The sequence below is a fragment of the Cololabis saira genome, chromosome 16 (assembly GCF_033807715.1).
Source record: "Cololabis saira isolate AMF1-May2022 chromosome 16, fColSai1.1, whole genome shotgun sequence".
NCBI lineage: Eukaryota > Metazoa > Chordata > Actinopteri > Beloniformes > Belonidae > Cololabis > Cololabis saira.
The window spans coordinates 14,777,010-15,065,367 of record NC_084602.1 but is presented as its reverse complement, the minus strand read 5'-3'; the positions used below and the strand labels follow the sequence as shown (position 1 = coordinate 15,065,367).

The following is a 288,358-nucleotide window of genomic DNA, read 5'->3' as shown; positions in this document are numbered from 1 at the left end:
TCAAATCTGTCAATCCACCCTCGTAAAAGATGCTGCCAACAAAAAAACATTTGGAAAAACTGGTGTCCAGAGTGAGTTTTGTCCTGAGTTTTTGTGGCAGTCTGTTAGACTAGTAGCAGCACAACACATTATCTTTGTATTACCATCATTAGTTTATTCACAGCTCTAAAGTCACAATGCCTATCGCTCTGTAGCTAAAGTGAAAGTATTGATAAAATAACATAATCAAGTCAAAATACCCGAGCGACCAGGACGGCGACCAAGACAGTGTCAGCGTTTTCATAGGCGTGTGCCCCATTTTTACATCAGTACTACTGTTTTGCACATCCCTTGTCGAGGTACAGCCAGTGCAGCATGTTGTGAAATTGGGTGTACTCAGATAAATAGAAGTTGGATAATAGTCCCCAGCGGTGTGCCTGTGATGTCACAGTGTCCTCCAAATCTGAAAAGCTCGCTGAATGAGAAATGTTCATATTTCTGCTCTGCAAGTACACTGTCAGGGTTGTATCGTTGTATCATCAGTTTTTTAGTTAATAGTCACATCAGAAATCCAATTATATGATCTTAAGTATGGAAAAACAGTTTATTTCTAAAAAGCACTATGTCCCTCTCTTCCTTTTTTTTCGTCAAACTACCCAGTATCTCTGGTGCATCTGGAACATGCAGCTGATTTTAAATTGTTCTTTAACTGAGTCACCTAGATGAATTGTTTCCAGTTGTTTCCATGCTTTCCAGGACTTTTCCAGACAGCTGAATCCAAAGCTCACATTACTGGTAACACTGGTATGCGTGGAACAAGCACAACGCTCCGCCTGCTTGAAGACCCTCCAGTGCCCAAGCACATCCTTCTCCCTCCCTCGTTCTTTCCATGATGGGATGAATTGTTTCCAGTTGTTTTCTCGACACTTTTTTTTGTGGGATTCCCAGACAGCTTTATCTAAAGCTCAGTTTATAGCTGGAATCTGTGTTTGTTCTTTCCCTGCCAATTGTGTCATGCGTTCCTTCTTACAGATTACCTTCCACTCTTGACATCTCAGTGGGTGATATCACACGGGCTAAGTCACACCACCATAGGGTGGTGGGTGTTGGCACTTGTGTCAGTGGAATGTCCATGAGTCAATGATGTGGGACAGACGTTCTTTTTGGTTAATTGTTTTGTCCCTGACATTTGCACAAAACAAGCCGAGTGCCATTTCAAACAATGACCAGTCAGCTCTGACCTTCAATGGGAGGCAAATTGCTCAAATCCCAAAATGGATGCATGCCAACTATTACACCATTCTTGAAACAATTGTTGCATTCAGAACAATAAACTCTCAGAAGAAACCCCGTCTGTAATCACCCTAAGCCATACGTTGTCTTTAGTCCTGTTTCACGTTATAACAGAGCAGTGTGTGGGATTTATTGCCATCTAGGGACAATCTTGCAGACTGCAAGCAACTAAGTTATCTGTGCAACCAACTAAGTTATCCTACAGAATAAGTCAACTTTATTTACCAGGTTTGTGCAAACAAATTAATTATTTGATTCCAGATACTTTGTCTATCGAGTATTAGTGAAGACAAAAAAGACAAAGACAAAAAAATGTGCACATTATATCCAAGACAGATCCAGTCATTAGATATTGCACAATATTCGTCCAACGCTCTGACTATGCAAGTTTAGCAGAGCGATGGCCTGTGGGATGAAAATGTCCCTGTGGCGGGTGGCTTTGGTTCTCTGTGGCACCATTCACATGGGAAAAGATTGAATAGTTTGTATGCAGGGTGTGGAGGGTCTGCAGAGATGTTCCTTGGCTGTTTTCTGACTCTGGACCAGTAGAAGTTCTGAAAGGTCGGCCCCGATTATTTTCTCTGCAGGCCCTTATTGTCTGCACTTGTCCTGTTTGGTGGCTGATCCAAACCAGACGATGATGGAACTGCACAGGACAGACTGGATGATGGCAGAGTACAAGGGTGATCAGCGGCTCCAGTCCCAGGTTTAAGCTGTCTCAGGAAGCACAACCTCTGCTGCCCTTTCTTACGGACGGTGTCCATGTACAAGGTCGACTTCACATCCCTGGAAACTGTGGATCCTGGAAACCTGACCGTGTCCACAGAAGACATTGTGTTGTGGAGGATGGTGAAGGGCAGAAGAAGAAGAACTCACTGTTACCACTGACAACGTGCAAAAAAAGAGAAATTGTGAAAGCCCCTTAAAGTGACAGAACTGGACTCATCTGTTCAGGCCTCCAGCAGAGATAGGATGCTGCAACAAGGCACAGTCCAAGACATCTGTTATAATGAAATGACAACACAATTCATATTTTAATATAATGATCAACAACAAAACATACAACTGTTGAATATTATAGTGTTTCTGTTGATAGATGTTCGACTTCTCTACTAAGTGTAATTAAAAAAGAAAAAAGGCTTGGTTGTGTTTGATAGATTGTGCTGACAAATAGACAGCAGCAGTGATCATCTCATCTCTGGCCCTGGCGTAGGTAGGACTAGTGATGACAAGCTTTGACAGTTTATGATGGTAAACTTATAACCCTCAGAGAATACATGTCTGCAAGCTTGTGACAATAAAGGTGTGCCATGCATTTAGTGATCATGTGGTGAGAACAACTGCAGAGAAGATTTAGGTGACGATAATGAAGAGGACACCTGTGCCAGGTGGCACGTTTACAGTGCTGCTACGTCTCAACACAGACCCTGACCTTCCGAGTGTTATTGCTTCCCACCCTGGGCAGCAGAGAAGTTCCCCCTGGAAAGCTACACAATCGAATCGCTAACCATAACAAGTAACGGACAGTGAGATAAGGTAAGAGAGAAAACCGGAGATTATTAGCTGTGGATGGCTTTGGAATCTCCAGGGTGTGCTGTCTGACAAAAGAACAAACAACTTTGTGCCACACTGGCCAGAGACTTCCTGTTTTGGTCAGTTATGTTGTCATGACAACAGTGACGCCAGCCCCACCGACAGTAATGAGGTAGTTATACTGCCTTTGCTAGTCATAAACGACATGTGGAGTTGTTTATGGAATACGGTGGTAAAATATTTGTCTCATACAAGATTGTAAAAATGTCAACAAACTTTAACAGAAAAAAGTGAACATGTTAAACAAAATAATCAGAATATTCATCACTTTAAGCTCTTTTGAATGCCAGCGCCAGAATTACCACGTCTGGTGAAAACATTTCAAAGGCATTGGAAAATCTTGGATTTTGAAATTCTTGTGGCCTTACCTGAACATTTACCACACACCTAAATATTGTTTTAAACAAAGAAAACACAGCAATCACTGATGGTAGCAGGAAAATCCCCCCTCCAAACCAAAGGCAGGTCTAAATTAACAAGAAAGGGGTCTTAATGTCTCCATCACCAGGAAGAACCCTGCATCCAGAATTTTGGGGATCCACTAGGTAGAAACCTGAGTTACGTACTTCAACGTGGCCCAGCTGCTGCATGTGGGGGGTGTTGGCTTACTGCTGATTGGGTATGCTGTAGACAGGAAATGATCATATTCAGCTCTCTTATGGCACTTTTCCACTTGTACCTACTCAGCTCTATTCATCTCAGCTCGGGTCGACTCTACTTGGCCAAGTTTCTTTTCCATAACAATTCAGCGCCTGGAGCAGAAGTTGGAGCCAAGCTGCTGTGACGTATTTGATTGTGTGATCTAAACCAAGAAGACAACAACACTAAAGGTGTAGAACATGGAGGAGATGATATATGTGCTGCTGGGTCTGTGACTTGTGTTCGATATCAAGTTAAAAAATGAAAGAAGCTTCAAGCTGCAACGCTTTTTTTTGTCTGTGCTGCTGAAAAGTCCATTGGGAGCAGCTGTGAAGTGACAGAGCTCCTGGTGGATCTTGTCGTTCCTTATCGCCCGTCTAGATCCCTTTTTAATTCTCTCCTCAGCCACCAGAGTTACGAACATCTGCACCTCAGAGTTGGATCATGAAACAGACTTTTGAGCTGCCATTGCTTGTTGAATAAAATGAACAAGAAGCTCCGTCAGAGTCGCTCTTTCACTGATGTCACATCCTGACTCAGACGTCTGACTCCAACCCACTGACCAATCAGTGGCCTGTAGTGTGATGATGTCAGATGCAGCCGACTCAGCCGCTTAGAACCTCGGCAGAATAGTTACAGAAAAGTATCTACTTGGCACATTAGACCCCTAGTGGGAAAGCGCCAAACTGAGCAATACCACCACCAGGTGGTTTGGAGTGGTAGATTGCCAAGTCAGTGGATCCTTCCGGGTCAATATCTGCAAATGGACACAAAAAAGCTGAAAGGATCAAGGAGGAGGTCAGTTTTGTTACATTTCCAGACACATGCTTTATTTTATGAAAGAACCCTTCCATTTTAGAAAAAAGAAAAATCGTAAAATATTCTTTCATATTTGAAATTCTATGGCTACTTCATGTATGAATGTGATATATCCTGCAAGTGTAAGAAAAACAAGACCAAAGAGTCTGCAAGATGGGTTAATATTTTTTAAAACATGTTTATTTAAACTTTATTCTGAGCTTCAGACGAAGGCAACAGGTAATAGGAAAAATGACATAAGAAACAAAGAAAGCAAGAAAGAAAGAAAACCATGCTAATACAACAACCAGCACAATTAGCATCATATCTCGTCCTTCTCATGTTTACTCTGTAAAAGAGGAAGTACATCAAAATAAAAGTCTTTTCTTTCCATAATCTCAAAGATAAATTCCTGCATGGCTTCTCTCCTTGTGTGATGCGTCATGTGTGATCCCGGGACACTTTGCATAGAGATAAAACGTTTTCAGCTGGAGAAGTCCCATCACCTTTAGCAGTTCATTCTAAATACTGTTTGGGTAAAAATGTCTTCTAGAGTATGTAGGTGCGCTAGAAGTGTGTGTGTATGTGTGTATGTGTGTGTGTGTGTGTGTGTGACCACAGTAGTGAAACAATAGCATGAGATAGCAACTTTGCGATTGTTAGGTTGCGCACTGAAAATGTTACATACAAACATACATCTAACATAATTTACCCCCCTTCCCAAAGCCACACAGTGGCACAGCAATACAAACCATGACACTACGTTAAAAAAAAAAAAAATCAGGGTTATTAGAGCTAGAATGGCTTGTTGTTACAGTTGTTAAGTTTAAAACACAGTGAGACAGATTCACAATCGATATAAAGCAGAGCGGGAGCTCAAGGGGGACATACTACAGCTTGAAGCTTCAACACAACCACAAACTGCCTTTTTGTATAAACTACATCTAAGTGTGTGTGTGTCTGTGTACAGTAGACAGGAAAGGAGGTATACACCAGTTAAGCTGAGGCCACGAGACCTGTTCCACTCTTAATTAGAGAATTAAGCACACTAATCCAACAACACAATCCGGGTGGGAATGACATACAAACACCTCAAAACTCAAAAAGAGACTGCTAAAACACACTCCTCTGTCAGTTATTTCTACTCTAATAAATGCTCCTGGCTATTACAGCGCGCCACAATAAATAATGAAGTTTAACCCATTCAGACCTCTCAAGCCTTGGGGGGCATAAATATGTTGCTTTGACATTTTCGAACTACAAAAAAACTATTATAAGAATGTATAAAGGACTGAAAAACATGAGGGTAAACAGTAATTTACGATATAAGTACATGCTTTGACCCCTCAAACGAGTTTAATTTCATGCTTCTAGTTTCTCTAGTGGTCGAAAAAATAGCCATTCTAATTCTCCTCTTCTTCAGTTCCTTTGAATTCAACTTTGATTTCCAGGGACTGTAGCTAACCCGTAGCTCTGGATGCTATTGTCTAGGAATACAGCCAATCCGAGAAAAAAAGCCTGTGATGTAGGCAGAGTGACAATCAGTAAGAAGAAAGATATCCAAAATGGTGGCCAGTGCAATAAAAACGCTGGTGAATGGCCGTTGTCTGTTTAGGGATAAAAACGTATTGATTCAAGTAGTTATTAGCAATTCTACAGGCATCTTGGTTGGAGCCAAAATTGGCTCTTGGATGCTCCTGCATGAATATTCACTTAAACCCACCACCATCTGTAGTGATTGGCTCGGTACGTTCTGTACCAGTAGAAATGCCATGAATATGGCTCACCAGACTACATTTTTAACAGGTTTCTTTATCTTATTTTTTTATGAGGCTAGGTCTGAATGGATTAAAGAAATCAACCTGTTAAGAAAAAAATGGGTTTCTGGCCATGCAATAATTTGTATTTTTATTCTACTTTATTCTACTATTCTGCCTAAAAGGTTTTATCTGCATTTCAGAAGAAAGCTTGAACAGAAATTAATTTGCATTGATCGGAAAATAATGTTTCAACAATGTGACACATTTTTTGCAAAGCTGACATAAAAATATAAATTTAAGAACTTGTTTTTTTTTCACACCAAAAGAAAGTAGTTTCATTGGAAACTGTTCACAGTTTGTTTTGTGGAAAAGCTTTGAAAAATGTTAAATCTTATTCGAGCCACAAGCATCTCACTTCAAATGTTGTAGGCTGTGGGATAAAATCTAAATGAAACGTATACATCTCTCCTATAATAAGCAAAAACAAACCAAGCAGGATACTAATGCCAGACCTGTCCAGGATCTACTGCTGCCTTTCACCTGAAGGGAGCTGGGAACGACTTCAGCAGACTTCCACAATTCAGGCATGGATGATGGATGGATGGATGGATGGATGGATGAATGGATGGATGGATGGATGGATGGATGGAGACCACTACGTGTGTGTGTTTTCTTTTTATTCACAATTTCAGGTGATCGGTTATATAACATCTTTGGTTGGGTGATTTGTTTGTGTGTTATTGTGATAAAGGGCAACAGAAAGTTTCATATCAAAACCATGACTTGTAGGCACACAAACAGGAGAAAAAAAACTTACATTTTTGTTATAAATAACATTAAAATTAATGACCATGCACTGTACACATTTAATTAGAATCTGAGGAAATAATGGACCTTCATCTACATAAAGACAATGCTGAAACCAACTGGATGAAACAGGATCGTTACAGTAAATAAACACTCATTTTTCTCTAACACTAAGAAATAATACTGAGTTACTTGTGCATTGTAGTATACCTCTGATGGTCACTGATGGATATTTTCTAATCTACACTTCCTTTTGTTAAAATTTGGCACGTAAAAGGTAAAGGTTTAACAAAAATTATAGGGCAAAACCATACAGTGGGAGGCTGCATTATTGCTTGAAAATGATGCAATGAGTGGAAATGTTTGGAAAACCCTACCAGAGAGTTTGACGTGACCGGCATGCATGCATTTTTCTGGCAGTAATCTGATTGAAAAACACTGAAATGCAGGTCTTGAACATTTACACTCCACGACTCCAGACGGGCGAGCGCTAATAATAGAGCGGCCGGAGCAGCTGAGGCTGTTCAGGGAAGCAATCTGCCACGGGGAAACGTTAGCCAGCCCCTCTGCACCATGCAGCGCCGCTGATGGCATGCAGTAGCACATACTGTCCACAGAGAGGAGATGCTGATGCAACCAACCACTGTCGCATGACCTCTCCCAGAGGGGATTCGAGTGTTAACGACTTCCTTTACAAGAAACGGTGACAAGCTGCACAGACGGCATGTTTCTGAGGGCAGCGTCTGTGTGCATGTCATACATCCGAGCAGCTGACTGATGAGCTTTAATATCTCTTTATAGCTCCCTGTTGTCCCACAGCGACTATCTCTTTGTGACCGACAGTCTACCTTTGGCAAAGCAACATTTTATAAAGATTAGAAAAGAAAAAAAAAAAAAGATTGTCTACTTGCATGATTGTCAGTAGAGGATTCACAATGACGTATTATTTTACAATTAAGTAGTTTTTTTTGTCCGTTAAGAGCTTATATAACGCTTCTTCCCCTTTCGCTGGCTTTGTTCTCTCAGGTGGATCAAAGAGCTAGAGGCAGTAACAGATGCATTAATGCACCACATGCACGACAAGACTGGTTTATGGCCACACACACACACACACGCACACACACACACACACACTCAAAATCTCCATTCTGAGGGGAGTCCAGACTCTTAGTTGTCCATGTGTTTTTGGATACACGTATCCCACAGAGCCCTCTTTCCCTTGGTTCCCAGAAAGAGCAGCCCAGCAGTTCCAGGAACCGAGTTTTTATGCCGACAGGTCCGATATGACCAGTTTTTCCATTTTATTCCCAATCTCTCCAGGGACATGCAAGTCTTCGGAGTCGTAGTCGTCATCAAATGACCTGAGAAGAAAACACGCTGAACAGATTAGCACATGTGCTGCTTATTCTTACAGAGAAATACAAGTTCTCTGCACATTAGCTGGTCATTTTATGAACATTTACCCTTCATGAAGCTGTTCGTTTGCAGTCTCTTCCGCCACCAGTATTTCATACTCCTCGGAGGCGTATTTATCCCAGTCCGAAGGCTCTGGACCCTCACTATCAACGTCCTGAAAAACACGTGTTTTATAAAACTTTAAAGCAGGGGTATTCAACTAGATTCGGCCGGGGGCCACATCTGCAAAAGGACTGTATGGAGAGGGCCGCACAATTTGAAAATGTGGGGGTTTTCAAAATGTATTTTGCACTCAAAGACGAAGACTTATGTAAATATAATACATTTGTATTATACTTTGAATATATCTAGTTTACATATGAATTATGTATTAATTGTCTCCAGATTTAGTAATTGTGAACGTTAAATATAATATTCAGATAAAGAAATATTATTTTGAATGCAAGTTCATTTTGAAACCATGCATTGTGCAAATTTAATGAAATTGATATTGACCTACTTTTAATAAAACACGCCATAATGACAAAGCACCACTTTCCACCAAGATTTCCTTATTTGAATATTATATTAAGCATTGAGCACAACCATTTTAGTCCATAGTAGCCAGTTATAAAAATATTATTTAAAAAAAAAAAAAAAAAAAAAAAAAAAATTCAACAAACACCCCCTTTTTTGAAATATGACCAGGGGCCACATAAAAGCTCCTGGCGGGCCGCATGTGGCCCGCGGGCCGCCAATTGAATATCCCTGCTTTAAAGGAATTTTGTAATTTGTAGTTCAACTGTACAATCCTAGCGGCATCTCAAGAAATAAACAAAAAGGAAACTATTTCCCATCCATATTTTCAATCAGTGTTTTTTCTGGGTTAGTTTTTTCATTTTCATAATGGCCATCATTAGACTGCGTTATTGCAACTTATTTCACACCCTTAGCTCGTCCATAATATCATGACATTGTGCGTTAGAAATGAAGAACTGCACCTTTTGCACAGCAAATGGATCTCTCTGTTCGTGGTCCAGGTACTTCTCCAGGTTGAAAAAGGTGTCGAAGAATATGTGAGCCATCCGGCAGCGCTTCAGATCGCCCAGCGTTATCTTACCTGAAGGAAACGCACATGCAATGTCTTCAGAATTGGGAAAAATTAATAAAAAAACAAACACACACACAGAGGATACGTGCGGTCTATTAACCTGTATTATCAGGTTTGACCAGGTCCAGCATCTGGCACAGCAAATCCTGGAAGGGCAGAGGTTCGATGCCCATCCTTTCCATCCTCTCACATTGTTCCTCATAGAAATATTCCAATTCAAACATGGACAGCACACCGTCGCCATCGGTATCCATGCAGCGGAACCAGTACTCTATGCTGGAAAGATGTAGACACATATATGAGCCCCCCTACCCACACACACACACAAAACCTCAGTAGATTAAGTAGCAGCAGAGCTAAAAATGGCCGCTGGGTTCTTGGATACTTAAGAGTCAACAGTAAATGTTCAAACAGATGCTCAGTCACGCGCATCTAAGTGGCCGCTTATCACCTCGTTGGATTTTTCTTGTCTTCCTCAGATATGAGGAACCAGACGAACTCGGCGTAGCTCATCCTGCCTTCTCTCTGCACGGCGTTGCCCCTGGAAACAAGAAAAGCAGAGTCACTCAGTCCTGTTTTCATCAGCTCATTCCTGTTTGTTTATGGGAGGGTCCCCACCTACCGAGTCACAGCTCCTGAAAACAGTCTCTCGATGATTCTGTTAGAGGATGCTGTCAGAGGAAAAGAGAAAAATGAACAAATAGGCCTGGATTGTGGTTTATAGAAACCTGTGGATGCTGTTGCAATCACATCTGTATTTTGCATTAAAGCTTGTTTTTGAAATATAATGGTTGGGGAAGAGAGATCCTTGGCTGTCCGTACCATGGTCATTGTATCTCCCCAGGTCTTTGGGGTCGATGTACAAGTCGTGGTCAGTGTCCAGCTCCCAAAACTTGCAGTAGATGACGTAGAAGTGTTCGTAGGAGAAGTAGTCAGTGATCTGGTTGATGTCATCCTCTTCCTCCAGCAGTGCCAGAGTTTGTAGGAAGTTGCTCCTGCGCAGCTCCATCATGGTGATGCGGCCCGTCCACGAACGATTCACCACGTAGAATATCCGCTGGATCACCTGCGTGAGCAGTGATATCAAAAACATACATTTTTAAAAAGATTTTTTTCCCCCCAAACATTCCCATGAGTTCTTGAAGTCTTATCAATGAAATGCTTTCAGCCAAAAATATGTGATTGTAGAAAATGAACCCCTTTCAAACCTATCTTTAAAGTACTGTTCGAAAAAGAACAGAGGGGGTGGAGCCAAACGCTGCATTCAAAGCCACTCTCCTCTCCTGTGGGGTATGTCTCTTTTGAAATCAGCATTATAACTTTGCACTACCAGCGTCTGACACAGCAAATGCAGCAAAGGGTAAAGTTGGGTTGAGTTAAAGCTGGAAAAGCTGAATAGCTCTCATTAATCTGAGTCTGTAATGTCACAGCATCCTGAAACAGTTTCAGGATATAAGTGACCCAGAAAAAACATCTCTCTGCATTTGTTGTCAGTACTGGACTACCAATCTCATGAAATCCCTATGGCTCCAGTAAAAAATGACTGTGTATTCTGTTTTCAAATGATTTTGAATCTCCAGATTTACAAGTCATCCACGTGAGCCAGTGTCCCAAAACCCAGGTGGACCGTCTTAATATTTACTGTAGATGTTTCCCTGCTCCAACACACCAGGGACGTTAACAGACTTGTGCAGACTTTGATGCCAAGCTGATGGAAATCATTCATTCATTCATTTAAAACCAGGAACACACACACATACACACACAAAAAAAACATCTGAAACATGCAAAGCAGAGTCTGGATCGGGGAAAACTGATGCAAGCGAATGGAATGCTGGGAATAAACATTGCAAATTATGTTTATGTAAAAGTATAAAATCTCTGGTCTATTTTTATAAAAGTCACATTTGTTCTGAAAGGGCACTGGCTTCTAAAACTAAACCTAGATTCAAAACAAAAACAGACAAAGCGAGCAAATCATGGGATTGTTTGTGTTTGTTGTTTTTTTTTTTACATCAAACTGTGTCGAATATGAAGAAAATATGACATCTTTCATTTTCACTTTGGGACTTGAGAGGTTATTGCAGGATTGTGCAACCTTTATTTTACCGTACACGTGTTTGAAGTGTTGGTTTTGGCTACTATGGACATAATAAAAAAAGAAAAAAGAAAGCTCCCTAGAGGCAAGGTCTAAAAGTGAAGCTCTCATAGACGGGTCCGTGAAACATGCATGAGATGTGCACAATCCCCGTTACCCGGATTCCAGGCCCCGTGTCTTTGTAACAGAACACTTGAGTACAGTTGAGAGGGGATTAACATCCCTTTCCCGGTTCATGGACCCCACAGGGCCAATGATGTCACATACAGTAGCGGGTCAGCTGACCCGAACTGACAGGGAAGTGTCTTAAAATGGGCATGCAGCGGTGCAAATGGGCCGCAGGGATGGCTGCGGTGTTTCCGTGACGTTGCTGAAAGCCGACACACCCGGACGTCTCTGTACTTCTGTGAAGCAAACCCCCGGACTTCCGGGGCACGTGTTGCAGCTGTCCAGGGCAGCGTTCACGCTCTCACACTCACAGAAGCAGTTTTGTTGACAACATGCTGCAGATCGAGGTTTCTGGTCTTAAAGACCGATGACTGTGGCTTTGACTAGCGAATGCTTTCCAGATGTTAGACGTCTGCCAGCACCAGTAAATGTCCAGTCAGAAACAATTACAAGAGCAGATGTACGATAACTAAAATGTACTCAAGTATCATTAGAACTTCTATCATAGTGCTGTTTTTTGTTTTGTTTTTAAAACACTAAAATACTGACTGAGAATATTTCATAATCTTCTTTTCTAAAGTCTTGAGTGTTGACTCAATCCCCTCTGCGCTCTCCCTGAATCTGCCTGCTGTTTTCAGGACGAATCCATCACTTCCGCGTTCCATAAAATACCAGGAAAAGAAATTAAAATTAGATAAAATGCAGTAAATTTAAATTAGACAGCGACATCACCTAGTCTGAGTATATTTATTGGTATATGGTAACATTTTTTAAAAAGTTCTCTAATTTACTATTAATCTAATCCTATCTGTCTTAACTGCAATTATCTTATATCTAGCCGGAGGAGCCCCAGCTGGATTGGACCAGCTTGAACCTCTTGAGAACAGATGCAATAGGACCTCCTGCTTCAGAGGATTTTTTTTTTTAATGGCAAATCTGGAAACCACGACTGCATTTAGACACTGCTGTCTGCATTTCACCAAGCTTAATCCCGGGACCCTTCCAGACCAACCTACACTGTAGAAAAAACACTCCCGTGCAAATGAGGCTGAGTAGTCCATAATGTAGACTACAATTCATAAAACAAGCAAAATAGTTTACAAATGTTCACTTTTAAACATGTGTTTTTGCACTGTACACATAGAAATAATTAAAATAAATAATTTAAAATAAATGTTATAGTTGTCTGTTGTGTTATAGGCACCCACTGGATGCAATCATGTGGTATGTAAAACTTTCCTGTTCAGGAAGGCTTTCCCTGGTCTTTTTTAGATCTTTTTATTATTTTTATGCTTTTTTACTTCTGGTCTTTTATGTGTCTTGATTTTTTTTTCTCCCCTTGTTTATGTTAGCACTTTGAGATTATTCATGAAAAGTGCTTTACAAATAAATGTATTATTATGTAGTCTTTCTGAAATCCAGGGATGAAGGGTTGAAATAGTTGGGTTCCAACAAAAAGCATGAAAAAAAAGAAGACACCTGATAATTTTTTTAAGGCCATTTACCGTAGTTATGTAGCGTGAATGAAATTCAGGTGCATCCTTTAGAAAGGTGAGTCCAGGATGTGTGTCCACCATGTCCTAATCAGGCAAATAGGAAGAAGAAAGAAATAAAAAACACAAGTCATAAAAACAGATGATGTCACAGACATGTGTAATGTTTGAATTATTCAACATTGCTGATAAAGACGCCCACCTGCAGGAGAGGAATAAAGTCCTCTTGCTCCAGATAGTTACAGCCAGGTTTAGCCAACAAGTAAATAAACCTTGATGCATCATCGTGGCAACTGTGCAACAACCTGCAGAAGAAGAGTGTTTGATATCAGAGCTCGTTCATGGTTGTAGTGTTATTTTTGCAAGACTTCGATGACGACGAGGTTCGTCTTACTTACTTCCTCCATGTTGCAACGAATGAGTGGACAGACACAAAGCCCGTCCTCTCACCGCCAGCACCGTAGAACATGGGGGCCTTCCAGAAGAGGGGACACCCACATACCTGAAATGAAACGATGTGCAACGGAAGACCAGAAAACACTGCAATTAAGACTCAGTCATTACCACAAATCAATCATTGCGTCCCCGTTTTCTAATTCCTCAAAGCAGATATACATATGTATAAATAAATAAATAAAAACACACACACTCTAGCATCAAAATTATGACTAAAGTATAGAACTCAGAACGTGATAGTGCCTGTAAAGAGCTGACAGTGGCTCCGGCAGACCCCCGTGACCCTGTGCAGGATTAAGTGGGTGTAAAAAATGGATGAATGGATAGCACCCGGTTTCACCTTCGCAATCTTGCCCATTTCATAAATGTCAGCCTTCTCCTCCTCAAACTCAGCAAAGGCTCCCTCGATGGCATTAATGGATGCGTCGTGGTTGGCAGCTGAGCCCAGGGCAGGGAGCCCACGGGGGTAGTAGAACCTGGGAATGTTGATGGCAGGAGGAGGAGGGGTGACTATCACCGGAGCTGGAGGCGGGCTGGGCGAGCGTGGGGTGGGAGTCGGTGTGGCTGCGGCAGGCGCTGGCGGAGGGGTACCTGGCTTTTTGTCCGTTTTGGCCTGAACCTGAAAATGGAGAGTTGGGAAATCAGGTTTATGAATGGACTGGCTGGGCTGGAAATATCCACCTTGTGTTTTTAATGGTAATGTATACGACTTGGTGTAAATGTTCTGGATACTGACTGTTCCAAATCAAAACAATGCTCTTTTTCCTAATCCTAACATTATTTCAATGGAAATTTCTTTCAAACTTTACCCCAACCTTCATTAAAACATCAGCTTGATTCTAAGAACGGGTTGAAAGAAATACATGCTTGAAATGTTTGTCTGCCTTAACACACCTGTGTGTGTCATTAACAGACAAGCTGATGGTGATCCACTCATTTGAACCAGGTGTGTTGACGCAGGGAAACGTCTAAAACGGTCAAGACTTTGTGGATTGGGCAACTCTGGGTGAACCCATGTATGAGACATCGCGGAAATTCCCAGTTAGTGACAAACAAGTGTCGAGGTTTATTTGGCAATCTGTTAGTCAGCAAGGACATGTGTTGACAAAAATATTGTGGTGACACAAGAGTGTAGCAATCGAATTGCGGTCACCTAATAACAAACTCAAAAGGAACACGCTTGTGCAGCTTGTAATAGTGCATGAAATGGCTCCATCCACCTCCTTTGTATCACATGTTCTTATATGGACATCGAAATATAAATAAAGAAAACGCATGCAGAGTCCATATTTTCTGCAGTTTTGTTTGCTTGGTTTCAATTTGGGGTCCAACACAGGGCTCACATCCAAAAAAAAGCATCCATACGTCCATGCAGTTCATTCAAAAAGCTCTGTGCGAGATTATTTTATTGCCAACAAGCTCACATGGTGCAGTTCTCGTGACAACAGTTTACGCTACCATGAATGAATCAGGAGGTGACATGTCGACTCCAAAACATAACCCATTTGCTGTCTTTCAGATTTCATACGGTGAAACAGAACTACCTGCAGTTGACCAGCACTGCTGTGTAAATCAAAATTCAGAAGCGCCCCGGGAGGAGCCCCCTGGTGTTTTCTCTTGGGCCTCCATACTGCCTGTATTGAGCTGGACAGCTGTAGCGGTCACTTCCTTCACGGCGTTCATTCTGTCACCCTATTCCTGCACCTCCTGCTCTATTAATACCCTGCCAGTATCCGCCTCTGAATAGTTTGCCGTTCCTGGCACATAACTGTGGGTGTTCGAGAGCAACAAAATGCCTTTACTGTATGTGCGTGTGTTCAGTATATATGAACAATTACTGTCAAACTCTGCATTCACTATGTGTTCACATTTGTCAAGAGTTTTTATTTCGCTTTCCATTTGCGCAGTGTCCATCCCGTCTGCTGAACCGACTGACCTGTTGCTGCTGGAAAGACTTGAGTCTTTTCTTGAAGCGCGACGGGAGGACAAAGTCACACCCCCTGGCCAGAAAGGCCAGCTCCCCCCTCAGGTCGGGGTCCCGCCGTAACGATGTCTCCTTGATCATCATGGTGGGGGCCGGGAATCGAAACGCCCCACCAGATATGGCCACTGACAAGGCGAGAACGAGGGACCGGCTTGACGGCCAACGACCAAACAATCACTAAAGGGAACTATTTGAGCGAAAAAAGCCCACGCAATAGCTCAGATATCCAATGAATGAAAAGATAAAGGCAAAACACCTCAGGAAAGCAAAGAAATATCCAACATGTTTACGAGTTCTTGCAAAATGGTTTTAGGCACTCATAAACCTGTCTCCCCAGAGCTCCACTTGTATTCAAAGGCTCCCAAAGCTGCGTCCCGTAGAGCAGTAATCCAGAAGGTGTTCCTCAGGTGTCCGGTGCAACAGTGCAGGACAGGAGGCAGAACTGTGGTACCACACTGTTTTATGACCAACTATAATCCCAAACCCCAGTTTCTGTGAGGGGAAGAAAGCTCGTTGTTGTCCCCCATGTTAGCGCTGGATGTATGAATTTAGCGTAGCCTTTCATGTGCCTTCTGCTCCAGGCTGGGCTCTGACAAGCTGCACTGAGAAACATGAGCCATGCCGGGATCCGGCGATGTGCACACCCGCAAAACACACACGCGCAAACACACACGCAGCAAACTGACTGTCCTGAGTATTTGGGTGTCGGAGGGGTGGGGGTGTGAGAGGGTGAGGGGGGGTGGAGGGGGTGGGGGGGTGTCGCGAACATGGGTATGTATCTGTGTAGTGTTTTGCGGGGATCTCAGCCCTTGTTGGTTTCTAGTTGGACTAAAGTTAGCTTACGTGGAAGTTACAACTCAAAGTGATTGAAATAATTTTACACAAGACAGGAAGCTTCAGTCAGTTCTTGGTGTGAGCGGGTAGGACAGGTCGGCTGAAACACGTCCATGGAGGAAATTGGAGATGGAGTGATGAATCAGCGGGCAAAGCAGCTGTCCTTCGATCTGTTGACATGGAGTATTTCCACCGCACGAGCTCAGAGAGACTACAGGCAGCGTTCCCTTTTAAACACGACCAGTAAAGACTGTAGCTGCCGTCCTCGATTAAAGCCGGCACCAACGTTGACTGTTGCTTTTGGTTTTTAAAGTACTTAAACGGTTGGGCATCAGATCTTTTTCTGAGGTATGTTTTGATACATTCCCTTGTATTCTTTGACAGGCTGATTGGCAAATAATGGATTATGTGTTCTCTCGTCAAAACAAAAAATATTAATTAGCCAAGACAATGATGGGTCTCTTAAAAACACCAACCAATCCTTGAGTGTGACCCAAGGAAAGGGATTGGACCCTTGACTTGTCTGTCAAACTCTTCCTTCAATGAACAGGAATTGTGCGGTCATGTGATTTGTAGGCATCGTTTCGGAGGCAGATCTGAAGGAAGGGCGTTGTCCAATTTTATTTTCCTCTTAATGGGCTTTTTTTGTTTTTGTTTGTTTGTTTTTTAATCTCTTACCCAACCTTTAATGGGGCTATTAGATCTTAAAAGGCAGGAGTGGGAACATTTACAATGGGGCACTTTTTTCGAAAAGCTCTTTTCGGAAAGAGGGATGGCAAGGCTTGAGCTCTCTATCTTGTTGATGTTTTATTTCAAATATTATTCAGCTGATTTGACATTATCACTTACCCTGCCTTTAAGAGTGAGATGCTGCAAAAGCACCAAAATAAAATCCAAAATCAAAGTCCCTGGCACTTTCTGTCTACATCTAGGAAAAGCCCCTGGATCTCGATCAAAGGTGAAAATGCGAACATATTTGCACGATAAATTTACTCTTATGGTATGAACTAAGAGCTGGCATAAATAGATACGGGAACGTCAGCATCCTGTTGACAGGACACGATTTGTCCCAGCTTTGCCAAGATTTCCCAAGCAACGTGAGGTTTCCTGAGGACTTATTTTAAACCTGTCAACTTAGAATCCACTCAAGGCTACAGCGTGAAACAAACCATTGACAGTCACACTGCTGCTAATACAACGATATCTACTGAATATGAATGAAGTGGTCACTTATGGTCACTTATTCTTTTTAGGGTGTGTTTTATTGGTAGTTGCCAACAGAAGTCAGGGATCTAGCGCCCTCTAGTGGTGCAGTGGCATCTTTACTGACATTTTCAGTTTTCCTCAACATTTGCAATTTAACGTCTTAATAACGTCTTAATCTTCCCTTCGGGAGTTTTTCTTCTTGCTGTCCATGTGATAAATATTTCAGTATGGATTTCTTCCCTTTGATACACTGCCAGCGTGCTGAGAGAGATGTCTCGCACCAGCAAAGTTCAGATAGTGTGCATGTCTGTGAAAATCTTCCCAGGAAAATAAGTGAGTCCTTTTGTGTTTTTGGGTAACTCCTCTCAGCTCCCCACGCACCCGTCTCAGTTCTCTGGAACAACTGGACGCCATACTGTAGCCAAGGTCACATACCGATCCCACTCACAGATACACCCACCAACCTATTGTCATCTTTCGTGCCTATTCTCACCTCCACGCCACAGAGGGAAACGTTATATGGTTTCAGTCTCACAATAAGCTGCACATGTGCTGCATACTCTCACATATCTCTTTTATTACCTTCTCCTTGCACTTCATCTCTGCTTCACCTAGTTTGATCACTACATGTTAGTTCCCACCACTTCCTCTGCACAACCTCCTCAACTTTGACGATGGCATTTATGACATTATAAATCTTTATATAAAGTGATATCTGCATGCATGTAAGTGTGAGCGTGTAAAGGGAGCCCTAACAAATGCCACGGGGCAGCTGTGTGCTCTTTTCCTATCTGACTGACAGTTGGTGTAACTCTGCCCGTTCAAAATTGCTGCTACTGGTCTTAAAACCTTCTCCACTTTCTTGAATATGAAAATCTTTCCTTCACCTTTTTCAAACTTACTGTTGAAACTAAAGGCAAAGTCTGGCTTACATTGGTTGAAAGTTCTGCTCTGCAGATGGTGAGACCGGTGAGTGAACGCCTTCAAAAACTCTGTAGAGTTGTCTGCTCAGTTACATGAAAACAACCACTGGCACAAACTGCTCCCAATCAGGGTGATGAAATGAAATGCAACCCCGAATCAGGGAAACCTTAAAGAAAAGGCTTGAAACTTAATTTTATTGCAGACAACACAAATCAAAAGATATATTAGTGTTTTGTGACATCGGCTTAATTTGATTGGTTCTGTAATTCAGGTTTGAAACACATCAAATCAGTCCATAGACGAGGAGGGAGGCATTATCGAGTGGTACTATGTTACATGATGGACCGCTGTCTGATTGGTCGGCCTCACTGGATGGATGCAGGAGATGGAGCGGGTGGAGGATCCAAGCAGAATAACAACGAGATTTGAATAGCGACTTCCCCCAAATCATATTGCATGGATACGACCAGCAGTCTCCTTCTGCCACTGCTGCTGTTGTTGTCACTGACCGCAATGAACTTCCTTCCAAAGCTTTTCAGTTGGTAAAAGAAGAACAGCACTCGAATCATTCACTGCAAGGTTTATATATTTGCTGTTTTGCCGACAGGCTATGGCAGAAGTTTAAGCTACTCTTCTACACAACCTCTATTGACTCGTTTCCATCGCTCTGCATTAGAGATGCACCGATCGATCGGGAACCGATCGCAATCGACCAATAGTGCCCCTATCAGTTTTGATCAGAGTTCTCCAAATAGTTCAAAGCAGGCCGATCAGATGACGTTTACAACAACACATTTAACACAATGAAGCTGATAAGACATTTGGAAGTTTCTCACACGAAAGAGTATATTGAGTTTACAAAGTTGGCTGCCACTAAGGCAGAGAAAGAAAAGGAGTGTGCAGATACGCCGCTAACTCAGCTGAATGTAACAGAGACCTACGACAGCATGAAAAATAAAGATTTGCATCATAAGGTAATGGATTCATATGACTTGATCATCAGCTGCTTTTCGTCTTAGAAAACATCGAGTTTAACGGGTCGTTAGCTGTTTGGATCCACGGTAGGATGTGCCGAGTCGTAAATATTTCACTGATGAATGCCCGCCGGAGCTATACCAAACTATATACAGTCACATCCACAGCCTTACGCAGGACAACAATTGTGTCAGTCGGCTTCACGAGGGACATTTGGAGTTCTAGTGTGAAGAGTTGTGCTTCACTCACAACAGTTTCCTGGGTCACACGCGGCGGATGCTATCGCTAAAGTTTTTGCAAAGATTTTGCAAAGCTTTCATAATTCATTTTTATTTTAAGATTTAATTCCTTTTTCCACAGGTTTATAGTTTACAACTTGTATCAACTCTAAGAGAGTGACATGTGTACTGTTGTGTTGGTGCACATGTTGTGTTGCACACATAATTACTGCCACAAGAAAGCTTAAGCTAGTAAACTACACTTTGTAAGCTGAGTCTAAGTGGTCTCTAAGAGTCTCTAGAGTGTGAAATATTGCACATTGCCTCAGCCTGCAATAAAAAAGTGGTCAATTCATGATACTTGCTCATCTCCTAATTTTTATACCTACTAATATAATGTCAGTGTTGTGTACATGAGACAACAATATTGACGAATTTATGGATTTCACACTGTGATCGGTGATCAGCAGATACTGCTTTTGGCGATCGGCCCCCAAAATCGTTGGATCTCTACTCTGCATACATCACCTTGTTCGTCACTGTGACTGGTTGTAGGGCTAAACACATGGTAGGGGGTGAAAGTGGGAATGAAAGGGGTTTCTGGGAGTTTACAAGACAGAGCAACAGGTGTATGTGCTGAATGTTACGTCTGCAGAAACAGGTGAGTGTTCAGCCTTCAAGGCACTGATGAACTGAATACGTGATAGGAAGCACCGACAGACAGCTCTCCAGGAACAGCTACCGCTTTTGTCCAGCTGGTAAATACACACTTGTATATGCACGTACTGTATGTCGTAGGTTTTATTAGCGTGCACTCTTTGTTGCATGCGAGTCTGTGTGGGCGTGCATGCAAGCCTTGATGTACTCGCTTACAGGGAGTGTTTCTGCAGATAAATAGTGTGAACACGGCAGCTTCCTAAACACTACCACCCCCCTTCCCACACACACACACCCCCCCCCCCCCCACACACACCTGCTTTATAAAACTGCCTCTCTGCTCTGTGTAAAATTATCCGCGTAAATATAGTCAATGATTTCATGTTTATTTCTGCTGCAGGCACCAGGCAGACTTCACACCAATGCACACGCACACGTACAGTAGACAAAACTGGAAATGACGCCTGAGTTATAATTTAGAAACGCTCTGTCATACAGTACGCCATTAGGTCTGGAAATATTGGGACAATTTTTGTTGTTTTAGCCGTTTATCAAACTGTATTTTCTCAGGAAAATTGGCTTAAAAAGCTGATAAATGAGAAAAAAGGGGAGAGAAGCACCGGTACTTTTTCAGTGACTCTGTCTTTGGAAAAGTAAACATGACCGTCGATAAATTGTTCATTTTAATTCATAGTTATTTTGACGACAGAGAGTCTGGAACACGTGGAAATCAACAGAAAATGGGTTTCCTCTTTGGTGATACTTCTCCCCGGTCTTTGCTGCAGCTGTCTTCAGTTGATGTCCTCTCTGCCCTCAGTTTTGTCTACAACAAGTCAATTGCTGCCGGATCGCAGTGTGTTTTTCAGGTCATTTTCCATGTGTACTTTGAAGTGTGGCCCAGTCAGCTTTGCTGATTTTGGCCAACCGCGCAGACAAATTCTTCTGGCTGCTTCTGTTTTCTGTCACATCATCAATAAACACTTGTGACCCAGTGCCACTGGAAGTCACGCATGCCTGTGCCATTGCGCGGCCTCCATGTGCTCTGCAGATGATCATGAACCACTTTAAGAATTTTTTCATCTGGCAAATTCTGGTACAGGTTGGCCTTAGTTTCATCTATCAAATGAATGTTGTTCTGGCCTTTTTATTCTGATTGGTCCGCTCTATTCCTAAGGCCAATGAGGGACAAGGATCACCCTCTTCACTTGATGGAATGAATCTTCACCTGGCTGCATCTTGATTTATCAAAGATGACCCATGAAATAACCCATCACATCTACTGCAAGTCTCCAGGCTTTAAATGTTGTGTAGATCATCACTTTTTTTTCTTCCTTATTGTGACTCATTCATTTTTTCTTTTTTCATATGCAGTAAAAGGATGACTTGTTGCATTTGTACTGAAAACTGCCTGTTGTGCATTTACAGCAACAGCTTCCGAATGAAAACACCACACTTTGAATCAACCTCAGACCTTTGGCATGCTGAACAGATGAAGAAATAATATAGAAATTAGCCCAGAAATCTAGATGTACTCCTGTTGGATTTACATTTGTTTTGCAGGTACATCTAGCTACCATTCGTTGGAGGTCGATACATATGCTCAGAAGTCATGGCGAGCCAATCACATCACCCTGTCCTTGTACACAGAGTCTCTGGGGGGGCTTAACACGATAATGACAGAGTGATGATATCATCTGGATGTAAAAGGCGCTGAAACTGAAAATTAGCAATCGTTACAATTGGCTTCGACGGTTATTGATTTGGAATTTTTCTGTAAGATTGAACAAAAGACAACATTCAAATCCTTTCTTTGCAACGTAGTTGTATTTGTGACTGAATAAAGCATAAAAATAATTCCAGAGGTCAAATATAAAAACCAAAATAGTGTGCTGATAACTGGTGGACCAACAAAATTTGTAATACCACTTTGTATCACTAGAGGGGCTATAAACCATTGTTGCATTTAGTCTAACATCATACCATTCAAATGAGGAAGATGTTACGCTGGCTGAGGAGTTATGCTGCTCACATGTCAATCATATTGAGGGTACCGGCCCCATATACCATTTAGGCTGGAGGGGAGATTAGTTATCGGTTGGCTCTAGTCTGTCAGTACTCAGTCCTTATCTGTGAACAGTTCAAGGACACGTGCCAACAAGCCACCACCTCTGATAGCTGATAGATTAGTATGACAAATATCTGATCTCTGTCTTCAGGGGAAATCCCCATTTCATCATTTCAAACAGATTTTAAACTACCTCTTGCTGTGTTCAGTACTGATAATCTGCTGCCTATGTGTGCTGCTTTATTCCTCTACCTATGTTTGCTGTCTTTTCTTCTGTTTTTCATAATCTGAGCAAATCATTGCACAAACAGCTTCGACGACTGTTTATTCCCTCGGTCCGTTTGTTTGTGTTTTGTTGGTAAAAAGTGGTTTGGAGACCAGTTCTATCGGCAAGTCACTGTATAAACCTGCGTTATGTGCCTACTCAAATTTGCGGGTTGGATAAGAAACTAGCACTGAGGGCAAACTGACAGGAGGCCCACCAGGAGCACCAGCTGTGGTCACAAGAAAAGACAAAAACCTGTCAGGATTGAAGTGAAGGGCCCTCTCAAAAACCTGCCAAACAGTGACAAACTAGTTAACCCTTGGCAAATAAAGGAACGAGATATGGTGCAGAATTTGTAACGATTCTTAGCTAAACTAATATTGTTGTTTTTTTATGTCCAAATCTAACGGTGGTTGCTGAACAATGACGGCACTGTAATGTATTACTACATTTACTGTTGCCAACACTGTCTCATAATTGTGGCTGACACAAGAACTGTCTCAATGATACACTGCCCCCACTTGGTGTGGAGTACTATTGTTACATAGTGTGCCTTTAAATTATTATACCACGTGTCTTTTTTCCTGTTCCATTACCATATGATTTATGATTTTAACTTTTTTTAACAGTTGCTGCACTGGAAAGTGTTCTGTTGTCCATGTGTGTGTGTAAATAATCTTCATTTATTAATACTCCTAACAAAACCACTTGCCTACTGGGAAAAATAGTTTGAACCTGAGCCCATATCACACAAAAGAGACTAATACCCCTCCCCATGTATGTGATTATACACAAACTCACTTTAGACCACCCCTGCCAAATGCCATCTCCATGGCGATAACCCTTTTCCCTGGATCGAGTGGTGGGAGGAATGCTCTCAGGGCCGCCGTGCCAAGAGCGGGAAGCAACAGTTCACATTGCTGCTCTTCTGTTCTTTATTCTCAGTCTCACTTCCTGTCAAGACGCCGGACACACACACACAAGCACGTGAACACACACACACACAGACGCACACAAACAAAGCCACCTTGGGAACCCCCCTCTCTGAAATTGGAAGAATGAAGCGAGTTCAAGTGCTGCTTCCGTGACAGATGAAGTGCATCAGTGCCGGCCACGGTCTACTTCACTTCCGAATAAGAGGAAGACAACATGGGAGCAGTAAAAAACGGTTCCTTCATCGTCTGCGTGGAAGCAGAGCCTGTCCAATAATCATTCCACTCACTGTTAAGATACTAAAGCAGCCAATGATGCAGCTTGTCCAGTACACTGAATAATAGAACAACTTTGATAGTGCATGTATAAATTCACACACTTTTTGTTTTAGTTTTACACCACTGACACTCTTATTATATGTTTTTATTAGTAACTTCATCAAAGCATTCCTCTAGAATAGCAAACCTGCCACTTCCTTACCTTGATGCACATGCATAAAAAGTGATTAAATGAATCGTGCAAATAATTGAAAAGCACAAACAAAAAACAGCAAAACATGTCTAGATAGCTATTCTGTTTGATTTGTTACATGCACCAGCCTTTCCTCTCAACAATAATTTCAATTTGTCACTATTAAAGTAAATTCCGTCATTTCTCTTACGCTGGTGAGATTTTCCTGCAGTATATGTTGTCTTGAATGAGTGATTTAAATCCTCGTGGTAGTTCACCAATCATCCTGCAGATGGCGCTATGGGTCTTTATTTCAAAAAACATGCATGCGGTTGGTCTGCAGGCCGCAGCAGTCACCTGTGATACAGTTTAACCCAAGAGTCGCTAGAGGGAAGCAGATCTCTACCCGCAACTACGTCTCACAGGTGAGCATGCACCTGACAGTCAGGTCCTGACTGATGATGCTGCTCCTTGCTGCCTTTGACCCTTCCAGCTTAGTCTGCACATTTTAGTCAAAATACATTTTTAAAACAGGTCTGGCCTGAAGGTGAGAAGTTATTATGCTGACAGATCATGAACATTGCAATAATGGCTTCACACATTAAATGCTTCTAGTTAGACGCCAAAGCGACAACTATTATTGGATTCATCCTAAATTCCTTCTCAGCTTGCAAATGTACAGGTTAGAGCTTCTGATCACTGAGGGGCTTTTCAGTATAAAATCCAGAATCCAGTTTGAGTGGAACTGACTGAAAGCTGCATTCAAAGTGAAAAAGATGAATAAGTGAACTGGGAGGAGATGAGTGGGGGGTGGGGGACACCCGAGCCTGTACAGAGTGATGATGTCCTGGAACATTGGCAAACTCTTTCACATGGAAACAAAGACACACACGTGCAACAACGCAGAGACCTGCACAAAGCCAGCCACACCCACGGCAAAACAGTGGATCCAAAATAAACCCATAAACATTCAGGCTCCATGTGATCCCTCTGGGTGCCGTGATTCTGCGAAGGAGTCCCCCCGTCGGCCAATGGAAGCGCAGCACTGATATTCCGGGGAAGGGGGACTCCCACCAACTACCTAATGCTTATAAACATGTTGTGGTGGTTTCCACAGAGACGCAGAGGGAGGTTCAAAGAGTTACGCACTTGTGACTCCCACGGAGCTGAAAACCTTTCAGATGAAGAGTGACTGCATAAAAAAAGAGTCAGGTTTGTGTGTGTGTGTGTGTGTGTGTGTGTGTGTGTGTGTGTGTGTGTGTGTGTGTGTGTGAATCTGAGCACATCAAACTGAGATCAGCAGCTGGATGATGTCCAAGCTTGCACTGGGAGTGATGTACCTTCTGTACTGTTTGTGTGTACACTCGTTAAACACAGTTAATGAGCTCCAAAGTATGACTGTCTGACAAAGAGCCGCCCATCCCCCCTGTTTGGGAGTGTGTGTGTGTACGTGTGTGTGTGTATGCTTTCATCCGCGAGCTTACACCTAAGATTCAAACAGGCAACTTTCCACACTTGGCCAATGTTCCTGCTGTGACCTTATTTCCTGTGGAAGCAGCCGAGGAATGATGTCACCCTCTGCTGACCCAGAGTCAACAACTGTACGCTGCGGGACCCACCGACACAACCTCCGTCTCCCTGGCAACGCAAATCTCAAACTTCTCTGCACTGTCTTCCTTCTCGTCGGCTCCTCTTCTTTTCTAGTCCCCTTGAATTCCTCTTTTCATTGAGCCAACAACATCACCCATCGCATACCCCCCCCTCCCCGGCAAACATAGACACACATTCATTCAGCTTTCCTGTCCTCCTGTTATTTCCTTCTCTGTCCTCTTTAAAGTCTCCCAGAGCCAAAAAAGTTGCACTTTTTCTGTCTTAAAGGTCACGAGTTCACCTTCCTCCGCTGACTAAAAAATATGCTCAGGAAGAGTCTGAAGGCAGCGACTAACAGATGTTGCACTGCCGCTGTCACAGTCATGCAGGTTTTCCTTGATAGTTACTTATCATGCAAATGACTGTGTTCATTTTATGCAAGCTCTTTTTCAAGAATGAACTCAGTCTCCCTTTTTATTTTCTGCAAAACCAAAATGAGAAATACTGTTGTTGGCTTTGTAACTAAATTTATGATGTTCTGGACCAGATTTGGTCCATATCCGCAGTTTTCTTTGCACCACATTTGGCTTGGCTCAATATGGCCGGATTCTTCATTTTCTTAAGACCTTCGGGCCAAAACTAGCTTATGAAATATGGGCGACATCTGCTCATATAACACATGACAAAACCCAAATTTGGCTCAGATGGTGAACTTTGGGACACAGATGGGCCACATTGCACTTGCCAGTGCTGTAACCGAGCCATAAGCACCAAAAGTAGCCCAGACTCTGCCCAAATGCATTTGCTGTCTGGGAAATATTTCAAGATTCGGATCAATCCCCTTTTCATTTTCCTTAAAAGAAAAAAATCAATTGCAATAAAAACAAAATTTGATTTAGCCAGTCTCCAGTACATGTTAACAATTGCACTGTCCACAGCAAAGTACCCGAATGGCTTTTGGAGATTTCGGGAAGATTTCCAGTGTGCAACTGAACAGTCTACGTTGCATACTATATCCCATAATACAATGCATCACTACCCAACCAGTATGCACTTCATACCGTACGGGTTTTGCAAAAAAAAAAATGTTTGTAGTCACTTGTCCCACACTGGGCCTCATTCATGAAACTTCCTACATCTGTGGGTAGATTTAAACTTAAATCCCCTCCTTCCTAAAAACCCACTTCAAAGTCTAAAACACAATGTAAAACTTCCTTTTGAGGTGTGTTTGTTCACGCGTGGCACCATCCTCAAACATACTCCCATAGCTCATTATTTAGCATGAATCCCTGCCTAGGGTTCATCGTAAAAGGGAGCTTTAAAGGTAAATCCTTGACCTACAGGTCTACCTGTGGAGCATGTTAAAAAACAGAGAGGAAGCAAAAATTCTGTAATTTTAACTGAAGTGGAACAAAGAAAAAATGACTCATCTTTTTTGCTATGTTCGTATAGGCTACGGGCATGATGGGGAGGCAAAGAGGCACCAGCCTGGAAAGAGGAGACTAATGTAGGTGGAGCTGTGTTTTTTTGTCCAATGAAGCTTTCAAGAGGTCAAACTTAAAAGGTTTGATATAAACTGGATGCAAAACAAACGTATTTCTCTACAGGGACCAAACTTTCATTGTCTTTTTTAGTGGAGATGCGTCTTTATCTGATGGAGAGAGCCACATGCCTCCTCAGGGGTCAACAGTAATCTCCGGAGGTGAGCATATATTCGTTATATAATGCGTTATATCGGTATGCATTGCAGCATCCAGATATATTGGTTTTAACACACATATTAAGCTCCACAAATATGATTCTCTTTTGTTAGCTCCAACACATAAATCCACAGACAACGGTAACTTTCAAAATCCAGCTCCTGTTTCAGCTGCCATCTGTTCGTTCTCCTGCTGCACCTGAACTAAGCAAAGCTCCCACCTATTAAAATAAATGTGTTATATTTCAAATTTAACAGGTATCTGCATAATGTAAAAATATCCAACCACATAACGCATGTCAAACCTGTTGATTACCAGAGCCCCCTGCACGGGGGGCAGACGTGATTTGAGAGAACAGGCTGGTAAATAAAGGGTTAATGTTGTAAAGTCTGATAAAGACAATATTTATGTGCATTTCTCATTTACACAAGCTCTAAGTGTGGTCGGAGGAAAAAGTAGATTGTATTTGCACCTACGAAAAGATTGGAAGACAAACCTTTTCATGAATTCTAAAATGCCTAAAGATTTCATTTTGCAAAGATATTACACACAATTTGTTGCCCTCATGTTTCAGGAATGAGGCCCGTGGTCTTTTCACATTGGAGGTAACCAGAAAAATCAATTCTACTTTAAAATCATACATCTTACCTATTCTGAATCTGAACTGTTGACTCAAAACGGGTAGGATTTTTTCAAAAAAAACCTTCTTTTATGTTAAAAGCTGTACTTAAATAAAAACAAACCTCTAATAATGCTCTGTGATGGAGAAAATGGGAAAATAAAGAGGGTAATGACTTGTTTTAACACAAACTAACCTAATCACCTTCGCTCTCAGCTCCTCTCTCTGCTCTGAATCTGACTGATGTGGCCTTATTTCTAATTTATATCAGCTGGAAAACCTTGTCGCCATGGAGATTAATGGCTGGGTTCTGAAGGGTGGAGAGGACCCTGTATTAGCATGTCACCAGCAGAAACAACAATAAACACATGTGCAGCAGAGATTGGCATGCCACGGAGGCTACCGTGGTCATGGCAGGGGGCTTAGCAGCGGTTCCCATCAAAGCTTTGAAAGCAAAACACTGCTAAACAAGTGTGTGACCAGTTCAGTGTCAGACTGAAAGTGCATTTGTTCACTTTTACTTGAGGGGGTTCACCTTGTTTGCAGCTTGATTGGCAGTTTAATGGTTCTACTTAGGCAGGAGGTGTGGTTGGCACTGAGGAATATTAGCATAATTCCCAGAGTGCCAGTATTGGTGTTGGCGTCTGGGAGCTCTTCCCAAACTCAGCTGTGACCCACAGTAGCGCTGGGTCATCTCAGCCACGAGCCAACAAACACAAATGCTTGGTGATACGTTCACCAACCGGGACCCATTCATGCGGAATTCAAATGTACGTCCATGCACATGCATGTGCAAATGCACACGAAGGCAAACACTTGGGCATGCAAAAAACATAATAAATAAGTGCAAAAGCCCACGCGAAACATGCACATCCCTGCACACGGGAATGCAGGTCCTTTTACATTGTGGCGACAGTGAGTCTGTTAGCGGGATGCCATAGTACCGAGGGGTGGACAGATTTAGGTCTCCCTCACACCTAGTTCACCCAGGGCTGGAGGGGGTTCTAGGGTAACGATACCATTAACACTTGGCACGCCAACAGCCCCCACCCACCACCAATACCAACACCACCCCCTCTCCAGCTGTGCTCCAATCAGCACCTCTCATTAGATTTCTCTACCCTCCACACAGCAACAACTGTTATTCAACTCTCCCAAAATATCACAGTAACCAATCACAGGGTAGGAAGAGAAACGCTGGTCAACACAGACTTACTCCTTGACCACAGTGAAAGACAGACACTATGAGGGCAAACCAACGCAGACCAGAGAGGGCAAAAAAAAATGTAAAAGAAGAGAGAAAAGGGAAAAATGATACAGGAAAAGTGAGCGGGCAGGAGGAATTCAAGACAGACAGAAGACGGAGGAGGAATGAGATTGAGAAATGATGTGTTCGCTGGCTGTTCCGACATTGGCAGCTACCATGGTAACCTCATAAATAGGCGCCCTACATATCAGCGGGGCATAAGGTTACACAGCTCAGTAAATAAACACACACACAAACATCAGCTGGAATTTGGAGAAGGGAGCGATGGAAGGAGGAAGAGTGGGGGGAAAAAACAAAGGAGTAAAGGAAAATCATGGAAGAAGAGAAAGTCACAATACAAAATCGTTTGATACTCTGTGGTGGTGGTAATGTGCACTTCTCTGTCATGCATAATTATTTAAATCCACAATGTGCTGCTGAACCCCTCCATCAGACACGCTGAGGTAATCCTGCTTTCTGAGATTATACACTGCACTGTCAGTACCTTACACACACACACACACACACACACACACACACAGGAAATACACACTCCAGTTCCCTCTCACTCCCTCCTTCACAACCCTAAATTACCTTTAAAATATTCCCCTGTGAAGAAAACAAAACACACACACACAGTCTCCACACGGACACACACTCAGACCCAAACACAAGCCAGAACCCAGGGAAAGTCAACAAAGGGCCACTCCTAACACAATGGGCTGCTCTGCTCCACGATTCAGAGCTTTCAGCCGTTTTAATTCGAGCCCAATACAGAAATTGTACCAGTGTGTTCATTGCTCTACAATACAATACTCATTGTGGCTCATCAGTTAGAGCAGCTTCTGTAGTAGCGACAAATTTTGTTTTGGCAGTCAAATGCTCAGAGGCCGCATGTTCGTTTAAGTGTCTCACTGTCAGACTGCCTCTAATAATAAAAATGCATATGAATATTTCTTCATGCACATAAATGAATTATGAATGAACTCCAAACTGCAAAGCAAGCCCCACCCAAAATCCCAAAATGGGACTCACAAGAAGACAAGTTTCTTCAGAGTGACATAGATTTGGAGGAATTTTGAACTTTGAACAGCATTGCAAAGTGTATGTGCGCTTGTATTTAATCCAAAGAAGCTTTAGTCACTGAAATGTCAACGCCTGTTTTCTAATAACAAATTTTGATTGGTTATCAGTAGTAGTAGTAATAGTATCAGTAGTAATACTACAAACATGCAAATATCAGTAATTGTCACTTACTCTGATCACCTCTGGAGTCTGCTGGATGAGAAGGGTTGAACCAGCGTCTCTGCCGGCAGGATGATCAGCAACAGCGACAGCAGCAGCTCTTGAATCTTCTGCAGTTGGACCATCAGCTGCAGCTTCGGGTGAGACCACTGGTATAGGTTCATCTACATGAGCGGAGAAATCCAAGCTAACAGCTGCTGCAGGTTCAGCGGGTCTGGGATGAAGCTCGTTCGTGGGAGTTTCTCCAGTTTTTTCTGGGCCAGTTGTGGATGGAGCCAAGGCTTTGGGAATGGTTTCAGGTCTAGGTTTCGCTGCAGATTCGACCACAACATTACACACTGCTTCAGATGCTATGGAAGTTGGTGCAAGTGTATTTTCTTGGGTCTGTTGTGGTGGTACGGTTTGGATGGATGGAGAGGCGGCAATAGGTGGTGGAGTTGTGCTTTCAACGGGCGTATCAGCTCTACCGGTCGCCAGTGTGTCCTGCAGGAGTCGCATCACTTCCCGCTCTTTTCCACACTTTCTCTCAGCACTCCCTGTACTCCCTGCGCCAGAATCCACCAGCTCTTGGGCAAAACTCTCAATGCTCTCAAGAATTCTTAACAACAGTGCCCCATCCTCCTCCTCTCCAATTACAGCTTCACTGCTTTGTCCTTGAGGAGGAGTGAGACTCTGTGGCATTCTGGAGCTAAGGCCATTCATGGTTTGTTGACTAGATGGTTTCTGGACTTGAATTTGGGCCATTTTGGGTTGAGTAAAAGACTCCTTGGAGGTGATCCCTTGAGCTCCGTCTCTCTTTCTGGTCTTTGCTGGAAGTGGAGGCTCTGTGTTTCTGGGATGGCTCATACTCTGAGACAAATTCTCCAAGTCCATCAGTAGCTTGTCAATATCATCATTCCTGTGTGAAGACACTTTGGGTGTTGAGAGTGTCAGTGAAGCAGCAGGAGACCAAGTGGGGATGTAACCAGAGCTGGCTGGTAAATTATTTGAAGGGTTATAGAAGGTGTGAGGCTGGGTCTTTTGCATGTGTTGTCCTAGCATAGTCCCATTTTGGTTTTGGGTACTGTTCACTCCTCTCGTTGGAAGGTGTACCTGCTGGGCAATATGTTCAAGAGTCTTTCCAATATCTGCTTCCTCTTCCTCAATAAAAAGAGCTTCCATTGGAGATGTTTGAGGAGTATGTGTGTACGGGGGGGTTGGGCAACGAAGAGGGGAGTGAGTTGGAGAGGAACTACAAGGAGAGCTTGTGATAGATGGGGGAGACAGAGTGTTGCGTGTGACTGAGGAGGGATGTGGATGCTGTAGTCCATTAGTAAGTGGAGTAGACTTTGGTTCGACTGAGTTTTGGACAGATTTTTTATGGATGGAATCTGATGTGGAAGCAGATGAAACGGATGAGGGAGTAGAGGACACAGAGTGTGGAACAGTCTTTGGCATTGGAGGTGACTGCACCACATCTTCATAGCGGGGAGGTTGCTCATTGCCAAATATTGGAGAGTAAGGTCCCTGTTGGATGGAGTGAAGAGTGTTTACCAGCTCAGCCAGATCACTGTGTCCGCTTCCAGATGCACCCTGACCTCCCTGTCCACTCCCCCCCAAATTTCCAATTCCTTCCAGCTCCAGAGGCAGCCTCTTCAAGTAGCTGCTAAGTCGGGTCATCACTGCCCGATAAACACTATCAGGACTTACTCCACCTTCCTCTGGCCCACCACCAGCTTTGGTCCTGATGCACGTCTTGATGATGTCAGTGCATTTTTTCAGGTCTTCAGAGCATTTAAGCAGGATGTCAAGGCAGGCACGAATGTCCTCTCCACCTGCTCCACTGGCAGCCTCTAATCGCGTCTTCTCCAAAAGACGGGCAATTAGATTCTCCTCTCCAAGGGTGCTGCGATACAGGGAGGCCACAGTGTTCAGACTCTGGTCCAATGATCCAATACTGGAGACACTGTTTGTTGAGCCACTCCCAGCCTTGGATATGGCTGACAATGTGGCTGAGCTGGCCTTTAACTTTGTCTCCTCCAATCCCATTCCTTTGCTGAGCACAAATGGTGGCATGTTCTCATCATTTGAAGGAGTCATGCCATTTGTCATGGTAGTAGTTGTTGTACTTGTCGTCAGGTTGGAGCTAAAGTGGCCATAGATGATCTCCAGGTCAGTGGAGCGACGGCTAAAAGAGTCAGGACGGACCTTGCGACCTTTTCGAAGGGTGACATGGCTAGACGAGGAGAGGCGGAGCTTGTCAAAGGAAAATTCTTTCAGCTTACCGCTGGCCAGGTTGATTGCCTCCTCAGTAATGTCCTTCAGGCTGCTTGAGGAGTTCAAGTTCCCAGTGGTTCCCCCAATAATGGGGGTCTTTTTACCACGCCATGTGGGGCTGTCCTCCCCTAAAGACAAATTGCCGCTGCTGCTCGCCCTCTCCAGACCACCATTATGAGGGGTATCCACGGAAACACTGAATTTACTGTGGTAAGGGAGTTGCTGGGTGATCATGTTATGGGAGTGTATGGGTGAGCCGTTGTAGTCATTGTATGCAGGGTCAGGGGCAACAAGGAGCTCGGAGCATGTCCCACGGTGCGCAACAGTGCAGTCCAGGCCTTGGGACAGCGCCCCACATGGTCCCGAGCAGTAGTGCACTGCATGGGAGTGAGTGCGTCGGTCCACCACAACACTGTTGTAGCAGCTAACGCTGCTAACAACAACACGATAGGCTGCTGCCATGGTGACCAGTGTTCTTCAGGGCATAGGCAGGTTAAGTTGATATCCAAAATGAAAACAACAACAAAACAGACTTAACAGAACTTCATACTAGATAACAGTACTTGTTTTTCTTTCAAACTTCTTCAGCTGGGAGAGTACAAGAGTTTCTGTTAAAATACTGAATCATCTTGCTGAAATAATTTGTCTCTGGTCTGTCTGGTAACATTTTTCACAGACATACAGTGCTGGAACAAATACAAGAAACTATGAGACACCTGAAAAGAGACGAAAACAAAAACACATTCCAATGATGATATTTTTTCATGCTTTAAAAGCTATAACGGTGTATACTTTCTTGAAGAGGAAAAGGATCTCTTGTCCAAGATCTCTGGGCCTCTTAATAACAGCTGTAGGGTTCCGTCTCTCTCCACAGGCACTTTCTGCCCTTCCTTTCCAGCAGCAGCTCATTAGCCACTAATGACAGCCATGGAGGAGAGTGACAGCGGAAGATCCAGCAGGGGTATCATGAATACTTCCACAAACAGCCCCAGGGGCCCAATCCAAGGCCAGCGAAGCCTTTACATCTGCTGGACCCATTCGCTGAGCAATGAGACGTAGAAACAAACCCAGAGTCCGTTTTTCCTTGCAAAGCCGAAGACGATTTGCTGACTCCAACACAGCTGCAGAAAAGCAGGAGAACGACCTCAGACTGCCTCTTTCTCTCTTTGAATGCGTGTCCCGAGCACCCTCGATCTTGTACTCTCTCTCACCCCTTCCGTCTCATGCTGTCAGCCTTGTGTCAGATGGAGTGTGTGCTTCTGACAGGACACCACCTGCAAGCAAGCAAAGGGGGCAAAGAGGAAGAGAGGGTGAGGGAAAAACGGAAGAGACAACAAGTAATTAGAGCAGTTATCAAAAGGATGACAATATGGAATTACAGGGAACCCGTGTAAACACAGCACACAGCCTCTGGCTATCATCCTACTGAAGAGAGGCTGATTTATATTTTATGTGCTGAATTTAAAAGAGTCCACACTGTATCCTCTGCAGGTGGCTTGCAGGGTTATAGGCTTGTTTAAGCATTGGTACTGTATGTGAGTTTACAGTTATACCATTATAACATTAGTTGCTGATTTAACCGATAAAGTCAATCCAAAGATTGTCAGAACAATAAAAACAGAGTGTTTTAATAACTGCTTTTGTGTGCATAATGAGCAAGCCAGATACAATTAGCCTGTTATGTGATGCATGCTGTTTGACTGAGGTTTTATCTTTGCACGTATGAATAAATCTTGTATAAGTCATATTACTCATAAATGGGTCAGTCTACATTGCAGTGACATTGGTTATATTTGCAGGAGTTGCATGGGTATAACATAACCACAATTCAGATTCAGCTAATTTAAGAGGCAGGTGAGATGGGGAGGAGACACCTTTCATTTTTAAATCTGTGGAAGGGGTTACGGTACTTATTCTCAAATTCTATTTGTTTGGCTCTTTGAGACTGTTTTATGTAATCAAACCTCAGAAGGTATGAAATGAATTAGGCAGAGAAGCACAAACACAAAGACTCGGGCAGACAAAGTTATAAAGGGAGGAGACAGAATTTGTATTCATCTCACAGGACCATCTGGGAAGAATCTGACTGATCCCTCGGCACTTGATAGAACGTGACAACAACCCAAACATACATCCAGGGTAATTTTAAAAATCATCAATGGATAGAAGAAGAAGAAAGGAGACCTGCAACAGATAGTCTAGCTCCCCAGAGAGCCATCTGTGTGCCATCGCTGAATCATTCTGGGTGTAAATGAGTAGAGAGGAAAAAGGGGATAAAACAGCTTAAATTATCTCCAAAAGGTTTTTAATAACTTTGAAAACACTGTTGAGGCATAGCTCCCAAAGATTCAAGTCACCACCTTTGCCGAGAACTGGCCCATAGCTCTGTTTTCTTGATTTCTGCTCATACAGTATATGCTACCAACACGATTTCATCTTGCAAAAAGATTTCTCCACGATGGGCTCCATGAGGACGTAGCTCTAAATGGCAAAATGAATCATGCATTTTGTAAATACCACAGCCATGCCACATACCAGAAATCAACAGAGCCTAACAACAGGGTAGGCATATTATAAATTGTCCCATAAATCTACAAGAAAGCTCAAAATATTTCTCACAAGCCTCATAGTTTAAATATTATCGCAGCAGGATACTCTTTTCAAAAGTTGAAGACGAGGTGGAGCATTTAGCTGTCAGACACCATGGTAATAGCTCCTGGTTTGGGTTTGACAAGCAGGCACCTTTCCACTTTTGAGGGCAGGCTTTTAAACATCAAGCAAATCCAGGTGACCCTGAACATTTCCTGTTGTTATGCTCCTGCAGGTCCAAGCTGCTGAGGGACCTCCCATGATGTGTGTTGCAGTTCAGACATCTAAATGAAACGATTGCGCACAAGTTCAAACCTTTGCAATGCAGCATTTTCAAAATGATCACAGGATGAAATAACAGCATTGGTGGATTCTGACTGAGATCCCAGACATGCATAGTGGGATCTCATTGTTATGGAAACTGATCTTTCTACTTCAAGGTCTGAATAAGAGCAACTCTGAAAGTGATGAGGAATGATGGGTGGTCTCTGTGTAGGGGGAGAGGAACGAGCAAGTTTTTTTTTTGGCACATGGACAAGATTATGTTTTATGGAAAAAAAAGAGGCAGTCACCTCTTTTATTCGTCATGCTTCTGCTGTCTCGTCTTTCCACAAAAACACATGCGCAACAGCTGGATACTGCTGAATCAGTCCCTTGAGCAGGAAACTGCCCTCCCTGGCAAGCTGTACTTTAAATGTGAACAGTGTATCTAGACTATTGTCGGGCGGTAATCACACAGACAAATTCACTCAGACAGATCCAATTACGCTCCTTCCGTACTTTTGTGCACCCTCTAGAGATCTGTGTGCGTATCTCGGTGAATGCCAGCTTCCCAAACCGACACAGAGCGTGAAAACAATATCCACTGGTGTTAATAACACTGAGCAAGCTCCCAAATGTCCACACAATAACACATCACAGAAAAAAAAAAGACGATTCATGAGTGAATCCACACGAACAGACGTAACAATTTCTGTTTTTTTATTTCCTCTGGATGCATTTTTACGTGCAAGTAGGGCAGGAATGGGTTTAGGTATCCCCTCTCAGTTGTACGCCGAGGAGACGGAACTTAGAGCCAAAATCTAAGATGATTAATCCACGTTGGAAGTTTTGAGATGGATGTTTTTGTGTTGAAACTATAAATCAGACTGAGAGCAGCAGCAGCAGCAGCAGCAGCAGCAGCAGCAGCACCAGCAGCAGCAGCAGCAGCAGCAGCAGCAGCAGCAGCAGCAGCAGCAGCAGCAGCCGATCTTGCTGCATTTTTAACCTAAAGCATCAAATTCCATTTGCATTGGAATTCTTATCGATGTCTTTTTTTTTTTTTTCCATTTTTTTTATTTCTGGGGTTTATTTTTCCCTCTATATGCAGTACGTGCATGTAGAACAAGCAAAAAGTATTTAAGCGGGCCCCTTGTGTTACTCTGTGAGAGAACCCGAGGTCATATGTGACAGTCCATCTTCTTTTTGACTTCTCGTCCTTCTGTCCCATCATTCTTTCTCTCCTGCTCTTCCCTCGCCTTCCTTCTTTCTCCTCCAACTAAAAAAAGGCTCAACTTGACCTTCACCAGGAAGCTCTAAATCACCAGAACCCACTTAGGTCACACCCTCCTCGCCAACTCTCAAAAGTATGCCTGTGTGTGTGTGTGTGTGTGTGTGTGGGGGGGGGGGTTATGCAAAAGGAAACACACACAGACAGAAGTTGTGTGCTTGCGCTTTGACAGTGAAGCATACATTCTGTTCGCCGTGTGCTAGTTTGTGCATGCATGTCTGTTAGGGTACGCAGCACGGAGCCAAGAAGCCTGCCTAAGCCCTAATAAATACCTCAAAACATACAGCGTGCCCACGTAACAGGTATACAGGTCTCTACTGGCCTTTACACACACACATATACTCAAGATTACACAATATTACACAGACAAATACAGCTCTGCACAGCCACACACGCTAATCACAAGCCAGTAAAGGAGACGAGTGGCTGACTTGTACTGAGCGAGAGGGTAAAAAGAACAACTGGACAGAGCCTTGCAGGATCATGTCTGAACAAACATCATGGTGCTCTTTGATAACATTACCTAGCAACCTATACACATCACCTTCAACATTATTTAACAACATTACTTTGTTCAAATCTCTATTGTGAAAAGTGTCATTCATTGCTATATTTCCCACGGCAATGAATGTACAAAACTAGCCTTAAAAAGAAAAAAAGAAAAGAGTTCTCAGTTCTTTAAGTAAAAAAAAGGTAATTTGATCTTCAGTGTTAAACCTTAATAGATGTCCCCTCCAGTCATGTGCTCTTCCATCGTGGTGACAGTCCTATCAAAATAAGCTGATCACATCTCACAGCTCAGTCTCACCAGAAAATGAGTGACATCATGTTTGTCTCATCTCAAAATCACAGAACTATCAATGGTTAGAAAGGGTGATGTAGCAATGGCAACATATCCTTCATGCGTTGTTGACCGCAGGGGAGCATCCACGTGACATTGCTACCCTGAGCCAAGTACAGCCCTTGGTATCCTTTCCAACTAACCATAAATGTTAAACACTGTAAGCTAAGCTTTTGCTTGTGAGAGCAAAGTTGAGCGATTAAAGTCACGTGCAAAAGTTGACTTTAACTTAACTTTAACGCTGTTAATGCTGTTGTCCACTTTTACTGTTTATAAAGGTTTGCTGTCTAATACAAACAGTATCAAAAATCTACACTGAAACAAAGCAAAATACAGAACATAGGCATCATGTCTCACATGGACTTGGATGTATGTCTATATTTGTACGGGGAAAGTATTCTCTAAAACATTCACGGTTTGTTGTTTTTTTTTACCTTTAGCATGAAACTGCAGTATTCTGAGCTGTGGAACAATAAAGTTATCGATATTCTGGCTCGATAGTGGGTTGTGGAGGAATATGAACAATGCCTTTATCCCTGTGACTGAATTTCTATCACTTCAAGGGATGGATGAAGTCATTAATGTTGAGGATCCATATCTTATGGATGAATCAGGCGTCATTTTCTCACTGAAACTCAGCCACAGACTTGCAAAGAAATAGACAAATACATGCAAGGATTGTGAGAAGAGCAAATACAAACACAATTAATAAAAGAATACATGTGTTTCTTTATCTACAGTATCGTTTATGTTCTGCCGTCAGTGTTTTCTCTCATAGTTTGATCTTTGCAATTGTTCAAACAAACTAACTGCAGTTCTGACCCACTTTTGGGCTTCACTCTGTTATCCTCCCATGAATTATTTACTCTGGCTTCTTAGTGCCAGTTTAAATGCACACACACACACACGCTCACAAGTCAGACTTCACATTCATATTCTCCAAAAAACAGGGAAACTTATTCACTAAAAGAGCTTTTGCATCAATCTGAAGGCTTTTGCATCAATCGATGCAAAAGCCTGGCCTGGATAGAAAGACGGACAGACGCTCAAACAGGTAAAACTATGTCCTCGTTGAGTCTCTGCCACATCTGAGAAATCGCTATTTTCCACATATGGCCCAGCTACAAAAAACAAACCCCAAAAAAACAAACTCCAGCAATCAGACCATCAAGGATCTGATGGTCTGATTGGTATAAAAAAAAAAAAAAACAACTACCTGAGTAAAGCGCCTTGATGAAAATGAGCTGTGACCCTACAAAAGCTCCTATCCTGTTTTTCAACATTACCGGTATTCACAATATCAATGCAAAGAAACCTCACATATATCTATATATGCCAGAAGCAAAAGGTCACAAGTCTTTTAAAAAGTTGCTTCAGGTCCCACAAAAAGATGAGCTACTATCCAAACCAGATGTCTGTATGGGAGCCAGAGCTCAAGCAAAGGAGAAATTAAGGGGATATCCGAGGCCAGAAGGGGATATTAAGGTGGTCATGTCCAAAATAACCCTGAAATCTGAACAACAATCAGCTTGTTTGTGGTCTAGAAAAAGGCAGAGAGCAGAATTCAGCAGTTTTTTCATACTAACAGAAAAAGATTATAGTTTAAATGGTAAAAACAAGAACTGAGGAGCTTTTGACAGAAATTATGTGATTGCCAAGAACTTTGTCGATTGGATTCACTTCATCTTCTGGATGATCTTTAAACAACACTTGACACGAAAGAAGAGAAAAGAGGTTAGAAGTGAGATTAAAAAGAAACTGTCATTAAAAACAATGGCGCTCTCTCTCCTTCTCTCTCCCACGATGTGCAGGATGGAGGTTTTATCCGTGTAAATGTGGCAGACACTCTGGGTTTCTCTTGCAATGTGTGCCAGAATTATCGTCTGGACGAAACCCAGGCTGACAGCACCGATCACTACGCTCTGGAGATGCGAACCCACACACACGTACAGCTGCTGGTATAAAACCTCATCTGCAGGCTTGATAGAGCCCGTCCAATGATTAAAGGGCCGGTTTCTATACTTGAAAGGCTCGAGCTCATCCTTCATGTCATGACAGAAGTAATTAATGTGTTTTCTGGTTTTTAATGCGGACTGAGAACCTAAACTTTACAATTGCACTGTCCAGCGCTTATCTCTTCTTAACTAGATAGCAGGGCGAAAAAAGAGGGCAATGTTCAGAGACAAGATGAATGACGAATAACTATCCATCAATCCATTATCTACACCCTCTTCAGGGATTATCCCAGCGGTCATCGTATGGATGACTGGGTACATCCCGGAGAGGTCACCAGTGCATCGTAGCAACTACACCAGTTTGCCTGGCATGCAGGTTTTATGGATCATGGGGTAAAGGAGTACCCAAAGTAAACCCACACAAGAAGGGGGCGGACATCTCATCCAGGCAAACTGTATGGAGAGAACTGTGACATTTTGTTATGGACACCAAATGTGTTTTTGTTTTTTTTGTATCTGCTGTAAATATGTTTACTTCTGCTGCAAAGTTGGACCTTGTACTATGGAGGTGAACGGAGACTAACTCGCTTTTGGATCAAGCCCCCAGGGGTCTTTCAAGGGCCTTTTCTTTACTTCCAGGTTCAGGTCAGTTTAAACGGATGAAAAATCACAAAATAATGACACCTATCGACGAACTGGTGATCAGATCGACCATTTTTCATCCAACTGCTTCCAACGTTGATCAGCTGATATCTGTAGCAATACATCTCTAGGAATTAATTTGGTTGCAACCAATCAATAGGAAGCACGTCTTTGATGGAGACATTTTTCACTGTTGCAAGAGAATACCTCAAGATATTTGTATTATGTATTCTGTATGTTGCTTTGTGGCAACAAACTTAGTCCAATGCTTTTAAAGGGGGATACCCCGCCAAACATGCCCGATGCTATGAAGCTAGGCTCGTACATAGGCTGCAGCCTCTACAGTACCATTGATTGACCGTTGATTTTTGTCGTCGTAAACAGAAAAAAATGGCTCGAAAAAAAAGTGGAATAGCCAAAACCTGAATTGTTGTTCAGAACTTTAAAAACTGGAACGGAAAGTTGGAAGCTTGGACCTGAAAATCCTCCGATACGCCCCGGGGAATCAACCTGGCTGGCTCTAGCCATTTTAGCTTATTCTAATCTATGATGCTAACTAACATTAACTTACATTCAAAGGGGAAATAAGTGTCTTTCTAGACATTGATGACATGAAGGAAGATCTTATCTGAACTAGGGCTGGGCGATATATCGAGATTTTAATATATATCGATATATTTTCAAACGCGATATGGTACGAGACAATATCGTTTATATCGATTTCTAAAAAAAAAAAAAAAAAAAAAAAATTTTTTTTTTTTTTTAGAATTTTTTTTTTTTTTGTAATGATTTTGATATAGCTTATTTTGTGACAAATTGACTTGAATGTTTTATTTGAGATTTGCACAAATGTTTTGTTATTTGCACAACTGTCAACCTCAGTGGAAAAGTCTGCCTGTTACTGTCTACATTGTATTAATTGTACAGTGTATTTTAATTTAATTGTTATGCAGGAAAGGGATATTTGTTTTATTTTATTCAAGAAGCATTTTTATTCTATATATGCAGGCAGTTTATTTTTATTTCATTTGTTTTATACATTTGGATATTGTGCAGACCTCTGTTAATAAAGATACCTGTGTGACATTTGGCACGAGGCTTTGTATTAAAACTGACTGTTTTTTTTAAGGGTTTGCCTCAGAAAAAATGAAGCTAACAGAGATGCTATGCTATAATGCTTTGGGGGAAACCCCAATTAAGGCACAGAAAAAATATCGAGATATATATCGAGTATCGCCATTTAGCTAGAAAATATCGAGATATGACTTTTGGTCCATATCGCCCAGCTCTAATCTGAACAAAGAGTTACTCCACAAGTTGGACAGAAACCGCACGATCAAACTCGTTCAGCAGTCGGTCAACCAGCTAACTGTTAGCATCAACTCATAACCACATGTACAGAACATCAAATCTCCTGACAAAGCTGTAAGATGCTATAACTGTTATAGCCTAATATAAATGACTCCGACATCCACGGTCCGTGCACCTTCAGTTCATTCTATTTCCGATTTTGAAACGCAAATCGGAAAACAAAAAAAAAGGCATTTTTCTTTTTTCAATATATGTAGCAGGTTTTAAAAAAAACAAACAAGAGCCGTTTTCCATTAAAATATAGCCATAAAAATGGATTTTGTGTTGTTTTCCTATTATTGATTTTTACATTCCCAGATAAACATTAAGGATCCAATATATGTTAATCCAAAATGCAAAAATGCGGGGATTTTTTAACATCTGTATTATTACAAGGTGAACCGGAAGCAGTATTTTAGCCTTTTTTCCGCGATTAGCGCGTCTTTAGCACAACAGTAGCAGATTTGGTTGGCAGGAGGCAGAAGACGACGAGATGGTGTCCCTCGAGCCTTATGGGAATTTAATAAGAGAAATGATAGCGCAAAATCTCTCGCACGCGGACATTTCGACAAATTTATTACAATAAGGTGTGCAGCAAGGATGTTCTGAAATGAGTGTCAGGAGATTTGTGTTTCAAAATTGGAAATAGAATGAACGGAAGGATACACGGATCATCCACTCCCTGTGCAAAAAACCTGCTTTTTACCTGACTAACTTTAATAAAAGAAAGATGCACTAAACTTCTCGCTGATAATCAATTTCAATCAAAGACCAGATTTCGTCCACATTCATGACATTTTAAAATAGAGACATCAGTAGAATTTTATCTGATTCAATTGCAACTGAACGTAATTATTCAACATTTTATTGAAGAATTAATGATTCCCGCTGCAGCCGGTGATGACGTCATTGCTTCTCTGCAGTTCATCACCTCCAGGGATGCACCAGCTGTTCTGCTCACGTCTCTCAGAAAAGGGAACTGTATGAATAGCTCAGCACCTCATTAGGAACAAAACCAACCTCTTAAGTCTACAAGGCAAACACACACACACGCACACACACACATGTACACATAAACACAATATGTTTCCTTAGGGAACCTGTTGAGGGGAGAGAAGAGGATGTTTTTGTGTTTCGGGATAGATGGGAGAAAATGGTGACTCATGTCTTATTTTGTCCATAGATGTTTCCTGATTAAACCTGCTTCACCTTATAAGGCTAACACCCGGTCTTAGTCACGCACACAATGTAACCCTACTGTTCTACTGGAGAGGGTGGAAAAAAATAAGCTGTGAATATGCTACACTGTAGGCCACATGAGAGGACGGTGATGAAAGCTGTCATCAGCAGCTTCAAAATATCAAAACCTGCAGTACACACACACACAACTCTGCACACATATACACAGACATTAGATAAAACCGGAGTGAAATATACCATGAACATACAGAGATGACACAGTCGTGAGCATGCAAAGACACACACAGGCTCACATCTGCATCCTGCTTCGCCTGGAGCCCGTAATGACCCCGGTCTCCGCGTTGCCATTAATTTCAAAAACACATTTTGGGTGATGTCATGCTTTTGGCTGCATTCTGCTAATGCACACAGAGTCGCACAAATCAGACATTAGACACACACACACACACACACACACACACACATGAGGGAGCCCACGGAAACAGTCATGCTGGCAGGGAGGACAAAGGACACGCAAATAAATCTAACATGATACGCAAAGACAGCTGACCTGGATTCGGCCAGTCAACACATTACTCCTGCTGCCACCTACAACCCAGACCTAGAGGCAACCAGCTAACACCAACCACCTCCAACAGGAAGCAGACACACACACACACACACACACACACACACACACACACACACACACACACACACACACACACACACACACACACAAACACAACCTTATCTTACTAGAGGAAACAATTAAAAAGGAGGTTCAGTGTCTGGAGAAGGGTTGAAAGAATTCAACTAGAGGACTATTAACATAATCAGCTAACAATAAACTACATTTCCTTCTAAATTTGTTGAAATTTACAAGACTTGCTTTGAATGTATCCCTTACTGCACATCTAATGAAATCATGAAAGTACATTTTAACAAGTCACCACCAGTTCTGACTGCACATCTAATCAATGTTTTATCGATATTAATGTTTCAAAAATATCCAACCAATCGGCCTTTAATATCAAGCTTCACACAAGGGGTGGGTATCGAACACCAGTGATAAACTGGGACTGATGGGCTTTAAATGAGGACACAGGAATCCACTGTACTATGTCCATTCATTCAGAGCCAATGATGACAAGGACGCTCACGCCGTCATTTGCAGTTGTTGTTAAATTCTCTGTGGGCAAACTCCAAATGCAACTTGAATGCAGAAAAATGCAGAAAACATTGTCTGTCAGAGATTAAACACGGGATAAATGCATAAATGAGACTCTCTATAACTATAATCATCTTCTCAGCAAGGGAGCTATTTCTCATATCCACCGGTACAGAATGTACCGTAGCAATCGCAACAGGGCAAGGGCGGAGCTTACGATGGCTCGTAACACAGTCTCCCAGAGCCGCTTTTCAAAAAACCATGAATGGGAATTACTAATAGCATCCTGGTGATCCAATTCATTCAACAGTGATTCTACATCACAACTTGACCATTTTACATGTCTGTTGTTGAAACAATCCTGGTTGCTCTGCTTATGTCACAGGCGTTGTTTCTCTTATTGGTTGTGTGCCTATCCAGTGGTATGGAGATGCAGTTTCTTCTAAATCCATCGGTAATTTCAGAGGAACCAGACTAAATCTTTTCATAAAATAGGAAAATCCATGGCTGGCAAGACGAGGTGATGCTGCATCGCCAAAGCCTTGTTCTGGCTGGTGGTGGTGTTGATGAGTTCTCCCAGTGAAAACATGTAAATCGCAACATCATAATGCTAAGATAACACTCAGCTTCCTTTAAAACCACTGCAACAGCTCTGAGAGGGGATTCCAGCCAATCCCAAGTCATTATTCATCTGCAAACCACAAAAAATCAGGAAAATGTCAAAAAATATGTTGTTACGTTTCTTGTAGAAGATTTGTAGTTCTTCATTCTGGGAGAATCAAGTAGCTTTAAAGTATGCTATGTGGCCTAGCTGTTAACAAAGTTTATGATTAATATCTTCACCTGCAGGAAGACCGTATTCTTATCCAGTAGCATGCACTATTTCAGATCTGGTTGGTTCACAAATCCCAGCAGTCTGCTTGGTTGTTTGATTAGACTGGAGTTATACCCCGCACAGCTGTGTTCCCAGCGCAATATTGACTGAAGCTTCAGCAGGAGACGGCAAGCAGAGCCTTGTGAGGTTTAGTGGAAGCAGCTCAAGCACCATATTCAATCACATGAACAGATAAAGTGTCTAATGAGAAACAAGTGGATATTTTTCAAAGCAGGAGTTACCTGAGCTTATTAACAACAGACAACACTTCTGGATAATCCCCAGTTAATACAAATCGGTTTTTATAAAGAAAATGCAAATGAGGCTGCAGCAGCGACGTGGTAATTTATCAGGAATACCTGCCCAGCCTTGTGTGATCCAGGTGGCACTGACAACGATCACATTACGATGTGAAAAGCGGTCCAAAAACAGCCGACATGTCAAACGGAAATGTGGTGAATACGGTTCATTAAGAGGTGTTGACTGTCTGCACATATTTGGAGCTCTACAAAAAGAAAGCACAACCCAACCGAGACGGCATGGAGCCGGACACATGCAGGCCATTATCCACACTCCACTGGCGGTCGGGGCTCAGCTTCTCTTTCCAGAAGGTTCTGATGTCAGACATTCCCCAGATACCTGAATGCTTTTACCCGAGCAGATATATCAATCAAAGCGTGCAACAACAGTAAATCATAGGTCCAAAACTTGAGTACGTTTGTATTTCTAAATCAGGGCTTTTTCTGATATGGCAACAAAAACGTGTCACTCAGTCTCAAGTCACGTAACTATTTCAAAAGCAAACACATAACTGATAACTTTCCTGGGTAAATAAATGACTCAAAGACTTCACAGACAGAAAAAAAACAGAGGAGGCAACATTGCACAGCAGCAAGTTCTGGAATAATCAGACAATGCCCTTTGTAGTGGTAATCTTGGTTTTTAGAAACTTAAAATATTTTGCAACAATAATAAAACTCAACTGGCAAAGCCGCCTTAAATAGCAGTACCATCTCTAACCACATGGGGGCAGCATATCATGAGAAGGTTCATCTGTCAGCCGCTGGCAGAAGACTAAAATGTGCACCTCTAGTGGAGCAGAGTGGTATTACAAGACGTGCCCGATCATCCTCACTCATTAGAGGGTTGTCAGTGGTTCGTTTGTCAACTCAGATTTTTATACCTCCATCTGGTCAGAAGTGGTTTTACTACATAGAGACGCTTTGAGTCATGTTGCGCAACAAAGTTATGCCAAAAGTCCCTCCAAGAATAACTGGGATGGATATATATAACCTCTTTAATTTTGGCAAGTTCATTTCTGTTTCTGCAACCACTCTAGTTGTCTTTATTTTTACTAAAAAAAAAAAAGATGTAGATGTGTACAATAAACTGTCACGAGACAAGCACCTTATACACGGAGCCGGCGAAGTCCTGGGGATTTTTGCGGTGCTGGAGTGGGGAATTCAAAACTCCCACAACTTTCAATAAGTTATGCAAGGCAATAAATCCTGTCTTCTTGCACCTGCTCCATCAAACAGTACCCAAGAGAGCCAGTCCCTACAGAAAAGTCCATGTGATTGTTTCAAAAAGACTTGAAAATGGTGTTGCCATAGTAGTTTTGCAAGACATTCATTTGCCAAATGACGGACCAAATTCTATTTTTTGATTAAAAATATGAACAGAAATATATATATTTTGTTTTTCCTCTTCTTTATACATGTATTTGTTGTTTTTATATTCCCTCGCCTCCTCTTTTTAGTTTTCCTTCTGCATTTCTGCCTCATTATGCAAATGAGAAGGGCTGCCCTTCTTGGTCCAGCTCCTCCTGCTATTGGTCAATAAATAGGAAGGAGCAACCAGCCGTGGCACACTGGTACAGCCCTCCTCATTTGCATACTGAGGCAGAAATGCATAAGGTAAATTAAAAAAGGGCTTTTTACTTTACCTTATGCAGCGAATGTAAAAACAAATGCATGTACAATATTTCTGCTTTTATTCTTAATTATGTCAGTTTTGGTCTTCCATACACGTGATCATAAAAAGTTTTTTGCAATATATCAGGGAATTTTTGCAAAACTGACGGGTTTTCATTAGGCATTTTTTTTCTACTCGCAATTCCCATACTGCAGAGCATCAGCAGCCTGGCCGTGAACTGCACATGCAAGCTATGGTCCTCTGAGTGATTGCACATCAAAGCGCAACCAAAATCCAAACGCAGATGTTGCCAAAGCTGACGTTGCATTTATAAAATGAGTAACTGATGGTAAATGTGTAGTTTTAATAGGGATAATTTTAGTTGAGTCATCGAAAACAACACGATCATGATCGATGACAGCGCTCCGTGAACCTCAGGATTATCTACTATTCTCTTGTGAAAGACGTTTGGATGTCCAGGCATCGCATCTTGGCAGGTCCTGTGAAAAAGAAGTTTTATTCTGGCTTTCTTGGAAACCTAGACGTCCAAAAGTAGCCCCCTAGAGATGTTAAATTACCGCTGTCCAGTTTATACAATGTCACCGATGCACACGTCTCCCCTCTCAAAAGACATCTAATGACTGTCCAAACACAATGACTCGTAGATTTGTTTGTTCTCACTGGGCAGTCACACTCAGGGTGCGTAATCGTGTGTTTATAATGAAACCATGATTAGAGATGTCCAGATTTTTGAAGAAATCCTTATAAGAGCATGTTTAGACTGGAAAGCTGAAGCTAGACTAACTAGTGTAGGGGCTGTGCGTGTGCGTAAGTATGTGAGTGTACGTGTGTGTGGACTGCTGTCCCTGTCCATCAGAGGGTCATATGAGGAGCAGATTAGGGTTTCTAACCGCAAACCCCTGTCGCCATGGTCCATCGTCACTGAGCTGGCGAGAACAGTCATCGTGATCCAAACCACGGCTGAATCGAGCCCCTCTTATTACCTCGGAGTCCGGTAAGACTGTGAGGAACCTTGAAGTTATTTATGACCAGGACATGTCCTTTAACTCCAGAGAGCCCCTTCTTTCCTCCGTGTATAAATGACAAATTTAGAAATGTGCCGTGTTGGGAGTGATGCAGGAAAATTAGTTCGCACATTTGTTACTTTAAAGCTGAATAAGCGCCATTAGAGCTTAACGATGCCATAGTTGCATAGTTTCCCAACAGAGCACTTATTTGTGGTTTCTAGAGTTTCCAAAAGCAGAATGGCAGAGAGAGTCCACGGGGCCGCCAGCGATCAGGCTCCTCTCATGTGGTTCCAACTTGAGACCAGGCTGAGGAGGCAGGCCCGTTCTTTACCTTTAAGACTGAGCGTAAAAAATCACTTTATGGTCAAAATTAGAGCAAGTGCTGGCATCTAGATCTCTGAATCACCCTTTTAGTCATACTGCTTTAGTCACGGATCGGTAGTGGACTTCTAGTAAAGCAATGTGCACTCTTTCCTCTCTCTCTTTCCTCTCCATGTGAATATATGTATGTCATTATTTTTTGTTATCATGTTTGCATCTTGTATTATTTTCTTCAGCAGGTATCCCTGGGTGGATGCTTCGCCGTTGCTTTCCCTGTCGAGGTCAGTGTTGGACACTTAGCTTAGACGTTAAACTTTAACACCGAGGTTAGACATTCCAGATGGACATTAGGAGGAGATGCAGTTTCTTTTTTATTATGTGAATACTGTCGCGTTTAAAGTACCAGGCTAGGTATGAATTACCATCTCACAGTTTCTGACTGGGGAGAGCGACGCTGCAGCGTTGTGGGGACTTTAGAGCTGAAGGAATTCTTCAAAACACTCAATTACCAAAAGAAATAATTGATGTAAATTCAATTGACTGTATTTTAGGTGGTAGCAGCTTATTTTTATATTTAAACAGTTAAGCTGAACAAAGTTCTTTCTGAAGAAACTAAATATGAGTCACAACATGTAAACAAGAATGTTTTTGCATTCATGAATAGTTCCTCTTTTATATATACACACGTAAAAAGTATTCCTTTTCCAGTTACTCAGTTAATGAATCAAATAATAAAAAGTGTATTCAGTTAGATGCAATAGAGTTTTATTGGAGAGATTCTGATAAACTTTTATTCTTGAACTACTTTAAAGAGATTTGAGGACTTGAAAGGTTAAAAATCAACACAAGGTGCCTACTTCCTCCATCCCTGAAGGGATGTGACGCCCTTTCTGATCTGAAACATCTGAACTTTAAGATTCACAGATGAGTCTTGGAACTCAGCTGGATAGTTAACCTTTTTTCTTTTTTTTTTTGTTAAAAAACACACATCTTCACCTAACACAAACCACCCCAGCAACCCTCTAATCACAATTTCCATGATGTATGCTGGATGACAAGTTTGGTATAAATCATGAAACAGACCTCTAATTTTTAGCTATTATTAGTGCATGGGCTTGGCCTCTGGGACCCTGACTCAGTGCCTTGAAATATTCCTTCTTGTTGTTCTTCCCCACACCACATCCATTCATAAATCAATCTTTTATCTGTTTTGCCAGCTGTTGATTCGACACCAGTTTTGCGTTTTCTTTCGGCTGGACCCATCGAAGCCACATCCTCAGGCAACCAAAAACGCAGTTTTACAGCCCGGGATCGGCCGCGACACCGTTACTGTGATAAAAGCTGTCACTTTTGACCCGTTAGGGGGTATTTACAACCCGACACACAAACAAGACTGTAAAACCGGACCCGCCTCGCCTCTCCCTCGACTCCTCTCCCCTCTCTCTATTAAACCTGTGGTCGAGCAAAACCTCAGTAGACAGAAAAGAACAAATTAGCGCGTGCAGTGGGAGCAATAAAGGCGCTACTCGGAGATTGAACAGATATTAAAGTGCTAATCGGAGCCATTACAGTTAGCAACGAAAGCTGTTGGGCTGCCCATTCGTTTAAGCACAGTTAAACCTAGAAAAAAGTAAATGTGTAAGCACAAACACAAATGAAAAACAGCCAAGTACTAGGATATGGGCGAAGGAAGGAAGGAAGGAAGGAAGGAAGGAAGGAAGGAAGGAAGGAAGGAAGGAAGGAAGGAAGGAAGGAAGGAAGGAAGGAAGGAAGGAAGGAAGGAAGGAAGGAAGGAAGGAAGGAAGGAAGGAAGGAAGGAAGGAAGGAAATGAGCCTGAAAGAAAGGAAGGAAATGAGCCTGAAAGAAAGAAAGAAAGAAAGAAAGAAAGAAAGAAAGAAAGAAAGAAAGAAAGAAAGAAAGAAAGAAATAATGAGCCTGAAAGAAAGAAAGAAAGAAAGAAAGAAAGAAAGAAAGAAAGAAAGAAAGAAAGAAATGAGCCTGAAAGAAAGAAAGAAAGAAAGAAATACTGAGCCTGAAAGAAAGAAAGAAAGAAAGAAAGAAAGAAAGAAAGAAAGAAAGAAAGAAATGAGCCTGAAAGAAAGAAAGAAAGAAAGAAAGAAAGAAAGAAATAATGAGCCTGAAAGAAAGAAAGAAAGAAAGAAAGAAAGAAAGAAAGAAAGAAAGAAATGAGCCTGAAAGAAAGAAAGAAAGAAAGAAAGAAAGAAAGAAAGAAAGAAAGAAAGAAATGAGCCTGAAAGAAAGAAAGAAAGAAAGAAAGAAAGAAAGAAAGAAAGAAAGAAAGAAAGAAAGAAATGAGCCTGAAAGAAAGAAAGAAAGAAATGAGCCTGAAAGAAAGAAAGAAAGAAAGAAAGAAAGAAAGAAAGAAAGAAAGAAAGAAAGAAAGAAAGAAAGAAAGAAATAATGAGCCTGAAAGAAAGAAAGAAAGAAAGAAAGAAAGAAAGAAAGAAAGAAAGAAAGAAAGAAAGAAAGAAAGAAAGAAAGAAAGAAATGAGCCTGAAAGAAAGAAAGAAAGAAATGAGCCTGAAAGAAAGAAAGAAAGAAAGAAAGAAAGAAAGAAAGAAAGAAAGAAAGAAAGAAAGAAAGAAAGAAAGAAATAATGAGCCTGAAAGAAAGAAAGAAAGAAAGAAAGAAAGAAAGAAAGAAAGAAAGAAAGAAAGAAAGAAAGAAAGAAAGAAAGAAAGAAAGAAAGAAAGATTCCCATTGATTACGTTTAGTAGCATTTAGTATTCTTTTAGAGCAGTGTTTTGGGGTACACACATCCACACGCACACAGATATATGCCACATCCTCTGTTACTGGGTTATTTTCTCCACTGCTGTTTAGTGTCTATTCTTGGAGGGGTGTTTGTGCATGTGACTCCAGTCGGTCGAATGTCCGGCTGCCTTTTTCATCTTAAGACTGCACATGTTTGTGAGTTTCTGTCTGCGAATGTGTCACACACACACACACACACACACACACACACACACACACACACACACACACACACACACACACACACACACACACACACACACACACACACACACACACACACACACACACACACACACACACACACACACACACACACACACACACAGGGCCATGTTAACACCTTCAGGTCCACATTAGTCACTCACTTCCCTTCTGAGCCCTACCTAATATCTCCACTGAAAATCTCTCCTCTTATCTTCCTCTTGAGCACTTTCCCTCTCATGCACTTTACCGTGTCTCCTTTTAATCAACACCTCTTTAAGTTAAGCGCTCCTTGACTCACTCCTGGTTTTAAGACTCGGAAAGAGAAAATGTCAAGAAGAGAATCTCTTGGTTTCTCCTCTGCTGTGTACTCCTGTCCAGCTGGTGTCTTACTTGACATTTTATTTCATCTGCTCCAGACTCCAGTGTGTGCACCGGCAGCCTTTTTTCATTCACATGCCACTAATGCCTGCAAGTGCACACACGCTCTGGTTGGAAAGTGGCTTTATCAGAGCGTGTTCAAACGCAGGGGTTACAGTCTGCACTTTACTAAAGATAAGTAGCCATCATTCACTGATCATTGCTTTCTTTTCCTAATTGCACGCTAACTCGAGCCCATTTATTCATGTATGCGCTGTTATGTCTTATGATTTCATCAGATTCATGTGGTTTTTCATGCTAACGATGGTCCATAAATGTCCAAAATCTAAAGTCCTGTGTCTTTTTATCTGGGTAGCAGAGAATTAAATCAATTGGGACTTTATCAGCCCCTCTCATGGAACAGATCACCATCCGGGGTGCAGAGGTGCTCCTTCATAGTCACATGTCTAGGATAACGCCACATGTTGCTAACAAGCACTCCTGTCAGTCTGTCTTAACAATTGAATCCACCGTCCATGTAGAGAGATGCTGGAGTTCAGAAGGTGCTTCTGCAGCCACATCTTGAAAAACCAGATACTCCTGTCCGCGCTAGAAGCTCAACCATCCCACTTCCACGTATCTCACTGTCATGATGATCAAAGTGGGGGTGGTCAAAATGTCCTTTTTGGCTCTCCATGTGATCGCTCCTCTTCAACCCATCTGTATTTGATCATTAGCTGGTCTTTGGAATACTGATCTGCTGCATCCACACGAAAACATCCGTTGGTTGTCATGGCTACCCATCATGATACATGTTAAAAAGTTACACAACAAATACAGACATTAAAATCCTAGTTTTAACTGAACAAAAGCTCAGACGTAATTTGACGGATTGATTGCAACAAGCTGCAACTTCTTTAAAAGCATGCAGTAACAGGTTGAAGAGAAAAGGAGAGGAGAGTGGAAATAAATAAGAATAAGACCGGAAAATAAAGCATAAAAGAAAGAAACGTGGACACAAAGCACTTGTTTATCCAGCCAGGTTAGAGAGCTGGGTTTGGTCAGGACAAACGTTCAGAGCAAACACCAGAAATGAAGGAGAGGCCGTTTTTTTGTCTGCCTTCCAAACAAACCTGCAGGCTACGCTTACGTGTGTCTACGGTGCACGGGTGCACATCTGTTTGTAATATGGCAGCACAAAGGCAAAGATTTACTACATGAGCTGACTTGAGTACGGCTTATTAGAGTCCAATAATGTAAAAGCAGCACTCAGAGAGCTGACGAGGGCGGGGGAGGCAGGGCTTGGGTACCTGCCACCGCTGTCATCATACATATACATATAGACATGTATATATATAGTTTCACCAGCCAAAACTTACAAAGCTGGGGTGAAATCAGGTGAATCTCTCATCTCTGACTAGTTTTTATTAAGTGTTTTTTCTGGACGCTGAAGAAAACAGCAAGACCTCTGGTTTGGAGCCTGCATGTCAGGAGTATAAAGACAATGGCTCCAGCATGTATGACTCACCACGTCATACACCCTCCTTTGGGTCGAGCCTAGAAAAGAACATTCCCTCATCACAGCGGCGCGCTTCAAAGATGGAGGGAGTGGGAACTCTTCTCCGCTATTACGTCTCCAACTGGCTGCAGGCCTGGATCATCACGCTGACTACTGTCACATCGTATTATACTAGCGCACTGACCAATAGCGAGGCAAGTCACACGCACGGCAACGCTGCCCGCCTACAAGGCTGCCGGTCATGGAGCAGCATCAGCGGCTCATCTATGACTGGATGTGTGAAGTCACAAACTCAGAAGCATCAAAGGTTGAGGCATTAGTTGTATATGATACCTCCTGGGATTTGTTTCTCTCAGTTTCCCTCACTTCCTGTTGAATGTGTCCTTTTGTTTTACTTCCTGCTCATTTTTTTTTTTTTGCCTGCCAGATCTAAAGCTCTGTTGAAGCCACGCCTGGGTTTTATTAACCATTAATTTCTCCTGTATATACACATATGTGATGCAAAGTTTTCCACATCTTTGTCAATATGGCCTCTATTCTCCTTTTCCTGTTGTTCACTCTTTTTCATCTACGGTATAAGATTCAATGCACCTGCAGCACCTTCCTTGTCCATTGTCCTGCACCTGCGTAAATCTTAAGTTTGAATTTCATATTAACCCCAAATGATGAGAGTAAAAGCAAATTGAAATTAGATATAGGAAGAGGGAAACAAAGTACATAACCTTCATTTTAACTCAGAGTGTGGTGATATATGCCACGACAGAACTGGAGTAACTTAGTTCAGTATGATGGAGCAGAGGTTTAAAAGTGAGAGACAGGATTTCTAATCGAACCTTTGTAACCTCCTCGTTATAATTCCCTTAGACGAGCAGCTACAGGCAACACTGTCAGGCGGTGGCTTAACTCTCCTAAATCTCCAGCTGGACTGTCAGTGTTGGTCTGTTCAAAAGTCTGAAAGTAATCACTCTTATAACTGGATAAATCCTAATGATACTGACCCATTTTTAGGAATATATTTATATCTGACAGACAATTGTGTTTACGGGTAAAGTGGGATTTGGCCGAATACAGTAGGTGCGTTTCCGTTAGCAGGGGGTCCTGGGTAAACCCGCGAGACGTGACCCCCTTTCAGGGCAGACCCCCCCCCCGCCTCGGCCCCTTCAGCCATGTCTTCATTACACTGTAGCGCCACACAAGAACCATTGACTGAACAAGTAACACTGCTTGACCACGTGATGGAGGTAATGCACAGTCTCGGCCAGCAGCATTAAAGGAGACGAAAAAGAAGAATGCACCATAAGAAGAAAGAGAAAACAAAACAAGAGCACATGGACGGAGCACAGGTGTTTCTTGCCTTGTTGTTGGCGGTGGTAGCGATTGAAATGAAAAGAACCGAACCCCTAACTCGAACTTAAAGGGAAAGTTCGTTTTTTTACAACCTGGACCTTATTTCTGGCATTTTTTATGGTCGTATACTCACCCAGGCAAGTTTGGTGTCATTTGGAGTCCTTCGGAAGATATTAGGGTTTTTTTTGCGAGCCGCTTCTCCATATAATGGTAGTGAACGGGGCACAGCGGGACACAGACGATGCAGCGTCTAAATAACACATGATTGCCGCGAAACTCTTCATTTCTTTTATGAATCACTAGATCTGCTTCCAGGACCTTTTGTCTACATCCGGGGCTGTGTGTGTAACAAATAAATCAGTTTGTAAACAAGACCTCTGAGCTCATGACGTCATCTCTGTGCGCGCATCCCAGACACAGCTCTGTGTACAGCTGGAGTTCGCTACTGTTAGTTTACTGATAGTTATTTGAAACATGTCTGAATATTTGTCAAATTCTGAGGTTGTGGACGACGACTTTGAATATAATGGACGTCCTTACCGTTTTGAGCCAGAGTATACGGCTGAAGAGCTCACTGAACGGAGGACAGAGTGCGCGCACAGAGATGACGTCATGAGTTCAGAGGTCTTGTTTACAAACTGATTTATTTGTTACACAGACAGACCCGGATGAAGACAACAGGTCCTGGAAGCAGATCTAATGATTCATAAAAGAAATGAAGAGTTTCGCGGCAATCATGTGTTATTTAGACGCTGCATCGTCTGTGTCCCGCGGTTCCCTCATGCGCTACCGTTATATGGAGAAGCGGCTCGCAAAAAACTCCTAATATCTTCCGAAGGACTCCAAATGACACCAAACTTTTCTGGGTGAGTATACGACCATAAAAAATGCCAGAAATAAGGTCCAGGTTGTAAAAAACCGAACTTTCCCTTTAAAGAGGATTTACTGCTCCAAATTGTTTCAATGAGCTTTGTTCAGGTGTTTTATGTTCATGTGAGACTGCTGTAAATCATTTCCTGCAAGTGGACCCAATCAGCAGAGACCCCCCCACCCCAGATAGCTCTTTTAGGCCTATCTGACTCTCTTACTACAGGTATGTCTTTCGCCCTGCAAAGGTTTCTGAAGGCTTCTTTTCCAAGGCCGTTCCAGAACCACGATCCAACCCCTAAAAAACTACCCAGAACCCCCCACTAGAGGAAACGTACCCTATGATGAAGTAATGAGCATTGCAGTCCATTGACTGACCACTAGGGACCGGCCCCAAAAACGAGTCAACCTTCATTGAGTTCCCCACGTTAAAATCTCCAATACAAATGTATGTATAATTACAGGCATGATCTTTTGATTGACAGCAGGCATGGCCAATGGCTAGCTGTTACCATCTTTGCTACACAGTAGCAGGAATACCATGACTGTCTGTCTCTGGGTCGGCCCGGAAAGATCAGAGGACGTAGTTTAGCGAAGCACTAGCCAGCTTGTTCTAATCATCAGCTAAACGCAGTGGCTGTGTCTGATGTTTCCCCCAAAACAATGTTTAAAAACACGAGGTCCCCCTGCAAATGTTTGCTGCTTGAAGGAGCTGGGCTCCCACATGGATCATTTCAAGACCCTTCCAAGCAGGCTGCAAGGATCTGCAGTCAATCGCAGGCAAGCTTGCCCACTGCAACGAGTATAACCCCCGTAAAGACCATCCAACCATCCAAGGGGGCCCAGCAGAGCACACCTTGTCATCGTTTCAGCTCTGACAGCAGTTTTAAATATACTTGTGGTAACAACACTTGAAATTGATATGTTTTGAAATATTTGAGCAGATTGATAGAAAAAGTCATATAAATTATTATAATAGGTTAGCATAAGCTAAAATAGCTGAATCTGACAAGGTGTGAGTGTTCCAGTTGGCTCCCAGCCCTGCCTGTTTTACACATTTGCAGCATGGCGCCACCCCGTATGAGGAAAAAGAGGCATTAATATATGTTACAGAAACCCTATGGATGACATCACTGGGGTTTGTCCGCTTCTCCTTACACAGGCTAAGATTTGCTCCAAGTACTCCGGCTTCCTTCCACAGCCCGAAAACACGCAAATAGCAAATATGACTGGACATTCTAGGGTTACGACCACACTAGTCTGCATTTGCTTCAAAACGAAACCGATTCACACCCACAGTAGTGCCTTTGCTCCATGTCAGAAACGATCTCATGATTCCCTGCATTTGTGTCAAGATTTATTTTTGCTCTGTAGCTCAAAGCTGTAGGACTGATGTCCAATAAGGTCCTCCTTGCAAGGGAGATGCAACTGAATGGCCCATCTCAATAAAACAGATGTGAAAACAGCTGTAAATTCCTAGTTAAATTGGGAGTCACTGAACCCTTTTCTGTGGTATGATTTGTTGTGGAAAAAAGTGCATTTGTCTTCTTCAATGTTTGACTGTGACATCCTACACCTTAGATAATGTGTGTAATTGACGATGCATGAAACGAACGGACGAAGAAAAGGCCGTATGGACTTGATAACATCATTTCTGCTTCAGGTCAGGGATGACATGCTTTTAAGTATGTTCCTGCTGAGTTATAAGGTATTTGTGGTTGCACGAAAGCCTTGTTAGCCCTCCCTTATCCAGGGTTGTGCAATACATCCACACACTCTTCAGGGCCCCAAGTCAAGTGTTCATCTGTCTCCCTATCCCTCACGCATTAGTGTGACGGCATGCAGAATACTGCTGGGATGTGTTACGGGCTCATACCTCATCCATGTGTGTGGATATTCACCTAAAAGTTGAGCAAGCTGTAAATGCTGTAAGTCAAGTGGCTGTGTAGGGGTCTTCCAGTAAACGCTATAAATGTAAAGATGAGTGTGAGAGTTTGTTTCCACATAACACGGACGGGCAGTCATCAGCATGATTCCCAAGTTTCCAATGTTTCTGAACTCCAGGCAGACAGCGAAAGCAGACACACAGTCATCCTGTCAGTAAACGGCCGAGCCTTCCAAGTTCATGCCTCACATCTGTTTGCTGTTAGACCGGCACGTGTGCCAACGCGCACACTTGCAATATAGACTGTACGATGCATTCCAGACACGCGCTAACGTCTATGCTGATGGAGCCCACTGGGATTCATTGACGCGGGATTCATTGACGCCCGCATCAGCCATCGACACAAGCTCATGGCTCAAGAGTGTGAATATTTGTGCAGGAATCAAATCACACGTGGGTGGGTTTGTCGTGTATACAGTTGTGTGCAGTTTGACAGTCATCCCAAAGCAGCACACACCTCGGATCCCTCAGGATATGGTTTCTCCAACAGCTGTTACAGTGCGACTGTTGAGTCCTTTGAAGTCAGATGTTGGTAAACCTCTGGGAAACTGGCTTCAATCCCTCCCCCCCGTCCCCACCCCTCAGTCTGCGAACTAAAGCGCAGATTTCCAAAAAGCTTCATTAGGAAGTCAGGCTCCAAGTTCTAATGATCTATTCGAAAGTCCTTGGGCTGCCGTGTCGAGTTAAGTCCAGCGGTTTCATTCCCTTTCGGGAAAGTCTTGCTCATTTCAAAAGCATCAGTCAATCATCGGTTTTTTAAAGCTTCATATAATCTCAACTCTCTTTCTCCCTGGGAGACATCACCACTGTTTGGGATTAAGACTCTGGGTTTAAGCAGAGGAGATATCCTGACTTAAAGAAGCGGAATTGGAGGAGTCCATCATGCTTATAGGCGAAGAAACGAGAGCAGAGAGAGTTTGACATTTTCAGGAGGGGAAAAAAATTGCAACACCTTTAATCGTAGCATTTCACTTGCTTGTCTGATTGTGAACTAGAAAAAGCAGCCTTAGAAAGATAATAAAAAAAGAAGTTATATTTGTATCCAGTCATATTCGCACTCAGTCACCATCCTCTTTCATCATCACAAAAAGGCAGGTTTCAGATTCCCACAGACGTGCAGAAGCAAAGACAGAAGCCATTAGAACATGACTTATGTGAAAACGCTCTGACGGGGTTTTAGCATGTGATTATCATGCTGGAAGTGGCTGTAGCATCCGAGGAGAAGGAAACGGAGCACATCTTGAGGGCAACACTGGGACCCTGAGGTGTATAAGCCCTGACGCCTGTGGCTAGAGTGGCCTGCGTTCCCCTGATTCAGCCTAAATGATGGATACTTTAGATACTTTCCCTCGGTCTCATGGTCGTTTTCCAGAGCTTGCCTTCCCAGGGGGTGAATTTTAACATTTAAATCCTCTCCCCGGCTTATTTACCCCTCTTCGACTAATACCCGCAGAGTTTTTGAGCATGCAACCAAAATAGAAATCATTTGAATGTTATCGCTTTGTTAAGATGGCATTTTCTCACCTCTTAGTGTAGATTCAATAAAAACAAATCCCCCAGCAAAGGCGAATACAGCAGGTCTTGAGAGTTTTATATCCTCAGCACTCCCATGTACTCTAGCTACAGTTAAATAACTCAGTTTTACTGATTCAGCCACAGCCAACTGCAGCCAGCTGGTTACCAGAGCTGGAACTCCACCTCTTTTATAGGAAATTCTGGTATCAAGCTACTTTTAGTCAGCTTTTTTGCAATTTTTAAAGGTAGTTTAAGCCATTTTGGGTGACTATTTTGTCACAGATCATATTGTATCTGTGATTAAGGGTCACAAAAAGACGTTTCTTTACTTAAAGGGCTTGAAAAACACTGGAAAAACACTGGTGCTTGCCATCACATGAAAAAAAAAAAAAAGGTCACGTGTTACTGTAAAGAGAGAGAGAACGGCAGAGTTGGAGGAACCAAGGAAGTTAACAAGTGATGAAGGAAGGAGTGAGTGAAATGTCTTTTTTGGCTCCGATCCACATTTCTGAACTTCTCTGTGTTTGATTGCAGTTGTAGGTGCATGTGTGTGCTCGTGCGTGCAAGTTGTCGAACCTCAGGGCACGTTAAACCTTTGAGGCGTGTGCATTTCCAACAAATATACCCTTTTTTGTTTCTCTCCAACTTTCCATAAAGTTGTCATTACAGTTGTTATCTGTGAGCAGATCAATAGCGGTACGTGAACTTTTGAGCAGAAACATGCGACAACGTCGTTCTTTCTGTGCGTGTGTGCGTGTGTGTGTGTGTGTGTGTGTGTGTGTGTGTGTGTGTGTGTGTGTGTGTGTGTGTGTGTGTGTGTGTGTGTGTGTGTGTGTGTGTGTGTGTGTGTGTGTGTGTGTGTGTGTGTGTAAAAGAAAGAGAGGGAGAGAGTGTTCTGGCTGGGAGGCTGTGGGAGTGGGTTTATCAACAACAACAACACAATCCTAGATGTCCCCAAGGGCCTGAGCACTAAAAGCCACTCTGGTTCCCATGAGCACCCTGCCCACACAGCCGCTCGCTGCATTCTGCTGCCTCCTGTTGTGAAACACCGTACAATGTCGCCTAAATTAAAAATAAAATGTAAAAAAAACAAAAAAAACAACGCAAAACACTGCTGAATCACAACGTTACTCTGATGAAATTATACAGCAATTACACTCTCAGACCACATCTGTGTAGTCAACATGTAGTTAGATGTTCTTCAAATCAGTGCTTTTGGACTTAGTCTTTAATCAGGGTGCAATCAAAAAGTGCAAACGGCTCCAGCGGGGGATTGTTTCATAATTCTGAACGTTGAAGTGGCGTGTTGTCATTTCACAACCGGTATGAAACCTTTGTAATCACTTTTAATAAGCCACCTATTCAGATTTGGTCCGTGAATGTAAGAAAAAGTGGAGCTAAGTGTAAAATGCGATGGCAGATTATTATACAACAGCTGGCATGTTTTGATATCTCTGAGTCTGAGCTGACTTTGATTCAGAGTCGACTTCTCGTCTGCATTTTCTTTGATTTCTCCAAAGTAGAAGTTGGAAATCCACAGCTCCCACTTGTTATGAAATGCAGGATTAATAAGCACGTACCTGCACAACACAAGAACTCAAGAGTACGACGGCAAACCTGGAAACATCAGTAAAACATGACCTGTACTAGCAACATAAATAAATAAAGGCAGCATCTAAAAACTAAGATTAAACACTAGGATGTGTGCGGTTTATGCTTGTTTGCTCTAAACCGGAAGAGGCAAAACAAGAGAGTTTTGTCAAGCCTGCAACCTCTGCTGTCTTTCACTCGCTGATTGTCATACTTGCTGAGGTTGATTGGGATCAAATTTGAATCAACAAAATCATGAATCGGTTGGTCAATGATTCAAAGTAACTTTTGCCATTCGTAGCTCAGTGGGTCTCCCCGTTGAGCTAAGAATGGCAGGCGTGGAGGTTGAGTCACTTTTACTTCACCGTCCAGATTAAATCTTGTCTAGTCTCTTACTGGTTTTTTTTTCTTTCACCGTGACTTTCTTGGAACTTGACGTTGCTTCTGTCGTGATGTCAACTGTCAACTGTCAAACCGCCACAGAAATGTCATGAGAGGCGACCAGGCCGGGAGTCCAGACCCCGGGATGGTTTTTACTGATAGCAGAGACGTGAAACTGCAGGAGTGGGATGACTCTTCCCCAGTTAAGGCTGAAATATGCTTCTGCGTCAAACCAACGCAGAGCACACGCCGCAGCCGTGACGCCGTGCTGAACCCTTCGGACTTCTCCGTCACTCCATTTGGTCGCGGTGCAGTACCCCCCGCGGCCACTAGTTAGCGATCTTTTTCTGAATGGTTTATCCGACTTTTTCCGGTCACAGTAAATCAAAGAAATAAGGACTATTGTGCAAAAAACCAAAACAAAAAAAATCACATATAAACGAAGAAAAGAGCCCTGGAAGTTCACTACTGCTTCAAACCGGAAACCGGAAATGCTTCGCTTTCAAACGAACCAATCACAGCCCTCTCGTCTGCGAGTGGACGGCATCTCCTCGACGCGTAGTTACAATTTTCGGGAGGTGCACGTCAGAGACGCCGCAGGTGACGGCGTGTCGTCTGCGTCGACCCAAACCACACGCCGTAGGCACGGTGCCATTTTGACGCAGAAGCATAATTCAGCCTTTAGTCCTTCAAATGGGATTGGAAATTACACTTAGAAATTATCTCTTTAATTTCTAGTGCCACAAAAAAAAAGAGAACTAAAATAATGAATAATGTATTTATTCATTTTTAAATAAAGACGTAGGTATTTATTACTTTTTTAAATACATTAATTAAACAATTACAGTTACATTAAATATTTATCACTGCTGTTCTTTGTACTGTACTATATTAGCATTCAAACTAACTTCCACACTGAGTGACAAAAATAAACATTGGAACTAATTTAACCAAACAATTCATGTGTTTGCTGCTAACACCATGCTCCATGAAAGACATGAACTAAAGGCTAGGCAAATATTTGACACGTTAAGGTTTAAAAGTTAGTCTTCAAAAGGGCCTTCTGTATTCTTTAAACGATGGGAGAAGTTAACCCACTCCACTTTTCCTGCGTGCTGAACACAGAATCTGGTGCGCCACTGAAACTAAGCTTCCCTCAGTTTGAGGCAAGCCCAGTGGGTGTCTTTTAAGTCGGAGTTCTGTTTGTACTAGATTCCCTCTGTGTTTATATTCCTCCCATGTGATTCAGCGAACAAACACTGGAAGTACAAAGAGAAAATTTGCAAAACTGTGCTGCTTAAATTACAGCTAGAAAAGGGATGGATTGCACGCCGGAGCCTACTGGCAGTTTTACACGGTGTGACGCACGGTGATAACGGATGAAAGAGAGATCGGTGCATCCACACCGCGCACCCAGAAAAGAAAAGGAGAGAGAACAGGGCCGAGGCATCTATGGAGATGTCAGAAATGAGAGAGAGAGAGAGATGGAGAGAGATGGAGAGAAAAGGAGAGGCCCGGTAGATTCGGCGTGCAGGTGATACAACCACAGCTGCAGCAGGACAACAAGCTGCCTTTGATTTACCTCAGTTCAAACGCATAGCAAGAGCATCACCTCACTGATGAAAGAAAGCCAGTGATATCAAACTACAGCATCTCCCCGGCAGGAGCCACTGACTCACACATGGCAGAGCTCTCATGGGAGAGAAGAAGAAGGGACAAATGAAGGTGTTTCTAATGGTTTAGAAAAGGCTGGATGCAGGTATGTGGCGTCGTTGTTTGCATGTTATTCTCAACGGACAAACTGTCCCTTCGTGTTCGTACAAACGCAGTCCCAGATACCGACTTTGGATTTCAGTCCAAGGCTGACATCTCCGGTGTTGATCGCCTGCAGGGGGCTACCTTGACAGACGAGGAGTCACAGGAAGAAGATACGAGGCAACAGAGTAGAAAATTGCCGTCGGGCTTATCTTGACAGATCAGAAGACGTTCAGATACAGAACAGAAAACAGAAAGACAGATAAGACGGAGGAAGAGAAAAGACAAGGAAGGAAAATGTAAAAAAAAAAAGAAAAAAAGAGGAGAAACTCAGCTGAAGCCACCTGCCGTGTCCAGAAAAGCCAAATGACTGGAACAATGGGAGTGGCGCATAATTGCTTCCATGGAATTGTCAGGAGGGAGTTTAAAGTGAAATCCCCAAAATGTTTTGTCAAAAAATATTTATAAATATATATATATATATATATATATATATATATATATATATATATATATATATATATATAAAATGGCTCATTCCAAACAGCTGGATTTAAGTGAATAAACATGCTTCCTGAATGCTAGAAGAAAAAAAAAAAAAAGGAATTCACATGAGAAAATTCAAAGCTCCAAGCTGTTAATGTCCCTTCAACCACAAAGGATGTTGAAGAGGACAATCCGAAACATGCGGGCAGCGACAGGTGTGGCATTTCTGGGAGGCTTTACAGATGAGCCTGGTAGACAACCACGCAGGGCATTTCTGCCAACTGCTCCAGAACCAAAACCACTTAGGCACAACTCCCCATTTCCAACTGGTAAGACTTTCTGTGAAGTGTAGCTTTGCGTTAAAACTCTCAGAGGCGGCCGGCGTCTCTGATGGCTCTCCAACACATCCGAGGGAGGGGAAGAAAAACAAAAGAGACTTGTTTGAGGATTTGCCGGGTCGGTTTCAGATCACTGCACGAGGAGTCGGCTCTAGCTACCAGTACGAGTTACGCTCTTCTGGCTGCCGTTTGTGCATGTCTGGGGATCCAGCCATGTCTGTAACCATGGAGACCACAAGGATGGCAGCACTGACAATCATAGGAAGTGCCGGCAGATTGTAGGTGCCACATCCTTACACACACACACACACACACACATACACGGAAAATGTTATGATCACAGTTGGAAGGTCTGCGAGGACTTTGTTCTTCTGATATTGCTAGAAGTCGTAAAACTTTTACATTTGTTATAGAAGGTCGGATGAGCTCACAAGTTTCCGGTCGAGGTTTGCTTCTCATTCGTGCAGCGGCTGAGTCATCGGCACTGGAGCTGTTCAAATTCAACATGCTGCTCAAGGGCAACTTGACCTGTTTCTTTTCTGGTTATTTAATCTTCGTTGCTGGTTTTCCTCTGCTTCTCAAAGAGGCAACAGCAAAAGCTGGAGCCACTCAGCCTAATAAAAAGCAGACATTGTGCCACAAAAAAAGAACGCCTCCAGTCCCTTTTGCAAATTAGAATAAATATAAAGTGCTTTGGTAAATATTATATAATAGCAGCCGAGCTGAAAGACACAGTTACAAACTCTTGCCAATGTGCCTTTGGTCTGAGAGACATGACGGACGAGAAGCAGTGCTGTCATGGAAATATTATCAAACATGCAGATACAAGGTTTGTGTCTGACAGCAAAGCAGCTAAATTCAAAATAATTTAAACCCCCCAAGGCCCCGCCATGGTGGGCTAATGTGGACCTAATAAAGCATAAATGCAGAGAGAATAAGGTGCTGCTAGCAAAGACAGGATACTGGTAAGATCATTTGGATTAGGTCTGCTTGGCTGAGCAGAGAGCAGCTAATGAGCCAGTCGGAGTCAGCAAAGATACAGACAGAAAGGAAGGAGGAAAAGACTCTTTTACAAATACATCACGGTGAAATATGGTGTGAACGGAGCACAATATTTGAGCGCTGGAGTCACAGGGAGGTGCTGAAAGCAGATGTGAAGTCATTCATGCGGTTAGGTTTGTGCAACTAAACAAAGCGACTTAATGCAAGGGAGCAATCGTACTTCGGGTTAAATAAACCCATAAACCCAGAGGTTCTCACATTTCAAGTCAATGTGACCTTTTTTTTTTTTTTGTTTGTATTCAGCCGAGGACACGGCCGAGCGGCCAAACGCTGCAGCTGGCCCAATGCTACCGGAGACAATGCCTTTAATCCTTAAGTCACTACATTTTTATACTGGGTTTCAGAATCAAACAGAACAATAATCCAGATACTTTTCCTTAGCCGTGACGTGAAATATGGAGTAACCGCTTTTGGAGGTTCTGTAGAACAATAAAGACGACGTTATGACGAGGATAAAAAGATATCTTCATGACACAAAAGTGTTTGGTTCAACAGCTGAACACATCTTTTTAAATCAAGTAGAGCAAAACATTGTGGAATCGTGTACTTCGTTGCGCTTCCTTTGGTTTTTATGGCGGCTCCGGTTCTTAAAGGAAAACAATGTTCTTCATCCGAAAGGTTTCAAATTGCGACAGTTAACAGATCAGCTTTGCTTAATTTTTTTTTTCTTAAAAGCATTTAAATTCAGGTCTTGGCTGCTGGCTGATACATCTTTCTTGAACAAATGTTTTGTCATCCTAATAATGTCTTCATCATCACCATCATCACCATCAAACCTGCTTTCAACTATTGAAATGAGAAAAGTGTCCAAGATTTGAAGAAATACCTGTGTATTTTTTGAGGATTTAAATCAGGAAAAAGCTATTCTATGTGATTTTGAACGCAGGACACCTTTAGACACATTTAAAGAATAATTCCTCATCCTCAAAAGACTCTTCATCACAGCCATGTCTTCATAAAATGGAATCAGGGTTTCAGGCTTGTGAAAGTTCCCGCTGTGGTGGGTTTTTTTCTCACGGAGCACACGAGGGAGGAGCTATCTCTGTGTTTTGTTTTTAAATATTCACAAATGTGATATAATCTAGAAATTACTTACCCTACCTTTAATCAATTACTAATCTCTTACAGATGTCGGCTATCATATTAATTAGGACTTAGATTATCATCATTTTTATCATTATTAGGATGTTTTTTTCTGATGAAACATATGATTGACTATCCTCCAAGAGTATTTATTCCATATTCTTATGTCAGGTGTCGGATGTTCTGTACTCATGCATATTCTGCAGCAAATTAAAAACAAGGGCACGGGGTTGATGGCAGAGCAGCACCGTCTTGCTAAATCAGGTTTTTCACTCCTTTGCCTTCTAGAAAGCTGCAAACACTCGGTAAACATGCAAATAAAACCAATCATGTAAACTATTTCCGACATCTCATAAAACACATGGGAAGAACAGGATTTACCGTGGAATAGTCTCTGGTTCACTGGCCCATTTAACGGCACTGAAGTCCGCTGTGTCTAAAGCAGTTTCACACACACACACACACACACACACACACACACACACACACACACACACACACACACACACACACACACACACACACACACACACACACACACACACACACACACACACACACACACAACCGCTAGTGGTCAGACTGGCAGGCATGAGGGAAGCTTGTGTGTGCTGGGTTCTGACCAGTGCACCGTACACTGGCTGCCAGAGTTCCACCACACACACACACACACACACACACACACACACACAGCTCTGCTTTGCCCCACCGCAGCCTCGCCGTGTGTGTCTACTGACGTGTCTGTCTACGTGTGCTTTTGCACACGTGACCTTGTTTTTGCGTGTGCACCACAGACCTCAGTGTGTGTCTCTGACCGAGCAAATGTGTTACAAAGTCCTCTGAGTGAGCGCGCACGGAGCGGGGCGCTGCAGTATAAACAGTGAAGGGACTCCCTTGGCCTGTGTTTACTGACCGAGATAAAGGCTGTCATTCCTCTCTTAACACCAACCTACTTCCGCCTCCATCCAACCAGAAAGAGTCGGAGCTGCACTTAAGCTTTGGCAATGTCAGAGTGATCTTATCGTACCAATAAAGCTTCTTGAATGGATTTAGATTAAATGAAGAGGGGGGAAATAACAAGAAAGGGCAAACCGGTGCAACTGGGTCATTTCTCTCCCCTCCCTTGAGGGAGACTGATCCCTGCTCCTCCTCCTCTTCCTCTTCTTCCTCTCCTCCCGTCTCACATGTTAATGCACCGACAGCGCTGCAAAAACCTTTGCTCTGCCCTTAATTGCAGACTGGCATAACAGACAGGAGCGAAGCCGTGCATTTTCCCATGGGAACGGAAGGTACTGCTGCTGTGAAGCAGATCAAGTCATTTACCCACACGTCTGCCTTTCTATTTCCCTGTTCAGCTGGACGACTGTCAGTCTTTCCTCATCTCAGCTCCGTCTTACCATTTCTCCATCTTTTTTCCCCATTACTCCCCAACTGTGGCGGGCACTGAGACGCATGGTCTACCCGCACCGACCAATAAAAAGTAGCCATGTGCTTCTGTCCCTCATCGATCTTTGTCTGTTATTTAGCTCAGAGCGGTGCAGGCCAGAACATCCCACCGTCTTAACGGACACATCGTTAACTCAATGATGTCACAGGTTTGGATTCGTCTCCTGACGTCGTCCCCCCCCTTTTGAAAGCAACGCTATCCTGCTTGTAAAAAACGACACCGCAGGATGCTTGCTGTTACGATCGGCGGTTAAAAATAAGCGACTTCCAGCGAAAGCGTTCAAGAAATTGAGAGTGAATCCTTGGAGAGGGTTTCTCACCCCAGTAATGGCTGAAAATGATATTTTCATACCCCAAATTAGGGCTGTTCGATTAATCGAGTTTAAATCGTAATCGCGATTATGTAATTAGAACGATGTTAAAACGTGAAAATCGTAAAATCGATTTTTCACTTTTTTTTTTTCAACTTATTTTACAGAGTTTTGCACTTTATTCATTCATTTTTGGTTTAATAAGAGCAAAGTTTGCACTTAAAGCCCAATGGGGCAAATGTTCAATAAAAAAACAGCATATTTGAAATCATTTCTTTGCCTTTTGTCAATTCACAAAATAATCGTAATCGTAATCGAAAATCGGATTTTGAGAGAAAAAAATCGAGATTTTATTTTTTGGCAAAATCGAACAGCCCTACCCCAAATATGTTCCTGCCGAGGCGTAACAAAGTGTTTATGTTGCCTAAACAAAACCAAACAGCACAAATTTGGAAGGTATAAAGAAAACAGGAGGTCATGAATGTGACATAAAACATTGCTTCTTTATTTATATTCCTTATTATTGTAAGTTTCTTTGTTTGGTTTAACATCCACGCTACTCTGTTTCCTGCAAAAATCCTTCTCCTCATCCATCTATCTGTCACTGCCCCTCACGTGAACCGAATCAGACCGTTTCCATCCCCTGCATTTGTTTTTCAGGAGTTTTACCCCCAGCAGCCTGCTGCTCGCACACATTTGCACCTTTAAGAACTACAACCACGTTCGTTACTCTATAAACTCTCAAGTTCAATTAAACTCAGTGCAGGCTTCATCTGGATGCACTGCCGGAGCTGAAACGGGTAATGAAAGGAGCAGAAGGAGTAAAATGATCATAAAAAAGCAGCAATAAAATATTTTTAGCCTCATTCAAGTCTGAAGCGAGAGCCAGGAAGAACCACACTGCCATGATGACCATGAATGGTGTTGGTAGCTCTTTCTCTCTTCTTATTTTCTTGGCAGGTTCCCTACCGCTGGAGGAATGCCTTGTTCATATTCAGATGTGTGTGTGTGTGTGTTTACATGTGTGTATTTGTGCAAGTGTTCAGAGTCGGGACAAAGGGAGCCTGTGTTGACAACGGGACACAATCAACCTTTCAATGGATAGCTATTAACTCATCACACACAAGCGCTCACAAACACTCACACACGAATTCCTGAGTCCTGCCGAGGAGGAGCAGTGACATTCAGACGCGAGCAGCCAATCGCTGCGCTTTACCACAAAAGGGGCCAGTCAATGAGCGGCAGGGGGAACGATGGGAGATTTGTGAATCAAAGTGTCCGGGTTTCTCATCCCCGTCTCACTAATCTTCACCCTCCTCTTCCTCCTCTTCTTCTTTCTACTGTCTCCTTCCTTTCCCAGGGTGGATCCGTCAGTAGTCAGAGGTGGTTAGGAGAGGCTGCTGGGCACGGTCCACCTCCCACGCGCTCGTATGAATCACCTCTTTGTGGACAAGTTTCTTTTTCCAAACAGTGGTGCCTTTAATTTCAGAACTTTTGTTTGGTTTGTGGCTTTAACCACCTGTCTCTTATCTCGCTGTTGTTTTGGTTTTGTTTTGGTTTTGTTCCTTTCAGGTTAAGGGTTTATTCTCTGTGAGAAACGGGGTCGAGATTCATGTTTGGGACTTCAGATCGTCTCTGCAGGTCAAGTCACAGAAATGCAGTGGAAGAAAAGTTAAATGCCAGTCACATGTGTAACAGTTTTAATATGACCGTTTCTGTAATTATATTACTCCTGTCACTTTCACAGATTTGATTGTAGATGTTGGATTTTTCACCTTCTTGTTTCTGGAGACTAATTATGAATAAATTAATGAAACACTTTATTCTAAAAGCCACAATCAAGCGTGGACAGACATAACATTTTTACACATCGCAGTGGTAAAAGTGTGGATTCTAATTTACTGATTATATTGAGTACATTTATATATTATTTATAGATTTATATAACATTTCTACACTTTTCAGATGTAACACACTGATTGCTACAGTCTAAGAAACTCACATAATGAGAACAGAAGAATACGGTAACAGTGTTTGTTTATTTTAAACCCCGTCTGTTTGTCGCACATCTGGTTTCTGTCAGTAAAACTATCCCAACACTTTCGTTGGACGTCGTGAGAGACTTTGGTGAGATGAACATGAACCAACAATCTTTAACTGCTATTTATGGTAAAGAAAACAAAGTGCTCTTAAAAAAAATGACTCAACCGACGTTCAGTTCAGCGTCGCATTTCACAACCGCGCTCGGCTGAGATTCCTCAAGTTCTGATGAGGTCATTTTACTTTTCTTTACCATAACTGCCGTGTTTATGTTCAGTCACCCAGCTTTTTATGCTTTAATTAGCTTCTCCTCCCTTGAAATGTCTTATCACCGCCTCTTATAATAACAGGATGAGATTCCCTCAGAGGGGGAAGTGCATGTGTGAAGGGGCAGCAATTTTAAATGAAAATGTATGTGTGTATACATATATATATGTATATGTGTACATATTCATTGCCCAATCGATGTGAAAGAAGTTGAATTGCAATCCAACATTGTAACATGCAACATTAAGTTTAAGCAAATAATGTGAATATCATCTTACTGGAGCCAACAGAATGAAAAAAGCCACAACGAAAAAAGTTTGTAGGAATGGCTCTAAAATCTGGGGCCCACTGTGCATGGAAGCGCGGCGGTTTGGTTTAGTTGTAGTTTTGCTCCGTCCTCGGCGCAGCTGCAGATGCAGAGCGTTTCAGTGGAATGACGTGGTAATCAGCTCATTTAAAGACTTATTTCTCGCCATGTCTTGTTGTTATAAATACAGGACTGTCTCAGAAAATTAGAATATTGTGATAAAGTTCTTTATTTTCTGTAATGCAATTAAAAAAACAAAAATGTCATACATTCTGGATTCATTACAAATCAACTGAAATATTGCAAGCCTTTTATTATTTTAATATTGCTGATTATGGTTTACAGTTTAAGATTAAGATTCCCAGAATATTCAAATTTTTTGAGATAGGATATTTGAGTTTTCTTAAGCTGTAAGCCATGATCAGCAATATTAAAATAATAAAAGGCTTGCAATATTTCAGTTGATTTGTAATGAATCCAGAATGTATGACATTTTTGCATTACAGAAAATAAAGGACTTTATCATAATATTCAAATTTTCTGAGACAGTCCTGTATATAGTGGATGGGCATTGAATAAGATGTACTTTTTGACTTCTTAAAGGGCGTTTTCTCTTTTCAAAGCCTCTGAACTGTCCACCCGCGGCTATCACGGCTTAACACAATGTCCACTCATGGCGTTTTGTCTTAAAAACTGACTGATTCTCTATGTTTTCTGCCTCAAACAGTCTGCCTTGTGTAAACTGACGCAGCTGTATCAAAGCAGCTGGTCGAGCCTGGCACCGGGGCTTTTACCAGGGGGAACACTCTCATTCACCACAGCCGTGCTGCAGAGCCTCTGCACCCATAGGACCCGGGCTCAACGCCATGCAAACTAGATGTTGTATCAGTAAAACATTTAAAATAAAAGCCACTTGCCTCACACAAAACTTAGAATATTTATATAACTGTTAAAAAACAAATCAGAGTTAGTCTAGCTCCCCCCTGACACAGTACCCAACTCCAACATATTCCTCTTCCAATGTGAATTTCTAAGACTTTCTAAGACTCTCAAAGTTTCAAAGTTAAGAGAATTTAAAAAAAAAACCTTTTCAGACTGTCTGTCTCCCATATTTAATTTTGATTTAAGGGATCCAGCATACTTTCTCGTGGATTCACTTTAATGCCTTTTTCTTTGCAAAATGGTATTCATGATGAGAAGGTTAACAGTGTCTGAAAAAGATGAGTTAGAAAACGAGCACTTGACGACAAAAGGCAGCGATAACTGAGCAGAGCACGTAACCTTGGCTTATGGAGACACATCCATGCGTGCCCCCAGAGACACACACACCCACATCCGACTGTCACACTCACACTTTCCTTGTCATGTCTTCATTTTTAGCAGCCGGCAGCGTTAGACGGAACATGAGATGACCACCCACGGATGCGAGAGCACATTCTGCTGGGAAATATGAATGACTGTGTCACTAGAAGGGCCGGCGAGGGGCTGAGCACAATACTGCCCTGTGCTGCACCGATGAGTAAATCAGGGAGTCTGTGTGTGTGTGTGTGTGTGTGTGTGTCTCCATGGGGTGCATCTGTGTGCACTTGGGTGTGTGCTTGATTGAGCGTTGTGCAACCAAGGACAGGCAAACACATGTGAGCGCAGACAGCAAAGAAAATCACATTCTGACTCAATCAGAAAAGCACAAGTGAGAGAAGTCTAAAAACAGGCAGTGGACCAGCTCGCCCTTAAACGTCTGATTACGGAGACACCACACCCATCAACACACACGCACACACACTCACACACATCCTGAGACTAACAGCAAGACGTAAACACAGAATTAAAGCCTGCTGTAAATAACAATTTCACGTGACGCTAATGCAAAAATGAAACTTGATTAAGGCTTTGTGTTATACACACTTGGAACTTGCTCTTTCTTTCTCAAACAAAAACACACACATGTGCACACACACACACACACACACACACACACACACACACACACACACACACACACACACATACACAAACACAGCAGCTTTCTGTATCAGGGAGTTTCCTGACTTTAATAAAAGGGTGTGTACGTCCATGTTAGTTCAAACAGTTTCCACCTCAGTCACCGTCCCGTTATGTAACACTGTTATTCTTTAATCACATTCCTGTTATCTCACACATCTGTGCTGATGAAGCATTCACAGGTCCACAAAAAAAAACAATCTCCATGGCTACTGAATGTTTTTAAGTAGATTTCAAACCGGGGGAGTCCAAACACAAGAAAAAGGATCAATGTAAATCTACAATACACGTCTAATCAGAACCAGAGCTCACCGGTGTACATTGTTAAGCTCAGGTCTTACTTTCGTTTCTCCAAAATTGAACAACCAACAGTTAGCAAAGTTAAGTGGAAACACAAGTTAAAGAAAAAAGGGTCTTGCATACATTAAGCCCATGCAGATGTTTTGGGTTTTCAGAAATCCCCCGGTCCGTCACCGTTGCCGACTGAACACTGAAACCACAAAGCCGCAGGCCGTGACCAATCCCAATTTAACCCTTGGTTATAGATTTGCATTTTGCATGACCAAAGGCAGTTAACTCCTTATGAAATCATCAGAATTATCTTCTCAGATGTTCTCAAGGCTCCATGCAAAGCTGCAGTAGTACAACTCATGGTGCAACTTCCCTTTAAAGGATGACATGATACAAATTTGGCTGTTTGCTTAAATTAGGTATATGCATTTGAAATACTTTCCTATATTAAAACCTAATTTCACGTACATGTAATTCTTAGCTCGGCAGCTCTCCCTATAGACGTGGAGATTCACTCGCTTTTGCAATACCATCCCAGGTTTATTCTTGTTCAGCCTCTTCCTCATGCTGTCGCCTCTGCCATGACGTAACAGTGACAGATGTAACAGAAATGTAAAACGCAGATGTCGCAGGAGACGACCAGGACAGCAGTCCAGACTTGCTCAGGGGGGCTTTGCCGATAGCGTTAGGGTGAACTATTCATGCGTTTTTAATTTTTCATGTAATCTCCCAACTTTTCGTGCAACCCCTTGTCTTTGGTTTGTTATTGTGTTATTGCTGAGTAGATTTTACATTTCAGGTCAAATATTATATTCATGTCTAATTTTTCTGCACATCTTCATTTTATATCACAAATGTAATTTTTTCTCTAGTTGAGCTTGGTGGACCACGTGTTTGGAAACAAAGGCTGGAGGTTGTAAGTTTCTTCTCTTTCAGGAAAGGCCGGTGCCGGATTGGATTGGAGTCTCCAGGACCAGCCAATCACAGGAGCGGGAAAGTCTAAACCACGCCCTCTCCACCTATAGTATAAATGTTTACGTGCTAGCCATGAGGGGGTCATCTTTATATCGCATCTGAGGACAGTCAGTGTTTAATCACCAGAGGACTAGTCGGTGTAAGACCCTTGAACTCATGTATTCTCTACAATTAAAGCATCTGTTGAATTTTGATCAGATCAGTTCCTCCTTCCAATTTTTGAACACGCGGTCAGACTTTCTTTGAAAGGGATGGGACACCACCACAGCAAGTCAAATACAACTTTAAAGGGATTGTGACATGAAAAACACATTTTTCTTGATTTTTTGTGTTTTGTTGGGTGTCTTGACATCAATTACACCCAAAAAACAACGAACTTTTAACATTCAGTGTATTGTGTGCTTTCTGGGATTTTCCGCATAACTGTGCAAAAACGGCGCACCTGGTTTGGTGGCGGGCCGTTACGTAACGGCCCGCTAAATCACCGCCCCCTCCACCCAGCTCCCTGCCTCCTCTCCTCTCCAGTGCACCATAAAGGCTGATTTATGGTTCCGCGTTACACCGACGCAGAGCCTACGGCGCAGGATTACGCGGCGACGCGCACCGTACGCTGGACCCTACGGCGTAGGCTCTGCGTCGATTTAACGCGGAACCATAAATGAGGCTTAACACGGAGCTGTTTAGAGCGTCTTTTGTTCTAATCACCGGAGGAAAACTGCTAAGAAGACCCGCGGCCACTGACTGGACTTAAGATAAGGGGACAGTGCTGCTTGCATGCCTTTATTTTTATGATTGTTTGCTGTGGTTCTCCCTGCTGCTTTTCCGTGCATGCTTCGCCTGTCGCTCCCGGCTCTCTCCGACGCCGCTGTGAGCGTATGGCTGGAGGAGGAGGAGGTTTGGAGGAGGAGCGGAGCAATGATTGACAGGAAAGGGGGGAAAGGAAGCATTTTTCACGGCGCAAAAAAACACTGTAATAAAAAGCCAGTAAAAGATTACTAGAGTGAAGTTTTTCTTGTTACACTCTTTTAGACACATTTGAGGGATGTTGGCCAAGACTTTTAATAGTGTTAAAAGCATGTTAAAAATGATGTCACAATACATTTAAAATGAAACTGAAACTAGTATGTGCATGGAAAAAAAAAGCTTGAAGTCAGGTAATATCACATTCTGTCCAACGATGTCATCCCAACACCCATCCTGACAACTCCTGATTTGATAAGAGAAAAACTTTCTTGAAGGGAAAATAAATAAGCAACTACAGTTTTCAATCAAAATGTTGAATCTGAGCCTCAGATATTGTCTTTGTGGACAGTCACAGGCAATCTAAACTTAAAAATAAATAGCTGTTTTCACCATGGCAACAAGAGAGGGTTTTTTTAAAATGTCTAAAGCAGATATGAACAGCTCTCACATGAGCAAAAATAAAACAGGATGTTGTGAGTCTGTAGTTTGTGACTCAGCCCACAGATCCAACCTACACCTGTCTGCTCTGAACCAGCACAACCACAGCCATTACCTCATGACACCAGGGCACTCCCAGTGGGTTCCAGTGGGATGACGCTAAATAGCCACTTACCTTCCCTCTGCACCTATGTGAGGAATGGATAAAATCCAGATTCATAAGCGCAAATGCACACGCACGGAAAACAACGTGCATCTGTGAAAAGACACACAGATTTGAGGGAATGTGAGGAAACCATGGCTCCGGTGCACACGGCTCCAAAACCGACTCCCACTCTGTCGGCCCGCCGCCCACCAGTCCACCCACAAACCATCCACCCGAGCAGGGAGGCAACGGGAAGATCATCCGCCAACTTATCTGGGAGTTAGATTACATAAAACAACCTCATCTTCAACATGTTGGCAAAAGAAGAGGAGGAGGAGTGAGGGAGGAATATTGATCAGAACGGGAGAAGACAAGGACTCTATTAAAATCTTCTCTCATTTAAAATTGATCTATCTCATATCTGCAGCTCTTTAAAATGGATCCGAACACGAAAAAAGAAAATAAATGCACCTGCAGGAGGAGTTTTTAACTCAGATAAAGTAGAGAAGCACTGAAATCCTCCGAAATAAGAAAATCAAAGCTCACTGATCAGCGGAGGAGGAAGGACGCAAAGCCTCCGCTTCAGCCCTGAGGTGTGAACTTTCTAATTTTCCCCCTGTGGGTTGACACACTTTGATAAGTTCACACAAGCCCCAAGCTTGCGTGAGATGATGTTTTACACCAGGGCACTATTCATCCATTCATCCATCTATGGGTTTTTCCACACATCAGTTGCTTTGGCTTTAACACGCACAAACAGACGGCTCAGTCTGATAAGAGATGGTCCAAAACGCAGCGGTCCAGAGCACTGCCTTGTACGGGATATTTGGAGGCAGCTATACAAATGATGCTTTGAGGATTACTCCTGTCTTAGTTGCATTATGGACATAATGCTATATATTCATCTTCTGTATATTTTACCAACATTTTTGTAGCATTTTGAGACAACCGACATATGACAATAGTGGAATGAAGACAACACCCTTTTGGGGTGGGAGAGAAACTGTAAAGCTCCATATTTTGAGGGCTATGGAATATAATGAAAACATGGGCACAACCTTCAGACTGGGTGCATCAGTTACAGTACGGCTTGGATCTATACTGGCTTTTTAATTCATAAAAATGACAATATTCTATATACCAGTGTGATCTGGCTTAGTTTCCATACACATAGATTTTCTGCAGAGTGCTTTAGAAGTATCTTTTCCATAGCACCATTTTTACACAAACTGACTCCGCCCAACTCCAATTAATCAATAAATGGGCAAATGAACAAGTTCAGTAGCTGTTTAGAGCATACTATTTTACCTAAGCTCATACCCTTTTTTTTTTTTTACCCACACCTGTCTGGCCTGCAGAGCCAGAGCCGGGTCGTGTACTGCACACGTGAGCTAACGCCTTTACAGTTATATTTAAATGCAAGTGCAACTGACATCAATACACACACCTTGTCAAAGTTGACCGTGACTCATGATGCATTTACAAAATGAAATGCTGGTTAACACGCTGGCTTAACAAGCCATTCATGATTCATTTAATGAGCCATAAATGGTTGTCTGACTCATTGTGCTGTCTGATTATAGTAATTAAAAAAAATGGAAACAAGAACAGTCTTCCCAGCAATTGAGTTGTATATAATACAGAATATGAGAACAGTGATAGCAGGAGAGAAGCAGGCAGATAAAGGGAGGGAAAGTGATACGTCACTATTTCTAACAAAGTCATTCTAACCTTTGTAAGATTAGGTAAATAACACTTCACCATCCTCTAGCTGACCGCCTTGCGAGTAAACAGTTAAAATAACAAACTGCTATTCATATACGGTCCTGGCTCAGTGTAATGCAGAGGAACAGAACAGGGACCAGAACAATAACAAACTTTGCTCCAGCGCTGGACTTGATGGCAGGGAGAGTTAGTTTTCTGCGTTTTTTTTTTTTTGTTTTGTTCAATTATCAACACATCTGAAAGTACTAACCCTACCTTTAACTTCTGATACTAGTTGATAGTAGTTACAGGGAACAATGTGTTTTATTATCTTAGCTTGGACCAAAATCCAGTAAAGTGGAATATAGATGAACTACAAAAAAACCCAATTGTATTATATCTGCACTGAAATAAACTGTAATTATTTGGACTTGCTCTAAAGAACATAGTTTACTTTCTTGAAAAGATGCCTTGAAGTAAAGTTTGTGGTGAGTTAGCACCATACAACATTTCTAAAAAATATTATAACCACATAATTTCACTTTATAACATCTAACTGGTAATTTTGAAGGAAAATCATACATCATAATTATACAAACACCAACATATTGTGTTTATTGTGGTATTTAGAAGAGGTTCATAGTCAGAACACTGCTGGCCATGAATATGTAGCCATCGATGGTTTTTAGGATTATAATGGTCATGTTGGTAGGATGTATGTGGGATAAAAAGGTCAGTGTTTGGGGATTCAACACACACATACACACATACACATACAAATACACACAAACTTCCACATTCTCCAAAGTTCATGCGGAGCACTCTTTGTGGCCCTCCAAAAGTCAGCATGTTCCACCCGGCTCGAGTTACAGCAGACAAGATCCTCTCATTCCTCCTCTCTCTCTCTCCCGCTCACACACACACACACACACACACACACACACACACACACGTACACATCCAAGCATCCATCATTTCACACACAACACATCCACTGGACTCTCTGACTCATTCCTGGCACTATTGAGCGTCAATAAGAAAAGAGCAAGAAAGAAAAGGCATCTGAGAAAATATGTCAAATAATGGACTGTCTGGAATATTTAAGCCCCGCCCCCCCCCCCTCCCATGAGAATCTGCAGATGACACTTTGACCCTCACTACGTGAGGTGAATAGAAGAAGGGTGAAGAATCTCTCGGTGCAGAAAAACGCTAAATACAAAGAGAGTTATACTCGCAGATGTAGTATTCAGTTTCAATACATTCGCTCACAGAGACAGAGATTCCTAAATGTTTCCGAAATCAAGAGGATGTAATCTATTTGATAAGGTCAGCATCAAGAAGATTTGAACAGGCTCGGACTCGGGCGGAACACTTTACTTATAGGTCATTTCATGAAAAAAAAAAGACATCAATCTGACTGAAGATGCCTCTCAAAGTGTCCTTGTGTGTGTCTGTTTGCCACATCTATTCTCGGAGAATTCCAGAGGGGAGACCCTGTGACTGACCCCCCCACCCCACAGGACCTGACAGGATATCATCACCCAGCAGTCGCACTTACATATGTGCACAAGCACCAGCCAGAGCACAGGAGAGCTGAAGGACATGCACGCAGATGAACGCAACACAACGAAAACAGCCTGCACCAAATGTGTAAATACTACAAAAAAAAAAAAGTTCCCTCTCTTCGTTTTTATTAGCAGCTCGTTAATGCTGTAGCTTCCTGTGCAACATCTTTGGATTGTTTCTGAGTCCAGAGGGTGCAAGAAAGTTTAAATATTCATTAAATACAGCCAGAGGGGTTTCTCGCCATATGTGTAGCTGCAGAGAGACCCCCCCCCACCCTCAACAATTTGGAGACCCCAAAATGTTAGCCCCACCTCACTATTGTCTACTATTTGGATTTCATTAAAATGACTTGTGTTTAATGAAGGTTTACGTCAACACATACTAGCAACATCTTGATGTCCTGATACACTTATAAATAAAATGTAGGATACAAACAACGATACAGGGGCTTCTATCGTCAGGTACGACAGGATGACTGACAGCGATGACACAATGCTGGTATGAAAACAGATGGCAGTCATTAATGCTGCTGCATGTAACATTTACACTTTAAAATATTTTAAAATCAACCAAATAAATTTAAAGAAATCAACAAGTGTGATGCCAGGTTAGACAACTGGATCTGCTAAAAACAGTGGTGATGGTGTGACGACCAGCACGTCCTCCCACTAGGGGTGTATTTCACTGAGTCTTACATCAGGGGATGGACAGATGAATGTTTTGCCCCCATTGGCGCAAATGGTATTATTGAAGAGTGTGGCTTTGACGATGCAATTTACTTGTAGGATTTTTACAGGGAACTGCAGAAGGAAAGGCCAACTTTTTTGACCTGCCAAGCCATCCTGCTCGTTTTCCCCTTAGATATGAAGAATGAGTCTGGTTCTTCTGGATTTGAGTCTGATTTCCAGCGGACGGTGTCAACGAGGCTGCCTCCAGCTGCTATTGGATAGGCGTAAGGCATGTGACCTAGGTAGCGCGACAACTAGACAAATATCGATAAAAGACAGTGAAAATAGCATGCAGCGGAGTTGGAACGCCGGCAAATTGCGTGGTTTTGGAGGTAGAAAAGAAAACAATGTTGATCCAAGGTGTTAATAGCAATCTCTTGATTGTGTTGAATAGTGGACACTCCTGCAAGGAGCCTGTCCCCACCCTGCTGTCGTGGGTGTGGTATTTTACACGAGCAATTACTCACTGAAAGACTCCCCCTGTAGGCGTGGAAGTCAAACAGCATGGAGGACAGTCAAACACCGGTCCTTTTCATGTGTCCTCTCCCATCATTTCCTTTCTGAGTCTCTCAGCCACCTCTGCCCTGATGTCCACTGTCAATCGGTGAGCCAGTTTCACCGTTATTGATGGGTCACTTAGTGCTGTGAAGCTAAAAGCATTTGCAGCAGGAGACAACCGTGATGGAAGTCAGAAGTTATTTTGGGTTGGTTTTCGCCAGGAGTGGGGGGACTGGAGACTACAAGAGCTCCACAATTATACCTAAAACTAATCAAATGAACTAACAACAACAAACTCCATTGTGCTGCTTTGATTTGAATGTCATGTACACATGTTAAACACTGACACCTCTGCATGGATATCCACAATGTTTTGCAAAATAGTTCCCAGGACCCTTGGACAGACCCCCCCCCCCCCATCCAAAAAAAAAGATAGAAAGCGATACCAGTTTGCCAAACAGACTCAAAAGCAAAATAAACATTAATTCCACTAATTAAGCTACAGTAGGTTTCTGCCAAAAGTGAGCGTTTCCAAGTAGTGAAAGAACATAAGAACATGCTGGCTGGCTTTGACCAAATCAACCTGAGGCTGCTTATTTCCTCTGGGGGGGGTTCACGTACACCAACTGTGCAAATGTAAGTGCACGGGCAGGTTCGGAATAATCCGCGACACTCACGATCCACAAACTTCCCTTCACACAACAGGAGGATCTCCCCCTCTCTGATGGGAGAGGGTGCGCACTCGCGCTTAAGGCTGATTTATAGTTCCGCGTTACACCAACGCAGAGCCTACGCCGTACGGTGCGCGTCGCCGCGTAACCTACGCCGTACGATCTGCGTCGATTTAACGCAGAACCATAATTCCGGCTTTATGCGCGCACGTAAATGGAAACGGTTTAAAATGCGCACGCCCTATTTATGACGTTGAGAAGAAGAAAAAAAATAAACACATACATACAGCTGATCGGTTTGGGAGAATGAATGCCCCCCCGGGGAAGTTTCCAGGGTATCGCCTACCTTCCTCCTGCAGCTGATCCAAACTCCGCTCACGACGCTCTCTCGCCGCGGTCCGAGCTCCGCGCTGGAACCGCGGGGCCGCTGGACGGAGGGTCGCCGCGGCACGCAGCGGCTCCGGGGCGTGAGTGTGTGTGTGAGAGACAGAGAGGGCGAGACGTGTGTTTGTGTGTGAGTGTGACAGCTCATGGAGAGAATGAGCAGAGAGAGGCAGGAGAACCGGGGAACTTAGGGGGAGTTCCCGTTAACAGAGCGGCGGGGCGGGGGCTCCGGGAGACTGACAGGCGGAACGTTTTTGGGTTTCTTTTGCATACTACCAATGCGTTACCCATCTACCTATGTATTTTTTCATTTTTGTTTTATTTTTATTTATTTATTTTTATTCAACACAGTATAAAAAACAGAACAAGTAACATACAGATGTAAAAGAGAGATTGGTAATGGCTAGGCTGAGGCAAAAGCCCAAGGGGCTTATAGGTCTCTACCTATGTAACATACAGCAAAAGATTGTACAAAGATTTAAAATATGCAGAATACATGATTGCAGTGTAAAAACAAAAACAAAGTAAATAAACAGCAGCATGAATAGAATATATGGTATCTACAGGACTGTCTCAGAAAATTAGAATATTGTGATAAAGTCCTTTATTTTCTGCAAAAATGTCATACATTCTGGATTCATTACAAATCAACTGAAATATTGCAAGCCTTTTATTATTTTAATATTGCTGATCATGGCTTGCAGCTTAAGAAAACTCAAATATCCTATCTCAAAACATTTAATATTAATATTCTGGGAATCTTAAACTGTAAGCCATAATCAGCAATATTAAATTAATAAAAGGCTTGCAATATTTCAGTTGATTTGTAATGAATCCAGAATGTATGACATTTTTGTTTTTTAATTGCATTACAGAAAATAAAGAACTTTATCACAATATTCTAATTTTCTGAGACAGTCCTGTACATGATTAAAGAAAAAATAACAAATCTAGAAATATCATTAGGTAATCTGATCAATTAAATGTGTCCTGAGCTTATGTTTAAAAGTATTGAATTAAGTAGAGGTAGACGAGATTGCTGTATAGGTGTTCCATAACTGGTATCTGATGGAGAACTGACACAAACCAGTACGGAACTTCGGGAGATTTGTATTAAAATGGTGCATATCACTGTTGAACTGAAAAAAATCTTTACATGGCAAAGAAAATGAAACTGGCAGGAACAATACTTTGCAGGTTTGATATGTATTTAACTTAAGATGGGTAAAATATTGAGTTGTTTGAAAAGAAGGGCAGAATGAGCAGACCAATTACTGTGTGTGGCAATCCTGCAGAATCTTTTTTGCAACATATGACGTTTATGAAGTTGTGTGTTATAGGTAGCTCCCCAAATAATATTACAGTAAGTGAGATATGGATATATCAAGCTATAATAAAGAGTTGGGAGACAATTTTCATTCACCAAACTAGGGAATTTGCCAATAATACCAATAGATTTAGATATATTTTTTTACAGACATGGTTGATGTGGTTTTTCCAGCTTAAACTTTCCAATGTACAGTACCAATCCATTACCCGTGTACTCATGTACTTATGCATTACCCATGCACTTGTGGATCACTCACAGAGACATATACCTAAGACCAGAGAGTATCAAGACCAAGACAAGACCACAAGTCAAGACCAAGACTAGTTCAGCTCAAGACCGAGACCAAGACCAAAACAAAACCTTGTTATATAGTCATCTAGCCTGAGTTGTAGAACGTCAGCACCATCCTGGTTCAGCTGCTTAGTTTACATATGAGGTTGTATTCAACTGCGGCACAATAACACAGAGACAGTGGATGTCTTATGTGTGAACTCACTATAAATGTGTTAATCACTAAGTTGAGATCAAATATGTGTGGCGACTGCACTACCGCTGTTTCTGCACTATTTGAGGACTGACTCGAGTGCTTTTAATGATTGACACGACTATTAACTAGTCCCAAAATCATCTAACAAAATAACCAGCCTCCAACACCCCCCTCCACCTCAGAAAAGTCTTATGAATAGTAAATGTTACTGATTTAAATTGTACTTAATTTGTCGATGAAACGCACATTTTAAATATTAAAGATACTGTTTACACAATTATTGACTTGAAATTGCATTATTTACCATTATAGTAGCCAAATTACACTGTATATCAGCATCACTGAAATGGCATTGACCTGATGCTTAATCAATCACAACGATATGCAAATATTATTCAAAGGCCAATGATGCTATATATTTATTCAAACAAGGCCATTATAAACACAATACTGTCATTAAATACAGACACACATGCAGATGCACCAAAACATTAAATCAAATGCAAAATACAAACAGTTTACAAAATTGTACATTAATGAGAGGAAGAACTGGTGATCACAAGATTTTGTCACCTTGGTTTGTGCAATGGTATTTCAATTATCCGAGTCCGAGACATGACGAGACCGGGAGACCCGAGACCGAGACAAGACCAAGACCAAAGACTGTCGAGACCATGACAAGACCAAGACCACAAAAATGTGGTCTCAAAACCGGTCTTGCTCTCAAGACCGGTTTCAAGAAGTCTACTAGCTACCTATGCATTGCCCATCAACCTATGTGGCTCAAGCAGCAAGCATGCAGTGGTCGTGTTTCTGTTGCATTGCTGAGCAACATGGCTGCACTCTGTTTGAGGGAAAACGGGCTTCAAAACCGGTCTTCACAAACCAGTGGGGCACATGACAGATTGCTTTGTCCATTGTACACATTGTTATATCACAGCCACAGTTGTAAATATCGGCACTGCAGCCACTGCGATGGAATAGTCCAGTAACCTTAATATGCTACCTGTCAGTCATGTCAAGTGCATGATGACGTGACGTGAGTTTCCAGCAAGAAAAAAAGTAAACAAAAGAAAATAGACAACAGAAATATCTTAGCATCATGTTTAGCAAGCCCAAACAAAAAAGTGGCGCACAAAAGAGAAAAGAAAAAAAAGAGCCAGGATGATGTTGAAGTAAAAATGACAAAATAAGATACGTTTTTTACTGAGGAAAAAGCCAGCGTCCCTCCAGAAGATAGCTTGCCAGCTAACTTCCTAAATGAAACGGCATTGACCCGACCGCCGGGGGGCAGGAGGCCAGTCACAACGTTAACCTACACGGCAACAATAGCAGTTCTCTATTTACTCTATTTTCAAAAGCGCGGTGCGCACTTTTGTTTAGGGCAGGGGTGGGGGCACAAAAAAAATGATTTGCACCGGGGCTATCACCATGATGTTACGCCACTGATCACAGCTCACAGATACAAACAGGTAGATGATGGCCATTCATGTTTCTTTCCAATACTGCCCTACTGCACTTACTGTGGTGCTTTACAACAACAAATAAAGTTTCCTATCTCAGTAGTAAAGACTTCCTTATCTGTGGACTTAACAGGACAATAAAAATTGCACATCTACGAATTATCATAACTGTTTAGGTCCATTATGTAAGAGAACCGTTGCAGCCCTACATTATGGCACAACTGTGTGTCACGCATCAACAACGTCATAGCAGGAGCAGCCAAGTGACAAAATACAAACAGAAAATGAAAGAAACCACACAAGAGAGAGAAAGAGTTAGATTTTGGAGAGTGGCTGTAAAAGGATTTAACATCCACACCTGTTGTGGGAGCTGCTTCATGCCAGTTTAAGAAATATCTACAGTATGGCAATGCATGTTGTATTTTAAGAAGAATGCAGGCTAGTCTTATGAATCTGAAATATTCTTAAAGATCTCCCTATGCATTACCCATGTAGTTATGCTAACCTAACAAAATATCTAGCCTGGTCTGGCCAGCCGCAAACATAACTTCACAAGAAATGGTTCTAGTACCCCTCCCATTCACCTGTATGAAACATATTGAACCAATCAGACCGGGGGATTTGATGTGATGAATCATACAGGATCATCCCAGAGCTGCAATTCAAAAGAACCAAGACAGCAGCAGAACTGTAAATAACACCTTGCATCAACACGTTTTTCACAGCAAACCAACAACAATAATTCAGCAACGTTCCTATATTTAAATTAAATTAAATAAATTTGCTTCTACTTGACAGACTTTTGGGTGTATTTTGGTTGATGCAAGTCTGGTTGTGGCTCTGTGTGGTTCATGATTGGTGCTATGTTTATATAATGACATCCAAAACCAACAAAGTATTAAAGAGGAAAAGAATTTGGATGACTGGTCAGGATATATCTAACCAGTAGCACCACCTTTGTACAATGTGGATTGGGGTATCTTGATCTCCCCCTCCTGCTGTGGCATGTGACTGCAAGGCAAGTCATTTCAATTAGATTTATTTGTATAGCGCCCCAGCGCCAGTTTAGAACAAAAGTCATGTCAAGCCACTTTAATCCGAAAGTAAACACAATGAATTCAGTTCCTGGAATTCCGTTTAAAATTCACTTTAACTGAATGCAAAGTATAAAATCTCCATAGACACAGTTTATAAAAAAAAAAAAAGTCAGGCTTGTTCTATGTTTGCATTTGCTTTTCAGACAATTTGCATCAAATCAATGTCATATCTGAAGGTATATAATAAAGGTATAAATGCTTACAAGTTTATTCAATTGTAAATGCTTTTATTTTTCTATTGTGGACAAATTTATATATGAATATATATTGCGACGATGAGCTAATACTGGTGAATATGTATATGTTGTTTGGGATTGTTCTTTTGTAAATACTGTTTACCAATCACTTTTATGGTAATTATCTGAAATAAATAAATTAATTCATTCATTATGATTCATTTTTAATCTTCATATTAAACACATGAGATCATAAGAACAGGCTTAATATAATAATAAAGCTGCAACAAACCATCAAGGATGAGTAAATTAAAGAATGTTTTTTCTTAAGAAGCCAATTTATTGTTCTATCTTTGTTGCTCAAAAAACCAAACTGTATTTGATTTATAACACAAAACCAATAAAATAATACATATTGCCATTGAAGCATTGGTAACTAGGAATTTTTAGCCCAAAAACTGTTACTTTGAGTTAAATTTAAGAGTATTAGACAGAATATTGTTCTGTCAACTGATGATAACTCTATATTCAAGGTGATATAATGGCATTGCTCTTAAATAGTAAACCACTTCAATCACATTATGATTCTGCATTATTTGGACTTGTTTTGTCATTTAACACAATCAAATTATAGCTCATGGTCTTTTAAGGCCAAGGCAGTGTGTGAGTTATCCAGCCTGACCGAGTGAAATGACCCAAAAGAACCCAAAACTCCAGATGACACGTGAAGCCACTTGCCGTGTCATTAATACGTCATTTCACGATAACATGTTTGTTGTTTCAGCTCCGTCATAAATAAAACAACACATCCAGCAGGTTGAAGTTCTAACAGACATCGTGAATTATTCTCATTTTTCCTCAAATATCCCATAATGGTCTCAATAACCTTTTTCATATCTAAAAGCTCTACAGGAACAGACATTTAACAGAGTTATTTTGAATTTTATTTACCGGTAACTGCAGATAGTATAAACCTAAGATTTTTTGATTTTTTCATCAACTTCACTTCACTGGTCATTGTCAATTTCTTTATTTGAGGCCTGCATCACTTAAAATGTTGCTATTCCCTCTGAAATAGTTGTGGCAATGATGATGGCAAGAAATTCAACAATGTTTTAGGTCTCACTTTGCTGTCATCCATCCTGCAAACAGTCCTAAAGTGGGCATCAGTGTTGGCTTACTTCTCCACCAGGACACAGATCAGGACTGCAGACAGCTCCAGTACCAGTACCTTCTCCCCCGCAGCCGTCACTTTGTAATACTGTATGTGGATATTCATCTCATTCTTGCACCTTTGCCCTTTAAGCTCTGAAACATCTCCAGATTCTTTGAATCAGTTCATGCTATGATGCTCTGCAGAGGAGGAATACAAAAGGTATAGTACCTTCTTTTCCTTGTATTTGTTTTTTAAGTCAAATAAAATACTGTGAAAGACCTACATATGTGTTAATTTTCACTAAATCAGTAACAAAATCATCTTATTACAGGGTCAGAGCTCTAATTATCTGCTTTTTAGTTGTCCACAGTGTTGGGGAAACTGTAGCCTGGAGTGCACATCGTCATTACTAAAGGTTACAGAAGTCCAGCAACAGCTTTAGATTTATGCTTTAAGCTTCTGTTTGCCAAACATTAATACATGAAAATATATTGTCCAGAACAGGCAGTAGGTGTCCCATAATTATCATTTCAAAATGCAAGACTTCTATCCTCAAAACCAGTGTTTCTATGGAGACAAGTTAGTCAACTTCAGTACTGGCTGCAAACTATTATATTGTCTCCATGTATAAATGTAAATAAGAAAATATTTTTCTTTACTTAGACAGGGTTGGACGTAACACGTTCAGAGGTTTCACACACCGGCTCTTTTTTTTTTTTTTATTTCCCCATGTTGTATTGATAGAAAGATATGGAGAAGAAAAATTGAATTTTGACCCTTTTATGACTCCAGATGTGTTCTCTGCCTCCAGATGGCATCGGTGTCTCCCATCCCTGTCACAAGAGTCAGTGAGGCTGCAAGGCAGCAGTTAATCATAGAAGCTGCAGTTTTAGGAGATGACCCAAGAGGTAAGAAAGGTGACTGAAATGGGGTATAGCCTGTGGTTCTGTGGCAGACGGTGTGAAGTTACCGCGCCGATGAATGAGGGTGCAACCTGCTGATGGATGGTCTGCAGTGCTCTTTACACACACACACACACTCACACCTAAGATCCCCCTCTAAATCCTACTGGAATGCATCTCCTGTAACAACATCAACTATCACAAGGTTGGCGTCACATGACACGTAGGGCCACTAAGTGACTGCTTATGTCTGTGTGTGTCAGTACCTTGTTCTGTCCTCAGGGTAAAAATAAACACACACACTCAATAAGAGGAGGAGACAGTTGAGATTTACAGGAAGACCGAGAGAAAGACACGCAGCGTCAGCTTTGCAGGGAAAAAGAGCGTCAGTGGCAAATAAAACAGCTATTTACGGAGAAATCCAGTCGGTGCAAACTTGTCTCCACGCTGCCTCACTTCATTAAAGTTTGCTTAATTAACATATGCACGGGTCTGGGTCGCTGCAACATTTTGACAGTGTGTTTTGGGATCTTCGTCACGTTGCTTGACCCAGTTTCAGTCAACTTTTAGCTGTAGGACAGATGACTTCACATCTCACTCTAGAATATATAACAGGAATTCATAGTTGATTCAATGACCGCAAACTTCCCAGGTGCCGTGACTGCAAAACAAGCCCAACGATCCCGCCACCATGCTTGGGAGGTGCGAAGAGGAGCTTGTGGGGATGTGTAGTTGTTGCCAAAGTCTTCTACTCCTAATTGTGGTGTCATGGATTTTAACATTAAACAGCTTGATAAGGTCTGCAGGCTCTTGGACTTTTTTGTATTTCTCCGGGCGTTTCATGGCCTGACTTTGGCGTAAATGGGCCGGTGCTTCTCCTCATGAGAGGATTGGCAGCTGTCTTCAATGCTTTTCACTTGTGAAGAATCATTTTCACGGTAGCATGTTGAGCTCCAGATTGCTTGGAAACGACTTCGGAACCCTTTCCAAATGAATGTGCAACAATAATTGCTTTTCTGAGAACATTTCTTTTGTCTTTCCTATTTGTGGTTTTTAATTAATTCACACTTAAATGCTCCAAACCGGCAGAGGTGGGTAGAGTAGCCAAAAATTGTACTCAAGTAAAAGTACTGTTATTTCAGAATAATAGGACTCAAGTAGAAGTAAAAAGTAGTCATCCAAATAATTACTTGAGTATAAGTAAAAAAGTACTTGGTGAAAAAACTACTCAAGTACTGAGTAACTGTTGAGTAACGTCTGATTTATTTTTTTAACACAACCATTCAAACAGACAAAAGTACAAACTAATCATCTTCAGCCAAATTAAATCAATAAAATAATAAAATAAATTAGAATTAATAAAAACTAAAAAATAGCTTAAATTAAAATAATCTTAAAGTAAATTCAAGTACTTAAATAATAGTACTTAAATAATAAAATAATAAATAATAAAATAAATAAAATAATAACAGAATAAAAAAATTAATTAAGCACAAGTAGCACAAAATTTCAAGCCTTTGTACTTTTCTTTTTTAACCAGGCAGAACTAGAACCAGCCCATGAACTTATAGAAACTCTGTGTGTGTTTGAGTCTGTGTAAATGTGACAAAACCTGCAAAAACAAACATTTTTCCCAAAGAATCGCCAGTGATGTCATGAGATTGACGCGTACGCGGATAAAAGGGATAAAAGAAAAGTAACAGCTCAACGAAGCCTAATGTAGCGGAGTAAGAGGAACAGTTTCTTCTTCACAAATCTACTCAAGTAAAAGTAAAAAGTATAGTGATTCAAAACTACTCCTAAAAGTACAAGATTTCCCAAAACGTAATCAAGTAAATGTAACGGACGTAATTAAACTAACTCACCTCTGCAAACCGGGAAACTGCCAAAACGCTTGCCTTCAGGCGTCTGCACACCTGTTTGTGATGAACTGATGGGTAGCAGTGCATGGCTACATCCGCTTACCCATTTAAAATCTAATGCACATAGTAAGGGGGGGTACTTTGTATTGCCCACACAATTTTTATTTCCAGTTTGATATATTAAATAAGCAATAGTGAAGTGAAAATAAGGTTATATGTTGTTGTTCATTGAGAATGTATGTGCCTAATACCAAGACCTTCTACAATCAGAGGATTTTGTAGTCGTATTACAAAAAAAGATTAAAAGAGGCGGTACCAGCTTTTACGTAATTGCATTTAATATGAACTATGTGACAAATCAGAACCGCTGGAGTGCAAAAATGTTTTTTTGCTGTAAGTGAATTAGACCTTTTGCTCACAAGACACCTTTAAGTCTGGTGATTTCCTAAATATAAATGTGAGAATTGCTGCTTGAGACCAATTAGCAGTTGGAGGCTGACTTTGATTCACAAAAAGACACTCTGAGCCTTGTTAAGCCTCCGAGAGGGCAATCTGAGGAAAAGAGCGGTGGCCTCGGCCTAATGAAAGGAAAAATATCCTGGCAAAAATTCATTAAAAGGACTTGGCCGTCTTCAGGAGAGGAGCGGCGCGGAGCTGAACAAGAGACGGTGGGGGGATGAAAGAAAAAAGGCCGTGAGGGTGCTGACACATCCTGACAAAATGGGACAGGGTGTGTCACTCGGCACCTCGCACACCAGCGGGGATGAATTGCACGTGCGTATACGTGCTGTGCATGAGGAGGTCTTGCCTTACACATCGGGCACCTGGATCTGAGCTGCTGTTGAAAGCAACGGATGCCAAAAATGCAGCATCACATATAGAAGCAAGGACAATAGAGTCACACACATACACACACACACACACACACACACACAACAGCTCAGCTATTCAGGCCTAAATCTGGCAGGCAGAGACGGGCTTATTACCACACCAAAGTTAATAAAACCCTTGACAGCATGTGCATTTTTAACAAGGAGAGTCTGCTTGCCAGCGTATGTGAAGTATCAGCCAGTTTGTCAAATACTTAATTTCTGTGTCCTTGTGAGTTTGAAGGTTGTTTTTTTTTGGGGGGGGGTTACCCCACAGGGAAAAGCTTAAAAAGTTTTATAACAGCACTACTTGATACCAGCTGCCTAAGCGGGATCCCTTCTCCACAACGAGACATCCTCTTCCTCTCCTCCAGAGCTCTTCAGCTCGTGTGCAGACAATCTGCATCCTCTCAACATGTCAAGGTCTTCCTCGGCAGCGCCGCCCGCCGCCAAATATTCTCATCCCCGCATGTTAATGTGCTAAATGAAGTCCCCCCAGGCACCGAGCACAGATTGAAGGGCTGATAAAAAGGTTAGCGCTCTTGTAATCCGTAAGTGGATGTGCATTCTGGAGGTGACCCCCTCCCCGCCACACGGCTGCTAATCTGTGCATCTCCTCTGGCTGCTTCCGGCTGCATCACTCTCACCCTCTCACCGCCGCAGCAGCTGACTCTTGTCAACGTCGCTCTGCGGCAGCTGAGGACGAGGGGAGGAGTGCAAAAACCGCATTTAACAGCCTCAGTCCTGGCTCAAAGGGACGCGGGGCAGGGAGTGTGTCGGTGGGGGGGGGATCACATCAGGATCACATTTAGACCAGTGGTGGGGGGGCCTGTGCGCTCATCTGCGTGTTTTCTAACATGCGTTTTAATCACAGATGCTGCATGTGTGCTCTGACGTTTAGCCTCAAATGTGGTTATTTCTGTTTGGGTCCATCAAAGAGCCGTCGGCGGTCGTGCACGGCTGCATCTCTCCTCAACAGAGCGGGACTGTCCTCGTGGAGGTTAAAGGCCCGGGGCTGAGGCTCGCCGCTGCCCACTCCAGTGTGACACATGACCTTTCACTCCTCTCTGCCCAGGCCAGCTGCCAGTTTGAGGCTTTTTTTTTCTTCTTCCCAACCTGTGGAGTTGCACAAGCCCATGTACCATCTGTGTCTGGCCACAGCGGGCCACAGCCAGCAGCTCCTTCAAGTGTCCTCGGGGAGGCCACTGAGAAGGAGAAAAAAAGACAGGACTGGCTTTGAGACGGTGGAAAGATTTAGCTGGAAAAAAGGGGGAAGGAGTTTGACAGAAAACTGGGGAAAATAAGCAGAAACTGTGTCCTCATCGCACCTAAGAGCAGCGGGAACCAGATCACATTTACAGTAAATGGTTTTAATTCAGAATCTGACGTCATTGTTAGTCAGAGCTCGTCTTTGCCCCTGGCTATTTTGTGTAGACGTCTAATCCAGGACGGGAGATTTTGGGAAACCTCACGTTACCGTCCACTGGCTCATGCACTATGACTAAGCAAAGAATAAGACTTTTTTTTCTGTGTAGAGTTTAGGGCTGTTCGATTAATCGATTTTAAATCGTAATCGCGATTATGTAATTAGAACAAGGTTAAAACGTGAAACTCGTAAAATCGATTTTTCACTTTTTTTTTTTTTACCTTGTCTGCACACATATTAATGATTGATACCATATTAATGATTGATGGAAATACCTCTCAATACCTGCGACAAGTGCCCCATGGGAGAGGCTCTTTAGTGTAGGAGGGGGTGTTGTAACATGCCACCGGGCATCCCTCAAGCCAGATGCGGTAGACCGGCTCGTGTTCCTTGCAAAAAACTTGCAAATGTGAATAGCAAATGTAATGACTGACATTACACACCTCTACCTCCTTCATGGGTTGCATTATTATTTAGCATGCAAAGACCCAGTTTAGTTTAATTAGAAAATGTCTTGTTTTATTTAATTGGAAATATAACTTACTGTATGTTTGCAAGTGCTGATTTGCAGAGTTTTGCACTTTATTCATTCATTTTTGGTTTAATAAGAGCAAAGTTTGCACTTAAAGCCCAATGGGGCAAATGTTCAATAAAAAAACTGCATATTTGAAATCATTTCTTTGCCTTTTGTCAATTCACAAAATAATCGTAATCGAAAATCGGATTTTGAGAGAAAAAAATCGAGATTTTATTTTTGGGCAAAATCGAACAGCCCTAGTAGAGTTAATAAACAATCAGATTTCTGGCGTTTACACTCAAGGATGACAAAAATGTGTATATTCAGTCTGTAAAATGTATTTTACTATCAGTTTTTCTCTACGCCCTTACTTCCTCTCTGACACGGGTCAAGGAAAGTTTAGGTAAACTTCTGCACGCAGACATTTAGCAGAAAGATCTGCTAATCATCCGTAAAGCTGCAAACTAAATCAAGTCACACGCTCCTTCGTGGTAAATGATGTTATCACATTTCGAAATTGATAACTGTATTTGGCCAGCGGCAGAGCAAACAGCCGCCCATTGAGCCCCAGAGCCTCGATCGTGACAGTTTGCTTTGCATTCGACAGAATAACAGGTTGTTGTTTGTCGTTTCAGAAATAACCAACTGTCCTCCGTTTTAACACGACATCCCTGTGACAAGCACTGTGAATGTGTGTGGGTTTGTTTTGGCAACCGCATCTTTATGTAATGTGTTTGTGGATTATTGTCACAGTAGTTTGAAATTTGTGCTTCCTTTGTCACCGATTGTGTTACTTTCTGAGGTCAAGTGAAGGAAGTAAAGATTTATTCAGGGGTTCCTATTGAAAAACAGTGGTTTCGTGTTGAACTAGTTACCACCAGGTTATAAATGAGGATTTGTCCCGTTGACTTGTTATAATCCTCCCAATGGTGCTTCTTGAGAGGAGAGAACAGCGTCTCTATTTATCAGAATACTCATTTCCTGTCGGTGAGTGTGATGACTGGTGGTTTCTTCCCATGCAGCAAATTGCAACTCTAATATTTGACATCTTTCACATCCTCCCATCTCTGTGGCTAGATATCTGTGTGGCTGGTTTTAAGTGAAGACATTTAAGAATGATCAAAATAGGAAACATCCTGTACCAGAAACACGTGTTTTTCTACTGAAAACAACATCTTTTCCAGAGATGATTTCATTTGCCAGAGCAGGGAAGGCAGGTTTCACTTATGTCAGCATTGCAGTTATTCAGCACGGCATCAAAACCCAAGCAGATCCGAAAAATTCTGTCTCCTTTTGTTGTATTATTCATCTGGACCTGGGGTACAGCTCCACAGCTCCTGAGAGACCATCCAGGGAAACAGACTCTGTTGGACATTAGTGGAATTAAAAAGCTCTAATATCACAGCTTGTGGAAGATCAGCGGTTGGGAAGCACTGAAGTGATAAGACAGATGATAAATGCTGGAACCATTCCCCCATTTGCGGTTGTATTTGTACATCTGCATCAGCACCGTAGACGGATTTCGTCTCCTGAGACATTCGAACACATTCCTGATTTCACATCTGCATCAACCACATCAAGGTCATGCTAATTATCTTCCCAGGAGTGACATATATCATTTGGTTTGTGTTTTCTGATTTCTGCTTGCTGCACACATTCTAGTTTGATCCAGTTTTCTTTTATTTGTAAGACCTTTAAATGGATAGGTTTGGCGATTTAGCAGATATGCCGTCAATCCAAGCGTTTGACAAGGGTGTGTATACCATCCTGTATCCAACAAATCCATATCTAGCCTAAATGACTAAAAGAACTCCCCAGTAACTCCAAACTAAAGACCGACCTTTTCTTTGAAAGTCGAACAAAAGATGGCACTCAGATCCTTCCTGTGCAACGTACAGTAGATGTATTTGCTGTTTTACTGACACATTACTGCAAAACTTTGATTCACCAGTCAGTTCCACTGGCAGCTAACGTATGGGACTGCAAGTGAGTGAGTGAGTGAGTGAGTGAGATTCAAAGCGTCCAATGCCAGCTGATATTAGCCCCCCCCCCTAATCCTGGCTTCTGCAGGCGAAATGGTGAGACGTTGGTGGATGAGGCCCATCTCATTTACAAATGGTAAGAGGCATCTGGTAAACTTGCTCTTACGATAAAGTAAATCATTAAAGCGGTAATCTTAACATGATTATGTATGTATTATGTTTTTAATCACACTAGTTATTCTCAAATTCTGCTCGCAACAACCGATTGCGTCTCTCTCTCTATCTTGTTCCATCAACAACTCAGTCTCCCGTTGACTCGCTTCCGTTGCTCTGAATACGTCACTTTGTCCGTTGCTCTGTCTGCAGTGCTAATCAACTCCATCCAAATGCAGTTTAATGAGGAACCACTGACGGGATCTGGAGCCACTACGGATCCTTTTCAGACCAGAAATCTGTCTAGATGTGGGTCTGATGTATCGGGATACTCAAACGTTGAATTAACGACAGGATTCTGGAGGGGTTGCATGCAATCACTAAACTCGGGTCGTTGTATGTATCTGCTTGAAAATGATCTCATTTCACATATTTGAGATACACATAAAGTGAATTCACAAGTAATAAAATGTAAGTAAGAACAGCTTATTTTGATGCTGGAACAAGGTGGATCAATCCACTTCCTTTTCCAGACGGGTGTTTGGATGCCGCAGAAGAGAGCGGTATTCCCCCTCCTGTCAAACTCTGGGGCTGGTGGCAAATAATCCAGTTCACAAAATGTTAATGTATGCTTTTAAAATCAGAACACCTGATGCAGGGTTGGCTATACTGCAAGAGTTTGAGGACGGTGGCTGAGCGACCCGACGGGACGGCCTGAAATGGAAAACATCCATTTCAGCCTCATGTGTTTAGTCACGTTAAATGTCCATAAGTGTAATTCCAGTCCGCGACACAGGCGAGGGGCCCCGTCTCTGCCCTCCATACCACAGACTGCAGGGAGACGCCAGGCCAACGCACACCGGGGAGGGAGGGTGCAGGACGAAGGAATTTTAATGCACACTTTTTCTTTTTTGCCACACATGAACACACACACGCACACACAGACACACGTACACACTTTCACGTAAGATTATATATCATATTTATAATTTAAGCCTGGTGCTGACACTCTCATTCACAGCGACTCATGGAAAATGATTAAGTGTGGCATCTGTGGTGTTTTGAGTGCAGTCCGCTCCCGTGTCAGATTTAAGATTTCAAGAGCACTGCAAAATGTTCTTAGCGCCTAATGTTTGTTGTTTTCCTATTTTTTGCCGATGATGCATGATCTCAGGGAGACACAAAGTTATTCACCAAAATCCCAGCAATTATGCAACAACAACAAAAATGTTTAAATCAGCAAAGTCAACAGATGAAAGTGTTAATTATAGTTTTCCCAGGAAGCCGAGAGCCAATGCAGATGCCTCCATAAGTATCTGTGTAAACTCCTAGAGCCACTTTTCCACATCGTCTCTGTCCGGACCTCCTCTCCGGTTTTCCCAGAGGCTTATCTGGACACGCTCTGTCGGTCCGGCTGCTGTGTTTTGGAAAACCAGCTCAGCTCAGGGGTCAAACCCTTCTCGAGTCTAACGCTTGTCTGCATTCGCACACTAGGCCACCGGGGACAGAGTGTGGCCATTTAAAAGTCGTGCAGTCGGATGAATCAGGGAAATTAATAGCACACTGACGGAGAGAGCAGGACAGGTGACACGGAGGTTCTTTACAGCGTCCGCACTGTCGGCTCTGCTATTACTTTACTGTTCTGTGCTGATCCGAGCCTTTCTGGGGCTCCGATCCAAGGTGTCAAGGTGGCCTTAGTGGGGTTGCAGTACTCTGATGTAGCCACAGCAATTCACCAGTTGAATTCTGGCTCTGGACCTCCGTGGTATCGATTCTCTAAGACCTCACGCCGGCTGTGTAAGAGCACTGCTTTTGTTGCTTAGAAGTCAAACAAGCAGCAAAATCTTTGTTAGGCACTTTGCCCAAAGACACAAATAACTGGTCTAAAAGCAGCTGGAAAGTCTGAAAAGTAAACTGGAACATTAGGCGGATCGATAGCGTATAATTGCTGATGTCTTGCCAGCAGCTTGCATTTCTAATGCCTTCTAGTGAGAACCAACTGAAAAAGTCTGAGTAATGAGACAGAAAAGTGTTCCTGTTTTAACCAAATGTAAAGAATCATGACTCCAGTTTCCCAAAATAACACTTCCCCTTATTCTGACACATGTAGTTTTCTTTATTTTTTAAAATGTTTATTGGACCTTTCATTTATGTGGGTGTTGCAGAAGTCTTAGAAAAATTTATATCTAATATCTGTACATTTGGATTTATAGGGCAGATATTATATATAAATAGTATTTGATACATATTCTTTTTTTTATTTAAAAATAGCACTATTTCATGTTATTGTCCCTCACACAATAGGTTTTTATGGTATAATAATAGCTTTATAAGCATATCAATAATTTACTTTCCTGTAAATAATGTGACATCTTCCACATGAATAAGTTATGACTTTATAGAGCATTTAACCGTCTTTGTGACATTTCCTTGTAAGACTGTCCCCTCCCACAGTGGGAGTTAAACGTCAAACTGAAATCACTGGGGGAACTTTACTGGATTTTCCGTAGGGTCGTCAGTTTGCAGCTCTATGGGGCCTCTCGGTGGTCATGAATGTGTATTACAGCTCTGCAGCTGCGTGAAGGTTTCACAAAGACACTACAATTCCCAGATACACTTCCCTTCAAAATAAAAGCCTCGATTAAAAACAGACAGGGAAGTGGGGGGTTGAGCTGAAATATATACTGAAGTCTTGAAAAAAGGTTATCTACGTTAGAAACATTCGTTGTTTGCAAAGTATTGTGGTTTATATTGTTCAGCCTCGGTTATCCACTCCAGTATTAGTCTTACATTTTAAAACTTTTCGGAAGCATTTTATTTGTAAAATACAAAAAAAAAAAAAATCACTTTCCTGCAGTTGCACAACCTAAAACCAGGTTTTCATCAAAATCCACAATATTTAGACTTTTTAAATATGAATTACTTCATCTCTTAGACATTAAAGGCTGTATAGAATATAAATATGTATTTGTAGAGCCCTTATTCTATGCATGAAAATGCAAATCAAAGCCTTCCCACTGCTTCATTTGCCAGTTAGACCACATAAGAACAGGCACAGTTCAAAGGTCACAATGCCTAGAGTGCTCAAACATGGATTATTGTATCTCTTAATTAGAAAAGACTGTATCAAACTGTTTCTTGTCTACAAAACCTTTAAATTATTTTCTAAATTACCAAAAATGTAAATTTTCTTGCATTTCTGTCAAGTCGACCACATTAATTGAAATAAATTACAGTAAATGATTTTTTTTTTTAAAGACTGCACAAAACCTGGATTACTTTACCCTTAGATAATAAAGATTTTATAAAATACAATCATGGATTTATGAAACTTTATGAAACTTTAAACTTTATTTACAAAGCCTTATTCATACATATATGTAGTACACAGCGTTTAAATGTTTTAAAATTGTACAAGTTAAAACACGCATCCCTGTTGTATTAAATCAATACTACCCAATAAGAAAAGAATATGTACTGCACTTTAGACACAAGCACTCAACACAGTGAAACAGTGGTTGAAGACTGTAAATATGGCCTTTTTCATGATTTCAAAAATAAAATAAAGGTTCCACAAATAAATAAATATGTTTTATATAGTCATTATTGTCTAGGAGATAATGTGATCCAAGTTTGAGCAGTGGTCTTGTGGTTTTACATCAGGAACTATCTACAGCAGTGGTCTTCATACTAGGTCCTCGCCAGCCACGGTCCTGCATGTTTTAGATCTTTCCCTGCCTCAGCACAGCCTGACTCAGATTACTGTGTCATTACCAGGCTTGTGCTGAACTTGGTGGCACGGACATAATGATCATTGATTAGGATCAGGTGTGTTGATGCGGGGAAACATCTAACATGTGCAGGACAGTAGATCTCGAGGACCAGGGTGGAACACCACTGATCTAAAATAAACCCCAATGTTGTAATAATAGAAGAATCCGTGGAATCTCATTTTATCTGTATCCTTTTTTAAATAATAAAAGTTGTAGTTCCTTAATTGGCAACTATACTGGCAACCGTGCCCATTTCCAATGACTCCTGAGTTCAAATAAAAGGTTAAACTTTTTAGCAGAAACAGACATATTTACATCCGGGTTCTAAATCTTTCACTTTCATGACAACTGTTCAGCGAGTGAATTTTTTGGTAGCCCATCAGGGAAAACTTAAAATAAAGGGGGCGTGGACTTTTGATTGGCAGTCTGCTTAACCAATACCTAGCGATCCTCACTTCCTCACCAGTCACTATCTTGTTTAGCAGTCTGTAGCTACTAAAACAGGGTCAACTTAAAGGGGACCTATAATGGCATCTAATACCTATTTTAAACAGGCCTTGAATGTCTTAAAAACAAGCTTTTGATTGATTTTGCTAAATAAATTAGAAATTTAGCCTCTGAGCCATGTCTTTATCTTCCCATTCTCTAACCTCATTATCTATGCAGGATTCTGAGTGGGCGGGGCTATGATAATGAGGCACTGTGCTGATTGGCTGCCTGAATGACACGATACAAAAGCGTTTCTTTTATTTGCAAAGCTTTTATTTTATTTGCAAAGCATTTATTTTTTTTTGCAGCGGCGTTTCTTTTTATTTGCAGCGTTTCTGTTTTTTTCTGTTCTGTTTCGATTTTCAGCAATGGCTGAAAATCGTAGAGACCACTTTATATATGTTAAAGCAAGAGAAAACGTGTTTTTCATAATAGGTCCCCTTTTAACGTAGCAGTCACTTCTTATTTCGTCACTAAAACTATCATTGATATGAAATATTCCACTGCATGTGACTCCGCAGCTCCTCAACCCCAATAATAAAGATGATTGATTAAGTGGGCGTGTTTCAGCCGGGGCTGGCCCCGCCCACCTCGAACAGGCCCCGCCCCCAAGAGAAACACGCCGCTCTTCAGAAGACCTGAGCGTGACGTCACTGAGGGTTTTCCCAGCCAGACCTCCCTGGTGACGTCGCTGCTCCAGCCTGCGGAGCGGCCAGCCCGGCCCCTCCTCACACCAGCACATAAACACCGCCTGGGCCGCTGCCATCCCCGTCCCAGCTCTCCGGGAGGCTGACAGATCCGAGATGAGGCTGAAGCCGCTCGTCGTGACGGTGGTGTTGGCCGCAGCGGTCTCCTACTACGTTTACACGCCGCTGCCCGCCGCCATCCAGGAGCCCTGGAAGCTGATGATGGTGGACGCCGCCTTCAGGTCTGCCATGCATCTGGTAAGAGAGCAGGTGCTGCAGGGTAGCACCGGACAGAAACGGAGAACTATCATCTACAGGACTGTCTCAGAAAATTATAATATTGTGATTTTCTGTAATGCAATTACAAAAACAAAAATGTCATACATTCTGGATTTATTACAAATCAACTGAAATATTGCAAGCCTTTTATTATTTTAATATTGCTGATCATGACTTACAGTTCAAGAAAACTCTAATATCCTATCTCAAAAAATTTGAATATTCTGGGAATCTTAATCTTAATATAATTAATAATAAAAGGCTTGCAATATTTCAGTTGATTTGTAATGAATCCAGAATGTATGACATTTTTTTTTTTTTTTTTAATTGCATTACAGAAAATAAATAACTTTATCACAATAGTCTAATTTTTCTGAGACAATCCTGTACACTAAATATTGGATTTGTATTTGATGATTTTTTTTATTGTGCAAAAGATTAAAAATAATCTGTACTTGAGGTTTTATGCACAAGCTGCATTTTGAATAGGTAAGAGCCTCTGTGTGAAGCCTAAAAACTGGCATTAACTAGAAACACAGGCACACATTTGGACTTTGAGTGTAGCTTAAAAGTAAGTCTCACTTGTATTTCAGTTGCATAATAAAGATGTTGCAATGTCTATATGCCATGCAGTCTTTTTTTAGAGCAGATTTCATGGCATGCACATGGAGAAAAAAGGTTAGGGTCTGTTCCAACGTTCCTTTTTAATGTGCAGTTTTATGAAAAACTCCTGTCTTGTCCACAATAGTTCTCATTGCACAGAAAAAATTAGTTTTTCTCCTGTGGCTTTATCATAAAGTATGCACAGGGAGTGTATGATTTAAATTAAGATGAAGTTCAGAAATCCTTGCCAAACAATCCGGGTAGCAGCGGTGTGATCCTGAAATGTCTCAGCAATTTGTTATGGTTTATTACCGACTAATCCTGGGGGGGTACTATAAAAACAACCTCCACGTCACCTTTGCCCCACATTTGCAGAGTATTGTGTTGATCGTCACAGCGGCAAAGGTTAACATGTGGCTTGTTCCGAATGTTGCAGTTATTTTTAATAAATATATTGGTGATAAGATAAAGTTGCTTCAAAGACTAAATTTGAGTGAAAATATGTGATGCTAAATATTGAAACAGAAGTTGTTGGGTTTTTTGTTTTTTTTTTATTTAGAAAAAAAAAGGAAGCGGGACATTTCACAAGTCGATGTAAAACCACAAATCACCCGGGGGGGTTTCATCATCTTTGGTGCATGGCGCCACCAACTGATTCAGAGTCTGAAGAAATTCAGTTGCACAAAAGGAGAAAATTGAAAAACACATTTTTTGACCTTCTGCCTATTAGCTGACAACCATTTTAAAACCAGACACAAAAAAAAACATCTTCTCCCCTGGGCCCGAGGTCCTTTTAAAATGGACAGATGTGAATTGAAAAACTGTCCTGTGATCTTCAGGATAAAAGTTTTATATTCTTTGTCTGTGGTGGTAAAGAGAGGAGAGAAGCCGGTGAAACCAGCCAGCTTGTCATCAGCAAACAGCACCTGTCATACTACGGAGGACCAGTGGAGCTCACATACCCATCGCTGAAGGCACATTTATTGGAAGGGCACATACTGGCAATCGGATGATTTCATTTTCATTAGCAAGCCTCGTTCTGCATGGCTAGTAAAAGAGTTGTAAATGTGTAAGAGTCTAGGTTAAAATATCTCAGAAACAGCAGGAGATTGAGAAGAAATATGTGCAGTCACGTCACAAAAATCCTGACTGAGTTTGCATACTAAATAACTGGTCAAGTCTTGTAATACCACTTTCTGCCATGTGTGGCAGTAGTGAGCAACATTATTTAGGCTTGGTGTCACATTGCTCCTTTAACTGGTTTGCCTGCAGCTCTGACAGGTCACCCACATATCGAACATGAATGTCAGAGCTACAGCAACTGGTCTCCCAATTTACCAAAGGTGTCAGTGGTGTCAACAGATCCAAAGCTGAATGCTGCAGTGCAAACTTAATGATTAGTATTACATTCAACAAAACTTGCAGTTCAGGGGTGATATTCATGAGGAAACAGTCTGGATCTGATCCGAGCCCCCACCGTGCCAGGGGGCTGTCTCATCTGGCATTTGAGCGTGACTGTTGAGAAAGTGGGAGAGGGTCATGGGGTTGAAATGTTCAGACAGCATCAGTGAGACGGAGTGCAGGGGAACAGAGGTGAGCCAGTTGGATGGCAACTCCCTGCCAAAGGATGGGCGGACACTTAAATAAGTCTGATACTGCATGAGCCCTGCGATGGACCGGCGACCTGTCCAGGGTGAACCCCTGCCTTTCGCCTGAAATTGGCTGGGATGGACTCAAGCAGACCCCTGTGACCCTGCAAAGGATAAAGCGGGTATAGATAATGGATGGATGATACTTAATGACAAGGTCATAGAGCTGCTGTCTTGTTTCACCTCCCTCCCGTCTCTGTCTTCAGGCCATGGTGAAGAGCTGGCTGGGTCTCGATCATTACATCCCCACAGTCAGACAGTCAATAGAGGACTTTGAGAAGATAATGCAGACGGGCTCTAACGGGGGCGTCATCCCAGGGGTGAAGGTTAGCGACATCACATTCGCTGGCGTCCCGGTGAGAGTGTACGAGCCCCCGGCCGGAGGAGAGGGTCACCTGAGGAGAGGGCTGATGTTCTTTCACGGAGGTGGCTGGGCCCTCGGCAGCGGCAGTGAGTACCAACCAGCGCCCTAAAACCCATGACAAAACACTCTCGCAGGATGGTCTTTATTTGTTTTATTTAACATGAACTCTTCTGTTTAACAACTGAACTGTCTTAAAAAAATCTGATGTAATTACTCCCATTTTTCAGATCCAGAAAAGGAAAATAAATCCGCTCCATAGTTTCCAATTCTACAACAAACCCCTGCACAGATCTAAACATGCACATAAGTCTGCAGTTAAAAGACCCCGATGAGCTGCTGCAGCTGGATAATTAACAGGAAACACACAAAAAAGAGCTGTCAGATGAAAGGATGAGACGCATAATTAAACTCCTCCCGCATTGAAAGTTTGTTGTTATCGCTGGTTTCTGTCAAAACAGTTCAAACAAAATGGGAAGCTTGTGAAAGGGAAACGTCCAGGTCGACCAAGGAGGACACCAGTATGGAAATAAAAAAAGAATTTTAAGAAAAAGCCTCAAAAGAAGAAATACACAACTTAAAAACTATATGAGTCATTGATCGTATGTGGTTACGCGTCAGGTAGAAGCCCGGGCGAGGCGGCAGTCTTAAACGCAACAGGAAACCATATCTAAACACTGAAATTTTGGACATTTCCCTCATTTCGTCGGTGGAAAGGAGGTTTAATATGATAAAATCATGTTTCCAGTTGGTCATTTTTTTATCCTCTAAATAAAAAGGTTTTAAAACCATTCTTTGAAAAAACATAAATCCACTGAATTTCAGTTCAGTTTGAAATTTGTGGTGGGGAAAAGGATATATTCTTAAAAATTACATTAACATCTTCCATTCTGCAAAGACATGAAAGTCAAAGTAAATGTAAGAACCGCTGCCTTTTCTTTTTTTTTCTTTTCTGCATCGTCCCAACTTTTTCCAATTGTATTTGTCTATTGTCATTATAAATGTGTCATTACAAGACCCACAGACTAAAAGTATCTTTGGTTTTGCCATTTAATCCAAGGAAAACAAAAAAAAATATGAGTCTGTGTTTGTGTGTTTTTGTGTATAAACTAGATCTTTCAGACTCTCTTTCTCTCCTTTCTCAGAGACGGGGACATACGACACCATCACCCGCATGGTCTCAGATGAGCTCAACGCCGTTGTGGCCACAGTCGAGTAAGTATGTCACCTCTTGTAACTCAGAGCCGTTAACTTTTCAATTCAATTCAATTTATTTATTTGATGAGGAGGGACAGTGCACATCATTAGGCGTTTAAAAATAAAGGCAGATGCACCCAACTGTAGCCTATTGGCTAATTCCCATTGGCAGTCCCCCCCGACTAGGATATAAAAACAGGCAAGTTAAGAGCAATACAGTGTTCAGTTATGCAATACAATAGTACAATAATATAACCTATACAACAATAATACAACCAACCACATAACACATTTCACAGTATTCATAAGTTATAGTCGTAGCAGCAGATTAAGTAAAGTGCAAGTGTCTAATGTAAAGTGCTGGTGTCACAGTTATAAGGTGCAGAGTAGAGGTATAAAGTGCGTGGTGTATGGGACTGCGGACTTGAGGGGGAAAAAAAAAAAAAAAAAAAAAAGATGGGGCGGATGTAGGTGGAATGAGGTTGCAGCGATGCACGACCGGGTCACGTTATTGATTTAGATGTGGTGTTGAAGGATTGATACTAGTTTTAAGTAATTGAACTGTGGGAATGGGGCAAAGAAAAAAAAGAAAAAAAATTGGGGGGGAGGGGGGGGGGGGGGTGAGGTAGAGAAGGAGGCAAAGGAATTAAAACAACAACGATAATTGTAATAGTAGTAGTAAGAAGAAATAACAAGAATAAAGACTTGAATAAATAAATAAACGATTAAAAATAAAATAAAATAAATAAATAAATAAAAGAGAGGTAGTAGTAATAACAGTATGACAGCGCTACATGATAACAGCGGTTACATCAAACATGGTCACAAGTTTGTCTGTAACAGTTCCAGGTAGGCTCCTCTGACTCTTGTGTCTGCATCTGATGTCAAACTTCTTTTAGACTCTGACCAGATGAATATTTATATTTATAGTTATCGTATGTATCCGGAGGTTCAGTTTCCGGAGCCCTACCTGGACTGCCTCGCTGCTGCCAAGCACTTCTTATCGTCGGAGGTCCTGGCGAAGTACGCCATCGACCCTGAACGCGTGGCCGTGTCAGGAGACAGCGCCGGGGGAAATCTGGCTGCTGCAGTCGCTCAGGAGGTGCTCGCGAAAGCCGCCGCTCGTACGTGTGAAGACATAAATATAAAGCCATAATGTGAGATTTAAGGCCGTCTTGTGTTTTTCCCAGATTTCTACGGACGACAGCATGAGTGTTAAATTCAGTGTCCAGGCTCTGGTCTACCCGGTGCTGCAGGCTCTGGATTTCCACACCCCGTCCTACGTGCAGAACCAGCACATGGCCATCCTCTCCCGGCCCCTCATGGTGCTGTTCTGGCTGCAGTACCTCAGCGCCGACCCCTCCCTGAGGTGGCAGGTGACGGCCAACAACCACAGCGCTCTGCGACACTCGGCCATCACGCCGGAGCTGAGGTCGCGGCTGGACTGGACCGCCCTGCTCCCGCAGGAGTTCAAGCAGAACCACAAGCCCGTCGTCGTGGAGGACGGATCTCACGCCATTCTGAAGAAGGTGCCGGGGTTCCTGGACACGAGGGCCGCGCCGCTTTTGGCCGAGGCCGAGGTGTTGGCCAAATGCCCGCGCGCGTACATCCTGACCGGCGAGTACGACGTGTTGAGGGACGACGGGCTGATGTACGCTCGGCGCCTGCGGGACGCGGGGGTCTCCGTTACCAGCGACCACTACGAGGACGGTTTCCACGGATGTTTTAACCTCATAGCCTGGCCGATGGACTTTGAAATAGGGAGGAGGACAGTCAGGAACTACATCAACTGGCTGCAGAACAACTTGTAAGAGCACGTCTGGAGCTGGCGCCGCACGAGTCTGTGTTTCATGCTACTGCTCTAAGATTTAGTGAAAAACAGACCTGCTAAAGGGCTTGTAAATATCCCCCAACATCTGCGCTCAGGGCCTCCATCCGCCTGCACATCCTCTCTCAGCACATATCACGTTATACAAGTCATTTAGAAGCTGTCAGCGTCTGCCGGCACTAACAACGCAGCCCACCCTGTCACCATGCATCAAAAACGCTTTCACAGCCTCGGGCTTTTTGCACATTATTATTTTCACACGGAGGCGCCACATCAGCTCAAGTCCACACTATGATGAGATTTGTTTTTACAGGAGATGGAATTGATTTTTACAGTTTCAAATAAAAGCATTACGGCCACCAGCCAGACATTGGCGCTGTGATATTGTTTATTTAACATTAAAACTCACCACGGTTCATACTGCTCCCGGCGGTTGAATGTTGAGAGTTTGAATAACGAGTTTGCGAAGAAGTGCGCTATTTCCAAGGAACTTGTGGGCGTTAGTGTGCATCCACAGAAAAGTGTGTAACGGCTATGATCTCGTAATTCCAACAGTTCTGTTCAACTAATGCTCATTGGCAAACGCACTAAAACATTAATGGTAACGTCACTGTCACACTTTTAGTTCTGATAAAAAGTTGTTTTTCATGAACCTACTTCTGCCAAATGCAAACAATTTAGTTTTTTTGTATCACATCAGGTAAAATCATATTAAGCAACAAACTCATGAATAATTAGGGACTTTTGATTGGAGGGCGGTACGGCTGCTGAGCTGTGAATGAAGACCTAAAGGAGCATCGTCCTTCATAGTCCAAAAGAATGCTTTGTCGTGCTGATTTTACCGCAGAACTGCGGTGACTGGATGTGTGTTAGTCTGCTGGGACCGTGAGACATTCAGGCGGCGACGTCGTCAGGTTTAATCAACTGTTACGGCCTGACCCTGGTCAGCATTGGACCAAGGGGTCTCGTCCCTATGGAGCTCTGCTGATACCCGTTTCAGCTCTGGCAGCGCTCGTTTTCAGAGGTGTTTTTGGTTAGGGACACTTTAAATTCGGATATTTGGACAGATTTAATATGATTTGAATGTAAAGTAATATTGATTAGTATAGATGAGTATAATATATATTCCAGACGACTTACCTGACCTTTATTTAAAACTATTTACAACATGATGCTGTGCGGTACAAAATAAAAGAGGCTTCAGGACTCTTCAGGAAAACCTGTGGGTGATGTGACAGTGAGTTTGTCCAGTTCTTCAAATTTAAGAAGGAAAAAAAACAGCAATGGTGCAACTTAAAGGAGTTTGAGGCAGGATTTATGAAAAAAATGTGGGTAAATACGTTTTAAGTTTTCTAGTAATAATGTCAGATGAAGCGTTCCAAACCAAAAAAGAATGAGCCCTCTAGTGTATCTCTCCTTTGCCTTGAACAGACTGTGTGCTGCAAAATGTGCTGCAATTGTGACCGGAATTTCCCGCGCTGTCCTGCGGATGTGACGTCATTGACGCTGCATGCGCGTTCTCCCGTGCCGGCTTCGCTGTTGGCTGCAGTACCCCCGACTGTCGTCGTGGCGCTAATGAGTCTCATTTCTTATTCTTGCCTCAAGCTCCTTTAAGAAATGATAAACATCTTAAAAGATCTACTGATTCATATGCTAACACTAATCGAACCACATTCAAACAAAATGGTTTCTAAACGTGGTTGCAAGTGAAAATCAAATCACTTCATAAAATAGATGAAAATATACACCTCAGTATTACCACAAAGTCATGTATTAGACAGTGTACCAGAATCAGTGTACCGGCGCCCTCTGCTGGACAGACTGGTACATGACCTCTACCAACAGTAACACACTATACATGTGGTTATGAAACCATCATTTAGTGATAACAGATGTACAGTGTAAACATTATTTACTCAATATGTGTGCTTTATTACCTGCAGTTGTGTTGGGAGGGTCAACTCCTTGGATAACCGTGTACACTTTAAAGGTTTAACATACTTAGACACAATTCAACCTTATCTTGTTATTACCAGGCCAAGAAATTAGGCATGTATATCCGTATATAAACAGCATGTACATATGGCGGTATTGACAATAAAGCTGACTTTGACTTTAACGTGTCAAAGGAGACGTTTTCACACTTTAGTGGTCCAAAGCCTTAAGGTGTGCATTAACACAATGCCAAAGAGGACAAACAATGGCAAACATCTCAGCAAGGCAGTTGTTGCATCCTTTCAATATGGTAGGGGTTATAAAAGACATTTCTAAACATTTTGAAGCCCATCGTTCAAAAGATTTACGAGTGGAAAACTTTCAAAACTATCTGTCTTCCCTGGAGTGGACAGCCCGGTAGGTTCATCAAGGCCAGGCCCCGCAATGCCCAGAGAAATTTACCCCAAAAAAATACAAGAGCTCAAACTCAGACTCCACAGGGATCAGTTAGCAAAGTTCATGACTGGAAATTTTGAAAAAGAAAAAGCATTGGCTGGTTTGGAGTAGTTCCCGGGAGAAAACCCAAAAGCACAGCTTAGTTTTGCCAAGATGACGTGGAAAGACAAGACCAAAGTGCAGTTGTTTCACTATGATGCAATGCAATGAGTTTGGTAACAACCAAACAGCAGATCAACAGACAAACACTGTATACCAGCTGTTCACCATGGTGCCGATGCCGATCTAGGTTAATTTTTTTTAGCTGCAGGAACAAGAACTACAGACTTACAGTCATGAACTAGTCTCTATAACAAAGTATTCTGTCGTCAAACGTGAGGTCATCTGTCCTAGAGCTAAAAGCTTGGTTGAAAGCGGAGATTTGTGGGCGATAGGGCAAAGCACCACCACCATTATGAAAACCATCCATTCATGCTCTGTTACAGTCATCGTGGCTGATTGACACTTTTGGCTACCCTGTGTGTGTTATTGTCCAACCAGCATAAAGTAAACCGCACAAAGTCTCTCCAATAAACTCCCATGTGTTATGAGTTCTTTATTATTTATTTATTCATAATTACATCTTAGGCGCTTTAATGCAATCCCTGTGGGTTCCGGGGGGCTTGGCTGCAGGCAAATGTGCTTATTCAATTCAATTGATTTAATTCTTATTTATATAGCGTCTATTACAACACAAGTTGTCTCTAGGCAGTTTGCAGAGACCCAGAACATGACCCCTGTGCAATTATTACAAACAATTGCAGATAACTCCCTATAGTTGGAGAAAAACCTTAATCCAAACAGTGGCAAGGAAACCCCTAACCGCTTTAGGAGGGAAGAAACCTTGAGCAGGGCCTGACTTATAAGGGGGGGGACCCTCCTGCCGAAGAACCTCTTAGTACATGTTATAATGAACACACATTTAAAAGCCAAATAAATGTATGTAAAGGTTGGGAAACCGTACAATCGTGGATTTGCCCTCAGCTGGTCCGATCACAAAAACTGACTGATTTCTTCTCAGCTGTAATGGTCCTGTTGTTCCACAAGGTGGCACCATAAGGACTAACGTTGAATAAACGTCATATTCCAGTACCGGTAATTTATTCTTTCTCATCCTCTACTGAAGAATTTGTTCATGGGATTTTGTTAGTTTTATTGTTAATTCTGTAATATCACAGTCATGGTTTAACCTGTCAATTAAATTAATAAATAATACATTCACAATGAGCAGAGAAACAGGAATACATTTATAATATTACCACTGTCGGTTTTCATCAGCAGCAACTGTAGATAGATGGACAGATGGACAGACAAACAGATAGATCTATATTACTTTTCAGGAGCTGCCACCGGTTTAAATGCGGGTCATGCAGCGCGACTTTGATCCCAAATACACCAGTGAAACAATTAAATCAGAAAAGATCAAGGTATTACACTCTTACACTGCTTCTTTATTTTGGCTTGGATACTGTCAAACATGTAAGCAAACTGCCAAGGAAATATGTATCTGGTTCTAGGATCTTGTAACAGCTCAGAAAGCACGTTTTTGTTTTTTTTATGGTTTGTTTTTACATCATTTACATTCTCCAGATATTTCTGAAGCGATCTCTCCTTCATCAAATACAATCTACTCTAGATAATTACACTTGAAGCCTAGAGGCTTTAAGAGAGATGGATTGTTGAAACTTGGCTGCAGTGTCTTCATTTTCACTGTTTGATAGCTTCCCATCAGAGACAAATGCCTCCGGTGACGAACCTCTGTCAGCCTCTGACACTTCTGTGCATGCTCAGAAACGCTTTTTTTCTTCTTCTTTTTTTTTTTTTGGCAATACTGTTTACTTGAAATAAAAGACAAAGAACAACTGTTGACCTCCGTTGGGAATTTAGGGAGATTCCATGACTTTACTCTGAGGAACTTGGGGAGGAGATCCTTCAGGGAGAGAAAAGGGGAGGGGGGCAGAGAGGGTGGAAGGAGCATCTGCTCTGTCTTCAGGGGATTCAAATCCCAAACAGGGGAAAATAAAACTGCTTTAGTTTTCTTTAAAGATCCAGCTCTCCCAGTGATTTTCTCTTTCCCACTGATCTTTTTTCACAGGGTGCAGCCTTTGCAGAAAGTAGCATATTTTCAGATATTGATCAAAGTTACATTAAAGACCCACTGCAGGGTGTGTATCTGACTCAAAATAAAGTCATAATTCATTCAATGATGACATTTTTAAGCTCCTGTTTTTGTAAAGGGGAAACAGAGGCACAGCATGTTGATAAGGGTACCTTTACCTGCTCTATAGCACAGTTTTAAGTTTATTTTAATAATGCTATTAGTCATTTGCTATTATAATGCACGCATGGTCATGTGTTTTAACTGTCAGACATAAAAACAAGGATTTTATCCTGCATTTATACACCATGTTTAAGAATTAAAGTTACATGAGGACATATCTGAAAGTGAACAAAGGTCACTAAGTGCCTAACAGGAAAAAAATAACAAAAGGAGCAACAAAACTGATGAAAAAATACTTTTAAATCCCTGATTGCTGTGGACAGTAGACAGGCTCGTCTCTCAGGGTGTCACCTTCCACCCCGAGGCCTCGCTGTCTTCAAGTATCACCTTCACCTGCAAACCAGGGAAATTATTCGCATTCAGAGAACACAGGAGTCATTTAACGCCTCCTCTTTGGGTTTTAAGCTCTTAATCAGCAGGGGAAACAAACAAGATCTTTCATTCTTGTTACATTCTTGTGACGGCCTTGATTGTCTTTTTAAGCAGTTTCAACTCACTTCCAAAGACTGAAGGCCGAACTGAGCGACCTTGGGCTTCGAAAAGCTCCGGCAACAGTGCATACTTTCTCTGACTCTGTCAGTTTGGCAGTAAAACAACTTCATAACAATAAGCCAGTGATGCTTGTTCTAAAAATAAACCGCAAGTCGGATGGAAATGTAGCACGACAGATGCTCCGTGGTAAAAGTTGGATCTTGTTGCCGTAGGATCCAACGTGTTGCGATGAGCCTATGCTGCAGGTGGTTGAGTGTGTGCATGCTGAACCGAATCTGTTTCACGTGCTTTAACACAGGTTCTGACCGCTGACTGGGTGTGTTCTCCTCCAGCTCCTTTGTGACTTCCTGGCACTGACAATAGAGAGGGGGTTAGAGGTGAAGCAAGAAAGCGCAGGAACCACCGGGAATCACTCGAGGGTTAACTCCTGCAGATCCAATGACTCCCGTGAGACAAACATTACATGCAGCCGCACTGAAGCCCTCACAATTGAGAGTTATTTGGCACTAATTGGCCAGCGTTTTCTCAGATCACCTTACAATAGCAGGAAAAAGGACATATTTCAGAAGCTGAACTTTTGCTGCCTGAACTGTACTGGCACTGATGCTGTGTGGATTCAACTTTAACTTTCAAAATTATGCAAACCCCCCCATCATAGTAAAATCACACAGCACCCACTAACGGCATTGAAGCGACTCAGAATTGGACATATGGAACCTCTGGGCGGTCCTGTGTTTTCCGTCCTGGGGATTTCAGAGTGGGTCCCTGTGTGATCTCGCCTGTTTAGTTACAATTGTTAGTTTCTCATCAGGCTTGTTAAAATTGGGTTTCTTCATATGGAGTTGCTTAAATTTCAAACACCGAAACACATCATCAAAAGGCCTAAATGTCTTGACGTGCCACGTCGTTTTTTAAAGATCGTTGTTCCCAGGGTTTCGTGCTTCCCTCAAAGGCCTTGCAGTTATCTTCAGCTGCTTTCAGCTGCTCCTCATTTACAGACAAAGTGGTAAAAACTATTTGCACTTTTTCACTAAACACTTCTGGCTCAAAGTATTAATGGGAATTTACTTGATTGTGGCTGTTTATTCTTTTGTAATCAAAGCTATCATTGTTTTGGGAACCTGATGTGCTCTCTCATGCTTCAAGGCTGTTTACAATAATCATGCCTCACTTGTCTCATCTATGTGACGCTGCTGGCTAAAAAAGAAAGAGAATCAGAGATTTAAAGACAAGTTGCACTCAGCTGTCCCGTCACTCGTGTCCCTGTTTGTATCTGATGCTCCAACTTTATGTCCATCACAGTAATGGACAGTGCTTTGTTTGAATTCAAGACTTTTGTATATTTTCAGCCCATCTTTGAGGTCGTCAGATAGCTGCAGACTTTCAAATCCCCCCCAAAAACAGATACATTTAAAAGAGGAAAAGATCAAGGGTGCCAAGCTAAAATACCTAATCTACCTAACCCTCTACCTACCTAGTAGGGTCTCAGGAACTGATCTGATCAGGTGATGAACAAACTCAGCTTTACTGTAGCACCAGTAAAGCTCTCCAGCGTCATCGGTTCGACAGCCTTTGGAAGAGTTCAGCCATCAGGCTGCAGTCTAAAAACTTGTTGCATTGACTTATTCTTTTTTGGTCAAACCCTACAAGACTATTGTGAAAGATGCCCTCACGAGTTGTGTTGGAAATCACCTGGACTCTGTCCAGGTTGGTGCAGGGGTGTGGTTGACGCAAAGGCACCAGTTTAAACAGGATGTTAACCCATGTGGAGGGTGTCGTCAACTCCCTTGTATGGCTTAATCTTTGGTCGGCTCTTATGACATCCAGCTTCCTGTTTCAGCAAATAAGACAAATATTAAAATCTGACCTAAAAGGTTTGCTGATGGAGTGTTTAACTGAGAATTTCCAGTGTATGCAAGTTAATGAAGTTTCATCCGGTGTTCTTATTGCCTCCATCAGTGTCATTCTCCTCTTATTTATACTGTGGGAGGGTGGTGCAAGACACATTTCTTAGAAACTAATGTGTGGGACTGAGGAGAGGTTTCACATTCAGATGACTTTATTAATCCCTTTGGGAGTTTCCCTCAGGGAAATTGACATCTCCATCTCACTCACTCAGCACAGTTGAGGTTTCTGAATGTCTGGAGGAATATCTTTGATTTGGGGGTCTCTCTCCCTCCACAACAGGAACCTAAATGAACAACAAAATGTACAAAGTTGGGCCCTTACATTATTATACAAATCATTATTTGCGTATAGAAGACACCTTCCTTTAGGATTTTTTTTGTTGCTTCCATCTGGGTGAAGACACATTTTACCAAGATTCAGAACAAAAAGACTTAAACATGCACACAACGTTGGATCATTGTTGCATGACCCACTTTTAAGTTGATGTCTAAAAGACATTCTCACATTTGACTCTGGAATACTTTGGTCTTGAAGTTTGTTTATATGCAGGTTTGTGAACTTTAGCTGCATTTCTGTATTCTCTTTAGAAAAGAGCGGTTTCCTGAAAACAAAATATTAAACCATTTTTGCTCAGTCTTCCTCTAAATGTGCTGTCATTGAGCTTATACGATGAACTTGCTTGGATGTCCACTCTCTGTTATGTTTTATCCTTTGCGAATAATCTCGATTCTGAACACTGAACTACAAATTTTGGAACAATTCTCTAAACTCTTTCCAGATCTATGTAAAACAATACTTGCTTTTCTTAGGCCATTGCTTACCTCTTTCCCTCTTGGCATTGTGTTAACAACACACATCTGAATGTTTCAAACCAGCAAAGATTGGCCAGTCTGCAGCCTGCTGATGATCAGTTCCACAGGTGCTGATGATTAGCCACACCTGGCTGTAACCTGCCCTCTTAAATCCTAAAGAGGGGCAACTTAGACTTACTTTTTTTGTTGTTTTTATTATCTAATGGCAAGATGAAATAAGTTATAGGTTGTTATTCATCTGAAGCCAAGATCACTTTTGTAGCCTATTACGTTATTTAAACAGAAAAAAAATGCTACTAACTTTTGCACAAGTTATAGGCCTTCATGAATAAGACTATGCGAGTTAATAAATAAGTCATGGTCAGTCTTGAGAAAAATTTTCATGTTTAGACTTTTTAGCTCATCGTTGAGTCTCAAAGTTTACGGAAGAGTATTAGGGCCATGCAGGAGAAAAAACATTTGAGAGGGGAAAGTTTGTTTTTTTTCCCCCATTTTTTTCCCCATTTTATCACCCAGTGCTCCTACCTAACAGTCCTGTGCATTGCCATCCTCTACCAACCCCGGGTGGGCCCCACACTGAGCTCAGGTCTCCTCCTTAACCTAAGGAGTGAGCAGGCATATTGTGCACTTCGAGAAAAAAGTCAATGTCGAGGAAAAAGTCGAAATGTCGAGATTAATGTTGAAATAGCCATTTCAAATAAAGGCTTTTTATATTTGAAGAAGAGTACCTTGGATTTTTCTTCTTTTTTTGATGTCAAGATTAATGTTGAAATACAATTTCGAGAAAAAAGTCGAAATTTCGTGAATAAAGTCGAAATTTCGCCTTTGTTCTCTCGACATTTCAACTTTGTTCACGAAATTTGACTTCAACATTATTCTCGACATTTAGACTTTTTTCTCAACATTGACTTTTTGTTTAACATTTCGACTTTTTTCTCGAAATTGTACTTCAACATTAATCTCGATATTTCGACTTTTTTCTCGACATTTCAACTTTTTTCTCGAAGTGCATAATTAAAAAAAAAATCCTCCTCTAAAATATTATTTTTATTTTTCTCCTGCCTGGCCCTAATACTCTTCCGTACAAAGTTACCTAATTCTGACACCACTTTAAAGCCTGAATTATGGTTCCACGTTAAATCGACGCAGAGCCTACAGCGTATGGTACGCGGCGACGCTCACCATACGCCGTAGGCTTTAACGCAGAACCATAAATCAGCCTTAAGCCGCGTCTCCAGCAGCCTGCGGGCTCCGTGGCCTTCCTGTGTGGAGCAGCATGAGGAAGTTGCTCCACCTCCCAGCTGCGGCCGCCGCGCTGCTCCCTCCCTCGGAGCTGCAGAGCCTCCTCTCACTCGGCGTCTCTCTCCAGCTCCTTCCTTACCTCTTTCCTTACCTCTCCGGACCTCGGCTCGCGTCTCCGCCGGCGGTGACATGGCCATTTCCATCTCCGTGCAGGCGCTTGGGCTCATCGTGCTGGCTACAGTCCTCCTGCAGACCATCGCTGTGGCCGTCAGCTTCATGTACTTCAACAAAGTCCTCAGCTCGGTAAGATCTGGACTTTCTTTTAATCCCGGAGTTAAAGGCATCGGTGGTAAACCTGAACCGACCCATTTACCGCAGATATTAGGAGGGTGAACATGTAACAAGGTATAACCAAGAAATAGCCTACCACTGAACTTTACTGGTTGCACCAGCACTAATATTTGAGTACATGCTTTAAGTTGGTTAAATAACTTTGTAAAGTCCCTGCTGTTTAAGGCTGAACAATGAAAGAGGAGAAAGTATGCTGGCAGATAACGTGAAACAATAGGAGGAAATGAAACTGGCTCCTGCTGAATGGGCTGTAACTCCTAAATGCAACAAATGTCAAGTTCAAGTGTGGCTCCAAAACGTGTAAAAGTTGGAAAACGGCCCTGAAAGCGACATTGGTGAACTGGTTTGTTATTGAGTGACGCACCTGAGAGCACTCAGGAGTTAATGAGCCATCACCCTGCAGTCACCAGGGGCAGCAGCGAGGCCGCGGGGGCGTTTCCTCAGGACGGGGACAACCAATCAGATGTCTTCCCTCTTGCTGGGGGGCGGGGTGAGCAGGTTGTGTAGCTGCACTTTGATTGGCTGATGCTTTGTCTTAAAGGAGACCTATTATGGCATATAATACCTATTTTAAACAGGCCTTGAATGTCTTAAAAACAAGCTTTTGATTGTTTTTGCTAAATAAATTAGAAATTCAGCCTCTGAGTCATGTCTTTATCATCCCAGTCTCTAACCTCATTATCAATGTGGGATTCTGAGTGGGCGGGGCTATGATAATGAGGCTCTGTGCTGATTGGCTGCCTGAATGACGCGATACACCGCTAGGAAAAAATGGACGAAGCTCCGGCAAGCGGAGTTAGTTGTGGGCGTGGTTTCATGCATCGGAGGCCAACCTATGTAAATTGCATTTTCGTTACGTAACGACGGGAGAAGAATCTGAACGGCTCGTAGAAGCCACGAGAAGCCAAGAGAAAACATGTTTTTCATAATAGGTTCCCTTTAAGCCTGAAAAGTTTGAACTTTTCCAGTCCTGACCCCTGGTCTCACCCGGGGGCTGGAAGCCTCAGCACCATCAGGTCAACTTCTAGATTTGATTTAACACAGCTAGTACTCCCCAAAACTCGCCATAAATAGGGGGAGGACCGCTTTGAACCTCGGGTCTTAATTTGTGTAGCAGGCTGGAGGAAAGTTAATTTGGTTGTTCGTGGTACGGCAAGGGCTTGTTAGAAGCACCAACTATGGAGAGTTGCAGTGCTTGTGCTAAATCAGCCAAGCGCGGGTCCCAGCACACTTGGAAGGGTCCTGAAATTATCCTCCTTGTCTCCGGGCTCCTTCGGCCCATTCCACGCCGGAGAAGCTGCGGAGGTACCGGCTCAGATCTGCAACAGGTTCACTCTATGGATGGTGAGCAAGAGCCACCTGCTGCTTAGCTAAGCTTTGTCCTCGGACCCTTCCAGGCAACTATTTTTTTTAAACTGCCTGTATTTTATTTCTGCTGCAAACTAGGACATTTTACCATGTGGGTCAATAGAGATTGGCCTTGTTTTGGAGGAAGCTGCCAGTGGTCGCTCAAGGAGCAACACATCTTCTTACTTCCACATTGACTTCAATCTGGAACCAGGAATGTTGTCACATAGACGCCATGAACCCAGAACTCGCCCACTTAAATTCAATGGACGGTACATTTTTACCAAACGTCCTGCAGTTTTCTGCTGAAAGTGTTAGTTTTGGTTTCATTGAAATAAAGGTTTTGTCAAAACTGGAAAAAAACTGCTGACAAACATAAAGGGGTTTAACAGGAAGGACCTGGCCAATATATAAAATACAACTAAAAGCAAACATTTTGTCATGTTTGGACTTTTTAAAAGTATTTTCTCATGTAATTGGTTAGTTTTTAGTCAGTTTAAACTTTAAGGTGTACAACATATTTTTGTCTGCGTTTTAAAGGTAAACAGTTTGTCTCTTTACAGAGAAGCTCATTTGACACAAGCATGAATTAACAAGCTGATGTATTGTTGTTACACAATTTCAGATGCAGGAGAGTTTCTCCCGGAGCAGCGTGTCCTGTCTGGTAAACGCAAAGCTGGACTTGGAGTTTGAGGATCCACCAACAGAGGACAAAAAAAGTGACCCCTGTTGGCAGGTCACAAAACAGCTCCACTATCACATAGAGAAGGTTTTGATTTATCCTTTGTTTTATCTAACATATGCAAGGTTAATCATTTATTCTTAAATATTTTCAAACCACAGGGTGCCAATAGCCCTTTAATATTAGTCATGAATTTCCACATTGCTGAATCACTTGATCCGATCCATTTGCCCCCCCCCACGTTGTCGGAAGTGATATTACTTCATTGAGTGGCTTTAAATCTACTTTCCATTTACTTTTACTCACTGTTTCCCCTGCTTGTTCTTGTGTTTTCGTTTTTTTTTTTTGTCAGAAGATTGCTGACAGATTCCAGAGGGAGATATCCACTGCTATGAGAAGTAAGAACAATGCCACCATTGAATCCTAATGGGCTTTTGTATGACCTTTCCCACCAAAAATGCCCTGTGTGTTTCGTTTGTGTTTGGGTTTCTGCAGATAAGCTGACGGGAGCGCTGCCTGTACTGCACCCCGGGGTCCGAGGGGTCCCACTACCTAAAGTCGCTGCTCACGTAACCGGCGTAGCCTCATCGCCGACGTCGCCAGCAGATGAAAGTGAGGAGAATTTAACTTAACTGGAAGCAAAATATCTAGAATAATCTGCAGTGTCCTGGAGCACATTAAGTGGCAAGGAATGGTACACTTTTCACTCGACAGATGATTTGTTCACATTCACACACAAGCCCTCCCTTTGCCCCCTCCCGGGGCAAAGGTGAGGTATTGGCTTCTAGGCATCTCAGACTGAGGATGATTCAGTTACCTCCTCATACCTGTGTCTGTCAGGACCTGCAGATGTGCAGCTGCATTTCCCATAACCTCGGGTGACACACATGTAAAGTGGACGGAAACAAAGACGGAGCAATGACATCAATCCACAAGCACCATAAAACTTTAAATGCTATTTTTGCAGCTACATTATTGCAAAATTATTGCAATGCACACTCTGCCTTGTATCTAAACCCAAAAAGAATAGTGAAGGTTAAAAACTTGATAATAACTTGACCTAAGGCAATACCCCTTACTGTGCTATAGGGAACTGATGAATCCCTGAATTACACATCTAAATCACAGTAAAGTGATAATTATCCAACCATTAAACTTTACCATGCAGTCTTATCAGTTCTGTTTGGGTTTAGTTGAGCTACTCAGATACAAGCAGATTTCTTAAAATCCACTGAGATTTTTTTTCACATCAAAAATAACCACGTTGATATAAAGTAAGGGCGCAAACAAACTCGCTGCACTCGCCACTTTGTTTGTGTAGTTCTTCATATAACCACTGGGGGGAGCCAAAGTCAAGTTCTAAATCTTCACCTAAATAGGTTTATAGATTGTCAAGATATTCACCATTAAATATAAAATCTTTCATGATTTTTTTTTTTTTTTTACCCTTTTGTTTCATTTTTTTCTAAACATGTGAGTGTTACGCTGCCAAAGAATCTAAAATAAGCAGCAACCCGTGGCTGAGCCTTCCACATCCACTGTTTTGTGGGTGCATCTATAAAAATTTGCTGCCTGTGTTCAACACTGCTCTCTGCCCTTCCTTTGTACTGAATGTCTGTGTGTGTTTGCTCCTGCGTGTTTGTTACTGGCACGGTTGCAGGCCTGCTGAGCGGCAGGGGATATTTTGGGGAGCGCATAAGAGCGTGGGAGGGCCAGAGAGGACTGTCCTTCCTGCAGAACATGGAGCTGAGGGGGGGCGACCTGCTGGTGCCCAAAGCTGGCCTCTACTACATCTACGCCCAGACCTATTTCAGACTCCCCTCCATAGGGGACACGGATGGGGAAGCAAAGGAGGAAGAGGGAGCAGAGCTTATGCAGTACATCTACAAAAAGGTCAGGATTCATTTATCCACTTGAAAGGCAGAGTGGGCACCTTTTTTTTTTTTTTTGTTTGTTTGTTTGTTTGTTTTCTGGTTGTTTTTTTTCCAACTAGTGTAGATAATACTTTTTTCAAAGCATTTAACTCTCGCACTTCCTCGAATGAACAAAACGGAAGTGAAAAGTTTGAGATGAAGATATGCTCTTGAATCACTGACTACGTTTACATGCAGTCAAAATTCGGGTTATTGCTAATATTCCGGTTACTGAAACATTCGGAATATTCCGTTTACATGTGTGAGAAAACAGGGTTATCTTTGTATACATGGTAATTAATAATTCAGGATATCCCGATCAAACCAGCGACGCGCGGACAACGTGATGACGCAATTACCGTCATTTCCGCTTCTTCTTCCTGTATCCAAATTCAAAACAAATGCTGCGTCGCGCAACTTTTCGCTCACCTTCTTGTAAATCTCACTATCCCGGTACTTTGTACCGTCTACAAATGCCAAAATATTCATATCCTTTATTACATTTATGAAGTGATTAGTCTCCTCCTCACTCCAAAAGTGTGGCGTGGTCTTGCGTTTTTCCGTGTTTATAAGAACTTCCTGGACTCAAAAGACCAGGATTCCTTGTGAACAGAGCTTGCGCAGAAAACAAATTCATGTTCCGTTTGATCGGGATATTCTGTTTGGCGTTTACATGACCCAATATTCGGGTTTTAGAAGGAGTAACCCAGGGGTCATATTCGGGTTTTTAAAAACCGGAATATGAGCAAATTCTGGTTATTCAAAGGGGTTATTGGTGTTTACATGGCCGTGCAAATTCGGGTTATTGCCAATAATCGGGTTTTAAAAGGGTTATTGTCTGCATGTAAACGTAGTCACTGTTGCATGTTAACGTGAGATTATAACGCAGCGCTTCATTTTTGACAGCTGTGATCTTGTTCTGTGATGCTCCCCACAGATGAGTTCCTACACGGGGCCCATCTTGCTGATGAAGTCCTCCCGGAGCGTCTGCTGGCTCCGCGGTCAGGAGCCCGGCCTGTTCTCGTTGCATCAGGCCGGCACTGCCTTCCTGCAGCCGGCCGATCGCCTCTTCATCACTGTCAGCAATGCCAGCGCCATGGAGATGGACGGGAGGGCGAGCTACTTCGGCGCTTTCCTGGTGGGATAGAGCAGAGGTCCGGGCCGGAAACGGCCGTTAGGTGGACCGAGATGTCGCGACTTTTCCTTGAGACACAGGTTGCTGTCTGAAGCTACAGGATTGGACGATGAGAAGAAATGAATGGAGAGAACTTCTTTTGGACCGCGGGTCTGCAGGACTATGATCAAACTAGAAAGAAGGCCCAGTTATTTATGAGCGGTGGTTTCAGCCCGTCCTCTTTCCTGATGGTAAACGGAGGGGGCTACACGGGGGCGGTACCAGGGGGGGCAGTGCCCACCCACGGACATGCTCTGCCCACCCAAGGAAAACTGGATGTAGTGTTGACGGCAGTCTGGGCACGACAGTGATATCCCATTCATCTATTACTGTGTATGTATGTAGGTGATTAGTGGATTCACTGTCATGTAGAGTGAACTCTCCAATGAGCACTGTTGAATCACAAAGCTCCCACCCCTGCCACTGCTGAGCGAGCTGAGTGGGTCAGTAGTGTCGTCAGCTCTGCGTTTCTGTCGCTATATTTAGCGACTTTTCAGACCCCCCTAAGACTCTTTTTCAAAAAAGCGACAATTCAAGCGACTTTATCTGGTGTCATTGGAAACTTTTGGAGACTCTGACATGAAAGTGTTACGCCCCGTTGCCGGGGAAAAGATAAAAATAAAAAAAGACGCGAGCACAACACGTTGCAGCCAGTGTGTATTGTTCATCCGTTCACCATCACGTTACACTGATTCTCATTCAACACGTCAAACAGGCATTTTCAATCAATCACCGAGCAGCGCTGTTACTGTTTGCTGTTGGCCAGGCAAAACAGTTGAACCCAGAACCCACGATCGATCATTGTTTTAACCTTTTTAACTCCTTTTAACACATGAAAACAATTAATTACAAATTTCTTTTTTAACTCTATTATAACCATGACACACGCACAGAGCAAAGTAGCATGCAAAATGAAGTTGTGGTTGCAAGACCAATGTTAATGGATAAACTGCCAACTGATGTGAACCTCTCTGAAGCTTGCAAATGCATTCAGCAGTACAAAGATGCATTTCCCATCTTGCACAGACTGTATGTCACTGCACTAATCATTGGTGTGTCTTCAGCTGCATGTGAAAGCTCTTTTTCAACATTAACCCACATTCTCACTCCTCTGCTGCATTCACGGAAGAGAGATTTAGTCATTTTGGCCCATGAGAAAGAGATTACAAGGAATCTTGACATGAATAGATTTGTGACAGAATTTGCCGAGATCAGCCGCAGACTTGTCCCGTAGATGGTACCTGGGATAATAAGGATTTACTCTGTAACCTAACCTGTTGCTTTATTACCTGCACATCTCATTATGTTCTAAGTTCTACCTTTGTGTCTTTTCCTCCTCTATCACCTTAGAAAAAAACAAAACAAAACAAAAAAAATGTTATCGCCTGCATGTTCATATGTTCAGTTATGGATTTATTTGAGAGAGGAGAAAACAAAACATGTTTTAAGGTGCAGTAGGCCTACGCTGGATTTTGCACTAGTTGAGCATTGCGACTTTTTTTTTTGCCCTTCCCCGGGTAAGACTAATGCCCACCCACACCTGGCATCCTGGTAACACCACTGGTGCTCCATGACAGATAAAGCGGGCATCACTACAGTACACACAGATTGTATGTTGTGGATGCCCCCGTAGAGGGAAGAGCAACGTCTTTTGGAGGTGAAGAAGTCAGGAGTTGAACTCCTCCTTTGAGGTGATGACCAATCGACACAGATGTTGTTAGTGAAGTTTTCAATGTGTTTATTGAATTTCTTTTGTGAAATGTCCGGGGAGATGGACTGTCGTCCCCGGAGCCTTAAAGCGAAGAACTGACCGAGCAGAAATATTCAGTGTTTTTAGAGTGAACACATCCTGCCTTTCCCACATACCTGACAAGTGTTGAATAACTGTTGTACTTTATCTCAGGGTGGAAGAAAGATAAAATCTTTAAGCTTATAGTTGGAGTTTAGCACCGTGAGGTAATGTTCCACGTCCTTAGTAAATGTCTTACCTTTCATGCTAAATAAAAGCAGTCATTTTCTAACCACAAATCTCAATCCGTCCCTAGCTTCGCTGTTAAAACTATAAGCTTTATTTGGGTTGAGGAGGCTGACACCACCTCCACCTGTAAAACCCAACTTAAAACATTTGTTTAGTAAAGCCTCTAGTTGGTGTAAACTTTAGTGTGTTAGGCCCAGTAGATCTGCTGCCATAGGCCTACGCTGCAGGGGGGCACCACTGAACAGTGCCCCTCACCCCTTCTTCCTCTCTTTCCTTTCGTCAGATGGACCCTCCGTTATTTATTAGAAGTATCTCATCACCATAATTGTTCCCCATTGTTCTTGTAGTTTGTTGTGCTGGTCTGCCCCCCTCCTTTTTTCTTCTATTCATGTTTGCAGGCCAGAGCTTCAGGAGCTGCATGCTGCCCTGCAGTCCCCCCTCTGATCATCCCACTGCTGCTGCCACCTGTCTCCTGTCTGCATAGATGTCTGTTGGATACTTACTGACATCCTGACCTGCAGTTCCACACTATAACCACCCCAGTGTCTGCTGTCTACATCTGTTTATAATCCCTGTAGTGCACCAGCTAAGCATTGTGTCTGTCTCTCCTTTCTCTGTTCTTCATTCTCTGTCTGTTCTCTCTTTTCCTGCTCTGCCCAGCTGGCCTCCGGCAGGAGGGTCCCCCCTTATGATCCAAGTCCTGCTCAAGGTTTCTTCCCTCCTAAAGGGGAGTTTTCCTGCCACTGTTTGGCTTAACGTTTTTCTCCCCCTAGGGGAGTTTCTACCAGTCATTGTATATGTAATAATTGCTCGGGGGTCATGTTCTCGGTCTCTGGAAAGCGCCTAGAGAAAACTTGTGTTGTAATAGACGCTATATAAATAAAACAATTGAATAATGAAACTTAGAGCTGCCTTGTGAACATAACTTGTCTATGGTCATTGGCTATTTTGCGCACAAAAAGACACAAAGCTGAAAAAGTAAAAAACTATCATTTAATTCATGTTGTCTTACATGTCTCCATAATATGGCAGTGAACATTTCAGCAAAACGTGCCACTCCTTTAACAAATGTTTACATTAATAAAAAAAAAATATATATCAAAAACTAATCGGGGTTCAAGTAATGCCCAAAAGAAATGCAATCAGCAACATACACACAGAATAATGGGTCATACTTGCTTATCAACCTTTAATCCACCTGCTACATCCTGTTCGTGGAGAACCCACGCGTTTGCAACCCATAGTCTTCTTTCTTCAGTCTTTTCTTTTGGTTTTGGTCACTGCGACTGAACCGACAAACATATTGTAATTACAGCTGAGATTGTAAACACAAAGGCAGACAAAAACGTGAGATTGTGAACGAAGGGAGGGGTCCGTTGTGGCTTAACCAAAAGACACCGTTACCAAAACTAAAACACTTTATCAAAAATAATCTTTGACCACTCGGGACATTTCAACCGTGTAGTGGGAAGAAACATTGTTAAAGGATATTTTGTCTTCTTTACGACAACCTATGGCTTCAGTTTTTCTCTACACAGTCACGTACGATCCTATAAGTCAAAACACGAATTATTTAGAGAACAGTGAGTTACAGTTTGTAATGGCAATACTTTAAGGAACTACACGTGGGGGCAGGAAGGCTCCTTGCTGGAGTTTCTATTGCTATGATAAAGGTTTTAGATGTAATTTGAGCAATCAAACTAAGTGCTAATGACCTCCAAACCCGCCGAGACTAGAGTTAATCTCAGCAGGTGAACACACAAAACTTGGAGCCAGCCGAGTGCTTTTATATGATCTCCCTGCATGTGCAATGCCTGCATCAGTGAAGTTCATTAAGACAAATTATTTGAACATCAGACAGTACTTGGATTGAGTGAATGAATGAGAGAAAGAGTATAAAGTCTTGTGTCAGACGATCTCCATAAATTATTCACAAGAGCCGTTCACAGCAAAAGTGTGAACGAGATTAAGGATTAGTAAAGTATGACCTGATACCAATAATGCATTTCTGTGATGGATTATTCAAAATGGGGAACCGTGACATAATGATCCGTCTTTAGTTGGCATTATGCTCCAAATTAAAAAAAAAAAAAAAGTAAACTGCATGCACATATATTTATGTGCATGCAACTCCTTTGTGTGTTGATTGCCTCTTACAGTATGTCTGCGGTCTATGAAGAAAAAAAAAAAAAGCACCTCTGAAGTACAGAACATCCTTTGAACATAGTACAAGTGTTTAACTACATACAGGCAACAACACACACCAGCACACAGGCACGATACAGGAGGCTTTGGCACACCCATGCTAGTCTTACTACTCAACGTTTTCCAACACAGAAGAAGAGCAGGTTACAGAACGGGAGAGACCCATAGCTGCCTTAGACTTCCTCCCTTCCGGAGGAGATACAGACTCTCTGACAGACACAACGATCAATCGTCACATTCAATCGGCACCGAGCTGTCTATTTTGGGAGTCCCAGCCTCTCATCCAATCAGCAGCTCCAGGCTGTCCTCATAGTTGGGATCTTGTGAGGGGCTGGTGGACAGGAAGGCAGTGGTCACGGGGGATCCCGTTGCAGTGGCGACATTAAGGATGGTGTTGTGGCGGATGGTGGCGCTTGTTGGATTGCGTAGCGCCGCGGCTGCTGTGATGCTGGTCAGGTTGATGCCGAGTGTGAGCCGTGTCTGTTCTAAGGCCTTCTCTGGCACGGCGAAGGCCTCGAGCTTCTTCTCTCCGTTTGCCATGTAAGAGTTCTGACAACCTCGACAGATACAATCTAGACATGCCTGAGAAACATGAGAGTAAATGGAAAATATTATTCATCTCGCACTCCCATGACATAACATCCTTTTTTTTTTAAAAACAGGTTTAGCTGGGCCAACAGTTCAGGTTCACAACGACTCAACGTTTAAAACAAAACAAAGAATAAGCGCAAAATTACAAACAAAAACACAGTACACTGCATGTGATGATGGTATTACTGGATATATTTAGTTTGCAGGCATTTAAAATCAGTAAAGCCAAAGATTTGCTACACTCAATGGTTTCTCTCACCTTGCGGTTTGAGTAACAGGGACAACGTTGCCCTCTGCAGGTCAACACAGATGGATTCTGCGTGGCTCTGCCACACTTACAGCCCTTTTTCTCCACCGGCTTCTTATACGGGGGCCTGACAGGTGCTGCGGACACCAGGCAACCTGGCATCGGGCGCTGGTCTTTGCTTCGGTCCTTGGACTTGGAGCCTCCGCTGCTGCGGGCCTTCGCATGGGGCTTCTTGGGGTTCTGATCCACTTGCTTCCTGCCACCTTTACTGTGGTTCTGTACAGGGCGACTGGGCTTGGGAGATGCGCCATTGAGAAGCGATGAGTATGTGTGCGCTGGTACGGTTAGGGGAGGTGTAGGCAATTTTGTGTGCACAGTCTGTGGGGGGTTTGGACAGTTTACGTTTGAAGAGGAGCCCTGCAGGATGGAGGTGATGGGGAGAGGTTTCACCTTCTCCCTGTCACTTTCTGAACGAGATCGCTTGCGGTTAAGGCGGACTGGCAGGAGCTTGGAAGCTGAGGGATGATCAAAGGAAGATGTGTGTATGTGAGCGCCGTGGTCTGTCACTGCGTTAGTCCTCTCAGTGTGAATCTGTGTGTAGTTGTGGGCTGTATCCAGTTGTATGTACATTTGAGTGTGTGCTCTGTCCGTTGTTATGTGTGTGTGAGTCCTATCTGGCTGCGTGTGAAGAGAGTCTCGACCAGGTTGGAGGGGATCCAATGTCTGTAACACCTCCTCTACACTGAGGAGCAACACTTCTCCTTCCTCCAACTCCTTGCTACTAGATTCCCTGAGTGAGCACACAGTGCCTGGTATTGGGGCTAAAGAGGCAGGTGTCAGACTCAGCTCCAGACCACAAGCACTATCGGATACTGACACGCCTGCAGGTGGCTGTTCTTCTACCAGCTCACATACTTCCAACTCAGGGGAAGAGGGAACAACATCTTCTAATGCTTGTCCATTACATTCCTGTGGTCCGTTATAAGAAGGAGGGTCAGAAGAGGAGCTTTGGGGAACAGCTGAGAGCTCTGCGGGAGCCGGTGGTGCTTCTGTGGGGGTTAGGGACTCAGGAGCAGACAGGATCACATCTTCTACTAACAAGTCTTCTGTGTCCTCTGCCTCCTCTTTGTGTGACATCAGCACCTCCTCTAGCAAGGTCATGACCTCTGGAGATCCTCCGACGTGGCTGCTGACTGACTGCAGCAACGGTGAATGGGTGACATAGAGGCAGAGCTTCCTGTAGCACTCCACAAGTAAAGAGAGCTGTTTGTTCTCCTGGAAGCAGGAATAGTCCCTACAGCGATTACACGATGGCCTGATCTGCATCTTCAGGCCTTTACAGCCCAAGCAGACATAATGCTGACACTCTGGGTGCGTTGGAGAAATTGGATCCTGGAGCAATTTACCTTGAACAAAAATAAACAAATAAATACATTGTTTGCTTTTTATTAGGCATTCTCCAATGCATAGTGTAATAGCTGGGCAGTGGCTATTTAGTGAAGATTCAACCTCAGTGAGCTTTATAGAAGTCCTTGTTATCAGTGGAAATGCAGTGTCTTTATTACCACTTAATGTGACTAAGTATTTGAAAATGATCAAACACACTATAACCACCTGAAACTGGTGTTTTACCATGAAAAACAAACTTTATACGTCTTATTTATTGACTCTTAGCATGTCAGGGGATTATTTTCCACAATACCATAGTGACATAAGCAATCCCCAATGTTCATATTATTAGCATTTAGAGCCAACAGACTTCCAATACTGGTTCAATATTTTTTTATGAATACATAAATGATAATAACAAAAGCAGAGTCACAATTGGATATTATAGCCGAAATGAAATGTATCATTCTGTCAATACCTCCTGTCTGGTCCGTGTACTTCGCGGCCATCAGTTTTTTGTTTTGAAATGACAAAATAAAAATAGAGAAATAATCCAAAATAATCCGTTTCCCATATTTTGTTTTGATAATAAAAAACGGAAAGTTATCCATTATCCATTATCCGATTTCATTGATGTGTTTGAAAATCGAAATTGGGAATTAAAACAGCAAATGGAAAACTCTTTTCTCTATTTCCTATTCCTATTCGCTGCCCAATTTCAATTTTCAAACACATCATCAATGAAATCGGATAACGGATAACGGATAATGGATAACAATCAGTTGTCCGTTTTTTATTATATTATATATTTTTTATTATATAAAAAAAAGATGGGAAACGGATGATTTTTGATTATTTCTCTATTCTGTCATTTCAAAACAAAAAACGGATGGCCGCAAAGTACACGGACCCTGTCTGCTAATGAAAGCTGTGTCTGCTTTGATATTTCACTGGCTGGAGCAGTGCGAGTAAATAAAGCCTGACTAGAAACCACATGGCTCTGCAGCAGCAGCACAACAACAGGAGTCATCTGTCTTGTCAAGAGGACAGACGACTGGAGGCTGATTTATGGTTCCGCGTTACACCGACGTAGAGCCTACGGCGTAGAGAACGCGGCGACGCGTTCCATACGCCGTAGGCTCTGCGTCGGTTGCTAAGGAGACCACTGTAACGAGCGAGAGAGACTCACGCCCACAGACATTTCACTCAATACGGCTAAACAGGATTTAAGATTCAAAAGCAGATACGAGTTCAAAAAGACAATGTTTATACTGTTTTGCTATAAACCCCTGTGGTTCTTACCGCAGACGAGGCAGGCGAGCGCCTGCCGCAGGCAGGGCAGCAGCCGGTACATCTCTGCCAGGGAGCCCTGCAGCACGGCCCGGCTGGCCGACACGTACAGGGCGGTCGCTCGGGCGGGATTCATGTCGGTGCACCCCTCACCGGGGAAATACTGCTGGTTTAGGGGAGATCCGGGGTCTACACACCCAAGTCTTTAGGAAATGAGGGGGGGATTACTCACTCCAGTACGTGAAGGCAGAGCTATATACACATAAATGACAGATTATGAGCAGCGATCATGATGATCAGCGAGCTGCCCCGACACTGCAGCAATGATCAATAGGTTAGCATGCTGTTAGCTCACACACCAGCCCGATGTTCTCCACAAATGCTCCATGGGGGGTCGGGGGGGATCCAACGCTGACGGATAATTCACGAGCTGCACGGGCTACAGTCGCACATTGTTTGGTTGTAATCCGGCCCGCGCTGGATGTAAACAAAGCTAGCGGGCTGGCGCTAGCATGGCTAGCCCAGGCAGCTAGCGAGGACTCGGACCACCGACCCCGCGGCCCGCCTTATGCCGCACACGGCGCCTCGGAGCGCAGGCTGCAGCCCCAGCTCGTGCGGGTTTGGTACGTTTTGCTGTGATACTTTGCGAGCGGCGACCGGAACATAGCTAGCTGAACGTTTTACAAACGCATCAATCAATGCGAATTTCCACTTTTCCTCATATCAACCCTCTCGGCAGCAGCGTCATCTCGCGAGACTTGGACCAGTTACCCTGGTTACCGTCGGTGCTCAGGCTCAGGAGCTGGATGACAACACAGTGCACATCTATTTCACTTTCTCACACTCACACACACACACACACACACACACACACACACACACACACACACACACACACACACACACACACACACACACACACACACACACACACACACACACATACTATGGAGGAAATTAAATAAATAAATACATCATTAATTAATTAAAATGGTAATGAAATATATCATTAGTTAATTAAATGTGTCATTAATTAATTAAAATTAGAATTAAATATGTCTTTAATTAATTAAAATACAATTCATTTTAGGTAAAAAAATATTATTTCCGTATTTAATTAATTACACATTTAATTAATTAATTATATATTTCATTACCATTTTAATTAATTAATGATGTATTTATTTATTTAATTTTGGCACAAATAATCCTCCATAACACACACATATATATATATATATATATATATATATATATATATATATATATATATATATATATATATATATATATATATATATATATATATATATATTAGGGGTGTAACAATATATCGTGCCACGAAATTTCGCGATACAAAAACGTCACGAAACGTGTCGTGGAGGTGACAACCTGTATCGCGATATTGGGTTATTAATTTTAATCTATTGTGTTGACTAGAAACGCGCATCCGACCGCGACCGCTGCCGCAGCCGCGACCGCGCGGACCAAAATATTACTCCGCTCAGAAGAAAGTAGTCCCGTTTTGCGGTCCTGTTTTGAGCTCTGAACCTTTACTTATTTAAGTCTGGTGTAGAGTGAAGCCTTACCTTATTAAATTAAACCTTTTTGGGGTCGTGAGTAGGATAAACACGGGACAACTTCTGCGTGAGTTTGCGTGTACTTCAATGTCCGCTCAACAGCGTAGGATTTCAGAACATCAACACAGCACCTAGTGCCGTACTGTGGCGTATCACTCCGCCCAATCTAAAACAAACTAATCACTACAGATAAACTGACTAGTGTCATTATAGTCCCTGATTTACATCAGAATATAAAGAATATATTTATAAAATAATGAACCCTGAATTAACAAAATAACCTTCTTAACAAAAATAAATCTCCTCTTACACTTGTAAGGTGAGCATGAATCAATCTTTTGTATGATGTAAAATTGTATGTATTTATTTACTTGTATTTATTTATTCAATTTTAGTTGTTAAATTTCTGGAAAAGAAAAAATTCAAATCATACATGAGAGAAACTATTCCGTTTGTGGCCAAATATTTGTACTTGTATGAAACTGAAGATGCATAATGCAAACCTGACATTTAGTTTTAGTTCAGTTTGTGGAAAATGGTTGGCTTGGCTTTCTCTTTAAAACTTAAACAGTTATAAAGCATTACAAACTGTAACAATAGGGCAAACGCACAGCATTGTTTTGTATTATGTGTCTTTCAAATAAAAGTCAATTTTTTCCAGTCATATATTCCTCTATCAAGGTTGTTAAAAAAATACTGCTATAATATCGTATCGTATCGTTATCGTGACCTCAATATCGTGTATCGTACCGTATCGTGAGATTAGTGTATCGTTACACCCCTAATATATATATATATATCGTGAGTTGCGTCAGAAATTATTTGACAGGTGTAAGTAAGAATGTGGATTTGATGTGGGTAAGTGATGCTGAGAGGCTCAAATGGATTTTTGATTATAAAGTATTTGCACTTGCTGACTATTTAGAGAAAGCATAGGATAAACGAAGAAAAGTAACATATATGTGAAAATATCCATTCTGGGTTTTGTTGGGGAGAAAGAAATATTAAGTATTTTTATTTATTTTTATTTTTTTTAATTTGATTTATTTATTTATTTTGTTTTTCCGGTGTACATTGTGCAGCTCCCAATTAAGTGAGTGTGATATTGTATATTGATGATTTTCTGTTTCTGGTGTCTTATAATCCTGTAAGGGATGGGTCTTCGGACATGAAACAAAAATAAAACTCATTCATTCATTCATTCATTCATTCATTCATTCATTCATTCATTCATTCATTCATTCATTCATTCATTATATATACATATATAGAGAATGTTCTTTTTTAATTTCACCTAAACATATATGTGTTTTCAGATTTATTACATTCTTTGTCTATTATGTGTCTTGTGATGAAAATCAGATCACTTCTGATTGCAGTTACTGCAGACACCCAGTTAATTCCTAGATATTCAAATTATTCATCGAAAAACATTAAAACTTTGACAACAACACCTCTGGACTATCTCCAGACCCTCTGATTCTATCATTGGGATATTTAAAGACGTTTCAAACTACAATCTTGGGCTGGCTCAAGCAAATATAGTCCAGGACCAACTGGAGATTGTTTGAAAATCTACTCACTATATCTCAGAGTTAACTCACACAATGTTTTTATACAAATCAAGTGTTTCATGTTTGTGAAATAACACAGAGAGACACACTCAAGAGGATGACCAGAGTGTTGGCTTTTTATGATGAAACGATGAAGGTGAACTTGCAGACACATAAAATGTTCAGGGGCCAGCAAACATGCTTAGAGAGTGGTGTGTGCGTGACGTCTTCTGGATTCATTTACATCAAATGCAGATCAGCTGTGACTTGGAACATTCATTCTACACCGATAAAGACAATTGTGACTTCATTCAATCATTATTTTTTTTTTTTTATTGAAAATGTATTGTTTACGACAATAAGGCATAGAAACAATAACAATCACACAAGGCACATAGAAGATAACAAACAAAATATTGAAAATTATAATTAACATAAATAATAAGTAAATAAATGAAATAAATTCAGACGTAAAATAAATAAATGATAAGAAATAATATCACATTAGGGGTCCTCAAATATTTTCAGTTCTTCATATGTTCTGAGGATGGACAATGCCGTTTTTTTCCTCATTATTTTCAAAGCATTGATGATTGTCCACAAGGTGTGGATGAAGAATTTCGCAAGGAGAATTAGGATGTTCAATATCAGGTCACACTTATTGTCCTTTATGTTAATACCAAACACTATGTTCTCTCTTGTGAGAGGATTGAGTGGTTGAATGTCATTAAATTATCCTCTCGAGAGGAAAAAGCTAAAACAAACCACTAAATAAAAATGAAGAAGAAAAAACTTCACTGGAGGTTATTTAACCACATTTGTTCGCTTCTTTTTAATTAATCAACGTCTATTAGGGAGCTTTCTGGCTGTATCGGACTGGAAAGACTAACGTACCGGTACATTGCTAAAGGAAAACGAAAGGACTTTGCTGAATTCTGGGAACCATATATGAACATTATGACAGATGAAAGTGCAAGATTTACCTGAAAATAACTTGTAAATATTGTGGATTTTTTTTTTCTGTTTAATTTATTTATTTTATTTTTCCTCCCTGATTGGTTAATTCAATATATTATTTATATTTCAATTGAAAATTGTGCAAGCTAAGTGTATGTGTGTCTATGTAATGTATGTGTAAATGTTGTATGTCTGAAAAACTAAAAAATGACAATAAACATACCGGTATTGTGAAAAATAAATAAAATAAAGTCTATTTACTGCTGTCTTTCAGGGAGTTTGTCTACCTGACAAACTGAGTTGAGGGTAAACTTCGCTCCGTGATTTCAAGAAAACCCAACGTCCCGCCCAGCTGATTCTGCAACAATTTCCTTCGTTCTGATTGGCTGTGGGGACTCGCCCCCCGCACGCCATTGGTCGAAGTACCTGTCCATCAGTCCCAGCTGGTGTCATCCAAGAACGGGCACAGCAGCGATGGCGGCCTTCAGTGCAGCTCGGAACAGTTGTGGTCTGATCAATGGTTTGAGGGTTTCTTTTAGGAGCCTGGCGCAACTGAAACATGGAGCTGCGTCTGCATCAATGTCGCAGACGGGACGGGACTGCCGCTGGTACTCGGTCAGCCACCTGTCCGTGAAGCAGAGGATTGAGAATAAACGCGAGGCAGCGCTGGTCGGGGGAGGTCAGAAGAGAATAGATGCCCAGCACAAGCGGGTAAAGACACAAGTGTTACCGTTCACTGGTGGATTCTCTCTTAACCAATACATGCTTTTCTACATTTAAATGCTTTTCTCCATTTTCAACCTCTTTGTCAAAGACAGTGGTTGGGATGGGAAATGTCAGACTCAAGACCCAAAATCGACCACAGTGGACCCTGGGATTAATGTGGTTTTTTTTATTTCCTCAGTAAAATATTCCAACTACATTCAAATACAACTTTTGAGCTCTGAAAAGGCTCACTGTTAAGCACCGTCACACAGATATTGTGTGTAAAAGTTCTCAGTGCCCTTGAGCAAGTCTTTAATCCACTGTCAACATGTGTTTAAAGTTAGTTTGTACTTTTAACACCAAAGCCTAGTAATGAGGTCAAGGATATAAATAAAGGTCATACTCAAAAATTCAATTTATTTTATTCTTTATTTCATTAAAAAAAAATAAAACAATTCAATACAAATGTTCATAAATTGTGAATGAAAAGGGAGCAGAAAGAAGAAGATTCTTATCCGATCTGCCCCTTTTTCCAAGAAATAAATTCACAAATGACACAAATTACAAATAAAAAAAAAACTAAGTAAATAAAAAAACTAGAATAAAATTACCGCCGTCTATGGGTATGTCAAACTTAACTAACATATTTCATTATATTTACTTGACATACAGGCTTTAATTGTTCTTTTGAATGTAATGTTTGATTTGGATTCTTTGTTTTCTTTATTCAGATTGTTCCATAAACTGATTCCTTTCACAGAAACATAACGTTCCATCAATTTTGTCCTGCATCTTGGTTTTTTTAAAAATCTCTGTTCCTTTTAAGTTATACTTGCTTTCTCGTTTTTCAAATTTTTTCTGAATGTTGATTGGTAAAGTTTTTTTATGAGCTTTAAACATAATTTGCAGAATACTATAGTCTACTAATTAATGAAATTTCAACAATTTTAACTGAAGAAAGAAGAAGAAAGATGTAAAAACTGTATAAAGTATATTATATTGTTATGAAAGGATATAAATTGTATCTTGGTTATTATTAGAGTCAGTTGGTTGCCATGGTTATTGGATGGAGTTTTAAACTGTGGTTGAAATCAGTGGATAATTGCAATTGACCAATCAATGTGGGTGTTATTGATGACTAATTGTTGGAAAGAGGTGAATATCTGAAGTCACAAGCAAATTGAAGAAGTAAAGTCTTGTGTAGAGGTGTGTGTGTGTGTGTGGTAACCTTTGGTCACCTGTTTGCAGGGGAAGCTGACAGCCAGGGAGCGAGTGGAGCTCCTGCTGGACCAGGAGTCCTTTGTGGAGACGGACATGTTCGTGGAGCATCGCTGCGCTGACTTCGGCATGGAGCAGGACAGTAACAAGGTGAACGCCCTGGACATGTCCAGCGCCGTGCAGTGGAAATGATGAGAAAGGGGAAAAAAAAAAAAGCTTCCTTTTCTACTTATCTTTGTTTTGTTCTCTCAGTTCCCTGGCGACAGCGTGGTGACGGGCCGTGGCAGGATCAACGGCAGGCTCGTTTACGTGTTCAGTCAGGTACGGTGGGTGATCATTAATCAAACAGAAAACATTAATTTTGTGGCAGTACAGGTACAAACTCAAGGTCGTTGGTCTTGTTGTCTGCTCCCAGGACTTCACTGTGTTCGGTGGCAGCTTGTCCGGAGCTCACGCCCAGAAGATTTGCAAGGTGAACAATCATCCTGCAGTTCATGGGTGCATCAGCTTTAGTACTTTCTTCCCATTTACTTGGTCTTTGTCTCACCACCTTTTCTAAATGTCTGTGATCAGATAATGGACCAGGCCATGACGGTTGGGGCTCCCGTCATCGGGCTCAACGACTCTGGGGGAGCTCGGATCCAGGAGGGGGTGGAGTCTCTAGCTGGATATGCTGATATATTCCTGGTGTGTTAATCTGCTTTTTTTTATTTATACTTTTTAACTTCTGGAAGATGCAATATGTGCTTTCAGATTTCAAACTTGGACAACCGAATCAGAAGGTTTAAGCTCTGAGATAGTTTTTATTTCACATTCCAGGTCTTTTCAAGGTCGTAGTTTGCAGAGCTTCATGCTCTGACTTTAACTCAGTGATTTAACTTACAGTTTTTTTCGATTGCTTACACACTAAAATTAAAAGTAGTACACTATTAGCAAAACCTTACACTCAAGAAGCAAAACATCAGCCCATATTTGCACAACTATAAGCACATTGTCAACCTCACACTTGTTGCAAAACTCTACACACAGTGATTTTCAAAACACTAAACACACTAAACATACATTAGACACAAAAATCTATCATAAAGTCACTTCTTTGCAATACCAAAGCACTGACTGTCAAATTAGCACACCGTCCAACCAGTTGGTTCAACACAGTCATCAGGTGTGCAAACACTCGTTTGCTTAAATGTAGACACACCAATCAGGTGTATCTACACTATAGAAAGCAGCAGGTGAGCTCATTGGTCTCCAAGCACAAGAGTCAGAGAAAGACTACAGTTTTTCTCGATTGCTTTGACATTTTGCACATCATGGGTCAACTTTATCTAAACCTCACACCTTCTTTGCACAGCAAGAGTCCTCTCTGGCGAATCGGTTAACTATTTCTCATTGCTTTCACACAATTTTCTTTGACTTTTACTGTAATACACTTTTCAAAACAGTTAACACACTTCTCACAAAGAGACACAAAACATAACTGATTTACCATGGCAACACATTGCAGACACTTTGTAGCAGCCAATTGGAACTGCTCTCTCAATTCTAAAAATGATCAGCACCTGTGTGAACTCTCTTTGCAAGACAAAGCAAGTAGTCCTCAACCTATCAAAGAGATCAATAGCTTGAAGTTGACACCAAGCATGGATCGAGGAGGATGTGGACGAGAACATGTGGCCTGATCGTCAGGCCCGTGTCGACAATGCGTAATTTTCCTGTATTTTTATTTTTTTCATATGTACAGGGTTTCATTTGATTGTTTCATTTACAGTATTTTCTTTGAGAATTGACCTTTGTTGTACTGCATATTGAACCCTGTCATTTTGATTACGTGCATATGACAAGTACTGCAATACATATTTTTCTGTCAGAATCTTGACATTTTGTACACAGTAGAACAAATGTAAATCAATGGTGTTGACAGGAACTTCAGCAATACAAAAACAGATCTACAATATTTTACTGTATACACATTTTCTGATTTTACTGTAAATACTCTGTGACAGTATATTTCTAAGTTATATAACTAAGTTAGAGTGCTCAATACAAAACCCAAATTGTAGTATGTTGTCAGTTGTAAAATAGTCAATACTATGAGGGTGTTGAACAAAAGTTGATATTGATAGCTGTGGTTTCAATTTTGTTATCCATCGTTACAGTAAATAAATGAGAAAACACACATGTTCAATTGAGAAAAAATTCTAGGTTTTGATGGAAAAGTTTGGTTTTGATGGATGTGTGACAAGTTTTGAGAAAGTGGTGTCATTCTGCAAACATCATAAAGTGTTTTGGTTATTTCAGCTTCTGTTAAGGGCTTTGTGTGAGCTGTTTTGAAAAAGTAAACTGTGAATGGAAAAATGGGCCAAAACGATCAAGAAAAACTGTATATTTGTACTTTGTTGATAGTAGCCTACTCTAATCATAGGGACGTAGAAGTGCTAAAAGTGTTTTAGGTTTATCACAGCAGAGTGTAACTCGTGCAAACGGAGTATAGTAATGTGAAACGTGTTTGTTTCATATGGTAACAAAGTGTGGTTTTTAAAAAGAAGTGTATAGTTTTTACAAGCGTGTTTAATTTTGCAAAGGATCTGTAGTGTTTTGCTAATTTGGTGTGTTGTTGTGCTAATTGTGTGTAGTGTTTTGAAACCACGGGACCTGTTTTGAAAATCATGCTTAGGCAATCAAGAAAAACTGTAAAAGTGATCGTAGAAAAGTGCAACTTAAAGGGTAATTTTCCATCAACTGTGATATTTTATTTCACACTGCTGAACTCGTTGCCCCATTCAGCAGAAATGACAGAAATGAAAATAATACGTTCTGCTTTTCCAGAGGAATGTGTTGGCTTCAGGAGTCGTCCCGCAGATCTCCCTCATCATGGGTCCCTGTGCTGGGGGGGCCGTCTACTCCCCTGCCCTGACAGATTTCACCTTCATGGTTAAGGTACGAGGCTGCTCTGATGCTGCTGAAACACTGACCCCCCCTAGAAACACCAAAGTTAGGTGTGCCATACTTGCCCACAGACGACACAGTTCAGGATTTGGCTCTTGCCCCCTGTAGTCTGAGAGTGTTGCGTTTGTGTTCATAGGACACGTCGTACCTGTTCATCACGGGCCCAGACGTGGTGAAGTCTGTCACCAATGAAGATGTGACTCAAGAGGAGCTCGGTGGAGCCAAAACTCATACTACTGTATCTGGTCAGTTTGGCATATTAAAACTTGAATTTCTCCTCAGAACACAAGCCTTCAAATAATTATTTGGAAGAGAAACTTGGAGGTTTATCTGCATTAAGTTTTGGCCATATTTCTGAGTGCAAAAACATTTTCTTCGTATTGTCTGGTGTTCAGGTGTCGCCCACCGAGCGTTTGAGAACGACGTGGAGGCTTTGCTGAACCTGCGAGAGTTCTTCAACTTCCTGCCACTCAGCAACCAGGACCCCGCCCCCATCAGGGAGTGCCACGACCCTCGGTACCCAGACCTGTCCAACATTTTTATCTTTTATTTAGTAAGATGTGGATCAAAAAGGGAATCCAATGATTTACTAATTCCCTAAATGCTACTCATAAGATAAAATGGTACAAAGAGAGCATTCTTTGAAGAAAATAGCTAAGCATTGTTTTGATTTGAGCGTTCATTAAGAACTAAATGTAAGCAACAAAAGAAGAAATGTGTTTGATGTTTTTGCATCTCCTGCTCTCTAAAGAGCATATACTTGCATGATATGTTTGATTTGTTAATCTCCCCTTAACTGCCATCATGATCCACATTTCTAATGGGCCGGTGAGTCATTTAGCCCCTGGAATCTTGCTGCTCTTGTAATTGTAATCCTAAGAGTATACAAAATGATTAAGTCCAAGACGGTATAAAAGTACATAAAAATATGTCCGATACCAGGCCGAGAGCTCTGCAGAGGGAGATTCAACGCTCACGTGTTGCACAGTTAACCAGGAGTATATCATAGTTTCACCCAGAGGGGTGTTTACAATCTTTGGTGGTTTGAGAGCTCAAGTAACTAGAGATTGTAAAAGTTTATAAGATGTAAAGGAAGGGTATTTATGCACATAAATGAGACCAGATCACAGTGTGTGTTTATCTATATTCTGCTGCAGTGCAACAGAAGTAACAGAAAACATCTTCATAAGGACACTTGGTTACCGGCAAACATAATTTTCCATATTCCAGTAACATGAGCAGAATGCGGTTTTAACATGTTTCTCCAGTTTGTAAATATTAATTATTTATGAGTCCGTCACCGATGTGCAGTCACTTATGCCCCCTCAAACCATTACAGATGTCTGTTTTTGAAGCTGATGTTGACGGAGGTCCTGCCACGCTTTTAGCTCAGAAAGTCTCTACAAGGCAGAGTTTTAGCACCCATTTGTGAATACTTGGTGTCCTTGAGCCCGTGCTGTGATTTCTTTACCTGATCACACTTCAACATCAGTTTACTTTGCACTTTTTTTAGCAAACTTCTTTGCAAAGTCTGATATTTTGTTCCATTTCAGCGATCGATCGGTGAAGTCATTGGACACCATTGTCCCATCAGAGTCCACGAAAGCCTACGACATGTTGGACATCATTCATGCGGTATGTGAAGGAGCACACGCCTTAATGCGGCCTTTTGTTTCTGTGAGACTTAAACTCACCTTTCTTACTGCATTTGTTTAGATCGTGGATGAGAGGGATTTCTTTGAGATCATGCCCAATTATGCCAAAAACATAGTCGTGGGATTCGCCAGAATGAATGGACGCACCGTGGGCATTGTGGGTAATCAGCCAAAAGTGGCTTCCGGTAAGGGAAGAGTTTAAAATAAGACTTTTTGATTTTTCTTTTTCTTCGTTTGGATGTTGAATCTGTGATTATTTATTTTTCTCCGTCAGGTTGTTTGGACATCAACTCCTCAGTGAAGGGAGCCCGCTTTGTCCGCTTTTGTGACGCCTTCAACATTCCCATCATTACCTTTGTGGATGTGCCAGGTTTCCTGCCAGGTATGTCTGTGGAAAAACATCAGCGTTTTCCTTCCCGGCGCTGGCCTCGGAGCCGTCACGTCTGACGCTGCGCGCTCTCAACAGGTACGTCTCAGGAGTACGGAGGGATCATCAGACATGGGGCCAAGCTCTTGTATGCCTTCGCCGAAGCCACCGTTCCCAAAATAACCGTCATCACCAGAAAGGTACGAGTGTTTGAACTAAACGAGAGGGGGCCGATTTTTTTTTTTTTTTTTTTTTCACCTTAATTTAACCAGATAAAAAAGACCCATTGAGGTCAAGACCTCTTTTCCAAGGGTGACCTGGCCAAGGAAGGCAGCAGCACACGTCCACACGCAAACAGCAATCACGAAATAAACATTAAAATGAGAGTGCAAACTGTTTAGCAAATAAAGTGCAATAGTGGTGACTTCAGTAATATGTAAAAAAAAAAAAACAACAACTTCAGAAATAATTTAAGAACACGGGCACATGTAGTTTATAAACACAGGCACTGCCGAACTGATTCTCGTTGTCAGTTTTTAAGAAGTGAGCGAAAGGCTTCAAATGAAACAAGTTCAGGCATTTTCAGTTCAAGTTGGAGGATATTCCACGCAGAGGGTGCAGAGAAACTAAAAGCTTTTTTCCCCAAGTTAGTCCGAACACGAGGAACAGCCAGGTGCAAAGTGTCATTCGACCTTAAAGCATATTGGCTTTTAGTTCTCTGAAGAAATAAACATAAATAACCAGGAACCGAGCCAAGAAGAGCCTTATACATCAGAGTCATCCAGTGTGTAAATCGTCTAACATTCAGTGAAGGCAAGCCAGCTTTAGCATACAATTCACAGTGGTGAGTGAGATGGCTACAACCAGTTATGATGCCGATGCAAACGTAGCTCCAGGTTATGAATTACACCCGTAAGTCTGAAAAGATCTGCATGTCCTGATAAAGCTGCCTTTTGCAGGCTTTGTGGTGACTGTTTTTGTATCTCAGGCGTACGGAGGAGCTTATGATGTAATGAGCTCCAAACACTTGAGGGGAGACGTGAACTACGCCTGGCCCACGGCTGAAGTTGCTGTCATGGGTGCTAAGGTGGGAAAGACCCGTGCTTTTTAATGCTTCTCTTTCTGTCTCTCTTTCATGTTTTTACTAACAGCATTCACGCTGTGTTTATGCATTTCCACAGGGCGCCGTTCAGATCATCTTCAGAGGAAAGGAAAACCAGGCCGAAGCCGAGGCTGAATACGTGGATAAGTTCGCCAACCCGTTCCCAGCTGCCGTCAGAGGTGAATCTGCTAACAGCTCAAGTCTCCAATCGGCATCCAGCTCCAACCTAATGCTTGTTTTTTTTTTTTCTTCTATTTCTTAAAAAGGTTTTGTTGATGACATCATCGAGCCAGCGACCACACGTAAGAAGATCTGCGATGATCTGGACGTGCTGGCCAGCAAGAAGCAGGTCAACCCCTGGAAGAAGCATGCCAACATTCCTCTGTGAAACCCAGATTGGCGCCGCTCGTTCACACTACCAACACCTGTGTTTTTTTTCTTTCTACGTTGTAATGAACTGCAGCGGCGATGACTTCAGAAAGCTGCTGTGGAGATTTAAGTCATCATAATGTTTACCACTCCACTAAAAGCATAAGTAAAGACCCCCCCTCAACTCGGTTTCCTGCAAACATCACTGTTTATGTTTCAAACCATTTGGATTTGGAGGAACTTTGGGTCCTGTGATGGAAATCAGACCACGTAGCTTTCCATTTTTAGTCTGATATGCAAAATATTGAGGGGAAATTCCTTCAAAAGACCTGAACTCAGTAATAATCATGTCAGCAGTGACCATATTGGCCACTATTGTTGATTTTCCCTTTTTATTCTTTAGGAACAAGGTTATATCTGAAAGAGCAGACTTCATAAACATCTTAAAAACGGTCACTGTGACCGTTTTTACGCACCTCTGTTTGTGTACTGTGTTTGGGTTTTTTGCAGTACTTTCAGATGCACTTTGTCATCTTTTTAAGGTCATAAAAAGTCATTTCTCAAAACCTGGAACTGTGCCTTTTTCTCTGCGGTGGCTGTCCACCCTGCCGTCTGTAAAATAAATTGTGTATTCAGTAACCTTGTGGCTTTGTGACTCTTACCAAAATAACAGCTTATCGTGGTCTACGGGGAGCTCTAACAAATACAGTCAGGTCCAGAAGTATTTGAATAATCTCAGGTTTGTTTTAAATGATTTTTGCCTTTAAACACCATCTAACAGCCATTTAATCAAAGTGCCTGCATTTTCAGGAGCTTAGAAGTACAGTTGAAACCAGAAGTTTATATACATTGTGCAAAAAGACAAATTTTTTTGTCTCACTGAAGTTAAATCAGACTAAACTTTTCCTGTTTCAGGTCAGTCAGGATTAACAAAATTATTTCACTTTGCTAAATGCCACAATAATGACAGAGAGAATTTTATATTTCTTTCTTCAAGGTCCAAAGTTTAAAGTTGTCTGTAAATAACGTGGGGAGGCCAAGATGATGTCATGGGTTTGAAGGCTGCTGATAAGTGAAGTGACAACATGTGAGTTAATGGAAGGCAGACCTGGGGGTGTCTTTAAGGCCACACCTCAAACACTGCTACACTCTGGTAATGCTGACTGACCTGAAACAGGTTTAGTCTGATTTAACTTCAGACCGTTAGTCATTAAGTACCTGAAGTCTCTCTAGAGATCCGGTCAGGTCTCCACTGTAGGAGCGTTCAGTTGCTGCTTGATCCTGTTTCTGCCTTCAGTTTCATCTTCAGTAACTGAAAAGCATCATTTAATTGTTGAGATCAGGCTACTTATCCCACAACTGAATAAAATAACGTATTTGCCTTAAAAAGTCTTTTTGCTTTCACAATGTTTAAAATCATTATCCATCTGCTCTCTGATAATCCCATACACCTGAGGATTCATCTTCTACTTTCTAAGAATGTGCCAAAACTTAGACTTGGTCACACCTGAGGCTTTCCCCGACCCTCCTATAGCTATATCCACCGGTCTCTTTCTCTGGTCGACCTAATGAAGTACGGTGAGTTTGGGTGGTTTTATTTTTTTTTCAGCCTAAAGATGGCCTACACTTCCACCAACATCTCACCTCATGTCAACTGGTGCACTAAAGTAACGAGTTAGCGGACCAATCCTGGCCATGTAACTACTTTTCAGTCAAATATCAAAATACTTCTCAAGCCTTGAAAATGGAGGTGCTTTACTTCAATTGACTCTAATTTCCAAGTAAGTGGTAATGTATGAGGTGCCGTGATTTAGCATTCATAAACACATGAAATCCAACTTTTTTACACACTATACTGAAAACCTCTCACACCCACTAAATCTCTCATACACACAGGTGAAATGCTCTTATACATACAGACTGTCTCAGAAAATTTGAATATTGTGATAAAGTCCTTTATTTTCTGTAATGCAAAAATGTCATACATTCTGGATTCATTACAAATCAACTGAAATATTGCAAGCCTTTTTTTATTTTAATATTGCTGATCATGGCTTACAGCTTAAGAAAAGTCAAACATCCTATCTCAAAAAATTAGAATATCCTGGGAATCTTAATCTTAAACTGTAAGCCATAATCAGCAATATTAAAATAATAAAAGGCTTGCAATATTTCAGTTAATTTGTAATGAATCCAGAATGTATGACATTTTTGTTTTTTTAATTGCATTACAGAAAATAAAGAACTTTATCACAATATTCTAATTTTCTGAGACAGTCCTGTACAACTGGAAATGTATCCACTCACATATACAATGTGATCACAGATACTACTGCTCATATATAGGTTGAAAATGTTTAAGTTGAAAATGCTGCTCTTTATAATAATAAATAATCTTATAATCTTCTCTCGCATGCACTCTAAACGTTACGACGTATTGATGTGCTAAATAAATCTGCACTAGGGAGCAAAAGTGTGCGGTCTCCTCTCTTGTTTTTTCCTGCATCTATGTTTTGAGACCAGCACCTGTTGAGATATTGGATGTGCACGACCTATTTCACCCTCTGGAGTGGCCATCACAAAGCCCTGATCTGAATCCCATCCAACATTTGTGGGCAGATCTGAAGAGGCGTGTGTGAGCGAGGCGACCGACAAACCTGGATCAGTTCCACCGGTTCTGTTTGGATGAACGGGCCAGAACTCCAGCAGAGTTCTGTCAGAAGCTAGAGGGTTACCCAACACGTTTCACCCAAGTCATACAGTTCAAAGGCAATGCTATGAAATACTAAGATATGTAGGTAAACGTTTGACCTCAAAGAAAGTAACACAAAATTCTCTGAAAAATTCTCTCTCTCATTATTATGGCATTTAGCAAAATAGAATAATTATGGTGATACCGACTGACCTGAAACAGGAGAGGTTTAGTCTGATCTAACTTCAGACAGTGAGACAAAAATGTTAAGTGTCTTTTTGCAAAGTGTACTGTATGTAAACTTCTGGTTTCCACTGTATTTCTCTGTTTACCTGGACAGCAGGCTGGACTGAAGATACAACACCAATGATGTTTATAAGAAAGGACAGAGAGGACTTTACTTTGTAAAGGAGCTTAGAATATTCAGCATTTGCAGCAAGATGTTGAATATCTTCTATAAGCCTGTCGTGGAGAGTTCAGTCACATCTGCAGCTACTGTATCTGTTGGATGAGCAGCATGAGAGCAAAGGATCTTCTGTAGCCATGTGAGTGAACCTATATCTGCGCCTGGATTTATTTTGATTTTATGGCTGTGGAATTGTCAAAGAATGAGTGCTCCTGCCCATTCTTTTCCCAAGATAACTTCAACTTTCAATATCTGTCAGTTATTCAATACTACTGTGTGTTCTGACAGTGTAATAACTGTTTAGTGTTTAAAGGAATAAAAAGATAAAAACGGATTTGGATTTTTCAAGTTTATAACAGGATAAGAACTCTGAAATGGCATGAACAAAAAATTTCACATGAACAATTTGAACTTTTAACTATTTTACATATTTACAAAAAAGTGTGTCAGTCCTGGACTTTGTTCTCAATTGTTTTTTGCCTGTTTTTCCAATAAATGTCCAGGCGTTTTTTTGTTGAAAAAAGGTGTTCAAATGCAATCGTTTGGGTCTCTAATATTTTTTTGCATTCAAACACTTTCTTTCTTTGATTGAAAGTTTTTTTTATTGAAGTGATTTTTTTAATTGAAAATATTTTTTTCTTTTTGAAGCAACTTCTTTTTTGATTAAATGATAGACACAAATGTCCTACCCATAATATGGCCCAAACACAAAAAAACGCTACTTCAATCAAAAAAGTTGCTTCAAACAAAAAAAACTTCACTTCTATCAAAGAAAACATTTCCAATCAAAGAAAAACAGTGTTCAATTGCATTTTTTTGAATCTCAAATATTTTGAAAATATATTTTTTGATTGAATAATTAAGAAACAACCTCCATACCGTTTCAACTGAATTTTCAGTTGTGTTTGTGAGAGAATTTCACCAGTGTGTGTGAGAGGGAAAAAATTTAAACTGTATATATGAGCAGATTTCACTAGTTTGTGTAAGAGCGTTTCAGTAGTATCTGTGAGCACATTTCAGTTGTATATGTGAGTGGATACATGTTGTATGTATAAGAGCATTTCACCTGTGTGTATGAGAGATTTCACAAGTGAGTGTGAGAGGTTTTCAGTATAGTGTGTAAAAGAGTTGGATTTCATGTGTTTATCAACGCTAATTCAGAATGATGTCCCTCACAGCACCTCATAGTGATGCCTGGAGGTTCCTGGTAAAACTGTGGGATGCTGACAAATGTTAACATGAATAAACATCTCCTTCGGTTTGGGATTTATACAGAATAAAGTAGTAATTCCTTAGTTTGATCTGTCATGAGTAATTAAACGACTGACACGTCATTAACACAGGCGCAAACAATGGTGCAGAAATCGGTTACAGATTTTATTTTATTAAAAAGAATTTAACTTCACAGAAAGAAAAAGAAAAAAAAAAGAAAAAACAAACAAACAAAACAATACAAAAAAAACACAGGCTTTCATAGTATTTTAGGGCAACTGATGTGAACTGCACTGCAGAAATGATCCAATTGTCTCTGATATTTACAGGACTGCCATCCAGCCAACGAGCACAGGTTGGAAATGATTGGTTACCCTGACGGAGGGCGAGTAAGGGTTTGGCTGAGAACATTCAAAACACATTCAAACACATCTGTCAGACATGGAGATCCTTCACGGTAACTGGATATGAACAATGATACGAACAAATCTCCGACTGTGGATCCGTTAACACTGTTGCAGCTGCAAAAAAAACCTCTAAAAAAACAACAGAACAAAACATGGAGAAACTGCACAGATGTTTCTGCTGCAAAACGATTACAATCAGATGATGCAGCACCTAAAGGCTGGTATCCTTGGTAACCATCTGATATGACATACAGTGATTGGGAGGGAGGGAGTGGGTAGAATATACTTTTAAGTATGTAGGCCACAATTTGGCAACAAACAAATTACATATTCAAGAAAACAAAAAAAACTGTACAAACAGACAAAAACAAAAACACACTCGATTTTAAAACTTTAGTACTAAAGCTAAAGAATTGAAAATATGTTTTATTGTCTTTTTAAAACTTTTTTCTATTTTTTTTTTTTTTTTTTACTTCAAAAAGCCGTTACTCAGGGAGTGTGTGTGTTTGTGTGTGAAAGGGAATTTGAGGATCTGAGAAAGGCGGCCGTTCCGCCGGAGATGCGGCTTCACAGTCAAACGACGCTCTCTTCGCTTTGACGTCACACATCACAAGACGGTTACATCACTTCCTCCTGGTCGGCCGACGGCGGGTTCACCTCCTTGTGCATGGGCCACTAATCGACCGTCGCCACCGGCAACACTTTTACATCACACACCACATACAAGAGATGGCGAACAGAGAGAGGGGGGAGGAGGAGGAGAGGCGTCAGCGGGTGGCGATAAGAGACGGGATCTGGAACATTTAGTGCTGATTTCCTCTCCACCTTTGGGTTTGATCAAAGAGACTGAAGTGCAACACTGAAAGAAGGGGGCGGGGCCTGTACAGAGTGTCACGCTGCTTTGTGATGCCGACCACAAGCGGAGGCAGACGAGTGTACGTCTGTGTAACGGGGGGGAACTTTAAAAACTGCGGGTGCTCTCGGCCTGGCTGCCGAATCGAGCTGCCAGAGCGCCAGTCGGAGGCCACTACTTGAAAAAGCGCTAAACCGACAGGCTGAAGAGGAAGAAGAGGAACACGAGCAGGACGAAGCTCTTGAATAATTCACACAAGGCTGTGGAACCTGCAGTCTGCGTGAAAGAACAGAGCGGATCCTCGACTACGGGTGAGATCCAGCTGGTCCGGGATCCATCAGAACCGTCCCCCCTCTTGACAAACATCCTTCCATCACATCTTGGAGAGAGAGAGAAGTACTGTAACATTGTTTATCTTCTTCTTAAAGAGTTCGATTGGCAGGTGAAGTGGGTCAGACGTCCACACAAACGTCCCCTCTTTTCAGGATCAGAACATGGGCATGCTGAAACCCTGGAACGACAGACACGACCCACGAGGTTAAGTAACATAGAAACACTTGACAAAATCAACCTTTTCTATATTTCTGAGGTAAAAGGATGTTGTGGAAAAGTAAAACATCTTTATGCCTTTTCTTCATCTTTTATGACTTGCCTTTGTGTGATGTAAATACAGTCAAAACATGTGACCCGACAGCAGAAGTGTTAAACCTTGCTCCTCTGCGGTGTTAATTAACCAATAGAATGAGCGATTGTATCGTGTCTGCAGTGAGCACATCACTGTTGCTCGTGAAAATGGCTGAAAAAAAAAAAAGTTCCACAAAAATGTCTTTACGGCACGTACCGACTCATCCTCAATCATCGCTGCAGAGTCGAAGAAGTCTGGTCTCAACTCCGCTCTTTCCCGTCTGTTCCTTGATGGCGGCTGGAAAACATCAGAAAAGCGGAGGATGTGCGTCAGACTTACGGAGCGCTTGAGCCAGTGCAGCTCAGAGTTTAGTTTTTATTACATCAAAAAGGCACATTTACAACAATCAGGGACGAGAAAGAGCTCTGTACTATATTTAGTAAATAAATAATAATAAAAAGATAAAAACGGATTTGGATTTTTCAAGTTTATAACAGGATAAGAACTCAATTTGAACTTTGAACTATTTTACATATTTACAAAAAAGTGTGTCAGTCCTGGACTTTGTTCTCAATTGTTTTTTGCCCAATAAATGTCCAGGCGTTTTTTTGGATCAAAAATATTTTTGATCCAAAAAAGTGTTCAAATGCAATTGTTTGAGTCTCTAATATTTTTTTGACTTCAAACACTTTTTTTCTTTGATTGAAAAAGTTTTTTTTTTTATTGAAGTGATCGTTTTTTTATAGAAGATATTTTTTTCTTTTTGAAGCAACTTCTTTTTTGATTAAATGATAAAGACACAAATGTCCTACCCATAATATGGCCCAAACACAAAAAAAAACCGCTACTTCAATCAAAAAAGTTGCTTCAAACAAAAAAAACTTCACTTCTATCAAAGAATCTTGACCACAATAACAAAAGGAAATAGATCAGATACAAATAATAACAACAATACAAAGAGCAAGGTTAGTGAGAACAGGTCTTAAATGTCTGCAGAGAAATATTTGGAGACATAACTCTACAGGAAATGACATCACTGACCAGGTCGATCACCATGGTGTCCTCAAACTCTTCGTTCATGTCCTCCAGCTGGCCTCGCGATGACATCATCACGTCCTCAAAGATCGGCTCCGCGTCATCCTCCATCAGCCCGCGCCTGAGAGGGAGCGCCAGTTAAACGGGAGTCTCGTTCCGTATGGGGGGTTTTTAAAGCTCAGCGAGCACTTACACGGTCTGCCGGACGCCCTGGTTGTTGCGCGACTTGATGTAGTTTATGCCCGTTCGGTCCTTCCTGTTGACCTCGTCCATCTTCTGCTGGCCGAGCCACGACATCTGCATCTGAGGACTGGACGCAAATGTATCGTGTAATTAGGTAGTTAGTTATGAATCTTTATTTCGGCTTGTACACACTTTTTTGCAGAACAAGATGAAAAGGTCAAAAAAAAAAAAACAACATTTCTTTTGCAGAAAAGGTGTAGGCAGAAGCCGTAGCTTATAGTGCCTACCCTTTTTTCTTATGATCAGCATAAATATGAGACATTAACTTTACTCCGTGGAAACAAACAATACATGAAGACAAAAATAAGTAAGACAAAATATAAAATTGACGTTTCACATTCTAGAATGTTTTTGATAGTATATTTTATAATTATAGTGTTTTATATTTATTTACAGTATTTTCTTTAAACATTTCCTTAAACTTGAAGATAGAACTACTAGGTTGTTATTACAACTATTCCATATTTCTCTAGCCTTAATTGATGTACATCTCTTTTTAATATTAGTTCTTGCTGTCGTCGTCTCAAACATGAGTTTCCCCCTCAGGTCATAGCGGTTTCTTTTATCTGGAACAGGTCCTGAATGCAGTTTGGAAGCAGTTTCTGCTGGGCTTTAAGGGCAAATAAAACAGTTTTCTGCTCTACTATATCATGGAATTTTAAAGTATTATATTTAATAAAAAGATTATTTGTTGGTTTATAATAGTCAGATCTATTAATTATCCATAACGCTCTTTTCTGTAATAAGAAAATAGGGTTTGTATTTGTTTTATAGGTGTTACCCCATACCTCCACACAATAAGTCATGTAACTCATGAGTGAGTTATACATCAAAAACTGTGCTCTTTGACAGAAAAAATAATTTGTTTTATTTAATATTGCTAGGGTTTTAGACATTTTTGGTGTAAGCTGGCGTAACGACGTGCAGTGTTTTTTTCTGGATGCTATATTCAACAACGTACTTGTGCACAAAGTCGTTCTCTGATCCCGGCTCCGAGTCCGGGTCGGGCAAGTGCTCGGCCGGTCTGTTCTCTCTGAGCACTGTGGAGGTGAGCTGAGGAGCCGGGAGCGGCCCCGGTGTCTGGATGGTGTCGTTTCGCATCAGCCACGAGCCCTCCACGCTGCTCTCCTCTGAAAGTAAACGCACACAAACAGTGTCTGGTTTTTGCACAGACCTTTCCGTAGGTGGTTGTGCGGACCCGGCCTGACCGACAGCTGCTCACCCTCGATGCGTTTCTTGTGCACCGGCGGCCGTCCCTTCTTGCTGCGGACCGAACCGGTTTTGCTGCTGGAGCCTGACGTGACGGACATGTGGTCCTCGTCTCCTCCCGTGAGCAAGCTGTTCCTGTAGGAGATCAGCGGCAGCCACACGTCCTCCCGACGCTCCGACATGGACTCGGACATGAATTTCTCCAGGTACGAGTGGCTGAGGAGGTTTCAGAATCGTTTTTAAAAATCGGAGCTGGCATGACATTATCTTCTGTGTTGCCTAGAGGGGAAAAAAAGGAGTACTTACACCGTCTTCTTGTCTTGACGAATAAGTTTGGAGGAGAATTCGCTCAAGACCTCAAGGAAAGCCAGGTTTATAGGAGGAAACTCGGATCCTCGAGGATTCTGGTACTTGAAGGAAAACTCTATTCCATCCCTGACACCACAGAAGAAGAGGAAAAACAGTCAAAGCAACATGAAGTAAATGAAGCAGCAACGTTTAAAAAAAAAAAATAATAATAAAAGACGGAGTAGACAGTTTTATTTGTTAATTTTAGAGAGTAGGCCTGTGTTGAAAAAAAAAAATCGATTTTCCGATTCTAAATCGATTCTCATATTAATTCCTAAAAATGGATTCTTATGTCTAAAGATCGATTTAATTATTATTTTTTTTTTCATCATTTTCGCCAGGTGAACTTTAATCCCAGTAGTCGGACACACAGTTTGTCATGACACTTCATGGCAATATGTGTGCGTGGTGACAGAATAAATTAGATAATTAATTATAAATTAGATAAGCTAAAATGATTTGTTTACTGCATGAACTGTTGCAATTTTCTTTTTTGCACTTTAAATGGATATTGAAAGGCCTGTTTGAGTTATTTATTTCTTAGTTATTTCACAATAATTATTGTGAAATTATTTTATTATTTTAGTTATTTTACAGTCATATAATTCATGCAACAGCTCAAAAAACATTTTAAATAACACTAAGCCAAATCAGTATCGAATCGGATCGAATCATGATAATCGATTCTGAATATTAAGAATCGGAATCGAATCGATTCTTGACATTTGAATCGATACCCAGCCCTAAACGAGAGACGGCAGCGCTCAGGATCTCACTTGTGTAGCGTTGCGACAGCCTCTCTGGTCTTGATCTGGTCCAGGCCGAAGGTGAGGGCAAAGCGGCGGGCCAGCTCCTTGATGCCGCTCACGTGAGACGAGGTCCGGTCCAGGTTGGGACCCTGATCATTCAGAAGCTCGTTGAACAGCTGCAACGCAGGCACGCGTGAGTGTCAAAGGTGTGCACAAGAGGGCACTCAAAACTCAGCGGCATGTACGCCGCCAACAGCAGAGGGGGGCGTCGGTCTCTCACCTGCTGCAGACTGAGGATGAGCGTCTTGGCGCAGAGAATCTTGTCCGTCTGTCTGGTTTTACTGAGCGTTTCTTTGATGATGTCGCCATAATCATTGTAGTACTGAGGCAGACAACAGGAACAGTTAAAAACATACAAATACATTCAGTTTTCTCATATCATATGCATATATGATATGATATGACATTTAATTAATCCCTCTCAACTTCTGTCCATCCTCCCTCCCCGTGTTTTGTTCTGGGCATTACTTGTTTTTATTAGAGGATAGTGTTTTTTAAAGTGTTATCATTAAAATCAGATTTCTTTTAAGCATGCCGCTCCCTACAAATTAAATCAGCTCCAGACTCACTTGAACCTCAAGGATCTGGTCTCATTGTATGAGTTTTAATATAATTTGAATATTCAACATCCATCCACATCTGGTTGTTGATGTTATGACTGAGAACAATCCGCCATGAAACTTCAAAACGTAAAATAAACTGTAATTTTAGACCTTAATGTTGGAAGTCTTTGATGACGTTGGTGTTTTGTAGTGCTCATGTCGATAGTTTATGTACAGGACTGTCTCAGAAAATTAGAATATTGTGATATTCTGTAATGCAATTACAAAAATGTCATACATTCTGGATTCATTACAAATTAACGGAAATATTGCAAGCCTTTTATTATTTTAATATTGCTGATCATGGCTTACAGCTTAAGAAAACTCAAATATTCTATCTAAAAAAATTACAATATTCTGGGAATCTTAATCTTAAACTGTAAACCATAATCAGCAATATTAAAATAATAAAAGGCTTGCAATATTTCAGTGGATTTGTAATGAATCCAGAATGTATGACATTTTTGTTTTTTTTTAAATTGCATTACAGAAAATAAAGAACTTCATCACAATATTCTAATTTTCTGAGACAGTCCTGTATATATTGTTAGTATAAGACTGTATGTGATTTCCCCTCTTGAAAGAGCCATTGTGTTGTAATGCACTACAGGAAGTGCAGGGGGTTCACTAAAGAAAATACCCAACACGCAGCATCACCAGACTGAAGAGTTCATCTTCTGTTCACATCCTTCATGTTTTAGTTGTAAACTCATGCTTGAGCCGTAATAACAGTCACTGATGATGGTGACTGTACTGCTTGTAATGCGAGTTGTGCATGCATTGATTTATTGTAGCAGGTTTTGTCGTAGGTCTTGTTGTTCTGTGTGAATATTTTATTGTAAGTTTTTAGCGCTGCATGTTTCCGTTTTCATATTGAACTGCAGCACTAACATTTGTCTGAGACACATTTCTCCACAGAAGACTAATAAAGAAACTTTAAACTGTGAACAAACAGCTATCATTCTTAATAGCAGCGTTGTTGCGAGGCACGTCCAAGCCATGGCAAAAATAATCATTGACTACTTGATGAATTGTAAGAATAAAAAAAAATTACTCAACGACCAAAATAGTCATAAGTTTCAACTTCTTTACATATAAATTCACAGATTTCCTAAAATACAAATAACAAAAATGATAAATCAGCTCCATTAAAGAGAGAAAGTGGGGACTATATTTCCATTTAAAAACTTGCCATTACTCAAACAAACATCTTTATGTTTCAATGGTGCAAAAAAAAACAAGCACGTCACATTCAGACTGTCCCACCTTCATGTAGTGCTTGAAGATGTCGGCAGCAGCTGGCATGTCTACGATGTCGTAGATGATAAGCTTGCAGAAAGCAGCCAGCAGGTTTCTCCTCTTGTGGAGCGCCTCGATCTTGTTGGCCTCGTCCTCCTCGTCTCCCTCTGAGAGCACATACACAAAAACGGGAGGAAAACTCATCAATAACAGTGGAAACCTTCTAGTTTCTAGCAATAATCAGTACTTGAGTTGTAAAAAAAAATATCAGGGGGGATGGTGGATTTTATCATATGGGGACAGATAATTTGTGCTGATCACAAATAATATAATATATTACAAATAATAGCACTGACCAAAACACCTGCAGAAATACTGCAGGAATGACATAGCAGCAGTTAAATGCAGCCTTCTGTAAGCTTTAAATATCCACTGGGCTTACATCAAATACATCAAAACACAACAATAAAAAACTGTTTTCTGAACTTATCAATATCATTCTGTCCTTCACAGGATAAGTAAAATGGATCACTGCAAAAACTCAAAATCTTAACAAGAATATTTGTCTTATTTCTAGTTAAAATGTCTCATTTTAGTAAAAAAAAATCTCATTACACTTAAAACAAGACTCATCACTGGAAAAAACAACAATTTTCACCTGTTTCAAGTAGATTTTCACTTAAAATAAGTAGAAAAATCTGCCAGTGGAACAAGATTTTTTTGCTTGTAATAAGAAGATAAATCTTGTCCCACTGGCAGATTTTTCTACTTATTTCAAGTGAAAATTTACTTGAAACAGGTGAAAATGGTCAAATAAGTTATTTTTCTGGTGTTATTTTTCTGGTGATTACTCTAAATGTTGAAATAGCAGTAAAACCACATTCATTGATGAAATGACATAAAGGATGGAAAGGGGGGATGGCAGTTTTACAGGGGGGATGATGTTGACCGTTTTTATTTCGGGGGGGATGCCATCCACCCTCATCCCCCCACAACTCGAGTACTGGCAATAATATACTGGAGAGGTCTCCGTATTCACTCACCCATGCTCTGGTTCTCATCGTCCTGGTCGATGAAGACGTGGTCCAGGACAAAGTTCAGCAGCTCGTTTTGCAGAGTGCTGTCGGGGTTGAACACCAGCGGCTGGAGGCCCTCCCTGCCCCCAGAGGTCAGCTGGTGACTGAAGATCATGAGCAGGTCACAGAGAAGCATGAATGCCTGAGGAGGAGTGCAAACAGGGGTCAATTACCACAAAAAAAAAAAAAAGAAAAAAAAAAAAAAGGTAGACCAGCCACCCAAACCTGCATCGTTTCACGCGGCAAGAGCCAGAAACTCTGCAGGACTCGTTCTTTGGTACCTGTTCTTTAACCGGCGTGTTGACGTTGGACAGACACTGCTGGCACACGGCTAGAAAAGACTTGACAACTCTCCGGAGAGCCACCAGGTCGTCCTGCAGACACGCAGACAGACACCCGTCATTAGAAAACTGTCACAAATAATGAGCACTTGAGCAGAAATCAATGCGACACCAGTAGCAGCATCCGTCAGGAAAGATGTCCTCCCGTTTTCTAACAGCACTTTTGATGGATCAAAATGTTAATGCTTTAATTAACTTTAGTTAGCCGCAGTAATCAATGCACCCCCTCTTTTAAAGAGCCCGGGAAACCCATTACGTTGGATTTATCGCCTCCTCCCTGGCGCGCTGTCAGCACAAACCGATCGATAAAATGTGTCTTGCATCAGGCACAGAAACAGGAACAGATTTTTATATCATAAATGCAGATTAAACGACAAAGAGCTGGATCTACTTCTGCAACATGACAGTAAAAGGGCTCATGTGTTCACTGACCTCATAAATGTCAAGTGCATTTTACTACATTTTGGGGTTTTTACTCCATGAGGAATGGGGTAAATATTGAAAGGAATTGGCAACACTTGTAACAGTTGGGGAAAATAGTTTTGGCAAACAATTCTATGAGAAGAGTTAAAAGGGTTTAAATGTTATGAGAAGATTTTGGTCCTGAGCTGCAAAATATGTAAATGCTTTTCCATCTTGTTTTTCTGTCCTTCAGATATTTCTTTGTCTTAGATGAAGCAATGTGACTTGGTCGCTTGTGAAATGTGCTAAAAAGATACAATAAACCAGAAAATGATCACTGCTGATGCAGATAGATTGCAGTTGCAGATAGAAGCAAGTAAATATTTAGAATCATCAAGAGTAAATTATTAACATAACACAATCCTCCAGCCAAAATGCTGTTCCTGTATGTGAACAGCAACGTATCAAAGTGCAAATCAAACAGATAGGCGCAGAAATACGGACCTGAAGCGTTTGCATGCTTTCTAAGTGAGGCATAATATAATTATATGGTGCATCCAATGATTTCTATGCCTAAGCTTTGGCCTGGTTTGCAGAGTTCTGCTGATCACTGATGCTCTGACATGGCAGCCTCAACTCTGACCAAAGAAATCCTGACATCTGAATATGGCCAGGTGAGCCAAACACCTTGCTGGGAGCTCCCTCCGTGATCTTGACCAGTTGCCAGAGGATGGAGTAGTGGGAGCACTGCAGGGCCTGGACGGCGATCTGCTCCGGCATGGAGCCCTGCTCGATGCCCGCCTTCAGGAGCCGGTAGCAATTCCCAAACAAGTCCCACCGCGTCAAGTCGTGAGCGCTAAAGAGAAAGCAGAACACAACCCCCTCAGAGCTCTTAATAAGTATTCTACAATACAGGTGTCATTCAAGGGGCCAGTTGTTCAAAAAATCTAATCTGGATCAAAGTGATCCGGATTTGGAAGTCCCATTTTATGCTATCCAGGATCAGGTAATCCGTCTTAGGTTCATGCCGGTTTTTCAAAGCAACATTGGATTGGATCAACCTGATCCAGATACACAGTTTTCAAGATACCAAATCCGGATTACCAGTGCTCTAAATGGGACAACCCCTCTCTGTGATGACGTTTCTGCTGCACCTGAGCTGGTGAAGAACCAGACCAACCTCTGGTTCTGTCAGAATGAGGGACTGACTGGACGTGTAGTAAGGGATGCAATAGTTAGAAATTATTTTTGACAGATTCATCTCTGATGATTGTTTCTTTGATATTAATATACAGTGATGAATTACAGAAAAATTTAATATATTATTTTTGTTTGTTATTGAAATCTGTTTGGGGGATTATTTCATGGTGACAAGATAATTTTTATTTCATTTTTACTTTACTATACTGAAAGGCTTAATTGGTAGCCTATGTTTACTTTATCTACTTCATCACTGTAACGGTTAAACAAGTCAAGTGCAAAAAGTATTAACACTAAATGATACAAATGTTGTATTATTTGACCAATTTGAAAGTTTTTCGACATTTTCCTCCTGAAATCCACCTTGAAATCCTACCCCCTGTTGGGATCAGGATAATCCTGTTTTTTTGGATCAAAGTTATCCAAATCCTACTGGAAAGTTTTGAACAACACAAACTGAAGGTTTGATCCAGATTAAAACTAGGATTGGATTACGTGATTTAATCCGATTTCAGAATCCTTCTTTCCCTTTTGAACAACTCATTTTCAAACTTTGATCCAATCCGATCAGATTACCTTTGAACAACTGGCCCAAGAAGATCAAGATTTGATGTTTACAGCTGAGAAGATCTGCTGTTGTTGATTTTGTAACCCGAATATCAATCCTAACCACGACGTGAACTATAAAGAGCTGATCTTACTTGTGGAAGGCCGTGAGTCGCTTCAGGGTGGACAGCACGTTGTAGATGTCGTCATCGTCGGCCTCTTCAGCCTGAGACACAACAAACTCACGTTAGTGCACCAAGTTAGAACTCAAGCAAATCAAAGCGACACAACGAATAAACGACGACCCCAAATAAACATCCAGCACAGCTGCTTCTGCCGCACCTCCTGCAGCAGGTCTTCCACAGAGTGTGCGAACCGATCGGTCATCTCATCGATGAGCTGCGAGCGAGCGATGTCCACGCGGTTCATGATGGTGTACTCCTCCGAGCAGAGGATGCTGTAGGTCTTGCTGCACGCCTCCAGCACGTCCACCTCGATGTGCTTCTCCACCACCAGGCGGATCTGCTTCAGTAGCGCGTCCAGGTGCTTCTCCATCCGGCCAGCGCTGTACACGTCCAGGTCGAAGAACTGGGGGATCTGCAGCAGGTTGGCAACCTTCTCCGAGTCCGCCTGGTACTTTGAGGGAAACACAAAGTATCACGTTATTCAAGGAGATCGGTCGATCGATCACTCAATCAAGACCCGATCCTTCGTTTCCGCTTCTTAGGAGGCAAATAAATCAAATAAAATGTACGTACGTAGCCAGCACACTTGGCCAAAGTAACAAGTGTTCAGTTGGACTCGTCCCGACTACGTAAATAAGCGGATCAATGATTTCGACAAACAGATCGAGTCCTCCAGCCAGGTCATTAGTCTCTGGCCTCACTCGTGGTGACCGGGAGCAGAGGAAAGTTCAGAGAACACTTACCTTAGACAATAACATGGGCAGAGCCATTATGAAGTGCTCAGTCAGCTTGTTCTTGTCGTCTATCTGGGTCTTCCTCTCTTTCGCTGTCAACACCTGGACAGTTGAGAAGAGCAACGTGTGAATGAACGCTTAACTGGAAAGTCCGTCCTCTGGTTATTGCTACAGATTTATCCGTGTGTGGCAACCTTCTTCTGCATGTGTGATAAGACTGTGATAAGATTTATTTTGAACTTCTTCTAAACCGATAACGCCTCCACCGGGACACCTCAGTGTCTTATCCTTTCGCAGGTGCTGAAATAAGGTGATTAGTGGGATGATTAATGTGATTAATGCTCAGCAATCCCTAATCTGGAGATCCAGATTACTTCAGCATGTTGCTTTGTGCACCACATTGTCAAAACATTTTTAAATTTAACTGAGATTATTAAATCTTAAAATTGCTTTTGGCAACTACATTAATTTTAAAGATGCAAACTCTTTACCCCCTTCTTGATACAGTTATTGGGGCCAGGTTGTAGCAAAATAGTTACAAATAAAAAACCTACACAACAAGTGATGAAGAGGAGGACAGAAATGCACTAAAACTAGCAAACTACACTCAGAGATAACAGACTTAGATTAGTTTATTTATTTAGCAATAAGACAAATTGAACAAAAAATGAAAAAAACAATGAAATAATATGCAAGGAAAGGAAGAAGCCTGGTGGCTTATATAGAATCCTTTCCATATATAAATAAAAAACAAGTCAAAAGCTACACAAGGGGGAGTAAAAAAAAACAAAAAACACAAAAGAAAATGTAACTCAGATCAAATAATGAACATTACAAAGATGAAACAATAAGAAAGTTCCTTAAATGTTTTTTGAATATTGGCAAGGATGGTGATGATTTAAGAGATTTATTGAGTGAATTCCACAAGTGGGGGCCTCTGTAAGTGATAAAAGATTGATGTTTACATAACGGTAAATTAAAATCATCTTTGTGAAGAAGAATGAATATCAAGAATGAATATCAATATTAACACAAAAGAAATTATGAAAAGAAGAAGGATGATCTTGTATATAATTTTTAAATTTGAACATAAATAAACATGTTTGAAAAATGTTAATTGTATTGACAGATAATAATGAATATTTAAGACTTGTTAAAGATTTAAAGTAAACCCTGCTCTTCTAGAGCCCGTGGAGGTTGTAGGTGTGACCCACCCGTTTGCCGGTGCCTCTGCCGACAGGTGGGTGAGCCTCTGCCGCCTGCCGGAGGGTGCACACCGTCAGCTCTATCAGCGCACTCTCCTGTCTGTCCGACAACACTGCAGAGACGGGCGACAAAGAGTTAGAGCAAGCGGTTGTGGAGACAACACAAGTCGGAACAAAGACAGGGACTGAAAGACGGATGGGGATTGAGTTTCGACGAGCGAGATTCTGTTACATCGCCACCCTTCTAGCTGAGATGTTGTACTTTATGTGAAGCAGCCTGGAGGCGGTTCACACGCTTCTGCAGAGGACAAGCATAGCGTTTAAATGTCTTACGTTCTTCTCCCTGGACGGGCTCCTCCAGCAGGAGCTCGGTCATGCACTCCCAGTCTTTCAGCAGCTCCTGAGAACTTTCCCACAGCGAGTCCACCAGGTAGGCTGCATGCTCGTGGAGCTGCACACGAGACGGACACCATGAGAGAGATTTGAGTCAAGCACGTTCTGCAGCCGCTGATGAAAATTTGTAGTTTAAACTGAAGGGTACAACAATAGCTTTGTCACTTGTTGTCTTTGGAGGAAATTTAATAAAAGCCAGAACAAAAATCCAAAACGCTGCAACATGTGGGTTTGTGGCAAGAATTCAAGTCACACTAGACCTCTTTTATTTGATATTTCCTGTTACAGTGTCCAATAATTTTAAATAATCCAAGACCATGCATTTATTTTAGGAAATTATGAGTAAATAAGATTATAGAGGCGTGTGTGTGAAAGTGAGTAGAAGGTGTGTGTTTACCTCACTCTCCAAAAAGAAGAGCACCAACATGCGGATGAGGTTTCCGTTGGGACTGCTCCTCCCTCTGCGCTTGGCAAGCGCCTCTTCTGCCTGTGGGTCGTGGCGACTGAACAACCTGACAGAGACATTTGCAAGTTAGATAAAGTCAAGAGGTAAGAATGACGGGGAAAGGATGTTGAGATTGGACTCACTTCCTGTGAAGGAACTCTCCAGCAGCGACGGCCACGGGCCGGTGAGCCGAGTAAACCAGGTGGTAGACGTTCTCACAGTCCTCATTGGACAAGGCGTCCTCACTGCCCCTGAAGCATTCAAACACATCTTGAAATGGACAGAGGTGTCAAGTAACGAAGTACAAATACTTTGTTACCTTACTTAAGTAGAAATTTTTGCAGTAGACTTTTTACTTTTACTCCTTACATTTTCACACAATTATCTGTACTTTTTACTCCTTACATTTTAAAAACAGCCTCGTTACTCTATTTCATTTTGGCCTTTAAAAAAAAACTATCCAGTTAAATTGCTCCATCTGGATAGAGTGAATTTGGTTGTTTCAGATGTTCTTGTCCAGTTTTGTTCTTGCATCCGTTCCCTCAGATTCCTGCAACTAAACTTGGATGTACATTCCAATAAAGGTTAGGATAAATGATAACATGCCTCTGAAGTTTGACTTTTTGCACCATTACAATACTTATAAGCAACTAGTCATCATATCTCCTGCTCTCTGAAACACATGTTAATGCTCAATAGTACACATATATGGTTCTTTAATATATTTGCATTATACTAAGATGCATTCATTTTCAATGGCTTTTGTCCTTAATGGCTATTTTCCCCCTTACATTACTTTTACTTTTACACTTTATAGTTTTGAAACCAGTACTTTTATACTTTTACTTGAGTAAAAAACTTGAGTTGATACTTCAACTTCTACAGGAGTATTTTTAAACTCTAGTATCTATACTTCTACCTGAGTAATGAATGTGAATACTTTTGACACCTCTGGAAATGAATAAACTAGTAATTGAATAAACTAGACATAGACAAGTGCCACTGTGGTTGATGCAAGCTCATCAAAGACACACAAATGTTAAAAGAATTAGCTTCTAACGACTTCTAATCTCTGTGATACATGGTTGTGAAGGAGAGCTGAATGGAGATGAATAAACGTCTTAAGCAGGGTTGTAAAAAAGCTTAATAAATATCAAAGCTACTCACTGCAGGATGAGTGTAACCAGTCTGATGGCCTCCACAGCCACATCATACTCCTTATCCAGTGTCATTGATACTATTCGGTCCTGCCAAAATAGACAGAAATGAACATGGAAACAGCTGCAATAAAACAAAGGAAAAATATATATATATATAAAATAATCCAAACATTGCCATCATGTTTCATGCATCATGGTGTTACCTTGAAGCGGTTAGTGAAGAGCTCCAGCTTGGGAAACAGTTCTCTGTTTGTGTAGAGGTTCTGCAGAGCCTTGAGACATTTCAGACGCACCTCTCCTTGCTGCAAAAGGGGAAGTCGGAGTTCAAGCTCAACAAACATCGCTGACTAAATATGATACAGATTCAGCAGGATTTACTGTTGGGCCCCCATGCAAACGTCACAACTTCAATCAAACCAGGGACAGACAAGTTAAACAAGTGAGGGAAAAACAATTCTAACACAAAAGATGAGTTGTGACTTGTGCTCACCCGATCATGTAACGTCCAGCCAACGTATTTAAGGTAACTGTCATTAAGAAACGCGTCGCTGTACATCTTCATCCACACTCCGATCTCCTCTATGCATATGGCTCGGATCTCAGCGATAGCATCCCTAAGAGTCAAAAGGAACAGACAACAACCGCCATCAACATGGTCCTGTACTTCAGACAAAAATCATCATCTGAGAAACACATTTAAAGCTTGTGCGGCATCACTAATCCAAGTGTACCTGTAGCGATGCACGAAGATGCCCTTGAAGATGGAGTTCATCATGTTCTCGATCTCATCTTGGTTCTCCTGAAGCTGTAAAACAAACAGAGGTGTCAAGTAACAAAGTACAAATATTTCGTTACTTTACTTAAGTAGAAATTTTGGTTATCTATACTTCACTGGAGTAATTATTTTTCAGACGACTTTTTACTTTTACTCCTTACATTTTCATGCAATTATCTGTACTTTTTACTCCTTACATTTTAAAAACAGCCTCGTTACTCTATTTCATTTCGGCCTTTTTAAAAAAACTATCCAGTTAAATTGCTCCATCCGGATAGAGTGAATTTGGTTGTGGTTGTTTCAGATGTTCTTGTCCAGTTTTGTTCTTACATCCGTTCCCTCAGATTCCTGCAACTAAACTTGGATGTACATTCCAATAAAGGTTAGGATAAATGATAACATGCCTCTGAAGTTTGACTTTTTGCACCATTACAATACTTATAGGCAACTAGTCATCATATCTCCTGCTCTCTGAAACACATGTTAATGCTCAATAGTACACATATATGGTTCTTTAATATATTTGCATTATACTAAGATACATTCATTTTCAAAGGCTTTTGTCCTTAATGGCTTTTCCCCCCTTACATTACTTTTACTTTTATATTTTACCGTAAGTAGTTTTGAAACCAGTACTTTTATACTTTTACTTGAGTAAAAAACTTGAGTTGATACTTCAACTTCTACAGGAGTATTTTTAAACTCTAGTATCTATACTTCTACCTGAGTAATGAATGTGAATACTTTTGACACCTCTGAAAACAGACAAATACAATTTAAACATTCTTCTACATATATAATATATAATAGTCAGAAATGGGAAATACAGACCATCTGGCCTGATCGTTTGGTTTTAAACTCATTAAGATTCTTTGGAAAGCTGTTACAGCAATTAACGTAACAAAACTTGAGCAATGATTATTTCACCTGTTCTGCTCAGGGGACAAACAGATGTGTACTGTTGTCTCTCAACATAAAAAGAAGAAAACAAGTCATAGTCTTCCTCCCTGGCCTTCAGAGAGACCACCCATGAAACTAGTTTACACTGATAGATGGATGAATATCCACCAACCTCCTTCCTCTTCTGTAGCAGCAGCTCCAGCTTTTCATTGGCTCGTTTGCCGACTATCTTGTTCCTCTCAGCCTCGTACTGTCTCTGGGTGTTGTCCTGGTGAATGCTGAGGTTTAGTGCGACATTAACCAGCGCCGTCATCAGCTTCATCGCTTTGCAGGGACAAAAATGCACACAAAAAGTTTAGACGCTGGAAACTGGAAAAAAAAAAAAGCACTATCTACTGCATTATGTAAAAGTTCATCAATTGCTTTATTATAAGAACACCAAAAAATGTGCATTTTTACTTCCTTTCAGATTCTTTGGCTGATCAACTTGCAGCTTTGAAGAATACCTGCTAATGTAGACGTGTGTCTGAAGGCTCGCACTTGGGAGTCGGACAGTCCGGTGAGGAGGGAGATCACCGTGTCCATCATGTACTCGTCGTAGATGATGCTGTACTGACACTGGCGGATCAGGACGCTGATGAACTCGCAGAAGTTGTAGCGGAACTTCTTCCACATCGGTCCTGGCATGGTGAGAGGATAATCCCCGCTGTCCTGTTGACAAAACAGCGATCAAGATAATTGTGGCTCAAGCCTCCACACAGCCGAAGCGTCAGACTATTCATTTACTTTATTGGCACAGCTGATTGGCTTTAGACAGTAATCTAACTCGTGTTGTGTCACATTTGTTCATTTGGTTCGATTAAAACTTAAAATGGTTGTGACCCCCTGGCATCAATCTTACTCTGATTATTCAGTATTGTTCATGTAGCAAACAAATGCATCATTGGACGCTTGCAACCATTGGGTTGAGAGTATTTTTAACTTACGGGAAGGAGACAGTTACCTCATCAAACTCCTCCGTCATCTTACGGATGATCTCTGCGTTCTGCATGTTCCTGAACATTTCAATCCTCACAGTGCCTGGTTACACAACAACGCCACAAACGATCAGGTTTGCTGTTCTCATCAGCGGAGACGTGCTCACAGAACAGTAAGCGGAGGTTTTGTCGTCTCACCTTTGCAACCTGAGCACTGGATGAAAAAATTGATAAGGTCCAGCAGCGCCAAGTCTCGGTCCTGTTTGTAAGACTCGATCCACTCGTCCACCACAGACTGTAAACCAAAGGTTTGCATCAGTATCTGTCTTATCACATATGCAGAGTTTGTAAAACTTACTTCAAACACTACAAATAATGAAAGAATAAATCAGTAAAAGCACAGTTAAATGTTAGATTGCGAGTGGTTTTGTGTGCAGATGCAACACTTCACTGATTTTGGACTGTGTATTGGAGGTCGGTGCTTGAAAATTTCGCTTTACAGAAAATGAACGGGGCTCATATACAATTATTTTTTTTTACATGAATGAATGATTTTTTTTTTTGAAAGAATGAATTTTTATTTCGAACATGTATATAAAATGAAAGTAGAAATAATAAGAAAAAGATAAACATTTACATGTTCATATTAACATATTTTTGAAAAAAAGGAGTAGGAAGAAGTATACACTTTTTCCTAGTTCCTACCCCTTTATAACACAATGGATTTACATTATTGCTATTATTACACAATATCCATATAAATATAATCTATATAAATACTCTGTAAACATGCCTATTATTACATAATTATCCATATAATTATATACACAATATAAATATTACATAAATATTATATCAATATCTAGAAAATACAACTATTATATACATCCAAATAAATATACACTATATAAACTACATAAATATCCCTATAAATATATATGTGCTACATACCCAATAAATATATTACATATATTACATAATTTTAACTATCCCTCTCAACAGATAATATATACTACATAAATATCTAAACATACCTTAAGCAATTATAATATACAATTTTTCCCTATTTTATTTGTTTCTCACACTCCTCGTTAACCCATTTTCTCTTCCATATACCTGTTTATAAATAATTTCTTCTATTTCTTTTTAAACAGATTTATGTTATTACTTTGTTTCATTTCCTGCTCCAAACTTGTACATCAAGTTATGTTTACTTTAAACTTACCTGCATGGCACTCTTGCCCAGTTTGACCACTTCAAACAGCGTGACCGGGTCTCCCCCATCTCCGTTATGTTGAGCCACGCCGTTTGCTTTCCCGCGTCCTCTGGCCACACTCGGCATCTTGTCTGTCGGTGATTTCCGTGGCTTCTTATTGGACGTCTGTGGAGTGAAAACAAACCCCCATCAACCACGGCCAAATAACCAAACATAAGCATCCTTACAAACAGAGAGGGCCGAGCATACACACACATGAACAGACATGCACTCCACAGAGAGAGTCCACTTATCAACGGGCCTTTTCTCAACGTTTTACACAGACTCATACCGCTGGCTGTTTTCCAGGCCTCCCTCTCTTCTTCTTTCCTTTCACCTCTGGATCTTCAATCTCACTTATGTTCATACTTAGGCCCACGGCGTCTGTAGCCCCGGACTCGTTGGACGAGTCCCTGTTGGAGGAAAAACGCATGATTTTTTTTTAGCATTCAGACATTTTATTAATCCACAAAGCTAATCCCATTCCACATGAGAGATAATACTCCTCATACAACTCAGAGAAACAACAAAGGAAATCAACAGACACACAAAGATCATGTGCTTTTTGGATCAAAGAGAAAACTGTTTAAATTAATTATTCAAAAACTGATTTTTAAGTAGAAACCACATGGTACTAAAAATATGTTTAATATGTTGCAATACAATGCTGTTGAATTTTAGGCCTTTAAAGTTCTCCTCAACAACAAATATAGTGAATTTCATTACTTCTCTTCCTAGTTATGTAGTCAAAAACGACTTAAGGGTTGTTTTTAGTACCATGTAATATGGAAAATAAAATCAAGTAATTGCAAATATGGATAATTAAAAAAAAAATATGATGTACACAGTACTCGAGTTGTAAAAAAAAAAAAATCAGGGGGGATGGTGGATTTTATCATATGGGGACAGATAATTTGTGCTGATTACAAATAATATAATATATCACAAATATTTGGACTGACCAAAACACCTGCAGAAATACTGCAGGAATGACATAGCAGCAGTTAAATGCAGCCTTCTGTACGCTTTAAATATCCACTTGGATTACATCAAAACACAAAAATAAAAAACAGTTTTCTGAACTTATCAATATGACTCTGTCCTTCACAGGATAAGTAAAATGGATCATTGCAAAAACTCAACATCTTAACAAGAATATTTGTCTTATTTCTAGTTAAAATGTCTCATTTTAGTAAAATACATCTCATTACACTTAAAACAAGACTCAGCACTGGAAAAAACAACAATTTTCACCTGTTTCAAGTAGATTTCACTTAAAATAAGTAGAAAAATCTGCCACTTGAACAAGATTTTTTTGCTTGTAATGAGAAGATAATTCTTGTCTCACTGACAGATTTTTCTACTTATTTCAAGTGAAAATGTACTTGAAACAGGTGAAAATTGTAGAATAAGTTATTTTTCTGGTGTTATTTTTCTTGTGATGACTAAATGTTGAAATAGCAGTAAAACCACATTCATTGATGAAATGACATAAGGGATGGAAAGGAGGGATGGAAGTTTTACAGGGGGGATGATTTTGACCGTTTTTATTTCAGGGGGGATGCCATCCCCCCTCATCCTCCCTCATCCCCCCTCAACTCGAGCACTGGATGTACAAATGAAAACATTTAAAATGATTTATTCATGTTAAATCAAATAAAGCTAGTTTTTTCCCCCTAGAGGTGTGACTTACTGGAGGACAGGAAGCTCAGAGGTGATCATGGTGGCCAGTGGAGAAGTCGTGGAGCTGTGAAGTTGTGTAAGTGTGTTTTCAGGAGTGAGTGCAGCTCAGGTGGAGATGTAGGCACAGGATGGCAGGATGGCAGGTCTGAGGGAGGGGGAGGTCTGGAAGGCCAGGGAGGAGAGGCCCCGGGGGGACGGATTGAGCTCAACTTGCCGGAACTTAACTCTCCTCAAGTCCTGAAAAACAAGGAGAAAGAATAATTATATTTCATGCCACGATAATAACAGATAAATGATACTGATGCTCCAATCATTGTTTACTGCTAAGCATGTAAACAACAGATATGAATGGAGAATATGTCACATAATTCACATTTAATTATACAAGTATTAAAGAAATAACTGCTCCCATGATTCTAACATTGATACACTTGGGACAGTTTATATTAGGACTGATGGCCCAGTGTCCAAATAGTCTTTACTGTAAATGTCACTGCATGACAAGAAAGACAATTCCATCTGTCATTCTGTTAAAATAAGCTGTTGAGATGGAAATGGAGGGAGGACGACACCAACTGGTGCATTTGAGAACTACAACATCAAAATATTGAGTCAAGAGGGGAGGATTTGCACAGAGGTTTTGCCAAACTATTTCAACTAATGCCAAAAACCTCTTAGGGGGGGAAAAAAAGCAGTCTATCAATTTAGTAAACTTTGTTAACTAAAGTAAGATGACCAAAGATCTGTGTTTCCATGTTTTGGTTTTGTGGAAACAAAGGAATGAAGAGAGAAAACAGATTAAATGATTCTCCTATTATTCTCCTCTGTGGTTGGACTTAAAGAAAAGGTTGGGGGGTGAAAATAAGAAAGGAAAGAAAAATAATAATAATAATTTCCAACGGTTAAAAAAGGTATTTGGAGGGAAATCTCATGTTTAATAATATAAAGTAAATTAAAATAAAATATCACTCCCTGCTGACAGAAGTTGATTCTAATTAGAAAAACTGGCAGCTAATTATCTGAATCCTCATTGACCTACTAATATGCTAATAAAAACAACCCAAGAGCAAAGGGCGCGTAATACCACACTCCACCAGGAGAGGCAGCATGCTCCACAAATCCTCTGCCCACAGCGCATCTCCAAACTGCTTAATTGGGTTTTATCAGCAGAAAATGTTCCGGGAAACTTCGACTAAGTGTCATTAAGGACCCAACACAGTTCAACTGCAATTCTGTTTGTGCACAAAGGGTTTTGAGGCTCTTTTTTCCCCAATACTGTGTGAAAGTGCATGCATGTGTGTTTAAAAGTAGGCCTGGGGAACAGTAGGGGGCAGGCTAAGAGAGTGTGTATTTAAATACTGTCTTCCATACAGTGTTTAGTGTTGGAATAGTATTGGCAGGAGAGCCCCCCTTTCACTATATTCACACACACACACGCACACACACAGACTTGCTTGCTGCTCTCGGGCAGCCGTGCTCTCCTCCAGGCACCACATCAATGAAATATTTCAAATCAGAACAAGGAGTTAGTTAACTGTTAAGAGCCTGTGATGCTGTTACATTTATATGTTTGCAGTAATATCACGTTAAAACTTTGAGACACACACGAAAACAACCCAAACAGGATGAGGGGTGTTGTTAGGAGGGATTTGATTTGACCGGGCTTCTGATGGAGTTTGAAACTCGCGCTGTGCAGAAAAATGAGAGACGTTACAGGTCAAACGCAGCAAATACCTAAACGAATAGCCGACGCAGCTTTTCACCCGTTTTCCAACATCTTTGTAAGATCCGGATCCTTTTTTAGCACACATAGGCTGAGAATGGAGTTGCATAACCTGACACTCAGCAGGAAAGGGGGGAGGGGGGGGGGGCAAGCATCCAGGAAAAGCTATAAAAAGCTATGATGTTCCGATTATGGGAAGAAAAAAGCAAAAACAATTACAGCTGTAAATTCTGTTATTGTCCTTGGGACGTGGGAATCAATCCCCTCATCTTGGCAGTTTTCTACTCTATAAAAGCTGTGAGGCTGTGAGGGAGAGAAAGTTGAACCCTAAATTATCCTGGTTATACAGCGAGGGAGCAGATGACTGTAAATATGTTTGTAATTGATCGGGCACTGACAAACAACGATGGCATTAATGAATTCTCCCTTGGCTCACTGTTACTACCTTGAGTGATATTAATTTGCCGATTAATCCCACTAAAACTCTTGACGAGGGCTGGGGCCAAACATATTAAAGATGCTGATTTAACACAACATTCCGAGACCTTTTTTTAAGTCATGACAAGAATAAATGACCACAAATCACTGAGAAACCACTGAATCGGAGACACTTACTACTACTACCGGAGACAAGGCAGGAAATATTGTGTAATTTAACCACAGCCTCATCCATAACCCCCCCAATCACCACTCTCACCGCTACGTACTTCACAGACTGTTGACATCGGAACTGCTGACTTTTATTTTCATGTTTCTCCTTCCTTTTCATCATCAGATTATTTCTCTCTAAAGAGACAGAAGCCAGTGTTATTTGTGCGTGCGTTTGTGTCGGGAGCCTCTTCTAACCCATTATCGACCCACAAATAAACTAATATTCCTCAAAGCACACTGGCTTTCCTCATTTTCTTGACACTTTAACGTGCTCTCTTGATTTTGCACACCCACATGCAGACACACAGATACACACACACATAGACAGAAGTGTAGATGTTTCAACGGGAGGCTATGAATAATTTGCAGCGAGTCTCCAGAAATACTATTCAATTTTTTCGGAGGGCAGGACAGAAGCTGCCAGCGCTTACTTAGTACCTTCTCTGTTTTTCTCAGTTTGATATGATTTTCCATGCTGGTGCAAATGCATCCAAACAAAGTAAAACCCTCTGACAAATTATGTTAGAACAACATGAAAATAAACTGTAACTGCCAACACAGAACAGTGAACATTAGAAATGGCTTTTATAGCAACAGGGCAAAGCAGCACTTACTCGTATAACGATGCATGCTTTTGCAGGAGAATCAAATGTTGATAATGTGTAGTCGCGCAGCTTAGATAGAAAATGCCACTTTAAAATGTCTGAAAACTGACTGGAAATTATAAAACATAAAAGCAAATCTTTGCATTGAAAGCTGTTACTGAATTGAAACTGTCGCACTTATTAAAATGTGCCTAAAGTGATCATAGTGAGCATCAGGTCAAAGGAAAAATACAAACTTTTGAGAAAAGGATTCACAGAAATGTCCGGCTCTGATATACTTGAATAATAAATAACATAACAGGCACATCGTAGTGCCTTGAAATATGACATTTACGAATGCAGTTAATGAATAAAAAATGTATGTACCGGTACGTGTGGTCTATTTTTGGCACAACTTCCAGTAGGGAATTTAAATTCTTGCAACCAAAAAGCAGACTTGTGCAGCAGGTAGCAGGTTGGAGTTACATTCAACTTATTTCATATATAAATACAGTGAAATACTGTCCTCATAGAAAAATAAAATCTCTGAAGTTATTTGAAACCAAGCCAGCTTTAGTCTAGTCTTTGGTGAACAGCAGACGCTGACAGGTACAAGGGATTTGATGGGACCTTCTGTCTGTAACCCATTATTTTGTACAGACATGTTGTTTTACTTTGAAATTTTGATTTTATGGAGTATGTTTTACAGATTTGGGACATAATGAATATCTGTTGGGGACTTTTGTGGTTAAAGTGGGCTGGAACATGTCAGAGAACACTTATGTACCTAAAACTGTCTTGTAATCTGGACTCACTGTTCTGCATTTATGTATATAATTAGTGATGCCATCAGTTGCTCAGCTGGTGGTTTTTTTTCCAGTAAAGTCACCGCATCATGTGCATAGCGACTGCAACATACACTTTTAAGGAGGACAGAAGAGATGCAAAGCCAGGATCCCAGTGGAGGCGCTGCGGTCCGGCTGTGCAACAATTCTGCCCCGACCTCAGCGTGACCTCATGCCCCATCGGACACATTTCAGAAGTGGAGCGATTCCTGCTCGGCTGGATTCACAAGATCAATTGTTAAACCAAAGGATTCATGCGGTAATCCGCCTGTTGAAAAACATATATCATCATGTCTTTCCTGCTATAATATATCTAGGAAGGATAACAGAAGAGATAGTGGCTTCCTGGACGCTTCTAGTGGGACCACTTTCACCGACCTGGCCACGATTCACCGCGGTTGCCTAGCAGCCGTACCGCAACGCTTCCATGCCTGGTGGGACCCAGGAATAGTAAAGTCTAGTCTAGTAAAAGAAAAAGGCAGCTTGCTAATATCACTGGCAATTAGTACAGCCGAGGAGAAGGTGTCAAAGATACATTCTCCATAATTGGCAGAAACACCTTAAACAGAATACTCATTAAAGTCCAGCCGCCCACTTTGACAGCACTATAAAGTGACTTTGTAACAATCGGTTTGGAATCAGCCACAAATACAAACCCCTCAATTCAACTTAAAAACAACAAATAGATAAACGTATGACAACGGAGAAACACATACTTGACACTATCAGTCCCATCCACACATCCCGAGTCTGTACGACTTCAGAGCGTGTTCTCCAAGAGAGCTGTTTTATACAAGTGGAGATGACTTCAGCACTTGAAGGTATTGCTAAAATAATGATATAATAAAATGCATGAACAACTGCGTTTGTTCTCCCATGAGGTATGCTTGAAAAGGCCAGTGGTGATTGCACTGTATGATCAAGGGAAGCATCCAAACCAAGTTTTAATATTTGTTTCCAGCCCTTGTTAACACTTGGATGGGCTGCTTGAATCCTTTTGGCAACCGAAACAATCATATTTTATTATTCTCCACTATCAAAAAAAAGTTACAAAATATAAAATAAATAATGGGGTCACATAGGTCTTAATGCAAATTGGATTAATTCTTGAACTTGCATGGAAGGAGAGCTAGTCAGGTAACAGCATCGCCAACTAGGTTTTATCAATTTTTTAGGTGTTTTGTTTTTAGCGTCACTAAAAAAAACACAGCAAACTCTTGAACAAAGAGTAAACTCTTCAAGCACACAGAGGAACACTGTTTTAGTGCATGACCATCACATTGGTAATAAGGGTGTTACTGGTATTTTGAGCAAATAAAAGTAATGGCTGGCGACACTCACGGTCTGTTCGGTGGGTTTACAGCAGAAGCACAACAGCTGACAATCACATGAATCAAAGTTAAACAGAAGAAAGAAATAATGCATTCTATTGTAGTTTTAATGTAATGTACAATAAATAAATAAGGCAGAAAAAAAAGTCCCCAAAAAGTAGAGAAAACAAATGACCGAAACTCTGAAACACTATTCTGACTGTCATTAATGATAGTTATTTGAAGCCAAACTGGCCAAAATTTGAATTTAGATTCAGCATGGGCAATTAATGCACCTCTATACATACCAACATGTGTGTGTCTACTCAAGTGTGAGTGTAAAGCAGAGACAACAACCGAGCATCTGAGAGCCACTTAACATGCATGACATGTTCTCCAGGAGGCAGGCCGGGGTTGCTATGGCAACCAGTGTGGGTCATAAGCCCGGCAGTGATGGCATATTTGATTGGGTGAGTGCAGGCGGGAGGGACCGCACACGGAGGGGTGAGAGCAGAACGGACCGGTAACGGATCCAATCAGTGCTCCGTGAAATCTGGCTAATGGACTCTCCCAGGACCGTTCTGTGTCGATTAAAGTTTCAGGGTAGCTCATTCCTGTCCGACAGAAATACTGATGGTCCTGACAAAAGTAAAGTGAGTTCTGCTCCGGTGCAGAGACCGTCCAGTGGCAGCAACGGTGCAGGTAAACGCAGGGCAGACGAGAGGAGGATTCTGTTAAACTTGACTGCAGCGAGGTCAGCGGTGCAAGACGGTGCTCAAAAGCACAGAGTCCACATGAAAATGAAACGAAAACAAAAATCAAGAACTAACCCTACTGGTTCCTGTATAAATACTGCAGCAACATCCTCAAAGAAGCAGGAGGACTGATGACAAGCACTATACATACTGCATTTCAGGAAGTACTCTGCAGAGTTTGATAGAGTCCGTCCTAACTCACGTCTCATCTAGATTGAAATTATGCACCTGTGCCACACTTTGCAGCTTAGTCAAAACAATATGCTGGAGTTTCTCCTCTTCTAACTTGACAAGAGTAAAAACATCACAATTTCACTATTTAAAAAAATCAACTTCGGGTTAAGCTTCAAATACTTTAGTTTGAGACAACTCAAATCATTCCTCTTGAGTCACGTTTTCTCATCCCTTTACTTGAAAGCACATTCCCTTCCCAAAGCAGTAGTTATGTGTTTTCTTACAGCCCTTGTCAGTCTGGTTAAGCAGGGTGAAACTACCTTCATACTCCACCCAAGCTGCTTGTGAAATAGTCATAAAGCTTCAGGAACACACACCGCCTTTTTAGAGCCAGGCAGAAGTATATACAACCTTTTCCCTTAAATTTTGTATCAATAAAAATGAATTATTGTAGTGTTGTCACTGAACAACTGGCAGACTGTAAAAACATTTGCACACAGAAATATAAAACGCCACTTGGTCTGGTATGTTCTGTACCAGTGGAAATTGCTGTAAGTGGGAGGAGTCGCAGGTCCATTTCACAGTTTCATATAAACACATGACTGTCTCGGAAAATTAGAATATTGTGACAAAGTTCTTTATTTTCTGTAATGCAATTAAAAAAACAAAAATGTCATACATTCTGCATGGCTTACAGTTTAAGATTAAGATTCCCAGAATATTCAATTTTTTTTAGATAGGATAATTGAGTTTTCTTAAGCTGTAAGCCATGATCAGCAATATTAAAATAATAAAAGGCTTGCAATATTTCAGTTGATTTGTAATGAATCCAGAATGTATGATATTTTTGTTTTTGTAATTGCATTACAGAAAATCACAATATTCTAATTTTCTGAGACAGTCCTGTATTTTTCACAAAGTCAACTGGACTGGACAAGACCGTTAACAGAGCTGACAGGTATGTTTCCATCAGCAGGGGTCCGGGGTAAAACCCAGGGGGCTGGAAGTGAAACAGGGACAATCTCAGCTTCTCTGTCCTTTAGTTCATCACGTCTTTGACACTCCTGTAGAAGTTCCTGAAAATTCTTGCTGCAAAGCGATGCTCGCCATGGAGACCCGCACCAACAGTCTAGGCTCCTGAAACCAAACCCCCACTAATGGAAACACGCCCACAGTCTCTCCTGATAACTTCAAACAATTTAGCCACTGAGGTGTGCCTATGATTACAATAAAGGCTACTTTAGCCATAAAACTTAATTTGCTGCTTCTCTTTAGTGGCAGAAATGATGGCAAGTTTGATGGAGTTCATGGTCAGCTTCACCTTTTTTACACCCGGTACCGAATCAACATAAATAATTACAGCGGAATAACTAAAGTGTTGAAGCAGCAAGCCTATAAAACAGGCCTGGGTTTTACTGATACTTGCAGCACCTCCATAAACTGGCCAGATTTTCACACACTGCAGTTAAATTTAAGCCAAATTAAAAAATTTACAAGAGAAAAAAATGTTCACGCCATCCATTAGAGCAAAGATTGAGATCTGCTGGAACCAAAAGACAAACAAGATGCTTTGACCACAAAAAAAAAAAAAAAAAAAACGCTGTTAAATCTCAAATATGGAAAACGAAACAGGATGCTTTAAAATAGTTTCTTGGCCAAATTTAGGAAATTTACTGTTGTCCTATTACTCCACACAGATCTATTTCCATTGCCCTTTTCTGTTTTTTTTGTTCTTTTTACTTAGTGTCTGTAAAAACCTTTAAGACAATTCTTTCTCAGTCATAGGAACAATTAAAAAAATGTGCATGGAGATAAAAGTATAGATATGCATGTATTATTCCAACAGTTTAAAGTACATATACAAAGAAGATTTAACAGGTTGTAAGAATTAACACAGTAATTATATTCTTCCAAGTCTCATTTAATGGGAAAAAAATCTGGCGCTCCACGTGTTTTTTTTAATTATTCCTGAAAACAAAGACATTACACACAGACACACACACGCATACACAACTTCCTGCTGTTGCGGTCCCTGCAGGCCGATTTTTCTGACAGCCATAACCTGTACTACATCTGCTATAATTGCCTATTATCTCTACTGGGGCAGTGTGGCGAGCCCCTGTTTCCCACAGCAAGACTACAGCGGTGCAGTGTTTAAAACATGCTGAAAAGCTCCGCAGCAGATTCTCCACTGACAACATAAACACACACTGGTTTCTCAGCCTTATGTGGCCCCTTCAAGTTCACCTGATCCAACAGGGAAATTCAAATGATCACACCACCATTAAACCAATGAGTCTTTACTTATATATCAGTTCCAATTTCCTTTGAAACAATATTTGTGTATTTTTTAACTACGCTGTTACACTCTTGTGGTCTCAAATCCCTGCTATCGGCAGAAACCAGCTTTAACAACAATTAAACTATGTCACAGAGTTGACATAATGGCAGAGGTGACTTAAGAAAATAATGACAATGACCACACATACGATCAAAACAGTTACATTACAGTAAAGACATGTATTAAAGAAAAAATAATCTTAAACATGAACAATGGAGACGATTGTGGATTTTTTAAATACATTGAATAAGCCAAACTACTTCCATCTCCATCTCCATCTCCAGAAGGTCAAACCAAATCTAAATTTATTTCGTTATATTCGAAGGAATTTGTCATGTCAAACTGCTCGATTATACATGCATGCAATGATCTTTTCACATTTGTCATATTGCATCACATCATGGTCATTTGCCTCTCAAACAACTCTAAAACCTATAATATCATTATACAAGCAGGCAATAAAAATTATGGATCAGAAACCTATGAGATGGCACCACTGTGAAATTTTAAGAAAACACAACCTTTTAACTTTTGAAAACTTTGTGAATTTTAGTAGTCTTAAACTGGTTTTTAAATGTTTATATAATCATGTTTCACCCCTGTTCTCTGAAGTGGTTATTAGGCATCAGAGCTCTGGTAGAGAAACCACACGGGCCTGCACCAATGGTGATTGTCGTATCCCAAAGTATAAGACCTCTTTTGGTGAGTCTTTTTTTTTCTTGTATTTATATTATTTTTTTAAAAGCCTCCTGTGGACAAGTGTTGCAAATTAGCATGTATGCTAAAACACTCAAACAGTGCATTTGGTTTGTCCTATGTTATTGTGATGTCCATACCAAATAAAGAAATATAATAATAATAATAATCTTGGGATAAGAGGAAGAGACAGTGAGGGACTAGAGAAGCCTTGACTAGACTGGAGATGCAACACTAAGGATGTCTGTAAAAGGGCCGGAGCAGACCATACGTCTGGAGGAACCTTAGGTCCTTCAGTTTTTGCAGCAAGATATTGCATAGATTCAAAAACTCTGAAACAAAGAGTGTAGTTTTATCTGTATTTATCTGTTGGGGGAGCAGCATGAGAGACAGACACTGAACAAACTGATAAATAAAGAAAGCAGTCTTTGAGCAGGGGACAGCTCTGGAGCCCCACGAGCTGACTGTGCAAACAAGAGTGTTGAAAAACACAACAACACTCCACATCCTCCACACAGGAAAGCGATTAAATAATGTCTTCAATCAAAGGCTTCCTCATATTTGGTGGAATATAACTATAAGTTTCCACAATGACTCTTCACACTGTCCTTGAAATACTGACTGATCTTCTACTGCTATAATATAATTTCCCACGAGGCTCACAAACATCTCACAGGACTGGAGAAGTTGGTAAGAGCGGGATTGGAACCAATGAGAAATCAAAGTTATGAGTGATGTGAGGACAGTATGATCTGCTTGGACTAAATAAGTACAATTTGATTCAACTTTGGCAGGATCACCTGTTCCTCTTTGATGAAGACCAGGAGAGAAACTCCTATTTCTCTTCAAAAACCAGATGAGGATAACAAGCTGATTCACCATAATGACAAGAGAAAGGGACTTGTCATGCGACATCGGTGAACGCTGTGACTGCCTATAAATCAGGTGTTGAGTCTGTTTGTGGAATACAAATTTCTAGCAGCACTGAAAATCATATGCAGGGTAAAAGCTAGGAAAGTACAACTATTAAAAAGGGCAAACTTCCACTTGAAACCAACACTACATACCGCCTTGCTGCAATAAAGCAGCAAGGCTTTCTCACTGTTTGACAACCTGTACTTAAATAAAAGGAGATGATGGCAGAGAAGAAGAAAAACAAACTAGAAAGTAAGAACAGACATGAAAGGGGGTTTAAATGCTTTCTGTGCCTGTCTTTGTTGTGCCTGCATAGAGAGCGACGATCGTGATGAATGAGAAGAGTCAAATGGGACATTGGGATGAAAGTTACATCATTTGATGCGAAGAGTTTATCAATTTTTTAAAATGTATTCATTTTTGAGCCATGCTGAAGTACCTAACCTAAGGCAGGTACTTGTATCAGGCCCGTAGAAGTCCCCGAATATTCTCATTGCCGTTCCTGCTAGTGAAACACACAAACAATCAAGGTCACATCAAACTACCCTGAAGCTGCATTAAAGGAAACCTGCCTTATCGCTTTGTCTACATTACAGCCAATGTTATATAGGAGTTTAGGCAGAAGGGAATGAACTTTCACCTCTGTATGATAAATGGTTACTATGGTTCTTTGACGTTACCACATGAAAAGCACTTGCCTTTACATGGCTGGTTTCCATAGCACCAAATAGTTTGCAATATCAATTAAGTCGTTTTCTGCTCTATAGCCGTTTACCACTTGAGTAAACTTCTCAACATTATTGATCTAGACCAGGGGTCGGCAATCCGCGGCTCCAGAGCTGCATGCGGCTCTTTAGCGCCGCCCTAGTGGCTCCTGGAGCTTTTTCAAAAATGTTTGACCTTTTTTTTTCCTTTTCCTCTTTTTTCTTCTTTTTTTCTCTTTTTTCTTCCTTTTTCCTTTCCTTTTTAATCTTGATATTTCGACTTTTTTTCTCGAAATTTCAACTTTTTTCTCGTCATTTCAACTTTTTTCTCGACATTTCGACTTTTTTTTTTTTTTTTTTTTTTTTTTTTTTAAAAGGTTTTTTTGGGCTCTAGTGGCCCTTTATTGGAGATGCAGACTGGAAAGGGGTAGAGAGAGAGAGAACGGGGAAGACACGCAGCAAAGGTGCGCGGGCTGGATTCGAACCCGCGACCGCTGCAGGAGGAGGACTGTAGCCTCAGTATATGGCCCGCTGCTTAACCCACTGCGCCACCGAGCGGCCCGACATTTCGACTTTTGTCTCAAGATTGTACTTCAACATTAATCTTGACATTCGACTTTTTTCTCGACATTTCGACTTTTTTTTTCGAAGTGCATAATGAAAAAAAAATCTTCCCTCAGTTCTAACTAATATAGATACATGTAGCATGTGTTGTCTTCATTCTAAGGCTGATACAAGACGTTTCATTTTTTGCGGCTCCGGACATATTTGTTTTTTGTGTTTTTGGTCCAATATGGCTCTTTCAACATTTTGGGTTGCCGACCCCTGATCTAGACAGTGTTAATCAAGTTTACTAGAATATGACCCAAGTCAGTCTCATTTGTCATCTGAAAGTGTCGACCATGCTGAGCATCTATTGTGCCACTATGTGCACTTTTAACATCCCTGTGTAGTATATAGATGCTGTAGGGAGAAGGATGCAAATTCGGGCCTCTGTGATTTATGCCTGAAGAATACTGCTGTGGTGTCACGGGTGTATGGCGGCTGCTTGAGGAATACGTTAGCCTGAATGGATTTAAATGAATTCAATTAACTTGCATCTTAAGTGGACCTTGTAGCTCGAGGCACCATGCCATTAGTGGGAAGAGAGAAGTCAATGCTCCAGATGGCAAATCAAAGTGACACAGGGAACTCCGTGAATGTGTTTTATCTCTCTTGACTGCACGCAGTTGCGTTAGTTTTGACCTAGTAGAGAGAATTTACTCACTGTGATATTTCATACTTGCAATGCTAAAGGTTTCCTCAAAGAGCCGGCATGAAATATAGTCAGTAAATTCATAGCTAATTAGTTTTAGGGGTACACTGGATCCCTGTGTTTTTATGTGCAGAGGAAACTTGGGAACTGCTTGGACTGAAAATATGTGCCAACTATGCACATGCCTGGGTCAATTTTTCATTCATTTTTTGTCATTCTCATAACCATACTGGAGAGGGAAACCCCATACCCAAAACCCAGAATATTATTTAAAGATGACCCTTTTTTAAATAGTTGTTCCAAGGACTGATCTTTGCACAACTCATGTTATGGGTAAATGACAAATTGAAAGGAAGTTTCAAAAGCAAGTAGTGAATGGGATGAATCTGAATGAAAATAAATTACATCAATTAATTCAGTACAAGGCATTGAGAGCATATCTGTCTCAGAAAAATTGAAAGGGATTATTTGAAAAAAGAAAAACGTTTTACTGGTTGGTGATTATCAGGTTGAAAAAACCCCCAATGTCATATTCATTTGAATGTTAGGCTGGGGAGCTGTAAGCTAGAGCATAAAAACAAAAGGAAAAAAGAAAGAAAAGCACGCACACAAATCCATTCAGGGTGACAGAGAAATGCCCATTAGCACTTATGCCTCACATGTGATGTACTTCTATTAAGAAATATAATAGAGATTTAGAAAACAAAAGGTGGAAACTGGCAGATCTCTGGACTCTTCTGTTCTTGAAAGCACTCAGAAAGTAATCAACATTACAATTTTGAAAGAAGGAAAAGCAAGTGTTTGAACACTGCAGCTGCAGGATCTAAGCAGCACTCCGATAAGTAAAACATGCCAACTTTAAATATTTCAGTTCCCTCATCCTATGTACCAACTGTTTTCTGATGAAACACTTCAGCATTCATCAGATAGGCTACTACTACTTCTGCATGCTGGTATATGATTGCAAAAGACTGGTCATCTTAGTTCAATCTGTAAAATACATCAGGATGGGGGCAGGGCTGGTTTGAGGAACAAAAGCAGCTTATTTCTTTTATAATCTTGAGTTAATATCTTGAAGGTGATAGTTTGCAGGAAATTTCTGCAGGAAATAGGCTTAAAGGGAATTCAGTGCTTATAATGTTGACGCACATTGTAGAGAAATATATTCAGAGAAATACAACAGCACTGATGTGTGTGAGAGAGATAAACGGAACGGAAACAGAGGATGAAAAAAGCAGGCAGTGACCTGTGTGATCTGTACTTGCTGAAGAAATAACCTGCGGCAAAAACTAAACGCAAACATTGTGAACAAGCCGTATTTTTAAATCCAGTGACCTGGCACCTGAACTGCATCACATATCAAATAATATCTCACTTGCATTCTTGTGACAGCACTTTAATGACACTCTTCTGAATGAACAAACTGCAAAATGCAGACTTGAGAGTTTGAGCGAGAGATTGAGATTAAAACCTGTCAGCTGATATTAAAATGGAAACAAAGTGATCCGAGCGTCTGGATATCCCAGGAGAAAATTGTTATTTGGCCTTAGCTTTAGTGCTATTCAGAAACACGCAGTTAAAAGAATTGGAGGACAAGTATGGGAATGAGAAACTCCAGCTGACTTATTAGCGTCATACTACCTTAAAATTAAAAAATAAATTAAATGTGGTAAATACTACACATAAAAGAACCACAGTATGAAACTGTTTCAGCTCAAGGCCATCTGAAGAGATTGAAAATTTCCCACATAAGACATTTTTCTTGAGTGCTGAAATCTTGTCCTTCATGTCCTTCTTTGTTGAATATGTAGCACTGAATTTGTCTGTATTTAGAAATGAAGACCGAGACGTGACACATTTTTATGCGTTGAGTTATCAAGACAGGCAATTAGGAATATATGTTTGACCAATTACAAGTGCTAGAAACACTGACTGACTAAAACGGCTTTTTCTAAGGCTATATGTTTTTTCTTTTAAATCAGGGAAACTGATTGCTAAAATTTTAGTTGATGTGTTGATATTTTCTTTCTAGATATATATGTGTGTGTGCTAATGCTAAAAAATAATGAAGGCATAGATTTGTTTATATTGAACATTAATTTAAGAAATGGGGGAAAAAAAGTATTGTCTCCCTAATCAGCATTTTTCACTGTACATACATTTTTAAATGAAAAATGATGCATAAACCCAATATTAGCCAGCAAAGACTGGATTATTTCATATACTTCATTTGTTTTTAGAGCTGAAACAGTGTATTTACATATAAACTCAGTATTGTAGCTGGAAAGAAATGCAAGATAGCTAAAATAAATACTATTGCTGACAGGAAAAAAGTGGAGATCTTAAACACTGTGGGTCAGTGACTGTCAGTCATCTCCCTCCCCGCTGGCAGAGCTCAGTCTGCATGCAGACACGGGCTGCTGGATCAGTCTGCAGAAAACTTTAAAAGTTGGTCCAGATTTAGCAGAATATAGTCAGCAGTGCTGCTTCATAGGGAGCACTGCAAATTCTGTATCCGCTCATTTTAGCCGCATAATGGTGATGCGTCTATTGTGGTTGCAGATGGGAACAGCAAAATATGTGTCGACATCTTTCTATCTGTCAAAGACTTTATTTCACTTAATGTAAAAACTATTGCATTTGTCAACTCAAAACAATGATATATATATATATATATATATATATATATATATATATATATATATATGTATATTTTTTTTTTTAATTCAAGTATCTAAGCAAGTGCAAAAGCCCATGGCTGGTGTTTCAGCATATACATGTTGAAGTGAAAAGTTTGATCAGGCTGAGAGCAGCTGTGTGTCTGAACACGGTGCTGCAGCACATCAAAACTGCTTCGTCTGCACACAGTTGTCAGTGCTGGAGATACCAATACTGCCATCTTTAACTACTGATCTCTGAGGCACTTTTAAGGATCACTATCAATCCAAATTATGCAGCAACAGTTAATTTGTATTTTCTTTCGAAAAGTTACATTTCCTATGTAACAAACTACAGATATAGGGGCTTTGAATAGAATCAAGGCCTTTTCCTGATTAAGATGAAGTATTTCTTTCTCCCTCTTACAACATTACTGTAAACACACAAAGGTCCCCTGATAGGACCCAAAACCTTGCAGATACAACTACCAGTAAATCATCTGCGTTATTCTTAGGCATTGGCAGATGCTGATTGATTAAAAAATATTATCAATAATCAACCCGACTAATCAGCTGATCTCTTATTGAGACCCTATTAATATTTTACCAGATTCAGATTACATTGTTAAGAAGCAGTTACTGTTGATGGACTTGACTTTCAAACAGGAAAATGTGTTTTTACTTTATCCCTGGGGATAGTAAGACAAAATAAAATAATGTGAAACAATATCACACCTGATATTTATGATGCAGAGGAGGTAGCGTGTCGTTAGTTTACAAAGCAATAGATGCCATGTGAGAATAATTCAATCTTATGTGATAAACAGTATAACGGAAGTGTGAAATATATCTTTCCCACCTTCACATTGTGTTGCGTTTCCTGCTAAGGAATGTGGGAACAAGTACTTGCTCATAACAAAGTCTAAACAAATTGTAGGAATGTTGCACGACTGTCATCTGCAGCAGAGACAAACTAGCAAACGCTGAAAAAAATTAAGGTTAACCAGAGTCTTGCTTATAATCTTGAACACCGCAATTGGTCCCACTGGGCCTGAGCTACGAGCTAAACCCCCAAGACCTTAAATGCAATTTGTAATCCAGCCAGCATTCATACATGCTGAGACCAAAGAGCCTTGGCCTTGTAATGTGGCACAGCCTTTACAGTCGACTGTGGCCGTCTGGTTTAACAAGATTAAGATCATGTCACATGGGAGATTACTCGTCCGTCAGAAAAGCAAAGTCAGACATTCATGTTCTTGTGTACTTAGAAGTGCGCGCGCACACACACACACACACACACACACACACACACACACGCACCGACACACACACACACACACACCCATCTGTTATTGCCACAGACTACTGTACACTCTTGCTCTGTAGAATATAAAGCCAGATCTGGGCAAAGAGGAGTGGGATGATTCTGAGTGAACTCCACATGATAACATTTCTGCACCAGAATATACTGGATCACTTATTGTATATGCGACACAAATTCAATCAAGTGTTCACTACTGATGACTAAAGAAGGGCATCATTAGGATTTCAAGCTACATGTTCAGACACACTTAGTGGAAGACTCTTGATAATGTAATGCAGGTCAATAGGTAAAGGTGCCAACAGTTAGGAAACATCATAACCAAACAAAGGTTTTTGACTTTCTCATTTGCTTTGTACTTGTAACTGCCATAACTTTAATATAAAAACCCAGTGAGCAGGACTAGTGAGACATATACAATCTAGAGAAAGTGAGAAGGTGTTGTCACATATCTGCTGCCACCATCTCTAGAGGTTCCAGTTGAACCAGGTGTGTTGCAAGGCTGTCGTCAAGGTTGGTGGATTTCCCTTCATGCCAGTATGATACTGCTGTCAAAGATAGCCCATATCAGATTTTCAACAGTTACTGAAACAAAACTGACATGTCGGAAGCATGTCGGTTTTTCGTGCTATTTTGAATGAGAGGGCTACAAAAGTTAAATTTTCCGATAACCATCGGAATGTGATTGGCCCACTTGGCATTTCCATCTGCATATTTTCTGCTACTTCTGCTTCTTTGACAAACTCAAGCCAGTTTGACGGATAAAGTCCTGCACTGTTGGTAAAAATTCACGTTGCTCCACAATTATCAGCTCCACCCCACATAAGATGTGCTTCATTTGCTCTGCCGCCATGTCTAAGCTACGTAAAAGAAGTTTACAAAAAGAAGATTGGCACTGAAAGCTGCAGCGCAACAGAGAACCAGCACCACCACCTCATGTACAACTTCACTGGCTAACCATTCCTGCACCTTGATTGACTGACACCTACATCAAAGCGTCAAAATGTTACTTTTTTTTTTACAGAAGCAATGTTGGAACCAACAGATGGAACCCATGCTGAGTAACGTTTGACGACACTTCGATCTTCCAATGTGTATGCGAGCGTATCGTAAAGGGACACAAACAACAACTGACAAGTATATATACAGTAACAATACTACTTGCAATGGCCAAATTCACAGTTGCTTTTCAGGCCCATAAATCCTGCTTAACAAGTGATATCCAGACTCTGCGGTACAGAACTGTACAGTAATAATACTTAACTGGATCCCTAGAACTGAAGTCGTTATGTGAGCTGCTGTCACTATTCAAAATCCTCATGACACTTATCGAGTTATCTCCTGTTGCAGTTTGAGCCTCAATATTATTCTAATAATAGAGGCGTTAATGACATTTTAGTAAAGCATAGACAACCAGACCTTCCCCCAATGTAATGAGCAGTGACACATTACAAGCTCTGTCTTATTAACTTATAATACATTACTCACTGCTATAAAATTATCACATTTATTGTTATCAATACAGATCTCCCTCTACATTCAAATGTAGTCCAACAATTTATAATAGCAATAGCAATTTAATAGCAATTAGTGACTGGTTACATAGTATACCTGGTATACATAATATAACAGCTCTGAAATTACTGTTATTTTTCTCTCACCTTGCAATAAACTATGGTCAGTTTCGGTTTTCTGCAAAAGCTACTGCTGCCAAGTGGCTCACGCAATCGTCAGGATAAACTCAAAAGATACATTTGAAAGTGTTTAAATGACCATCAAGTGTGAGCTCAGTTAAAAAAGGAAAGACATGTAATTTGTAGTTTTGCCTTGTGATGATGAAGCATGTTTGCATTAGCAAAGCTTGGCAGCAATTCGGAATTTGGACTGCTGCCGTCTTGGCCAGGGCTCCCCTTAAAAAGAGATCTTGCAATCTCGATGGGACTTACCTGGTAAAATAAAGCTCATAATAATAATATAATAGCAACAAAGTCAGGATGAAGATGTAAATGTTTATCTTTTTATTTTTACTTTCATTTTATATACATGTTTGAAATAAAAAAAATGCATTCATTCATAGTTTCTATTGCATAATAATAATAATAAAACAATAGCAACAAAGTCAAAATGCTCAACTGTAGACACAAGTACAATAGCTGCGTAGTAACACATTTTTATAGCATTTCATTTTTGTAACAAATACAATGTTATATTTCCAGAAGTTTCATCAGGTTAGTGTCTGAGAAGCAACATCTTCTTTGCCAATATGCTGCATTTATATTTCATTGGCTGAAGTTATCTCAAACTTCAGGAGTTTGGCCATAAGCAGAGAACAGAATGTAAACACACTTGTAGGTCAAACGTAATCAACCGCCGCTGAAAGCTTCATCATCATTAGTAGATCGTTACAATAAATAGTGGTACCATCTGTCCTGGAGTTCATCAGTACTTTGGCAACAAGCATTCGGGAACTGGTGCCAGTTAAGCACCAGTTTTCATCCCAGACCATAACAAAGCCGCAAAACTAATACTTTCTGTACTGTCATATATTCTTATTTACACTACATTAGGAGCAACACAATGTCTTTATTTTCCTGTAAAACAGTTATTCGGTTTCTTTCTACCACTCACTGGACATACCGCAACTTTGATCATTGCAACAATGTAGTGATTTAAAGGAGCCGTCTGTACGAAATGGCCAAAACTGGTACTGCAGTCACTTTCAAAATATTGTTGAGCGGCGTGTACCCTCCCCCTCCTCCCCCCGACCAGAGGTTGCCAGGTAGGCTGCAGAATGCAGCAGGAACGTAGGCTGCCATGGCTGCGATAATTAGAGCCGAGCTGGCAACCCGGATGCCGAAACAATACTGACTTGGTGATTGGGAGATAGGTGGAGGGTGGAGCTTCAGAAACAATACTGACTTGGTGATTGGGAGATAGGTGGAGGGTGGAGCTTCAGAAACAATACTGACTTGGTGATTGGGAGATAGGTGGAGGGTGGAGCTTCAGAAACAATACTGACTTGGTGATTGGGAGATAGGTGGAGGGTGGAGCTTCAGAAACAATACTGACTTGGTGATTGGGAGATAGGTGGAGGGTGGAGCTTCAGAAACAATACTGACTTGGTGATTGGGAGATAGGTGGAGGGTGGAGCTTCAGAAACAATACTGACTTGGTGATTGGGAGATAGGTGGAGGGTGGAGCTTCAGGCCAAAACAAAAAATGACAACATAAACATCAGTTGAGTGCTGTTGTCAGTGACAAGTATTTGAAATGAACATGATTTTTAAATGTCTGTTGACATATCGGGGTCATTTTATGATTCGTTTTATTATTGCTCTTACATACAGCTCCTTTAAACAACTTAAAGAAGCAACGTAAGGAATTTTCTCTATAGAAACTGTTTGAACAGTTTGTTTAAAAGCAAAAACAAATTGTTTAAAAGTTGGGGGGGTGGGGGGGGGGGTCATGTTTTAATCTGATTTGTAAATGGCTTTTGTAAATGACTCCCTCTGAAATGAAGGGATGCATGCAACTCTGCAGTACTAGATTGTATGGCTGAAACATTTATTTGAAATAATTGATTACATCAATTTAAAAACTGTTGATGCGTAATTTTTTGCAACAATGTGTCCTAATAAACCACTTGAATGTTAGACGGGTTTTTACCGGTTTTTTAATGAACTACAGGAAGTGTGGGGGAAATATAATTTGCATAGGCCACCACAATGACTGCATGTCCCAAACTAAGAAATAATAAAATACAATCATCGAGGAGGGAAATGAGGTCGGGAGGCCATACAGCGGATGTTTCGCTGCTTTGCAGCAGCCCATGTACCACTGGTGTTGTCACTGTGGGCTTACGGTACACTATTGTGTCCCTGTACCTTCCACCCAGTGTCCTAGTGGTGAGTTGTCTTTCTGAGCCGTGACAAGTGGCTGTCATTTCGGCATCATTACTGCAAGGCACATTGAGAACATGAATCATTGTGGAGTAAACAACTAGGAGAAGATTACTTGACTGCCAAAAACAATTATTGCAGCCCCAGAAGATTGCACAATTTTTTGGTATGACTTGCGTGACAATATAAAGACACTCACGTTTACGTCACAAAACATTACTGTTATTCGGTCGGAGGAAAGGATTGTAAATAGCCAACATATCTGATGAATATGATTTGACATTAGGAATGCTCCAACTCCACATAGAGCAGTAATTGTAAAGTAACTGATCTGATCTTAATATATTACGTTTTTTAATTTTCACATTAAACACACAGGTATCTTGTATCTACTATCGCCATGTTTAGTTTAAAGTGAGGATTTGTGTCACAAAATGCAAAAAGTTCCCCTCACTACACAGAGCTTTAAAACAGTGAAAGAAATGAATGTTTCTCTCGTTCTGTGTGCAATGGCTGCCTGCTTGACTGTAGACGCAAAATGGAGCCGTGATAGTGTGGAGAGAGGAGAAGGGGTTTTTTAAGAGGGGTAAACGGGGTGGGGGGGTGGAGAAAGTGTGACGGCAGTGCAAAAGGGGAGAGCAGCCAGAGAGTGGAGTAAAAAGACACTAATCTGTTCTTCTCTCATCTGTCTCAGCTCTCTCTCTCTCTCACCTTGGCCTAGATTTTCAATCTTCCTCACAGTCACTTCTAATAAAGGAAAAAAGGGGAAACAAAAGAAGGCAAGATGTGAACAAGAAGCACACACACACAGAGGGAGAGAGAGACAGGATGACAGACTCGTTGTGAAGGCCATTAGTCCTGACACCCATTATTACTTCCTAATCATCTAGCGGGATGTTGAAGATTTCACAGGAGCAGGAGAAGCCTGGTAATGTGCGAAAGCAGATGTCAGAGCAACAGAGAGAGAAAAAAAAGCTGTTATCCAGCAATAATGTACAAGCTGCTGAGAGGGAAAATGACTACTCAAATACAGACCGCATCAAAGGAAATAAAAAGATGAGGTGAGTGTTTAACGCAGATGGCTGATTCTAAAAAAGCTCACCGAGGTAAAAGGATACAATTCTCAACCAGTGGAGGAAAATAGAAAATAGATGGGTTTATAGTGAGTGAAATACTTCATAACGTTGAAGAACACCAGCTCGAGAGGCTACGTTAAGGTTTTAAACAGGAAAGCGATCAATACTTAAGAGCGTCATACAAATTCAGTCAGGAATAAACTACCTGAATTGTAAAAAAAAAAAAATACAAAAAAAACTTGTTGACTTTGAGTGTATTATCAACAATTAACAAATCCATGCTTGTATACTAGATATATGGAATTTATTAAACAGAATTTTATCATGCGTTGTAATTCGCATGTGGGACTGAAATATCACTTTGTAGCTGTATAAATGACAAATTCAACCCATTCAAAGACTCAACATTTTGTTTTGAAATTTAAAAAAAAAAGTCTCTATTAACTTCTCATGTATCAGGATTTGAAACCTTTGTCTAAAAGATAGAAATGTGGCAGCTGGTGATCTAAATTAGCCAATTATCAGCTGATCAATTTCGACTGATTGACAAATAAGGATAAATCTGAAGATTACATAGTGTTTTTTAAACGATAATAAAAAACAGACTAAAAAGTCCCATGTATCTGTAAATCATGGACAGATTCTCATTAATTATCACTCATTTATTCTTTTTTTTTCACTGCTGATTTAGATGGAAAATGTCTATTTTCCATCCAAATACGCCTCAACAGGCAGATTTTCTTAAACACAAGGTACTTAATCCACTATCTCATTGTCAATAGCCCAATGTTAACCCACTGATCAGTGATGGCTGCACACAAAACTGCTACGTCCACGAACTTCCGCCTGTGGAGAAAACCTACCTAGAAAAAGGCAGTGATGGCACCACCCGTCTAACCCTCATCCTCCAAAAGATGTGACCATTTGTGCTGTGACTGACAGAAATAGTAAGAAACTGACTAAAGCAGCTGCCTATCATATCACCAAAGACTGGGAATATAAGCACAGGTAGGATATCTTCAGCTCCTGCCCTGCAAAATGCAAAATGGTGCTTTATCTACAAATGGTCTTGATATGGTTAGGTTCAGTCCCCCCCCCCCCCCCCCCCCGTTTGTTTTAGTGCCTCGTGTGCATGCATCATCCTTTACGCAATTAAAAATTGACTGAAAGATGTTTTATGAGTGAACTGAAATCTAACAAGTGCAGACACAGTTTTTCTCTAAAAAGGTACCCAGGTGTGTATACTTAGTTATGAAATGCTGGCAATATAATTATGACTATAAAAATAGAATCTGAAATAAAATGGGAAAATAATGACTTTTCTTTTACCCTGCTTGTTGTATGACTAACACAAGAGGCTACAAATATGAATAATTTTGTAGCTTTATATCACCTTACCTGATGAGATACAATAAAATTCAACCCTGATATAGTTGTCATGGATGTAAAATGTAGCCATAGAGACCAAAACTGTGCCAGCCTGTAAATACGTTTACGGCCAAGTAAACTGTCCATTCTGTGTCATCTAGATATATAGTCTAATATGAATCACATGTACTTAATCTAGCAGTAGTAATTGGTCATGTCGCTTGCCAATACAAATGATTTTTTGACTCATTTATCTGTGCAGAAAACTAAAACAGCATTCTGCGTTTAAAACAAAGCCTTCACACCACGCTTTTAGACAGGGGGTGGGGGCTTAAATTCAACTCGTAGACCTAAAATACACATTGAAAGACAACCAGTAATAGCATAGGTATCACGTCTTCAGAACCCAGCCTGCAGAATGGTGTTGTGTATGTTTAAAGACAATTAAAACATTTTTTTTCCTGGTTTGTTTGGTATGTTTCATGTGTCTTTTACGATTTGAATGATCTCTGTATGAATGATGTGAAATCTAGCAACGGCTGACAGAGACAGAAACAGGTGGCAAGATAGTTGTTTGTAGACTAACTGTGAAATTATGGTAATAATTGATTAAATCAAATGTAGTGAAGAGTTTTTTTTACCAAAACTTTTGGTATTTTCCACTCAAACTCACTCAAACTCACATTAAAGAGAAAAAATAATCTATCTACCGTAAATCTTTTTCTGTAGCAATTCTTGTCTTTGTGTAACTGCTTCACTTTATCCTCTACAGCCAGGGAATTTACTTGGCACAAGCCAGTGAATCAATACAAAGTAAGACTGTGTACAAATAGCACTGATTGCTGAAACAAACATTGCCACAGCTGATACTGAAAGGTGGTATTTGCTGTTGCTTGAAACCGTTTGTTAACCTTGTCTGTGTAAATGACACCATAAGGATTTGCAGGTGTTGTGGCATGCCAAATTTAGATCTTGCTGCCCAGGACATAAATAACAAATTAAATCCTTCACAAGCCTTAGTGGGAATTTACTTGTCTTCGAGACACCAATCCCAGGAGTCTCTCTAGGCAAGATATCCATTGCAGGCTTTGAAACAGAGCGGAAACATTAATTCTTCAGAAAACATAAATAATGCATCAACACTTCACTCTTCTATATCAAAAAAAAAAAAAAAAAAAACTGAGCCCCTTTTAAAGAACCAGAGAAACATTTCAAAATCTTTCAATGATATTTTCCCTTGACTATATGATGTTCTCACAATAAATCGTTTTCATCCAGGGATTATCAAAATGACAAATGACTACTTGACATCTGCTCTGGCTCAAGGAGAGAAGTTGACACATTTCAATCCCCATGCACTCAGTGTCCTTACGCAAGACACTAAACCCTGACACAGCCCCTGATATGTTCAGCTGTAAACAAAGCACTACATACTGCATATAATGTAAGCTTTTAGGATACACCCACGCTAGAATGGTTTCATTTTAAAACTATTAACTATTGTCAGGGTTACTTTTAGGGTGCACCCTGGTGCTGCAAATTTTCACCCTCCAAAATAGAAAACATTTTGACCCTCTTCAGACCGTTTCAGTTTGTAAATGCTGGGGTTGTGGTCTCATGCGTACAAACAAAACACGAACCCTTTAGAAATAAAAAAAACGGAGTTCCATGTATTCACTTCCCAGTTTGCTAATTTGGGTCACTGTTGCCCCTTTAAAGACAGAACCCATTAATTTAGCCCTAAGGTGTTGTAAGTAAATGTGTCCAAAATATCCAAAGTCAGCGAGGCTCACAACCCGCAAGAATTAGTATCATTAGTGGTAATCCTTTAAACCATGCAGTCACAACATCCTAAACACTCTGCTGTGTTTCAGATTCAGCATGTTGAAGGGTTTGGGTGGCTTCCACCCGCCTGAAATAGGACTGACCATATATCAGAACATAAAAACGACAGACAAACCCCAACAACAATGTAAGCAACAAGACTGAGGTGGAACCCCAACCATAACTGACTTTACTATCCTTCGTCTGGGCTGTTATACAGCTTAAGTCTGCATTTAAGAAAACTGGAACTGTCTACAGGCACAGCAGGCGAGAAATTACAAGAACACCCTGCAACAGTGGTGTGTTTCAGTCATGCATGAAACACCAGGAGGAAGCCGTGCCTGATGACATATGGTCAATCTATGAAGTTTTTGTTTTACTTGAGGGTTGGGACAAAACTTGATATCCAGACTGGCTCAGATCTGACAAAGTTCATATGTTGGTGCAGAAAAAGAACAATTTTTAACTTTTAAAAAGGTATATTCAAATTAAACACAACTATTTATTAAAAATATTGTTATTGGATTGTTTTATAAATACTTTCAATTATACATGGTATTACATGGTTCTTAGGACTTTAAAAGTGTTATATATTGTTCTAATGTACAACGACAGATTGCTTGTCAATAAAGTCAAAAGTAATACATTAAATAAACAGACTTGTGTGTGAGCTACAGGTAAAAACATTCTCCTCAGTCTAGCAACCATAAACAAAGCAACAATACCAGTGAAAAAGCAAACCTTCAAAATATGCACACATGCACAAAAGGAGCCAAAGCACAGCACACGTTGCATCATTTAGTGTTCAACTTGGCAGCTGATGAGAATTTTGTCAATAAATACTCTAAAAGAAGCTTAGCTTTTATGGTGATGAAAATGCCATCTAAAGTCACCATGTAAACTAGCATCATTATGTCAACACAGCATTACACTGTTACTTGACAAAAGGCAATTTCCCCCTCTCCTATCAGCTGGGGAAATTGCCAACACACTCAGCTGAAGAGTGTTTTGCATCTCTATACCACTGAGAAGTCTCATAAACATTCAATAAAACAGCCTTGCTAACAATAAACATGGAGCTGCATTTAAAAAAGATTATTAACAAATGCGATCTCAATCAGTGCATGAAAACCATGGTTACCAACTAATCTAGTAACCTTTCTGTACAGTAATGTACTCCACTGAGGTATTCTTTCAGCAACATTCTTCTGTTTTCTTACATAAGCTACCATACACTTTAATCTCTGCTCTGAATGATAACTTGTTCTCTCTGTGGATAAATATCTCTGCAGCTCCTTGAATGAATACTTTAGATCCAAGAGTTTGCAATGTATAACACCATCACCCCAAATGGGCAACTCGCATCTGAAATCTGATATATAGCTAGTTGCTGGTCACACAAAACCCTTAAGACGCGAAATTGATTTGAATAATTCTGATCACACCGGATAGTGTTACACTTCATGAGAATTAAACTGCCATAGATCAGCAACAATCCAAAAAAAGAACTATACATCTTCATGATTCAAGCCGAGTAGACATATTCAATTATGTATATCATGCCTCTAATATAATTTATAACCTCTTTTCTTTCCCTCTGCTTCAGAGAGCAGTTCATAAAGTGGCTTTGCTGCACCTCATTTTCAACTTGAACAAACAGTCAGCAGCGATACGGCAGATTACAAAACAGGAAACCACATTACAAGGAACACCTTAACTGAAACAGAGGTGACTGAACTATTTCATAAGGCATTCTGCAGCTTTGTTTGCATACTGAAAAGGAGCAGGCTGCAGGGATTTCTTTCAACCAAACACCTAATCATCACATTCTCAAAGGAACATCATTTCACTAAGGTTTAACATGGTATGAATAAATCGCCAGTATTACGGTGAATGATACAGAGCCCTCGGGGGGTTGCTGGCGGACAAAACCCATTAAAGGCTCTGGAACATAGCTTCTCTTACCATTTTTATAAAACATAATAGTTAGGAAAAGCTGTATAACTGTGTGTTCACTGCAGTCCTCCTAATTAAGCTTCACTGTTTAATCTTAATGACTTGTGTTAAGAACTTTAAATTGAATAAAGAGGACAAAGAGCAGTCATTTGTTTTTTCTCTGACATTCCTTTGACTGATAAGAAAACGACCAAAGGCTGAACAATGGTAAGTCAAAATAGTTCTCTCTCTATGGCCAACATCTTGAATCAAGGTCACTGTTTAATACGCTCTGACAAATGTCAAACCCGTTACACAATTCCCCCAGCTGTATCATTACAAGCATATGGCCCTAACAGAAAGCACACTGCAACTAAGTGGTGAGAGACTCTGTCTTAGTCTCTATCAAATGGCACCATTCATAATACAGTATCTAGCACAGGCTATTTTAAAATCATTCCACATTACCACCAAAAGTCTTGCACAGCCCGAGGTTTATAATAATTTGAGTATTTGGACCAATTAAGACCCATCTGTGAAGTACATCACTTTGCAACGGTCAGCCATTTGTTTTTCTTAAGAAAAGCTGCCGAAAGACCCAGTTCTCTACTAAATTGATTGATATCCATTACATATTCATTCATATCATTAATACTTTTAAAATCCCAAACTGCCTTATAGGCAAATAGTTACCTGTTATGTAATTCTCAGTCGTTTATCAGCCTGCTTTGGGCAGACTCAGGGCAAACAGCCCAGTGATTCAATAAATATTCACATTTTCTGCCCACACTCTGTTAGCTAAAGGATTAAACACATCTGCCACCTTTTTTTATGCTGTGCAAAAAAATGTAAGTGCCTGTTTAAAACCATTTTATTCTCCAGCCCAATGCAACAACAAAGTGGTGTATGACTCAATTTTAATCACTGCACTCTACAAAGAGAAATGAGGACTGTGTGGGTATCTAATCTAGAGAATGGAAACCCCTGTGACAAATTTGTTCATCTAATTTGTGAAAAGAGAATTTCTTTTCTTTTTTACCAGACTAAACAGAGAGCAGTTTCCATTTATTTTAAAATGGGGGGGGGGTCTCAGTGTTTGAAGTAGTTAAGAGCAGTTTGTGTCTTACCTACAAGTAGACTGCACTCAATAGCAAACTTGCTTAAAGTGCTCTGAAATTTGCTTAAACTAGAGAAAATTGGCTCCTCTATGGCCCTCATTTAGAGTCACTGTTAGCCTAGCTCATTATCAGAATTCCCAAACAGGTGCAACTTTCATACATTAATCCGATGAATGTGCTGGTTTGTTACTCAATGGGCGAAAGAAAATATGACCAGAATACAGCTCATATGATGTGAAAAATTGTGGATGTGTAATATTTAGTGTTGACGCCACTTAGCAAGCAGTCACTGGACGGCAGGTGTCAGAACCTTGTATGACACATCGGCTTGTGGTACCTGGCCGCGTCAGCCATCTCCTGCATATATCCTCCACCGTCCGTCCACTAATGGCGAGTTGTATGTGTGAGCTGTGATAAACAGCTGTCATTCCATGTGCATGGCAGGTGTGACCACTGATTAGTTGATGAGTATTACAAATGAATGAATAACATTAGCCATTCAGGCTAATTTGTACTTAACAGGATACTTCAGCTCTATTGTCCACAGCTACTTCACCTATAATGATTACTGAGAATCTTTTCAAAGTAATTTTAACCTAATAATCACTTCTAATTTGCCTCTGTGGATGCCTCCCTCTCAGAGTATCTCAACAATTTTGTTGTAGGAGACTGCTTCTTGCAAAGTGTGGCCAATCTGCAAAAGAATTACAAGGAACCAGCAGTTTCTTAATTTTGTTGAATGGGGATTTGCCCGATGGCTTCAGATATTTGACATAAATATCCATCAGTCGTAGCTCGGTGAAGTGTTGGTGAGTTTCTTTGAATTACTGAATGCTGACAAGGGAACCACCAAACAGTTTGCCAGCTGGCAGATTGGGTTTAAGATTTTGTAGCGTGAAAGCAGCCTTTTATGAATGCTGTGTGAAGACCACTAACTACTGCCAGGTATGACAGCATCTATTCATGAGCACTTCATTCAACTCCACTTCAAAGAAGTATACCATTGTATTAGGTATACATGAATCAACTACCTCAAACTACTCAGTGAATACTTTCCATGTCTCTCCTGTGCTACTAACACTGCGCTAACCTAAAAGAGGGTAGACCTATGCGGTGCCCTGTGTTGTCTCTTATCAGGACATTGATCATGGATCCTTTGGGTTTAGTGTCTTGCGGGCTAGGGCCTCCATGAATTGGGGTTATTAGGACACATTTATCATCTGAATTGAATCTGGGGGATGTGGAAGCCAGGTCAACCTCCTGGGCTTTTTGATTCCTCTTTGTGTTTCCTGAGCTGTTCCTGCCTCTTTTCTTTTTTTCTCCATGCTGTGTGGCAATCTGCATTGCCCTGTAGGGGAGAGGATGCTGCCATATGGGAGCACAGTAAACATGAGGATGTGAGGATTTATTGAATGTTTTTTTTTGTGGGGGGGTGGAGGGCATGGTATACAGCCCAGGTCTACATATCACAGTAGCATTTTCACTGGGAACCCTTGGGTGTAGGCAATCAACATTTCCAGTGGAATGTCTAGATTCTGCAAAAGTGTTTTTTGTGAGTCAGACAGTCAGTCACTCAAACAGAAACAAATCTATGTGTTCCTTGTTAAAAAATCATCGACAGTGCAACTCAACTTCTGTGCAATCATCCGAAAGAATTGTGAGACGCATAAGGCAAAAAAGGTGCAACGTACAGTATGTGTTTGTTGTATTTTTTGTATACCACTAAATGATTACAAAATAATTACAATTGGGCAATAAGCACGCGCGCACACGCACGCACGCACGCACGCACGCACACACACACAACCCAATTTCATTTCAATCAGGAACTGCAGTTCCTTCATTTTATGCTCATAAATGCACCATAACTGTTAAATAGTTAAGTTAAATAACTTCACAAATCAAACTGCATTCAGACTCAGAAACCAAGGCTTGATAACTAGATAAATAGGTAGATAGATAAGTTATTGGTTGAATCCGGTTTATTTGGGCATATTGACTGTATAGATTTGATGGAAAACAGATTTGTAGTCGTTACCTCAACAAACTAAAGCAAGTTTAAAAAGAACATTAAGTATCTTCCAGTTCATGAAACATCATTCATTACCTAAAGAAGAATTACAGTACATTGCATGGAGAGTAACTGAAAAGGCATTTCATAAAAACTCAGATAAATTTGTAGTTGTGAGTAATGAGAAAATTTCTGTTGTAAGACTCCAACCATCAAAGATTTGTTTACCCTGTTTATACTAGTTGCATTCCCATCTTTTTTTTCTCTCTCCTTTTTTTTTGGCTTTTCCCTTTATGGGTTGCTACAGTGGATCATTAATTACTGTCCTATTTTCAATTTTACATAGCCACATTTGTTTTAACTCTGGCTGTTGTCCAAGTTCCAAATATTTTAATGAGTACACTCGAACACAGGGTAGTATATAATATGTCCAGTGTGCAAGTCCCAGTTAAATGCTGGATTAATTCTGGTGAACACATGGGGGGGGGGGTTGGTATTGTTGATGTTTCTTTGTAGTATCAAAAAATGACCAAATTTCTTCCTAATCACTCCACAAATAACCTGCATCCCTCAAATTAGTCCCATCTCTGTGTGCAATTTCACTGACTAGCTCAAGCTGTTTAGCCGCAACTCGATTGGCTGACACATTCATTGAAGTGGAAAATGTTGAAAATCTCCCAACTTTTGACACAGCCAATGCTACTGACCAACCGTCTGACCTCCAGTTTGAGTCTCATGCAGAAGTAAGACACAATACTGTTCCTCGACTGGCCTCCAGGGGCTGACTCCAAAAGTGGGTCAATCTCCATTGACTCCTATGTAAAAATGTCCAACTTTGGAGCGAATATAAACACAATTACAGTCTGGTTCGAATAAACGTTTTGGTTTCATCCATGACAACTCTGAGGGGGGGGTATTTTTGTTCAATGTCAGGATAGTTTATATAAAGCAATACATTTATTTCCGATATGATTGACAGTCAGCTCAGCCAATGGCAAAGCATTATCACGTCCTCATCCATTATCGTCATACTACTCTGCCTATCGAAGCAATCAGCAGTTTGTACTAACCCAGCGTGAGCTAAACAGGGCAGTCAATTTTGATATCCCCATTGAATCAACATGTGAAACAGGATATCCTGCTCTAAACCACTGTCGGCAGCTTCACAGCTACTTTAGTGGGGATCGAATGAAGGAGTTGGTGGCCAAAGCTAACTTTGATTGACATATGATGGGTGTGTTTTTCTTGGCTTCCAGCAACATGGCTTCGCTCAGTACAAAGAAAAATAGGCTTTAAAATTGCTCTTCAAAAACCAATGGGTCAGGTGAATTAATGCTTTTCCCATTGTTTCTTACAGTCTATTGACCCAACGGATGGAACCCACAGTCTATGGAGATGGACTTCATTGCTGCGGTAACTCTGGTTGGAGACCTTTATGCTCCAGATGTTACTCTGACTTAAACAAGTATAAGTGGATTTTGGACCTTGTTATTGTTGAAAACATAAGAATACCAGCCAAAAGCTGAGATGCCTAGAAAGTTGGAAACCCCCCAAATTTGACAGCACCATCAAAGCGATGCTCACAACTTACTAATCAGCCCACCCCCCACTGTAGCTTTGGTTTGGAGATTCTGACAGGCTTTGGCAGAAGTTATTCATGAGGCACCCCAACCTCTCATGGAAAACTTGCAGCAATTCGACAAAGATAATTAAAAGCCTCCAGACATCCGATTAATCAGAAAAAACACTTGAGACAACTAAATCTTGTATAGAGGCCCATATTATGCAATTTTTTTTAACCCTATCCATGTTGCTCAAGCATCATTATAGTCATTTTACTTGGATCATTACTCAAAACTTATCAGTTTATCAGTATCAGTCAGATCATGCAGGCTAATTCTTTGTCTGTGTGCTCCAGTGAGCATCCTGTTTGGCCTCCCCTCACTTTCCCTTCCGTTTATTTTGCTGTTAATGATTACAATCATAAACCAGACATGTTACTGCCTGTGATGTGCCATAGCGACAGACAATTGGAAGATATATATTTTATTTTTTTTTACTTAATTGGGGGCAAGGCAGAGACAATGCAAGGATGCATGCATAAACTGCGTTGATCTGTATTTGTAGTTCAGAGGGCCAATCTGTCCTAGTATGACTGCCCTTTTAAAACCTTTGACTGTTCATCATCCACGAACCTCTAAAAATGCTAGCTTAAAACCCTGAAAACTGGATGTATGACTGTTTTAGACAATTCTGAAAATCCTCTGAAAATCGGGAAAGCCCCTTCAAATGAATTTGTATTACTTACAATTTTCTTTATTTCTCTAAAGTAAGAAGTTGGAAGCATGACAAGTGTAAAGACACTGTAGAAGCAAACCACATGAGAAATATGTGGTGGAAATCACCTAACCCCAATTTTCTGAGTCATTATACAGTTATTATAGGTAGGCTATTAAAGTATAGTGTATCAAAATTTACAAAAGGAACAAAGCCATTCTGAAAGAACAAGAAAACTTCAATAATCAACATCGCAACTCTCACTGTGCATAGACTTGCTATGCAATGTGATTTGAGCGCTGTGGGATGGGAAAGACTGAAAGATGATGAAGGATAAGTTGGCAGGTATGGAGACAGCTGCCAGCAATCCAAACATCCTGCATGAGAAATCACATGGCTGACTGTAAACAAAGCAGTTATGCAACTATCTGAGAGCTTGATACAGCTGCCGGGAGGCTGTGTGACCCGCCATCAGCACAGCACGGTGTGATCCGGATAGGGGTCAGCATAGGAGAGCTGAGATTAGCGGCCGTCAGGGCTGGCTGGCGGAGCCCATCCCCCTCTAAAGGCTGATTTATGGTTCCGCGTTACACCAACGCAGACCCTTACTGCGTAGGACGCGCGTCGCCGCGTCCCTACGCCGTACACTACGGCGTAGTCTCTGCGTCGATTTAACGCGGAACCATAATTCAGGTTAATGTGACTCATGTTTCCCCGCTCAGTGTTGCTGCTTCCCGCACGGAAGGGGGCGGGAAGGGGAAAGAAGCGCCATTAACACTCGTGTATAACATGCATGACTCCATCCTGCAGTTTCAGATACAATTAAAAACACCCACGTGCTATTTGACTTAAATAAATCGCAACATAATCCATCATTTCTGTCTGAAAAGTCACCCAAAACTTGGGAGACGAGAAGCTGATATCCTGAGAAAGTAGTTACAGCAGGAACGCACTGATGTCTCACTTTGTGTATTTCCGTGTATGCAAAAAAAAAAATAATAATCTAAAAAAAAATAAAAATTGCAACAAGGTGCCTGCAAGGATGTTGTCTGGTGACAAAATGAAGCCGGAGACGTGCACGCTCGGCGGGAAGGAGAGACTGTACATTCACACAAACGAAAGGTGATGCTGCGAGGCTGCAAACAGCAGAAAACACGTCACAGCGCGGCTCTTTATTTGTTGACAAGACACAACTCCGGTGCGGGTGGAGACGGTTTCCCCAGAGGAGACCGGGCTGCCGGGGCGACCCCTGCCCGTCCTCCCCTAGCTGTTCTCAGTGTGTCGGGGCCAGCTCGCAGAGCCCCGCTAGTGTGAGAGAGGACGAGAGAGAAGCCGCCGCTAGCGCCCATCCCCCACCGGCCCCGGCCGCGGCCACCATCTTTAATCTCTCCCTCCCCGCCGCGACAAAACGCGGACAAAAACTACAGACACTCACCTGCAGCCACCATCGCCCAAATCGATCATCGCCTTCCCCGAGATATAAAATCGATTTTCGTGTGAATGCCGTGTGTATTTTTATATTGAAAATTTGGCCGTTTGCTGAGCGGAACCGCGCCTTGAGAGAAGAGCAGCAATCCTAAACCGCCATCTGGTGGTATTTTCCTCTCCGCGATGCAGCGGGAGCGGCGCAGCCTCAGACCGAGACACAGCCGCCCCCTGGCGGACACGGCGGGGACACACTCCCGGGGAGGGGAGAGGGGGGGACCGGTACTCGAAAAAAAGAAAAAATCAGGGGGGATGGTGGATTTTATCATATGGGGACAGATAATTTGTGCTGATTACAAATAATATGATATATTACAAATAATAGCACTGACCAAAACACTTAGAATAGAATAGAATAGAATAGAATACTTTATTGTCAATGTACCTGGTACAGTGAGATTGAAAGCAGCATCACCTCTCAAGTGCAAGACAAATAAGAAACAATAGTGCAAACAATAAGAAATATAAGAATATAAGAAATATAAATAATATAAAAAATATAAAAAAAGGTTAAGGTGCAATAGTGAAGACCTGAGATTTGCTGATACAAAGTCAACTAAAAGGCATTATTCCAAGAAAGCATTACACTTGTTTACATTGGAGACCTTTTTAAACTCATATAAATAGTATATACACATGTAGTGGAATATTACTTACAGAAATTTGCAGGAATGACATAGCAGCAGTTAAATGCAGCCTTCTGTAAGCTTTAAATATCCACTGGGCTTACATCAAATACATCAAAACACAAAAATAAAAACAGTTTTCTGAACTTATCAATATGACTCTGTCCTTCACAGGATAAGTAAAATGGATCACTGCAAAAACTCAAAATCTTAACAAGAATATCTGTCCTATTTCTAGTTAGAATGTCTAATTTTAGTAAAAAAAAATCTCATTACACTTAAAACAAGACTCGTCACTGGAAAAAAAAAATATTCACCTGTTTCAAGTAGATTTTCACTTAAAATAAGTAGACAAATCTGCCACTGGAACAAGATTTTTTTGCTAGTAATGAGAAGATAAATATTGTCTCACTGGCAGATTTTTCTACTTATTTCAAGTTAAAATTTACTTGAAACAGGTGAAAATTGTCAAATAAGTTATTTTTCTGGTGTTTTATTTTTTTGGTGATGATTCTAAATGTTGAAATAGCAGTAATACCACATTCATTGATGAAATGACATAAAGGATGGAAAGGGGGGATGGCAGTTTTACAGGGGGGATGATGTTGACTCCCTGAAAAATAAACAAGGGCCAACCCGATTGCCTTCTCCTTTTGTTTTCACTCTTTTAGAGATTTTTTTTTGTTTCCTCTAATCATTGATTATTTACTTTCTCTGTTAGTTGTTTTTCTGAGATCTGTCTTCTGTTTGTATTTTACTTGATTTTTCTGTCATATTTACGTTTGTCTTCCTTCTTTTTTTGCATGTTAAAAAGGGTAGGCACAATGAGCTTAGGCTTCAGCCTACACCTTTTGGTCGGTTTATTCTTTACTTTTTTTTTATTTGTTTCCTACGAAAGGAAATGAAATGCAATGTATTGTATCAATTGAAACTGATCGATCAAATAAATGACTACTACTAAATTACTACTACTGGCGTGGTGAATTGCAGTACTTAACAGTACTTAAAAAAGGTTTTGGATCACAGGGCCCTCCACATTCTTTACTGGTCACTAGTTCTTCCATATTCCACTTACTGTGCCGAAATTTGGGGCAGTAATAACTATAAAACCAGGTTACACTCATAACTCATACTTCAAAAGAGAGCAATACGATACATTCATAAGGCTGGATATCGAGATCACTCTAACTCACTATTCTTACAGTCTAAAGTACTAAAACTCATGGATTTAGTGGCATTTCAATCTGCACAAGTAATGTTTAAAGCAAAAAATCATTCGCTACTGGATAACATTCAGAAATTATTCATTGGGAGGGAAGGGAGTTATAATTTAAGGGGAAACCTAAACTTCAAATCTTTACTTGTGAGTACAACAAAAACACGTTTTTGTGTATAGTTTGTGGAATTAAACTGTGGAATGCTTTGAATTTGGAGTTAAAAGAATGTACAAACATAAAACAATTTCAGAAGAAATATAAAGAAATAGTTTATTTGAGGTATAAAAGTGAAGACTGTGTTTAAAGATCACCAGCTGTGTGTGTTCTGCTATTTTGTCATGCTGTCTTTGTATGATTATATACTTAGATATATATGTATTATATTTATATCATAGCTATATTATATTTATATCATAGTTATATTATATTTACGATAGAGCTTATATCTTGTATCAAACAGGTTATTTTTGTAAAAATTATATATATTTATAAAAATTAGTGTAGAGTATAAAAAATAATACACACATATCATTTATGTTTAGTTGTGGAAAGGGGGTGGGATTAAATAAGTTTATACTTCCTCCCACTCCTTTTCAAACATGTAACTGACATACGTGTTTTGATGTTGTTTTTTTTTCGTCATGTGGTGGAATGCCCATCTTTTTATACATTTTCGAAATAAACAAAAACGAACGAACGAACGAAAGCCCCTTTTTTTGTGAGTGAAATGATTTTTTAACTGTTTGACTCGAAACTGAATTGAATTAGATGCATATTTTTGAATCCCATAAACACATGGAAAACAAATTATTATCCATAATTTCACTTTAATACAAAATAACAAAATGAACTGGATAAAATAAGTATCTTTCTTAAACAGAAACCTGTCCTGCTTAACTTAAAATTGTATAAATTAATAAAAAACAGTAGAAAGAAAGCAGAACATCCATCCTGTAATATTGCACATTTTTAGTGCAATAACAAAAGTGCAAACAGAAAGTCTGTAGAAAACTTAAACATATTTATGCCTCAAGGCCATGACTACAGTTGTAGTAAAACAGAAAAATTGAACTTATGAACTCAACAGCTCAATGCCATTTTCCATTGGCATTTTATGACAATTTTTTTGACTCTCAAATTAATACGGGACAAAGTGCGTCCCTTTTCATCTCAATATGGGACGCGTACTTTAGTTTATAATACGGGACGATTCCTTTTTTCCAGGGACGGTTGGCAACCCTAGCCCCGGGTGAATTATAACGTCAACATCTAAATACAAAAATTTGGAATGGTATTTACATTCAATGAATACATAAAACAGGGGGCCCATGGCAAAAATGTGCCGGAGAACTCCATCCCATACAGTTGAAACATACAGTATAAACCATGCATATAAACAGTGATTTCTTGCATCTCCAAAAGTGCACGTTTCTTGTTCGTTGTTGTGGTTGTTTTTTGTAACCCCAAATCTCTTTGGGGTCTTTTTGACATTTTCTTGTCTAGTTTTCCTTTTAAACTCATATTTTCAATCATGTGCCTTGTTTTAGACCTCTTTTTTGTCTTTTCGTGGTCTGCTGGAGCCTTTCCCTGCTCTCTTCAGGCAAATGGCAGGGGAACACCCTGAACAGGTCGCCAGTCCATTGCTGGGTCACATATAGTCTAACAACTACACACACTTACACTCACTAACTATAGTTAATTTAAGACCACCAGATTATGTATATACATACATATATGTGTGTTAGATATTTCTTTATACCTCAATTTTGTGTCACTTGGTTAATTTGTGTCATAGCAGGGGTTATTTTCTTTTTACAGCTGCATTTTACAGCTTTTCTCTATCTCATTTTCAGGTTTTCTGTGCCAGAACCAGCGTTTGGTCACTGATTTAAGTTCAAAATGCATTGCAAAGTGTTCTTGTGGACCCAGCCTCCCTCACAAGTGAAATACGTTTGCTCGTAAATTTGATCTACTGGTGACATGTAGCTCTAAAAGATAATAAATCCAATTTGAAAACAAGAAGAAATCAATACATTTAAAAGGTACATTTGTTTGCAGACTGGTTAATTCCCAAAGTAATGAAAATGTAAAACACATCGATTGAGAATGGCCACATTGAATACCTTGTTTGATCCAATCAAGTTTCTTAAAAGCTAAAACTACTTATTTTTTAATCAAACAGAACAAAGGAAAGTTTAAGGCTTTTCATCATTGCTTAAAATATGCATTTTATTTCTATATGCAACTAAATAGATTATTGTAATCAGTTAAAAAGAAAGTAATGTGTTTATTAATGTATGTCAGTACACACATGACCTTTAACCCATTGTTTTTGTTTGATGTTTTCTCTGGATATCAGACATGAAAAAAACAAACTGAGCATCTGCACGTGCCTGAAATCCTTTTCCTGGCCCCGAGGCTGAAACTGGATGTGGATAAACCCAATTACAGAGTCTGGATGTACTCACATTACTCAGTCCATCTCAGAAAGGCCTGATAACCAGAGAGCCTAAGTGAAACAGGGAAAGCAATGTCTTCAGTTAAATATATTAATGCTACTTTGCAGTCATTAAGTAGATTACAAACACCTGCATTAGAGACAGGTAGAAAGCAAGAAGAAAGACAGGTCATCTATCTGCAGGCCCCACCTTCTTTGGTATCTTTGTAGATAAGGCAGTGAGGCATGAGCGCACACTCACACAAGTGCACACACACAAATGTACTGGGAGGTGCTTCATGTGACGGGCGCACTGTTGTCTCCCATAGCAACAGCAAGTTTGGCTCGTAAAAGCCCCAGCCAGATCCTCCTGGGTTAATTAGGTTATTATTCAAACACAAACACAGAAGTCATAATTAACATTAATAGTCCTGAATGTCACCGTGAACATATCAGTAGAAAGATGTTGAACTAGGAACTGCCAGGAGGAGGCCGAGAGGAAAACCAAAGCGGAGGATTATGGTTGTAGTGAAAGAGGAGTGTGAGAGAAGAGGATGCAGAGGATAGGGTTAGATGGAGGCGGGCAATTCACCGTGGCAACCCCTGAAGGGAACAGCCGAAAGGAAAAGAAAGAGATTTCTAAAGGTCATCGTGTGTCATCAGTCAGTCCAAAGGGGATGTTCGTAACAAGCCGTGCTTTTCATTTGGTTTTCATAATCTACAGATAAAATTCTTCATGTTGTGGGATTATTATTTTGAGAAACCAAATAGAAAAACATTAGTATAATCCCATTCATTCATCCATTATTGTCAGAAGATTTCACAAATGTATAGTGGTTAAAAAAATTGTCCCTGTTGTGTAAAAAAAAAAGGAAAAAAGAAAAAAAGAAAAGTGGTCTTGTAAAAGGCCTCTTCAGGGACAGTCACAGGGACTTACAGATTTACAGACACCACCCACATATATCATCAGCTACTCTTTCAATCTCACCATGAAATGATTCACATCTCTAACAAGATTCTTCAGTGATTTTCTCGTATTATTTGTAAATGCGGGGTCAAAGGCCTGCTGCAAAATAGTAGTGCACAAGATAGAGGAAGCAGGGATCCAGATTTTTTTATACTGCCACGTATTCTACCATTACAGCAGATTTGACTGCAAGTCTGCTGACTTCTCTCAAGTTCAGAAGAAACCCCTCTCCAATGCAATTAGCCCTGTGTTTGAGGATTTACATTAGATAATAACATGACACATGCATTCTGAAACAATATATAATTGTCTAGAAAATTCAATTTAGTTAAAAGAAGAGGAGGAGATTAAGATTTACTGCTTACTCTCAGTGTGTTTGCTGTCAAGTCATGTATAATTTAGAGCGCATGCAAATAGAGACGTGTTCAATTTTTTATATTCTGTGCCCTCTAAATGCAGGACCTCAGAGTGCTCAGTTGCTTACATATTTGCTCAGTTTGACTCAGGACACTTACAGTGAGTAGCGAGAATAGACACAGGTAAAGGTTCCTTTAAAGCAGCCTTCAGCATCATCCTGAGAAATATAATACTGTATTTCACTACCATGTAGTTTTGTAGTTGTGGTATCACACACACAGGAATTAAATCAAACCACAGTCACAAATTACTAATGATGTGAAATTAAGTAATTATCATATTAAAAGGCCACTGTGCACAGTGTTGAAATATATATATATATATATATATATATATATATATCCTCAGCATGAAGTGTCTCTGTAGCAGTGTGAGTGCCACGGGGGCCCGACCGACAGGATGGAGAGACACGGAGTTTTGTGCAGAACCCTCTTTATTATCGCAAAACACCCACATGCGTGCACAAGCACCTTCACAGCAGCTTCACAGGAGAGACCTTGCTGCTGTGCAGCTATGCCTTATGAAGGCTGGCAGGGTGGAGAGGCTGATTGGGCCCACCTGTGCCCTAATCAGCCTGAGTGGCTGCAGCTCCTCCACCCTGCCACACACCCCCAACGCCAAACTCGTGCCGGGGTCTGTCCGGCCAAGCCTACTCCCCCCCCCCCCGCCCTCTCGGAGCGGGAGAGGAAGCCCGGAACCCCCGGGCCTTCCTGGTCGGGGGGGGTCGTCCCCGGCGTCGGCCCGCCCGCCGTGGAAGCCGCTCTCGGGGCCGGGCCCATGGTGGCCTCGGGCCACACGGTGCGTCCAGGACCACCTCCTCCTCCGTGACGCGGCCCCGCGCCAGCTGCCGGTCCGCCTCCGGGACCGCTTCCTTCACGGCGCAGCCCCGTTCTGGAGCTGGTGCGTCCAGGACCGCCTCCTCCTCCTTGACACACTGCTCTGGCCGCTGGTCCAGCCCCGTCTCTGCAGGACCCGCCACCGCCTCCCCAGCCAACTCCGCCTCCGTCCCAGGAGCCGTCGCCTGGCGGCCCGCAGCTTCTGCCTCCCGGCCTCTAAGCTGCGGCACCGCCAGCTCCTCCCGCGCTGCTGCGGCGAACCTCCGGCGTGGCGCAGGGGTGGGTCGGTCCGCGGGCATCAGTGCCGCCAACACAGCGAGCTGATGCCCGCCCTGGTCCCGGCGCAGGGCGGCCAGGTCCGCAATGGCCTGGGCGAGCGCGTCCAGGGCCTGCTCCATGCCTCTCCTCCCATGGGGCCCCACGTTGGGCGCCAGTGTAGCAGTGTGAGTGCCACGGGGGCCCGACCGACAGGATGGAGAGAAACGGAGTTTTGTGCAGAACCCTCTTTATTATCGCAAAACACCCACACGCGTGCACAAGCGCCTTCACAGCAGCTTCACAGGAGAGACCTTGCTGCTGTGCAGCTATGCCTTATGAAGGCTGGCAGGGTGGAGAGGCTGATTGGGCCCACCTGTGCCCTAATCAGCCTGAGTGGCTGCAGCTCCTCCACCCTGCCACAGTCTCATCCTTTTAAATTTATTCTGAAATCACTTGGTCAGTCCATTTCAAATCTCCTCTATATTCAAGCCTCTGACTTTGTTTTATTGAGAGGATACGTTGTACTTTTTACATATATACGGTGTGCTCTTTTGTTAGATTACCCGATGTCCGTATCTGGTTGCTATAGCCTCAGTTTTTGTGTGTTGTTAAGAAACTTTGTCCAAACATTTGTTAATAAAAAGGCCCCTGCTTGGATGCACAGGCAAAACAGTCTCCGGGATAATCTAAAAACTTGTCTTGCGGCTGTATCCATGGAAACAGAGGTGGCCTGATTCAACATTATCAGCCAAAACTCTTATAGGACAACAAAAGTCGATGTTTTTATTTGTTTGTCTGTCTCATCTCTGAGGCTGTTGACTAACAAGAAGATTTATGTGTGCCATATCTGTAGGCCTTTGCTATTTTTGATGTTCCCTAACCTTGCTCGCAGTATTGTTTTTTTTTTTTTTCATGAGTCTGCTTCATCTCTGAGGCCCCTCTTTCTACCGTATCAATCTGATCTGCTTCAGCTTTACTGCCTACCCGACTCCTATCAGCCGATGGACTGCTGCTGACTTTCCCTAAAGCAAGGCTGAAGCTCAGAGGTGACGGAGCCTCGGCCGCTGCTGCTCCCAAGCTTTGGAGCAAGTTACCCTCGAGTGTTAGACAGGCCTCCTCTGTTCCTGTTTTTAAATCTCTTTTAAAAACACACTGTGATCTTATCTTGTATGGCACCTGCTGTGAACCTGTTATTCAATTTTTTTATATGTTTGTGTTTTTATGTCTTTTGAAACTTATTTTTATATTAATGTACAGCACTTTGGATACTGGTTTTAAGACCTGCTATACAAATAAAGTTGATTAATTGATTGATTGATTCTCCCCAAGCATCTATTGCTTCCCCTTCTCACGAACTGTCCTCCTCTCCATCACCTTTTACTTCCTCAGTTGTGGTGATGCTGGAGAAAAAAACCCACAAACAAACCCATTACAGTTCAAAACAACCTCACCTGTGAACCAGGCAGTTATCATCCATCACATACATCTCCCTCACTGGAACGCACTCAGGTGGTAGTGGACACAGTTAAGGCTTTCTCTGTCTGTGCATCATTATCTCAATCTGTGCAGGAATGTGTGTGTGCAGGTTTTCAACTTATATTCACAAACTTATTTGCTGGAGTTGTGATGTATGTGTCCATTCTGTCACATCGGTTGATGTATTTGTGCTCTCGTCAGCTGCTGCTGTAATGAAAACCGTCATTCAGGCTTATAAGCAGCCCAACTCTGAATAATGACTGATTATAGATTACAAACAGCCAGCATGCAAAAACAGACCCATGATCCCCTGAAACTGGAAAATTTTATGTATTCTGATTTTCCTGTTTTTAGAAGATTAAAAAAAAAAACTGTATTATTTTTGTGGAAAATTAATATTCAATTGTCAGGAGGATTCAAGGTTTACTTGATCACCATGTATGTCTGTGGTACAGTTTGTTTAAGATTATGAATACTCCTGTGCTTCAGCCTCAGATGGTAGGAGGTAGAAAATGTGGTGATGGTGAGTGTTGGGGGGGGGTCCTTAATGATGGACATGCTCTTGTGGATGCAGCAATTCTGATGAATCGCCATCAAGGAAGGAAAAAGAGGAAAAGCTGATCCCGCTGGATGTCTGCACTGTCCTGTTTGGCAGCGGCATTGTGGCTCAAGAATCCACCCCCTCCCAAAAAATAAATAAAAAATCACTGGGTTTGTATGTGTATATTTATGTATGTGTACGCATATGTATGCGTATATATATGTATATATATTAAATATAGTAATAATGCACATATATATACCTTTGGTTTCTACCGTCATGGTATCAATCATTAATATGTGCAGACAAGGGAGAAAAAAAAAAAAAAAAAAAAAAAAGAATCAGGAGGTGAAGTTGTATGTTAAAGCAGATTCCAGTAGAAAGAGTGGACAGTTTTATTTACTGGAACATCAAAACAAGAAAAAAAATGCAAGACCAGCTACTGATAAAAAAAAAAAAAGACTGTACCAGTCCAGCAAGATGATCCTAGACTGGTCTGGTTCAGTGTTGGATCCCGTTTCTCCTTGAAGGTTTTACAAACATGTAAAAACTAGTCTGGTTTGGTCCAGTAAATCCTGTAAATACAACATAAATACAGTGGTATTTGTGGATTTGTTTGGCAGCTGATGCGCAGCGTAAGGTGCAGAGAAAAACACCTAAGTAACAAGTACTGGGACGTAAAAACATCAAAGGATTCGATGCTAATGTCCAGAGTACAGCTAGTCAACTTAATCTGCTCTGTAAAACGCCAAAGCGTCTACAGCGTCACAGGAACCAATGGAGAAGGATTTTAGTTTGGCGAAATTCAGCTCCCAACGCGGCAACACTTTAACTTAAAATAAAACTTGTATCCTGATATTTTTCTTTCGTGATGCTGCAAGCAAAACACACAAAAGAGCAGCACCCAACTTATAAAAGCATCCTGAAACAAAACTAAACAAAGCTGGCTAACTGCCACAATGCTGACAAAGAACTATTCAACTACATTTATTTCACAGAATCACTAAACACAAAGTGCTCAGAGCACAGTGTTCTGAGCAAAAGACGTCACTTTCAGACATTAGATCAATTCAGCTGTTAGCGTGGTTGCTAACAGTTGAAACACACAGAGACATAACCACAAAGTGGACAACTTTATTTTATTTAATTCAGTGGCATATTAAGAAAATGAAGAAAACAAAAACGTAGCAGACCAGTCACCGCTAATAAAACTTAGCTAGTTGAACCAGAAAATGAGTTTGACTGCGTCCCCTTGCTTCTGGCTTTAATTTTTCTAGCCTCTGCGTACGTCTTTTTCATGTACTTGTTCCCACTTGGATCTATCCTCTGGAAATTTGGAAAACAGCTCTTCTGGCAGCCCCCGAAGTGCATTACAGAAATGAAGGCACGGATGTTGGGGAATTTTTGCACCTAAAGGAGGAAAAGAATCGAGGACATGTTTGGGGCCATTGAGGCCTTTAAAGCACAGGCTGACCAATTCCGTTGGACCCTTATTTGAGAAAGATGGCAGGAAACCTGTGTTTCAGACCTTACAGTGACCTTAAACCCGAGTCACACATTAAAAATCAGTGGTCAAGTCCCAGCCTTTTTTTCATCTGAGACAATTCTCTGAATCATTCAGATTTTAATCCTGGTTTTTAAACCACAACTCATTTAGAATACTGTAATGCAGTGTATATTGGAATAAGACATTACTTTCACAGCTGGTTCAAAACATGTGCACATCACCCCAATTCTGGTATCGTGTCATTGGCTCCAACTCCGCCTCTGGGGTTGACTTTGAAATTCTTTTATTTGCTTTCAAACGCCACCATGGCATTTACTCCACAGATCTGTCCGACCTGCAGCCGTGCGCTCCCCTCGCGCCGGCAGATCAGTTTGTTGTCCCAAAGTCAAAGGAGAGGTAATCCGTGTATCATTGATACATCCGTTGATCTACCTACCTACCTGACAAGGGTGTGTGGTGGACACGATTGCAGCACAACGGCACGGAGTGTTCAGTAAAAGTCTCTTATTAAAGTCAACCTCACAGCAGGCAATAGAGCCGAGTTCAGACCTCAGGTTCGTGGTAATATTCAGAATGGCAGCAAATACCAGAAAAGAGCTGGTGTGAACGCTGAGTAGATCTGGAAGCAGAGCACAGGAACTGAAACGCCGGTCAGTCAGGAATTGCCAGGCGGCCCAGGGAGCAGGCAAACAGAAACCAGAGACGCTCCGGCAGAACTCGTGGTCGGGGACAGAAGGGCGGAGACAGGTGAACAGGTCAGGGACAGGCAGGGTCAAAACCAGGGGATCAGTCCAAGGGTGAGTGCTGGAAAAACTTGCATAATGAGAAGAACAATCTGGCAGTGATGGCTGTGAGTGGAGTGCTTAGTCCGTGATGTTGGAGAGCTAGCAAGATTTGAAAGTGGTACCTCCTCTGAGCCCCACCCCCTCCCGTCAGCGCTCCGTCCAAAGCCACGCCCCCACAAACTTTGGGGAACACGCATTTGCAGGAGTCGAGTTTTCCAGGACATTTTGGACAGCACATTTTCAACAAAACTACCCCATGTTTCATTCACCTGTAAGCGAGGCCGGTTTTAGGGGGGGGGGGGGGGGGGGGGGTTAGGGGTGGGCTGTGCCCACCCAAACGTGCGTCCTGCCCACCCAATCAAAGTTATGGGGATCCTTTATTTTTTTTATAATTTTATTTTTTTATAAATATAAAAAAATATCACAGAATATCTGTACCGTTTCTGATTGGTTTGGCACTGTGCATTATTTTTAGACACAACAATGAACGCATACCGCAAAAGTTGTGTCTCGTCGGGTCCCAGCAAAATGAGCACAACAGAGAAGTTCAGAACAGAACACACTGAAGGCTGATTTATGGTTACGCGTTACACCAACGCAGAGCCTACGGCATAGGGTACGCCGTAAGGCTGATTTATGGTTACACTGGGACTCTCTGAGCCGAGGAAAACCCGTGGAAAGTGGACACGGGGGCTGGAGGCAGCTGGAAGCAGAGTGCAGGCTGGAAGCAGAGAGACGAGTGCGCGCATGGGACAGAGGGGGGCGTGGGCGGGACTTAAAATGAAGGCATCTGATTGGTTCTTTCGCCCCTGCCAATCCTCTGGTCCTCTGACCAATCCGTGCCACTCGGTGCGCAAAAAACAGATTGGTCAGAGTTTTTACAGGATAAAAGCTTTCAGGGAGGTCTGATTCTTTTCTTTCCTTTTTCTGAACACATTATTCACTGGCTACTCTCAGGATGGAAGGACCATTTGACCCGGTATAACAATAAATGTTTTTGAATACGATTACAGACTATACCTTTAAGTAGAAGCCAGGGCTGGTTGCAGATGGGAGCAGGTGAGGAAGGAGAGAGAAACCATAGTGACCTGAGCAGGCGGAGCTGGCAGGTGAGTGAGACAGGTATGGAGCTGGAGAGGATGTGACACTACCTACCTACTACCGATATATATCTGAATGATACGCGGATTAGAGGTGATCCAGCAGTTTTTAGTCATTGCGCCAAAACTTTAGGTTGAGCTGCCTCTGTAGATCAGACAGGCTGACGCACTCTTAAAAGTAATTTGACTTTTAGCTTACTTTGAGACAACAGTTTTATCTGCATTTTAATTTGTGGTGGGCTGACCCACTACTGTCTAAGTTAAATGTGATCGTTTTTTTATCCTTTTGGCTTTTAGCCCGGTTTTGAGATGTTGACTTTATTGTTCAAAATTGTAATTTACTGTCTCTTATTCTTCTATTGTTTTGTTTATCTTTGAATTAATTCTCTTATTTCACTTTGGCAAACTGAGTTGATTTGAAGTGCTTTATGAGTAAAATTGAGTTGAGTTGAGCTTTTTCCAGACTAGTAAACAGCAGTCCTATATTTACCCTCTTCAGACTCCTTGCTCCTTTCTCTCTCTCTTTATTTGTCTTCCTCTGACCTGGTTCTGGCTGGCTTTGTTGGCACCGCTACCATGATGACCTGAGGCAGAACTAGCCAGGCAGAGGTGTTGATGTTGGGCTGTGACGTGATGCCGTAATCTTGTGTGTGTTCCTGCAAGAACGATCTGATCTGGCCCACAAAGATTCACAGTGCAGGTCCAGGCCAGCTGGCCACCCTGTGTCAGAGAGGGAGGTCCATTCCCCTTAATATGATGATTAATAAGATGCTATCATTATAGATGAGGGTGAGTTAAACAGTAAGTAAACCTCACCGTCAGAGTGATAAATTAACATCTTATATATGCTAATGTCAGTCAGTGTGTTTGAGAGTGTACTTAGGAAACACGTTTACGATTCAGGAGAAAATCTAGATTAGGATGCAGCAGCTGCAAAACGCCGCGGCCACATTTCGTGCACTTGAAGTCAAGCTTTTCCTCTGCGCTGCTGTTCCATCTCCACACTCTATAAATAATTTCTTCTTGACCAGAGACAAGAAAGGCAGGCAGTGCAGAAACTCGTTGACTTTTCAATTTTCCCATCAGAAAGCTCTCTCGCTTGCACTGTCCCTCCTCTCCTCTCCCTGCTGTCAGCTCATCTCCTCTCCCCTCTGCATATTTTCCTCACAGCAAAGTTACAAACTCATTGGGGCTTTGAACTGGGATTTGATAAACCTGCTCCCAAAACCTGCAGAGCAGTCGATTGAATTTGAACTGCACCCAAAATAGATGGGTCGGATGTACAGTACTCTTATCCACTGTAACCATGGAAACACTCACTAGTCCTCCTCATCCTGAGAGAATAAACCTAAACCAGATGAGTAAAACAAAAAAGAACAAAAGCCCCAGACACAGGATCATTACTGATCACGCGTGACTCATCTCAACCAGTAATTTGACTTGAGTTTCTGGGGAAATAAAGGAAAATAAGAAATCATCCTGATTTTTTTAAAGAAATTAACAGCTCAAATTTAGCCTTTTGCTGTTTTGAATCTCCACAGAGAGGTTCAGGATTTTTAAGGGGACTGAGGTATCTGAGACTGAAAGCTCACTTTTTAAAAAATGTCCTGATTGCGTTGAAGGATGATTACGTCCACGATATGAGTATCAATCCACTGATTGAACAGTGGGAGATTTGATTTTGGTATTCATCAACTACTCTTGGGCAAGTGCTGGTTTAGATTTCCATTCTGACCACTGTGCGCCTCCCTGAGTCCCAGTGGAGGAACTGGTCTCATTTATGGGCAGCTGGAGGCTCCTTGTGAAACAACACGGTGGACCGACCTAACAACAGTGAAACCAGCAACACTTGGCAAAGGTCACCACAGCTTAAGATTGAACGCAAACAAGCGTTACAGCCAGACAGCAGACAGATAGAAGTGAGTGAGGTTGTACATTGATGGTGAGTGACAGTAAAGAACTAGAAGATACATTTTCCTGAGCTTAGTTCTTCATTTATTGTAATAATCTATTTTAAAATGGTCAATAGTTAATGGGCTACATATCCTACTATTCTACATTTACCTGAACCAGGCGCGGCGCCAGGATTTCTGTTCTGGGTGGGCCAACATCATTTTGGATGGGCCTTTAATTAATAACAGGCTACTGACGAAACTAGATTGTCTTTGCAGTGCCTGATAGCCTATGCCATTAATGCTGAGACACGAGCTGTTGACTTGAACTTTGACAGCGCAGTCCAGCTCTTTCTCCTGTTAAAAGTTAATGTAGCTCACCAGGCATGCAAGGTAGGCAATAAACTAACGAAAATACGACGGGCAAACGAGCCTGCTGGAAAAACATTACGTGCTAACACAGGGAGTTGTGACTTGGGATTGGTCCAGACTTCACAAGATTTATTTTCATAAAAGGAAACATTTTTAGTTTTCATTTTGAATTCAAATGTTAATTCCAATAATGAAAATAATTAAAAATTAGATAATTAAAAAAATAAATAAAAAAGTTATCTCTGTCAAACAGTGTGCTAACGCCGCAGTAGACCTGAACTTTTATTTCATCTGAGGGATGTTGTAAAGAAGTATAATAATTTTTTTCTTTCTGCAGCAAACGATTTATTCGTGGACTTTATTTGTTGAGAAAGACTATTACTAAGCTGAAAAAGTAAAGTGCTGACAAAAGCATGCTTATTTTGAATTTGGTATCAGCAGCATGTCTTCAAAAAACTTGGAAAAAGAGGCATCGAGGCAGAACTCCTGGAAACATCCACTCATATCCATCCGGAAAGATGGAGTAGCCCCAGGAGAGATCACCAGTCTGTCACAGAGCCACAAACACTTTCACACGCAGTCAGATCTGCAGTCAGTTTAAAATCCCCAAACAACCGGAAATCCATGTTTTAAGGCTGAGGCAGTTGGAGTAACCTGAGAGTCCATGTCAGCATGAGGAAAAACATGCAAACATTACACTGAGACCCACTCTGGGACAAAAAAACAGGAGTCTTCTCACTGTGAGGTCAAAGTACTAACCTTTTTATTCACACTACACAGGTTCATATAACGTGTCTGGTAAAAAAAAAAAAAAAAAAAAAACCTTCAAGGGGAGTCTGATTCTTTCACAAGTAAAGGCTATACAGGTTTATAGCTGAATGATTTAAAATACCCTCAACATGCCCTTTTCCACTCTTGTTTCCATACAGCCTCCTCACCTTGTAAGATGTAAAAATTTAAGTTGTCCAAAGAAAGGATAAAGCCGTCTATCTGCTGTGAAATGTTGTTTTCCTGAACATTTGGCCCAGTTGTTATTGCTTTTTTGATTAATTGCTTGCTTGGCCCGAGAGAGCTGTGGGTCTACAGTCGTTGTTGTGCCATATTCTTTCACAGCTTCATGATTTTAATGGATTTTCACAGCTTTTGCAGCACTTTGTCACAAACCTATTCGGGGGAGCTTCTCAGTCTTAATTGTGCTGCTCGGCTGGAGTTACCTCTTTTTAGCAGTGTTGGAGAATCAAATGTATATGTGTATGTATGTACCGGTATTTGACCTGAACACGATAAATTAGGCTAAAGTGAATAAAATGTTATCAAATTTGTCAAACAGCAAGGCTAAAGATATACATTGTCTGGTCACTGCATTTTTAAAGCTACATAAAGAGTTTGTAATTTCATCAATTAGTACAATAACAAAGAAATCTATAAATGAAGGCATCTTTCCCAGGACTTTTAAAACAGCTATAGTAACTCCATTCCATAAATCTGGCGACAGTTGGGAAGGTCAGTTACTACCGCCCCATTAGTATACTTCTAGCAGCCTTAAAGGTTTTGGAAAAGGCAGTAGCAGAACAATTAATTGCCCACCTTGAATCAAAGGTACTTTTACACCCTTTGCACTTTGGATTCAAGAAAAAACACTCTTTCTTGAGGAAATTAAAACTAACTTAGACCAAGGAGGAGTTGTTGGGCTACCGGCGTAAGACCTTTGATACTGTCGATCATAACTTGGTCATTATAATATTTCATCACACACTCTAAATTGGATCAAATCATACCTAAGTGGCCGTCACCAGTTTGTGCGTGTAAGCAATACACTTTCTCCACTTAAAGCCTGCAGACTGGGTGTACTGCAAGGATCAATCCTGGAGCCATTACTTTTTAGCATTTATATAAATGATCTGCCTTCCATGTGTGATGATGTCAGCATAATACTGTATGCAGACAACACTATCATATACTGTACACTCATGGTAACAGTGCTATAGAGGTTGCGAAGACATAAACAAAGGCAATGCAAAAGGTTGCTCTCTGGCTACACAACTCTTGCCTTACACTTAATTTAGAAAAAACTGTCATCATGGTTTTAACCAACAGGCTCACACTGAAAGATTGCCCTGTCGTCTCAGTAGATGGGCAAACACTCAATAATGTGGATAAATTCAAGTACTTGGGTTTAATCTTTGACCAAACTCTTACCATGTTAAAAACTGAGAAACACACTTAGAAATTTAGCCCAGCTAATTTTAAATGCATAAGGAATTCACTCACAGGTTTTCATTGTGTATCTGAATGCTATGTTTATAACGCATTTTTTATATTGTATTACAAGCTGGTCTCATTCAAACAAAACAGTTCTAAAACCACTTGAATCATTATACAAAAATGTCCTCAAAATCCACGATGAAAAGCCACGGCGCTACCATCACTGTCATATTAGATTAGATTAGCGAATTTCCCCACTGAGGGAGGAATAAAGGACAATCTAATCTAATCTAATATACTCAATAAATATGAAATTTTAAACTTTGAGAATCTGATAAAGCACTCAAATGTCTGCTTACTTTTTTAAATGGTTGACATTGCTGCATGTCCCCCCTTGAAAAAATATGTTGCACTCTGCTATGAGAGGCCAACAAGAACAACAAGATCTGTTACAAGGGGGGAATGTATTGCACCCCATCGCAGAACTGCATTTGGGAAATCATCATTTTCCTGCACCTCCATGATTGAATGGAATAATCTGCCAACAGACATTATTTCATGTAGAACTCCCGATGCCTTCTCACATTTGGCGAAGTGTTGGCTACTGTCAAGACAAGAGTGTACACATTTATGAATTGTTGAAGTTGTGGTGTGTTTCGGTGGGGGGCAGTCTGACCCGTCTTGTTGAATCTGCTTCAATGTCTCTATCGATATTATATATTGTCTCTTTATCGTTATTGGCCTTTTTCTGTTTATTTTATTTTTCTTTATATATATATATATATATATATATATATATATATATATATATATATATATATATATATATATATATATATATATATATCTTCTTTGCTGCAATATGCTATATACAACATTAATGTTTTATTGTGCAATGTCCCTGTCTTGAAATAAATAAATTACAAATTACAAATTATATTCAGAGGGTTCACAATTACTTGCATAATGTTGTTTGAAATAACCTCTTTCTTAGAGAAGTAATTTAAAACAACAACAACGACAACAAACAACAACAACAACGATAACGATAACGATAACGATGACGATGACGATGACGATGACGATGACGATGACGATGACGATGACGATGATGATGATGATGATGATGATGATGATGATGATGATGATGGTAGTAGTAATAATAATAATAATAAAATATTAATAATAATATTTTTTTTCAGAAGAAAATACAACTATGTTCTCACTTTTATTGTACTGTTTTCATTTAATTTTATTGGATCAATGAAATCTATTTTTATTCACAATTTGTTCTCTTTTTTTGACAGAGTTGCTTAAAGCAGTTCTCTGCCGGTTAGTCATTTTCTTTGCAATGTCGGTATTACACAAGTTATTCATTTCAAAAGATTAACTCCGTTTGTAATTGCATGCAGCGCCGATTATGCAGCGATTGCTGCCAGGTCTGCTTGTGAGGTCTCTGAAGTTTATGCGTGACTTTAGAGTTTTAAGCTATTTCCTGCTGAGTGCTTATCTGGAAATGAAGATAAGTGCAAATTGAGGAAAAATTAAGAAAAATGTTATTTAGTTCTCATTGTCCACTGTGAATTGAAACATGAAGTAGTTTCATGCTTGCTGGATATTGTTTATTGACTAACTAAGGGGGCAAAAAGCTTTTGCATATGCCATAAGGCCCATAACTACAGAAGAGTATTAGGGCCAGGCAGGAGAAAAATAAAAATAATATTTTAGAGGAAGAAGATTTTTTTTTCATTATGCACTTCGAGAAAAAAGTTGAAATGTCGAGAAAAAAGTCGAAATGTCGAGATTACTGTTGAAGTACAATTTTGAGAAAAAAGTCGAAATGTTGAGAAAAAAGTCAAAATTTCATGAATAAAGTTATGTTGAGAAAATAGGCGAAATTTTGACTTTATTCTTGAAATTGTATTTCAACATTAATCTCGACATTTCAACTTTTTTCTCGAAATTGTACTTCAACATTAATCTCGACATTTCGACTTTTTTCTCGAAATTGTACTTCAACATTTATCTCCACATTTCGACTTTTTTCTCGACATTTCGACTTTTTCTTGAAATTGTGCTTCAACATTAATCTCGACATTTCGACTTTTTTCTCGACATTTCGACTTTTTTCTCGAAATTGTACTTCAACATTAACGGAGCATGAGGCTCCTTTTAAGAAATGAGACTCTCTAGCGCCACCCTTCACCACGACGGCCGTCGGGGGTACTGCAGCCAACAGCAAAGCCGGCACGGGAGAACGGGGAACACGTGCATGCAGCGTCATGTGACATCACTTCCGCAGGACAGCGCGGGAAATTCGGGCCCGGAATTGCAGTACATTTTGCAGCACACAGCCTGTTCAAGGCAACGGAGAGATACACTAGAGGGCTCATTCTTTTTGGTTTGGAACGCTTCATCTGACATTATTACTAAAAAACTTAAAACGTATACGCATTTTTTCATAAATCCTGCCTCAATCCTGCCTCATGCTCGTTTAATCTCCACATTTCAACTTTTTTCTCGACATTTCGACTATTTTCTCGAAATTGTACTTCAACATTAATCTCGACATTTCGACTTTTTCTTCGACATTTCAACTTTTTTCTCGAAGTGCACAATAAAAAAAAATCTTCCCCTCTCAAATATTTTTTCTCCTACATGGCCCTTATACTGGAAAAGGAAAAGGAAAAAAAAAAAAAAAAAATTCAGTTGAAGAAATGATTATTATTCTGGCAGAGTGAGCCAGATAAGCGGTGTAGAGGACGCCACGCATGCTCAGACGTCATTAGTCTCTCCCTCCTCCTGTCTCTCCCAGTCTCTCCTGGCCAGGCAGGAGCAGCATCTTCATCAGCGCTCACACAGGAATGGACTCGGGCGGCAGCTTTATTATCACAAACCCAGGCAGGGTGAAGTGAAGTGTGAGTGGATGTCGGGCAGAGGTGTGCAGCGGTGCCCTTGAGGACAATCAGGACTGCCGCAGGAGAAAACCAGAGCAGAAAGGAGGGACTCGGATGGCCAGGCAGAGGTGATGGGGCGTTGGAGATGCTGACTGAGGCTGAGCGTCGCTGAGCTCCGCTCATCCGCGGGTTTGTCTGACAGCAGGTGAGTGCATAAACTGACCTACCTGGTGGAGTATTTCTGAAAGTGCATTCAAGAATTGATCGCAGGTCACTGGTGGTCATTTAATACTATTGCTCAATGATAATTATTTACACACTATAAAAAAAAAAAACTCGCGATTTGGCAAGAGCGGGACTCGAACCCGCGATCTTGGGGTTGGCGGCGGCGTCGCACAGCCGGAATAAAAGCAACATCGATACAAGATTAAACGGTGTTTAGTTCCTTCCCTGTGATTTGCTGCTCCTCTCGTTTTTCACGGTGGCTGTGTCTAAATGTGTGCGTGTTTTACAACCCTCTGGCGTCACAGGGGCGCATCACTGAACAGCTTTAACCTTGAAATAACATCTCACAGAGATGCAAAGAGCACATGAACCTTCATCTCTGCTGTGGACAAGCCAATTTCAGCGTCTAGTATTTACACAGCTCTGAATAAAACCTCCCAGGCCATTACTAACAATAGCACCATCTATGAATTGACTGGGCTATTGATAACTCATATCATAGTGCTATTAAATCAATGCACGCTTTTGTAGAATGCCTTTTACATAAAAAATGCAGAGAGAGGTGTAAATACACCAGTCTGTCATATGGTTTATTTTTTCATCAGATTCTATAAGAAGAGTGCCTTCTATAAATTCAAGGTACCTCTGCAGGTGAGCTGTTGGCTTGTGATGGCATACTTTTTCCGTTGTGTAAGGTGTCTAACGAGCTTTTGAGCGTAAAGCAGCAGTGGCGGGAGCAGCAGCATTGCAGAGGCTGTCTGCATCAGCACAGTTAACCGACTGTGAGAGAAACCAGACAAGAACATCCTGATCTCTTTCTCTTTGTGTGTTTTTTTCACAGAGCATCCGATCAGATTTCAGATAAACGACAGTGAGAATAATCTTCTGTTGAGTTGCTGCTGATGGATCGCCTCTTGCCTCCGGCTTTTTATTTAATTCAACAAACCAATTCACATCCCTGTTTCACCAATTTGGATTGAAGTTATTGAGAGATTTAGCAGCCTACAATTTTCCCTCAAAATCATCTTTTTCCCACCGTTTTTATGTGCACCGACTAAACCAGAGACACACAAACCTTGCAACACTCACACCGTGAGCCTTCAGCCTGCTCTCCTTTCTGATTTGTGGAAACACTATGGTCTCCACAGAGAACCAAGGACAGATAGATCCCCATAAATTCTCAGACTCCCCCGGGCTGATGCCAGTGCCATCAAACGACTGGAGAAACAGCAGTGAGCTGCCAAAACTATTTTCACTTTGACTCTGCCTGCCACATCTCACCCTTTGTCTTTAAACCCATCCAGCAAATAACGAGAGCGCTGAAACACTGAAATGATAGCCGTTTGTCAGGTCATACTTGTTCATACTGTGTCGTAAGGGGGTCTTATTCTCATTTTTCAGCCGCCTGACACTTTGCTTTTGGTTTATACTAAGTGTGTATTACAGTACGTTCACAGAACTGCGATATATGAGTTTGAATTATTATCATCTTTGTACTGAATTACCTTTTGCAGGCTGACATTCAATTTTATGCAGTTGCTTAAACAAATGTAGTACTCTTTGATATATGTGACTTTAGAATAAGAAATCAATCTCACTACAGATTTGATCCATACTACCTAAATGTAGTGTTTTTATCTTTATTTATCCAAACATATTTCCTTTGACCTCATGATTTTACAAGTACATACACTCAGCACTTTATAGGTGCACCTGGTTTTCCTAATAAAGTGTTGAGTGTACACAAGTAAAAAAGAAGATTTTCACAAGTTAAAAGCCACAAAGTACATAACAAAAATCACGCGTAAAAAAACACAAGACAAAAGCATAAAATAGAGGGAGAATCAAAGGAAACATAAGACATTGCATAAAACTCGCAGATGTAAAATCATACAAGCGAATCGTTGTCTCATTAAATGTATTTTAAAGCCACTATATGCAGCAATACAACTTTTATTTTTGTTGTAGAGTCCCCAGAACAGAACCAGCCTTCTTTATTGGTTTCTTTAAGTCGCTGGTTCGGATTTTGCACCCCAACACATGACTGCAGATGTAATTGAACTCTCCACAACAGACTTATAGAAGATATTCAACCTCCTCCTGCAAATTCTGAAGGACCTAAACTTCCTTAAGAAGTAAAGTCTGCTCTGTCTTTTTGTTAAAAACACCCTCAGTGTTGTATCTCCAGCCCGGTCTGCTGTGGAGCTAAACTTGAGGTTTTTATACTCCTCCACTTCTTCCTCCATGATGGAAAATTTACATGACTTAATCTTGGCTCCTCTAAAATGCACAATTATCTCCTTTATCTTCACATTCAAGATGATATGAATTCTGCAGCACCATGCCACAAAACAGTCCACCAGTTCTCCTTACTCAGACTCTCATCCATCACTGATACACTCCACAACTAGATTCATCTGAGTATCTGTACTGGAAGTCTGAGGTGTACAGCATGAACAGGAATGGTGAGAGTACAGTCCCCTGTGGTGCTCCTGTCCTCCTGTCAGACACACCACCATTCATTCTCACAAACTGTGAGAAAAAAAATTAAAAAAATAGTCTAGCACATCGCATCCGAACCAGACCAACGTCGTTCATTGGCGCAGTATCGCCATTGGCTCATTTGTCAGCACACAAGCTCTACACTCCCTCATGTGGTCAGAAGTATTGCTACATATAGTGGCTTAAGAGATTAATAAAATGCTCGAAACAAGGCAAAAGGTACGAATGGCTCCTGAGAGGATGAGTTCTTCAAACTTGCAGCAGGACATCTGAAGTTTTCCTTTTGCTGACTTGACAATATATCACTACTAAACGAGAGCCTTGTGAGCCTCGCAGGAGCCTTTATCATTCACCAATAACAGATTAATCTGCAATTTGGGTGTAATTAGTTAAAAAGATTGATGTATTTGTCTTTGAAACTTCTTAAAATGAGCCGTTGGAGACTGAGGGAAATGTAAGAATAATGAATCAAACCAAGAAGCCTGCACTCGACTCATTCATTATTCATGAAATACAGTGAATCTCACAATACATCACTTTTAAAAAAAATTTTCATTACGTATACTTATTTCTTCTCCATCAAATATAAATGTGAAAACATCTTAACTCTGGGAAAATAGTTCACATAAAAGCAAATGGTTTGCACGAACAAACATTATGCTGTTTTCCATTTTCTGAGATATGTTAGCCGTTGCACGTTTTACAGCTTCAAATGCAGCTGTGGGGTTGTGGCGGACAACATCTGCAAGGGCCATATTGTTCTGCTGCACCGTCAAGAGGCAGTTTTATGCCATCTGCGGAGCACGCAGGCAAAGTTATAGGAAAAGATGGAGGTGTTGATAAAAATACAATATGGGAGGATGTGAACTTGGATTAAAAAATAAGGCCTTTGTACAAATTACAGTTTTAAATGTCAATGCAAAGAGACAGAAAAGGGAAAAACTCATTAGAAAGAGAGAGACAGGAGACAAATGAGGCACCAAGGACTTGCTTATGTAACCGTCGTTGTGAGCAGACGCTTGAAGGTTGCGACGCCCAAGATGATATACGGATATGGAGACAAGGCGGCGATGACTCTGTATAACTCAGCCTATAATTTAAACAGTTTCACCCAAAAGAGAAAATAAAAATCAGATAAAGTTGTCATTGGTCTGACGTGTAGAGCTGATGTATATTCACCGGCGAACTGCAGGGACTCTGTGAGTCACCGCTATTATTATCATCCGTGATATTAAAAATATATGAGCTATCAAGCTGAATCCTAGAGAGAGAGACAGCATGACGCAAAGAGAAGAGATGGAGTCGTGGGTGCATGCGTGCGTGAAACACAAGTTGTGTGAGGCATTAAACGTGGTGTGTTTCCCCCCTGCAGGTGTTGGTCATCGTCAGGTTTTAAACATGGAGTCCACTCACCTGCTGAGTGGCTCCAAGAAGAGAGTGAAGATCCACCCTCACACAGTCACGGCAAAGTACGCCACCCACACGCCCTACTCCCCCCAGCCCGGGGTGCACACCCACTTCCCCCAGCCGGGGGACGACGGCTACGACGACGCTCCGTCTTTCGAGGACTTCGGCTCGTTCCTGGAGGAGACGTCGGACAGGAAGCGCCTGACGGAGAGCAGGAAGTGGCCTCTGACGCTGTTCGGGTCCAAAGACAGAGACAGAGAAACGTCCCATAAACTTCAGGTCACCGGGGGGGGAGAGGGGAGCGAGGGCGGAGCCAAAGCAGCGAAGGGGCCCGGGAAAGGAGTCGGAGAGCAGCTGGCCAGTTTTGGGGAGGCGTCCGTGTCTGCGTCCCGGCTCACCTGGGTGCTCCTGCTGGGGGCGGCGCTGGCGCATGGTTGTCTGATTGTCCTGACGCGCCTGGCCTCCGAACGCTTCAGCCTCGGCCCGCTGTTCCTGCTCCTGCTGCGCTCCGTCGTGCAGCTCCTCGCCGTCGCCGTTCCGCTGCACAGGGGGGAGAACCCTTTTGGACCGGAAGGCTATCGGCTGCGTCTGCTCTGCTACGGCGTCGCCTACTCCCTCTCCCTTTGTTGCGCCTACTCTTCCTTGTCCTTCGTCTCCGCTGAAAATGGCACCACGACTTGGCGCTTGGCGACCACGGCGCTGTCGGCGGTCCTTGCCTTCCTGCTTCTGGAGGAAAAGCTCGGATTGGCCGACGGGATCACCCTTGGCGCGGGCCTGTGCGGTTTGGGGCTCGTCTTACTTCCCACAACGGATGAGAGTAATTCAGATTCCCCCACTGACCCAGTGAAGTTCTGGAGGGGTGCGTTTGGATGGTCTCTCTCAGCCCTTGCAGGTTTGTGGATGGCTCTAGCATTGGTTGGGTATCGCTCGCTGAAAGACAGGGTGGGGGTCGGCACGGCTTTGTTCACAGTGAGCTGGACCGGCGGCCTGCTGGCCCCGGCCTGTTTGGCCCTGCTCCAGGAGGGCTGGTCCTGGCCCACGAGCGCTCCGGCCTGGGGCCTCGTCCTGGGCCTGGTCGCCTGCTCGGTCTCAGCGTTCCTGGGCATGACGCACGCCCTCACCCGGCTGCACCCAGCCCTGGTTTCCGCCTCTCAGAGCCTGGAGATACCCGTTGCCATGCTCCTGCACCTGGCCGTGCTGCCTTTGGCCCCCACGGCACCCGAGGTCGTGGGGAACACCATGGTGGTCCTGAGCGTCGGCTGGCTGGTTGTTATGAAGCTGCTTCCCTCCCGAGGCGGCGGGCGGCGCCCGAGAGAGGAGTACGAGGAGATTCTGGACTCACCCATCAAATAGACACCTCTTCTGTTCTCGTCAGCCACATTTGCTCCTCCATGAGATTTCAATTTCAGTGTAAATAAGAGACTGCTAAATGTTTATTGGAGCTTTGATTGTTTTGTATTGTTGTTTGGAAAGTGCCAATATTGTGTCTGTTTCTGTGAATACGTGATGTATGATTAAAATCTCTCTGATGAACACAGTACGTTCTCGGACCCAATTCTAATCAAAGATCCAAGCCAAACCCGGTGTTATTGGAGTATAACGTCAGTCACATTTGGCAGCCGGCGGAGGTTCGGACTAAGATTGATGAAGCTGCTTTCTGGTGATGAGACAGACAGATAGAAAAAAACTAATCCGGGGAGTAAAAGAGAAGGAAAACAAACACAAGACAGAAAAGAAGAAGAGTGACAGATGATGGTGGGGTTGGCAAACGGGTTAGATGACTAAACACAGATGAAAGGGAAGGACAGAATGAAAAGGATTCAGAGCAGAAAGGAGGGCTGATGGTGGCTCGGTGATTGGGCCGTGTCTGGCCAGCTGGCTGACAAAAACCACGGTTTTATGTGTGAGTACAGTCGTCATGTCTCCCGACTATCGAAGAGACACATCAGTACAACTTTTCTGGGTCCCTCCTCTTCCAATTTTCATGCTTATTAGTCTCCTGCTTTCTCTATAATTATCCCTTAAGAATGAACAAACAAGACACGACAAAGCATCCATTCACATCCATTCACCCCCACACACACACTGCACAGACGGAGTCTTCTGCTGAATCTCAAGTACCACCGCACTGAACCGACCGGTCGGCGTTTCTGCAACTGCATGTGTTTCTTCTGGACGTGAAACAGGTGTAGCACGAAATCCGGCCGTGATGCACGAGTCCTCCACGCTCCTCTGCGCCTCGTGACATTTAAGGGAAAAGAGGCCAGAAGAAAATTGGATGGTGTCTGCAGTTCTCCACCCAGCTTCTGATTTATACAGAATGTTAATGCAGAAACTCACGAAGCGGCATGGGGACAAGTATAGATTCCTACCGTGGCTCACAAGCCTTTTGTTTTTTGAAAAGGCTAGCAATGTCTTACATTTTGCAGACTTAGTTGTGTTGTATTAGGTTTTATTAAGTTAAAACTATTCAAATGCATTACTTATTCAAATGAGCTCCCTCACAAACACCTACAACTTTAAATGGTGCTTTTGTGTTAACGTATAAACAATAGAAACCAGAGAAATGGGCTAAAAAACAACTAACACAGCCCATTGACCTCTATTATTGATTCATTTGGCTGAGAATACGTGTAAAGTACTTCAATGATAAAGTACAGTTACTTTTACTCATTTAACATCTTATTTTTCTTTGTCTTCATTCATTAAAATTCCGCAAAACACAAAAAACAGTGTGTTCTGAGACAAACAACCTCCACAAATCATCACATAGAAACTGTAAAATACATGGAAAGTAGCTCCAGCTACAAGACAAACCGCTCTTTGTGTGTTTTTAAGAGCAAGTCTGCATGCATATGTGTGCGTGAGGCTGGTGGAGGGCCAGGCGGCGGCAAAGTAATATCATTCTGGCGGGCTTTCACACATCCTAATAGCTCTGAGCATCGTAAGTCGCGGCGACTTTTCCTTTCAGACGACTCTTAAACCCACAAATGAGTAGGAGAGACCTACCCACGGTCGTGCACGAACCAGACCCCCTGACACACCTTCCTGCAGTTGTGGTTTCAGCAAACATCACAATGACATAAAAGCTGCGGCGGCGGTGGTGGTGTAAACTGGGGCACCTGCGGGGAAGGATGAAGCACGTACACGGACTCTGAGCAGATGACTGGTGTGTAGGAGGAGGGAGGAAACCTTTCCATGAGAGTAATTTGGTGGTTTAATTGATTTTTATTCCTTATAGTAAATCCACTTTTTTTGTTGTATAGTAAAGTAAAAAAAAAAAAAAAAAAAAGCAACATAAAAACAAGCTCTTATATAAAAAAGTAACAATACTTGAAAAGAGTGTGTGCAAAATCCCAGTAAATCCTGCTATAAGCTATGCAGTTCACGCATCTCCCCTGTCCTCCCTCAGCCCTGCCTGCTCTATCACTTTCCTGAGCTGCAGGTGAACCCTCTGAAGCCCTGTTGCTATAGTAACCAGCTCCCTTTTCACTGCAATCAGGTCCACTTGTGAAGGTGCTTCCTGCTCCTTCAGGGTAGATGGAAACAGTTTAATCACCGAGCTGAAAACCCTCCCCAAAGGTCCGGGTCTCGGTGTTGGCCGGTGGACCTCCGTGCTGTCTGGCCAAGTCGATGTTTCCCCAAAGAGCGTGACTCGAGCATCGTCCTCCCGTCTGCTGTGCAGGATCATCTGTAAGGTGGCGTTGATTCTCCTCTCCCTCTCTGCTCCTTCCTCCCGGAGCTCCTTCAGGCTGTGATGCAGCCTGAGACTGGCCTGCTCTGCTTGTGCCCTGCAGGCCGAGGCCAGGTCGGGTGCAGAGTGCTGACACGTCCCCTTGGCCAGTTTGTCTACCTGGGTCCGCAGAGCGTGCACACCTCCACAGCACGGCTCCAGGGATTCCAGCAGCATGTTCTGCCTCATATGGGAGTCCTCCAGAGCGATGAAAAGCTTATCCCAGCGGGACACATCTGCATGGCTCGGGATGGCTGGAGACTCCCCTGGACATAACAACCAGACGGCTGCATTAATTATGGGGTTAATTGGCGTTTATATGTGTCAAAATGAACATTTTAGAATTCTGCTACGGCCCATGTTAGCAGTTAAAGGAGCATGAGGCAGGATTTATGAAAAAAATTTGTATACATTTTAAGTTTTCTAGTAATAATGTCAGATGAAGCGTTCCAAACCCAAAAGAATGAGCCCTCTAGCATATCTCTCCGTTGCCTTGAACAGGCTGTGTGCTGCAAAATGTGCTGCAATTCCGGACCTGAATTTCCCGCGCTGTCCTGCGGATGTGACGTCAAATGACGCTGCATGCGCGTTCTCGTAGGTGCACGAGTAAACATTGGATACGCGTTTGAGTCATGGAGGCAGCTTCAACTTGAATTGGGACTGAAAATAGATGCTGACATGGCTCATTTCCTACTGACCAGGTAAGATAACATTGTAAGTCATATTTAGAGCTTGATTTGAAAATCACATGAGATTACACACGCGCTCCCGTTCCGGCTTCGCTGTTGGCTGCAGAAACCCTGACGGTCGTCGTGGCGCTAATGAGTTTCATTTCTTATTCTTGCCTCATGCTCCTTTAAATGTGTTGAAAACAGAGAAGTAATGACTTAACAGGGCTCTGTTACCAGACTACCAAACTTACCAGCATCTGAGCTCAAAAAGATGGTATCAGAGGCTCGATGCCCAGCTAAAACACAAATGACTCAGGTAAGACCCAATTCCAAAAACATTGGAAAATTCGTAAAATGTAAATAGAAACAGAATGCCATGATTTAAAAATGTCAAAAAAAGACGCATGAAATGTTTTACATGTTGAAAGTAAGCTATTTTACCATTTTATAAATAATATTAGGTAATTTTGATTTGATGGCAGTAACATGCAAGGATGGGATGTGGGTAACAGAAGGTTTTAAAATCAAGTTGTGTCAAGAAGAAAATGTGGAAAAACATCTTGCTGCTAATTAGGTTAGTCTGCAGCAAGTCAGTGACAAGATTGGTATGAAATAAAAAAAGAGAGGATGAGTGTCTCAGAAGAAAAGATGAGGAGAGGTTCAACATTGTGCCAAAAACACAGTCTAAACATTGTGAAACAGTTGAATTGTAAAGAATTTGAATATGAATAATAGAACATGTCACTAAAATCGTCCAATAGTCTGGATAAATACAATAGACAAGGCTGGAGGATTTACATAAATCACTGTTTAAGAAGCAGTTGGCTGTTTCACCCACAATTGCAGTTTAAAGCTGCTTGTGAAAAGAGGAAGCCCTATGTAAACATGACCCAGACACTACCAATTCAACAAGAACACGACAAAGGAGATGATTGTGGATTTTATGAGAGCCAGGATTACGTCCAATAGTTTTTCCAGCATGGGAGAAAAAGAGGAGGCAGTGGAATAGTATAAATACCTCAGTATTCACCTGGACAGCTGACTGGGCTGGAGGTACAAAACTGATGCTTTATGAGAAAGGACAGGTCCTTCAGAGTTCACAGCAAGCCGTTCTAAGTCCTCTACAAGTCTGTTGTGGTGAGTTCAATCACATCATCGTCGAGGGAGCCGGATCAGAGTCGTTGTACCCGGGAGCAAATGCCACGAAAGAACATAAGCCTGAGATCAGGCTGGGCGTGAATCAAAGACACTGAACAAACTGATAAAGAAGACCAGCTCTGTTCTGGGGACTGTTCAGGATCCTCTGGAGCTGGAGGACACTTCATAAACTGAAGACGACAATGGACGACCCTGAGCATCCTCTTCACAACACAGTGGTTCAGCAGCAGAGCGTCTTCAGTCAGAGACTTCTTCAGATCTGCTGCACCACTACAGGAGATCCTTCAGACCTACAGGAGATCCTTCAGACCTCTACAGGAGATCCTTCAGACCTCTACAGGAGATCCTTCAGACCCAGGGGCGCAGCTTGTGAACAGGCAAGGCAGGCAACTGCTTGGGGCCCCGAGTTGTTGGGGGGCCCATGAGGCCCCAAAAAAATTATATATTTTTTTAATTTTTAATTATTACTATAAACAAAGTTGTTTCCTGTCAGGGGTATTGAGGACTAAAAAAGTATTTTGAAGGCTGTTTTTACTCCACAGATCTCAAAATGTGGTAACCGCAATGACCACATCCTCCTCTTTACATACATAAGTTTACATAGGGCATTTATCAATGACATCTCAGTAGCCAGTAAGAAACCTCCCTCAAGGGCCCCCATGTCGTCATTCCCATGATCACGGATCATCCACCTGTACACAGTGTCAAAAAAAAAAAACTACACACAGTGTCGTGTGCACAGAATTTAACGTTCATTCTGGAAGTTTTAAATGGAGCCGATTCAGCTCAGCCGAAGGTAAAGAAAAACATTTGGAATAAAAAACAAAATTTCATAAAGTTTTCGTTGGTGTCAGTTTATTATAACATAACGGTGAGGAATGCTGGTTTGAGGGGCCCCCTAGAAATTTTTGCCTAGGGCCCCAACAGACCCTAGAATCGCCTCTGTTCAGACCTACAAGAGATCCTTCAGACCTACAGGAGATCCTTCAGACCTCTACAGGAGATCCTTCAGACCTACAGGAGATCTTTCAGACCTCTACAGGAGATCCTTCCGACCTACAGGAGATATTTCAGACCACTACAGGAGATCCTTGAGATCTTTTCTGCCATAAACCTCTACAATGAATCTCTGAAGAGACTTAAATCATGACTACTGCAACAATTAATTTCCCTTCAGGGATTAATAAAGCATTTAAATAGTTTAAACAGTTGTTAAATTTTCTATGTTATATCCATCTGTCCATTGTCAAACAGTTTATTTAAACACAAAGTGATGGATTTATACCAAGAATCCACATTAAAGGAGCTTGAGGCCGGATTGTGGCAGGATTTATGAAAAAGATCCGTATACATTTTAAGTTTTCTAGTAATAATGTCAGATGAAGCGTTCCAAACCCAAAAGAATGAGCCCTCTAGTGTATCTCTCCTTTGCCTTGAACAGGCTGTGTGCTGCAAAATGTGCTGCAATTCGGTCCCGCGCTGGGCTGCGGATGTGACGTCACATGACGCTGCATGTGCGTTCTCCCCGTTCTCCCGTGCCGGCTTCACTGTTGGCTGCAGTACCCCCAACGGCCGTCGTGGCGAAGGGTGGCGCTAGAGAGTCTCATTTCTTAAAAGGAGCCTCAAGCTCCTTTAAGTCACAACATTGTGTAACACCCTCATGTTCTGGCACACATCGAACAGTTTTTGTTACTTTTTAAGTTAAAAAATTCATGATTAAAAATTCTGTTGCTGTCATGGAAACTGGCTCCACGTTCTTCTCAATCATCCACCTGTTCAAACAAGCGTGGTTAAGCAGAGACCAAGGCAGAGGCAAACAAACAAGACTCACCCTCCTGCTGGTCCAGGGAGATCTCATTGCCATAGTCGTCTCCGTACTCTACTTCAAAGTCGGCCTCATTCACACACCCAGACGGACCCACAGAGACGAGCGTGCACATCACACACCACCAGATCCCAAGGACATTCATGCTGGAGCTGCGGCGTCCGTTGTTGTTTAGAAATGTTGGGGAATTAAACGCTTGTATCATGAAACATTCAATGAGTTTATCAGTTTCTCTGCTGCTGTTCTTTCTTATTCACTCTCTGTAGGGCTTCTCACTGAGCCAGCAGCCACTGGTGCTGACTTATAAACCCAGCAAGAGGGGAAGAGGGGGGAGGACACAGGAGAGGGTGGAGAGGGTGACTGGGTGAATAATGCTTCCATGAATGTCATTATTGTCAGAAGTCAAGCTGACAAGGAAATGTGGGGGTTATGGGGAATGGGCGGGGGTGCCCCTGTGTCTGTTAGGACGGGTGTGGGGCTGGTGTAGGATGCCGGGCTAAATTTAACTTAACGTTTGACGGAGTTAAGTTGAAGAAGGAAAGTACCACTTTTACAGAGCCAAAAATAGTTTTAGTATGTTCATTTAAGCTGCTTAAAGGGACTTTCTCTCAAAAACTTTATATCTGAAAGCAAAAGCAGTGCCTGCGACTGCGCAGCCCTAAATGCTCTGGTTTATCTTAACTTTGACTTAATGACTTGTTTGCACTGTTTCAGAAGATTTAAACTTTCACTATAAGTGTGAGTTATGACCTCAATTCAGTCAAAGTAATACCGGCTTAGCTTAAGTATTTTTTGTTTTCATTTTATTTGCAAGATATTGGCAGTACGTCCCATCACAATAGGACAATGGAAACTCCTGCTCCTGTTTTGAGAGAAAATAAAAAGACAAAAAAAAATCAAAAAGAGAAAAATACAACTTAAAACAACAGGATATCAATTAACTCACGATAAGTATTTGGTAAATGTATATGCAGCTTCTCAGAGAACGTTTCTGCCCTGTTCCATCCATCTCTCACGGCTCTCTTTCAGTTGTCAGTCTGTTTCCCTGTTAGTATTACTGGTAAGAAGAGAGTGGGTGTTTGTGTTGGCAGTTCCAAAGTTGATAATCATCTACCCATTCATCCATCCATCCATTCATCCATCCAGAGGCCAGACCCGGGGCCTCCTCCTCCCCCAGGGGGAGATCCTGACCAGGTGCCAAAACCATCTCAAACGCCTCCTCCCAATCAATGATCATCTTAATCCTTGAGTCCAAGTCCTTCTGTGACTGTTGTCTGATAAGTTCTGTTCTCATTATAATACTTATTTACTTTACAAAATTCCCTACATGTGTCTCGTACCCATCCCACTTATCACCAATTCCACTGGCACAGATAGTACCAAACGCATCACAGTGCGGTGAGGGCGGGTCTAACGCCGTGATTCAACAGAACAGTTCATGCTTGGTTTCTCTGATTAGTTTTATCTGATGGCATCCAGTGACAGCTTCTTTTCTGTTGCTACATACAGTATAAACTGGGTCTTAAATTAAGGGTTTTTAAGAGCTCCCAAAACTGATTATCAAATAAAACATCTGACTTCCCAGCAAGTTAAGAGAGACATGTTCTAGGTGAAAGAATTATATATTTTTGGATACTTTAAAACTTTCTTTTTTGTTTTATTTTTTTACATTTCTATGCAATTTTGTGAATTTGGGGTATTTTCTTTTGTTTCCAAATAGTCTTTTATCATTTAAGTGACTATTTCACTTCTATTATCACAAAAACAAATTTAAAAAACCTTCTCTGTGTGCATTAATTAATTTTGCTTTCTCTGGAATTTTTTTCTCTTCCACCTTTCGAGAATCTTCACTTCTAAATATCAATGTTTTGTGTGGAAGCACTTGTTCATATAACATTTATAAATTGATTTATAAAATAGTTTATACCTAAAACATGACTTTTTCTGCCTTTCAGGGAGAGACACCATGAACATTTTCTTCAACAAAAACCTCTGACATCAAAACTAATGTTTAAATTTTAGTTGTGGATATGTGGTTTAATCAAATGTATCTATATCATGCCTATGAAATGTTGTACAACTCGTGATGCAGCAACTAATGGTGGCGATTTGAACAACATATTACCTCAAAAAGCATTGTTCAGTGTTCTGAACTTTGCTTTTTTTTTAATTTAATCCATGTTATACACAGTCAAATTACATTAAACCAGTTTAAAGAAAATATTCACTTGACATGGTCCAGAAAAAACAGCATTTGTTGAACTGAAATTACATCGAAAAATTTAGATTTGTTATATGGAAACACAAACATCATAAAGTATACACAAAATTCTTGCTTTTTATTTTTCTCCAAGCAACTTACAGTGATTATTATTTTTATAACACTCATAGCATTGTTGAGTATGGATGTTTTCATGGGACCTTAGACTCCTCATGCAGGTTTTTCTGCCTTGAAAACTTCACAGCTGAGTCAGAGTCCTTCCCTGTGCACCAACTCACTGCTCTTAACATAGAAAATTGCAACACTGCAGCATTTGGATTCTATTTTAAGCTTCAATGACAACGTTTTCACCTCTCTAAATTCAATTTTGTTGCTAAGCAATGCTAACATTTCCTCTCTGGTACTAATTGAATTTAGTTTCCTGGTGACAATGCTGATTAACCATGATGTAAAATGTGAAGTTATTGCTTTCTTTGTGAGGCCAACCAACCTTGTTCTTATAGACGAAGCGCGCCGGTCAACAGGTTCTGGTTTTCGAGAAGAAAAGCCTTGACCTTTCTCCCTGCAGACCTCCAGAATGTTCATCAAACTGCATGTCAGCACAGCATAAGTGCGATCGTATCTGTCCTGTAGCCTATAACTGGAGTTGTGGGAGTAACCGGGGTGAAGTTGGCACATTTATCACAGGAAAAGGGGAAAACCTGCAGGAAGAGACGGAGAACGGTGGATAGGTAGAGGCCACGAGGTGGGTTGTTGGTGCACAAAAGTGCAGAAGGTAAGGGAAAATGTGTACAGTTTCCCTTCCTCATTTCAACAAACTGATGATATGTAACTTGAACTTCATATTCAGCATAAGCAATAAACCAGTATGATGGAAGAAGATGCAGGTGAGGCAATTTTTACACCAGCTGTTTTTTTTACTTTATTTTGTACTTATTGATGTCTATCTGAGTTATATCTCCTTATTTGATCCTTCATAGGTGCTCTTTCTATCAAGCCATCACATTTACAGGCAGGTGGTAGACTCTGTTTACCACCCCCACCTGCACACTGCTCCCACAGTCGAGCGCCCACAGTTGCCAAACACTCCCAGCTGGTAGTGAGGGGGAAGATGGAAAACATGATGGATAAGGATAAAAGAGAGGATGACAGACATTGCATTTAAGGACAGTTCTTGGTGATTTTTGAAATCGTGGGGAATGAGACGAGAACAGAATCAGTCGATTGGCTCATGGAGACAAAACCCAGGACACAGGGGAAAGTGGGGCGATGGGTGTTGTCTGAGGAAATCCCATTAGCTGAAACCGACAGACCAAACAGCAACGGGGCCTTGTTTTTTCAACAAACCACATGTTAACATGACAAAGACGGGCCAGTTTATGAGACTGTTGTGGTATTTATCCTCAGCATGCACGATGGCGAGGGAGTGGGATGTTTGAGAATGAGGATCATTTTAAAACGTAGCAAACTGTAGTGAAAGAAGAACTTCAGTAATGGTTAATGGTACGGGCACTGTTGAACAGGGTAATATATATTTTCATTGAGCTGACTGACTATGTCTGGATATTTTATGAAGTTTAACTCCTCCCAGGATTAAGTCCCAGCAGTGGGCTGTTTTAGTAATCATCTCGGTATTCACTTTAGTCAGTTTAAGTTCAACCTGGATTCATGTGCTTTATGGAATACCTCAACTTACCTCTCAACTAACCTACCTCAACAACTGTGCCAGGCTTTAATTCTTTCTCTGAGCTGCTGAAGTTTACACTACTTATAATGCAGATAATGGACTTTCTTAAATATTCTCAAAATGTCTCTTATTGTCACTGTAACAAGGATAAATAATAATTTTCTTTGTGAACACAGAAAGTTAAGTGACAACAATGCGACCAGTCAATGTCAACTTTTTACCTCTGTTGTAGAAGATGATATAAAAAAAAAGACATAATTGAAAGGCATGCTTTTCAAAGTAAAGTTATTGTTCTACCTGCGATGGCTGTTTAGAAATCCAAGACATTTCTTTGGGCCATAATTACACTTGTGAATGGCAGTTGAGGATATTAGACCATAATCATATCACTGTCAGCATAAATTTTATTTCAAATCATCTACAATTTTCATTGTACTGGTCAAAAATTCATCTATGGGCTCAATATATATAGTAGAAGTAAACTACAAATAAAGATTCAGTGTGGATTTGTGCACCGGTTCCTTGGTGGCTCAACCCACTGGATTGATTTGGTAATGTGAGGCAATATGAGCCATATACGGTATTACATCGACATAAATTCCTCTGTATATTTTATTGAATTTATTTCTTCCTTTTTTTAGTCAACTTGCATCCCTCATAGGCCAGATAGATTTGGTTCACAGAGGCTTTCTAACACTGAAATCATATGACACCCATGCCATTTCATCATTTCAAGCCCACTTTTGATCCAGACATCGCCCTGTGGACATCATGCTGCTGGAAATAAGTTTAAGATGCATTAATAGCTACATAGATATGCAGATATAACTAAATAAAAATAATAAAACTGGCAAATTCCTCATATGCACAATGATTACGTCATATGACAGAAGCATAATTCTGCAAATAATAGATAATTTATATTTTGTTGTGCTTTCCAAATGAAGCATCTATACAGAATCAACAATTTCACTTTTCATTACTGAAACTATCACAATGAATTAGTCCCATTTTTAATATTAACAACCCGTCATTTCTCTAGATATCTATATCGTGCCTATGCATATATTAAATAAACTACACTCATCAACATTTAGTTCTTTCAAGGTCAATCTTTGACACTTATCCTATTAGACTACTGCACACCTGTATCCCCCTCTACTCGGGATGATTTGTGATAACTGTTCACTGAATCAAAGGTGGAATATATCCCACCATTAAAGTCAACTCAATCGAACAAAGTTCCTGAGTGTGCTTCATTAAGAACCTGATTACTCAGTACCAAATTAGACTTTATGAAAACAAAGCAAATCTAAGCATTTCTATTGTATCTCCTATGTATGTGCTTTAGTAAATGTAGGTAAAAGATTGCACTAGATTAAGTGGGTTAGAAATGAAATTCTTAACTTACAAATCAGTTTTTAAAAGTAATGTCAATATTTAAAGTATAGTAAACCTAATAGTGTCCGATTTACCTGTCAAGATTAGGTTAGCTTCACGCAAAAAAATTATGTTGATCCAACTGATAATTATATATGTATATAACACGTTAAAGAAACGCGTTCATTTAACATAATAAAAATGAGTCAGTTTAGCATAAAATCTAATATATAGAACATAAAATAAATATTTTTGATTTATGTAAGAAAGTCATGTTGGTTTAATAAATAATAATTTAATTTACAGAACATAAATATATCAACTTCGGTAAACATAACTTTAATGTGTGCAACCGATGTACATGTTTTTTTATGTAAATCCAAAATACTTTTTTTTTCAGTGTACTATTTATCTGGCTGTCTGGTAGAAAAGGACTGAGTGAAATATGATTTCCTCTATCAGCTTCCTTCCTGGATGATGCTGCGTGAGACAGCCTGATGTCTGTTGATTGACAGGGTTCATACTGAAACTGTTAAAGAAAAAGAGAAGCTGGAAATGTGGGACTTGTTGTTTCAGTATTGAGGAAGAACTCAGATGAGAGACCGCGGACAGATTGATGAGAATCTATTCTTGTTTTATGACTCATGGGAGAAAAAGAAGCGGTATTTAATCTGTCTGTAAGTGCTTGGCTGCACATCCGCTCAGCTTAAAAAAAAAAAACAAACAGCCCATCTAGTGGTGTGGTGTAAGTGTTTACAGGGTTTCTGAGCCAAGGGCCTCCTGACTGATGGCAGATCAATACCGCACAGATTGCATCTCATCGATGTAATCTGTTTGGACGGCGGTCAACAGGGAAGAGATGAAGTGGGATCAAAATACAGGAGAAAAGCATACTTTATTCAGGGGTTTTTAAGAGTTATTTGTAGGCGTTTTTCATGTGGTTACCCACAAGTTTTGAAAGGTGGATGCTCTTTTTGGAGATGTTTTTCAACAACAAAAAAAAGCCCTTTTGGCTCGATCTGTGACGCTTGATCAAAACCTGAAAATATCTGTGCATTTGTAAATCTGAGGTCTGGCCTGCGTGGGAAAGATGATTTAAAAGAGGAAACAACATAAATGCCCTCTCTGGGGAACAAAGATTGATTTTATTTGAGGCATGACGTCACCGTTTGCATATTAAGAGAAAACTCCAACCTGGCACGGAGAAACTTGTGACTCAAACATGAGTCTCGTTTATTTTATATAATACATACGGGGTGGGGGGGCATGTTACTGGTGGGTGGATGATTACATCAGTTCGGCCACATTAGTGTGTTTGTTTCCAGGGTCCCACATCACAGCAGAGCAGGGCTGCCCTCCTGATGATGGACACCAACAAGTGGTTTTAGTGTATACATGAGGAAACCGCTCCGGTTCCCCAACACAACACTTGAGGGACTGTTTCATATGGAAAATGACCTCACTTTGTAAAAACATGAGTCATCATCTCACACATTTGTTTTAAAGGTGTCACAGGTCTGTGTACACTTGTAAAATCAACAGTTAAACACACACACGTGGAGTCTTGTTCACTTGGCACACAGTTTAATCTTTTCAGTCATTAAGTTATATGTAAAAATCAAGATTAAGTTTGACTGACAAAGACTGAGGTCAACTTTACACTTTAAATATGTAACAGTCGGATTCCCCTGCCTGAAACTGGGAACTAAAACATCTGTTACTGCAAGCCAAGACTCATACTCATACATCATATGTAAATATTACTACATTTTAACATTTCTGTGGCACTAAATCACATTTAGAAAAATAAGTACTTTTACAACAAGTTCACATGATAAGGTTAAGGGTAGGGCTGGGCGATTTTGGACAAAAATAAAATCCCGATTTTTTTCTCTGAAAACCCGATTTTCGATTTCAATTTCGATTTTTTTGGTAAAACTACAAAAGACAATGGAATAAATTGTTTCAAATATTTTATCTTATATATATATTTTAATATTTTTTTATATATTTTTAAAGAAAAGTAGATAACAAATTTCCCTATTGGGAATTAAGTGCAATTGAAAGATACTGTAAATCCTCCTTGAGTTTAGTAAAGTGACAACATTTACAATTTTCTTGACCAAACAAAGATGACTAGACGAGCTCTGTCTGTAATGCAGCCAGCTGCAAAAAAGGAAAATCGATTTTCCGATTTTCCTTTTTTTAACATCGTCTTGATTAATAAATCCGATTTAGATTTAAAATCGATTAATCGCACAGCCCTAGTTAAGGGATTAAATTAATAATTCTGTCATAAGGGATGCTACTATATTAATGTGAGGGACAACTTCAGCTGAAGCTGCAGATGAAGTCAGTACCAGCTGACCTGTTTTCTCCTGGTGCCACGTCCCTGTTTAGAAGCTCATTTTTGCTCCTGAACATCCTCTTCATTAGTTTCACCGGTTGTTTGTGAATCAGGAGCCGCACCATTGGGGGTCCCGGTCTCAGCAGACCCACTTGAAGTTGCACTGGATTGAGAATGTGGTGAAGCTGCTGTTGCCGTGTTGGCCGAGGCGGCTGCAGCGACGGTGGAGGTAGAATCTGCTGCAGAAGCTGCCGGTCTGTCAGTCGGGATGCTGCAGGTCCTGCTGGGATCTTGCAGCTCATCTGCTTGGTTCGATGTGAAGACGAGGTCTGCAGATGACTGGCTGTTCACTGCTGAACCGTGCTGGTTTACCAGGCAAGGACTGGAAAAGGTGTTGTTGTTATTGTTGTTGTTCGTGGGGTCGGATGGCAGTGCAGTTAGAGAGGAATCTTTTGCAGTTTTGGGTAGTGAATTTACAGTCCACGAGTCCTGGTCGAAGTCTGGGAGCCGGTGGATGTCGTTGGGCGCTGGCGAGATCTGGTCTAACCTAATAGGCTCATTAGCTACATGGCTGCTTGATGACGGTTGATTAGCTGCATTAGTAAGAGCTGATTGCCAGTTGTTGGAGCAGAAGACAGAGGGGATGCTGAATGGAGAAACAAAAATCACCAAATAGAAAACATAATTATCCAAACCATAAAAGCTCCTGTACATTTCCATATTCTACTGCAATATTCTGCTTCAAAACGTTTATACAGATTAATAAGACAGACAGAGGGAAAGCAGTTACGTCAACAGTCCATCTAGACCCTCTGAGTGGCAAAACATCCCATTTAACTGCTGCTCTCAGTCTAAGGCCACGTTTACACATAGCCGGGTATTTACAAAAACGGATATTTCCCCCTCTACGTTTTGAAAAATATCCTCGTTTACACGAACCCGGATAAATCCGCTGTTAAGGTGCTATGAGCATCCAAACCTGCAGGGGGCAGTGTAACGAGAAGCGTAAAGTCATGCTAGCCAATCAGAACCCTGGAAAAAAACGTCAACAAATGACACGTGTGAAGCCTGAATAATATGGTTCCGCGTTAAATCGACGGCGTAGCCTACGTACGGTGCGCGTCGCTGCGTACCCTACGCCGTAGGCTCTGCGTTGGTGTAACGCAGAACCATAAATCAGCCTGGACTGCCAGTTACTTCCAAGACGGAACGAGAGTCTTTCGTTTGGAGTGACAGAGAAGTGGAGTTACTTTTAAGTGTGACTTTAGAATATAAAACAGGTAAAATACAAGAAAATATTGACGGTGGCCAAACAAATTGTAAACACAGGTCGCACACATGATGCTGGTGACGTTTCTGTTGCATAATGTGACATTCTGAAGCCTAAATCTCCGTTTCCCTCCGTTTACAAGCAAACGTGAAAACTGAGTTTTTGAAAATCTCCACTTTGGCCGGAGTTTTCAGAAATGATCGTTTTTGGTGACTTTGAGCTTCGTTTTCGTGTAAACGAATGGCCAAAACGCATGAAAACGCGCAAACTTCTTCACACTGACCAGGAGTGAATGCTCACAAAAACATTGCAGTGACTGCAAATGGGAGATGCTAATTCGCTTATCTTGTGCATGCTTTAAAGAAATTAAAGTAACCTTTTTTTTGCCCAGCTTTTCCCATTGTAGCCGTCACATGTGTTCAAGATATTGATTTGGTAAATGCTTTACGTCGGATGCACTTCCTGACACAACTGTCCCCACTTATCCAGGCTTGGGACAAGCACTATGAGTAGCAGTGTCCTGGCCAGGGACATATTGGTACATGACCGAGCTGCCCTGTGAGAGCAAACAATTCTTATCTACTACACTATACTGTACTACACACTGGACAAATGTTCACGCTTCCAGACCTGAGTTCCAGTTGCTCCAGTCCATTTGGCTCAAAATGACAAACTTGGTGAATCTGCTGGTAATCACCTCTGCATCAGCTCTTCCCTATTTTAAATAGTCTTCTGTGCCTTTGTGCCATTCATGTGTTCAAGTGTATTTAAGGCATATACTGTGAATAGTATAAATGCATTAAATCCCTTTTTTGAAACTAACCTGGCGAGCTGTCTCCGAAGTTCCTGAGCATGTTGGTTACACTGAGCAAAATAAGAGGCCTGACCGTCCACAAAATCAATCAGGCTTCGCATGTGGCTGATCTAAAAAAGGAAAAAAACTCTGAATATATCAAGTTTTCCATTTTTGACAGCGTGTGCGTGCTCATTTGTGTGCACATACATGAGTGTTGCTCATTCCGTCCAGTTGCAGACGCGTCATTTCTAACTGGCGGTCGAAAAGACTCTGACAGATCCTCAGCTCCATCTCTGCCTACATACACACATGCACATACACTTTATTAGTTCATACTTTATGCATAAAAAAAAAAGATTTTATATCTAGAAATCAATCCTCAGCAGAAAGAAAATCCCATTTGAAATGCCAGATGAGCTCAACTGTAAATGAAGAATACAGAATTTGGTAACATTTTTATGTATTCAGCTATTCTAACAGCCACAGTTTACTTCGGGCAAAATACAACATCAAAATTTGTTTGGCTTTTTGACAGAAAGAAATTCTGAAATTCTTCTATTTTTCTCCTCATCGCCGTTCCTCTTCATGCATGATTGTGGAACTACACTTTAAATGTTAAAACTTGTGACAGTTCATCAAAATAGATTAAACTGATATAAATGATTATTTTTGTTTCCGCTAGTTGGAAAACTGTGAAGAACTGCAACACTGTTGCCATGATACCTAAATATTTGTATTGTTATGCAGCCAGTTTTTTTTTGAATTTTTAAATTTTTAATTTTTTTTCAAGCCAACCTGGGCAGATCATGAGCTATTATTGGGCGAGAAAACAACAAACTATTCAAGAAGAACTGTCTGACATGCAGTGTGATGTATATTTGGGAAGGTGTTTTCCCTCAAAGATAAACATGTTCTTACCTGAGAGATTTCCTGAGCCCATGCCTGTTGGAAGGAAAGAGAAAAATGACTTATCCAGAACCCAGAGTGGTGTCAACTCTCATGTAAACAACCACTGACCTTAAGCCACTTAACACGCAGGAAGCTGAACATGTAGGACACATGAGCCACGTAGTCGTCTTGCATCGGGTTTGCATTCAGGTTCTGACAAAACAACAGGAAAAAAGAAAAAAAAGTGGTGTAAAAACAGTACATTTACTGTGTGAGATAAGATTTTGGCACAACTTTGCTTTGTTCGTCAAACCAATAGCACAAGTATTGACGCTCACTCTGGACTCTCTGTCGGCCTCGTGGGCTTTCCTCAGTCTGCTCTTAGCGATGTCCAAGTCCAAACGCTTGTTCACCAACATCTTACGCTCATTCTACAAACAGATATGTTTACATCAGCAGCAGTTCATTAAAGTGTGCCCATCTGAGAGCCAGGAGGAGGGATTAAGATGGCGGTTGTACCCGTGACACAGATGCAGAGGTGGGTAGTAACGAGTTACATTTACTCCGTTACATTTACTTGAGTAAGTTTTGGGAAATGTTGTACTTTTAGGAGTAGTTTTGAATCACTATACTTTTTACTTTCACTTGTGTAGATTTGTGAAGAAGAAACTGTTACTCTTACTCCGCTACATTAGGCTACGTTGAGCTTGTTACTTTTCTTTTATCCCTTTTATCCGCGTACGCGTCAATCTCATGACATCACTGGGTGATTCTTTGGGAAAATGTTTTTGTTTTTGCATGTTTTGTCACATTTACACAGACTCAAACACACACAGAGTTTCTATGAGTTCATGGGCTTGTTCTAGTTCTGCCTGGTTAAAAAAGAAAAGTACAAAGGCTTGAAATTTAGTGCTACTTGTGCTTAATTTATTTTTTTTATTCTGTTATTATTTTATTTATTTTATTATTTATTAAAGTACTTGAATTTACTTTAAGATTATTTTAATTTAAGCTATTTTTTAGTAATTTTAATTTATTTTATTAATTTAATTTGCCTGAAGATGATTATTTTGTACTTTTGTCTGTTTGAATGGTTGTGTTACAAAAAATAAATGAGACGTTACTCAACAGTTACTCAGTACTTGAGTAGTTTTTTCACCAAATACTTTTTTACTTTTACTCAAGTAATTATTTGGATGACTACTTTTTACTTCTACTTGCGTCATATTATTCTGAAGTAACAGTACTTTTACTTGAGTACAATTTTTGGCTCCTCTACCCAGCTCTGCACAGATGTGTGCTCTACCTGTATGGCTCTGTACTCCCCCTCAGAGAAACTCCTCAGAGGAGAGAGAAAGTGAATGTTGGTACTTTGCACAAACTTCCTCTCTGCCTCTCCGAGCTGCTTCTGGGCCTCGCCACACCTTATCAGTGCTGTACCTGAACACACACGACAGTGGTGACAGTATTTGATCGTATCCACATAAAAGGCTAACAAATAGGAAGTTGTAGGAGTGAAGACCCACCATAGGGTACGTTAGATCCCATCTCCAGTCCAGCCAGGGTCATCTCCTCTCCCAGTAACTCAAGTGCACGTGGCCGAGGCGGGACACTCCACTCTAGATGCTCGTACAGACGGTCCTCCAAACGAGCTCCTGTTATTCAGGGGTCAGATAGAAAGGTCAACCTTAACCTAAATGTTTATTCTATTAGCTCAACATTAAAAAGTGACATTTATTGTCTATTTCCTGATGGACCATAAGCCTTTTAAGGTATGCTAAAAGTGAACAAAAAATGATTCTGCAAGAAGACTAAAAGATGCAAGACATGACAGAGAAAGAAATCTTTGGTGTTTTTGCACAGCTAAAAGCTCCACTCATTTAAGAACTAGCAGACCAAATCCACTTTTAATTCTATTGATCCGAGCTACTAGGTTTGAAACAGGCAAAAGAACATGTCATTTAAACATTTAATCACACACACAAACTCAGATATATAGTATAAGACAGCCAATGAAATCCAAACAAAGGGCCCTAGAGGCACAGATTAGTCAGTCAAGGCATCAACGTAGACCATTATTGTGTAGTAGTAGGTAACAGGAAAAGGATTTCTATTTTTGGCCCACACACGTGGAGGAGTCATTTTCAATCATCAACAATGTGTCACCTTTATTGTAATATTTTAAGTGATGCTCTATTCGCTACAGACATAGTCCATTCTGTTTCTGCTTTCAAAAACATATGGAAGGCCAAGGACGAGGAATGCAGGTACAAATGAACATCTGGCACACTGTATTCTTTCTTCATTGCAAGAATATGTTGAGCTTTATTTGAGAAAACACTTCAGACTGGTGCAGTTCGTGTTTATTTCCATTTCACGTGGAACAGATGGTCATTTGTTGACAAATCAACAGGGTGCAGTGTTTCTAGCTCTGATTCACAACTTTTATGATGAAAACAACAGAAATGTACCTATTGTACCTTACTGTTTGATGGAAACTGAGAACCAACAGTAACTTACAGGTTGAAGACTTTAGACAACTAAGAAAAATTGTAGCTCCTGAACTGCCCTCTGGGAGCCGGCTCTAAAAGCGATCCCCATGTTAAAATATATTAAGTCTAAATCAGGATGTTTGGACTGCTTTGATGAGAATAAATGTGAAGTAATAGAAACTGGAACCATAAATGCAGCATAAACCAAGCTAGAAATGGCTTAATGTCATCAACATGAGGTGGGCGCGTCCCAGCTGTCTTCCCAGGACTGCAATCGCACCCATTTGCACGTGTACACAGTACATGTACACAGTACATGGAGAAAGAGGCTTCAAAGCACTCTTTAGAAACCCTGCGGGTGACAGGCTAGATATATATGAGATCATTTCAAACCTTTTCTCCACTTTCCCTCCGTCTTCCTATAAATATTATAGGTATAAATATTATAGGGAATATACGGGGAAAGCTGTTGCTTAGTGAGGGAATCATGGCCATGTTGGCAGCTATAATAACCATTTACTGATCAGTTACCCATTGGTAAGGTTAATTGAATATGTGTTTATTATCTTTACCTCTAATATGACATCACTGATGAATCCATTCATACATGCCTACCTGGACTGGGCTGCAGCAGAGCCTCGGTTTGGGAGATGATCTGGTCCGTCCAGGTCTTGGTGGCGTCTGCCCGGGTGAGCAGCTGCTCCAGTCCGGGGTCAAACTCCGTCCTCTCAGCCTGGCCCAGGTTTTCTCCCGTGTACTGGGACGAAAGAACACTATATTTAATCAGAGCTTCACATTTAATAGAGACAAAAGACGACATCAAGTTACAATGATATGTATCTAGGTGTGTGTGTGTGTGTAAATAATATAATGAAAGTAGATAAATAAATTAAGAAAATATTAAATTAGAAAAATAAATAAATGAATAAACAAATAAATAATTATCATATAGAGTGATATAATATAGCACGATATAATATAAATATATGTAATACTATAATATATAACATATAAAGATCATTATGTGCTCAATTGCGAACTGGGATTCTCCCTCTGGCCATAGAAACAGGTAGGTATAACTCTGTTCCTGAAGAGGAAAGATTATGTAGTGTTTGTGATTTAAATGTTGTTGAGGATGAACTCCATTTTTTGTTTTATTGTGCATTATTTGATGAAGCCAGGCAGCTTTTATTTCAGAAAATGCAAGATTGTAAACCTGAGTTGTTTTGGACTGAGGATGATGCTAAGTTGGAATGTTTTTTCAGAGAGGAGGTTTTCTCTATAGCTACCTTTATAAAGAGAGCCTGGAAACACAGAAAGGACAAATTATATGGAAACTGAGAAAGGATCTGTAATTTGATCTGTAATGTATAAGTGGAATTTATAATTTTGTGTTTGTACGTAGCTGATGTTTGTTTGCTGTGTATCTGTGTCTTATAAACCCTTATACAGTAGGCTGGGCACCTTAGAGGTGTATGACACAAACATAACAATTAATTAATTAATTAATTAATTAATTCATTCATTCATTAATTCATTAATATAATAATATCCTAATATAACATAATAATTTTTTATAATATTATAACATATAACAAAATGATATCACCATACTATAATATATAACAATATAATAATACTATAGTTTAACATCCCATGAGATTTCATAACATAATATAATATGAAACAATATATCATGATAATGCCAAGAATAATTATTAGAATTAGAATTGGTAATCTATATATTGCAATAAGGGGCGAGCAGGGTTTCCCCCACTAGACTCCAAGCTGCCTAAGTCTTATTAATCATGTTTATTTAGATTGTTTTACCTGCACAGCGCGGTTGATGAACTGACCGGCATCCACTGCCAACTGCGTCAGATCCATGACGGAGTCCTGAAGGTCGCTCACCGCCGGACCAGCGGGACCAGCGGGACCAGCGGGGCCGAGCTGCTTTAACCACGACCGGCCGAGTCCCCCACATCAACCCCGGCAGCAGCCGACTGACCTCGGCATGGACTCAACCTGCTGACCGTCACCAAGGACGACCGTAGAGCCTGAATTATGGTTCCGCGTTAAATCGACGCAGGGCCTACGCCGTAGGGTACGGCGCACGGCGCGCGTCAACGCGTAACCTACGCCGTAAGGTCTGTGTCAACGCGGAACCATAAATCAGCCTTAATGCTGTTGGGCTTTAATCTGCTCACCACACTGTAGTGTTTTTTAGATTATTATTATTTTTTAATTTTGGTTTGGGTGACAACTGGTAAAATGTGCCACGGTGGAATAGGGACTTTCAAAAGTGTCGAATGGTTTATATTCATATTAAAGAGCGTAGAAAATGTGCCGACATAAAAGATTTAACTATAACTTCCCGTTCGCGGTTTTCAAAATAAAAGCCCAATCTATATCATTCTACCCCTCTCAAAAATCAACGCACGTAAATGCGTTAGGATAAAGAGGAGGTGGTTACGTTTAGAAGAATAGCAGCGTCCTGATATGGTGAAAAGCAGAAGTCACTCATCTCTCCAAAAATAAAATAATAAAAGCATCTCCAATAAGTATCCAGGCGAATCAGTGTTTCTCTCAACTCATTTTGATCTGAAACTACCAATAAAGGCTTTTATTCCAAAGCAAGTTGCCAAAACAACCATGTTTTGACAAAAAGTAGAAAAATGAAAAATGATTAAAAAAAATACAGTGATGGTCTGAATGTCTGAACTCATGACTCCAAAATAAAAATATTGCAAATATCTTACATTATGCCGGCTGAAAACTAGTCACCTCACCTAGCCTACTTCGAGCTGCTTAAATAAACAAAAACAAATAAGCAAAAAAAAAAAGTTAGCTGATTGGATCTCCATAGTGAAAGGAAAAGAAACAGAAAGAAAGAGAGAAAGAGGATTAAATCAATCAGCTGACAGCAGGGAGTACTGTACTTCTGCTTCTGTGGATCTAAGTAGGGTTAAGAGATTAAATGACGCACTTAGAAAACACTTAACCAGGAATCAGATTAACGAAACAAATCTTTTATTACAATATCATGTACAGAAAAACTACTGTACACGCATCAACAGTTTCCAGAGAACAGGCAACTTCAAGAAAATAACGGGAACTTCAGAACAAATATTATCAACATTTTTACACCAGATGGTGAAAAGTGCATGAAGAGTTGGGGTCCAGTTGGCATTTGAATAACTGGGTTCACGTGTAGGTTTGCTTCTACAGATATGGGCCCCAGCCCAAATACATCTGGCAGAGGAGCTTGTCATCTGTGGCCTCTTGGATGAGGTAGTGTACGTGTCCCTCAATGGACAGAGGAAGACCCAGCACCTTATTTCGGCTCTTTATCACTCCCTGCAGACGCTGCTCAATTTCACACACGTGCGTTTTAGCCTGGCAGAGATGAATTAAGTCAAAGCAATAAAGATAAGTGAGTAAATGACAGCAATAACAAAGACACACACAAGTGACTTTTGGGTCATACTTGGACAGATATTATTCCAAAAAAGTACACACCTTTTCATTGACTATCTCTCCTGTCTCGTGGGCCTGGGTTTTTGACATTCCTTTGGCTTGTTTACTCCATTCAACCAGAGGGTCGTGAAGGAAGGTCTTAAGCACACTTAAAAGTCAAATGAAAAACAGAAACTGTTTGTTTGATGACATGCTTTGGTGTAATTATGTTTATGAAGACATGTCTTTTTGATTTTCATAATTGTGATTGTTTTTGACTGTACCTCATAAGTGGCTCTCTTTGGTCTCTCATTAGTCTCAGTGTGACCTCGCAGGCCTGTCTAAACAGACCCTCGGTACCCATGGGCCCCATGGCGTGGACCATGTTTTGGGTCAGTCGGAAAGGAACCACCTCAGGCACGTCAAATGTCTCCCCCTAGTGGAGAGAAAGAGAATTGCAAAAGAAATAAAAGGGAAACAGGTTAGACCAGGGGTCAGCAACCCACGGCTCCTGGAGCTTTTTCAAAAATGTTTGACCTTTTTTTTCCTTTTTCCCTTCTTTTTTCCTTTTTTCCCTCTTTTTTTCCTTTTTTCGTTTTTTTCTTGTTTTTTTCTTTTTTCTCTTTCTTTTTTCTTCTTTTTTTCTTCATTTTTCCTTTCCTTTTTAATCTCGACATTTCAACTTTTTTCTCGAAATTTAGACTTTTTTCTCGACATTTCGACTTTTTCTCGAGATTGTACTTCAACATTAATCTCGACATTCTGACTTTTTTCCTCAAAATTTTGACTTTTTTCTCGACATTTTGCCTTTTTTCTCTACATTTTGACTGTTTTCTCGACATTTCGACTTTTTTATCGACATTTCGACTTTTTGCATAATTTGCATAAAGTGCATAATGAAAAAAAAAATCTTCCCCCAGTTCTAACTAATATAGATAGATACATGCAGCATGTGTTGCCTTCATTCTAAGGCTTATACAAGACTTTTCACTTTTTGCGGCTCCAGACATATTTATTTTTTGTGTTTTTGGTCCAATATGGCTCTCAACATTTTGGGTTACCGACCCCTGGGTTAGACACAAAAGTGACGCCTGACAACCAAACCTAAAAATTATTTCTATGGTTTCTTTGCAAACAACAAGGAATACTCTCCCTTAAATTGTACATTTGTTAATCTGAGGCAAAGTCTAACCTTGTTGAAGAGGCAGTTAAAGTCAACATGAACACATTCCCCAGTGAAAGAGTCAAACAGGATGTTTTCTCCATGGCGATCTCCCAGACCCAGGATGTAACCGACCATGGACATCACAGCAGTGGAGCGGCAGTATGCTGAGCGACTGCTGTACCTGTGATCAAACGCACACAAATAAATAAACAACTAGAAAAAAAAATAGAAATTAAACATCTTCTCTCAAGCATGTTTACTAATGTTCACGTTAAGGTTTGCTCTCTCTGATCCAGCTTGTAAAAGTAAAACCAAGATTGTGTACTTATTGCAGAGCTGCACCATACCATGAAGTTGGGTCGGGGAATGTTTGGAGGAACCACTCGTAGAAGACGGGGGGATGTCGAGCGCACAGCACCTCCTTGTGGATTCGTAGTTTCTCCTCAAGAGGTGTCGTCTTCGGTAGAATAAGCTTCCTCAGCTCTTTCCCTGACAGGTAGACACCTTAAAAAAAAACAGATATCAACTATTCACTTATTGCAACCACATTTAACAGTTTAGGTCCATTTCTATTCGGTGGTGAAGATACCTCTCTCTTTGTACAGCTTGGTGAGGATGTGCCGCAGTCCAGCCGTGTTGTTGACCCATTCAATGATGCCGCACTCCTCGTTGAGGGGAATCACAGCATACGTGCGGATGTGTAGCTCCCTCCGCCTGGACTCCGCGTCTTTACGCAGGCACTACACACAGAAAGCAATCAGGGCAAAATACCAGCAAAAATATATCATAACCAGACTATGGCTGAGCTTATAAACATGTAGCGAACCATCAACAGTGTTTATTAACCTTGAGTCAAAAACTCTGCTCACCTTGTTGATGAGGCAGTTGAACTCCATGAGTCTGCAGTCTTTCCTCATGTCATCTTTAGGTTTGCACATCATGGTGTAGCTCCGGCCATCTGAGGCCTTCAGGCTTATCTTCTTAGGCTTCTGTAAGGAGGCCAAAATCTCCACCTGCAAACACAAAAGTTTGCCTCAGTAAGTTCAATTTAACCTTTTGATTCTCCCTTTAAAATCAAGTCTTAGCCATGTAATATAACTTTCAACTCATGGGGACTCCAACTTGGTCCTGACGTTTACAGGACATCCACATAAACCGGTGTCCTGTCTGTGTTTGGTCCCCGTAATGATGTTAAAACAAACACGTGTGTTCACATAAAGCCCTGTTACCATTTCAAGAGGATTTCCTGGTGAGACTCAATTTCTCCTGAATAACAAAAACAGCGCACAGATGACCGACAACACAAACCCCCCTCTTTGTCTTACACAGTCTTCAAAGCCATCCAGGTAGGCCCAGTGTCCCGGGAAGGCATCGTGGTGCGTGTTGGCCCCACCGGTTGAGGGCAGCGTGGGGATGAGGACGGACTGCAGGGGGATCAGGATCTGGCTGAAGGTCGGCTCCTCCACCAGACGCTTCAGCTGCTTGAAGTGAACGCCCATGCTGAGGGTGCTGCTGTTACCGTCCACCTGGAAGACAGGAACTTCTCTATAAAAAGAGAGATAACAACTACCCATAACTATGTTCTTCTCTCGAAAAAACACACCTGCACCGCGAACTTTAGATGAAAAAGACGCTACATCACAGGGCATCTCAACAAATATCTATTTGGTGCTCTGATTTCTGCTGGCAAGAAAACCATTGTGAGATTAATCCAAGTTTATCATTGTGAAAAATGCCAGAATCAGAATTAGAAAACTGCCTGTTATTCTCATGACATGCATTGGTAGTTCAGTGGTAGAATTCTCGCCTGCCACGCAGGAGGTTAAAACTGTTGACTTCTCAGTCTGTCAATGAACCATTGTCAGATGGACACATCTGTCCCAGATTTCCTGGGTTCAGGAGGAGGCCCAAATTGACCTTTGCCCTGAAACCGATCACATGCTCTGAATAGATGGCCAGTTGGCCACTTCCTGAGAGATACTCAGGGGTTTTTGGACTGTCCTGGGACAACTGTTCTATTATATTTGTAAAGTTAGCCTGCACACATCTGTTCAGAGTTCCTGTTTCAGCCCCAGAGGGCATATAACCTCAGCGACCTATGGTTTATAAAAACTTTAAGCTTCTGTTTACCTCTTTAACTGAAAATGTCACATGTGTGACATTTTGACCCCGATGTCTGTTCCTCTGTATGTTTCCTGTTTTCTTCCAGATGTCCATTTCATGTCTATTTACTGTTGTCTTCCAAATATGGTCAAGTTTCCTGTCAGTTTTACCAATAAAAGCGCCAGCTCTGCAGACAGCCAGTTGGGAGAAGTTTGACGAGCTCTAAGAGAAGGGCCGTGTTGCCCACAGCTCCTCAGATTCCTCTCCAACCTTCTGCAGAAGGCCATTGAAAATCATTCCATAAGTCTCCGGTGTCTTTTTCTAAGTTAATTAATGTATGTTGATGACTTTTTAACCTAACAACCATCACACGTCACTGGCTGCATCCTGACTCCCCCACAATAGAGGAATGGACTGATATTGTTAATGAAATATATAAAATGGAAAGGATTACTTTCTCACTTCGGCTACAAATGGATACATTCACAAGGTCATGGTCAAAATGGGTCTCCTATATACAAAAGTCACAATTATCTAGAAACTAAATTACTTGTCTCCACTCACTTACTTTCTCGGTCATTTCTCTGTTGGTTTGAAGGACTGCCAGGTTTCATGCGTTTTATACGTACATAATTTTATGTGTGTGTATATCCAAACCCTTGTAATATTGTAGTTTGGTCTCCCTGCAACTGAATTAAGTCGCTGTTACAAGCCCATACATCCCGTTTTGATTCATCATTGTTCCCTTTTTTTTTTTTGTGTGTGTGTTTGTCTTTAGTTAGTTCTGTTTGTTTGTTTTACCTTAAAAAATATAAATATACGCAGGTTATAGGGCAACAGCTATGTTTTGACATGCTGATGTTTTTGTTTCTCCCTGACAATAATTGTAAACCAATTGTACACCAGCTGTGTAATGTAAGATGTGAGGATAATAATAATAAAGACAATTTAAAAAGAGAAGAAAAAGACGCTACAGAGCGAGTCGGGATGCAGCCGCACAGTCAGAAGAGCAGTGAAATACGCGCGTGTCACAATTTGTCCTACTGTACTTATTGTATTTTTTTCATACGGTAATCATTTTTCATTTATCCAGTTCAAATCCAATTACTCGGGTCGCGACGGGGTGGGGCTGATCTCCGCGATTTGAAGCCTTGTATAATAATGGTAAAAAAAATAAAGGTGACTACTTCACGGATTTCACTATCAAGGGTTCTTTTTGGAACGTAACCCCGCAAAAAACAAGGGATTACTGTACACTGGATGTTGGAATGGCTAATTGTATTCCAGCTACATCTACTGTTTATTAATGTTGGTGTTTGTGTACCGGTTTGTTGCACAGCTCCAGCAGCTTGTCCGTCAGTCTGTTGGCATCTCCAATAAACTTCTCCAGGGACTGTTTGAGACTTATGGCTTTTTTAAGGATCTGATTGCAGCGGTTCATACGCATGGGGTAAGACGACTGAAAAACAGACAAGAATGCACATGAGAGTTTGTTGTTTTTTTTAAGTAATATAATAATAATTACATGCAACCCAGCAAGGGATTAATATCTATAAAAGTGATGGAAAAGAAAGAAGCAGAGTATGAGTACATATGTCTCTTAATGACTCGTAAATACACTCGTGCAAACACCGACCTTGGAGACGGCCGTCATCAGCCACATGGCCTGCTGGGGGTACGCGAGGAACACTTTGGCCACGATGGTCATGAGGACTGTGAAAACCTCATCGCTAGAATGACACACTCTGGAGATGAGCTGGGAGAAGGCGGTGAGGAACTGGTACGGCGCCAAGTTGGCACAGTGCTCGCCGACGACTGTGTTGATTTTACTTAGCTCCTGTCGCATCTGTCTGTCCGCTCGCCCGGCTGCGGAGGAGGGGACGTAGGGGATAAGTGCAGCACTCGTAATTTCATGTGACATTAATCAGTGGAAAGATGTTTACTGGAGGGGTTGGCATCCCCAAGGCAACTCACCCTTCTCACATTCACAGACTTTGGCTCCAAAGTCCAACCAGAGCGACAGCATGCGAGGCATGGCCTGGTAGATGTACTGGTTTCCAAACTGCAGAGCCCTGAGAAGAAATGAGGAAACTAATGAGTCAAAAGTAACTCACAAAAGCATTTCTTATCTTTAATCAAAGCCTCAAATGATGTCTGGATGTAATCAGAAAGAACAAAGACTCACTTTCCAAAGTAAGTGACGATGTATCGGATGAGGTTCCCCTGTTTCTCCAGTTTGTTATCGGTCACCATCGGCATCACTTTATCATAGTACTTGGCTAAATAGAAGTTTCCATCCTCCCACTCGGGTAAGAGGTTGGTTACTTCCTGAAAAAAAGCAGCAAATCTTTGAGAGAACCGGCTTTTTACTTATTCTCTAAAATTCAAACTTACGTGGAAGAACAGGAGCGTTTAAAAGGTAAACGTGTTCGAGTCTAATATAAAAGGTAGACTTGAGCCCATTTTCGTAACTGTCTCACTATAACATGGAAACCTTAAGTAATATTAGGGCAGCTTCTTCTAAAGGCTGGTACCTTGTACGCTTTCATGATGGCGTTAGACTCAAAGTTGGCCGTCTCCTCCATGAATCGCCCTACTAGCAGCATGGCCTTGCCTTTGGTCTGCAGGCTGCGAGGGTCCGTCAGGGGCTGATCGTCAGGGAAACATTGGGCCACCCCCTTCTGTAGTACAATCAGGGCCTGGTGCACATCCCCCTGATTACAGACCAAAATAGAAGTTTAGAAAAGTGTGCGCTTATGTACCGTATTGGCCCGAATATAAGACGGTGTTTTTTGCATTGAAATAAAACTGAAAAAGTGGGGGTCGTCTTACATTCGGGGTCTAGACGTTATACCCATTCACAACACTAGATGGCGCCAGATATCTTTAAAGCGAATGCTGAACTAAACTCCCCAAGCCAAAGCGAACTCCTGTCACGAAGAAGAAAAATAAAAAATAGCGCTAAGAAAGAAAAGAGAAGAAAATAAGAGAAGCGATAACAGAAAATGGAGAAACGAGAAAAGTGGGTGGAAGATCGGCAGGTTAACCTGCAGCTGAGAAGTTATGGTGCAAACTTCAAGATGATGATTTGAATGAGGCAAAATAACATGCTTTTTCTCTTGAATATATTGTTATAATCATTTGTTTCAGATGTACTGTAATTATTTTCTGTATGAAAATTGAATTTGATGTTCAAAAAGTCTTCTTCTTTTTTTTTTTTTTTTTTTTAACCTTGTCTGCACACAAAAAGGTATTTTTTTCAAACTTGAGTCTTGAAAAAGAGGGGGTCGTCTTATAATCAGGGTCGTCTTATATTCGGGCCAATACAAGTCTGCTGATTAATGTGCAGGTCACCTTGGACCAGAGCCACTTGGCCTTCTCGGTGACCAGTTCAGCCAGATGTCTATTATCTGCGTTGAGAAGGGCGTTGAAGGCGGTCTGGTGGTGGCCGGCCTTTCTGGCCACTCTGGCGCTCTGTAGCCAACACTCTCCCACCAGCTCCTGACGGACGGGTCTGCAGATCAGGAGCGACATGGTTACTGCTCACAAAAGCTAACTGAGAACAATCAGTACTGATGAGTTCAATGTACACCCTACAGAAGTGGAAAGTGGTTTACATCGAGTTTAAGAGAATCCAGTGCATCATTCCCAACACGAGGCTTAAAATCTGAAATATATTTGAACCTTTAAACCATTCAAAGCTCTAAAAAAACTATAAAAACATTCTTAAAAGCAACTGACTGCCATAACTGATCATTGTGATAGATGATTCAAGGTATCATCTGAAGGGTGCTGCTAATCGTTTGAATACACTGTGGTGGGAAACAGGACATACAGCTGATTTGTTCACAATAAAAGCAGGAAGAGGAGCTTTTACTGAAGAAAAGCAGCTGGTTTAATCAAGTAAAAGTCGTTTTGAGGAATAAACAAGTCTCATGGTCACCAGCTAGTTCGATTATAAAAATTATAAATGTATTTTATTTCGACAGCATGATTCATGAGAAGACATCTGAAGGGAGTGAAGATTAAAGTGAAGATTGAACATCTTATTTGTGCGTTTTTTAGTTCTAACACTCAATCTTTATACAAATAAAAGATGCGTCAGCGTGCTTGCTCCTGCAGATGTTTCTGCTTTCTTACTGTGGTTCCAGGCTGAGCAGGGCACGCCGGAGAGCCAGGATCGGCTCCTTGGCTCTGAAGGAATTCTGGGTCATCTCCAGCCGGTCCGACCAATGAGGAGGCAGCCGGCTGAGAGTCGGGGTGGAGCCCTCTCCGTGCTTCTGCAGCTCGTTAAACGTGTGCTCCAACTCGCTGAGCATGTGCAGCCTAAAAACAAAGATGGGCCATTTTTATTATTTTTATAATTAGAAGTAACTGTAAACCAAAAAAAAAAACGCAGGGAGAAAAAAAAGAATCAATTCCAGCCTCAAACCTGACGATATACTCGTATCCTCTCTGGTAGGTCCCGCACTCGTAGCTGGCGGCAGACAGAGGGACAACTTGCTCCTTCCTCACCAGCTTCAGCTTCTCATAAAAAGCCTCAGCATCCTGCTTCTTCGCTGACAGCAGCATCTGGCCGAGTCGCACGGCCCAAGTGCTGGACTGCTGGTCTGGAGATGCAACAGAAAAGCAAATCTTACTCATTAAGTCTGTATATATAGGCAAGTTTTGATGTCCTCCCTGCTCTCTGTCCTTACTTGAACTCAGATAATCATCCAGCAGATCCCATTTTCCAAGCTTCCAAGCCGCCTCCACTCTGTAAGTGTTGAGCTCAGACTTCCACTGGGACCTAAACACATAAACATAAGGTGTGTTACACGTAAAATTCTCACTGATGTTTAAAATGATGATCTCGTACATATATGTGCCTTACTTGTTGGCCAAAACCCCATTGACCTGCGTCATGACCGTGGACAGCTGTCCCAACCCAAGCATAGAGGTCATCACTCCGTGATAGTGACCGATCTGGACATTGGTTTGAAAATAGTTTATCAGTTTGCATCTTTCTAAGTGGAGAGTAAAAACTGAAGGAATGAGATAAAGGCGGATGTATATGTGTGTATAAACCTGGTCTGACTCCAGCTGTATGGCTCTATCGTAGCAGGCCGTCGCATCTCGGAGCAGGCCGATGCTCTCGTGCTCCAGTATCTGTTCCTGCAACGAAGGCTCCTCCCTCCTCAAAGCGTTGACTCCCCTCACCCCGTCAGGCTCATGCATTGCAGCGTACAGCGTCTGCACCAACAATCATAACGCAGATATTTGTATTTTCTTTGGTCACAGTTCTGACGTCGTGTGTTTGGCGCTGTGAGTCCAACCTGCAAGAATGTGAGATGGTCTTGTATATTCTCTTTATTTTCAAGGATGAAAGCTTCGAAGTGCATGAGGGCACGAGTGTAGGCTTTGGATCGCAGAGAGGCTCTGGCCAGGACGTCCTGTGGGATTCCCTTCAGGAAGGCCACCACACGCTGGTAATCCCCACTCTCTGCAATCACAGCATTCAGTTTCTTACCTCAAACGGCAACAGTAGATAAACTGAAGCTCAGAATCTCAGAGTGTGAAAAATACAGCGTTTCCTACCGCTGACTTTGGGTTTGGAGTAGAGGATGTGGCGGCTCCACTGCGTCAGATGCGACAGCATGCTGAACACGGTCTGAGTGCTGAGCTGGGATAGGCTGGAGGCCGCCTCCTGGACACCACCGCCTCCTTGCCCGTTGTCCTCCGTCAGCACAGCCAGCATTTCCTCTGTTACCTAAAAAAGTCCAAATTAAAATACCCAAACATCAAGAAACCAAAACAGAAACTTTTTATTTTTCCAGTTATAAGTATCAGAGACATATCCTCACCTCCTGTTGCCCTGCAGGCGTGCAACCCAGCAGCATGTACAGCAGGATATGAGGCAGCAGGTAGATTGTGACTTTATAGTCATGTTTGATGATGAAGCTACAACATTTGAACACTTTGCTGGCCAGCTCATGTCTCACCTGGAGCACAAAGACAATAAAAACATGAGTTAATGTTGCTGAAAAGGACAATGTTTGAGGCCATGTCCATACCAGTCCATGGCTGGGGATCGATTCAAATGTCAAGAATCGATTCGATTCCGATTCTTAAGATTCAGAATCGATTATCAAGATTTGATTCGATCCGATTCGATTCGATTCCGATATTGATTTGGGTTAGTGTTATTAAAACTGTTTTTTGAGCTGTTGCATGAATTATATGACTGTAGTTATGCAAAATATTACTACTAGTATTATATTGAGATTAAACATTAAGTATTGCAGCTAATGATGCTGTAAGGACCAATCAGCTCCCAGAATGCTGATAGAACTGCTTTCAGAAACATCATGTGGGTCAGAATTACCAAAGAGATCCAGGGAGGAAACAGAGACGGATGAAATCAGTTTTATTTTTTCCCACATTCCGTTTTTATTTGTTCCATTTTCGGTATATTTTGGTTTTTAATTTTTGAGCATTTGATTTTTAGCATTTTTTGCAAATGTAACCCCAAGACAGTATATAAAGTAATGAAATATAGACAATTTATGCAATTATAACCTAACACTTTAATGTTTTCATACCTTTAAACATATTTAAAGGCAAAAACATGGCACCAGTTATTCTCGTGTCCAACAAAACATTCCTTTTTTGGGGATAAACAAAAAAATAACCAAAAGTTGTAATGTAATGATGAAAAAAAAAAAAAATACATAAATAAATAAAAGAAAAAGAAAAAAAAATCGATCTTTAGACGTATGAATCGATTTTTAGGAATTAATATGAGAATCGATTTAGAATTGGGAAATCGATTTTTCCAACACAGGCCTATACAGGCTCAGTAAATCAGGAGAGGAATCTGTGCAACTAAATCATTAACTCCACATTAAGCATTGAATTCACTGGATTAGCGCGGATTAACGCGTTTGTGACTGCAACAAAGGTTTCACATCTGGAAATGTAAACCTATGCGTTAACGTGGAAGTAGGCTGGCTTTGTTAATGAGATCAGTTCACCTTGCTGATGAGGTAACCAGCCCAGGTGGCTGACCAATCAGAAAACTTGCTGCCTCTAGTGCTGAGATAAACTGGCTTTTTCAGTTTGGACCAGTTCACATCCTTCTGGCTGCTCTTATACCTGCAGGTAAGAAACAGGGGGAGATGGCAAGATGAAAGGAACAATAGATTAGAGTTTAATGTGTGTATATAAGCAGTGTATGTTAGTGAAAAGAGGCATGAACTCATCACCTGCTGTTAAGGTGAGGCTCCAGTATTTCTTGAACGTGTTCTGGGAATCTCCTCCACAAACGGCGGCCTGACGAGTCAGTTTTTCCCTCGCGGCACTCAAATATGGATAGCAGTTCCTACAGAACAAATAAAAAAAGAGGAAAACACATGCAAACCTATGTTACAACCAAATCATCAGCTAAGACATAAAAAAAAGACAGGGATAAATTTGCAAAGCCAGTTTGTCCTCATGTGTGGGAAAAATACCTGAATTGCATAAGCAGCTGAGTCCTGGGCTCGCACGTCATCAGCGTAAGCCAGAAATGTTCTTGTCAGCTCAGTCAGCAAATCGTAGGCAAAGTTGAGATCATCCACTCCACTCTGTTCCCAAGAAATATAACCAACGTCTTATGTCTGGATTTACCCTGTGAGGCGCAGTGAGCCTCTCCTGTGTTCATCTCTAGACTTTCTACACTCTAGACATGCACATTTGCACATTGAAATGAACGATTTTTAGAATGTGTTTGCTTAAACACAAATATTACAACATAGTATTATGATAATTATGTTACACAAGAGAATAATAAAGTAAAGCATGGGTTTGAGTTTGAGTTGCAAATGAGTTAAAAAGCAATTACTCCATTGTCGTACATGCCACAAACTGAATGCAAAGTAAAACAAGTTCCTTGTTCTGCCTGAAACTGGAATCATACCAAGCTCCTCTGAAACTTTAACATAATTTAAGATAATTCTGCAACCTTGTAATAATAGCAAAGATGTGTAATATCTTTCTATTTTTACCTCAATAATGTATTTATTATATATTTACCATGTGCAATACCATTCCCATCCCTCATTCAGCACAATTATATACTCATTATACTTATCTTATACTCATACATATCTTACCTGTTTTTGCACTGTATTTATAATATGTCATAATTGCACAATTTTTCTTTTTGTGTATATATTTTTATTATATATATTTTTTTACTTTTTTTATCCTTTTCTCTGTATGTGTATGCATGTGTGTGTTGTGTGTACTGCTGCTGCTCAATGTTAATTTCCCCACTGAGGGATGAATAAAGGAATATCAAATTTAATCTAATCTAATCTATAAAAAGCTGAAACAATGGCTAATTAAATGGATCAGTGTGCTCTTGTTAGGTTTATAATTGTGTCATTTAAGCGCTTCTCACCACAAATGTCTTGCGGTCCCCGTTGGTTTGTGTGTGCGACAGGTCCAGACGTCCAGGATCCACAGCGCCCAGCTCGCCCAGACACTCCCCGCACAGGAGCCGGGCCTCCGGGGACGAGTCCTGGCAGCCCTTCAGCAGCACCGACACCAGGTTGGAGATGACCGGCTCCACCGCCTCACTCGCGCAAACCTGCCGCAGCAGTCGGTCCTGCAGCCCAAAGCACACAAGCAAAAAAAAATTGATACGGACGGCATGAAGCTCCAAGCCTGGAGCGTGAGATTTGAACCCCTGCGAAGCGGAGCTGATATCTCCCTTTTGCACGAGTGCTTGCGTACCTGGTTGGTGTCTATCATGTCCCTGAGGCTGGTCAGCGCATGGATCCTAACGTCAACGTTCTCGTGCTGAACTGCTCTCATGGAGAGCTGCAGAGCTGCAGCCAGGTCACTGCTGCTGGCCGTCAGCTGCAGGGGGGGAATAAACCTTTCATACTCTTCAAACATATCCAAAAGCAACTTTTTCATTCCGCCTGCCCTTCATCATCATCACCACGACCCTATTTACAGACCTTTTTATTATCTTGCAGAACTGTGTGAATGTCTTTCAGCTCAGGATGGTCTGGCAGAAAGTAAATCTCATGAAGGTAGTCGCTGACTTCTTCCCTGTGACAGATGGACAGATATAAATCATCTGTTGAACCCACATTGATACACAATAAACAATACAGACATACAAATACCTACATCAAATTTGATCAAATATGAATAGGCTGATCAGTATCATAACATTCATTCCTTCTCTTCATTACTGTACGTCTTTATTTTTACATGCTACCAGTCGGATCTTCATTAGACACATCATGACTAGCACGTTCCTATTTTTGAAATACCACAACCTCCTGTCCTGGTAAAATGTACACACTGTATCTAAAGACATAATGTTGAAATTATTGTTTCAGTTTTTTTTTTCGCCCAGAATTTCCTTCATGTTCTGATTCACATGTGCTAAAACCTGTATGTTGCTGCAAATGTTTGGTCGTGATTAATTCCCATTTAGTCCTAATTTACATACAGGCTTATACAAATCTTTTATATTACATTGCCTGTCCAAATAAGTCAAACACTTCCATATTTCGCCAGTTTTTATTACAGCACGCATTCGCTGTCGCAACGTTCCCATAAGCTTCTGCAATGTCACATTTATTTCCCTGCAGAGTAGCAGCAATTTTCCCAGAAGATCTGGCATTGATGATGGAAGAGTCTGACCGCTGTGCAAAGTCTTATCCAGCACATCCTTAACATTCTGTGTTGGCCAATCCATGCGTGAGGATAATGTCCCTTGCTCCCTGAACCACCTTTTCACAATTTGAGCCCAATGAATCCTGGTATTGTCATCCTGGAATATGCCTGTGCCATCAGGGAAGGAAACATCCACCGATGGATTAATCTGATCATTCAGTATCTTCAGCTGACCTCATAACGTTGCTGAAACTGGACCTGGGCCTTTTCTCAGCATGCTTTCTTGTGTTTACTTATGCTCTTGAGGATTGAGAAACGACCCTGATCAACTGCAGCAACCCCAGATCATAGCCTGCCCCCACCGGCAGGTACAGTAGACATCAGGCATGATGTGAGCATCGTTATCTGCCTCTTCCTGCCCTGATTCACCCATCACTCTGGAACTCTGGGTAAATCTGTACTCATCAGACCACATGACCTTCTTCCACTGCTCCAAAGTCCAATCTTTATACTCCCTGGCAGATTGAAGCCTTTTATTCTGATTATCCTCGCTGATAAGTGGTTTTCTTAAGACTACAGAGCTGTTTAGTCCCACTCACATGAGTTCCCTTCACATTCTGGTGTGGAAATGCTCTCACCTTCCCTATTAAACACAGCCGTGAGTTCTACTGAGAAAAACCTTAAGCCAAACTTATCTTATCCAAACGATGCTTCTCCACTATCCTTCCAGATTTTAATAATGTGTTGGACAGTTCTTTTAGCAGTTTCAGCAATCTACATATTTCTTTTGGTTGTTGCATTTCAATTATTTGGCCCCTTTGAAACCGATTTAAATCTTTTCCACAACAACGGGCTGTAACTTATTAACAGGTTGTTTAAGGAATCAGAAGATCACTCACTGTATCTTGTTGCCACATCATCATCCGTGCAGTAATTATCCAACGGGCGGCTCTTACCTCCTTGTTTAGTTAAACCTAGGTGGTGACTTTTTTTTTCTTTCTTTTTTGACAGATAGTTTAAAAGTAAAATATCATTAACCTATTTTATTTCATCTGATCTATTTTTCGTCCTACATGAACCTGGTCATCCTCTCATCTGCTCCTGAGGTTGCGATTGAATGATGTAATAATCTGAGCAGAATATTTTGAGTCTGGATCTGAAATTTAATAAACAGACCACTTATCTTAATGCCTCACGGAGACCAGATATTTGTTAAGTCTCATCTGGTAAACTGTCTTCTTATGTGTTCCCACACAAAGCTTTACTTTTTAAGTTTCAATATGTGCAAGCTTGTCTTTTTGAAGATTACCCGTTGTCCAGGATCAGGAACCGGATGACGGCTGCAGTTTCTTTGGGTTGTAGAGGGATCAAGGGAAGCAGAGCAACAATAACGTGGCTCAGCAGAGGGCCGAGGTGCGAGGGCTCCACACTCCTCACAAAACAGTCCCACGTCCTGTGCAAAGTAAATAAAAAACACGGGTTTATACATTAAACTTATTGAAAATGTCTTTTTTGGTGTAAAAGCAAATCAACCATTCCTCGAGTGTGTTTAAAAAAAAACACAGGTCGGTTTTGGCAGAAAGAGGCACGACTGAGAGGCTTTAGGGTCCTTTAGGTGAGAGCGAGCAGGTACTGACTTGCAGCAGAGCAGAGGGAAGTCTTCTCTGTATCGGAGGCTGGTCCGGAGCGTCGTCACCATCTTCACTCTGACAGAGCTGATGTGTTTGGAGCCCATCAGCCGCATCAGCGCCATCACGCTCGTCAATGCCTGAACGCAGAACGGAGGCTCTTTTTTATTTTCACTGAAGCAGAATGACTAAAACCAACTATGAACACAACTTAAAACTGTCACTTAAGATGATTGTTCGCTTCGTTCTTCCAGAAGTGCGGGACTCACCAATTTCTTGCGGTCCTTTTCTCCTGCACTGGAGCTGAGGAGCTGCATGTTGAAGAAAGCGAGAATGCCCAGCAGCTTTGGCTGCAAGTAGTCAGCCTGGAAAAAGAAGCCAGGAAAAGGTTCATTATAAAAGGTTCAGACTTTAAAAAATATAGATTAACAGAGAAAACAAAAGCTTAAAACAGAATGTGCACCATGAGCTCTGGAGTGGTGATGTCTCTAGGACCCTGATATGGATCGTCGTTGGAAGCAAAGGAGGCCAGAATTGCCAAACCGTTGAATACCTGCAAAAGAATTTAAACAAACATGAGAGGAACAACTGCTTTTAAGTCACGCTTTAGGTAATTTCTTGCATTTAAGGCGCGTTAGAAGCCGACCTGTTGGTAATGTTCCCCCAAGCGCAGCAGCAGTTCATTGTGAAGACCCTGGAAGTCTTGTCGTAGCAGAGAGCCCAGTTCAATCTCCGTCTCACTCTGGGACAGTGATGAAAAAACAGACACCAGAGTCGATGCTCAGCATTATTCATCACATCTCAGTACGAATTAAAGGAAAATGCTGCCACACTGCTGTTTTTTAGGAAATACATTGTATTGTCGCCCAAATCCCACAGGCAGCTGAAGAAGTTGCCATATCAACACTCACTTGTGACCATGATAATCAATGGATCCAACTGAAAAGTGCCAAAATTGTATCTTGTTCAAGCCTGATATATGAAATAATACAAGGAAAATCTTTTTTTCTTTATTCATTGAAATTAAAAAAACAGCTAAATTGGATTTAAACAGATTCTAAAAAATATTATTATGCATTTTTATGAATACATCAGGTAGTTTTATATACTTTTAGTTTATTTGTTTTATTTTTTATAAAAACTTTTATTTCCTTCTTGATTATGGGAGTGGTATAAAGAGGTCTCAGGAATTCACGTATCAAATATGATACGCCTGGCAGGATTAAACATAATATATATATCTATCTATCTATCAAACGTCAGTTACGTCACTGCAAACGTCAGTTACTTCTACAGTATGCAAACGTCAGTTACATCGCTGCAAAAGTCAGTTACTCTATGCAAACTAGGGCCAGGTATCAATTCAAATGATAGCGATGGAATTGACTTGACCATTATTAAAAAAACTATTGATTGCATAATTAAACCTTTAACTTATATCTTTAATCTTTCCTTTTGTACGGGTATTTTTCCAAATAGAATGAAAATTGCAAAAGTTATTCCATTATTTAAAGCAGGAGACAAACATAGTTTCACTAATTACAGACCCATATCATTATTGTCACAATTTTCTAAAGTGTTGGAGAAGTTGTTTGTAACAAAATTGGATTATTTTATTGAAAAAAATAAACTGTTAAGTGATAATCAATTTGGTTTTCGAAAAAATCGGTCCACAACCTTTGCTTTAATGAATTTAGCAGAAGAAATTACTACAGCAATAGATAGCAAGAAACACACAATTGGGGTTTTTATTGATTTAAAAAAAGCGTTTGATACCATTGATCATAAAATTCTTATTTCAAAATTATATACATATGGGGTGAGGGGCATGGTTTTAAATTGGGTACAAAGTTATTTGGACAAGAGGAAACAGTATGTGCATTTTTTTGGTAACACATCCAACTATATGAATATTGTTTGTGGAGTCCCACAGGGCTCTGTTTTGGGACCAAAACTTTTTAATTTATACATTAATGATATATGTGAAGTGTCAAAATTATTACAGTTTGTGTTATTTGCAGATGATACAACTTTTTTTTGTTCAGGACATGATTTGGAAACTCTTGCTAAGTGTATAGAAAAAGAAATGGTAAAATTAAAAAAATGGTTTGATGAGAATAAGTTGTCTTTAAATTTGAAAAAAACTAAATTTATGATTTTTGGCCATTCAAGAAGAGAAACAAATGTATCACTTACTTTAGAAGGAGTACCAATTGATAGAGTATCACAATTTAGGTTTTTAGGGGTTATTATAGATGATAAATTGACATGGAAAGCTCATATATCTCATGTAAAATCAAAAGTGTGCAAAAATATTTTTGTTTTGAACAAGGCTAAGTTTGTGTTAAATTATACAGTAATGAGAATCTTATATTGTTCATTAATTTTGCCTTATTTATCTTATTGTGTTGCAATCTGGGGCAACACATATCCAACCAATATGAATCCTTTATTTTTATTACAAAAAAGAGCACTTAGAGTTATTTTCAATACACATTACAGAGAACACACCAACAGATTATTTTTTGAATCAAGACTACTGAAACTTGAGGATTTGGTTAAGTTACAGACACTCACAATCATGTACACAGCTAAATGTAAATTATTACCAGAAAACTTACAATACATGTTTACTTTCAGTTTAAATAACGAAGATAGTCGCAGAAAATTTAATTTTAAACATTTATTTGCCCGAACAACCTTAAAGCAGATGAGCACTTCAATTGTTGGAATTAAGTTATGGAATTCATTAAATTATGATTTAAAGGGCTGTATAAACATATTTCAGTTTAAATATAAATTTAAAGAGAAAAAAATAGCTATGTATGAAATAGTCTAAATATATAATATATGCGTATGGAGACAGACAATTTATTTTCTTGTTTTTCTTTTCTTTTCTTGTGATATTAATTAAGTAATTGTGCAGACCATCTGTTATTATTGTTCAGTTTTCTTTTGAGGGAGGGGCAGGTATAATAAGATTTTCTTCTTCCTGCTCCTTTCTGGTTCTGGAATATGTTTTTGATTGTGTTGTTATTTTACTTGCTTGCTTTTTTTCTTTGCATATTTCCATGACCAGAATAAATAAAAATGAAATGAAATGAAATGAAATGAAAATGTCAAGAATCAATCCGATCCGATATTGATGTGGGTTAGTGTTATTAAAAAGGTTTTTTGAGCTGTTGCCTGAATTATATGACTGTAAAATAACTAGTAAAATAATAATTTCACAATAATTGTTGTGAAATAACTAAAAAATAAATAACTCAAATGGGTCTTTCAATATCCATTTAAAGTGCAAAAAGAAGGAAATTGCAACAGCTCATGCAGTAAACAAATCATTTTAGCTTGTCTAATTTATTCTGTCACCAGACACACAGCTGGCCATGAAGCATCAGGCATTTTTCAGGTATGTCATGAAAAACCGTGTGTTCAATAACAGAAGAAACTAAACAAGCTATAGTAAATATAGATAATATGAACTTCATTGAACATTTTATAACGTGTCTGGCGATTCAATGATCTGCAAGTTTTGACAGCACACAGTTGACTGGAGATGAAAGGATACGTGCAAAGAAAGATCTGTAGTACGTCTGTTGTAGATGGAATCATAGTTTTGTATTCTATCTATCTATCTATCTATCTATCTATCTATCTATCTATCTATCTATCTATCTATCTATCTATCTATCTATCTATCTATCTATGTATATATATATATATATATATATATATATATATATATATATATATATATATATATATATATATATATATTTATATATATACACACACACACACACACACACACGTATGAAGGAACAAAAACCTCCTGACACTTGCAAGAGTAAATATGAAACACCTGCAGGTAGTGAAAGGCTCTCTCCAGCTCTTCTTTGGTGCAGGAGCAGACCAGATGGCTGAAGATGTATTTGAAGTTGTTGATCAGAATCTCTCTCCTGTTTGCCTTTAACTCAGTGGCCAGAGTACGGATGAGGGCGGAGCCCGTAGCGCTCGCCTTGGCAGCCAGGTAAGGCAGCAGCACCTGGAGGGTCCGCTGTACAAGTAAATGTGACGGGACATGCAGCTTCAATATACTGTTAAATTCATTCATTCACCAAATTGCTTTATGTGGCACAGTATGTGCGAGCTGGCATACAGTGAGGAAGCGGTGGAGGTCTGGGAAGTCGAAAGCGTGTGCGATCTGAGCCAGGATGTCCAGAGCCAGCTCTCTCTGATTGGCTGATTCGCTGCCTTGATCTGGCGTGTCCCTCAGCGCCGACGCATGGCGCGAATGCAGTGACTCTACCAGAAACTATATACAGATGAGAATAAAACGATTAACGAGGTGTTAGACATTGGTAGCAATAAACAGAATCTCAAAGAGCAATCTGATTTGACTTAATTATTAATCCAAAAAACAGAAAACAGAAAACATTGCAATAACACCATGCAGCAACCTTTGACACCCTTTACTCAGTGGTATACTCAAAGAAAAGAAGCTCTGGAGTGATTTTTATACAGTAGAGTACAGATATCTTACGATAACCCTTTGATTAACACTAACTACAGGCGATATGTTTTCAAACCAATGAACTTCAAGAGTGGCGGCCCATAAAGATGTTGCATTGGCACCGTTTAAAGGGACATTCTGGTGTTAAATCAACCCCTTGGTCCATAATCTAATTATAATGAGTATAAACTGTCATTAAGGACCATAACGACATGAATCAAAGCAGTTTTGAGTTATTTTCACCTCCCAGAAGACAAGCAACCCACAACAGAATAAATTGTTATCTTAAGCCTTAAAAAAGACTTCAAAACTTCAAGATAGTTTTAACTTTGTAAGAGAACAGAAAGTTTATAATAATAATAATAATAATAATAATAATAATAATAATAATAATAATAATAATAATAATAATAATTATTATTATTGATTCAACCCTGGAATATTCCTTCAACTGACAGTACAGGTTTTGTACCTGGCAAATGGGGTTCTTGTACTGACTGAAGAGAGTCTGCAGCTTCAGGCCTTTGGCAGCGGCCAGCGCTCTGATCTGAGTGTAAGCGGCTACGGAGACCGACGACGACTTGGACAGAAGACAGTGGAGCAGACGCAGCAGAGAGAAGGATACCAAACTACCCTGAGATGCTCTGGCGGGAGTAGAGGAAGGGACAAAATTAACCAAAATAATAAACTTGACTGCTCTGGGAACCGTGTCGAAGTTACAAAATTACAGTTACAGACCAACTCTGCGTGCCTATAGAGTAAAAAGTTAAAAGGTGTGTATACCTGCCGATCTCTCCAGTGGTGAGGATGAGAGTGTTACGCAGGTCGTCGTCTCTGTTCACTTTGGCAATATTGAATGCTTCCTTGAGTCGTCCAACCAGGAGCTGAGGCGGCAAAAACAAACCCCAAAATCAAATATTTTAACAAATCATAATCCGAAGAGAAGCCTGTCCTAAAATGATCAGTGACGACCTTTCAGGTCTTCTCACCTCGTTCAGAGTTCCCTCCTCTGAGTTTTTTGCGGTGTCTTTCAGGAGGAAACGCACCGATTGGCTGAAGCGCATTCTAACGGCAGGATCTGAGTCCTCCATGAGACCAATCAGGGCACAGAGAACTGCCCGGGAGTCGCTGTCTTCTCCAATCAGACTCACATGCTGGCAGAGGTGAGGTAGCGCCTCTAGGAACCCTGGGACGGTATAATATTCAGTGAGATAAAAATAAACCTTCAGTCGGTTCAAAGGAACAGAAGATGTCAGTCTTGTAGGTGTTCTTTGAATGTAGCTCAGCGTTTTCTGCATTTACATTTCCAAAATACAGTAATGTGGCCAGATGTGGCCCAGACCATTCCCAGAAGTGGTTTGAATGATCTGATCCCAACGCCTCCTCAAATATATCCTGGAACACCCGTCCTTGAAGATGGATGTTAATACCTGTTAAAGCAGGCCCAAGAGAGCTGTTAACCAAATGATATTAAGAAGAAGGAGCCAAAGTTCTTCCACAACAATGTGAGAGACGGATAACATCATCCATAAAATAGTTCCTTTGTTATTGCTGCTGATGGTTGTTCTATAAAGTACTGAACTGGGGATACTTACCTTTTCTACACACTTACTTCAGTGTTTTTGTTTGAATGTTTGCAAAATGATTATAAGTTGTCACGTTTTGTTGCTTATCTTAAGTTATATTTACTAAGTTCCAAGACTTTATGAGAGCCAGATTATTTGTTATGACGTCCTGATATGAAAAACCTTCGAACTGAAAGGGGTTATTCTTTATAAATTGTCTAAAATCAGTCCTCTCTTTACAGAGTTGGATGAAACAACACTTCAATCTGTCTTTTTATTTAGGAAAAAAAAAAGTACCTTGTTTAACTTTACTCGGGGCTTGTGGTCCAAGTAAAGAGAGGAAGGGTCGAACAACAGATGCCCCGAGTGATGGGGCGGGTTTCCCAGCATGCTCTGTTGAAAGGCTGCAGCGGAGGCAGATGATTGTTTGAAGATCGGCGGACTCGGATTTGACGTCACTGAGCTCGGAGAGCTCTGATTGGATGCAGCTCAGATGACCGACAATCCTGGCGAGCTCCATTTTCACCTGCTCTGATCTGTCCTCCAGCATGGGACTGAAAGTACCCAGCATGCGCCATGAAGTACGACAATAACGCGGACTAAATAACAATATTATCAATAATATGTAGCAGTAGTAGTACATACAGTAGCGTGTTGCTGATGAGGTTGTGGCGCGAGTTTCCCAGGTGGTGAAGAAGAATGGGGAAAACCCTCACAGCCGCGGCTCTCACTACCTCGTCCTGACTCTGCAGCGTCTTCGTAAACACGCAGACGCGCCACGTCTCACACACACCGGGATGCAGAAAGGCTAGCAGCGACACACACTCCGCCTGGACTTCAGATACTGGAAGGACAAACACCGCTGAGCATTGTTGAAAACGTTTACATCATTACTTGTATGTTAACTTAAAGTAAGACACCGTTACCTCACATCAAAATCTAAATGATGACTGATTTTGAGATGTGACAGGAGTCTAGAGTACTCACCGTAACAGCCGCTGAGTTTCCGGGCCAAACCAGGCAGCGAGGACGGGAGTCCTGAACTTTTAAAAGCTGAGACAGCTTTGTTTTCACACACCCAAGGAAGAGACAGCAGAGCACACACACGCCTCTGGAGCCCATCCTGTCTCTGGCTTCTCACTAGACAAACGTGAAAACACAAAGTATTCATCTGCTCTCAGTCTCTGGGCTTGGATTACACAGATACGTAAAAGTAAACCCAAGTTATTATTGAAAAGGATTTTTTTCACAAAAGGAGATGCTGCAGCTATCCGAGATGCTTATGTATGTAGTCCTTACATGTGAAGTAGAGTATGGAATCAAGCACCCTGACAGTGGTCTGGAAAGCAGACTCAAAGTAGTCCTGGTTGGAGACAGTTGGAGAGCTTCCTTCTAATACTGACTGACAGGTCTTCAGCACATTGTTCAGAGTGACAGTAGACGCCCAGAGGAGAGAGCATGAGCTGAAACCAAAAAAGAAAGAATCAATGAGTTAAAATATAATATTAAAAGCTGTGGATGATGCAGCAAAAATCACAATTATTACTATACATTAATGTAATGATGACGGCTCCAACAGCATCAATATAATATGAAAATATATATATCAATACATGTAATCCTAAATAGGTTTTTGGTATTGTATCTTTATCACGGGAGCAGATCATCTTTTTCTAAAACTGTCAAGATGAACCCAGATTTAAAAAAAAAAAAAGAAAAGTGAAATGATATTTTAGCTTGTTGATGTTATTTATTATGATTGTAAGTGACTGCGTTCAAGTAAAATGTGATGTAGCCCCTGAAATACATTGAATCAATACCATAATGTGGCAGATTTTTGTAATAATAGCAAACTTGGATTGATCAACGAGGTCATCAATGTAATATTGTATCGTGTTGATAACGTACAATTTACAACGCTCTTGTTAATGTGTAAAATGTGTGTTACCGGATGGGAGAGGAGCAGAGAGCTGCCAGCTGGAGGATGACGGCCACACCCTGCAAAGCAGACAGAGTCTCCGTGCTCTCTGGTTCTCCTGAGCCAGAGTTCAAAAGCGTCAGCAGTTCCTCCAGTCGGCTGTTCAGCACAGCCCAAACCTCGCTGCGCGCTTGCATGTCCACCTCTCTTAGGACACAAAACAAATCATCATTTAGAAATATCAATATTTTCCCCTTTTTTAACTTTTCATAACAATAATTAAACAAAAATAAATAAATAATAGGAAGAAGAAAGAAAGAAAAATATATATATATAAATAAGTACAACAACTCACCCCTCTCCCCTTCCCTCCCTCATATTGTCAATACATTACATCATTCAAAATAATTTAGCTTCTTTTCATATATGCATAACAATACTGGAGCAAATGAATAATAAAGTAAATAATCAAGTCCCGAAAAACACATTCTTTAATGCAGTAGATGATTCAGATCATTAGCTAATCCAATAAAGGCAAAAAATCCAAAAAGGTCCCCAAATAAGGTCAAAGTCCCTAGGTTTTTTCTAACAGAATACAATATTTTTTTCTGGAGTGCTATATGATACAAGTTCATTGATCCACTGTTTGAGTGCTGGGGATTTTTCTGATTTCCAGTTTTTTAAAATACATTATTGATAAGAGGAGTATTCAAAAGTAAACATGTATTTAAGTTCAATAATGCGTGAGAGTCCTTTGTGTCCTTTTGCCATGCGCCACATGTGCTAGAAATAATTGGATTTGTTGTAATCTTAGACAGTATCTTCCTAGAGCCCAAGTAGGGGATAGACGTTAATGGGATAGTTTTCATTTCATTTTGCTCTATCTCAAATCACTGTTGTTTGAGTGCAGCCAAATCCACAGTGGACGAACCTGAGATGCTAGGTAATATAATCTAAAATGTGGGAGATTTAATCCACCTTTAGCATATGGAGCCCGAAGTGTAAGAAGTTTAACCCTTGGGGTTTTCTTTTTCCATAGATATGAGGATGTAGCTTTGTTAAGATGTTTGAAAAAAACTTTTGAAAGGAATACAATGACATAAATAAGTGAATTTAGGTAGTACGCTCATTTTAATTGTACTGAAGAGTCAGTACAAATCATCATTTAGATCACTTTTTTTCTTTTTTACAAGAAATCTGCTCAAGTGAAGTGATCTATGATAGTTTTAGATGCAATTTCAAAGCAATCCAAACGGGATAAAATCAACGAGATTAATTCACATTTTCTTGAAAAAAAACCCCCAGCAAAATTCAAACAGCATGACTCGAATTGGAATCCCATCCAAATGCAAATGTCTGTAATTCAGTTTACCGTTAAGAGTACTCATTTGCATGGGATTACAATTATATGGGGCCCTGTGGTAACTTGTAATAATCAGAGAGGATTTTAGGATCTGTGTCTTTGTTTGAGAAATCTCTAAATGGTCTCAAGCCCAAATATATATCTGATCTCCTGGTTTAATTATTATTATGAACCAACCAGAAACCTCAGGTTGTCAGGGTTACGTCTACTTTCTGTACCCAGAGTTAGAACCAAACACAGTGAGGCAGCGTTCAGCTTTTATGCTCTTCACCTGTGGAAAAAGCTGCCAGAATGAACCAGGGCTGCTTAAACTCTTAGTTCCTTTAAGTCAAGGTTGAAAACCTTTTTATTTACTACTGCAATTCAGTAATCTCCCATAATGCACTACAACCTTTACTTGTAGCATCTCATTTGCTTGATTCTTTTTTAATCTATGGCTGTCTATCTTTCTGCTTCTAAACTCTTTTACTTTTTATGCATTTTTTTAAATGTTTTTAAAGCACTTTGAATCATCTTGTACATGGCAACTTAAACACATGGGCTGATACACCATTTTCCAATTTTGTCAATTGTCAAAATGTGACTAACTGGGGAGCGTCTGAGGTGCTTTTAAATCAGTATTCAAATTTAATATTAAACAAAAGTAAATTATTTAATAAAATGCAAGGCCTCGTTCTCACTTCCGGACCAATGTCTGTAAATTACGGTAAAACACAGACTTTGCTTATCCAGATCAAATAGGCTGAACTAAATACAGATGTCGGGCTGTTATTTTAGAATTACTGCAGGTCCAGAGGTCATTTTAACTAAAGCAGATACAACATGTTTAATTTTGAAGACAGACAGCATTTTTCTTAACATTCTTATCAGGTGAATTATACATTTTAATGTTATGGGTTTTAGAGTTCACATTTTTGCTGCACTTTTGAACAAATTTTTGCGCAAATGAGAAAATAACTGAATAAACAGCCACTTCTAATTATCTCTGAAATAATACAACATGTATAACGTATTTTCCGCACTATAAAGGCGCACTTAAAATCCTTTAATTTTTCTCAAAAATCAGCAGCATGCCTTATGTATGAAAATAAACCCTTTCATTGATATTGTGCCTTATAATGCGGTGCGCCTAATGGTCCGTAAAATACGGTAATATATTTTTGTACTTCTAATTTGGCCTACTGTCATCGGGTTCTGGGCTTTGGATGTTCATGAACTCACATTGATGATGTTTTTGTTGTTTTGCTGGATGAACTGGCAGCAGATTTGCAGGGTCTCTTGGCAGGAGTTTCTCCATCACCTGACTCCTGAGTTACCACTTCTGTCTGAGCCTTGAGCGCAGCTTGGAGAAAACCCTCGGCACACTGCAAAATAAAACCACAGCACATGTTGTAACAAAGGTGAGAGTAACAAGAAGTGACACTGTAAAGAATGAAAGGGATTATTACTTCAGCTTGATTTCCTGTTCCAACAGTGCATGCTAGCGTCCTGCAGACATCCGTGACTCTTTGTCTTCTCAGCAATGCGATGCTCTCATAAACCGGCACACAAGACAGAGAGAAACTGAACAGCAGACAGAGGGATTCAGTAAATTCAGCTCCTAACTTAACATTGGCTCCTCCAAGAGTGCAAACACACTCAAACATCTGCGTGAGATAAGTGGGTTCAAAGTGAGGAACATGAGATGACTGAAAAACGCAGCGGGTCATGTTCAGCAGCTCTCCTTCATAGGGACGTTCCTCGTTCACGTTTGCTGCGTCAGGACAGGAGTGCGTTTCCAGCAGATGAAAAAAGGCTGTGAAGAATTCATGGCTCTGCATCTTCAGAAACCCTCTGAGCTCCACGATGTTTCTCAACATCACCATTGAGAGCTTCTTCAGCCTGATGTTTCCATTTGCCAAAAAGAAGCATGCTGTCTCCCAAGCTACGTTCAAGTCATGACAGGAGACGATTCCCCTCAGAGAATCAGTGATGACGCCGATAGTCACTGCAGCCAGTGACTCCAAGGCAGCAGGTGAGGAGACAACAAGAGGAGAAGGGGTAAGGTAGGAAGAGGTAGATGTGGAAGAGAAGCTGAAACTTTTGAGTGTTATGGGCCACTGGCTCTGCATGTGAGTGCCCAGACAGTGTCCTTGTGCTGCCAGTGTGGCGACATGAGCATACAGGATATCGCCTAGCTCTTGGGACAAACATATGAGCTCCTGGGTGAGGCGACGGAAGATGAGCGACAATCTGACTCTCAAAGTGTGAAGTAAAGAGCACAACAAGGCAGAGACGCGTCCGTGAATGACATCACAGCCCGGAGCTGCCGCCACACGAAGAAAACGTCCCGCCACCCATTTACTGAAGTCTGAAATCAAGAAAGGCAGGAATTAGAAAAAGTTTACTGAATCACTTATTCATGATTATTCATTTATCTGAACATCACAACTGCGTGACAAATATTATTTTTACCAGTACAACTCTGTGTGGTCTCTGGGTACTCAGCAGGCTGGCACGCAGGGTTTGCAAACATCAGAGATGAGGATTTGACTATATGCTGCACAAAGTCGAGCAGCATTACACACGCCGGCTCCGAACTGGACTTTTTATTCAGCCCAAGGGCAACTGGAAAAACAAAACAATAAAAGATTTTTCTTAACAAACCTCTTCACAACATGGGTTATATCAATCTAAAATTTGCATATTCATTCTCAATAAGTGAATTCCTGCCATTTGAATGTCTTCATTGACCATTTGCAAATGATTTTACTTCCTCTAATTTCAAATGAATGAATCTAAGTAGAGTAACTAAAGTGATGCAAGGAGAGGGTCAAGGTGGTGCCGTTTATGGATTTCAGAGAGGAGACAAGCTGCAACATTTTGGATTCAAACATAAATGTACAGGACTGTCTCAGAAAATTAGAATATTGTGATTTTCTGTAATGCAATTACAAAAACAAAAATGTTGTACATTCTGGATTCATTATAAATCAACTGAAATATTGCAAACCTTTTATTATTTTATATTGCTGATCATGGCTTACAGCTTAAGAAAACTCAAATATTCTATCTCAAAAAATTAGAATATTCTGAGAATCTTAATCTTAAACTGTAAGCCATAATCAGCAATATTAAAATAATAAAAGGCTTGCAATATTTCAGTTGATTTGTAATGAATTCAGAATGTATGACATTTTTGTTTTTTTAATTGCATTACAGAAAATAAAGAACTTTATCACAATATTCTAATTTTCTGAGACAGTCCTGTATAACATTTCAAATCTGCTGCAGTCATACTGATGTTTTTTATCTAATTTTTGACAAACATATCGACATGCATGCTTAATAGGAAGGGGGTATTAAAAAAAATGAGGATTGATTGTGTTGATGCGAGTTGTAGTGCAAAACTCTGACAAGAAAGAGAGTTTAATAGTTGATGGACAGAGACATCATCTAATCAGTGAATTGGCTACAGGGAGCAGAAATCTGTGAAATCCTGATATTTGATAGTAGATATTGATCCCGGCTCCTGCTCGACTCACCGACGTCCACATCTGTCAGTATCCTGTCGATAAACTGGCACAGGATCTGTCGTGGTTTCTGTACAGCCAGCTCATACTCAGCAGCACCGGCACTGCAAATATGAACACGGTTTTAACGTTATTTGAGTTAGGAGAAGGTGTTTTTTATTTATTTTTTAATCAACTTAACTCAGTAAAGTAGCTCACCTAGCTAACTCCTGGAGAGCCGGTATCATCGCAGACATTTCAAGTCCATCCATTCTTGTGTATAATTATTGTGTCACAGTTTATAACCTATTTAAGATACCATGGGAAAGATGTGTTTGATAATTTAATGTAAGATATATCTCCATAGAAAGCCCAACGTGTATTTGAATGCTTTCGCTCCAAAAAGTGACGTGTTTTGTTTTGGTACGGCAGCCGCCGAGGATCAATAAAGGTTAAAAAAAACTCAAAGGGTAAAATGCGCCCTCTGTCAAGAAAACTCCATCCAGTGGTAAAATAAAATCAAATAAACAGAGCCTTTCTTGAGTATTTATGTATCCGTCTCTTTATCTAACTAAAATAACAAATGTTGTATTATTGTCTTTTTAAATTGGATTAACAAATGAATTTGTTGATTTCTGGAACTGTTCCCAGCCTCGTAGTATAAATGGACCTGTCTGCTCCCCTGTACTTAAACTTTTATGAGAAAGTCTGAGTGAAATTCCCAGGCTGGCGTTGCTGCATCACATGCTCATTCAACTTTTTTCATCTTCGTCTGGCCACACATACTGGAATGTCCTACTTTTTTTTTTTTTTAAAAGGGTAACTTAAACATCTGATAAGTATTTTGAGCCTGAGTTACAGCCACAGCTATTTCTAGAGTTAAGTTGAAAGATTCATCTGATTTGTAACAACATTTGTGACAGAATCATCTATACCCAAATTTTTATCGGGCCCAGCAACAGTTAGTGTAATCTCCAGCTTTCTTCAAACATTTTATGAACTTAAGTGAAAAGCAGATGGCAGCCACTGCCACTGCTGATCTACTAAAAACACCCTTTACACCAAAGTCTGGATTCACCAACCATGAGAGGTTTTGTGAGCCGTTTCAACAATGTGGCTAACAACTAGTTATAACTAAAATTTCTGCAGTAAAATTTGTTATTACATAGATTTTGGAGTTTGTTAACATTACAGATTTCAAGATATCTTGTCATTAACAAAACTTTTTTTTTAAATTCTTTTGCAGAATTTCACTCAAGACCTTAAGACAAGACAAATCAAACAAAGAGATTAAAAAAACTGACATTAAACCTGGAGTTGTTGTTAATCAATCAAGAGTTGTTAGCTCAGTGACAAAAGTGTGTGACCCTTTAGTTTTGCAGTTAAGTTGAAGGGGAATTTAGGGTCAGATATTGATTACGGACATCTTGGGGGGAAAAAACTGTCAGTCTGATAACAACTTATAATTTGGAGTTTATCATACTAAAAGAGAAGAATTAAGAGTATTTGATGCTTAAAAGGCTGGAAAATGTTTTAAAAAAACATATGTCTGGATTTTAGCTTGTAAGCTTGTTTTCTCCAGGTGCTCCAGGTAATGCATGTCAATAATATTTATTTTAGTTCTCACTTTTCTGACTCTTGTCTTTGCATCTAAATCCAAAAGCACATGATGCTACGTCTGTTCCCTTAGCACGTCAGAACTATACTATTCATGTTTATAGCTCTAATAAAATCACATGTCAAATTCGGAAATCTTATATCCCTCATATGTAAAAAGATTTGTAGCGACACCACACATGCATTTCCGTTCATTATATTTAATACATTCTTTTTAATAATTAAATAGCAATATTCAGCACAACATTTACAGAAACTGAGAGGCTGTTTGTGTGTATTGATCATGTTTTCCCACTGCCACTTCTACTGACATTTTACGAAGGAAGTACATTAAGTAGAATAAAAGTGCCATATGGAATATGAAGCAAATAAAAATCAGTTTTAATATAATCATTAAACAAACAAATACAGTACCTCTGACCATGAGAAAAGATTTATAGCTCACATTTTTCAGAAAAATAAAACAAGTTTGTGTGATGATTTCAGTAAGGGAAGAGGTCAAAGAAAAAAAAATTACAATAAAAAAGAATGCATATGTGTTTATTTTTCCCTGGGTGGTTCTTCTCTCATTGTTTGGCCTTTTTCAAACCATGTCCCATGAGACAGGCGAACAGTGTCATCACCATCTTGGGGTTTACCTCCACCAAATCATCTGGTAAAGCGTAGACGCGAGCGCCAATCTTACGGGCTAATGAAATTGCATACCTGTGATGGAAACAGGAAGAGAAAGGACTCAGGTCATGAAACAAAAACAAATGTTAAAAGATGGAGACTACAGTGATCTCTTACTTGGCATTGTTGACTTTTTCATCATTGTCCAACTTCTTTCCTTTTAGTGGTTTCTTCACCATCTCCCACCTGACTGTGCCGGGGGCAATGACGTCAATCAAGTCGATCACTGGGAGACTGGTGCTGATCTGGTTGTCCTGCACAGAGCATCCGACTTTGTTAAACTTGCATGTGACTTTTTTTTTTTTCTTACCCGAAGGCAACATTGTTAGTCACACACCTTGAAGCTGCTGATCTGTGACTCCTTTTTCTGCTTCAGGGTGGTGTTAACCCAGTTCAGGATGATCATATCTCCAATCTTCTCTCCATCGCCCAAATCTGACAAAACCATAACTGTGTACCTGAAGGAAAAAAGAAAACAACAGATAACTGAGACTGTGAGGAGTACAACTGTATGGTCCACGCAACCTCCCCAGCAAGTGATGCATCCAGAACCCTGAGTGGTGGAAAGTACCTCCTCATCAGCTGCCAAACCAGAGCCAGGGTGTGAATGGTGCTGCCCTCATTTAGGTTTTGTCCTCCAACTCCAACAAGGGAGAAATGAGCCACATCCCTGCCCAGCTCCACTGCGTAGTTACAATTCTCCAGCTAGGATACGAGTCAACGCACAGAGAGGTGACACTGCTTTTACTGTCCATCCAAAATGCTTTTGGTACTCTTTCAAAACACGTTTCCTTTTTTTGTGTGAAGTACCTTCTTCATGTTTCCACCCCGGGAAGAAAAGGGAGGGTTGTTGACCCTCTTCCGGTTCACAGGGACTTTGACTTCCTCCAAAAGCTGCAGAATGACCAGGCCATCGCACAAGTCCCTGCAAAAGAAGAGGACGCCTGGGATGGTTAATCAAAGATCTTGAACCTTCTACATTTAAAAGGGCAAAAAAAATCTCACAACGATGCTCACATTTGGTATGACGTTTGTTTAACTGCATCAATTATTTAGCTAAGATATATTTGCAAGAAAAATCTAAATCATCCCAACTTTTCCCCTTGTTCAATTATTTTTCATTGCACCAAATCTTCACTTTTAATTAGCTATCTGTGGCATTTCTATCTACCGTATCTCTTCTTCTGATAAGGCTAATCTCCCCCATGTACAACCAATGACATACCGATAAAGGTGGTTTACGTGTGGCGAGACGCCCAGAGAGTTCATCCAGTTGCGAAATGTCTTTTCTTCTCTGGTCTCAGCTGTCAAGACAAACATAAATTGTAAATGTTTTCACATCCTAAACCAGCTGTTCGTATACAGCTGAGTACAGTCGCCATACAGTAATCATCTGAAACAATTTGCCGCACCTTATTTTGACCTGTGACCCGTGTAATCACATTTAAGTTATGATGAATGTGTGAGCTCTGAATCACAGATTTCCATTCATGTAAAAACGACTACAATTCAATGATAGACTGAGGGAAGTTTAAGTGTAACTCACGCTCTATGTGTGCGTCGCTTTTGTTAACTTTATTCCCCTGCAGACCAGAATGCATGTTGAACAGGTTAGCCACGAAGGCTAAGTTGAGCTTGCTGTTTCCAGATGTGACATCTTGAGGAGAAACAAACTGCCTGCAGTCCATCCTGGCAGCCTGTCGCAACATCAGCTCAGCTCTTTGCTCCAGATTCCTCTCCTTCTCACACACACACACACACACACACACACACACACACACACACACACACACGTTAACAGCAATGCACATGCATATTTCCGTGCACATTCTATTAAAACATTCTGACTCACGTTGAGACCGTTCATGTCTATTGTGATGCCCCTTTTAAATTCTAGGCCCTCTTGAGAGGCAACCTGGTCCAACAGGTAGAAGTAGGCTCGCGAGTCCTTCAGGGGTTAAGTGAAAGGCAGAGTTACAACACCGCTTCTAAACATTGTGTGTGTCCCAAATGTGTGTGTTCTGTATGGCACCTTGATATCATCACTGAAGTTGTTGATTGTTTGTGTTCCAGCGTTGGTTAGATGATAGTTGACCCAACGAAGCAGCAGCTCCTCAGGCGAGAGAGACATTAGGTCTTCCAGTGTTTCGCCGTCTCTCAGAAGGGCGATCAGACCTGAAGATGTGCAGAACTGCTGTCAGTTTATCATCATGGGAAGGTAATGGTTATAAAACTTTAGGAGACTTGTGCCACGTCTCAGTAAACCTTTGCAATTAAAAGCTTTTGAAGTTTTCTGAGGACAAAAGGATGAAAATATGTCGAAGGCAGTTGCTGATACAAGTAAAGCATGAGTGTAATGATTTATTAAATCATTTACATTAATGAACATTTACATTATTCAAGCATAAATGATGTGGAAAAAATGCTCAAACTGAAAAGATATACTTTAAAGCCACTCTATGTAGCAATATGACTTTTGACCACATGGGGGCAGCATATCACGAGATAGTTCATGTGTCAGCCTCTGGTGCAAAACACAATGAAATGCACATTTAGTGGGATAAAGTGGTCTTACAACCAAGCGCCAGCAATCCAATTTCTGGGTTGAATCTCATGCAGAATGAGGATTGCAGTTTTTCAACTGACCACTAGAGTCTAACTCCAAAGCAAGTTAATCTCCATTGACCTCTTTGTAAAAATGTCCAACTTTAGAGCAGAAAAAACATACCGGTACTTACAGCCTAGTTAGAAAGTTGGCTCAGCCATTGACTAGCCATTATCATCTCCTCGTCCATAGTTGTCACGTTACTACGGTTAGCAGAGCAATCAGCAGTTTTTACCAAACCAGCATCATCTAAATTGATTTCGCCATCAAGTCTGCTGCCAGCTCTGCAGATACTTGGTTTGGTTTGGTACCCACAACTACGTTTGATTGACATACAGTGGGCGTGTTCCCGTCCGCAACAGAACATAAGGAGGCTTCAAAAATGCTCTTCAGTAACAAATGGGTCAGGTGACTTAATGCTTTATCCATTTTCTTTACAGTCTATGACTGAGACAAGGTGGTATTACAACATGTGCCAGACCATCCTCACGCATTATCACAGCATCGTCATTTTGGATAACAGTTGATCTAAATGCCCCCTTCCCTTAGTCCGTGTTCTGCCTTATGTCTAGATTAATACCGTAACTGTAAAGTTCATGTGCGTGTGAGTGCGTGTGTGCATGTGCTGACCTTCGTTCTTGCTGATCTCTATATCAGCAAAGAGTCCGACCTTGATAATCTGCCAGTACAGACCCAGCACCAGATGAGGCTTCCCTGCCATCAGGTTGTGGGCGTCAAGGTTCACTACTCTGCAGCCGATTGCTGAGGCTGAGTTCAGAGCCAAGACCAGATTCTCCTACAAGTGGGCATGAAATGAAATCGAAACGTTTATCCCCAATATGCCAGAAACCAATTGATAAGCACAGCAAAACCAATGACTGCAGCCTGACTCTTATACATAACAAAAGACTTCTAAGCACTTTAATCTGGTTGCGACTGAAGATGACTGAAGTTGATTTATAATTATCATCAAGTGAAAAATACAATGAAATAAAAAGTAAAGCTACATATGTTGCAAAGTGTTACAAACTGTGTCTATATGAAATAAGTGACATTGTGTTTGTAAGTGAGAAACATATTGTAAAGCATCCTGTAAAAAATTAGATAAGGATGAAAAGGCACAACGTAAGTCCAAACCATTTGCCACAATCATAGGATCACAAAAGTTATAAAACAGATATCGAAAGCAAGCAAGATGCTGTAAAAAAAAGTTAATATGTTATGGTCTCTTATAAGTTCAACATTACTGGGCTTCATATTTATGAGTATTTACGAGCAATCATGATATAACATCAGAGCTAGCAGGTGTTACAAGAAGTTTAGAGTGAGACTCTGGATCCCAGGACAGGGTTATAGCACTTGAAGAAGCAGAATTGTCTTGTTTCTACCTATATATTAAAAAAAGGATGTGTTATGGGGTGTATTTTTTGGCTTCAGCATTGTTGGGCTACATATTTACGAGTGTTCATGAAAAGTTCAGAGTGAGATTCTGGATCTTGGGGGTGGAGTTGTAGCAGCAGCCGCCAACCCCTTTGAGATTTTTGTGCTGTTATTTTTGGTCGTGGTTACTCTCTGTGTTTCTGCTGTCACACAAATTAACAGATGAGTTGTACACGGTTCATGATGCATTGTGAGATTCATTAGCTACACTACATAAAGTATATCAATTCTCATTCTCATTAAATATATTTTCTTTGCAGAACAACAAAAAAGCACTATTTAGTCCCCTATTAAGGGCTGATTTCTATCACATCCCTTATGTATTTCTTAGGTTCATCACCAACAAGCAGAAGTAGAAATGAGAACAGTGTTAGTTATTTATTTGCTTGTTTTAGAATCGCTAAAGCCTTAATGATAGCATAGTTTCCATTTGACGCCCTGTGGCTCATCTCCTACTGCTACCTTGGCCGTCATCTAATCATTTAATACCAAACTGCTGTGTGTTTTGGTCTCGTTCAACGACTCAAGAATAAACATTCTCCAGTGGCCTTCGAGTAGGGCAGAACAAGCGTAAGCTTGGCAAACTGGGAGGTTCTATTCAATCGCCTTATACTAGAGACACCTTTAAAACACATAAATAAGAAGTCTAAATAGTCTTTTGAGTATTTTCAGAAATATTTAATTACTGTGCATGCGACTTGTCATAGGATCCATTAAATAGAAAAACATGCCTTTTCATTCATTGGTTCCATTTGTGCCCCAAGCTCCTCCACCTGGATGAATAACTTACGATCTGATCATCTTTGACCTCCTCTCTCAGTTTACCCTCACTATGTATGTTATTGTGGGGCTGTTGTTTCAGAAATTAAATAATAATGATGAAAATAGTAATAATAATAGTGATACTAACTTAACTTAGGAAATCTTGTGATACTAAAGTTAAGTGATGCAAGTTTTATGACTATGCCTGCCTGGTAACCTTGCAACTATGAAACAGACCCCTTCCCTCCATGCAGGGACGTCAACAAGCTTCAATTTCTTCTGTCATTACTAGGTTACCACATGTAAGACAGTTTGTACATCTCATTGCTTTCCATTGCGTCACCGTGCACATTATAAGAAACACAAATTACAGTGTATCAGTATTATAAAATGATGACTATATGAATTCTGTCAGGAAGGTAATTTTGGTCAAATAAATAATACGATTTTTCAGTGCTTGTGTTCTCATGAGAGTCATGATCATAGACTAACCGTGTTTGCAGCTCATGAATGTCATTGATAGACTACTCACTGTCATTGTGAAGGTGGTGAGTTTCTTTGTGTTGATGACTCGTTCATCGATTGTATCAGGCTGAGACTGGTTGATCATTTTACTGAAAGAGAACAAGGAGCAGGAGTAAGTGAACCGTTGAGTAACCTTTTCCTTCATTATATGTCTCTGTGTTCAGGCCCATGACTTAGTAAAACCTCTATTGTTGAATGAAAGTGAGCAGTGGGGACAGACAAATTAATAAAAGTATGTTGATGTGTAATACCATAACAGGATGCCGTCACGGACAGAGGTGAAGAGGCTCTCATTGTCAGGGTTCATGGGCAGCAGATGCTGGCAGTCTGGATCTTTGGACAAAGCTTTGTTGATCCATTTAGCAAAAGCCACTTTCTCCTCATCTAAAAAGGCATGAATTTGAAGATGAAGTTTTGCAGCACGAGTGAATTTTCATGTGCATAAAATGCAAACTGAAATTGCTATATGCATAAGTAGTTATTTACAATTCATGGATTTTGTTCCGTAATGCTATTCCTTTTGGATACACACACACATTTCAATATTTCTATGTACCAGAGTAGGAGTGTTGTGTTCCTTCGCTGGAGATTCCCGATGTTCCTCCAAAGGAGCGGATCCCGTCTCTTCTTGAGATGACTTTCTTGAACGTCTCACTGAACTTCCTACTCTTCAGCTCCTGGTAGATCTGAGCCACAAACAGCACCACGTTACTCTTGAAGTGGATGGACGGTTGAGGTCACACAATCTGTTCACTGTGTAAAGACTTACAGAAACAAATTCTTCAAAGCTGATCTTCTCGTCTTTGTTCGTGTCTCCAGCCATGAAGGTTTCCACTAGTTCTCTCACTTGGTATCCGGGAATTTGGAAACTCGCCTCTCTGAACAGCTCCTGAAGCTCAAAGTCACTCACGAAGCCGCTTTTATCAATATCTGGATGAAGATGTGAAGATGTGCATATATTAGTTTAAATATAATTATTATAAATTGTAAATATTAAATATAATTATTCTCTTCTTCTTCATATATATATATATATATATGTATATATATATATATATATATATATATATATATATATACATAACAGCTCTGTTTACATTCAGCTAAACAGTCATTCATTTTGACTTTAATCATCATAGGTGTCAAATTGTATTCTCCCTGATGCACAGAAGTGCTCAAAAAATACAACAAACTGTCTGAGGTGTTCAGTTGTCTCCAAACACGCCAGACATCAATCTCATTGGACTTAATGGCATCCGCGAGAGGCAATGCACATCCACAGCCCACACAGACCTAAGGATCTGTGGCCAACACACAGACAATCCAATAAGATGTTGTTTATGTAAACTCTGATTGGTCAGAGCTCCTTTGGGACCATGTGAAGGACCTGCTAAGTGATAAGTGCCTGGTGATGATGCTATGGTTGATGTGTGTGTTTAAGGTGCAATATTTGAGCTCTGTGGCACACTAAGACAGCAGACTCAGTCCACATTAAATAGAGCCAAAACAAAAATTAAAATCATACTTGGACTCCTTCATACATGTAAAACCAGAACTATGTGAAAGACATTATTACGTCCCAATAACGTATGCTGATGTAACAAATAGCTGCTTGGTGAAACCTGAACTTCGAGACTAAATGATATACTTTCTTTTTGGCAGCGACCTAACAATCTATAGTGATACAGCAGTCTCAATTTAAATCCTAAATTTTATCATTTAATTATTAATTCATTCATTATCTTACCCGCTTTATCCCTTGCGGGGTCACGGGGGTCTGCTGGAGCCTATCCCAGCTTATTTTAGGTGAGAGGCAGGGGTTACACCCTGGACAGGTCACCAGTCCATCACAGGGCCACATATAAACACACAAACCATGCTCACACTCACACTTACGGACAATTTATAATCACCAATTAACCGTATATGTGGGAGGAAGCCGGAGTACCCGGAGAGAACCCACGCAAGCACGGGGAGAACATGCAAACTCCACACAGAACGGCCCCTGCCGGGCCTGGGAGTCGAACCGGGGACCTTCTTGCTGTGAGGCAACAGTGCTAACCACTAAGCCACCGTGCTGCCCTTAAAATTAATTATAAATAAAATGTCATCAAATTAATGTATAAAATTAACATCAAGTTGAGTTGAAGGAGACTTTGGCTGCAGTGAACTCATTCACGGTCCTCAGAACCAGAGGCAACAGCCATGGCTACGTATATTTAAGGTTTCAGACTATTTAGCACACACATATGGGGTATGCAATGGTGGGACTGTCTTTGGATTTTGTGCAGATATTCACACAACTTTAGTACCTTTATCTCTTTGGCATTTAGGATGTCAAAGTGGAACATTTGTTCTTTTGCACATGCATTCAATAAAGATGACCTTAGACTTCAATTATAATGCAGCCTAGTATTGCATTTACTCCATTTACACAATCTCTCAAAGAAGATATCCCATGTTTGTTTTTTTTAATGAAGGCCATTGCAGCTCAACAGTTTTTATGATCAGATGTAATTAAACACCTTAGATTGTTTCATCCAACAGATAAGTAAGATATGTTCTTTTTATGAACATGAATTGCACCACTTATTTTACTTCAAGCATGATAAAGTCTTATTTTCATGCCCTTAACCTGTCTTGTGTGTCGTCTCTTTCTAATAGCTATAGCTCATCATCATCATCATCATCTTTCTGTAATGTCGACTTAATCATTAACTGATAGAATCTAGGAAAGTTTCCTTGTACCATCTGACCACTCCTCAAACACAGCGTACTCATCTACCCGGGCCATAAAAATCACTTGTACCAGAGTTGTACTTTATGGCTGGCAGTAAAGGTTTTACTTTGGTCAGATTCCCCATCAATAAATCAGTAAGTTCAAGTTAGGTATGAATGTGTGAATGTGTGAATGTACAGGAGTGAAGCTGACCAATTTTGTCAAAGGCCTCTTTCAGTTCTTCCAGGTCCTCTCGGGAAATCTGGGTGACATGATCCAAATCCATGGTATCCATGACAGCGTCTGTTTCATGCACCTGAATCATGGACGTGAACTCTGGTCAACATAAGAAAGCTGGAGAGCAATTATATGCATTTACTGTAGACGTGGAGATAATTACCAGACTTTGTTATGCAAAATGAGACAAAAAATTGGGACTTTTTTATGTAAACCTGCTCTCTGTTATAGTTTCTTTCGTCTGCACCAACTATTTGCTCATTTCTATAATCACATTCACTCACAGACAGAGTTAAGTACTTTGGAGATTCCTCGTTAAGTTGCAGCATTTATAATGAAAATATTCTGTTGAAGTAAAACATTGACATGTACCTTTTGGTTGAGGTTGCAGTTGTTGAGTCTTCCAGATCTCTGCTATGAGCTTCCCACCGGGTCAGAGAGAGGAAGCTGGATCCTGGAGGAGGCAGAAAACCGATTACCTCTCCAAGGAGGAGTCAGTCAGTCAGTCAGTCAGTCAGTCAGTGGACGCCCGTGATGGACTTTTGGCCTGCCCGGACCCAAGACAGGCGTAGCCTGACAGTTAACATTTAACACCTCAGCTGTGTCATCATGTTTCTTCAAAAGGACGTTTCATATGTTTTTGTATTTTGGGGGCAAATGATTAGCAGTCAAGGCACCGATCTGACTTGTGTGCAGGGAGACAGGATAGGTGAATCAAAACAAATGACACTTTAGAGGTCAGTCAAATCATACGATTTGGTTTCATGTTGATTTGTGTTGGAATATGCTGCAAGAATGCAAGAGTGTGCATTCCTATAACTTCAATAAAACTTTGAAAACTTTATTTACATATGATGCCCACAATTACTCTTTTTTTTTTCCTTGCAAAGGAAAGGGCAAGTTTACCACTGGGTTTTATCACCTCTGATCTCGGAAGGAACCAGTTATTGTAATTTTGAACGCACAACATTCTCACATTCATGTTTTTAAATGAATTTCAGCTTCTTAGTGCCTTAAGGTCTTGTTTTCTTTTTCAGTGTGTGTATTTGACGGATTTGAAATGGAGGTAGGTTCGTTTAGTAATCAGACTCCATTAATTGGACTATTATCACACTATTATGATATCTGAAAATTTGTTTTTTTCAGTATATTGTTATTATTGTTCAGCATTACTAGTGACTTTATATATGTGCAAGTGTCTTCATGCCATCAGCACGAAGTTCCACTTTATCCAGATTTTCAGAGCTTTTAACAACCATCTTCTGCACAGACCAGAGGGCATGTGGAGGATAACTTCCCTCTTTTTAGATCCCGTAAAGATATAACAAATCAGGTGAATGGTGTTACATGTCTCTCATGCTCTGTATAATTTATATGTATATATATATATGTATAGGCTATAGCTGCACCTGTTAGAATGTGTTTTTAAAGGACCATGCTCGCCTCTTCCCATCAAACATGTTTAAAACATGAGGCTGAGTTGGCCTGCACAGCTTGCATCACTGCAACACAATGATCTGTAACCTGAGGCTCGAGGCCAACGCCGTAACTTAGATTAAACTGCCCCCTTCACAGCAGTACTTCCACTTTATTTCAGCGCTCATTTCTAATGACTTTCAAACCTGTTTGTCCAAATCAGGGAAGTTTTGGTTCCAGTTTTCTGCAGCCATGCTGCTTGAAAGTATATTTAGCAGCATAGCTCAATGGTGCTTCTTAATGTCACTAAAAATTGAAATAAAATGTACAAACAAAAGGAAAGAGCTTACAGTAAGTCCCAGGCAGGCTGGAGGGATGAAAGTCCACAGGAGGCCGGACCGGAATAGAAAATCAGCTTGTTCAGTAGGCTACTAAATTTGGAAACTTTTTTTTTCCTTCTTCATCTTTCTAGCTTCCTTTTCAGGTTGCTTTGTTTGTTTTGATTCTTTTCCTTCAGGCCATCCTCTCAGTAATCTTTCCTCTTCTTCTCCCAGTTTTTCTGCCAAACTGACTTTACACCTCACCTTGAGCTCAAAAACGTATGCAGAGTTAAATCAACGGAGCCAAATCCAAGCAGATTCTTTTGTCTTGATTTAAAGAAACAGACTAAAGCGGTTCACTGAACAGTAATTTCTGAATTCAGACTTGGACTCCACACAAACCGAGGACTCCATCTTTCTGTCTGCCCCCAGCTCTTTCTTCCTGACACCTGATCGGCCCCGCTCTTGAGCTTGCTGCTCTCCGGTTACTCACCCGGCACCCACCTTGTTTAAATGCCTTCCTGGTTGTGGACCCTGAACCAGAATCAGGTCTTAGTGGTAAAGAGTTTCTCATATAAGCATCCAGCATTATCCACTTAACCTAAGCGCACATACACCAAATACCAAGGAAACATGCAGTACACACAAAAGTGCAAACACGATAAACAGACAAGTAATATGAGTTTATGTGCAGAGTTTTTAACTATGATGTGTTTCCACCCGTCCCACAGATTTGGAGTGAATGCAGCTTAAAAATGTACATGTGTGCTGTGGTTATTTCTGCTGCCACTATTGATCATGCATATAGATCATGCAGCAAAATGCACTTTAACCCTTCCATGCCAGATGTATTATATTTGATATATGAACTTCTAAGACCTCTGTACCACTCCTATGATCAAAAGAAAAAGGTTTGTACAATTATTTTGACAATATATTGATAATTATAATAATAAATAAAATAGTATAACCCAATGTATTTATGATGACACAAAAAATATTATTTAGAAACTGTTAAAGGCAAAATTAAGGCTGCTTTTTTAAAAATTTGAATACATAATAAACACTTAAAAAATATTTTTTCTCTGCATTATTCAACATGTCAGGCTTTAAAGGGTTATGGTACAGATCATTTTTGCAAATTCTGTCGGCTCAACAAGGAAACACTGACCAGGGAAACACACAAGGCTGAATTTAATGATTAAAAGACTTAAAAGCCATTTTATTGTGCACATTCAGAGTTCCGAGACTGATAAAAGCCTCTTTAGAAAGCATAACTGTAAAGACTGCAGGTTTTGGCTGTAGCCACGTTAGGACGTAGATTCAGTCTCATGTCTGTCTAAATCAGTGTACAAGCTGTATTAAAACAAAGATCTGATCCCTTTTAAAGGACTGTGTCATAACTGTTGCTCAGTTAATTCCTCTGGTTTCACACGTCTTTCGTCCTCTGTTATTTGTTGGTGTTATGTTCAGCTGTGATGTGGACGCACGGCCACTGAGGGGCAGCGTCTAACCCTGAGCTGCACAGCTGCTGGAGTGCAAATATCTCTTAATAAGCTGATCGATGCAATGGCAATTATTTGTGACAAAAGGAAAGACTGCAGCTTGAACACAGCAATCCTCACATCAATTACCAAACATACTGCTAATGATTTCATCCTTATGAAAGTGCACTACAATTTTTGTCAACTTTTTTAAAACCAATTTCATGAACTTGCCATCTCAAGTGTGGTTCTGCCAAAACTGCTGCATTGCAAACCCATCACTGCAGAGAAACGTATTAGTCTAGTTTGAATATACACAATACTTTTTTCTGAAGGTAATTTACTGTAAATCTAAGAACAAAACATGACGTGAGGTGTGTTCATTAAAATTGTTTTTTTAAATTACAGTTTGTGTTGAATTATTATTTTTACTTAAATGGGTCCAGGGGTTGCATCCAGCCATGGGGCCATACTTACCCATTTGTGATTTATGCAATAAGAAAATCTGCAGAGGAAGTTAAGTCATTATATTCTGATTGGGTGTGAAGGGAATCCCATAAAAAGGAATGACATTTTAAAATGCCAAAAAAAACATGTTTTCAACACTTAGAAATGAATCTAGACTTCAGAAGCAATTAAAAAATCTGCAGTTTTATTTTCTGTTCTCCACGTTGAAGAGGGTTGAAGATGATTGTTTATAAAGTTGTGGGTGGAATTCAAACTCCCATCTATTAAAGCCCCTGGACCCTGGTGTACCAACAAGCTGAGTTCAATCTTATCTGGAAATATATATCAATTACTTGTGCTCGTTCTGAGTTCATTTATATGTCTCATCATTGACATAGTAAAAAGTGTTTGGCCCAAACTCCTATATCTGCAGTTTTCTTTGGTCTACATTTGGGTTGGATTGGCAGCATCGGCACTACCTAAACTTATATCCACCAGGCATGTGCCAGTTCTTCACTTTCTTTAGTCTTTTTGGCCAGGAGTGGCCCTTACAACCATAGATATACAAAATAAAGGTCTTTGTTATGTATATGTATGCTTACAACACCTGCTGTAATCATGTCAAAACTGGCTTGAGAAAATGTAGTATGGCCCCCCCTTAGGCCCACAGAGTACTTGCTACTGCAAGCAGCAGCAGCAGCGGCTACACTTCCTGAGGTGCTCAGGAAGGAGAACACACAGCTGCTGGTGACCTTCTACCTCCACCATCGAGAGCCTGCTGACCTGCCGTGACAGTGTGGCGCTCCAGCTGCACAGAAGCAGACAGGAAGAAGCTGCAGAGGCAAACACAGCACAGAAGATCATCGGCTGCCCTCTGCCCTCCCTGTCTGACATCTACAGCTCCCGCTGCCTCAGCAGGGCAAGGAACATCTTAAAGGACAACACCCACCCCGGTTTCCACTTCTTTGACCTGTTGCTTTCTGGGAGGCGCTTCAAGTCCTTACGAACCTGTACAAAAAGATTCAGGGACAGCTTCTTCCCCAAAGCTGTGAACTTTCTAAACCAATAAGCTACCTCATACTGTGCAATATTCTTCATCCATTATGTGCAATATTCTTTACTCATTCATGTGCAATATTCTTCCATCCATTCAAGTGCATCATTATTCTCTCATTCACTCATTTTCATAGTGTATATACATATTTATGTTTCCTGTTTCTCTTTTTGTTGTTTACACAGTCTTTGTTTACATAGTCTTTGCATGTGTGCACTTTTACGGAGCTGCTGCCTAATCTCATTGTACCAGTATAATGATAATAAAGGCTTTCTATTCTTCTACTCAGAGGTGTCAAGTAACGAAGTACAAATACTCCGTTACCTTACTTAAGTAGAAATTTTGGTTATCTATACTTCATTGGAGTAATTATTTTTCAGGCGACTTTTTACTTTTACTCCTTACATTTTCACACAATTATCTGTACTTTTTACTCCTTACATTTTAAAAACAGCCTCATTACTCTATTTCATTTCTGCCTTTAAAAAAAACTATCCAGTTAAATTGCTCCATCCGGATAGAGTGAATTTGGTTGTGGTTGTTTCAGATGTTCTTGTCCAGTTTTGTTCTTACATCCGTTCCCTCAGATTCTTGCAACTAAACTTGGATGTACATTCCAATAAAGGTTAGGATAAATGATAACATGCCTCTGAAGTTTGACTTTTTGCACCATTACAATACTTATAGGCAACTAGTCATCATATCTCCTGCTCTCTGAAACACATGTTAATGCTCAATAGTACACATATATGGTTCTTTAATATATTTGCATTATACTAAGATGCATTCATTTTCAATGGCTTTTGTCCTTCATGGCTTTTTTCCCCCTTACATTACTTTTACTTTTATACTTTAAATAGTTTTGAAACCAGTACTTTTATACATTTACTTGAGTAAAAAACTTGAGTTGATACTTCAACTTCTACAGGAGTATTTTTAAACTCTAGTATCTATACTTCTACCTGAGTAATGAATGTGAA

At 40.9% G+C, this 288,358-nt stretch overlaps 11 protein-coding genes across 16 annotated transcripts; 4 read left to right on the top strand and 7 right to left on the bottom strand.

The window, feature by feature from the left end:
- Positions 1-4,481: 4,481 nt before the first annotated feature.
- Positions 4,482-80,283, bottom strand: ppp2r3a (protein phosphatase 2, regulatory subunit B'', alpha). 4 transcript variants are annotated; one of them, XM_061744355.1, is made up of 13 exons: positions 80,096-80,227; positions 30,514-34,031; positions 13,931-14,209; positions 13,533-13,636; positions 13,337-13,439; positions 13,147-13,221; positions 10,198-10,441; positions 9,998-10,046; positions 9,827-9,916; positions 9,476-9,651; positions 9,266-9,384; positions 8,333-8,439; positions 4,482-8,230 (listed from the first exon to the last, which is right to left on the bottom strand). In XM_061744355.1, the coding sequence occupies exons 2-13, from the start codon at positions 33,217-33,219 to the stop codon at positions 8,134-8,136; spliced, it is 4,149 nt and encodes a 1,382-aa protein (XP_061600339.1). In that variant the 5' UTR covers positions 33,220-34,031; positions 80,096-80,227; the 3' UTR covers positions 4,482-8,133. The 4 variants fall into 4 exon arrangements, with proteins under 4 accessions (XP_061600339.1, XP_061600340.1, XP_061600341.1 ...); XM_061744356.1 differs by having other exon boundaries at positions 30,523-34,031; XM_061744357.1 differs by lacking the exon at positions 30,514-34,031 and having other exon boundaries at positions 80,096-80,283.
- An 18,245-nt stretch (positions 80,284-98,528) lies between these two features.
- On the top strand, positions 98,529-104,792 carry nceh1a (neutral cholesterol ester hydrolase 1a). Its single transcript, XM_061744396.1, has 5 exons — positions 98,529-98,759; positions 101,239-101,482; positions 102,539-102,608; positions 103,521-103,692; positions 103,781-104,792. The coding sequence occupies exons 1-5, from the start codon at positions 98,619-98,621 to the stop codon at positions 104,399-104,401; spliced, it is 1,248 nt and encodes a 415-aa protein (XP_061600380.1). The 5' UTR covers positions 98,529-98,618; the 3' UTR covers positions 104,402-104,792.
- An 8,812-nt stretch (positions 104,793-113,604) lies between these two features.
- Positions 113,605-121,929, top strand: LOC133462896 (tumor necrosis factor ligand superfamily member 10-like). Its single transcript, XM_061744397.1, has 6 exons — positions 113,605-113,886; positions 115,907-116,050; positions 116,316-116,361; positions 116,459-116,575; positions 117,624-117,856; positions 118,814-121,929. The coding sequence occupies exons 1-6, from the start codon at positions 113,773-113,775 to the stop codon at positions 119,021-119,023; spliced, it is 864 nt and encodes a 287-aa protein (XP_061600381.1). The 5' UTR covers positions 113,605-113,772; the 3' UTR covers positions 119,024-121,929.
- A 70-nt stretch (positions 121,930-121,999) lies between these two features.
- msl2a (MSL complex subunit 2a) lies at positions 122,000-127,495 on the bottom strand. The gene is made up of 3 exons (XM_061743804.1): positions 126,763-127,495; positions 124,084-125,477; positions 122,000-123,815 (listed from the first exon to the last, which is right to left on the bottom strand). The coding sequence occupies exons 1-3, from the start codon at positions 126,884-126,886 to the stop codon at positions 123,513-123,515; spliced, it is 1,821 nt and encodes a 606-aa protein (XP_061599788.1). The 5' UTR covers positions 126,887-127,495; the 3' UTR covers positions 122,000-123,512.
- A 3,807-nt stretch (positions 127,496-131,302) lies between these two features.
- On the top strand, positions 131,303-139,844 carry pccb (propionyl-CoA carboxylase subunit beta). Its single transcript, XM_061743854.1, has 15 exons — positions 131,303-131,551; positions 132,794-132,913; positions 133,016-133,084; positions 133,179-133,235; positions 133,337-133,450; positions 135,593-135,703; positions 135,849-135,957; positions 136,108-136,228; positions 137,266-137,347; positions 137,429-137,552; positions 137,642-137,749; positions 137,834-137,934; positions 138,723-138,821; positions 138,916-139,015; positions 139,103-139,844. Exons 1-15 carry the CDS (start codon positions 131,315-131,317, stop codon positions 139,222-139,224), a joined length of 1,674 nt encoding a protein of 557 aa, XP_061599838.1. The 5' UTR covers positions 131,303-131,314; the 3' UTR covers positions 139,225-139,844.
- A 3,814-nt stretch (positions 139,845-143,658) lies between these two features.
- stag1a (STAG1 cohesin complex component a) lies at positions 143,659-197,198 on the bottom strand. 2 transcript variants are annotated; one of them, XM_061742919.1, is made up of 32 exons: positions 197,037-197,198; positions 164,173-164,399; positions 162,772-162,892; positions 162,450-162,605; positions 161,423-161,519; positions 161,251-161,327; positions 160,754-160,958; positions 160,420-160,571; positions 159,304-159,377; positions 159,063-159,186; positions 158,776-158,874; positions 158,580-158,659; positions 157,556-157,663; positions 157,365-157,479; positions 156,908-157,025; positions 156,584-156,687; positions 155,379-155,471; positions 154,793-155,086; positions 154,606-154,676; positions 153,392-153,560; positions 152,243-152,335; positions 151,929-152,103; positions 150,913-151,052; positions 149,265-149,366; positions 149,012-149,160; positions 148,194-148,322; positions 147,901-148,103; positions 147,640-147,808; positions 146,629-146,745; positions 146,442-146,556; positions 145,617-145,697; positions 143,659-145,286 (listed from the first exon to the last, which is right to left on the bottom strand). In XM_061742919.1, the coding sequence occupies exons 2-32, from the start codon at positions 164,199-164,201 to the stop codon at positions 145,263-145,265; spliced, it is 3,783 nt and encodes a 1,260-aa protein (XP_061598903.1). In that variant the 5' UTR covers positions 164,202-164,399; positions 197,037-197,198; the 3' UTR covers positions 143,659-145,262. The 2 variants fall into 2 exon arrangements, with proteins under 2 accessions (XP_061598903.1, XP_061598904.1); XM_061742920.1 differs by lacking the exons at positions 161,423-161,519; positions 162,450-162,605; positions 162,772-162,892; positions 164,173-164,399; positions 197,037-197,198 and having other exon boundaries at positions 161,234-161,299.
- Positions 197,199-216,537: 19,339 nt separating this feature from the next.
- On the top strand, positions 216,538-222,716 carry slc35g2a (solute carrier family 35 member G2a). Its single transcript, XM_061743639.1, has 2 exons — positions 216,538-216,824; positions 220,719-222,716. Exon 2 carries the CDS (start codon positions 220,745-220,747, stop codon positions 222,104-222,106), a length of 1,362 nt encoding a protein of 453 aa, XP_061599623.1. The 5' UTR covers positions 216,538-216,824; positions 220,719-220,744; the 3' UTR covers positions 222,107-222,716.
- A 1,275-nt stretch (positions 222,717-223,991) lies between these two features.
- Positions 223,992-228,401, bottom strand: LOC133462609 (uncharacterized). 2 transcript variants are annotated; one of them, XM_061743934.1, is made up of 3 exons: positions 228,147-228,401; positions 225,409-225,453; positions 223,992-224,752 (listed from the first exon to the last, which is right to left on the bottom strand). In XM_061743934.1, exons 1-3 carry the CDS (start codon positions 228,343-228,345, stop codon positions 224,139-224,141), a joined length of 858 nt encoding a protein of 285 aa, XP_061599918.1. In that variant the 5' UTR covers positions 228,346-228,401; the 3' UTR covers positions 223,992-224,138. The 2 variants fall into 2 exon arrangements, with proteins under 2 accessions (XP_061599918.1, XP_061599919.1); XM_061743935.1 differs by lacking the exon at positions 225,409-225,453.
- A 5,583-nt stretch (positions 228,402-233,984) lies between these two features.
- Positions 233,985-243,361, bottom strand: LOC133462890 (endophilin-B1-like). The gene is made up of 10 exons (XM_061744389.1): positions 243,052-243,361; positions 241,837-241,978; positions 240,256-240,384; positions 240,036-240,169; positions 239,068-239,160; positions 238,859-238,942; positions 238,760-238,783; positions 238,049-238,138; positions 237,869-237,969; positions 233,985-236,421 (listed from the first exon to the last, which is right to left on the bottom strand). The coding sequence occupies exons 1-10, from the start codon at positions 243,106-243,108 to the stop codon at positions 235,833-235,835; spliced, it is 1,443 nt and encodes a 480-aa protein (XP_061600373.1). The 5' UTR covers positions 243,109-243,361; the 3' UTR covers positions 233,985-235,832.
- Positions 243,362-244,260: 899 nt separating this feature from the next.
- On the bottom strand, positions 244,261-272,485 carry atr (ATR serine/threonine kinase). Its single transcript, XM_061744388.1, has 48 exons — positions 272,300-272,485; positions 272,114-272,205; positions 271,044-271,196; positions 270,038-270,939; positions 269,811-269,953; positions 267,257-267,433; positions 266,608-266,771; positions 266,296-266,448; positions 265,954-266,152; positions 265,606-265,862; positions 264,733-264,929; positions 264,527-264,627; positions 264,216-264,387; positions 263,390-263,545; positions 263,093-263,287; positions 259,877-259,972; positions 259,694-259,783; positions 259,500-259,595; positions 259,240-259,370; positions 258,912-259,055; positions 256,933-257,026; positions 256,703-256,828; positions 256,368-256,574; positions 255,436-255,549; positions 255,190-255,305; positions 254,959-255,079; positions 253,789-253,926; positions 253,523-253,694; positions 253,261-253,427; positions 253,013-253,177; positions 252,819-252,910; positions 252,643-252,734; positions 252,378-252,555; positions 252,086-252,271; positions 251,300-251,459; positions 250,480-250,659; positions 250,131-250,273; positions 249,920-250,017; positions 249,582-249,811; positions 249,270-249,404; positions 247,168-247,368; positions 246,712-246,855; positions 246,432-246,582; positions 246,190-246,346; positions 245,870-246,023; positions 244,962-245,113; positions 244,741-244,846; positions 244,261-244,617 (listed from the first exon to the last, which is right to left on the bottom strand). Exons 1-48 carry the CDS (start codon positions 272,350-272,352, stop codon positions 244,444-244,446), a joined length of 7,824 nt encoding a protein of 2,607 aa, XP_061600372.1. The 5' UTR covers positions 272,353-272,485; the 3' UTR covers positions 244,261-244,443.
- A 1,392-nt stretch (positions 272,486-273,877) lies between these two features.
- On the bottom strand, positions 273,878-283,175 carry LOC133462450 (plastin-1-like). Its single transcript, XM_061743701.1, has 16 exons — positions 283,030-283,175; positions 282,634-282,736; positions 280,471-280,631; positions 280,258-280,387; positions 279,953-280,085; positions 279,709-279,790; positions 277,605-277,770; positions 276,402-276,544; positions 276,222-276,317; positions 275,916-276,108; positions 275,595-275,673; positions 275,180-275,294; positions 274,941-275,074; positions 274,707-274,827; positions 274,487-274,623; positions 273,878-274,402 (listed from the first exon to the last, which is right to left on the bottom strand). Exons 2-16 carry the CDS (start codon positions 282,713-282,715, stop codon positions 274,264-274,266), a joined length of 1,911 nt encoding a protein of 636 aa, XP_061599685.1. The 5' UTR covers positions 282,716-282,736; positions 283,030-283,175; the 3' UTR covers positions 273,878-274,263.
- Between the last annotated feature and the right edge of the window lie 5,183 nt (positions 283,176-288,358).

Bases quoted from the DNA above. Each gene is read 5' to 3' on its own strand.
- LOC133462890 (XM_061744389.1), bottom strand. From the start codon at position 243,108: ATGGATCTGACGCAGTTGGCAGTGGATGCCGGTCAGTTCATCAACCGC. The intron at 239,161-240,035 runs GTAGAGCACACA...ATCTGTTTGTAG, and splicing joins GGGAGTACAGAGCCATACAG to AATGAGCGTAAGATGTTGGT. The intron at 237,970-238,048 runs GTATGTGCACAC...TTCCTTTTTTAG, and splicing joins ACGGAATGAGCAACACTCAT to ATCAGCCACATGCGAAGCCT.
- msl2a (XM_061743804.1), bottom strand. From the start codon at position 126,886: ATGAATCCCGCCCGAGCGACCGCCCTGTACGTGTCGGCCAGCCGGGCC. The intron at 125,478-126,762 runs GTAAGAACCACA...TTTTTGTTCAAG, and splicing joins GCTCGCCTGCCTCGTCTGCG to GTAAATTGCTCCAGGATCCA. The intron at 123,816-124,083 runs GTGAGAGAAACC...CATGTTTCTCAG, and splicing joins CCTGTTACTCAAACCGCAAG to GCATGTCTAGATTGTATCTG.
- LOC133462609 (XM_061743934.1), bottom strand. From the start codon at position 228,345: ATGATACAAGCGTTTAATTCCCCAACATTTCTAAACAACAACGGACGC. The intron at 225,454-228,146 runs GTGAGTCTTGTT...TTTGTGTTTTAG, and splicing joins CTCCCTGGACCAGCAGGAGG to CTGGGCATCGAGCCTCTGAT. The intron at 224,753-225,408 runs GTAAGTTTGGTA...TGTTATGTCCAG, and splicing joins CTTTTTGAGCTCAGATGCTG to GGGAGTCTCCAGCCATCCCG.
- pccb (XM_061743854.1), top strand. From the start codon at position 131,315: ATGGCGGCCTTCAGTGCAGCTCGGAACAGTTGTGGTCTGATCAATGGT. The intron at 137,750-137,833 runs GTATGTCTGTGG...CGCTCTCAACAG, and splicing joins TGTGCCAGGTTTCCTGCCAG to GTACGTCTCAGGAGTACGGA. The intron at 137,935-138,722 runs GTACGAGTGTTT...TTTGTATCTCAG, and splicing joins TAACCGTCATCACCAGAAAG to GCGTACGGAGGAGCTTATGA.
- ppp2r3a (XM_061744355.1), bottom strand. From the start codon at position 33,219: ATGGCAGCAGCCTATCGTGTTGTTGTTAGCAGCGTTAGCTGCTACAAC. The intron at 10,047-10,197 runs GTACGGACAGCC...TTCCTCTGACAG, and splicing joins GGGGAGATACAATGACCATG to CATCCTCTAACAGAATCATC. The intron at 9,917-9,997 runs GTAGGTGGGGAC...TCTTGTTTCCAG, and splicing joins TTTTCAGGAGCTGTGACTCG to GGGCAACGCCGTGCAGAGAG.
- stag1a (XM_061742919.1), bottom strand. From the start codon at position 164,201: ATGATCACCTCTGAGCTTCCTGTCCTCCA. The intron at 162,606-162,771 runs GTATGAGTCTGT...TTCACTCCACAG, and splicing joins GGCCTGGAAAACAGCCAGCG to ACGTCCAATAAGAAGCCACG. The intron at 160,959-161,250 runs GTAACTGTCTCC...TTTTGTCAACAG, and splicing joins TGACGGAGGAGTTTGATGAG to GACAGCGGGGATTATCCTCT.
- nceh1a (XM_061744396.1), top strand. From the start codon at position 98,619: ATGAGGCTGAAGCCGCTCGTCGTGACGGTGGTGTTGGCCGCAGCGGTC. The intron at 98,760-101,238 runs GTAAGAGAGCAG...CTCTGTCTTCAG, and splicing joins TCAGGTCTGCCATGCATCTG to GCCATGGTGAAGAGCTGGCT. The intron at 102,609-103,520 runs GTAAGTATGTCA...TTATATTTATAG, and splicing joins GCCGTTGTGGCCACAGTCGA to TTATCGTATGTATCCGGAGG.
- LOC133462896 (XM_061744397.1), top strand. From the start codon at position 113,773: ATGGCCATTTCCATCTCCGTGCAGGCGCTTGGGCTCATCGTGCTGGCT. The intron at 113,887-115,906 runs GTAAGATCTGGA...ACACAATTTCAG, and splicing joins TCAACAAAGTCCTCAGCTCG to ATGCAGGAGAGTTTCTCCCG. The intron at 116,362-116,458 runs GTAAGAACAATG...GGGTTTCTGCAG, and splicing joins GATATCCACTGCTATGAGAA to ATAAGCTGACGGGAGCGCTG.
- LOC133462450 (XM_061743701.1), bottom strand. From the start codon at position 282,715: ATGGATACCATGGATTTGGATCATGTCACCCAGATTTCCCGAGAGGAC. The intron at 276,109-276,221 runs GTGAGTCAGAAT...GTGTGTGAGAAG, and splicing joins TAGACATGAACGGTCTCAAC to GAGAGGAATCTGGAGCAAAG. The intron at 275,295-275,594 runs GTATGTCATTGG...CTTCTTTTGCAG, and splicing joins CACGTAAACCACCTTTATCG to GGACTTGTGCGATGGCCTGG.
- slc35g2a (XM_061743639.1), top strand. From the start codon at position 220,745: ATGGAGTCCACTCACCTGCTGAGTGGCTCCAAGAAGAGAGTGAAGATC.
- atr (XM_061744388.1), bottom strand. From the start codon at position 272,352: ATGGATGGACTTGAAATGTCTGCGATGATACCGGCTCTCCAGGAGTTA. The intron at 245,114-245,869 runs GTTAGACTTTGC...TCTCTCCACTAG, and splicing joins TTAACTGCCTCTTCAACAAG to GGGGAGACATTTGACGTGCC. The intron at 244,618-244,740 runs GTGTGTACTTTT...CATCTCTGCCAG, and splicing joins GAGAGATAGTCAATGAAAAG to GCTAAAACGCACGTGTGTGA.